We start from the raw sequence: 243,793 nt of genomic DNA on the forward strand, positions 1-243,793 counted from the left end.
TGTCGTTTAGGTAAAAAAAATGATGTGTCTACCGATGGTTAGAAACAAAGTTGTCTAGTAAATAGAAGCCTCCCATATCATTGCTCGAATGCCTTAGCCGATGAAATTAAATCTCGGAAGAAATTGTCAAACAGTGTTAATGGGCATCCGTTTCTCTGAAGGTGGATAATCGTACACTAAAACCTGCCTTAGTTGGATACTTGCGGTGCAGCATTTTTTGGCCAACTTAGGCATTTTAAATAAAAGCATTTTTGCATACTTCATTGCCTTTCTTTAAATGTATGTACAATTTTCAATTCATTATTAATAAAAATACGTAAAAAGCTTTAGTAAAATAAGTGCCTAGTTCAAATTGTTATATTGGGAAGTCTACGTCCTTTCTTAGCCAAGTTACGAATTATTTAAACAATTAAATAATACCTGATATTATGTGAAGTGCCATTGGAAGCTAATATACAATAAGGAATGTCTGGGGAATACGGCGGGTGAGGAAAGATTCTCAATTCAGTCTCTCTAACTATTTCTGGACCGATTAAGCAACGTGTGGCCTGGCGTTGTAATGCAGCAAAATCAGTTCGCTATGTCTACCGTCCCATTCCAGCCGCTTTTCTTTGAGAGCTCGATTCAAACGCATTAGCTGCAGTTGGTAACGATCGGCACCGATGATTTCAGATGGTTTAAGGAGTTCATAACAGATGACACCCTTCTGATCCCACCAAATGCACAACATAGAAGCATGAATATTTTTTTTCGCTGTCGATGGCCCTGGTTCACCTGGCGGGCTCCAACATTTTCGACGCTTAGCGTTATTAGAATAGATCTATTTTTTATCGCCAGTAACGTCACACGTCACCAAACGTCTCTCGATATCCCTTTCCTTCATTTGATGTGGCACCCAGTTACCTGCTTTCTGGGCCATCCATCCAACATCCAGCTCTTTACACATAGCATCAAGGGCGCGACATGCGTCTTCATCCAATAATTGTTGTAAATGAGTATCTTTGAATTTTTTCGGTGTCCCTTCGCGATCTTTATCGCTCACGTCGAAATTGCCACTTTGGAAGCGTCGAAACCACTATTTACAAGTTGTATTTGATGGAACGTGATTGCCGTAAATATTGATCAATATACGACACGTTTCAGCTGCACTTTTCTTTAAAAGGTAATAATGAAGCATGACTTCCCGCAAATGCTGTTTTGCTGGGATGAACGTAGACATTTTTGACGTCAGATAGAAAAGGATCTTTACGCTTCAAACGAATGTCAACTACTGCTACAAGCCTTTAAACTATTAGACCATTCAGCTATTCCAACACGTACGAACCAAAGATTGTTTGATACTCTCCATATTTCTGTGAGGGCTTCGACAGGCCATGTTGTCTAATTCTGACCACAAACTGTAGTCCAATGGATTTAGATCTGGACTCCCCGACGGCCAATTTCAGCGGCTATGAACCCAGGAATGTTGTTTTTTGGCCTCTGCTGGGTGGTTTTTGACTTATGGGCTGGAGCGGAATCTTTTACTCCTGGTAAATTTTTGACCCGGTCTTAACCCCTGTTTCGCAGAAATGAAGAGATGTAACGACTTTTCAAGATACTCTTCACCAAATCATTACGGAGGCTGGATGGTGGCCAAGTTGAACAAAGTTCCAAAAAAAAAAGGATCCGCTACCGAATATAAGAACTGGAAGGGCATTATGTTGTATCACAAAATCCTACGTAAAATTATCTTTAACCGTATCAGTACAAAAATCGGACATACATTGCGCAGACAGCAGGCTGGTTTTAGGCCGCGCAAAGCATGTGAAGATCACATATCAAACCTTAGAATCATTGCTAAGTAAGTAAACAAACTGCAAGAACCTCTTCACTCTGTCTTCATCGACTTTGAGAAAGCGCTCGTACTTGATGATGTGCTAAATAATGCCATTGATACCAGTCCTGGAAGAGGAAACCTCTAGAATCCTGAAATTCCTCGACTACGCTGACGATATTGCCCTCTCTCATAGCATAGCGGACACAAGCAGAAGAAACTTGATGACCTCAGTTTCCACGCAAAGCGCGTCGATTTACGTATAAATGACAGACAAATAATTTTACAGTAAAAGGTGAGCAAATCGAAAGCGTCGACACATTTACCTACCTAGGACGCCAGATTATGCTATTGCCACAGAGGACGTCCTAAACAATTATGGCGACGAAAACTTATCGTGGTCCCAAATCAAGGCAAACGAGAATAATCGACAATATTGGCACTATGCGCCTCTATATGACCAAGGTGTCTTAAAATGGCGGAATATGAAGATCGCTAGTTCAATTCACATTTTTACAAAAAAATTTTCAGCAGGATTTTCAAACTACTTATATTCATTAACATTGGCCCGTGTGCAGATATGTAACTATGACATAAATTGGTTATAAGGCTGCTGATGCGTGCCATTCGGGTCAGGCCATAAATCTTTTGTGTTTAATTTATCCAGTAAAAAGCGATCTCTGTTATCTAATTATTAAATCGGTGACTACAGCTACTTGCTAATCATTTTTGCTCCAACCTAATCGCGATCCAAATGCTGGAACATCGCAACATAAATTTAATTTGCAACGTGCAAAACTCGCAATATCGTTGAAAGAGTGAAATTGAAAATTCAAATTATTAAAATGTTGCCATGACTGCATTTTCCGAAGAAGTAATCGTTGATGAACCAGCTGAAAATAATAGCCGTTTCCAAACTGCAGCAGGGACTAGATTTCTAGTATTTTCTACAGTTTTTTTTTTGTTTTTGATTAATTTCGCGTAACAAGTTTTTTTTTCAAAATTTCAAATATTCAAAAAAACTTCATCAAAATTTTAAATTTTTTTGATATATGATATTATATATAGTACAAGTTTGACTGGATCAACTGGATCGTCACATTTCCTTTTAAAAAAATTTCGACCATTCATAGAAGAAACTGCATAACACAAACATTATAAATAAATTACATATAATTTCTCTTCGTCTTTGTGGATCAAAAACGTTCACTGTTTCTTAAATCACATACTTTCATTTCACACAAAAATGCAACTCTTTCTTTATGAAAGTCTTCACCCTGGGGATATTGCACAAGATATACAAAACGGCAAATTCAATTACTCAGTGGCCAAAAAGTGGGAGTGAGAAATAAAAAAAAAAAATGTTATTAGAAAAAAACCTTGTATGTGATGTTGACCAATGCAAATTTTTATATATTATACTTATATAGTAGTAACAAAAGTAAAAACAAAAAGCAATCACTATTAAATATGCTACACATAATTATAGAGGGCACGGTCCACTCACTCAAATAGCACATATACACACGCGATGGATAGACGCAAGGTTTGAAGTACCAATTTTCAATGAGAAAGCCAGGCAATCCGCTCGGTTCGTCCGTCAGCATAACAAAACCAAAGACCGACCGCTTGTGCGATTTGAAAGTGTGTCTGCGGCTAGTGCGCATGCGCAGAAGGCGAAATGGGCGTACGGGGCAGACAATTTGCCACAATTTGGCATGTACACAAGTGAGTATGTGTGTACATATGTATATGCATATGGCATGTAAATGCAAGTGTGTATGTGTTTTGTATAAACGGTGCAAATGTCACTCTCCTATGAAGCAAAATATTATATTTAAGTTCGAGTGTGGATACATCTCGAAAATCAGTGCAGCAACTATGTGTATAAGTTTGTCGCTGAGTCGCAGTTTGCTGGTTCATACTAACATTTCGTTATATACATATTTACAACAACTACAAGTAAATTTGCGCTCATTTAAATGAAAGTTTGAAGAAACTACATATATGGAGTCATTTTTGTAATGTTTTTTTTCAGCATTTTATCCAACATCCAGCAGTTTTCAATGCGTTCACCCAAGCAGCAGCAGCAGCGAATGTATGACTTACAAACGGTCGGACGGACGGTATGTATGATTTCTTTTTCAAGTTCCATTTTTGTTTCACCTTTTCACAATTCACAATTCAATTTGATAGACAGATTTTGTAACACTGTGGTAGGCTTTTCACCAGCGTCAGTGGCAGCACTCCAAGCGATCATCGTTGTCGTTGCCGTTAGCTTCATCATTATTATTAGCATAATCGACAGACTCGAACAGCAACACTATCTCTTGCAATAAAATTATCTTTAAAGAAACTGATGATGATCATCAGCCACATAAGATATCTCTAAGTATGAAGGTGGCGTAACTCAAAAGCAGTCAGTTAGTCAGTCAAGCAACCCACGGTTGCTAGTAGCTCAAATAACTCACTCTTTTCGTCCAACTTAGTTAGTCGATAGGTTTTCTCCACCGTTGGTTTTCGTCACCAACAGCGCCAGCCATCGCTATCACCACAGCCATGGCCGCTGGTAGTAGTGGCAGCAGCAGCAACGCCGACGGCTGTTCCAACTTCACCAACGATGTTTTCTTCTTCTTTTTCGTTGTCTTGTTAGTGGTACTTTCTAAATTGTTTGCGTGAAATTTTATTTCACTACTACATTAGTACAATGAATGTATGTGAATTTTGAACTTTTCTCGCCACCTTTTGCTGACACCTTAAACTTGTAATCAAGATGATTAAGTAATAAAGGAGTGGCTAATGTAGGAGAAATTCTATTTTCAATTGGCGTTCTTTACTGATGACGGATTTGGTGAGTTTGTATGGATTTTATTTGGAATAGCTTAGAGCACCCATAAATTCTGATAGAGCTCAAGTGGATTGCTGGATTGAATGGTATTAGTTGAAGGGTAGACTCTAAATTTCATTTCTTTCTGGTAGGTAAGTATTTTAGGGTTAAAGTGGTTATAGCTTTATAACAAAGGTAGTCTGGTACCCTAAGTCAGTGGTATAGTGTATACATACGTCTTCCCTTGTCATCATTGTGATATTTCCTCACAAATGGCCAATGGATTTTATCAGAAGCTTACTGTAGGTATATCAAGAACAAACACACACGTCTACGCCGGCTGCGCGATATTTTTTCACCTAGAAATCAATAAAACAATAGATGCAGGGAGTATAGATAGGTGCAAAGCTAAAGTCTTATTATTTGGATCTAAACTGTAGAAGAATAACTCATCTACGAAAAATCAAGAGTTGGGGGAGATTGTTAAGCTTCAAAGCATTTGTAGAATCAGGTCAGTCCATAAGTTTGTGCGTATTTTACCCGCAATTTCACTTTTGTACGATTTTTGCATACAAAAACTTATTCGCGGAATATAACGGAACTATTTGTATTTTCTTTGATATATTGTGCATTCAACAAGTGATTTTAATCGCGGATAGAAGCACGTGTTGTTAAAAAATAAAATGGAATCTTCGAACGCGTATAAGAGGCATATTTTGTATTTGTTTTATAAAAGTGGTAAAAATGCAACAACTGCTGCTGCAGAAGTAAACACTGTTCACGGAGTGTACCGTGAGTGTAAGGACTGCGCAAAAGTGGTTTTCAAAATTCCGAAGTGGTAACTGCGACGTGGAGGATGCCCCGCGCGCTGGTCGCCCAGAAGTCTTTAACTCTGACGATTTGCTCGAACTCGTGGAAGCTGAGCTAAATTTGACAGTCGATATGATAGCCCAGAGATTAAATACATCGCATGGAACAGTTCACAGTCAGCTAGTTGATTTCGGAAAGGTTTCAAAGCTGGGAAAATGGGTTCCGCCAAGACTTTTCGTCGCCAGCCTTCAGCAGAGAGTGAATGTGTATTCTCAGCTGCTGGTGATGAAAAATGAGTCCTTTACAATAGTCTTGTTCGCAAACGCCAATGGTTAGATAAAGATGAAACACCAGAACCGACCCCTAGAGATGGCCTTCACCCCAAGAAGATTCTCCTGTCTATTTGGTGGAATATGACCAGTATTGTTTATTATGAACTTCTGGAACCAAACCAGACGATAACTGCTAATTATTATTCCCATCAGCTATCAAATGAATGAGGCACTTAACAAAAATCGACCGTCGTTAGTGAATATACGCAAAGTTTTGTTTCATCACGACAACGCAAGACCTCATACCGTAAGGCAAACATTAGGCAAGCTGAACGAGCTCGGATGGGAGCTAATGCCGCATCCACCATACTCTCCGGACATTGCACCTTGTGATTATCACCTTTTTCGTGGACTTCAATCCCATATGAGTAACAAGAACTACTCCTCAAAAGAAGCTATAGAAAGGGATATCGAAGCGTATTTTGGCTCCAAGGACAAACATTTTTTGAGCAGGGAATTAAAAATTTGCCCTTACGTTGGGAAGACATTGTAAATAATGAAGGAAAATATATTATTGATTAATAAATACTTTAAATATCTTTTTTATTAATTTTAAAACCACCTTTAAAAAACGCACGAACTTATGGACTGACCTGATACTATTACCATTCATAGAGCGGTTAGAAATTATAGTCACTCTCGCTTCTGGGTTCCACGTCGAGTACCAAAGAAAAAACTGTGCGAAAACCGAGAGGTTTGGGTGAGATTAATTTAATTTAGCTCTTTGAAGCAGTTTAATTTGTGACCACTAAAGAAAATTGTGATGTTCAGCCAAGATTTTATCATTTCGATTTCTGCACATTCTTAAAACATTCCGATCTCTTGGGTGTTTCATGCACTAAGCTAAGTCGACTAGTAGTTGCGATTTTACCATTTTCAACCTTTCGGTTGGCTATCCTGAGAAGTTAATTATACACGGCAAACCCACGTACGATTCAGGCCTGGATCAAATATTATTTGACACATTTCACACACACGCACGAATAGGGCCAGATAAAGTCTTCAAGGACTCGGAAAATCCAGCCGATGCCAAAAATGATACCATTGATTTCTCTTTTTTACCGAAAAAGTGATGATGGTTACCTTTTCGTTAGAAGTGAAAAATCGTTTGAAGAAATTGCCACAAAAAGTTTCATAAAAATTCAAAACAGAAAAAGATATTGGGTGGAGTAATAATATAAAATAACATTTTTTTGGAGTGTCTTCCTTTAATTACACTATTATTTCAATACAAATAATTGTATAAAATTGCAATCAAAATGCAAATTTACGAATTTTGAAGTGACAGGCTGTAAAAAAATAAAAAAAAAAACAATGCTACAAGCAAACCGTTCATCACAACGATAAAGTTTGTGGCAGATGACAAAAGCACCTGGTAACTGTTTTGTTAATCCAACAACGTTTTGAGGGGAAAAAATTATAAAAACTTTTATGAACCTTTGCATATCCAAAAGCCAGAAAAAAGCGCCGATTACATGCAACAGTACAATAATAACAATATGTAGCATAAAATGACTGCAATAAGCAGAAAAAAGCGAAATTAAAGCGATTATACATAAATATTTTTGAATTAACGTGTTTTTTCTCTTAGATTGAACTGCTTCTTTTTTATATTTATAATTAGGGCGGCTCACAAGCGAACCGCACCGACAGATAATTTGAGCAACGGTGTTTGTATGCAAACAGCAACAGCAAGAGTGACAACAACACAAATTTGGACGCATAAATTTAGCAACAAAATAACAAAAACGCAAAAATAACGATGCAGCGAAGCAAACGAAATGGTGAAGAAAGTTGACTTCTTTTCGAAGTTTGCTACGATTTCGAGATGTTACCATTGTTAGTGTAATTGTTGCTACATCATTTATATTGCCTTAAACAACGCTGGCGTTGCATTATATAAAATAGCCGCATGGCAGCAGTAAGAAATGAGAGTACAATAACAGCAAGACAGAGTTTTACTAACAATAACATAAATGGCCAAAGAAAATGGGAAAACGTGAAACTCGAAAATATGCCAAAGTTCGATTCCAAAAAAGTAAAACATAAAAAGTAAGTCCAATATGACGTACGAACGCACACAATCACTTTGAGAGCAGTAGTTACAACAACAAAAGCGATAATGGCATAATGGTAAAAAGCAGCACAAACGAAAATGTTGTTACTGTTGCTCCAACTCGCCTCGTTTCACCATACGCTCTACCACGCGGCTCCAACCGTCTTTGACTCTGGATTCAGTCAGGCATCTCTCTTTTTTCACAGCTGCTCGCGTTTGCTTAACTAGTTGGAGTTGTTAGTATTTTTGCAATTCTGTTACATAATCGAATGTCAGCCAACTCCTGCATAAGCAACAATAGTTGCTCAACTGCTTGGTTTAGCGAGGCTTGGCGTTGGTGTTGTTGGCGCTTTGTTGTTTTTATCTTTACATTTTTTTCTTCTTACTTCTTTAATTCTCACTTTACAGTGCTTTTTGTGGTATTTTTCGTTTACTGTAATTTTGTCTTTTCTGTTTTCTGCTTGATTTGTAAACATTTTCGAAATGTTACTCCGTCTGCGTATGTTGCTGAATTCGTTGACTGCTCGCCTCGCTTCGTCAATTATTCAGTCGTGGTAGTAAATGTTTGGAAAATGTTGCCAAATTGTGTAAAACGACATCAATAGCTTTGTTTTGGTTTTGTAAAAGCTGACGGAGGGTTCTTGGGACCTATCAGTTTGTTGATGCGCGAGTGTTGCACTGGCATTAGCATCTCGCGAATGCCCATGATTTGATTCGTCTGCAATTTGTAACCGGCTAATGAATATTGATATACACATGCTGTGCTCTAATAGCATTGTAGGTACTGTTTTCCAAACTTCACTCTAAAAAATGTGTATAGTATAGCGTTAAGATATTTTTCTCTGATCTCTAATACAGAATAGGTACACGAATTTCCTTCATGATTCTTAACTCTGCATTATTTATAACCTCCCCGTATAAAGCAGTCGTGGTAGCCGAGTGGGTACATGTAGTCTGTCTAATAGAAGCGTGGCGGTCAAAATTCAGACTTAGAGTTCTGTTAAAAAAATTTAAATGATGCTGTTGGCTTAGTGAGAAATTTAGAAAGCGTATATTGTAATTACGAGGGGTTTCAATAAGTACCCGTTTCAAATGAAAACATTAAAAAAAAAAACAAAAAAATTAGAAAGATACACTTCTCCCAACGCTCTGGCCAATTTTTTTTACCCCTCCAAAAAAGTAGGATTTACCGAACTCTCCAAAATACGTCTCTGTCTCGACGATGGTTTCCTCAATTGAACTAAATTTTTGCCTTGCGAGTCATTTCTTCATGTTAAGAACAGGAAAAAGATGCAGGGAGCCAGATCAGATGAGTACGGGGGGTGCGGCATCAACTCATAATGCAATTAATGCAGTTTGGCGACGACTACTCCGGATGAATGTGCTGGTGCGTTATCGTGGTGAAACAGCACCTTCTTTTTTACCAAACGCGGCGGTGTCTTCTTCAATTTTTTGTGAAAACGGTCCAACGGTCTTATTGTTGCTGCTTTGGAGAGATCATGCGTCTTTATGATCTTGTAAGGCTTGGCTTTGAGATCATTTTTCAGTATGCGGCGGATGCTACGGTCAGATATTTTAAGTTCTTTCGCGACCTCTCCTCCATGACATTTCGCGATGCTAGCAGTATCATTGTAACGAGTAATGCTACGATAAACAAAAGCCTTATTTACTTTAAGGTGTTCGAGCTCACGAACAATCGCTGGTTGTGGTTTTCCAGCCAAATACAATTGAATCACACTACTACGTTTGAAATGCAGTACTGATTTTCTTTTTTCTCGTTTACTCTCCGCAAAATGCTTCCGGGCGCTTATAAACAATACTCTGGACTGTCATTTAGTCAACTAACAGACAGCCGATGCGAGCGGTCTGAGGTTGGTTACATTTCGAATGCCGGACCCTCTAGTTGCATGAAGCTGAAGCAGTTTTAGGGAACAAGACCTCAAATTCTGGAGTGCATTGAAAAAACCGTGTCCATATTGAAAACAGTCTTGGGTATGCGCTAAGGCAAATTTTAGAACTTAATATTCACAGATGAATCTTCTTTTTTGGCGAATAGTTGCATACCGCGGTCCTGGTGTTCTGCTCGACAACTTCAGTTAACTCTTAAGCATCCAGTTATGGTTCATTTTTGGAGTTGCTTCTCTAAGAAAGGATAGGGCCGTTTATTTGTGTTTACCGCCAATTTGAATGCAGTTTTGATGAAGAAAATTGAAAAAATCGTATTATTACCATCAGCTACGAAAATGTTTGGAATAACTAGCCAACTTTGGATTTTATAAGAAAACAACGATCCCTAGTATCGAAGCTGAAGGTGTCTAGAGTACAAACATCAAAATGGAGTCGCAATGTTTTATTCCCATGATGTCAACCCTAGTGAAAATGTTTGGCCAATGGTTAAGGAAAAAAAACTCAAGTTAAGCAAAACTCGACTGATTTGGAGGTGATTACCTCCACAACTTGCGCAAAAATTAACACTAAGTATACTTGAAGTTGTGAAGCCATTATAGCTATTTTATATTTTGCGTGTAATAAATAATATAAGTCAATACAATGCAATTTCTTAGATTGGAATTTCTGAAATAGTGACTGTGATAAAAATAATTAAATAAATTGAGTATACAAAAAAGTTTGAAACGTGAACAAGGTTACGCAAGACTATGAGTAGTTTGAAGTTTTGATAAATATTACAAATTTTGACTTTTACCGGGCAGAGTTAGCGGTTTAATCGTTATTTGGAACAGGTATATTCATGCGGCCGCCATAGCAGAATGGATTGGTGCGTGACTACCATTCGGAAGTGCGTAGGTTCCGCGCATAAAACACCAAAATGGTAGAAAAAGCGTTTTCTAATAGCGGTCGCTCCTCGGCAGGTTATAGCAAACCTCCGAGTAGATTTCCGCCATGAAAAGGCTCCTATTAAAAATATTTTCCGTTCGGAGTCGACTTAAAGCTGGAAGCCTTCATTTGCTGAGAAACATCAAGACGCACACCACAAACACCCAAGACAGAAACCAACTCTGTCTAATGGAATTCCACAAATATTTCTTGAGACCATGTAACAGTTTAGATGAATATCCCTAATTTCGTCGTAGAGTAAACCAACAACAGTGTGCCGATCAACTCGCTTTAACTTTATGTGATGCTGATGATGATCTCGAGCCCCCGTATTTCCTGGATTGCACTTCGCTATAAGATGAATTTTGGGAAGATCGTCCAAAAACAGGGTACTGCTAAATCGTAGTATGACAAAATCGTCACGTGTGAAGACAGCATAGCATTGCATGAATATTTAGGTATTAAAGGCTGGCGAAAATCCTCCACTGAACCCTCCCCGAGGGTTCCGGCTGGTAATAAGTACCACAGTTTTCCTATTTTCGGGAGGAACTACAGTACTACTCAAAGTACTTTTAACGTGGTCGGGGGTGAAGGGCTGGATTAAGGTGTGATGCGACCCGTGCCGAGAATCTGTCAGGCTTGGGGCCCTTCTAATAAATAACCTAGTCTCGAACGGAGCTTACGGATAACTGGCGCCCTAAGTAATAACTAGCCTTACCCGTGTAGTTCGGAGCTATGCACGGGCGGACATCCTTTCTCCGACACTAGTGGGTCCAAAATGCATAGTCCTAATTCAAAAACAAACCAAAAAAAGAAGATCGGTCCTCCTTCTAACAGACCGACAGGAACAATCAGTTCCGCAATACGAGCAACGGTCGCACCGAGCTCAAAGAAAACACCATCCATCGGCTTAATACGTCGATCTAAGCAAATAGCGACAGCCACACCGAAAGCGAGGCCAGTAGCTACACAACTTCCCAATACGCTTAGAGAAGTCATGCAAGATTTACTAAACATGGTTGAAAACTGGTCAAAAGCAAATGGGCTAAGCGTCAACCCCAATAAAACTGAACTCATCCTATTTACCAGGAAACATAAAATTCCAAATATAGCTCCCCCGACTCTAGGTGGAACGGCACTGTCATTTAGTGATTAGGCCCGCTACTTAGGTCTAATACTAGACAAAAAACTAAGTTCGAAGGCAAATGTCGAAGATAGAGTAAAAAAGGCGACAATAGCACTATACTTTTGTAAACAGCTGATAGGGCTAACTTTGGGTCTCTCCCCATCTATCGTATATTGGCTTTACACAGCAATTGTCAGACCAATCCTAACATACGGCATACTAGTATGGTGGCCGGCTTTAGATAAGTTATACATTGAAAGAACCATGGTACATGTACAAAAAATGGCCAGTCTTTGCATCTGCGGGGCCCTTAGGACCAAACCCACAGATGCACTACATATTATGCTTAACCTTTTACCAATAGAGCAATTCGGAAAGCAAACAGCTGACAAAGCAGCTCTCAGACTAAGAGAAATCGGCCTACTCAGAACGAACCCAAGAGGACACTCTCCAATTTTAGAAAAATCCCCCTGCATTCCTGGCACAACGGATTTCTGTAAGACCAAGGACATCAACTTAAATAAATCCTTTGTCACAATATTTCCTTCCAAAAAGGAATGGGATAACGGGCTTATTGTTAAGAAAAATGATTTAAACATCTACACAGATGGCTCAAAACTGGACAACAAAGTAGGTGGAGGGGTTTACTCCGATAAACTCGGAGTATGCCAATCATTTCGCCTACCTGATCATTGCAGTGTATTTCAGGCGGAATTCACTGCCATAAAAGAGGGACTTACGGTAATAAAAACGAGAGTATTATCCACAAATGAAGTCTTCATTTACTCGGACAGCCAAGCGGCAATAAAAGCGCTTGAATGTAAAACACACTCGTCAAAAACAGTTTTAGAATGTTTTAAACTACTAAATGACGTATCTAAGTGCTACAAAGTGCACCATATCTGGGTGCGAGGCCACAGGAATATAGCAGGAAAGCTGCAAGGCGGATGAACTTGCTCAAACCGGTACAACGCTCGATCTCAAAGCGGATAAGGCGCTGATACCCATGCCTATAGCCACTTGTAAATTACTTATAGACAGGGAAACCATCAAAAAGGTAAATGCAAGCTGGGAAAACCTCACAACATGCAAACTAAGCAGACAGACATGGCCGAACTGGAACAGCGGTTGATTTAAGATCTTGCTAAGATTTAACAGAAAAACTATAAGAAAAATGATAGGGGTATTAACTGGTCATTGTTTAATAGGCAGCCACGCTAGAAGGTTAGGACTCCCGCACTTAAATTTCTGTAGAAGCTGTCTTAATACAGAAGAAGAGGAAACAGTCAGACACCTCTTGATACAGCATTTTTAACCGATGTAACGGACATAGCCCATATAAAACTAACGATCCTCTGCTCGTTTATTAAAGTTACCGGATGATTTGAAAAGGAACACGTAGAGTAAGGATAAGCTCCAGTGGTATTATAATGTACCTGCGAAAGGTCTAAGTGTGTCTTTATGACAACCACCCTACCTATCTACCTACCTACCTTGGGTCTTAAAAAGATTTGTTCACTTTGGGTACCGCATAGTTTGGCAATCTTTTATTTGTTAACACAATTCAATCGCGATGCATTAAAACACGTCCTAAATATTGTGAAATGCGACGAATCATCGATCCTTAAATATACGGATGGATATTTTACACGTAAGAAGAGTCTAATCGAATAAAAGTTTCTGGCGGACAAATCATTGTATTTTCGGAACAATTGGGTACGCTATTCCATTATAGTAACGTAGGACGGCCAATCCTGAAGTTGCCCTACTATTTATTTGCCACAAATGTAAATAAATATAAGGGAACCCCATTTTAGAAAATAATTAAAATCATTGTGTTCGGCCGTCATGTAAGTAATTTTTCGATGGCTTGCCATCTAAACACTGTTTGGAACCGCGTTAATAAGGCTGGGTCCAAAAGTGAGCCTGATTTATCAGAAGTTCAAAGTTTTTCCCTCCGTTCTGTTCCCTGCTTTTGCTTTTACTTGCTGCGACATCAGGTTTTGGTTCCCAACTTTTATTTCACTTTCGATGCTACAGCGCCATGAGCCCCTAGGTCTACCTCAGCTCAACTGACCCTGGGGATTCCAGTCTAGTGTTTGCCTGCTGATCTCGATGCCTCCCTTGCGTAGTGTATAGTCGAGCCACCTCCACTTGCGCTCTCTGATTGCTTGCATGACATCGTAGATGGAAGTTGATTCGGTTTGGAAGTGGAATGTATTTCCGCTTTATTTTGCTGCATTAATCTTGCTGAAAACATGGTGACTCGCTTAGTCATTATAGACGATTATCTTTTCGAATTCTTTGCTTTATTTATGAGCTCTATTTTATCTTAGTACCTCGTTAGTATCTTAGTTGTTTTATAACAGATCGTAACGTCGGCATATTTTTAATACACAATTTGCTTGATCTGTCGCACGTAAATACAATTGCCAAAATTTGTGTGTAATGTTTTAGAATAATCAGTTGTTTTCTTTGAAACTATCTCAAAATGAGGTTTCAGTTGTTTGTTTACGGTTGTTTTACGCTGCTCATGGTGTTTTTATTGTTATGGGCCGGACTTGCACGCCTCCATGAATTTTTTTCAACCATCCACCACTATTGCTGCCCTGCCCTGTTACATAACTACTCTCCTTTACCAACCTACCGTCCGTCTCTCTACATTAATTTGCGACACTGCTGTTAAAATTTTTGGTATGCTGCATCAACAAATGTGGGTCAACCAAACGTATACTTCGGTTTTATAAGTTCTTTGTTATGTGTTATGCTTTGGGCTGCACTTTAGGCTCTACAAAGCGCACACATGTATTTGTATGTATATATATGTATATAATTGGCGCGTACACCCTGTTTGGGTGTTTGGCCGAGCTCCTCCTCCTATTTGTGGCGTGCGTCTTAATGTTTTTCCACAAATGGAGGGTCCTACAGTTTCAAGCCGACTCCGAACGGCAGATATTTTTTATGAGGAGCTTTTTCATGGTAGAAATACACTCAGAGGTTTGCCATTGCCTGCCGAGGGGCGACCGCTATTAGGAAAATGTTTTTATTAATTTGGTTTCACCGAGATTCGAACCAACGTTCTATCTGTGAATTCCGAATGGTAATCAGGTATTTGTATGTATGTATATATAATATATGTATTTGCCTGTATGCCGTTATACTTAAGTGTATTTTCGGCGGTTATATATGAGTATATATATGTATGAATATACATCCCTATATATTCGATGTATATTTTATATAGTCTCTTACAGTTGGAAAATATTATAAAGTTGAAAATGTAATAAAAAGGCAGCACCCAATTTTATAATCGGACATTGATTGCGTTCGCTGTAACAGTTGGTACTCTATCATTTTGAAGCTTCATTGGTTAATATCGGGAGTGCCTTTGGAAAGCTATTTCTATGAAAAGCATTCATCATTTGTCCATGCCTGCTAAGAACAGGCAATGGTTACAGTATTGAGAGCCAACCGATAAATGTTCTTCGTAGATGATCCAGTAAAAAATGTTTGACAAATTCTTCAATTTTATGCTCTATTGTAACAGAAATTCTCTGCACAAGAGCAACCGGTTGGACGGTTTCATTTCAGTAGTTAACAAGGTGAATGGTGAAATTTGTATACTGAGTATTATCATAGAATCTGTCTGTGTTAATTATTGTTACCGACGCCATATTCATGAATTCCTCGTATTTTGACTATCAAAGGTACCAATGCTACATACAAGACGTGATTTAAAGAATAAATCGCTTGCTGAGTTGTGCCTATATTTTACAAAGTGAAGTGATGTGCGTAGTAATTCAATTTCGAGCTAGTCTACATGACGGTCCTGGTTCTTCCATAATAATTGAAGAAATATCCGACAGAATACTTCACAAATCGTATTTTTTAACTTAATTTGCAGGCAGTAGTAGTTACATTATATATATTATATTTATATCACATATATACATATATTATATATGTACATATATACACATATTCGTAGGTTAAAAAAAAATTAAAAAAACAATTCAGGATTTTTCAACTTTCACTGTAATTTATGGTGTTTTGTTACATATGTATCTATTTAGGCTGTCTTCCAAAGGAAAATCACAGGTCACTTTATGGTCACCAGTAACCTATCGAAGACTTTATATATATAATATAATTTGCAACTAAGCTTTAGAGCTTGACCTAATCTTGCCCATCTCAAATCTAATCCAATTCGCATAAAAAAATATATGCATGTATGCATTTTATTCAATTGGTTTCGTGAGATTACTGTCAAAAGCACAACTTTCTAATAATTATGAGCCTACAGATTGTGCAAGCAATGTCTACTTCCAAGAAAGGGACTTGCAACATATTCGACATACTTCCCATTGCATTAACCATAAAGACATTTTCGTATGTTTTATATGTAAATATGTAGGTATACTTTTTATGTAAACATTCGTGGGTATTATGTGATTACGTGCAGACCTCAATTTTACGCGCCTGCCACATGTACATATGAACGTATAGTAAAATCGATAAGTGCGGTTGAATAAAATACAAATATACAAATTTCTACTACTCATACTCCAAAAAATAACAAAATAACTGAACGAACTTTTTTCACCTACTCAACACAATTTGATTGCAAACTTTTCGAAACCGCAACAATGAAAAAAAAAGACATGCAAGAAAACGGCGAAGTAAAATAATAAAAAAATAAACAAACTTTCCACATGGCAAAACAAAAACAAAAAAATTAAAAAAAAACGACTAAAATATTCATCGAAAAAAAGTAGTGAAAAAATAGAAAACGAAAAGTTATGTCATCGAGAGAGAGTGGCAGCGGGTGAAAATCCAACTACAAACCAACTCGTGAATGCATATGTACAACGATGCCAACAAATACATGTATGTTCATATGTGTTGCCAAAGAAACCAGCAAAAATAGTCAGTCAAACCAAAAACCAAACCAAGCAGCTGCTGCAACTTCCAACAACACCAACAATGCGTGTAACTAGCTGCTGATGACAACAATAAAGTTTTCGAATGTTGTTACTATTGTTGCCGTTGCCGAGAAGTACAATGAAGTGGTTGAGGGGGGTCGGCGCACGATCTTAAGTGGGGCATATGGCGCTTAGCAAGCGGTTTTTGGCAGCAGTTGGCTACCTGCATGTGCGCGCGCTCATTACTTGAATGAGGTGACAGTGGTTGCTGCTGAGTCTGCTACTGCTGAACGATTGCAGTAATCAAACGGAGTAACAACATTAACAGCCACAACAATAAGTGAACGTAGCAAAAGGCAAAGAAGGGGGCAGAGATATGAATGAGTGCGACAAGCATTGAGAGCAGGGAGGGCACGTACGTGAGCGAGTGTGAAAACGGTATAAAAATTAATGATGAAAATAAAAATAAAATAAATTAAATGAAAACGAAAAAATCAGCGCTGAAAAAAAGGTAGAAATCGAAAGTGAATGAATTACGGCGGCTAAAAATAAAACTTGGCTATGCAGTAGTGTACTATGTATGTATATACAGACGTACCAGTATCCATATGTATGTACATCAGACCGGGAGAAAACTCGTTTCAAATCGTCTGATCACCGTCAACTAGCTTAGCAGCCTAAAAGAAAATTTTTTTTTGGTTTTTGTGTTGTCTTGTCTTTCTGGGCTGACTAATATAGTGACGTTAAATGCTACTGGTGGATATCTACACAGTAGAAATATTAAATAGCCCAAAATAAATGAAGTTAATAAGAAATATAAAAAAATTATTTTCCGAAAAATGTAAGTACTTAAAGAAGTTATAGTATTTATAGAAGCACAAACCAATGAGAGCAAACTAAGCACACTAAAAAAAAAATTATTAAAATATCAAAGTAAAGAAAGTTTCAGAAGCACACAAAAATAAAAAAGTTAATTAAAAAAATCCAAAAACCAAAACAATAAAAAAAACACATAAAAAACACCATAGAAAATTTTAAAATAAAAATTATCTACTGCGAAGGCCGTTCAAAAACGGCTGCTGTGACAGAAACAATTGATTCTATACCGCAATCGAGAGATAGAAGCATCCTTAGGTTTCATATTAGTGGGACCAGTATACCTCTAACATTACATGAACATTCGTCAAAAGATTTGTTCTCATTGGATACCGCGTAATTTGACAATTGCCCATAAAAGTACTTCTTTCGAGTGGTGTAAAGAAATTTTGAAGAAATTCAGCCGCGGCAGTTCAAAGCACGTCTATAACAGCGTAACTGGCGCCTAATATTGCATAAGAGCCGGAAACAAAACAGCAAAATACGGTATGGTAAGAGAGTGATTCGCGGACGAAGCACATGAAAGCAAATGGTCGCCTGTTTTTTCGGGAAATCTGGTCATGTCGCAAATGAACTAAAAACAGTTAAATCTGAATGGTATACATGAATTTGTTTGCCGGAAGTTTTCGCAGAATTAAGAAATTCACACTAAAAAGATCGAATTAATGGGTGATCCGCCTTACAGCCTAGGTTTTGCACCTAATGATTTCTTTTTGCTCCGAGCATCAAAAATAAAATACAAATTCAGCGTTATTCAACGTCTGCAGAACGTATTCCAAGGAGAATATTTTCAAAAGCAATAATTTCATTTCATTTTCATTATTATTTTAATGTACTCTCATTATTGGGCGCACAATATAAAAGCAACCCTTAACAAAATATCTAAAACTAAAGAACAGTAAAAATTAAGATACAATAAATAAGGTAGTTCCATATTGAGCACCTGGCAGTTATGCAGATCCCGAACTCTCAAAATATTTTGTTTTTTTCGTTTCATACGAAATGTAAACACAATATTTTGTTTTGAAAATTGAAAAAGAAATCGGAAAATTGAATTTCTACTCCAAAATAAAAAAAACAGAAAACGCTGTTTATTTCTATATACATATACCTCTATATGTAAAGGGTGTTTTTTTAGAGGTTAGGTTTTCAAGTTGGCACTACTTTTTTCGTAGATGGTCTTTTTGACAGCTGTCACTTGATTTATGCTCAGTTTGGTTTGCCATTTCATAATGAATAGACTTACACCTGAACAACGTTTGCAAATCGTGCAAATTTGGGCCCAAAACGAGATGGCCACCGATCCCGATTTTCACAAGAAAATTTTGTTCAGCGATGAAGCTCACTTTTGGTTGAATGGGTATGTCAATAAGCAAAAATGTCGCATTTGGAGCGAACATAATCCACAAGCCATTGCTGAGACGCCGTTACATCCTCAAAAAGTCACTGTTTGGTGTGCTCTATGGGCAGAGGGAATCATTCGTCCATATTTCTTTAAAAATGAAGCCGGCCATAATGTTACAGTCAATGGAGAGCGCTATAGAGCCATGATTAATGACTTTTTCGTGCCTGAATGTGGACGACCTTTGGTTCCAACAAGACGGCGCTACATGCCATACAGCCAACGCAACAATCGATTTATTGAAGGAAACTTTTGGTGAGCGCATTATCTCGCGCCGTGGACCTGTGGTGTGGCCTCCAAGATCGTGCGATATAACACCGCTGGACTATTTCTTGTGGGGTTATGTGAAGTCGCTTGTCTACGCAGATAAGCCCGAGACGATTGACGTCTTGGAAGAGAATATTCGGCGCTTTATTGCTGACATACGGCCCCAATTTGCTGCAAAAAGTGGTCGAAAATTGGGCCTCTCGGCTGGAATTTATTCGAGCCAGCCGCGGCGGCCACTTGCCCGAAATCATTTTTAAAACATAATGGCAAACCCTTATCTTTATAATAAAGCTAAATTCTTGGCCATAACATTAAATTATATACGTTTTATTTCATCTTGAAAACCTAACCTGTAAAAAAACACCCTTTATATCACCGGATTCACACACGGAGACATCTGGAAGGGAGACACTGGAAATTCTCTTTTCATGACTCATTCGCGGTCACACGGGCAAAATTGTTTTCGGCAACATTTTGGCGTTTACTACTTTAGCATCCTTTGGTTCGAATATATTCTACAACCCGCTAACATTTAAAGCGGAAAACATTCGTCAACAGTTTCTTAAATATATCAATGAAGAATGCAAACTGGTTAAATAATAAATAGTTTGCTATTTTTTTTTTTTTTGCACACATATCTATATATATAAATTTTTGTACCTGAATAAAAAAAAATAAATTAAAAATACTTCATTTATATATAAATAATTAACTTAAAATTAGCTTGAATATCTTGAAATGCGGGGAAAAATTAGAATTCAACATAAACATGTCCCATAACTATTTTAAATTATACCTACTTTACTAACAAAAATAATCGTGCATTTCTCAAGCAGCATTCGGATGTTTGTCATCGTTATTATCTTCCGTTTGATTGAAGACCCACACATAACTCAGAACTTTCTCCCACAAAAGGAGAAAACAAATGAAGCAACTGTCAAAAATTGCTTTAAGATTGGAAATACGAATAAGAAGAGCAAAGCGTGTCGCCAGTACAGGAGACAAATTCCCTTCTCTCAATGTGTAAATGGGCACTATATTTGGCGCATACATCCCTTATTGGAAGTTCGGTACAGCTCCTACTCCAACTTGTGGTGTGTGTTAGATGTTTAGTGTTATGAGGAGCTTTTTAGAGCAGCTGTCCAGGAGCGCCCCATATTAAAAAAACTAGTTTTATTTCATTGTGGTGTCTCATGCCCACAGTGGGTTTCGAACCCATGCCCTACCGAATTGTAGTCACATACAAAATACAAGGTAAGGGTCTTCCAGTTGCCAATAAATCTGCTGGATGAATGGACCTGAGAAATGGGCTGAACTCTATGTATTGTGATGTAAAACTGTTGGGAAAATAGTACAAATTTTACGTATGTCAATTCACTTTCGGAAGGGGACTACACTCGTATGAATGAAATTTTATATTTTTGAGATTTTTAGAAAAGGTAAATTCAAGCTTTGTCAAGATTAATGGACATTTACTAACCACACTACACGCCATACTACATGAAAAATTTGTTACTTGTTACAGAAAGACGTTTTTTCGTAATCTTTATAAATATACTGGCAACACCCACCTTGTTTCACTCAGGTTTATCATAAAATAAGCGTTATAAATAAAATGTTCCTTATAATTAATCGCCTTTGCTTTGCCTTCTTATTCCCGCAGAACGAAAGCAAACATTTCAAAGATTAACTACAAAGAAGAAACAACAATTGATGATTTTTTACCACATTATTACGCACCTTTTACAGACCTTTTCATATTTTGTTAGATAAGCATTAAAAAGCAAAATGCTTGCAAATCGGATCATTCTGTGCGAAGTTATTACAATACACACGTATTTCGGAACTTTATTTTATGAGATGTATGATTTATTAGAAAAATCTGTATCTATCATTTCGTGTTTCATGCCTGGGGTTTCGAATCCTTGCGCTACCGAACGGTAGTCACACAAGCAAGAATGTATCATTGCGTTCATACATCTCGGCGGCGCGCGGAATTTTCAATGCTTCGGCTGACGGTCTTCCTACCGCAAAAAACGTAGCTGACCATCATTATTATATTTTCATATGTGTCCAAAATTATGTAAAAAAATTTCAATCGACATTAAGTAGTTTTACTTTTTAATTTATTTTACAAGTTCGGCTGTTCAGCTGATGTGTTTTCCCCCCTCTACCGCGCAGCTGACTATTTTTTTTATTCTACTAAATGTCAACAATACATGAAAAAAATTTCAGCCGGTATAAAATAAGTTGGTAGAAATTTTTTTCGACACGTTTCGTACCCTCCCACAATCACATCCACCGCGGGTGCGGCAGCTGACGTTCCCTTTCGTTATTCATGAGAGCTAAGTCACAAGTATAGTCAAGAATTTAACGGTATAAAAACGTAGTCCAAAATCGACCCCTGGCTCACGGACTATATATATACATATATAATTATACGTAAAAGCAGGTATGTACACAGATTAATACCGCAAACGAGCGCGACGGCACACAAAAATCACTTTTTTTCTCTTTTTTCTACTAAAAGACATTGGGCCTTTTAATCTTTTTTATGTAGATGTGTCGAACGATTTGCCACAACTTTGTCTTCCACATATCATAAACTTTGTGTTCCACATATCGGCACTACAGCAACAGTACAACGATTACGAATTGACTTCACACCAAGGTGCGTTGGTTGCCTTCTTCCAATCAACCTCAAATAGAGCCAACGCTCAGCGTTGTCGTTGTGCATACCTAAAATCGAACATGCAAAGCTTTAGTGAATTCCATTTGGATTTTAGTGGAGTGGAGTATAAATGTTCCGAAACTTTGAACTAATTTCATTTATACATTTAATGTTTTTGTTGTTGCCTGTACTTTTGATTTAAAAACATTGTTTTCTATCAAAATCCGTAATCATCGAAAACTCCATCGAAATTGTTTGTAAATATATCAAAAATGAACCGAAATCATCGTTGAAATACCTGGAATCGGAGTTGACTATCTTCAAAACATCGATTTATTGCATTTTAACTGATTATTTGAGCTTACAAAAGGTCTGTGCACGTTTCATTCCGCACAAGGTAACTAAGAGCCAAAAATTGCTCAGAATTCAACATTCGAAAGACCTCATTAAAGAGGCGACAATAGACGAGAACTTCCTTTACAACATTGTAAGTGGTGGTGAAACGTGGGGTTTCCAAAATGAACCTGAAACTAAGCGTCAAAGTGCCGAATAGAAGGCCCCAGACGAGCCACCACCACAAAAAAATCGCGTTAGAAGTCAAAAATGAAGTCGATGCTCATTTGTTTTTACGACTCTAAGGGAATTGTCCACAAACAGTTCATGCCAACGGGCCAAACCGCCAATGCAATTTTCTATCTTAGCGTTTTGAAGCGTTTATTGCATCGCATTCATCGAATACCCTCAATACCGCTATGGAGGAAGCAGGTGCTTATTGCATGATACGAGTAATGCACCACCTCATCGATCTACTTGTGTGACTGATTTTTTGACTAGAAATCGCATTTTAACCACCAATAACTCACCGTATTCGCCTGATATGGCTCCATGTGACTTCTACCTATTCGGAAAATTGCATTTGGCCATGAAAGGAAAACGTTTTGCGTCCGTAGAGGCCATCCAAAAGGCTTGTACCGACATCCTCAAGGACATTCCGGTAAATAACCTGAAATACTCTTTCCAAAAGCTTTTAGATCGCGCAAAACAGTGTATCCAGGGCAGAGGGGACTATTTTGAATAAATAAACTCGAAGTTGTCAGAACAAAGCGCCTGTCGTTTCTATTTTATCTCAGTCTTATTTATTTTGGACTTCACCCCGTAGATATAACAACACAGTACAAACCTTAAATGTGTGTCGAACACTACTATCAATTTTACTTTTTTCTCATAAAGGAACCTCGAATTTTTAATTAAATTTACACCTTCTCCTGATCGAACAAGCATTCGTGTCATTATTACATAGTAAAGTCAAATATTTGCTATAATTTAGCGAGAGAATTGCCACTCAAAGTTGATATCATTAAATTAATGAAATTGTTTGCTTGCTCCTGGTAGTTGTGATATGCATTTTGAGAAAATTTTGCATTTATGGCGCAATGAAATGTGCGCATGCGCAGACAAATAACCAAACGTACAAGTCAGCGAACTAGTCAGCCAGTTTTATTCCTCTTGCCATGTGTGTATTGCGCGCTCCACCAGCAATAATCATCAATTCAATGAAGGCAATAATCATAATCGACGACAGGCGGACGAACGGACAGACGGCCAGATGAAATGGTTAAAGTGAAAAATGTACAAAAATGTGTATGTATTCACTTTCATTTATCCAACAGATTGAGTAGATATATATTTCCACTTTTCTTTGGCAATTCGAGTGAGCAATTACTTTTCCTGCTTTCCTTTTTGCATTTTGATAGGTGATGTATTCGCTGCGTGCAGCGCGTTGCTCGCTGCTCGCTTTTCAATATACCGTTTTACATAGTATGTACAAGCATAAAATTTTCTGCATAGTTTTATGAAAGTTGCTAACGAAAGTTGCCACGTTGCACCAATAATACTATGATGACTGACGCTAATAATTTTCAGCTAAACGCTAGCGTGAATATATTAACTGAAAATTGATAAACATAGTGAGTAATCGGTAGTGAAAACATTCACTTGAATCAGAGATTTTTTTGCGTTTTTTATTTAGTAGCAAATAGCGTTCGATCAGCATCGCTCACATCCACTGCGTTTGACATCCAATCGTTGGTCAGAGACATCGCAGCAAAAGCATTTGGCGACGTACTGTAACCAAAAGCAGAGGAATGCCCTCCTTGGCGGAGAATGCAACATTCAATACAGTAATATTATTTTTCTGCGTTGTCGGTGTTGTTGCTTTAGTTGCCGGTGAAATGGTGTAGCCGGCAACTTTTATGTTGCGCTGCTTTTGAGGAAACGTCTATCGCTTAACTCGTTGCGTTCGTTCAACGCATTCCATTACCATAAAATCGACACACACTCACACATTCACCACTTCTCTTCTCATGCCGGTAAACCTCCTGCTTTGTAGCTATGTATATTTTTTCCTTATGGTGTAAAATGATATTAAAATGTGTTGCATTCAGTGATTTGTTGGAATTCCGAATTTATTACGTTGCTTTGGGTGCTTTGGCATGTTGTGCTTTTCCTCTCAGAGGTGGCGATGCTGATAGCTTGGATCATGTTACTCTTACATTTCTCACTTCGGCTTTTTATCTGTGTCAGTTACTGTTAGTTTTTTACGTCTTTGACGCTTTTTTCTTGTGTAATTTGTGTACTGAAAATGTTACGGAGAGATTTGAAATTGTAATACAATTATTTTTAGTTTAACTGAGTGAAAAATCGCAAATATCTTTTAAAAATTCTCCTAAACAACACTACACTAATAGGACTATGAATAAGTTCGTGCGGTTTTTTTCGAAATTTGAAACTTTATTGACGTAAAATGGTTACAAATTTAATATTCAAAGTATTGTCCATCGCTTACTACTACTTTTTCCCATCTTTCTGGCAATTCACGGATTCCCTTTGTGAAAAATTCGGTCGGTTTTGCCGCAATCCACGAATCGATCCATTTTTTGACTTCATCGTAATTACGGAAGTGCTGGTCAGCCAGGCCATGTTGCATCGATCGGAAGAGATAGTAATCGGATGGCGCAAGGTCTGGACTATACGGCGGGTGGGGTAGGACATCCCATTTGAGCGTTTCTAAGTATGTTTTGACCACTTGTGCAACATGTGGCCGAGCATTGTCATGTTGCAAAATAACTTTGTCGTGTCTATCGGCGTATTGCGGCCGTTTTTCTCGCAGTGCTCGGCTCAAACGCATCAATTGTCGTCGGTAGACATCCCCCGTAATCGTTTCATTCGGTTTCAGTAGCTCATAATACACAACACCCAGCTGGTCCCACCAGATACACAGCATAACCTTCAGGCCATGAATATTCTGCGCCGACGTCGATGTTGAAGCATGGCCAGGGTATCCATACGTTGCCCGACGTTTTGGATTGTCGTAATGGACCCACTTTTCATCGCCAGTCACAATTCGATGCAAAAAACCCTTTCTTTTGTGCCGTTGAAGCAGTTGTTCGCATGCCATAAAACGGCGTTCAACGTCTCTTGGCTTCAATTCATACGGCACCCAATGGCCTACCTTTCGGATCATTCCCATGGCTTTTAAACGTTTGGAAATGGTTGATTGATCAACTCCCAAAGTTTTTGCAACCTCTTCTTGCGTTTGAGCCGGATCTTGATCGAGCAATTCCTCCAATTCGGTATCCATGAACTTTGGCGGCGCACCCTCGCGTTCTTCGTCTTCCAAGCCAAAATCACCACTTTTAAAGCGTGCAAACCACTTCTGGCACGTTCGCTCAGCTAGAGCATGCTCACCATAAACTTCCACCAAGATACGATGACTTTCGGCTGCTTTTTTCTTCATATTAAAATAATGAAGAAGAATTCCCCGCAAAAACACATTATTTGGCACGAAATTCGACATTTTCAAGTGTGGTAAAAATATTGTTGTTTACGCTTCAAATAAAAAACTTATACTGACGTTTGTGCCTTACGACAGTAGCTCTCCAATGAATGTTTGGAAATGTGGATCGATGGAATAATAATCAAGTTACGCCATCTGTTGTAAAACCGCACGAACTTATTCATAGGGTTGCCCATATTCGACGGACCCATCTGGAAACCCTGTATCTTTTGACAGAGACGTCAGATCGCTTAATGACATACCGCGTTGGAAGCGTCAGTCCAAGCAGATTTTTAGCGCTCCCAAATTGTTGAAATTTACATTCAACAAAAGAAGTCAAAAGAAGAAGAACAAAATCATAATGTCCGATGAGGCTTACTTTTGTGATGCCAATTATTCGTCGAAAGCATATGCGGCAGTTCTTGTTTCAACAAGACGGCGCTCTACCACACACAGCTCGCACCACAATCGATTTTTTGACGAAATTGTTTCCTCGTCGTTTGATGTCGAAAAATGACGATTTTGACAGACCACCGCGTTTGCCCGATTTAACACCACCTGACCTCTTCTTGTTGGGATATTTAAAATCAAAGGTTTATATTAATAAACCAAAGACCATAGAAGAGCTCAAGAACAACATCCGTCAGGAAATAGCCGCTATTCCAGCCGAAATGTTAGCTAAAATTATGGAAAATGCTGCAAAACGGGCACAATTCACGCCGTACAGGCTCAAGGCGACCATTTGAGAGATATCATATTCAAAAAGTGATGTCAACAAATCTACTTGAACCAAATAAAATTATCATTATCGTCAACATCAAAAAAATTGTGTTTTTCTTTGATTTAGAAAAAAACACATGGGTCCGTCGAATATGGGCAACCCTGTATTGTACTTGTAGTATACCCAATGGTCCTACTACATGTTTTAGAAGTAGTTAACACTAATCCTGTTGAAATCACCAGCCATACTCGGCATTCATTGCTCAGTTCACATTTCTTGTTGTTCAAAGTTTGAAATTACTTTTCGCCCTGTTTTAAATAAAAGCGAAACAGCATAAATGCAAACATTTTCTCCTTTTATGAACAAATCGCATACAATTTTGAAAATATCAAAACGTCATCAGAAATGCCACTGTCCTTTATATATTCAGACAGATCATACATAAATATCATTGAGACGGCTTCTTTTAGTTTTTCCTTTTATGAGAAGTCACCACTTTTTCGTCGACATTCAAAATGACATGCACTCGTATAAATAATTTTTATATAAGAATACGCATCATTTCGCTGTGATAGAACTTTTCATTCTGATAACAGGTACCTAAATTTGTATACGCAACCTAAAAATGAAGGAAATAGCGGTTAAGTCACTAAATTTTACTTCTTAATTAATTTAATAAAAATGGAACGATTCAACTTTTGCTACGATTGATGACAAAAACTTGTCAGGTTGTATAAGACAGACCTTGTTTTTATCTCTACCGAAATCAGAGCATCGCCCGAAGACGAACCAGGAAAATTGTTTAAGTGGACGCATCAACCCAAAACGTAAACCCAATCTACCAAAAATAAAAATATTGTAAAACAGTTGGCCTTTGCCAAATAATGTTTGAATAAGTACCCTAATTTTTGGAATACTGCTGCATTACAGTATACCTGTAACTTATTTGTTTGGGCACAATTATTTTGGTTTAAGTAGTCCCTAAGATTGAGTGTGAGAAAATGAAAATTTTATGAAAATTTTGCTAAATTAACATAATATAAATATAATCTCATAAAAAGTATATTCAACAATCATTCATTTGAAATATCACGTATTTATTTTGCTTTCATCTACACTTGAAAAAATACCTTCATGGAACCAACTCCACTAGCTACGCTATCTACCGATCTAGGCATCATATTTATTCTATCGAATCTCATTTGTGGTTATGTTTTCAGCAAAGTGGTGCGTATTCTTCACTCGTTTCATAATTTTAAACCCCGATTCAAACCTGTACATCGACTTAATCCCATTGATATGAACTATTGAGACAAATTTTATAGTTCTCACATTTTATTTTAATTATTAGGCACTTTATTCTTATTTTAAATGTGCTTCGCGCTATGCAAAGTCGCTAGAAGTGAAAATTTGTCTTCAAAATGAGGATTTTGCTTTAAAAATAATCAGAAAACATTAATCAAAATTTTTCTAATAGTTTCATTCAGAAGCACTCCCCAGTAAGAGCGACCCCTTCCAAAAGTCGAGTCACAAGGTTTAAAAAATTTCTGAAAATAAACAAAAATAAAATTGTTGTTATTGTAGTATTAGCTCGCCAAACCCTTCAAAACTCAGTTAACTCAACGTTTGTCGTTAGCAAAGAGTTTTGCGGCAAGGTATTCAGATGACCAGTGTAACAGCCAGTTCTACGTGACGCGAGGGACTGTTATTTCAGTGATCTAAATCTGATTATATCGATTAACCACAGTCACTTTAACTATTAAAAAAACGGTAATTCAAACAGATGCCTACAATGAGACCGTCGTGTACTTAGTCTTGCCATAAATGATGTGACAAATTTTACAATGCACACGGCGAGAACAAATTCGTAGAAAAAGGTTCCTTTATTTTTGCTTTTGGTCGTATGCATTGTCCACTCATAAATTATACTCAATTTCGTGGCAAATTTCGCTTGTTAGAAATGGAGTGGGGGCTAAGGAAAATCGCATTGCAGTGATTGCATTACATAAATGTCAAGTCAGATTTACGAATTGCTGAAAAACGTAATATTTCGAGAATGTTTGTTTACCGCATGATGAAGCGCTTTTCCCAAACCTCTGAAGTGACAGACAGAAAAAGAGTGGTTGTGGTTGTTGTTTTAACAGTCTTCGTCTGGCTTATCTAAAGGTAGGCCCAGGAAACATGCTGTTTCGACAGGTTGAGTCCAGAGGGAGAGGGTTGTTAGATGAGTAAGTTTTAAAGGGCATGCAAAAAGGTGGTTAGTGTCGTGCGGGGTACCTTCATATGCCGGACATATGTTTGGTATGTCGGGGTCAATTCTGGATAAGTAGGAGTTTAACCTGCTACAGTATCCAGAACGTAATTGTGCCAGTGTTACGCGTGTCTCACGAGGAAGCTGGAGCGCTTCATCTGCTATAGATGGTGGTTGGACTCCGATTACGGCATTCAGTGGACAGGAGCTTAAGAAGGTGGTGACGGTCTCCCGGTGAATGTCGTTTAATGACTGTCTAAACACTGTCTGGTCCAGTAGATTTCTGTCAGTTTTGTCCTGGATCTCGTCGGTGTAGTTTAAAAGGTGTCTCCTGACGTGCCTAGGAAACGGCTCTGGCTCAAGCAGATGTCTGCAAGAGTGAAACCTGCGGTACCACCCTAACAGGAACTGCTTGCTGAGCAGTTTGTTGTATTCCATTACAGGCAGCATCTGTGCCTCATTGTGAAGGTGTTAAATGGGGGGCATCAGGAGGCAACCGGTCGCTGTCCAAATGGCAGTATTTTAGCATGTCTGTAGCTTTATCCACTGCGTGTCACTGGTTCCAGGCGACCAGACAGGCGCGGCATAGTTTAAAACAGACTGACCTATTGCCTTCAATGTCGATAGCAACATTTCTTTATCTTTGTCCCAAGTGCTGTCGGAAACCGATTTGAGGACCTTGTTCCCATATTGGACTTTAGTGGCAATAGCGGTTGTATGCGCTGAGAAGGAGAGCAAACTGTCGAAGGTAACTCCCAAGATTTTGGGATTGTTTACTGTTGGGATTGGTGTGTCATCGACTTTTACCTTGAGAGGCAATTTGACCTCCTTTGTCCAGGTGGTAAAGAGGGTCGCCGTGGACTTAGTGGGGGAAAGTTGTAGATTCCTCGCAGTGAAAAAGCGAGAAAGGTCGGTGAAATAGTTGTTCACTTTGGAGCACAGGACATCGATTTCATTGCCCGGCGCCATTATCGTGCAGTCGTCAGCGTATTAGAGCAGGGAGACTTCCTCTGGTGGTTGGGAGAGTTTCGAGATTTAGAAGTTGAACGGCAAGGATGAAAGCACGCCACCGTGCGGTACACCTTTCTTAATCTTCCATTGTTTTGATGTTCGGTCTCGAAAATCGGATCACCTCTTCAGCCCTGGCGGGAGTGTCGACTGATAAATATCATCTAGTAGCGTGGAATGACTGACTGTGTCGAAAGCCTTCTTCAGGTCCAACGCTACTAGGGCAGTCCTCTCGCAGGGGCAGTTTTGGTTAAGCCCGCGGTTTATCTGGGCGTTTATGGCGGTGAGTGCAGTGGTGGTGATATGCACTCGTCGGAAACCGTGCTGATGTGGGGCTGGGTCAGATGTTTCGTGAATAGTGGGAGTAGGAGGGCTTCAAGTGTCTTCACTACTGGGGAAAGGAGAGTTAGCGGACGATAAGATTCTCCTGGTATGGCGAGTTTCCCAGGTTTGAGTAGTGGGACCACTCTCCCTGCTTTCGACTTGCCAGGGATGATGAGAGAAAGAGTGGTCTTCCTCCCTTGGTTCGAATCTGTGCAGCCATAAAAGCCGTTCGAGATAGAATTCGCAGAAATCCTCTTAGAAAACAAAAAATCATGTCCAGGGAAATGAATGTATCAACCACATCCATGTCAAGGCTAATTAGAGATGATCGCCACATGAAATACTTCCGTCGCTCAACTGGGCAGCTTTTGACAACGCGCTTGAAGGAAATTGGAATCGACAGATGCAAGCAGCTTGTACGGTGGCTCGCGGCCAACGGCCATGAAAATAGTCTCTTCACAGATGAGAAAATTTTCACTAATGAAGAAGTTTTTAATAATCAAAACGACAAAGTCTATACTCAAATTTCTAAAGATGCAAAAAATGACTACCATCCAGCTTCGTAATGGTTTGGTACTCCCCGTATCTTGTAAAGGCGTTACATCTCTACATTTCTGCGAAAAAGGGGTTAAGACCGAGTCAAAAGATGTCTTAGAAGGCATTGTGAAGCAGTTGGGCAGTACTCTCTTCAATGGAGAGCATTGGCTCTTCCAACAAGATTCCGCTTCAGCCCTTAAGGCACAAACCACCCAGCAGAGGCCAAAAAACAATATTCCTGGGTTCATAGCCGCAGAAGATTGACGTCTGGAAGTCCAGATCTGAATCCATTGGACTACAGTTTGTGGTCAGAATTAGAGAACATGGCCTGTCGAAGACCTCACAGAAATTTGGAGAGTCTAAATATCCATGGAAACCGTGCGTACTGCAATAGCTGAATGGCTTAATCGTTTGAAGGCTTGCTAAATTAACATTGGGGATCATTTCGAATGAAAATTTAAATTTTTTTTAATATTTATATATTATTATTAAATAAATTTAACTTTATTAAAAAAAGTATTATAATTTCATATCTATAACGGACTTAACTTGTAATAGAACTTATGGCAGGAAAGTATAATCTGAAATCGCGAAAACAAATGTCTTATTTGTCTGACGAAATAGGCGCCCTCGGCACCGTTGTTATTTAATTTATCTCGTAGTGGCCTTGGATTTTATTTCATACTACAATAATTTAATTTAATATATAAGTAAGTATGTATGGATGTCATAAACTCTGCTATATTGTGGTAAAATAAATATTGATTGCCCACTACTTCCAAATTAACGCCTTTTACGTACACACTTAACCACGTCAAGGCCACATTTTAATATCCTCTCAAATGAACAAACAACGACACTAAGAATGAATAACAAACCAAAAGGAAAAAGGAAAACAATAGCAAAAACGAATAAAAGTACCCCAACAAAGTAACAAATACATACATATGTACATATGTACACCCAAAGCAATTGGTATACAATACATATCAGAAAAAATGTATGCACCGAAACATATTTTTAGGAGGTTAAGATGCTGACTGCGGACTAGTCCTTCAGATTTTTTCTTGCGATCATGAACGCAAATGAGGGAACGCTACGCATTTTGGTGTTCATAAAGAATAATTTTTTTATTTCTGTTTGGGTTGATTTTCATGTATGTTACACATAGTAAGTATAGTGGACACATACGTATATCATATCTTTCTCAGTCCCAAGCAAAAATCAAGCGTTCAAAGCTTTCGAAAATGCTGTTTATCCTTTTAGACAACAAACATAAGGGAGAAACAATTCCTATATTTGACAGGTGCAGACGTTTGGACCTTTGTAAATAAGTAGAATCATATGCGTTGTTATATGTAGATTCTGTCAAAAAAATATTGGTAATTGTTCATTTGAAATGTTGATGTAGCTGTCCTCTATCATTTAATCAAAGAAAACGAGAAGCTGACTTTCACTTTTGACCGACTTTGACGTGGCTTTTTGGGTTTCGGCTCATGTGGATAGCGCCATTCAGCCGCCTGTTGACGGGTTTACATGTCAAACTCATGTTCCCACGTTTTATCACCTGTTATGATGCGCCAGATAAATGTTGGGTCCGAATTCACTTGCTCAAGCATGTCCTCGGCCACCTTCGGGCAGCCACGCGTCTCATGGTGTAAAATGTTACGAATTGATTCGTGAGACACGCTAAGGTCACAAGCTACCTCCTTCAAACTTAAACGATGGTTGTCCAGCACCATTTCCTTGACTTTGTCGACGTTTTCATCCGTTGAGGACGTTGATGGGCGACCAGATCGGGGTAAATCTGCAAAAGCCTTATATCACTCTTAGACTCGTGTTTTTGATAAAGCACACTCGCCATAGGCTTTTTGCAACATTTTCAACGATTCGGCACATGAGGACTGTTGTACCATTTCAGCAAAAAAAATGTAGACACATGTATGTGTAACGCGCGCTTTTTAAAAGAAAAATTCCTGATATTTTTTTGACAGAATGTAAGGGACCTCCGAAAGGCAAATGGTTTTTTATGAGGAGCTTTTTCATGACAGAAATACACTCGGAGGTTTGCCATTGCCTACCGACATATTATAGGTATATACCTATTCCTACCGATGGTAGTCAAATGACCGCCTTTGAAATAAACATTATAGTCTTTTCCAGTTGATTGCAATTAATACAGAATTTAGTATAAACAATAAACACAAAATAATTAAATATCATAATTCGGTTAGGTTAGGTTGAAGCGGTTTTACATTGTAGGACACACTCAGGCTCATGGCCCATTGTGATGCCGCGTGGGGAACTAGCCCTTATCCCTCCTGAAACCAATGTGTACTAATCAAAAATTTGGCAAGATCTTTAATTTCGACAGAGCCGAGGTCTTCTAATTCGTTAAAGAAATGTCCGCCCAAAATGGCGAGTCTACGTCTGGATAGAGCAGGACAGTGACACAGAAAGTGCGGGATCGTCTCTTCCTCTAAACGATGCTTCCTTTCACAGTATTAGACCACATCCTGACACCATTAAGAGTTCTGATGCATTAGTGCTCTCCGTCCTTTTTATTATAAAAAAATAAATAGTTGGCGCATGCACTTCTGTTAGGTGTTTGGTCGAGCTACTCCTCCACTTTGTGGCGTGCGTCTTGATATAGATCCACAAATGGCTACGGTTTATCATTGTTAGTGAACAAATATGAGTACACTTGCCTTAGAAGTAGGCAAAGGTGTGGCCGACATCAAACTGTTACTCGGCTCTTAACGAATTTGAAGGATTCAGCTGATTTAAGGCAGAGGTCGGCAAAAACTGTGTTGATGATATACGAAATAAAAAATGGTTTAAAAAAACTAAAAAACACGCTTCTATTGCTAATCGAACTAAAAAGTAGAAAATAAATTTTAATGACGAAGAGACCTATAATGAAGTAATAGCAAATCGAACGATCAGTCATAGTCAACTACCTCAGAACAGAATTATAACAAAAATTAAGATACAAATAGAATAATTCAAATTAGAGTTAAAAGCGTGGGATGCTTGATATAGTAAATATTACAATCATTCTATTGGCAACTACAAGCAAAATGCGTTAGCTCTGTCTTTCTTACTCTTCTACAGAAGATCTAAAAAAAGAAAATATTAATCCTGGCAATCCTAATAAGGATAATGGAAAACTTTTATCCAATTATTGCAATGTCATCGGTCCTTGACAGGTGTGCAAAATTCCAAGTCGTTCAGATTTTTAGAAGCCAGTGAAAATTAAGCTCAAAGATTCCGTTACATACATACATACATACATACAACCCGAGCTAATAAAAGTGTGTTAAAAATCAGCGCAGTCATTACTTAGGCTACATACTTTGTTGCGTCTGAACAACGACTGATTGGAAGAGTGTAAAAATACGAGTGAAATGATGAGCGGGCACAATTCTGCAGACAGAAACCCCGTAACATAATTGCCAAAGTTATTCTCACAATTTTGGTTCGGATGATTGTTTCCTCTATAATGTTGTTAATACCTATAATTGTTTTTTTCATTTTATTTAAACTTTTCTGCTATTTTCAATCTGCGCCGAAAAAACATTGACGTATGTGTACCTTGAAACATGTGCTCAGGGTTGCCGCAACGGCTGACGAGCAATAGAGCGACTGAACATGTGAACGAACGTGTGAACGAATAGGAGGTGGGCGCATGAGCAAATGGAGGGTTGTCTGAGTGACATACCAGTAGCTGATGGAACGGCTGGTTGGGTTGGTTAACTTTTCTTTTAGGTTGAGTGTTGCCATTGGAATTTTTGTTGCTTTTACCTATTGTTTTTGTATTCGTAATTTGTAGTTGTTTACCAGTTAGTTGTTGTGTCGCAACTCTACCACCTGTTCGGCAAACACAGCTTTGGTATTGTCTGCCAGCTGCCAACTTATTTGCACGTCTGCATTGCTATTCTTTCATTCGACCGCCCGTCTGTCACAATTTGTGATTGTGCTGTTTGTACACACTTGCACACACCTACAAGAGTTAGTGCGTCGGCATGTGTCTCGTGTTTCGGCATGTGCTTGGTGGATCCCCTCTTGGCTTGTGTGTCAGTGCTTACAGTTCTCCTCGTGTGCCGTCCGCCACGCTGATCGAGCTATAGATTTGGTTTTGTTTTTTCTTTTAATTACCCTTATTTATTTTTTAGTAGATTTTTCACAATCCTTGCTTCAGCGAGAATTTTTCTTTGAATTCAACTGTAATTTTTTGTTGAATTCGAAGTAGTACAAGTAAGGAGCTTTAAATTAGGTTTAGACCGAACTTTATAAACCTACGCGTATTTTAGTAACATTTAATTTGGACTGGCTGTTAATGTTTGGAATTAAACAAACGCATAGCAATGAGATATATTGCTTGTAACATCAGACGAACAGAGGAAAATTTAGCCTTAATATAAAAAAGTGGGCGTGATTTTATCCGATTCCAATAATATTTATGGTATGGTGGAATAGGGTAATTTTTAACAGAGATACAAATTTATTGAGCGATTTCGCTCATTTTCAAAACGAAACTTCCATGGATAAGTTCCATGGAGTAGCAAGTGGATCACCAATTTTTACTTCGTTTATCGTGGGCATGAACGGACATGATAAGCTCCTTTCGTCAGCATTTTGGTATAAAAAAGAGCCATCGCGACAAGTACTGGGGTGCCTTCCCGTAATTCGACAAATATGTATCGAAGTATCATTTTCGCGTTTCGTAACAAAAAAATTTCGTCGTTCGATGGAAACTGTCCGAGAGCACTTTTGCTCTCGTTTTGTCTTTCCGCAGCTGTCAACCGCAGAAAATGTAAATTATAAGATTTTATATTTTTGTGCTTTTAAATACTACTTATGTCATACACAAAATGCGTATTTCATTACAATCATAGCCTTAATGCTATGTTTTTTCTTTTCTACTAAAATATATTTGTATATTTCTACAGGTTTTAGCAACTGCATGTGCGTTCCATCGACGGCACCAACAACAGCAATGGGTTAAAATTGGAATGGTTAAAAAGCTAGTTATTTGATCCACGAATTTAATTCCAGGAAAATTGTATTTTTCACAGCTGAAACCCTTTTTCATAAATTATCCATTGGCTACATAAATGTTCTCGCATAAATGACAATAGTGTCGCGACAGATCTTTGACAGATCTGCCATTGGCAACAGCCACCTCCTAATATTTCCGTGTCACGACAGATCTTTGACAGATCTGCCATTGGCAACAGCCACCTCCTAATATTTCCAATTTCAAGACTGGATGAATATGTATATGTATTTCTCATGCTATGATATGGAAAGCAATATATGTATATTGCTTCTTCTAATAATTGAAGAGTTTTCCACACCAACATGATCCGAAATATAAAAATAACGCCAATTTTAAATTTTTCACTTTCAAATGACTCGTTATTTTTATTTACTTCACACAGCTTTCGGCAACTATAATAACGCACATTCGAAACATATCCTAAAATAAGACAACGAGAGTGGCAATAAATATTTTGCCTTTTATTGATATCTTCCCGGTACTTCTTTGAAACAATGTTGTTGCTCCAAACTATCGACCCAATCTCTATACACATGTACACATATTTGCTCTATGCACATATATTTTCTAACTAACTGAAATACTGCCCAAGTAAATATGTCTGTATAAAGGGTTTACCAATAAGTGCGTTCGAACTTTGATAGTGATAACGGCCATATTGATAAAACTACAGCTGTAAATATAGCAGAAATACTTACTATATTTCGTATTTCACAACATTCAGGTGCATTTACACTTAAAAAAAAACCGTATGGTGTGGGCTTTCACACACTCTCAATAGCAATCGATATTGCCCCCAAACATGTGGGGAACATTGAATTTAAAAGTTGAGAGGTCAGTTCTCGTAACAGCGACATTAACTGTCTACCGAGGTCGTGCAGCTCAACGCCGCTCGACTATTTTTCCTACGGCCACTTGAAATCTCTGGTATATGCGGACAAACCACAGAAGACCTTGCCGACTTGTAGGCCAACAAAACGTGCGTATGTTTGAAATTGAGACCGTTTTATGCGATGATAAGGTATATGACGGCCGCCGTAGCCGAATGGTTTAATGCGTGACCACCCTCCGGAATTCACAGAGATAACGTTGGTTTGAATCTTGGTGAAACATCAAAATTAAGAAAAACATTTTTCTAATAGCGGTCGCGGTCGCGCCTCGGCAGGCAATGGTAAACCTCCGAGTGTATTTCTGCCATGAAAAAGCTCCTCATAAAAATATCTGCCGTTTGGAGTCGGCTTGAAACTGTAGGTCCCTACATTTGTGGAACAACATCAAGACGCACACCACAAATAGTAGGAGGAGCTCGTCCAAACACCCAAACAGGGTGTACGTGCCAATTATATATATATATATATATAAGGTATATGAAAACGTCACCAATTCTTTTATATGATGAAAAAGCATAATCAATTTTGATGTATGTACATGTGTTGAAGTTATATGAAGTAAATAGGAGAAAAAACATTACTATTACAGTACGAAAACATTTTTCGGAACTGACTATCCACAAATTTGGTTACAAAAACCAACCACTTTATCACCTGAGCCGAAAGATATTACGGTTACCATGAAATAACGAAATTATGTTTTTACGGCAAAATAGTTAAAGCCATATACAAAAGTAAATATGCAAATATTAGTCTTTGCATGCAAATACAAAAATACATCCATACACACACATGAAAAAATTTTCATGGCTAAAATTCTGATTATTTAGCGCTGAAGTACATTGGCATTATAGCACGTATACGTCATGGCTGGCTAGCTGGCACATGCCCACCGTACGTTTAAGTGGCGTATACGAGTATATACACATGAGCATATATTTGCCATATATGTGTAAAATTATATGAATGTTTGCAAGTTCACAAAGCATTTACCCCGATTATTGTTTGATATTATATTTTGCAGCCACAATGTCCCTCACTTTTTAAGGTGCCTGATAACAGTTTACGGAAATAGTAAATCAGAGAACAACATAAACACACACATATACACATGCATATATGTACAGTGGTAGAACGTCGATCAAATATTATATACCAGCAGATCGATGAACAAATTGACGTGCTGGCCGCATAAAGCACGTCGTTTGTGCAGATAGTAAGTGGAGTATGCGAGTATATGCCTGTGTTAGCACACAATTTTTCGCTACATCAGCGTTCATACATACAGGGCGATAGTAATCGGTAAATATGTGCATATTTAGTGGCAATGACACATTCTCAGTCAACCTCGATACGACGATGGCTGGGTGAGTGATGTATATATGTATGGCGATGTGGGATTTGGACTTTGATGAGGCTCGACATGGAAATAAAAATGAACAATATATCAAAATATGTGCGGCAGCATATGCAGAAAGCGGAAGATAATGTACCAATAAAATGTTTACATATCTTTTTTTATTATGTATTTTGTTTGGTTACAGCGTACTTAATGCTTTGGTTACAGCGTACTTAATGTGTGTGGCACGTAGCAAAAAACCAAAACTGATGTTGTTAATCTTAAACATTCAGACAATCATTACTTAGCCAATTACCGCACATTTTTAAGTACGTGAGTATTTTCTTAAAAAAGAAAGAGCGATATATCAGATGATACGCGACCAATTTTTAATATAATATCACACAATTTCGAACGTGACAAATCACAAAAGTATAGACATATGTACATATATATACACATCTGCATCTTTTCTGCATTGACAATGCCATAGCCAATCAAAATAAGTAGTCAGCTTATTGGATCCATGATATTTGTAACATAATCGTTGCACGTTGTAATGGTAATGGCGCTAATAATAGGTGTAAATGGCGAATGTCTTGGATTTAAAACCAGCAAGAAATGTTTTTATGACCTTTTCTTGTTTATTTGTATATCACTAAGTACATATTGCAGTTATCCATTCAAATCAATTAGTACGAAAAAGCACAATCGAGTGGTGACTAACAGTTGATTATTTATGCGTTGAAAGCGTCGAAACTACCGAAACCACCGAAACCACCGAAAGCAGCGAAATGAAGTGTACAGTGGAAACTTTCGTACAAATTCGGACCATAGTTCCATAGACAGCAGAGCGCATAAACAAGATCATCTGACTTAAGTTTTTTACAATTTATCTGTTCTCTAAATAGGAAAATATTATGAAAGATTCCCCATGCAACCCATTGAAGACTGTTCAAGTATGTAGAAGAGCAAAGTGCATATGTATGGAAATTACAAAATCCGCCTTATGGCGCCTTTCGAAATCCATTATTTTATTTTTGCAAATTTTACAATTGAGTTATGTCAGTACAGAAAGTAAACAAACCTTTGTTTGCAAGTTCTTCAACTTTAAGAGCAGCCTGTTTTGTAAAACTGCACATCGTGAAATATGCACACACATGGAACACTGAGAATTTAAACCATAAATTTTTTTATGAGAAAAGCCAAAATGCTTTCTCCAATTTCGATGCCAGTTTGGATGCTATTCTTAAGGGCAATTAAAATTGATTGGATTATGAACAGTAACCGCGCGACACACCCTTTACTTCTCTTTTGATATTATTATTATTATTTAATAGAGCAATATGAAATATTACACTAATTAATAGAGCACACTAGCTTCTTAGGCCTACGGTACTTCTCTTGATATATTTGTGTGTACCTATGTACTTATGTGCATTGCAAACATCGCGCCACCTTTTATTTGAATATAATGTTATATGTATGTACGCTTTGAGGATAGCGGGAGTCAGTCGGAATTGTGCAGCATAAGTGCGCAGAACAAATGCATATTCAATAAATTGTCTGGCAGAGATTCTAACCTGTTGTTTTTTTATACAGTCCACTTTATTATCAAAAGTTGCAATTTCCGCATCAGATTATTTATAAGTGCATGTCGAAAATTTAGTTCGGCCCTATTTACGCAGAGGGGATTCTGATGACTACAAACACCAAATTTATGTAATTGTGCCGGTTATCCTTGCTTTAAGATTAAAATTAGAATCCTTTTAGCCACGTAAAATATGCTAGGTATTGGCTAGTTTCTTAAATGAGGTTCATAAGGTTCGCCATGAAATGGAAGCATCAGGCGGCGATGCAGGCTCTATAGCAAAATGCAAAAAACACGAAGAACGTTCTGCACTGTTCGATCAACACAATTTATTCAACAAGTGCATGCAAGCATTCACGAGCATCCTCTAAAATCAATGAATATGTCAGTGTGTGTCGGAGCAAACACGAGAACAGCGAGTTATCCGATCAAAACGTCTACTACACAAACTTTAACACCCTGACGCGCCTGTGATGCGAAAGATGGCTATGTGCCAATCCCATAGAGGCCCCTGCTGTCATGCACACGAAGTTTCCAGCCACTGATATGGCTTTAGGTGTTGTGAGCAACATAGGACATGTCATGCCACCACTCTTCTTTACTCAAGGATTTCGAGTGCCACATGTATCGAGGTCCTAGAGACAGTAGTGTAATCCTGGATTGATAGCGTACGCGGTGATAGCACATACATCTTTTTGCAAGGCTGAAAGGCTGAAAATTTCCATAACCACATAACACCGAACTTATGGCTGCCTATAACTCCCCAGATCATAAACCCCTGGAGTACTACGTATAGAGCGTAGTTGAGCGTAAAAACCGATAAGCATCCTCATGACACCACTTCTTCTCTGAAAGCTGCAAGAAATACTGTAATGGTCAATATGAATAAGGAGCATTTGATTTGGGCATACAATCGTTTCCTGAGCAGGATCGAGGAGGTTATAGCAGATAAAAGAAACTTTATTGAATGATTACATAAAATAAATTAATAAAGGGTGTTTTTTAGAGGTTAGGTTTTCAAGATGAAATAAAACGTATATAATTTAATGTTATGGCCAAGAATTTAGCTTTATTATAAAGATAAGGATTTGCCATTATGTTTTAAAAATGATTTCGGGCAAGTGGCCGCCGCGGCTGGCTCGAATAAATTCCAGCCGAGAGGCCCAATTTTCGACCACTTTTTGCAGCAATTGGGGCCGTATGTCAGCAATAACGCGCCGAATATTCTCTTCCAAGACGTCAATCGTCTCGGGCTTATCTGCGTAGACAAGCGACTTCACATAGCCCCACAAGAAATAGTCCAGCGGTGTTATATCGCACGATCTTGGAGGCCACGCCACAGGTCCACGGCGCGAGATAATGCGCTCACCAAAAGTTTCCTTCAATAAATCGATTGTTGCGTTGGCTGTATGGCATGTAGCGCCGTCTTGTTGGAACCAAAGGTCGTCCACATTCAGGCACGAAAAAGTCATTAATCATGGCTCTATAGCGCTCTCCATTGACTGTAACATTATGGCCGGCTTCATTTTTAAAGAAATATGGACCAATGATTCCCTCTGCCCATAGAGCACACCAAACAGTGACTTTTTGAGAATGTAACGGCGTCTCAGCAATGGCTTGTGGATTATGTTCACTCCAAATGCGACAATTTTGCTTATTGACATACCCATTCAACCAAAAGTGAGCTTCATCGCTGAACAAAATTTTCTTCGATGCGTCGCGCGAACCGAACCATTATTTTCGTAATAAATTTGCACGATTTGCAAACGTTGTTCAGGTGTAAGTCTATTCATTATGAAATGGCAAACCAAACTGAGCATAAATCAAGTGACAGTTGTCAAAAAGACCATCTACGAAAAAAGTAGTGCCAACTTGAAAACCTAACCTCTAAAAAAACACCCTTTACTATGTAGAAAATTCGTGAAGTTTCATTAAATTTTGTTCAAAATAAAAGCTAATAAGTTTTACGTTCAATTTGCTTTCATATACCGTACTCACCCTGTATGTAAATTGTTCATACATAATTTGTTGAATATTCTGCCGCGTACAGTTTTATACAGCCTCCAAACAATAGATGCCTTTTATCCTTTCCACGATAGAAAACGTTAAACTGTCTACCGACTACTGCCCGAGTGCCATTAGAAAAAGTCGTTCTATCATAATTCATGCCTACATTGGGTATCAAGCCCTGGTATTCACGCACAAGTCAGCTGACGTATGCTAGTCGAGCGTGACTCGCACACAAACACAATTTGTTTCCCATTCACGACTTCAGGTATACAACCGTGCGCCAAGTGGAGGGGAAAAAAAATTCACGTTGTCCAATTGATTTTTGGATGCGCACGTATTCTGGCACACACTTATGGGTGGTAATTGATTGGCTATCATGAGGGTGGGAAAAATTGGGCGGTTAGTGATAAAATGTGAAGACGTTATAATGGCGGAATTCCATGTAGTAAATGGCAGACACATTCGACACAGCAACTACACTTTTGTTCAGCTGTGCACTCATTGTAATTTCTCTATTCATATCCACTACGATTTCATTATACGTGTAACATTTTCGTTTTTATTTTTTTTGCTTCTAATAACTTAGTATTGCTTCGCATCAATCGTTACGCACAAATCTCGAATAGGTTTTCTCTCTTCCAAAAATCATATTTTTTTACTAAAATTTTACATAATGTTTCACATTCACCTAATCGCAAAAGCAGCATAGACATTAGTTGTCAGAGCAATACTTTCATCTGGTCAAGAAAAAGAAAAAAAAAGAAACAGTATCAGCAACAACAGCGAGGGCTTTGCAGTTCATACCCATGGAGCCGATTGCACGTTACCGTAATGACTCGGGCTTTTCCCGACCAAGGGCTGCTGCCCTATAAATTCAAATCAGCATATAAGCCTAGGAATGAACTTTCTCTTGATGAATCCATTCGTGGCGTGGAAAATTATCTATAAAAACATACAATCCGGCAAAGATAATAAGGTACGGTCTACTTTGCCGTATTGTATGCTAAGCAAGAAGCGGTTATATTTGCGATATGGAGATATACTCTGCGGAAGGTAAAAAATTCGACGAGACAATTATGTCAATTATGACATTACTATATTAGATAAAAATATAAGTTTGGGACACCACGTATATAGTACATGGACAACTAATATAATAGCATTAAGGTCGCAGAATTGCTTATGAAAAATGGTACACGAGTTTGTGGTACAATTAGATAAAATAGGGGTGTTCCCGAGTCTTTACGGCATCTCCAATGGAGAACTGAAGAATATAGATGGAAAAGAAAGAGTGAAGTTTTGATACAGGCGTGGAAGCCGAAAAAGAAAGTTGTATGCATGATTTCCACTATAAATTCGACAGAAATGAAAACAACAAATACAACACACTGGAAAACGAAACAAGAAATCATAAAACCGCATTCCGTCATAGAGTATAATAAATATATGATGAGTGCAGATTTGGTACATCAATATTTATAATATTATTCCATCATCAGAAAAACTCTGAAGTGGACAAAGAGGACAGTGTTTAATGCATTTAGATGATATATTGAATTAAATGGTAACGTTATAAAATATGAACAGTTTTTATATACTGTTGGATGTTCCTGGATCGAGGAATTCGCAAATGTTCCATATTGAATGGATACTCCTAGCACTTCGCATTCTAACACTTCAAGTACTTCTGTGCTTGTTCCTACACCTCGCACACCAAAATTTGATAGCCCGCAGAGACTTTCGGATGATATGAAGAAACATAAAGGTACCAAAATTTTGGGTTGTTTCGGTGTAAAGCGATCCGTGGTTAAAATTGTACTGAACTGACGTATCGAAAACATGTATATTGAAGTTAATCGGTTGGTAAATGACAAAGTGATTCAGCGTTTACATACCGACATAAAAGATGGCGCACCCTGTACCAATGTATTAACGCACAAATACTTCGCAATCTTCCTAACTTTACTTTTAATGTTGATGGATTAATTGTCTGTTGATGTTGTAGCCTCTCGTATAAGCTACTCTTGCAATGTTCTTTCGGTGAATGTTCAATTACAAAAAAACCAAAGAAATAACTTAGCAGAGAAATAAGGACATCACTGTCTTCGGTTTCTCAGAGAGCTGAATAGCCATTACACGGTTTGTGCGTTATGGTTTGCGTTCTTTGAATTTCACTGATCCAATTCCAGTCTATAAAAATCGGTGTGTGCTCATAATATGAATACACTAGATATTAGGACTATTCTCTCCCTCACATTTGCTTTCAATTTGATAAGTGGGGCGATCGACTCCCCATCTCTACTAGAGAAAATATATTTCAATATTCGTCAGCAATCATGATATTTTCTGGTTAAGGATGGTTATCACTAATTACGCTTCCTATGCTCCGAATCTAGAACTACGAGAGAATTTAAATCGCTTTCAAATCCTATTGGCCTAGATTTTTCTTCAGCAAAATACCTCTTCAAATTGTTACTAAATGAATGTCTGAACTAAATTCTTAGTATTATACTTATTATCTAAAATTGTTTCTCCGTAAATTATAAGAAATGTTACATTTTCTTTCATTAATTACAATGAAATAAGTAAATTATAAGCTTAATTTATTTTTAAAAGAATTATTTATCATTAATCTGGTTTTCATAGTCTGTAAGAAATACAGCATTTCTGGATTATTAAATGAATAAATTAAATAAAAAATAAAAATGAATGTATAAAGGTTATTATATTATACAAGGTGAAGTCCAAAATAAACCAGACTGAACTAAAATAGAAACAGGAGCTTTGTTCTGTCAACTTCGAGTTTATTTATTCAAAATAGTCCCCTCTGGCCTCGATACACTGTTATTTACCCGAATGTCATTGAGGATGTCGGTAAAAGCCTTTTGGATGGCCTCTACGGGCGCAAAACGTGTTCCTTTCATGGCCAAATGCAATTTTCCGAATAGGCATAAGTCACATGGAGCCATATCAGGCGAATACGGTGAGTGATTGATGGTTAAAATGCGATTTCTAGTCAAAAAATCAGTCACACGAGTGGATCGATGAGATGGTGCATTACTCGTATCATGCAATAAGCACCTGCTTCCTCCATAGCGGTATTGAGGGCAAATTCGACGAATGCGATGCAACAAACGCTTCAAAACGTCAGGATAGAAAATTGTATTGACGGTTTGGCCTGTTGGCACGAACTCCTTTTGGACAATTCCCTTGGAATCGTAAAAACAAATGAGCATCGACTTCATTTTTCACTTCTCCAACGCGATCTTTCTTTTTGGTGGTGGCTCGTCTTGGGCCTTTCATTCGGCACTTTGACGAACGCATTTAGAAACGTGCACAGACCTTTCGTAAACCCAAATGATCAGTAAAAATGCGATAAATCGATGTTTTGAAGATATTCAACTCCGATTCCATGAATTTCGACGATAATTTCGGTTCTTTTTTGATAAATTTACGAACAATTTCGATGGAGTTTTCGATGATTACGGATTTTGGGCGGTCCGTATGTTCATTGTCATTTTTGTCCTCACAACCATCTCAGAAATGTGTAACCACTCATGAACTCTGTCACGAGATAGACAACCATACATCACCATACACTTTTTCCATCAATTCAAATATTTTGGTAAACGTTTTACCGATTTTACAACAAAATTTGATATTAGCTCTTTGTTCAAAACTTAATTCAAGGTTTAAAGAGTTGTCACACGTGCATCGCTCAGACGCCCATAATTCCAATTGTCATTGCTATCGTTGCCGTGGTAGTTGGGGTGGATTTCTTTATTATTATTCACAATTTCACAATGCCGCAATAATATGAACACATATCGATATTGTTTATTTTTTCTCCTTCGTGGTATTTAGCAGTCGATTTATCTGCTCTTGAACTGCAGCTTCCATATGTGTTTGTTGTTTCGTTTTTTTTTTTCATTTCTTACTATTTTTCTCAATTTGTTACTTTCAACTCCATGATCTTGGGTATTTATTTGTTGGATCGGTCGGCCGCACTTTTTTATTGTATGGGTCAATCTCGCAAATCGGTGGGTGACGTTCACACCGCCGCCTACACCACCGCCTGCATCTGCGTCGACACTACCATTATTTATCGCTGGAGATGGCCACAATGCTGCTACATTTAAAAGAAAGTTGCTTATCTCCTGCTAGAGGGAAAAGTCAATATTGATCTGTGTGTTTCGTTATTGTAAATAACTATGCATGCATTATATGAAGGAACGCTTGTTGTTGTTTCTACTTATTTTGTTTTTCACTTTTTCTTGCAATGTTTGCTGGATTGAATTAGCTTTGGCCAACGTGATTGTGAGCAGCTGGGAGCGTTAGTCAAGTTTGTGCTTTCACACTGCTTCGAAAAGTTGAACAGCGAAAAAGAAAGGAGAAAATTAGAAAAGAAGCTCGTGCTTCTCATCTCATTGCTCACACAGCAGTAGTGCCACTGAAGTCAAAAGAAATGCTTTCTAGTTTCATAACCACTTAATATTTGACGCTTTAAAACACGATAACACAAATAACAAATTTTTAGTATGTAAGACTAAGAACATCTTGGTGGGGGCAATATTGGGCAGCGATGGATATATAATGAAAATAAAAATTTACGAGACATTGTCACGAATTAACTAAATTTCGAGCAATGTGCTAGTTTTCACAGAACAGCAAATATGCTAATAGAACAATTAAATTAATATAGCAATAGGAGTAAACAGTTTAGCGGTTTAACTGTTGCTACGAAAAGTTACAAAATCATTTAGAAATCACTCAAAGTTGAGATTTACACCCACTGATAGCGGATTTGAAAGTCTTTGCCAATAGGTTAGATTGGGGAATATAACGAAACAACATAATGTGTGTAACAAAAACTTCTATACTGCATTTTCTAAAAGAATTTTAATATAAAATGTAACAAATCAAGGGAGGAAGGTAAATTGATCCATTCGACCATTAGACAATTTCCAAAAATTTTTTTAACTGGTCCCAAATAGCAACAAAAAGATGTACAGTAGCAGTTATTAAAATATGGAGATGCACTTTAGGAAAAAACATTTATTTTTTGTCATTCCCGATATTATGAGAAGAGTTGGATTCATCAAGTCTAACACGTGAAATTTTATTTAAATCTTGAGAAAAACAGCTCTATTTGAGAAATAAAACGCGCTCAGAAGGTATTTTCACACCTCATCAGTTCGATACCAAATCGGATGTCGGGAACATCAAAAAAATTAATTAAAATTAAAATTACCAATAGAAATGTGTGCCGAAAACTAAATTATGTTTACTTTACTGGAGGACTCAACGAAACTTAAAATGCTGGTACCGAAATGACAAAGTTTGACTTCACTTAAATGTCAAAAGTTCTCATTTTCTCAGAAGGGTTAAAACACAATGTTTTCTTAGCAATGGGGCGTCGTAAAAAAAATTTGTGAACACTTCAACTAAGAGTGTGTTCGAAGAATTCTCACGCTGAAGAGTAATAGAATGCTCAAGAGGGAACATTTCTGGCATGACCTTCAATGGCTGGCTCTAACAAATGCAACGATAAAACAGTAGATTACTAACAAGTACTTGATACAAATTTAATGCCTTCAACTGATCAGAAATTATGAGAAAACATTTCAGAATATATTAGAAAAAAAGAGTAAATATTGATTACTTGCGATTAAACTCCTAAATATGTAAAATAACTACAGGGTGATTTAGATAGCGGTCTCTTTTGGAAAAGTTAAAAAAAAAAATTAAAAAAAAAATCAGTTTTTTCATTATGCAATTGGTTTAATCGGTTTCTGCCTCTATCTCATGATATTCACCTTAAGAGCCTGAATCGTTAACGGGTTGATCGTATAACGCCATTTGTCACGACACCCTAAATTTACCGGCGTTAAATGGAAGCTCTGTAGAAGCCACGAGACGTTGCCGAGACGGCCGGCAAGACGATTACTGAACTCGGCGCACAAAAGTTAGGTTGTGGTGCGAGCTGCGCAACATGTATCGTTATCCGGCTGATACCAAAGATCATCCAAAAAGTACTATTGTATTTCGTGCGCCCGTATCGCGCTCCGTTGACTGAAATGGTATTGTAACCGAATTTTTAAAGAAAAATGTGAAAAAACAACAACAATGGTTACTTTATAAAGTTGCCCGACTGCAATGTAGCAGTTTCATTGAAATATGTACATATATTAATTTTTGATCATGTTGTGCGGACCTACGTGACTAAATCGCCTCCTCTCATCAATCTGAACATTTTGGCATACATATGTATATACTCTAGATGTCAAATTCTATGTTCCTCCTATGTTTAAATACTATTCGTCAATGAAGTTGTAAGGGTAAGTTCAGTACAAACTTAAATTCATCATCTTCGTGGTTTACTATCATAGTGTTCATGTTGGCGACAAAAATTTTTTAAAGCCGTACATCGCCTCCGATTCTAGAGTAGTAATACAAGTGTCAAAAGTGTACGCTGATCATTTCCGGAATCGCGTTTTGTGTTGTTAGTAAGAACATAGAAGTTGATAGAAATATTAGTATTTCCCTAATAAATAAGCAGAATAGGGGGGTTAAGGTAGTAGTATGCGCCGATGACTTGCTCCTAATGGTATCGGGAACGTTTCTTTCAGTCATGGCTGAGATTTTGAAAAGGTTACTGGCTGTACTTAGTCGCTAGGCTAACACTTGCGGCCTCCGAGTCAACTCTGACAAAACGGAGATGGTACTATTTACCAGAAAATATAAGCCTCCACACTTTTGGCATCCCAAATTAAACAACCACATTCTCCCGCTTTCATCGGAAGTTAGGTATCTTGGAGTAATACTTCACTCCAAACTCCATTGGAAAATCGGGTAAAGAAGCCTTCTACTCCTGCAAATCTATGTTCGATAAAAAATGGGGACTCAAGCCACAGATAGTGCTGTGGATGTACAACGTAGTAGTGCTCCCAATTTTAACGTATGGATGCCTAGTTTGGTGGGAGGCTCTTCGGAAGGGCTATAATATCACTAAACTGGGGAGGGTGCAAAGGACTGCATGTGTTGGCATCACCGTAGTATTTAAAGCTTGCCCCACTGCTGCCCTGAATGTCGTTTTGCACTTACTTCGCGACTTTTACGATATTTCCATCGCAGCTCAAAGCGCAGCTGAAGGCAATCCCTCAAGGGACATAGGAGCATTTTTGCGCAGTTAACACCGTATTTCTCCGAACTTCGAACAGATCTATCCATCCGCAAACAGGATTGGATCGAGGCGAAAATCCGCACCGAAAGTTGAATGAACGCGGGGGCGAGGGAGATATTAACAGTTTCTCCGATAGTCAAGCCGCGATTAAGGCTCTGACGACACCATGGGGCAGAATGAAATTAGTAAACTCCTGTAAAGAGATCAAACTTCTTGGGTGTGCAGATAACATTTCTCTGATCTGGGTTCCAGGAAATAGGAGCATAGAGTAAAATGAAGTTGCTAATGAGCTTGCCAGGAAGGGGATTGAAATGGCCTCACAGTTGTTAAAGGGGAATTGCACAAATTATTTCTGAGGAAAGCTCAAAAAAGATGGAGCTCCATTTCTTCATGTACGATTTCTAAAACCCTTTGGCCCCAGTACAATATACGGAGGACTGAGAAAATCCTTTGGACTCCTCGTCATTCAATTTCCAAACTCGTAGCAGTGTTTACCGGTCACTGAACGATCATGCACGCGGAAAAACTAGGCTTACTAGAAGCTGTGAGACCTTTCAGAGAAGGAGACCGTTGAGCACTTTCTCTGTAAATTACCAGGTTTGGCAGCTAGATGATTAAGGTCACGCGGAAAAACTAGGCTTACCAGAAGCAGTGGGACCTTTCAGAGAAGGAGACCGTTGAGCACTTTCTCTGTAAATGACCGGGTTTGGCAGCTAGATGATTAAGGTCACTGTAATTTCGGAGTACGAAACCATGGCCGCTAGGAAAAATTCCGACCTCCAATCATATAAAAATCCTCAGAACCAACCATCGGCTAAGCGTAATCGATTAAAAGATGTGAGCGGGCGCTTCCACGAAAATAAAAAAATTCTCGACACAGAGAGTTGAGGGCCCTCAACAAGAACGGTGGTTACGGCTGCGAGGGTTGCTTATAGCGAGGTGGCCAGGGATCACCTCCAAGTTACCCTCGTAGACGCAAAATCCCATAGTGGTAGGGAGGTGCTGGACAATTGGGGTGCCATTGAGGGACGGCTGTCAGAAATGATCGTCTAATGGCAAACCAAGGACAAGTACCTCTTTTCGACTCGCGAGACATCTGCCGTGACTATAGGGTGATTAAGTGTGCCGATGAGTTCTCCAGGGGTTTTCCGGAGAAGTGCGTTGCTGAGCTCAGCAATGCCTGGGAGGGGCTCTCACTTAAGCTCATCCCAGCTTTGGAGATCCTAAAGAGACCCTGAGCTCGCATTTGGCTACCGAAAGTCAACCTGAATGGTCCAAAAATACTCCACGGCTTCAAGTTTCAAACCCCTGAGGTTAGCATCGACAACTGGTCTATGATCAAGTTGAAGGAATCTCAGAATGATATGATTACGCCCTCAAAGCCTTTCGTAGGGAGATTGCAATTTCAGCAATTTATTAATTATTTCCATCTCCAATAAAAAATCAAAGTTAAAAGTCTTAATCCGTTTCTGTGTTGGCATTTACTCGAAAGTATCCGTCAACTATGTTTCATATCATGCTCATGATATATGATCTCATTAGCTATAAACGTAACCGTTCATCATGTTAATAAATGTACTCACTTTTCTATTGATTGTAGCTAGCAAGATACTCGAGTGATGGACAATAAAATAAAAGTATCATTCTAACCCGAAAGTCCTATCAAAAAATTATAAGAAATCCCATACATTCTATAAATCTATGAAGTAAGAATTCATTTAAACTTACGAATGTCGAGTGGCCATTTATGAAATGTTGCACATACCTGAAAAAAATAAAAAAAACTTAAAAGATATTGAAAATTTGCAAAGGATAAATTTATTTACATAAATATAATACAGTTCTTGTTCCATACGTAATTGAGTCATACCAATATTATCATAATAAAGAGAAATGACAATAATTTCCTAAAAAAACTTACTTTTATTATAAATACTAATTGCTAAAGTAGTGGTATATTTTGCATTCATTTTCTTTCATACGAAATATAAGTTTGTATTAGAAATCAAATATTTATCATGCAACTTAAAACGATAGTAAAAATAACGATTTTTTTAACAAGCATTTCTCAATGTCCGCCATGTCTTGCCAGAAATTCTGTGACAAATTTTACAATTCATACGGCGAAACCCAATTTGCAGAAAAAAGTTCCATTATTTTTGCTTTTGTTCTACTTTAGGTCCGACAGATGAAAGCAACTTCTGCGGCGGCACACGGTCAACGACCATGAAAATATTCTTTTCACAAATGAGAAAATGTTCACTTTAATAAGTAAAATGGTAAAATCTATGCTAAAAATTCTAAAGACGCAAAAAAAGTTTTTTCAAGGGTTCAGCATGTCCACCAACCAGCCTCCGTAATGGTTAGTGGGAGGTATCTGGTAAAGGCGATACATCTCTTCATTTCTGTGAAAATGGGTTAAGACCGGAACAAAAGTGTACCAGGAGTAAAAGATTCCGCTCCAGCCCATAAGTCAAAAACCACCCAGCAGAGGCCAAAAAACAATATTCCTGGGTTCATAGCCGCGGCAATTTGCCGTCTGGGAGTCCAGATCTGAATCCATTGGACCACAGTTTGCGATCAGAATTACAGAACATGGCCTGTCGAAGACCTTACAGAAATTTGGAGAGTATCAAAAAATCTTTGGTTAGAGTTGGGACCTCCCTGGAAACCGTGCGTATTGCTATATCTTAATGGCCTACTCGTTCGAAGGCTTGTGTAAAAGCAAATGGTGACCATTTCGAAAGAAAATAAATTTTTTTTTTGTTTTAATATTTATATGAATAAATAAAATTAACTTCATTATAGAAAGTATTATGATTTCATATCTATAACGGACTTAACTTTTAACAGTACTTATGGCAGGACTAAGTATGTACTTTAAACTATGTAAGTATAAGAGAACAAATGTATGTATATAATTCCGAGATTCAAGGTGCAGCAGCAGCTCTTACATGCATAAAATAATGATTTGAAAGAAAGAAAAATATTGTTTCATTTTAAGTTACTTAAGTATTCAAAAACTTTAAGTATCATAAAAATAAGCAACGTACTAAATTTTTAATGTTATAATTTAGAGAAAAAATTGGATATGTAATTTTAAGAGGTTTTTATGATTTTTTTTAATGTCGGAAGAAAGAAAAACCTTTTTGCCTTGATTGCTGCTAAGTATGAAATAAAAAGTTGCTCATATGCATATACATACAGCGCACGCTCGATATCGTGAACTAATTCAAACCAAGGCAGTTCACGTTAACAAAAGTGTTCACGTTTTGGAATGCCCAAAAATGCTAAGTAAATATATTTTTTCACATTTAAATTCACATTTTATTCTTGTTTTCGTTACATATAATATTAATTGACAATTAAGTCATACGATGGTTTTATTTAAAAAAATCAGTCATCTTTTTTTGTATCTTCTGTTTTTCTAAAACTTGAAGCACAGCTTTCTCCCTTGACCGTCTTAGCACACTTATATCATTTTGATCGACATATTAACGCCTTGTTGAAAATTTCAACTGCTTCAGTCGGCTTAATTTTCTCCAGTTGCTCTGATACGCTGTCATCATCGGATTCGTCCTCTTGTTGATGATCGTCATCTGCATTGCCCTTCTCGATATCTTCGTTCCATTCATGAATGGCTGGTAACGTGAATTCAATCTGAAATTTTTAATAAAAAAAGTTTTTTCAATAACCCACATGTACATATCTTTGAGCATATCTGCGAACACGAACGAACCTCAGGATTTAAACTACTAAGGAGGTTGACGGTGTTGCTCATTAACAACGCAACATTTTCTTCGGGATCGTCATTGTTTACCGCAAAATTTAAAATACTGTCCCAGCACTTATATTAGATAATGTTGCTTCACCAACACGAAACCAAGCCGCAGCTGTTTTGAAGTTAATTTTTTTCAACGACTCGAGCAAATCAGACTTTGTCGCTGCTATTGAAGCTAGAAGGCTGCTTCTGTAATGCAACTTAGTGATTTGTATTGCATTCTGATGCATCGGTTGAATGAGGGGAGTAACGTTTGGTGGCATAAACATTGCCGAAATTTGCCCATTCTCCGTTGTCAGTTCAGCTTCATTTGGGTGAGAAGGAGCGTTGTCGATTAAAAACGATGTAACCTTAAAAAACTACCAGTTAACCTTAAAAATCGGACAAAACTTAAAAGGAATATTCACCTTTGGAACAAAAGACTCATGAAACCATTGCTTGAAAATAGCCGACGTCATCCAGGCGGATTTCGTGGGACACTGAAAGTTTTTAAAGCAGCGTGGATTCTTCGCCTTTCCAATTACCAAAAGCTTAAGCTTGTGGGATCCAGTGGCGTTTGAACAGCATAAAAACGTGATTCGCTCCAATTCGGCCATTTTAGCCTTAAGTTTTTCTTTAAACGGATCCACTAGCTGAGGTTGCGAAGACAGTTTTTCGCCTGATATTTTAAGAAGACGAATACCGCACCTCTTCTTAAATCTTTGAAGCCATCCATCACTAGTGAAGAAGTTAGCTTCATTTTCTTTAAATTTTGCATGCAGTGTTTTTGCCTTTTCTTTCAACATTAGAGCACTTACTGGCCAGTTTTTATCTCGCAATCGAATAAACCAACGATAAAGAGCTCTCTCCATCATTGGCAACTCTGAAGAACGCAGTGTTTTTCTCATTTCCAGGTCCACAATACGTGTTGTTTACGCATTTTAAAATCTCTGTTCTCTCGAATTTTGTCCCCCCCGAGAAGTTTAGCCTTTTGTTTTAATGTCAACACGGGTTTTTAGAACTCATTTTCGCTAGAAAACATACGACTAAACACTCTTTGCAAAACCAAAACCGCGCTTAAATATTTTACTCCTTACATGCAATTACGAATAAAACGCCTATTTTATAAGCAGGTGATTCGCCAATTTCAGAATTACTTGAGATCAATGTAAACCACATTCAAATAATTGTAACGTTTATTGTTTATGTTATAGAGCTTTTTGGGTTTGTTCACGTTTTAGAGTAGTCAATGCACAAAAATGTCTGTTCACGTTTTGGGGTGTTCAGGCCTTAGAGCGTTCACGTTATCGAGCGTGCGCTGTATGCACATACAAATGTGTGCGAAGATGCGTTTATATTCAATTAATAGCCATAATTATCGCAATGATGACGCTGATAATCACAAGATGATGCGACGCTAATAGACGCGTGAGCGAGACAGGGGAAAGTGACACATAAGGCAACGAAATACGAAGACGGACGGATATGGTAAGAAACACGATAATTGTAAAAGAAAAGAGCAGCTCATATACATGCGTGTGTAAAAAAATATTGCAAAGAAATTATAGGTCATTATAATAATGTTGATTCACGTGCGACAGCAACAACAAATTCTATAGCATATCGCAAGGTAGGTGTAAAAATTGCAAATTTTTGAGATGATACCACTAAAATTAAAGCAAACCAAAAGTAAAATTTATAAAAGTAAAATAAAAGACATAAAACGAAATAAAATCAAATTAAAATAATACAAATATATCAAATAAAGACAATATAAAAAAGTTAGTAAAAGTTTTAAATTAAATACAGAAACGTACTTAAGAAAAAGAATATAAAACAATGAAAGTACATACATAAAATAAAACAAAACAAATTCAAATAATAAATTATATGAAGACAAATAATAACAAAACGATATAAAAAAGAAAAGGTAAATAGTATTGTAAATAAAATTAATTAATAATAAGCTTTAATTTGACTATTTGGAATGAATTCGTCAATTTACCCCAGTAGATCAAATAGAAATATGGAACTTGGTTTGGAAAAATGGGAAAGCTTTCGATATCTCGTTTACAAAATGGTTTTATCTTGCCACCGTTTAAGTCAAGCCATGTTCTTTTCCACTCCCACGAATGCATTTGGCTAGCCTTCACGTATAGAGTGGGCCATGTAGAATTTGCTTTTTGAATCGGCTATAAAAACAACCAATCAATATTTTTTCAAACTTTTTTTTTTAATTTTGAAGATTGAACATTGTTATTTATGAATGAAAAATAATATCGTTTAAATGACTGCCACGACTGGCTTTACAGTAGGCCATTCGATCAACCCAATTTTTAAGCACATTTTCGATTCTTTGGGCTCCAATTTTATGAATGGCAACTTCGATTTCATGTTTTAAAGCATCAATCGTCTCTGGATGGTTCGCATAGCATTTGTCCTTAACGGCTCCCTACAAAAAATAGTCCAACGGGCTTAAATCACAGCTCCGAGGCGGCCAATTGATATCGGAATTTCGGCTGATTATTCGGTTGTGAAAAACGGTAACCAAAAGTTCGAGTGTAACTGTGGCAGTGTGACAAGTTGCACCGTCCTGTTGAAACCAAATGTCGTCAATGTCATCCTCTTCAATTTTTGGAAACAAAAACTCGTTGAGCATGTCACGGTAACGCTCGCCATTTACTGTAACTGCGGAAGAGGAAGAAGACTCACCACTTTGGAAATAGGTTTTCAATATTTCCCAATTTTGTTCAAGCGTACAGCGTCCCATTTCGTAAATGTCAAACCTTTAAGTAAATTATGAACACATTTGACATGTCATTTGTGTTACCATTCTCAACAAAATAGGTGGTTCAAAAAGCAAACGCTATATGGCCCACCCAGTATTTTACTTCCAGTTGCCTAGGTGCTTATAATCAACAATTGAACAAAATAATTAATCATTTGCATTAAATTCCAAAGAAAGTAAAGAAAAAAAAAACTTATTTTGCATAAAACGATCAACAAAAAATTTAAATAATACAAGTTTTTTATACAGCAGGAAACTTCAATTCATCATAATGGATACCAAGAAGTTAAAATTTATTGGACAACAAATATGAAAATAAAGCGCACTTTCCAAATGCGTAATCAAAAACATAATACCTACATATGAATGTATAAATATCATATAATGCACAAAACAGTGCACCTCTTACTTTTCTTTGTCTTAATTTTTTATTTCACTTTCAGATGCGCCTTTCCATTCAAATTGTCGTTTTTATTTTCCCTTTGTCTATTTTCTTTTCCTTTTTGCCTCATTCGACTTGGTTTCAGCTGTTCGATTGTGGTTTTACCATGCAATGAATGAAAGTCGGAAGGAAATAGGCGAAGAAATCGCATATTTACATTAAGTACAACAACAACACTTGCTTAGCGCCAAAGTGAGAGACAGTTAACCGCGACGGCATCACCAGGAAGAGAAAGTGCAAGCCAACCAGCCATCCAGGCAGCCAGCTAATATAGATGTCGTTGATCGAGCGCCTGACTGCCTGCGCTAACTTTTCTTCGTCTACTTCAAAGAAATTAGATGTAGAGAATGTGGTTACGTAAGCAGGGTGGTGGAAGTAAAATAGTAACAGTAAATAAAGCTACAAAGTTTCGGGTGGAATATTTTATTTGACCGGCCTCGGTAGTCCAGCGTAAGCGCACTAGCCTGCCACCATAGAGGTTGTGCACGGTCCTCGTACATTTCTAAATTTAGCTACCTCCCTGTACAAAAAAAAATCATCCAATTACATTCCTCAACCCAAAAGAAACTTATCCTTTCCATCCTACCTCCCGCACAAAAGTCTGCGCATTAATTGCATTGTGGCTGCTAAAACAAGCAAAAAACAAAGAAAAACACATAGTTGCACATTGCATCAGTGGCACCAGCAAGAGGAAGCGGGCGACCGCGGTAATAGCGCAGGCACACGAAATTTATCAAAGTCCTCAACCATCCGTGCGATCCTTCTGTCAGAAAAATGCGAGACACAGATGGCGCTCCAAGCAGTAAGAAGGCGTTGTTCCTAAGCAACGACAGGTGGACCTTCCCACTACTTAGGACTGGTAGCGGCAGGCTGTCAGACAGCCAAACAGATTAACGAAATCAACGCAAGGCTGAGTCTCGTCGAAGCCCTGTGCTCCCGAGAGGAGTGAACAAGGAAAACAGATTTTATTTGACTTAGTTTTATGAAATTATTGCTTTATTATTCTTTTACAGCTATTTCAATTAAATTTCACGTTTTCTCATATTAAGATTACTGTAAACTATAAACTAATTTTATTTCACATCCACTTTATTTCCGATCACATCAGATCCACTAAATTTTATTGTTCTTTACACAATTTTATTACCAGGACACCGTGATGGATAGCTATGCCAATAAACACCAATCGCAGATTATTTCTGTAAATAATTATTCTATTGGAGGTTGAATTAGTTTTAAAGGTTTTTTTCGAAGATTTGGGGCTTTATTGTGAAAAAACGGTACAAAATATTTTATTCGAAGTATTGGCCATCGCTAGCTACAACTTTCGCCCATCTTTCGGGCAATTTCCGGATGCCGTTTCTCCAAAATTCTGGCCGCTGCTTGGCTATCCATGACTCAACCCATATTTTGGTAGCCTCGTACGAGGAGAACCGCTGGTCCGCCAAATCGAGACTCATATGCCGGAACAAATGATAATCGGAGGGAGCTATGTCTGGACTATACGGCGGGTGGGGTAACACTTTCCAGCCAAGCGTTCCAAGGTATTTTTTGACAGGTTGAGCAACATGCGGCCGAGCGTTGTCATGTTGCAAAATAACCTTGTCGTGCCTTTTTACCGTTTCCGGCCGTTTTTCTTTCAATGCCCGGCTTAAACGCATCAATTGCAGTCGGTAACGATCCCCCGTGATTGTTTCGCCCGATTGGAGCAGCTCAAAATATACGACGCCGACCTGATCCCACCAAATGCAGAGCATGATTTTCTTGCCGTGAATATTCTGCTTGGCCGTCGACGTTGATGCGTGGCCGGGCAAACCCCATGATTTTTTGCGTTTTGGGTTATCGTAGTGGATCCATTTTTCGTCGCCAGTCACCACCCGATGCAAAAAACGCTTCCGATTTTGTCGCTCGATCAGCAATTCCCACGTAAAAAATCGCCGTTCGACGTCGCGCAGCTTCAACTCGTACGGGACCCAATGTCCTTGCGTTTGGATCATTCCCATCGCTTTTAGACGCTTGCAAACGGTTGATTTATCAACGCCCAATGATTCAGCAAGCTCTTCTTGGGTTTGGCACGAGTCCTCGTTTACCAATTCCCCCAATTCCGCGTCCTCGAACTTTTTGGGCTGGCCAAGACGCTCCTTGTTTTCGGTGTGAAAATCACCACTTTTGAATCGTCGAAACCAGTACTCACATGTTGAAATCGACGGAGTATGGTCTGGGTAGGCCTCCTGCAGCAATTCACGGGCTTGGGCTGTATTTTTTTTTCAAATTGAAGCAGAAAAGCAAAGTTTCCCGCAAATTGCGTTTCGACGGCACGAAAGTTGACATACTCGGAGCACGAAAACACTGCGTTGTTTATACTTCAGCGAAATGACAGATACTGATAAACAAAGCCTAGGGATGAGGCTTTGTCATGAATATATATTCAGTATTGCCAACGCGATAAAGTGATAAATAGCGCCATCTGTGTGTCACCTTTAAAACTAATTCAACCTAATATATTTTTTATACCACCGAAGATTTTATGATGCAAAGAAGAGAGATATTAACATACTACAAGCATGCATGTTTTTTCTAATACTACGAGTATGTCAATGTGAAGTAATAATCAGAGAAGGTGCAACTATTGCAATAGAACTCACGGTATTCACCATTCTGAAAACGAATATGATCCAATAGTGCCGTAGATTTGGACCGTTTTCTTCATTTTGGTGATTCACTTTCTTCATTTTGGTGATTCACGGAGTTTCGAACTTACGTCTTCCGAATGGTAAATAAAAATAATTGAAATTAATACAAACAAAAAAAAGTAAATAGTCAGTAGCCGAGTGGGTTTGTGCGTGATTACCATTCGGAATACAGAGAGAACGAATCTTTGTGAAACACCAAAATTAAGAAAAAGTTTTTTCTAATTGCGGTCAGCCTTCGGCAGGCAATGGCAAACCTCAGAGTGTATTTCTGCCATGAAATATATTTGCCGTTCGAAGTCGGTTTAAAGCAGTAAACTGTTTGTGGAACAAATCAAGACGTCCGCCGCAAATAGGAGGAGAAGCTCGGTGTCTTCCAACGCAATGCATCTAAGTAAATTACAAAAAAATAGATCTATGATAAAATAGAAAAAGTTTGGGTTTCAATGTACGATGTATATACGTGTATTGTGGAAAATTTATGAGGTATAAGTAACGCTTAATTAACAATGATGTGCAACTTTTCCGAAGAAATAGTAATTTTCAGTTCCTCTTTCATTAAATATTAAAAAAAATTGGTTACTACATATAATACTTCCCATATGCTTTGAGTATTATGCCACGCAACTAACAGCTCCTTGGCCGCTGAGTATTTCTGTGCCTTTTCGAACATCAGAACTTGTGAAACACTTCCGCGTAAATGTTAAATTTTTGTTATTTATTAAATTTACGAAGTTTTCTATCTTTTCAAAGCGTTCTTTTGACGTACATTCACGAATATGCTTGTTGCTTTCTATTTTTTCTCACAATAAAAGTGTGCATTAAGTAATCAGGTTTTAATCGCATTAATTTGTCACCCAGGTGGCATTTAGCAAATATTCTGTGTTTTGTGTTTTAATCTTATGCTCAAAGTGAACAATTTGTACAATTTTCACTGTTTATCAATAGCGAGACATCAACGAGTGATTAGTTTGAACTCCCATGACTACATTCAAATGTAGTGAGAAAAAAGTAGCCGTAAAAAGGTTCGAAAACTATACTGAAGTGACAAAAAGGTTAGCAAAAGCAAAAAAAGAAGTCTTTTAATGCGATTAACCAAAATAGATAATTATGGCAGCGAGCGTAACTTCAAAGTTGTTTTCTTTGTTGTTTTATATGCAATGCCAGATCAGTGTTTTAAGGTAAGGTACAGTGTAGATTAAAACAAGCAATAAATTATACAAAAAGACGATAGGGAATGAAATTAAAGAAAGCAAGAAAAATACAACAAATGAAAGAAAAAAGTATACAGCAGCAAAAGCAGTTAAAATTAGAACAATAGCAGCGATTAGCAGCGACTAATGTGAATAAGTACAAGTGAACGCTTGCAACAACTACAACTTTATGAACGAGTAGATATAAGATGGTAGAGATCAGCAAGTCCAACTCACAGGAAACTGATGCCTTGAGGTCTGAGTTGGCCGATGTGGCGACGATCGAAAGAAGGGAAAAGATAAACAAGCATTTGACAAGCAGCTGCTTGGATATATGCGGCTGCAAAGGTATGTAGCACATAAGCTGATATACATACAGTGATTGACTTAAGTCTACATACTAGCAACTACTAGCAACTTACAAAATTTCGTATTTTCACTTGCGCAAATTAATGTCAAATGCGTGCGTTCATATTTGCCATAAATATCACGTCAAAGTACAGTTATTAGAGTTTGAAAGTGTCGATGAAAGTCAACGAATGATTAAATAAATTTGAAAAATACTCGTAAAGAACGCCATGAGCAATTGAAATTTAAACATGAAGAACTGGTAACACTACTCGACAAACCCACATCAAACCATTACTGGGGTCGATTAACCTCTTCTATAAGTCTAGCTATCAAATAAAAGTGTAGAGAAACCGAGACAAGAAACGATCATGAGATAGATGAGATTGATGACGATGGGCTTGATGAACTGTTATAACAACTATGTATGTAACAGCTCGTTCGAGCATAGTTAGGATACAAAGGGAGCACTGAACTTCTAAATTTATACTGAACTATCATTTGAGTCCTAGGCCACGGAGTGTAGAGAGAATTTTTATAAACTGATTATTTCTGGAAAAGAAAGCATGAAAGTGCTTGTCAAAAGTATGGAAAAGTTTAATAGAGCCACAATGTGCCTCTACTCTTGACTTTGGTATGCTGTAGGCTGTTGTATGCGACAGCCACATTTTCCTACCTCCCTATCTACGCGTAGAAGTTGTGTACAGCAGATGTCAGGCCTATGGATAAGTTCGAAGTTAAAGAAGAGTGATAGAAGAACATTTATTGCGCCTCCTTCACCGTCATAGTATTTTAACTAGACCACACTTCAACCCCTAAACCATAAAATCTGAAGTATTTATAATAGACCGGCATTTCTATAGCATCCGTTTAGCCCTCTCCAGTGCGCTGACCCTCACCCCTCGTGTATAATACCAGGCCATTGAATTATGAGCGATGGCATTTTTTCAAATATCAGGTAAAATTTTCAATCCAATTTGGGCTTTCCCAAATAAAAAAGGGTATTAAGGGGTTTTTAACCTGTTTTTAGATATTTTTAAGAATTTCCAGTCAATGGTTTGCTACGATTAGAAAAGGATCAGTTTTCTTGCTTATAAGTGAAAAATTAAGTGTGTAAGTGCCAGTGCGAATTAATTCGGTCTTGTGTAAAGAGCATAAAAAAACTAATTGAGATCGTCTGAAAAGTGAAATAATTGAATATTCATATATCTAAAATATAACAACAGTAAGTACCAAATATACATATCTTTTGAATTTGTCACGTGGATTATCCTTTTTTTCAATTTAACCAGTTTTTTTAGAAAATGGGCCGAAAGTCGGATTTGAAATCGGAACAAAAGCAACAAACTGCAGTTCTTTTGAAAGCCAAGAACCTTAGCTATGCAGACATGGCAAGAACCGTTGGAATATCCAAGGCGTCTGTGGTAAATGTTGCCAAAAAAGTGGAAAAATACCAACAACGTTTTAGCGGTAACTTCAAACAATCGCCAAAATTGTCGCCGAGAACGCATCACCTCAACCAGGTAGGAACAGTTCTCTGGAACAGAAATGCTTCCAGTCGGATGATTTTAAGAGAGGTTTAGGAATCTGGAGTAAGTATTTCGGAAATAACGTTACAACGACGCTTATACGAAAATGGACTTTTTTTGCAGACGACCAGCATAAAACCCGCGCCAGTTGGAAACACCAAGTGAAGCCACGGCCACCTCATTATTTCAACGCAGAGAAAGCTTTCCTCTTTCCCTGCTACCACCAGCTGATACCGCATGGAATAATTTCAGAGTCGGAGAGTTTGTATCCATTCGGACGACATGACCCAGCCAGCTTAGCCGCTTGATATTTGTTCGTTGCGCTATGTTTATGTTGTCGTAAAGCTCATACAACAGCTCATCGTTCCATTGTCTACGATATTCGCCGTTGCCAACGTGCAAAGGCCCAAAAATCTTACGCAGAATCTTTCTCTCAAACACTCCAAGCGTCGCTTCATCGGATGTTGTCATCGTCCACACTTCTACGCCATACGTTCAAACGGGCATTATGAGAATCTTACAGAGAGTTTGTTTGGTTCGTCGAGAGAGGACTTTAATACTCATTTGCCTACTTAGTCCAAAGTAGCAAATTGTTGGCAAGAGAGATTATACATTGGATTTCAAGGCTGATATTGTTAACGGTGTTAATGTTTGTTCCTAGATAAACGAAGTTTCTTACAGCCTTGAAATCATAACTGCAAACAGTGACGTGGGTGCCGAAACGCGAGTGCGCCGACTCTTTGTTGTATGATAGAGGTACTTCATTTTGTCCTCGTTCACCACCAGACCCATTCACTTTGCCTCTTTATCCAGTTTAAAAAAGACAGAACTAACAGCGCGATTCCTAAGGTCGATGATGTCAATATCATCGGCTTACGCCAACAATTGTACGCTCTTATAAAAAATTGTGACTGGCCGATTAATTTCTGTAACTTTTTCCAGCATCAGGTTAAAGAAGTCACAGGACAGCGAGTCACCCTGTCTGAAACCTCGTTTGGTATCAAACGGCTCGGAGAGGTCTTTCCCAATTCTGACGGCGCTGCTGGTGTTTAGCAACGTCATTTTGCATAGTCGTAGTAGTTTTGAGGGGAAACCAAATTTAAATTCCTTTTCGTACTGTCGAATGCAGCTTTGAAATCCACAAAAAGGTGGTGTGTATCGATTCTCCTTATATGGGTATTTTCAAATACTTGGCGTATTGCGAATATCTGGTTGATGGTGGGTTTTTCAGGTCTAAAGCCATACTGATAATATTCAATCAGTTGGTTTATGGTGGACTTAAGGGAGGGGTCTAGGGTTTGAGCATTTTTTTTAATAAATTTTTGAGACTTTGCTTTAGAGATATGAATAGTGAAAATGTATTTAAACTTTTTGTACATTATAAAGCATCATTTCAACAATATTGTACTAAATTTTTTTAAGAAAATATCGGGAAATAAGCCGGTGAGGTAACTTTTCCGAAAACGCCTTTTCCAAAAGGCGATTTGCGGTGACTATCGTATCTAGTTGTAGAATCACCTGAAATAAAAAAAAACAGAATTATTTGGTTAAATTATCACCAAAACCTCCCCCCCACGGGCTCCGATTTTTTTTTTTTTCATTTTTACGTTGCCAGCGCGTTTTTGAAGCAAAAAGTGGGATTTTCACTGATTTTTTCGCTGTATAAGTGGAAACCGCCCTTAATGTAAAACAAAAAAGTGAAAAATCTCTCCGTGGGGGGGAGGTATTTTATATATAGAAGCTGTATACCAAATTTGAAAAGGATCGGTTAAATATTGTTGAAGTTCTAATAGTCACGGACTTTGAAAAAGTGGTTTCGAGAAAAACGCGTTTGAAAAACACGCTCCGCTCGCAGCTGTCGCAGAGGAGTGGGGACAAAAACGTCTATAACTCCAAAAGGTTTACTCCGATTGAGCTGAAATTTTGGGACAATATTTTTGAGATGATTTACTATAAGAAAAAGCTATTTCCAAAAAATCGATTTTTTGAAAGTCAAACCCTAGACCCCTCCCTTAAGCCTTTCACACAATACGCTCGCTAGAACCTTATTGGCGATATTAAGAAGACTATTATAATAAATAATGAATTGTTTTTTCTTCGCGTTATAGCTTTTCTCACCTCGTCATGATCGGGTAGCGGAATGGCAGTGCCGTCATCAATGATTGGGGTATCGGGATCTTCACATTCTTTATCACATGCCTAGCTGTCCCTGTTTAACATAAATAAATAAATAATGGATGTCAGTTACCAGATCGCCGCCTTTGTTCTTACTGGAGAGCGCATTTATTTATATGACGTACTTCAAGAAGTGATACTACCACTTCGGTGGCTTTTTAAGACGTGAATGGTTTTTAAAAAAAATGTTTCTATTATGGATTGTCCAAGCCAGTCTCCCGACCTGAACCCCATTGAAAACCTTTGGGAAGAAACAAATCAAATACAAAAAGTCATTGACAATCAAGCTGCACGTTCGCGGGCACTAAAAATCTCAGGGAGCTGCAGAAATATACAGGCAATTATTTTTTAAACTAGTTGTAATATCCGAAATCTAATTAGACACGTATATTTTAAGAGTAGTCGAGTTTTAACCGTTATATACAATGAATGGTATAGCATCCACGACGATATAGATAACATTTTTTAACTAGAATGACGTGAATGCTATAGCATTCCTTCATAGAATACATGAGAAGAACAAGTTAATTATGGTTGCATTTCAGTTTTAATTTAGCAATAGATATAAATAAATTAATAAATTAAATCCATAATTTCAGAGTATGTATATGTGAAAAGAAAACTAATATTTCGGTCCACCATTATGATTGAATATTTTTACGATTCCATATCCGAATGGAAGGTATTGTGATCTTCAGAAGGTAAGTACCATTGTCGGAAGTACTCTCCAGGACACAGGGGGTTTACTTATACTGTTCTAACATGGATATGATGTGAATTTTTTTTAAATTTTACCTGTAACAAAGGTGTATAAATTTTTTCCTGATAGTGTGCATCTTGCAAATGTGTTAGTGGAGTGTATCCAACATGAGTTTATAAGTTGTCATTATAAGCACAAAGTCACGACTATTTGAATTCTATTGTATTTCTAAAAGCGTATTTATTAGATTGTCTCTCATAAATCAAGAAAACCAATATATGGATAATTTATCTTCTTATAAATATAATTAGAATTCCATACAGAAATATCTAATAGATGGAATAGAACCTTTTTGTACTAACAGATAGGTATTTTAGGTGAGGAATAATCTATACTAATATTATAAAGAGGAAAACTTTGTTTGTTTGTTTGTTACGAATAGGCTCAAAAACTACTGGACCGATTTTAAAAATTCTTTCACCGTTCGAAAGCTACATTATCCACGAGTAACATGGATTATATTTTATTTTGGAAATAGGGCTCGAGATATAGGTCAAAACGTGGACCCGGGTAACCTTCGGATGTGTATGTACAATATGGGTATCAAATGAAAGCTGTTGGTGAATGCTTTAGTACAGAGTATTTTTCATACCGCTCCGTGACTGGGGTCTCGAGATATAGGTCAAAACGTGGACCCGGGTAACCTTCGGATGTGTATGTACAATATGGGTATCAAATTGAAGCTGTTGGTGAATGCTTTAGTACAGAGTATTTTTCATGCCGCTCCGTGACTGGGGTCTCGAGATATAGGTCAAAAGGTGGACCCGGGTAACCTTTGGTTGTGTATGTACAATATGGGTATCAAATGAAAGCTGTTGATAAGTGCTTTAATATGGGGTAATTTTCATACCTATTGATGACTAGGGTCTGGAAATATATGCCAAAACGTGGACCCGCCGTCTCTTTGCACCGAATTAAACCAAACTTACACACATTGTTAAGGAGGTATTGAAGATGGTTTCCGTATAGTTTGGATACCTATTGGTAGATAGGGTCTCGAGATATAGGTCCAAACCTGGACCCGGGTAACCTTCGGATGTGTATGTACAATATGGGTATCAAATGAAAGCTGTTGATAAGTGCTTTAATATGGGGTAATTTTCATACCTATTGATGACTAGGGTCTGGAAATATATGCCAAACGTGGACCCGCCGTGTCTTTGCACCGAATTAAACCAAACTTACACACATTGTTAAGGAGGTATTGAAGATGGTTTCCGTATAGTTTGGATTCCTATTGGTAGATAGGGTCTCGAGATATAGGTCAAAACGTGGACCCGGGTAACCTTCGGATGTGTATGTACAATATGGGTATCAAATGGAAGCTGTTGGTGAATGCTTTAGTTCAGAGTATTTCCATCCGCTCCGTGACTAGGGTCTCGAGATAGAGACCAAAACGTGGACCCTAGAATGTGTTTGTACAATATGGATATCAAATGAAAGCTGTTGATAAGTGCTTTAGTACGGGGTAATTTTCATACCTATTGATGACTAGGGTCTCGAAATATATGCCAAAACGTGGACCCGCCGTGTCTTTGAACCGAATTAAACCAAACTTACACACATTGTTAAGTAGATATTGAAGATGATTTCCGTATAGTTTGAATACCTATTGGTAGATAGGGTCTCGAGATATAGGTCAAAACGTGGACCCGGGTAACCTTCGGATGTGTATGTACAATATGGGAATCAAATGGAAGCTGTTGGTGAATGCTTTAGTTCAGAGTATTTTTCATGCCACTCCGTGACTAGGGTCTCGAGATAGAGACCAAAACGTGGACCCTAGAATGTGTTTGTACAATATGGATATCAAATTGAAGCTGTTGGGGAATGCCTTAGTACAGAGTATTTTTCATGCCGCTCCGTGACTGGGGTCTCGAGATATAGGTCAAAACGTGGACCCGGGTAACCTTTGGTTGTGTATGTACAATATGGGTATCAAATGAAAGCTGTTGATAAGTGCTTTAATACGGGGTAATTTTCATACCTATTGATGACTAGGGTCTCGAAATATATGCCAAAACGTGGACCCGCCGTGTCTTTGCACCGAATTAAACCAAACTTACGCACATTGTTAAGTAAGTATTGAAAATGGGTTTCGTAAAGTTTGGTTGTAATTCGGAGCACTGGCAACGGGTACAGCGTTCTTTTGAACCATCCATAATGTCGCTTACTTTTTTAACGCTTGGGGCGGAACTGAACTGTCAAATTGACAGTGTGAGTTACAATGGGTCTATATTTCTTTCTGATTTGGATGCCATAAGGAAAAAACGTAAGTGCAACATGTAAAAATTGTTTGTGAATTTTTTTGGAGTGGATTTTGGAACAGTGAATAATTTCTTACGAAATTTGAGAATTTAATGTGAAATCCGAATGAAATTATGTGTTCGTGAAAAAAAACATTTTTTCGTTTTTTTTTTTGAAAAATATAAATGGATAATGGTTAAAAAAGCTCCAATGGATCAGGAAAAAAGACGATTGTTTATTCATATGCGTTGATTTGACATTTAAAAACAATCTTCTTTTTTCCTGATTTTCAATTTATATTTTATATTTACTCAAAAACAAATAGAAAAACAAAAAATATTGTTTATGCCAAAGCGCTTGAATAAAGAATAAAGAAATAAATAATATGAAAATCATATATTTTCTGTTCTAAACCATATCTATTCTATTTTAGTGTGCCCAGCGAAGGGGGCCGGGTTTGCTAGTATGATATAATTTCATCACATCTGGCTATGCCAGACATATTTGCGTTATTATCAGCAATCTCTATTGGCTTTTTCTTCGATAAATAAGGTAATTTAATCTGCAGGCCAATTATTTTCTGTTGTGATACATAGCACATCCCGCTTGTCTTTCCATTTACTGATGTAGACGTTGCCCTATATTTTTCGGCATCATAGATTCAAATTATCTCAAAATTCCCGAACACTTTTTATGTGAATTCATTTTTCTTCAAGAAAGTTATACAATAATTAAAAAAAAGTAATGTTTTCGATTTAAACTCAATGCCTAACTGAGGCAGAACTGAAATGTCTAAACAGTCATAATGTACATTGTTGAAAGTAACGTAAATTTTCAGAAAACATGTGCGATGATGGAGTAAGCTCTCCCTGAGAATTAGAGATGCTATAGAGTATGGTTTAAAAAATTTCAAGTATTCACTCCAGATTCATAAGACAAGAAAAGTAGCATTTTTTCGGACACCCCTTTCAAATGAGTAGGCAAGCACTTAGCTAAGCGAGCGGAGAGCTGACTACAACAATTTATAACTCTCCTCCATCCTCCTCCTGTCTAATCGAATTTTACAGTAGCACACACATTGACTCTGTGATACCAAACGCAGCCAAACCCAGAAACTAAACTGAACTCAACGTTCAATTGCGTTGCAATGGATTTCAATTGTAACCCAGTTTAGCTTTTTTTAACTACTTTGCCTTTTGCAATACAGTTTCATACTTGCCGCTTTGTTTTTGTTGTTATAAATTTGTTAAAAATTTTCGTCGAGTCTATATTGTTTTTGTTGTTGCTGCTGTCCAAAAACCTCATCTGTGTGGCACTTTTCTGCCATTCAACGAACAACAACAGCAACATAAACAACTTGTAATAGCGATTTTTCGGTGCCACTGCAGTCTGTATTTTTTGCTGTTGTTCGAATTTGTTGTAAATGGCATATGTAGTTTTAGTTTATTTTTCCTATTTTTCCGTTTGTAATTTGTAGGCGTCCCAGTTTTCGTGCAAGAATATAAAAGTAACTCGGTACATTTTTATTTCCATTGCTTTTGCACTTTGGGAGTTGAAAATTGTCACTAACTTTTTTAGTTTTTCTTAACGAAAATGTGTCGAGTTTGAAAAAACAAAAACAATAATACAGTTTAGTTCAACGCGAATTGGACTAGATCTGAGTATAACTTTTCCCGATCTTGTATATTATAAATATTACTATTAATTCGTTTAAAATCAGCAAAGAAAAAATGTTACATTATTTACATATATGAAGAAATGAACGATTACGATTTGCAAAAAGAGCGATGAAGTCCGCAGTGACTTGGCGTAACTTGGCGGTTTTCGACATGAATTCAAAAATTCCATAAACTCAATTTTTTTTCTGAACTACCAAGGTGCGGTGCACTACAAATTTATCTAGAAGGACAAAAAATAATTAAAGAATACAACTGTAAGCGTAGATAGCCGAGAATTTTCATGGAACACCGTAATATTTCCAGAACACTAATTTTCACCACGTTAATTTTGTAACAGCGTTAGAACAATTCTAGAAGGCTTTGATCAAGCACTATATGAGTATACTTGATATAACTCCTTTTTTTTGAATCGATTGAATTCATAAAATGAAATTTATTGAAAGCAAAAGAAGCCATACCTCACATAAAGTTTATTAAAGGAAGGGAAATAAGTGTATGACATTTAATTTTTTTAAGCGCTCTTTTGACATGGATTCTGTCATTGACTTAACGCTTTTTTTTTACTTTGATGAAAAAGGAATTATTTGAAAAATCGAGTTGTAGGCCCTGGCAGCTAGTACTCGTTCTTGTATTAGTTTTAGTATTATATATTAATTCTAATAAATAAGTAAACAAATAAATAAATATTTGAAAAATAAAAACAATGTCGAACAATTCTTGTTATAAAGTTGAGAGTAAATGGATGGTCTGTCTCTGTTTAACATCTATAATATACTTACATACATATCTAATCAGGTATAAATAAACACAAACGGGTTAATGCACACATATAAACAAAGCGCTTATTTTCATGTTGTCTGTTGAGTTCCGCGATACCCATATTTTGTAAGTATTTTACGTACAGTATCGTCGTGCACATTCTTGCCAAAGGAATTTTAAATGTGTTCACATATTTGAAAAGCTATAATTCGAGGATTATTCTTCACTGATTGCAATATGGTTTATTTGAGAACGTGGCTTTGACACAATTGAACCAGTTGTGTTGTATGTTTGCACAGAAGAGTGATTTCTTCTTATGACTTGCGCAATTTCGCGGAAAGATTTGCCTTCATTTCTAAGTTTCAGGATAATTTTTCACTAGCCAACACTAATTCCCTTAGTTTTGGGGGCCATCGCTAAGGATAGGCCAAGTTGTTGAGATCGGCGCCGAATCAATTCTTCCGGGTTTTCGGCGAAACTCTCATTTACAGCCGGAATATTTTCTTCATTTCGGGCTGAACGTGGTCTAATCGGTCGAGTATCATCCAATTATGTACAATTATTTTCATGCAGTAATGACAAATCTGGTTACTGGTCGGGAATATGCTGTTAATTATTTCGACACATTACTTCATTTTAGGAATTTGCTGTGCTATCCCTATACATCCCACATACACATTTCTCTAATATTGCCGGCGAATTAATGCTGTTAAAGAAATACAAAAATATGTGTGTACTCTTCTCTATATGGCAAGAACATTATGAGCTAAATCGATTTAATGGCGCTAAAGAGCAGATACATAGTAAGTAAAACGTAGGCCACGTAGAACAAAGTAAGCAAAATAGAGCGGAGATGAGAAGGCGAAAGAAAGATAAGCCGGCAGTCAACTTAATATGTAGCAGAGAAGGCTTAACAGCGAGGCAGCTAAAAAGACATTGAAGTTACAATAAAAGCACGAAAGGCAGGACATTTGCCAAACAATGAAATAGCGAGGCAGTGAAGCAAGGCAGCTGGGTGTTGAAATAATGCTACCTAAAACACTATCTATACCATACCACACATATAGCATACCATCTAAACAAACTGTCAAGGACAACGAAAATAAATCTATATGAGTGCATAGTACATATATTCATAACACCGGGGAAGTCATGCCACTGTAAACAATTACGCCACGTCCTGCCAGCTTGCCATCCAACCACCCAATGCAGCCAGGCAGCCAATGAAAGTGTCTGAGTTGCTGCGCATGTAGGAATTCATTGTTACAGCAACGCACAAGTGAAATAAACGCAGACAGACAAACATATAGTATAAGTGGCAAAATACAGAAAAGAACAGAGCCTGTGATAAACTACAAACCGGAACAGGAGAAGGCGCAGGCGATGGAGGGGGTACGGTGGCCAACTTGCCGACAATGGCATTTTCAAGGATACGCATTTCCAACATGAACGCACGAGCATTAAAATATACATACATAGGTATGTATTTACACAAGTACATAATTTTATAAGCAACAATAAAAGCAACAATCACATACTCGTATAAAGGTTAAAGGTGCATTGATGACTGTTGGCTGTGTGGATTGAGTGACTGACTACAAGGTTCTTGCGATGGTCAATGAACGCTTAGGGACAGAGGAGAGCAGATAGAGCAGAGTGTAGCAGGCAGAAGAGAGCAGCTGAACGAAAACTAAAGCAAGCAAAAATGCAGTTCGAGAGAAGTACGAGGTGAAAAAGGGTTTAAAAAATAGAAGCTAAAACACTGCACGGCTCATGGTACAAATACAGAAATGGGCGTTATAAGGAGGAACTATCTATAACTGTGTGAGATATGGAAGTTATCGATTTCTGACAATCCCGAAATACTTTGATGTTTCCGTTGATTCAACTCGTGTCTTGCAGCTCAGAAAAATGCGTTCCAGTAATTTGCTTTTTTACATTTTTTAATAGGTTCCGCAGGCTATTCAGAGCTTCGGTTAACAATTTAAAAAAAAAAAAAAACTATGAGCTTAAAAACGTAGTGGTTCAGCTTATATGTATGTACTTGCCCGCAAAATTATTAACACACGACTATCTTTACAACAAAACTATACAACGCAAATTTTCAAACTTATTACGATATTTTAGAATTTAGCCCATTGCATTAAAGCATAAGTTTCTAATAATTACAAAATAACGTTGATTTTTTGCAATTTTTATCCATATGAAGAAATTCGAGCATGTAAATTTTGGTACAAGTTTGAAACTTTGCGGTATATGGTTTTTGTTGAAGTATGAACTATATTTCTATAAGGAATTGGTAGAGTGTTTATAATTTTGCAACAGCGTGTATATGAGAAGAAATCGTAGGACAACGAATTAATAGGTGTTAGCGCAAGTACATACATACATATAAAACATCTGCTAAATGAGGTAAAGGAACATTCTATTAAAAATAAGCCATTTTTCATCCATCTAATTTTCTTTTCGAGTATGTATGTAGGTACATATATGTTTTCAACTAATTTAATAGTACATTTTATAAAAATTATCGCTACTTGGCTGGAGAAAATATTCTTCTTCTTCTTGATTAGCGCGATTATCGCTTAAGGAATTTGGACGAGTTTAAGAAATTACGTCACTACTGACGCCAGTTGTTAAAAATTTTAAATTCAATCAGCCTCACAACGGACAATACTTGTTTTCGCGATAGAGTGCTCAATATACGTAGTATTATCCTTCGAATACCCATTTTGTCGTGAGTAAGCTAGAGCCGGAAAGCAGCACGCTACCAAAGATTTCCCAATGGTAAAGAAGGACTACGTCCGAACGTTTTGAAAATATCAAAAAAACGGTAAGCGCGCGATGAAACTCAGTGAACAGATAAAACTACTTTGGATTATATATAGTCATTTTTCGTTTCCACTGATATTCCTATGGCCGGAACCCACACAAGATAAGTTACGATTGATTGAAAATTAAGTCTTAAGGGTTCCCTCGTCAGTCGGTTCTACCTTACCAGAACGACACGAATTTATATCCGTCCAAGGATTGTACGAGTATCCATCAGTATTCTTCGCTACAATAACAACTATGTAAAAATAAATACAATCACTATTACACAACGTGCCAAAAAGTTGTATGAAAATGAGAAGTCACCAACCTATACATAGAACAGAGTAGTGAGTATTGAAGTAGAGAATAGCGAAGAGCAACAAAAAAAATTAATTAAATTAATAGCAAAGTACAAGCATGTATGTATATAAATATATAATAGTGAGAGACGGACAATGAACGCTCGAACCTATCGAATGAGTAAGTGCTGAACATTGAACGAACAAATAACGAAGAGTGCGAATTTACGACTGTATTATGCGGAATGGTTTAAACGATTAGATCACGAACTTCTGGGCAAGTGACTGCAAGCGCATAAATAGCACCAACTTAATGACGTTGAAAAGAAATGACGGACGAGCTGACGATCGCACCGAGGGTCAACTGGAGTGGCATAGCAAAAGACAAGCTAAGTAGGCAGTTATTAAAGGTGATCATTGAAATTAACGTCATTAATAACACGGTGCTACAAAATAAAAAAAATCGAAAGAACTCTTCAAGTGATATAGTGCACGTTTTAGGTCAGGACCAGTACAACACAAAACTGTGTTTAGAAAATTCAAAACACCCTCAATTTTTTATTTATTGTTAAAAAACCGATTTATGGTGTTTTTGATGAAGTAAGAATACATAACTAACCCATTTTTCAACCGATTTTTTATTTCAATATGGTCTTGGGAAGGAGAGTGTGTGTGCATTATGAATGTATATAATTCTAAGATTGAACGATTGACGTTCAAAAGAAATTTTCAATAACAAGCTCTGATTTCTGCAATTTTTCCACGTTTTTTTTCAATGTGATGCAATTTTTTGGTCACTATTCTCCAACGGGCACCACAAATATATACGTATTTTTAAACTCCAATAAAATGTGCTCGAAATAAGCTATGAAAAACATACATTGAAAACTGTAAAAGTTACGATTTAAAAAAAATTTTTCTCCACTTTTTTAAAAATACAGCTGAACCGAGACTGCGAGAGAATACCGCATGACCGATAGTGCTTTACTGCTCATTGTGGCTACTTTTGAAAGACAGGAATAAGTTTACATAACTATGAATATATCTAACATATTAAAACTCATTACAACCCAAGCTTACCTAATCCAAACTGACCAACCAAAGCTTGCATGACACAGCAGAACCGTTTGCAATTTGCTGGTAAGCATGTACAATTTAGTAAGTGTGAAAAATCATCACTCTTGAATGATCAAGACCTATTAAAACTTAGCATAAGTGCATCTAACCTAACCTAACCTAGCCTTATTTAAATTAAGCTAATATACACATAGAATATGATAGGTAAACTTAGATTAGTTTGGTTTGGGTAAAATCAGGTTAACATAGATCAGGCCAGCAAAGTGCTAGGCTAGATTCGATTGAGTTGGGTTATGGCTAAGTTAGGTAAGGTGTAATCTGATCAGGTCAGAAAATTGCAGAAGTAAGTTAGCAAATTGCGTTACTTTTTGCATTATTTCTTTTTTTGACGTCATAATGTTCTTCTATGGTCTCTGTTCAACTCGAGAATGTTGTTTTTATTTTATTTCTACAAAAACGTTCTTCACTTGGAAAATTTATATCAATTTTGATGAAATAATGCTTTCTAGATTCCGAACGGACACAGGTATTTATAAGTAAATATGCTTAATTATACACGTATTTCGCGAATAATAACGGAGAACTGCATTAAGTAGTGAACAAAACTTTCAGTTTACTGATTTTTGTTTTTTTTTGATTTTTGATCGATTTTTGAAATTAAATGCTTTTTACATTCGGAATAGACACAGCTATAAGACTTTGTGCTAATAAATAAACCTTTCATTTCATTATTATCGGCAACATCTCGTTAAACTCGCAAAAATTGGAAAAATTGTGTACAATTTGAGTTTTGTGTTGAAAAATCAGTGGTTATTTTTGCATAGCGTGAAAAATAGAAGGCACATGTCAGAAGGACTAACATTTACCTCAACAAAACTATTTCAAGATTGGAAATCGGGTAAAATAAAGACGAGCTACGAATTTCTAAGTGTCGGAAAACACCCAACATTGGTTTTTTAACGATAAATAAAAAATTTGAGGGTGTTAAAAATTGTTTGAACACTGTTCCGCGTCGTTCTCGGCTAGATCTACAATGCTCATCATGTCACTTCAAAAGTTCTGATTCACTGTAGCACCGTGTAATATTGTATTAACAGAGATGGAACTTAGTGTAGAGAAAATGTGTTGTGCGAGCAAAGAGGAAATTAATGCAAAATATTTTGGTCGGCAAGCAATCAAATATTTTTGCAGATATCAGGTCAGTCGATGAGTTCGTGCGTTTTTTAAAGGAGGTTTTAAAATTAATAAAAAAGATGTTTAAAGTTTTTATTAATCAATAATAAATTTTCCTTCATTATTTAAAATGTCTTCCTAACGTTTAGGCAAATTTTTAATTCCCTGCTCAAAAAATTGTTTGTCCTTGGAGCCAAAATACGCTTCGATATCCCTTTTTATAGCTTCTTTTGAGGAGTAGTTCATGTTACTCATATGGGATTGAAGTCCACGAAAAAGGTGATAATCACAAGGTACAATATCCGGAGAGTATGGTGGATGCTGCATTAGCTCCCATCCGAGCTGATTGTTAAATAGTTCCGTTATATTCCGCGAATAATTTTTTGTATGCAAAAATCGTACAAAAGTGAAATTATGGGTAAAATACGCACCAACTTCTGGATTGACCTGATATGTAGGTATGTAACTAATTTAATGAAAAATTTAATTTTGTGTGAAAATTTTGTCTGCCTCTGTATGTACTGTTATATATGTATTATATATTCATATGTATGTGCCTATGCTTCTTGTGTTTTATTTTTGCATGAAACATGCCAACAACTTGTTCCAATTTCTTTCTCCAACACAAACACAGCTCGTTGACATTGACACTAATTTTCACGTAATTCACTAGGCATTGAACGCATTCAGTCATCCATTTGTATATATACATATACAGTGGCTCAACCGCTTAATGGTACGCACTAGGCGTTCAACTTTAAAACAGCTTTTCGAAAGGATAAATGAATTTTATTTCGAACCATTTCATCACATATGAAAAAATTATTATTATTATTAGTTTGGGGTAAAATAAATTCATTATTTTCTCGGTAGATGGCTGTAGTAATCGATACTCGTAAAATATCGATCAAACAATGTAAAGTTTATGCTCGTTGTCAAGGTGACATTTCATTCTAAAAAAATTCTTTTGCTGTTTTTTGTTTGTTCCCTTCAGTTGTGAGTTACAGGGTATTAACAATGGAAGTCAACAAACTGATAATTCGGTACATTTTACAGTTTTTCTGTGATAAAGGCGAAAATGCCAGCCAGACCGCTGAAATTATGAATGGTGTTTATGGTACCGATACTGGAACAGCTAATTGGTTTCGTCGATTCCGTTCATCTTTGATGTTACAGATGTTACAACGTCGATAATGTTGATAAAATCACAGAAATAATCGGAGTTGACCGGCATGTTAGTAGTCGAAGTCTCGCCCAGGAGCTAAAGATCGACCATAAAACAGTTTTAAACCATTTGCACAAAAATGTTACGCAAAAATAATGGATTTCTTTTTCCCCAAATCTATCGATATTTTTATACTGGCTAATAAAACTATAATGGTAATAAACAAATTCGGAGAATTCATGTGAAAACGAGCAATCGTACATAAATAGAATGCAACATGATTTCGTTATATTTCGAGGGCATGGTCCATATGCGCATCAAATTTCTATAATAGTTAGTTACAAGTTTTGATATGATAAACATACTTCTTGCATAATGGCTCCGTCAGACAAACAGACAACTAAAAAGGAACGCCAAGTTGTTGTTAAATAGCATGAAGCGGGAAAAACTTTTAGAGAAATCTTCAATTTAATAAACAGAAGCCATTCTGCAGTACAATATATTGTATAACTAGAAGATACAAAAGTGGCTCTTCCATTGAAAATATACACATAGCTAACGATATAGACTTCTGAAAAACGATCAAATATAACTATTTCAGTACTTTTTGTACGTATTCTATTGTTTTAAGATATTTTACACTAATTTTAATGGAGAAAGCCCAATATTGAATTTGAGTCGAACAATACAAAGGCTATTACAAAGCAACATAAATGAACTCTGAATACGGAATGATACAATATTTCACCAGACATTTGTAAAAATTTAGTAGAATCTATGCCAAGATGTTTAGAAATAAATGAAATAATGGCTAAAAGTTTAGCCACAGTATTAAGTGTGGGAGTTTCGCATACTATTTTAAGGGCATTGAATTTTTTACCATTATTCATTTGAACATGAATTCTATGGGTTTGGTTATTTTTATTTCCCAGTGTAATAATAAAATATAATTTATTATGTAAATAAATGGAATAGACTCTAAATAAATGGAAACCGTGCTTTTTCGAAACTTAATTCACTTCAAGTTCCGAAATTCGATTTACGATGTACGATTAAGCTTTTGAGTCACTGTATGCATTGGAGCATTCAGACATTTAATCAATTTTCTGTTATCTTTTTATTTTATTTATTGTGTTATTATATTTTCAGTGCTTTATTATTTTTTCGTAGTTTATTTGCAGATACACTGGCCACCGCCATATGTACGCAATCACAATTATTCTTCACTTTATACCACTACCGCCCGCATTTATGTCACACTTGGTCTGAAAAGTCCGGGACCTAACATATAGATGACACTAGTTTTATTGCATTCGCCTCTTATTCAGTTAGTACTAACCTTAATACTGGAATCGGTGTTCTGTAAGGTGATAGCTTACGCCGACGATGTTGTTATTGCTGTCTCTGGTAAATTTGTATCTACATTAAGAGAGCTAATACAGGGTGGGCCATATAGCGAACCACCTATTTTTTTGAGAATGGTAACATAAATGACATGTCAAATGAGTTCATAATTTACTTAAAGGTTTGACATTTACGAAATGGGACGCTATACGCTTGAACAAAATTGGGAAATATTGAAAACCTATTTCCAAAGTGGTGAGTCTTCTTCTTATTTTCTGATGAAGCTCATTTTCACATCGGTGGCTACGTCAATAAGCAAAATTGTCGGATTTGGATTTTTGAAAATCCACACGTTACTGTAGAGAAGCAAATGCATCCACAACGAGTCACTGTTTGATGCGGTTTTTGGTCTGGCGGCATCATCGGGCCATTTTTTCGAAAATGAGCGAGGAGCCGCGGTTACAGTAAATGGCGAGCGTTACTGTGACATGCTCAACGAGTTGTTTCCAAAAAATTGAAGAGGATGACATGGACGACATTTGGTTTCAACAGGACGGTGCAACTTTTCACACTGCCAAAGTTACACTCGAACTTTTGGCTACCGTTTTTGAATTCCGATATCAATTGGCTGCCTTGGAGCTGTGATTTAAGCCCGTTGGACTATTTTTTGTGGGGAGCCGTTAAGGACAAATGCTATGCGAACCATCCAGAGACGATTGATGCTTTAAAACACGATATCGAAGTTGCCATTCATAAAATTGGAGCCCAAACAATCGAAAATGGGCTTAAAAATTGGGTTGTTCGAATGGCCTACTGTAAAGCCAGTCGTGGCAGTCATTTCAACGATATTATTTTTCATTCATAAATGACAATGTTCAATCTTCAAAATAAAAAAAAAGTTTGAAAAAATATTGAGTAGTATTTTTTTTATAGCCGATTCAAAAAACAAATTTTACATGGCCCACCCTATACAAAACGCTCTAGATATACTTTCTAGGTGGGCAGAAAAGTGTGATCTAGGAATCAACCCAGACAAAACACAACTCATATTGTTCACGAGGAAGCACAGAATCCCTCAGCTAAGTCCAATTACGCTCAAGGGGGAAGCTCTTGTGATTTCGGAAGAAACCAAGTACTTGGGACTAAACATAGATAGGAAACTGAGCTGGAAGTCAAACATCTTAGAAAGAGTTAGGAAAGCGAACCTAGCTTTTTATGCCTGTAAGAGAGCTTTAGGTAAGACCTGGAGAATCAAACCTAAGGTTGCTCATTGGCTTTACACTGCTGTTGTCAGACCCATTCTTCTATATGGAAATGTTGTCTGGTGATGTGCTATGCAGAAAAAAACCTATTCTAATTTATTGAACAAAGTGCGGAGATCAGCGTAATTAGCAATATATGGCGTCATGAGAACCACACCATCCATGGCTTTGGGCATCATGTTACATCTGCCACCCCTAGATCTCTTCTGCAAATACTCAGCGGCCTGCTCCGCTTTAAGGCTCAAAGCGAGCTCACAATGGAGGACTGTCACACATGGACATTCAACCATCTTAGACTCCTACACGGATATACCCAGTGACTGTGATTATCACTCTTCCATTCTTTGCTTCGAAAGGAATTTCCTAATGAAAATCCCTTCTAGACTGGAATGGCTTGAAGAAGATCCAACACCCAACACACCCGTTAAAATCTACACGAACGGATCTAAAATGAGCACCGGTGTAAGATCAGGGTTATTTTGCGAAGAGCTTTCTATTAGTGAATCCTTTAAACTACCGGATCACCGTAGTGTTATTCAAGCCTTAAAATGGCTAAAGATAAACAGGATATCATCAACGGATATCTGCATTCTATCGGACAGCCAAGCTGCCCTACGAGCCCTGGATGCATTCGAAACAACATCAAGGAGTGTCTTACGTTGTCGGCAATCTCTAAATGAGATGGCCAAACAATATCGTATAATCTTATGCTGGGTTCCAGGCCACAGAGATATACCAGACAACTGTAGGGCAGACCAACTTGCAAGAGAAGGTACCTGTATGCCAGACATAAGTAATTTTATGGAGATACCTCTCGCAACTTGTAAACTTCTCATTAAGGACGCACTAATCAATTCTGCAAATCAAAGATGGATTAGCGCTAACACCTGTGAAATTGCTAGGCAAACATGGCAAAGGCTAAATCTACGTCTGTCCAAGAGTATTATAAAATTGAGTAGACTTCAAATCAGGACCTTAATAGGGGCCCTCACAGGACATTGTCTCATAGGAAATCATGCAAGGAGATTAGGCGTTTACACGCATGATTTCTGTCGTAGTTGCAGAAATGAGGAGGAGTTGGAAATAATTCAACACCTTTTTTGCACATGCCCAGCTCTAGCCAGAAGCAGGAACCGATTTTTAAAATCCCTCTTCTTAACGAATATAGATAATCTATACACTTGAGGTATCTACAACCTTTAAGGGGGGGGTAACGTTAATTCATGGAAAAAAGGCACATTTTTATGATTTTTTTTTGATGACACAGTTAAAATTTATTCGTCAAATCTTTTACTACATAAAACTATAGCATTTGAAGTATATTTTGTGAAATTTTCATCCAAAAATATTTAAAAATACGGCAATGGCAGAAATTAATTATTCGGACGCATCTCAAAAAAAAGTAGTTTTGCGGTGCCCCTCATAACTCGGTGTTAAATCATTTGAAATCAAAAAACCAAAGTTATTTCGTTAGATAATCGTTTTCTCCGGGTAACGCCGAGAGGGTTTTTTGAAATTAAAATTTTTTCGATTTTTGGGAACACGTTAAAGTCAAAAACACGATTTTCGCGTAAAAAATCGGTGAATTAGTTACGGTAAAAACAAAAGTATCAACAAATTCGAAAAAAACTCTTCGGCGTTACCTTGTAAAACATCTACAGAAAAAGTGTTCAAAATTTCAAAAGGATCGGTGCAGTAGTTTCACAGTTATAAGGGGCACCGACTTTGAAAACGTAAGTTGTGGGAAAAACGCTTTAAAGTACAAATGGCGCGCGGTTGAGCCAGGTAGGTAGCAACACTTACATGACTGTATCTTTGTAAGTTTTGCTCCGATTCATCTAAAATTTTCACAGAATATTCTTGAAAGGTTCTTCATTTAAAAAATCAAATAAAAAAAAATGCAAAAAAAAAATTTAAAAACGTTACCCCCCCCTTAACGTTTTGTCAAAAGCTGAGGATGGTTCAATATGGAGAGGGAAATGTTGCCCAGCCCCCGTGGCTCACAACGGACCCATTTCGTGGTCTAAGTGCCTTAAAAAGGCAGCTGTTAAAATTTATTGATATTCTATTCATTAGTTCGTGAGTTATTGTGCTAAGAGTGACGCTACTTTTGTTATTTTCAAAGAAATGGATAAAAAATAATTTCGTGTTTTAATTTTACACTGCTTTTTGATGAGAAAAAATGCCGTCCAAGCAAAGCAATGGCTTAAAAAGTGTTATAGGGACTCCGCTCTATCAATACAACAATAAAACGATGGGTTGCTGACTTCAAATGGCGTCGAAATGAGGCGGTAACATCAAAAAACTCCACAAAATCGTTTTGAATGATCAAAAAGTGAAGTTGTGTTAGTTAGCTGACATCGTAAAGATATCAAAAGAACGTGTTGGCTTTATATTGCATGAGCATTTGACTATGAGAAAGCTCTGTTCAAAGTGGGTGCCGCGTTTGCTCACTGTTTTGTTTCACCAATACAACGCACCGTATCACAAGTTAATTAAAACAATGACATAACTACATAAATTGAACTTCGAATTGCTACCACATTCACCATATTTGTCAGAATTCCGCTCGAATGAAGAGATTATCGCTGAAACCGAAGTCTATTTTGAGACAAAACATAAATCGTTCTACAAACGTGGTATTGGAAGATGTAGGTACACTTTTATTAGAAACACTTCCATACATACTTATGTGGCGCTACAATCGTATGTCGATTTTGGAAGAATCCAAAATAGCGCGCCACCTGTTTCTGTCCTGCGCTTGTTGATGCCAGTTGGAAATCTCGAGTGAAGACAGGTCCTGGCACACTTGGTCTTTCCAAAGGAAATGCGGTCTTCCTCTTCCACGCCTTCCGTGCCGGGGTACCGTGTCGTAAATTCGCCTTGCTGGAGCATCTTCTTTCATACGGGTGGCATAGCCAAGCCACCGTAGCCGCTGTATTTTGACAGGCTTAACTATGCCTATGTCCCTACATAGTTCACAAATCTCACTGTTCCACCGTACGCGGTACTCCTCACTAGCGCAAGGGGGGCCAAAGATCTTACGTACAATTTTTCTCTCGAAGGCTCCGAAAAATTTTTCATTTGCTGTTGCCATGGTCCATGCTTCTGAGCCATATATTAGGACGGGAATGATGCGCGTTTTGTAGAGTGCCAGTTTAGTCATTCTCAGTTGTCTACTGAGCCCAAAGTAACACCTGTTGGCAAGAGTTATTCTCCGTTTGATCTCCAGGCTGACGTCATTTCTGTTTTTAATACTGGTCCCAAGGTAGACAAAAGTCCTTCACAACTTCGAATTGTCGGTTGTCAACACTCACATATTGTCCAAGACGCGAAGACTTCCTGTGTGTTGACAGCAGGTACTTTGTTTCAGCCTCATTCACCGCAAGACCCCTATTGCCCGCCTCTCTCTTTAAACTGGAGTATGCAGAGCGCGCTGGTTGGTTTCGCCAATAATGTCGATGTCGTCGGCATATGCTAGTAGCATTATGAAAGATAGTACCAGTGCGGTTCAGCTCGGCAGCGCGAAAAAATTTTTCCAACAAGAGGTTGAAAAATTCACAAGATAGGGAATCGTCTTGTCTGAAAACTCGCTTGGTATTGAACGGCTCGGAGAGGTTACTTCCAATGATGGCGACGCTTGTGGTAGCGCGCAACGTCATCTTATATAGCCGCATTAATTTTGCGGGGATATCAAACTCAGACATAGTGACATAGAGGTGATTTCTATCCATGCTATCAAAGGCGGCTTTGAAGTCGATGAAAAGGTGGAGCGTGTCGAGTTTTCTCCAAGATTTGGCGTATTGTGAAGATTTGGTCTATGGTGGACTTGCCAGGTTTGAAGCCGCATTGATAGGGCCCAATCAGTTTGTTGACGATTGGCTTCTTTCTCTCACACAATACGCTCGACAGGACCTTGTTAAGCAGGCTTATCCCGCGAGAATTTGCGCAGATTGCAAAAACACCCTTATTATGTATTGGAAACAGCACAATCAGGTTCCATTCGCTTGGCATGCTCTCATCCAACCATATCCTGCAAAGGAGCTGATGCATGCAGTTTGTCAGCTCTACACCTCCAGCTTTGTATAGCTCGGCGGGAAGTCCGTCTGGTCCAGCGGCTTTGTTGTTTTTGAGTCGCCTAATGGATGTTCGCACTTGATAGGTCGGGTGGGGGCACGGATTTCCATCGTCACCGACAGGGGTATCAGTATCTACTTCCCCATTTACGCTGATACATCCACTATTAAGCAACTGGGTGAAATGATTCCTCCATAACCTAAAATTGCTTTGGTCATTCGTCACCTAAAATTGCTTTCGTCATTCGTCATTTCGTTTTTGCAAGAGCTGACCCCCGTATTAAAACCTTTGGACTGGCGCTTAATATTTTGAGAAAATTTTCTGGCCATGTTTCTGTCGCCTAGCATCTCAAACTCTTCGAGCTCACGTCTTTCCACATCCCGTTTCGTGCGCCTGAAAAGACGCCTCTCTTTCCTCCTCAACTCGCGATATCGCTCCATCGTGGCACGCGTATGCTGCGTCTTTTACTGCACCGGCTTAGCGGCAGTCGGCGTCGTGCCAAGTGTTGCGCTGCTGTTGGTGTAACCCAACCACCGTTTTGGCAGATTTACGCATGCAGCAGGCGACTATTGTCCACTGCTCATTTATGTCGTTCGGTTGGTGAGTGCTCTGGAGTGAGAGTTGAGCTGCGAAGTCCTTGGCTATCTCTTGTGATCGTAACTTACCAACGTCTAGCTTTCGCTGTAAGCCTTGGCACGGCTTTCTTACCATACATATGGGTGTGCGAACCTTGGCTGCGACAAGGTAATGATCGGAGTCGAAGTTGGCTCCTCGGATTGTGCGTACGTCTAGCACACTGGAGCAGAGCCGTCCGTCTATCACAATGTGGTCAATCTGCGATTGTGTCGATTGATCTGGAGATAGCCAGGTAGCTTTGTGTATGTCTCGATGCTGGAATCTGGTGCTACTTACTACCATGTTCCGCGCCGCAGCGAAGTCGATCAGCCTCATACCGTTGTCGGTAGTTTCGTCGTGAAGGATAAATTTTCCGACGGTCGAGTCAAAGACATCTTCCTTGCCCACTCTGGCATTAAAATCGAAAAGTAAGATTTTGATATCGTGGCGAGTGTAGTGGTCGTAGGCTTCTTCCAGACTTTCGTAGAAGCGTTCTTTGATCTCGTCGTCCTTTTTGTTCGTCGGGGCATGCGTAAATTAGGCTCAGGTTGTGTAGTCTAACTTTTGGCTCGCTGCACACATTAGTTCACTACGGACGGGGGACGCCGCGTGGAAGCAGTGCGTCAACTTGAAACGAGAAAGGGACAAAGACGATTGTGACATTTGCCATGTTAAATGTAATCACGCACTTTGCTTTGTATTTCTGCTTCCTATACCCATTACTGATTTTCTTTTTTCCAGAACAGAAAAAAAGTGGTTAGGGTGATGACATTGAGATTGGGAATTATGAAAAACAAAAGACCGAACTATGAGTAGTCACGGTTATACATACTAACTATAATTCAACAGGTGTTTAATATCCAGGCCTGCTATTTCTGCAGGCGTGGCATAGAAGTGAGCGAAAGATGCCTAAATCTTAGCGCTTCGTTTGTAAGATACCTGAGTTGAAGGCCTTTAGATGGTTTCATATATATTCCAGGAAAGTAATAATCTGCCAGGCAGTTTGCAGCAACGGCCCTAAAAACGTTTTTCTGAAATTCATTCTTCACCACGGTTCACCTTACATTACTCAAGAGCTACTATGGAGTGGTACCAAAGCAACAATGTCGATGTAATACCGAAATCGTAAATCGTAACCGCAAAATTACCCGCAGCTTCGGTCCATCGAAAAATACTGAGCAATTGTCTAAAAAATAAAAAAACAGTTTAATGTTATATAAGTGGAGTAAATTTACTGCAACAGTTAGCAAGGTAGATGTTCAACGCCTGAAATTATCCATCAATAAATGTTTTGACGTGTTTTGCATAAGAAAGGAAATTAATTTTTTTAATCTTTTTACTAAAAACTACATTAATTAACTTTTTATGACATATTAATTTTTGCCATCGGACATAGATAAAATACATTTTTGGGCACAGATCTGGTGTGAACCATGCAGTAATAAATATAATTTTCAGTTCAAGGGAAGATCGCTTTTTAGCTATCTTTAGGTCACAATTATTGAGGGCTTAAGGCGACGTTTTTAATATGAGGGCTATTTGAATTGTATGAAAACTGTTAAACAGGGATTCCAAAATGCCTAAAATCCTTCCGAACAACGGTCAGTCAATACAAGAATATTAATGAATTAAGTCAAGTTTTGTTGGTTTTCGCTTACTATGGACTATGGTACCACTTGATAGGAAGAACGTATCCAGGAATGTATAAACCTTCTTCGTTTTACCACTACAGTTTAGGCACTACAGAGAGGAAGACCTGTAAAATGTACATATCCTACATTTGGCTTCTAGCGCATATGTACATATGAGGTACTTGTTGTTGTAGGAGCTGAAAGTATTGCCCATATATATTTTTGTGAAATGCTGCTGGAGTAACAGCTCTAGGCCGGTTATCCGCCTGGGTGTTACGGGGACGTATAACCGATTGGTGGGTGAATCGTCTTGTTCTACAGTTTTACCTCTTACTTGAATGTTACCTATTATTTTTTTTAAATTTTTCTATTTTATCTCTGAAACAGATACAATTGGAGTACAGAGGGGCACCGCGACTGATCTCATATATCTGTTGCATCGGAAAATACAGCGCTAATTTTAAAAACTCAAAATTCCTTCAGACTCTTTAATGAAGGTTGCAAGGTTACTGTTGGTCTTCTGATTGTTTAAAAATATGAAGCATTTCTAGGCCAAGCATATGTGTTCAGATATTTCCTCGTCATTAAAATTAAGTCAGTGCGGTTGTATTGGCGTCACCTTAACAATTTGATGTTTCTCCTGCTAAAGGTATATTCCTGAAAACTCGCCCTTCTAAAGCTTCCAGTATTCACTCCATTTCAAGTTTATCCATTCATTGAATATTACTTTAGATGACGATTATTTAAGCTAAAGCGTTTGATTAACCTTCTCTTGGTCATCCATTCCTTACAATGCGTGAAAAGCTACGTCACATTTTTTTTTTTCAAGCATATAAAGAGATTATAAACGTGAAAGTTAATTTTGCCAGAATCTTAGACGGAAACACGTGAGACGTTCCGACGACAGTCGGTTCTACGTAACCGGAACGACCCGGATTTATATCACTTCAGCAGCATTCCCAGTATATGTGTGGGGATTTTTTATGCAGCTACAACAACAAAAACGGTAGACAATTTGGTAATATTGACAGAATTCTATGGTACAAAAATATTTACATATCTGGCTTGGTTCCCCATCCATCTTACAGCCTACAGAGAACGTTAATGATATAGAGAAGTCTCATGAGCTAGTGTTCTTCAGTTGCACTGTCCTACCGAGAGCAAATAGTTTGTGCGATTCCCCGTTTTAAAGTGTCAAACAATCGCAATCATGCCAGATATCCGACTTCTTTTTGAACACCAATTTTGCGAATGCTGCATGATAAATGTTTTATAAAAAGGAGGTAATGGATTTGTGAATTATTGTTACAAGTTTGAAAAATCCTATTTGAATACCCAATAGAAATATAATTAATATAATAATAAATATATTTAACTTGCATTTCTTACAAAAATTTCGAATTTGGAGCTGCATGCTATGTACATATGTCCGAGTTCTTTATTGAGCCACCGTACATGCATATGCAAAAGAGAATTGTTTTAGCATTTGTTAGGCAGGAATTCGAGCATTCGGGTATTTATTCCATAATTATTGTATGTAAATATTACAAGGTGATGCCTCGTGAGGTAGGTCTTGGTTGCTTCAATGCATGCGTATGTATTTGTGCAACACTATATTTAATAAAGATGCATTTAAACGTAGTTGTCCCATATAGGTTAATACGTTTCTTTTAATTAATTTTTCTTTTATTTATTTTAAATTTCAAAGTTCTATACCATCTAGAAAATGCATACATATATTATTCCCTGTTATAAAAAGTAAATTGAATAAAATTTCGTTTGTCAAAGGAACAAATAAATGCATATTCAAATGCCTTGCCAAATGCCGTCGGCAAATTGAATTCATACAGAAGCCAAAAACTTATACAGAATTCACTGTAATCAGCTCTTTTAAGAAATTCCCCACTGTTGATTTGGGCGAGCTGAAAAAGTCTTTATTACACTTCATTTCCAACAATTCACACTATTCGTAGCTCGTGAGACTTCTCTATATCACAGAAACTTTTATTTAAAGGAAAATGATATATATATGGTCACAAAGGCTTGAGTGAGCTGAAAGAATGACCTGGTAAATCGGAACTCGTTAATTAAAAATTATTAACATGGTGAATCTAAACCATTTACTTTGCTTTTTGATCTTAGTAAGCGAAATTTTGCAGAAAAAACTCAGAATGGCTAAAAAATCAAGCAACTGCTTACCTGCCTTTAGGCTCTATAAAATGTATTCATAAAGCTGTTCTCCAAAACCAACAGAAACAGATAAATTTGTGTGTTCGTTTTTTGTCAACGTCAACAAACTATCGCGTTTCAACCTTGAACCCATAAACCTTCATTTCCAAAAATAAAAACAAACACACTTGTTTTGAGGTTCTTGTTAGAAATAGATAGAACACTAACAACCATACGAAAAACTAATAAAATGGCTAAAAAATTTAATTGAAGCTAAATTTTTGCGCGCCTACACAGACCTCGAACGTGAGTTCATACTCGTATCAAGCCTGTTTCTATGCAAACAAAAGCAGCTAACAAAAAAGCAAGGGTAGATAATCAAACCAAACAAGCCGTCAGAAAATATTTAGATAATAGTGTCGCATACACATCACTGCGCATCAACTGTCATTGGCCTGTGCGTTCGCGTTACTACTTTTGATGTTTTAGCGCTTTATTGTACCTCCAAAAGCAATTTTTTGTTGCTGGACAAATTTAGGCAGATTTTTGTTTTGCAATTTTCTTATTTTAAGATTTTCGCGTTTTTCGGATCTCCTATACTGTACATTCGAGTAAGTGTGTATATGCAAAAAGTACACTTGCCAACCAAAACGTAACCTTAAGAGAATTAAATCAAACAAAAAATTCGCTAGTTCATGAGTATGACCCAGTTGCGTGTGGCGCTAAACAACACGCCAATGCTAAAGCAACAGCAATGTATGCTTATACGTAGTATGTTGTTGTCACTAAGCAAGCATTGCAATAACGGCAACGATTGAAAAAAATGCGTAATGTCAAAATGCTCACCCCTGCGACAGTACGCTCGGAGGCTCAACGACGCAGCAGTAGTAGCTTTCATTGTCGCATCAATTGTCTTGCCGGTGAAGGGTGGGTGGCACTTCTGCATTGAAATGAATGTATGTATGTAGTTGTTTGTCACTTTTTAGTGACACGATTTTTTGGAAGATCTGCTAACAAATGACATGCTGTAATTGCATAATTAGTGCTGCAACGATCGACTATTTTCAGATCTCAGGGGTAGGTAAAATAATAAAAAATAAAATTATAATAATATAAAATAAAATTATAATAAAACAAAATAAAATAAAATTTATTAAAATAAAATAATAAAGCAAAATAAAATTAAATTAAATTAAAGTAAATATATAAATTCTACCGCCGTAGCCGAGTGGGTTGACGCTTGACTACCATTCGGAGTACGTAGGTTCGAGTCTACGTGCATGAAACACCAACACCAAAATGAAGAAAACGTTTTTTCTAATAGCGGTCGCCCCTCGGTACGCCATGGCAAACCTCCGAGTGTATTTCCATCATGAAAAGCTCCTCATAAAAATAGCTGCCATTCGGAGTTGTCTTTAAACTGTAGGTCCCTCCATTTGTGGAACAACATCAAGACGCATGTCACAAATAGGAGGAGGAGCTCGGTCAAACAGCCAAAAAAGGGTGTAACGCCAATTATATATATATATAAATATACAGTATTGGTCAAAACTAAAGCACCCCCCCTAATGTCATTTCAAATAATGCCAAATCTCTCAATCAAACATCTTGAAATATAGCATATACATACATACATATGTCATGTGTTTCCTTTTTACTTAGGTATTTATAAAATATAATACCAAATATACAGCGTTTTGGTTATACTGAAAAAAAAATTGAAATGTTCATATTATTTAAAAACTGAGTGGTCAAAACTAAAGCACCACATATTTATTTTTCTTAACTACGGCTTTGTTTTGTTGTTTTTAAGTTAATTTCTCTTCCTAACGGTATTTAAAGCTGAGTTAAAGTTCGTTAGAATAATTTGCGCAAAACACGTGCGGATTTAGAAGGACAAAACATTTCATACGGGAAATCAGCAAATATGGCCAGAAATGCGTATTCAAATGAATTTAAAAATAAAATAATAAGTGATTGGCAAAGTGGTTTATCGCGACACAAAATTAGTGAGAAATATTCAATAAATAGAAGTGTAATATCGCGACTTATAAAAAAATTTGAACAAACGGGTTCTATTTCTGCAATCCATAGTGGAGGAAGGCCACGAAAGACTACACGACAAGACGACTGCACGATTAAAAGAAAAATTCAGAATGATCCCACAGTCTCTTCTGAACAAATAAAAATTGATTTAAGTTTGCCGGTAAGTTCTAGAACGATCAGAAGACGAGCAGTGGAGGCCGGACTTTTCAGTCGACGACCTGCTAGAAAGCCATTTATTTCCGCCAAAAACAAAAAAGCGAGACTCGAGTTTGAGAAATTGCATATTAATTGGACAGTTCAAAAATGGAAAACTGTATTATTCTCCGATGAATCCAAATATAATTTGAAACATTCAGATGGAATAAGGCGAGTAAGAAGGCCAAAGCAACAGCGACTAAATCCGAAGTATTGTATCGGAACTACCAAGTATGGTGGGGGGAACATTTTGGTCTGGGGTTGTTTCTCTGGCCAGGGTATCGGGCCTATTCATCGAATAGAGGGAATTATGGACCGTTTCATGTACACAAACATCCTTAAAGATGTAATGCTACCACACGCTGAGGAGGAAATGCCACTGAGATGGAGGTTCCAGCAGGATAATGATCCGAAGCATACCTGTAGGCACTGTAAAACGTGGTTACAGCAAAATGCTATAGAGGTCTTAGACTGGCCAGCTCAATCTCCCGATCTCAATCCCATTGAGAATTTGTGGGAGATTGTAAATTCGAAAATGAATAGGGAAAATTGCAGCACAACGGAAGCCCTGTTTGAAGCGGTTAAAGAAGCCTGGTACAACATTTCTCCGGAAATTATTAGTAACCTAATATCTTCTATGCCAAAAAGATGTTCTGAAGTTATCAAAAATAATGGGTTTGTACAAAATACTGAAGAATAAAAACAATTATTTTCTTTTAATGGGGGTGCTTTATTTTTGCCCAGACAAGTTTTAAATAATATTATATTAATATTTTTTAATTTAATTTTTAATATAAGAAATGTTGAAAATTTTTTGTTATATTTATTAATAACCAAGATAATAAGAAGAAACAAGGTATAAAAGTAAGTAATATTCGATGTTGTTTTACTGAGTTATTTGACATTGTTTGAAATGCCATTAGGGGGGTGCTTTAGTTTTGGCCAATACTGTATATACAATATAATATAATATTATAAAAAATAAATTTCAAAGTTAAAATAAAATCAAATCAAATAAAAAACTAAGAGAAAAATAAAATGAAAAATAAAGTCTCCTCATTTCGAAAAAATGGTTTTCTTGATGCAAACGGTTTTATTCCACTGGTTCCATATACCTACTTTGAATGATAGCGAAATAAAGGGTATTTCAAAACACGTGCTAAACGTTGTTTTAAAATAAAATTTAGATTCTTTCAGGTTTCACTATTTTTATCCAAAATCCGGCTCTTAACAATTATACAAGGTGAAGTCCAAAACAAATAAGACCTGAGCTAAAATAGAAACGACAGGAGATTTGTTTTGATAACTTCATGTTTATTTATTTAAAATAGTCCCCTCTGGCCCCTCAGGTCATTGGCCTGATGATCTACGGATGCAAAACGTTTTCCTTTCATGGTCAAATGCAATTTTCCGAATAGGTAGAAGTCATAGGGAGCCAGGCGAATACTGTAAGTGATTGATGGTTAAAATCCGATTTCTAGTCAAATAATCAGTTACAAGTGTGGATCGATGAGATGGTGCATTTTCATGTAATAAGCGCCAGTTTCCTCCTTCGCGGTATTCAGGGCGAGTTCGACGAATGCGATGCAACAAACGCTTCAAAAACGCCGTTGACACGAACTCCTTGTGGACAATTGCCGTGGAATCGTAAAAACAAATAAGCATCGACTTGATTTTTGACTTCTCCAAACGCGATTTTTTTGGTGATGGCTCGTCTGGGGCCTTTCATTCGGCACTTTGACGATTAGTTTCAGATTAATTTGATAATGTGTTTAAATTACAGCCAATTATTAAGTTTTCGATAAATAAATAAAACTTATTCTAGCACTGGAATTACTGCAAAAGTAATTAAATGTAAAAAATTAAAGATAGAAGGCTTAAATATTCTAATTTTTACGAAAGAAATAAAACTGGTTGGTTTACAATGAATAAAAACTAACATTTCTAAAAAGCTGATGAGGCTTGATTTTCCTTCATTAATAGACAATTTTAGAGAATTAAAATTCTACGCTGTTTTAGTCGAGCACAGCTGTTTTGAAGCAGGCAAAAAAAGTTTTTCAATCCAAAGTTAAACAGTTAAAGAGCAAAATTAAATTAGCACTTTCGTTACCCTATATTTATCAACGTAGGTTCAGAAATGAAAAAAAATACAAAATCAAAAAAAAAAAAAATATTAATCAAAATAATTTTTTGGTCCAGTTCCCATCCAGTTCTAAATATTCTGAACCCTCTTACATACTTCCTTCTTCTAAAGCCATCCACAACTTTCCCCAAAAACCAAAAATTATGCACCAACTCAAAACGCTCAACTCATTGGGACGAAAGAAAAACTAACCAGTAATAACCCTATTTTTACTTCGTTAACTACGCTACTAGGTTGTCCAATAAGTTTTGCGGTTCGATAAGAGAGGGTGTTGCCATTTATTATCAACCCGTCGCAGTATTTCCTACAATGGAAAAAATCAAGTATGTGCAAGTGTTTGAATTTTTATTCTTGGAAGGTTTAAGAGCAAAGAAAATTTATGAACGAATGTTGAAAGGGCGTAAGGACTTTTCGTCATCAATTAGTACAGTAGAAAGATGGGTTGATGAATTTGAGCCTAGAAGACGATTCACGTCTTGACGTCCAAATCTACAACAACAGCAAAGAGTGTTATGAACCCGGTTTTTTGGCTCCAAAAAGAGTTCATGTCCAGAAACCGGATAAGAAGGTGTTAGCATCAGTTCCTTGGGATGTGAAAAGAATGTTATTGTGGATTACTTGCAAACTGGTAAAACAATAAATTCTGAACATTAGTGTAACCTTTTAAAAAAGCTGAAAGACAAAATTCGTGTCCCAGACCCAGTTTGAAAAAATATATATTTTTCGTGAGGACAATGCATCGTGTAACATGAGCGTTTTAACAATGGCTAAAATCCGTAAATTAAAGTTCGAATTGCTGGAGCATCCACCGTATTCACCATATTTGGCCCCAAGCGAATTCCATCTGTTTTATGTGTGGAAAGCGTTTGTCATCAATTGGTGAGGTCATAACAGCTGTGGAAGCGTATTTTGCAGTCCTTCCAGATTCTCACTTCAGAGATGGAATTCATAAATTGGAATCTCGTTGGAACAAGTGTATTGAAGTACAGGGAGACTATACTGAATAATAAAGTACATTTCAAACCATCAAATTGTGTTTTTCTTATCGAATCGCAAAACTTATTGAACAACCTAGTATTTTGCGTTTAACGTGCTTCTTTTCTCTCCTTCACTCTGAAGTAAAATTTTCGAGACGAGTTTGACCTACTTTTCTTTTCAGTTGAGAAAATGTCGGACACTGGTTGCTCTTGTGAATTGATTTCAGTGGCAAATAGGTAGCTTGATTATTATGGCACATTTGCTTCTCTATTTTTCCCCTGCGCTTGCATTTGCATTTCATCAACACAACTTGAGTACATATACATTTGTACATAATATGTTTGCAGGAGTAGTTATAACCATAGTCCCTTTTTTATTATAATTTTTGCCGTTTTTTGTAGCTTTTGCTGGTGCTGATACACACATATGTACAGGGTGGTTTATATAGTGGTTCATTTTTAAAAACTCAACTTGCTCCCTCGGTTGGCTTCGCAGTTTGTTAACTCAGTTCTCATAGGCTTTGGTGAGAGTTGTCGGCTCTATATCTCAAATTACTTGGTCGATTTACGCTTAAAGGGCCTGATTCGTTAATAGATTGTTCGCATAACATCGGCATCCCACAAAAAAGGCTAATGGCCATTTGACCAAATGACATCGCCAAGGTACGATTACCAAACTTGTCGCGCCAAAAATCAATTGTTTTACGACCTGTGCAACAAGGATGGCCATGCTGCTGAGACCAGAACGTGCAACGTCAGACAGACATGGATTTATATCCAGCCAGGGACTGTCACTCCAGCATTCCCCGTACATGTATGGGGAATGTATATGCTGCTACAAGAACCGCATCGTCCAAGTCCACAAAAATTGTTGTCCGCACCAAATTGCCACTCTCTGAGGAAGAATTGGCTTCTCGACGGTCACGTGTGGGTTTTGCGATCCTTAGACGCGGCTTCCCCATAGTCAACAAGTATGGCAAAAATTCGCTTCATCAGAAAAGATGATTTCGACTTTCGACATATGATACTGACTTTCTATTGAGATTTCTAGCGGAAAAGAGCTGTCACTGTCAAAATATCATATGATAGAAAATCCCTATATGGACACCCTGTATGTATATTTTTCAGCGTCATTTTCTCCTGCTTAGCAGCGATATAAAAGTGAACTGAGCCAAGCTGCTGCAAATACTTCTTGACCTGCTTCTCGTAACCATCATTTTCAATATGCAAAGAGAAAGAAATATATATACATATGCATACATATGTATGTTAATTTGTGTGCATATTTACATAGACTCTCATTGAAAGTCACCTTTACCGAGTTTGAATTGCCGAAAAGTATGCGTAAGTGAAGAAACTTCTGTCCACCAGTAGTAGTTCATGTATTTGAATATCTATGTATGTGAATATCTATGTACTAGGCCTATAAAATACTCATCCCATGTCGAATGGGTCGGATATGCAAAACGAGTAAAATATACAAAAGTCAGTATGTTCAAATAGAGCCTATATACAATGTGCTTAGTGTTTATATTAAGTTATATTTACTTCATTCATAGTATGTACCGCCAATCGAAATAAATTTATGGTTAAATAAATAAATAAATATAAATGTTTAAGAAGTTGTCAAGCGCAGGAGCTCTACACGATTTTGAAGACTCGTAGACTATTCTTCTTCTTCATTGGCGCGATAACCGCTTACGGGATTGTGGTCGAGTTTACCAAAGCGCGCCAGTCGTTTCTTTCTCGTGCTAACCGGCGCCAATTGGACACACCAAGTGAAGCTAAGTCCTTCTCCACCTGATCTTTCCAACGCAGAGCAGGCCTTCCTCTTCCTCTGCTACCACCAGCTGGTACTGCATCAAATACTTTCAAAGCCGGAGCGTTTGTATCCATTCGGACGCCATGACCCAGCCAACGCAGCCGCTGGATCTTTATTCGCTTCGCTATGTCTATGTCGTTATAAAGCTCATACAGCTCATCGTTCCATCGCCTGCGATATTCGCCGTTGCCAATGTGCAAAGGTCCAAAAATCTTGCGCATCTCTTTCAAACACTCCAATCTTCGCATCATCAAAGTAGCACTTGTTGGCAAGAGAGATTCTGCGTTGGATTTCAAGGCTGACATTGTTATCGGTGATAATGCTGGTTCCTAAATATACGAAGTCTTTTACAACCTCGAAATTATAACTGTCTACAGTGACGGAGGTGCCGATACGCGAGTGCGCCGACTGTTCGTTTGAAGACAGAAGGTACTTCTTTTTGTCCTCGTTCACCACCAGACCCATTCATTTTGCCTCTTTATCCAGTTTGGAGAAGGTAGAACTAACAGCGCGTTTGTTAAGACCGATGATGTCAATATCATCTGCACACTCCAACAATTGTACGCTCTTATAAAATATTCTCACTGGCCGATTAAGTTCTGCTCAACATCAGGTTAAAGAAGTCACAGGACAGCGAGTCACCCCGTCTGAACCCTCGTTTGGTATCAAACGGGTTAGGAGAGGTCCTTCTCAATTCTGACGGCACTGCTGGTGTTGAGCTACGTCATCTTGCATAGCCGTATTAGTTTCGCGGGGCATACAGGGAACTCTTTTTCGTACTGTCGAATGCAGCTTTGAAGTCGACGAAAAGAAGGTGTGTGCCGATTCTCCTTTCATGGGTCTTTTCCATGATTTGACGTATTGTGAATATTTGGTCGATTGTAGATTTTCCAGGTCTAAAGCCACACTGATTATGTCCAATCAGTTGGTTGATGGTGGGCTTCAGCCTTTCACACAATACGCTCGCTAGAACCTTATAGGCAATATTTAGAAGACTAATCCCGCGTTAATTAGCACAGATTGCAGGATCACCCTTCTTATGGATTGCGCAGAGCACACTTAAATTCCAATCGGCAGGCATGCTTTCATTCGACCATATTTTGTATAGAAGCTGATGTATGCACCTTACCAGCTCCTCGCCGCCTTGTTTGAATAGCTCAGCCGCCAGTCCGTCGGCGCCCGCGGCTTTGTTGTTCTTTAGCCGAGTTATCGCTATTCTCACCTTCGGGCGGAATGACAATTCCGTTGTCAACGATTAAGGTATCGGGATCGGTTACAGAGAATGTAACTGTGGCATGCGCAGCTGTCACTATTTAACAGGTTCGAGAAGGGTTCCCTCCATAATATACAATAAGTATGCGCTGGATGTCAGTCACCAGATTGCCGTCTTTGTTCTTACAGGAATACGCCCCGGTTTTGAAACCTTCTGTAAGCCGCCGAACTTTCTGGTAGAATTTTCGGGCGTTGTTCCTATTGGCCAGCATCTCAAGCTCATCGCACTCACGTATTTCGGCCTCTCGGTTCTTCTGTCGGATAATACGTCTCTCTTCCTTTCTTAGCTCTCGGTAGCGATCCCACATGGCTAGCGTTGCGTCCGATCGCAGCGTGGCTCTATAGGCAGCATCTTTTCTTTCGGCGGCAGCATGGCATTCCTCGTCGTACCAATTGTTTTTTCGGCCTCACCGGAATCCGATTTCTTCTTCGTCAGCGGTACGTAGAGAACGAGAAATGTTGCTCCATTGCTCGTACATGCCGGTTTGTTGGGCAGTACTCTCTGAGAGCAGGAGTGAGAGTCGAGTGGCAAATTTTCTGGCTGTCTGTTGTGATTGCAGCTTTTCGATGTCGAACATTCTTTGCGTAGGTAGATGTACGTTTTTGCTGCACAGAGGCGTGTACGCAGTCTCGCTGCAATGAGGTAATGTTCCGATTCGATGTTGGGTCCTCGGATCATACGTACATCTACAACACTAGAAGCGTGTCTTCCATCTATCACAACATGGTCGATCTAGTTTCACGTTTTCCGATCAGGAGACAACCAGGTAGCTTGGTGTATCTTCTTATGCTGGAATCTAGTGCTGCAGACTACCATGCTCCGGGCTCCGGGCTCCGGCGAAGTCGAACAGCTTCTGACCGTTTCCGGATGTTTCGTTGAGCAGGCTGAATTTTCCGACTGAGGGACCAAAAATTTCCTCCTTGCCCACCCTGACGTTGAAGTCGCCAAGCACGATTTTTATGTCGTGGCGGGGGCAGCCTCATAGGAACGTTCCAAGCGCTCATAGAAGGAATCTTTGGTCGCATCGTCCTTCTCTTCTGTCGAGACGTGGGCGCAAATCAGCGAGATGTCAAGAAAACGACAGTACTTGGCGACGAAGTCGCTCTCCCACAATAAATCCGCTACCGAATTTGAGCTCCTTTGCATGGCAGCTGTAGAAGACGTCGCAAGGTCCTATGTTTTTCATGCCTTGCCCCGTCCATCGCATTTCTCGAATAGTAGTGATGTCAGCCTTTACCCTCACGAGAACATCAACCAGCTGAGCAGAGGCACATTCTCCATAAAGGGACCAGACATTCCAGGTGCATGCCCGGAAATCATATTCCCTATTTCGATAGCAGGGGTCGTCATCAGTAAAGGTAGTGCTCATCAGCTTTGTATATTTTTTCATTGGGGGGGATTTGTAAGTGGCGGGTCCCAAACCCAGCGCACAAGCAGCTATCCTGGAACGGGTGTTGGGAAGCCACCCAGAGGGTACTTGGGCTAATCCCGGGAGTTGTGAGCTGCTTGAACCATATGCAGAAGAATCGTCTGAATGGCGATCGTAACTTTTCCCACTTACGTGGGGACACATGGAACCATCCTCCATTATAAACTAGTTATTATTAAATTGAACACATAGTAAAATTCAAACCTAGGGAAGTCGGTAACAACTCTACATGCAGCTTACAGTTTTCAAGCCTACGAACTGTTAACTATTGACATAAATTGAATAAATCAACCGATTATAGTTATCACTAATTCAATGAAGACTTTCATATAGAAACCTGTTGCGTACATAAATGTTGTCCGTTTTGAAATAAGTTACAATAATATGCATTTACTTAGATACAATTCTTAATGTCCTTTTTGAAGCATCGAACATAGTAAAACATCCTTGAAAATCGTCACAAGAGCGGTGATCGACGCTATGAGAATAAAACCAGAAAAAACGGACAGGGAAGAGGTTATGCAGCCCTGTCTATGTGAACCGTTTATTTAACTTTCAGTGTTCCACCGACTACAAAAGCTCGATATCCGCCTGGATGACGTCGGCTATTTTCAAGCAATGGTTTTACGAGGGGTGCCTTTTATATTTCGGTATTTGGCAACCGTGGTGTTGCAATCTGGCAACTGACAGCTGTATCGCAAAGTTTGACATTTTTTGGCTTTTACGTACTCAGAACGTTTTGAAATATCAGCGCTATTTGTGTTGTTTACAGTAACTTAAAAGATTCATCTCGGTTCAAAAATGGAATTAAATCGTGAACATTTTCGTGCGATTATTTTTTACAACTTTCGACGTGGATTAACTCAGCAACATTGCATGGATGAACTTAATTCATTTTTTGGCGATGAAGCTCCATCAAGGACCAGTGTTTATCGATGGTATGGTGAATTCAATCGTGGTCGTAGTTCACTCCAAGACGAATTTCGTGAAGGTCGTCCAAAATCAGTTGTTGTTCCGAAAACCATTGATGCTGTGCGCCAACTGATATTGCAAGATCGTCATGTGACCTATCGTGAGATTGAGACAATCTTAGGCATTAGTGGGACCAGCATACATTCAATATTGCATAAACATTTGACTGTCAAAAAAATTTGTTCGCGTTGGATCCCACACAATTTGTCAATCGCTCAAAAAAAGGCTCGTGTCGATTGGTCGAAGGAAATACTCAAAAAATACGATCGCGGGGCTTCGAAACACGTCTATGACATCGTGACAGGTGATGAATCATGGATTTACGCGTATGAGCCCGAAAGTAAACAGCAGTCGACTGTATGGGTGTTTCAAGATGAGCAAAATCCAACAAAAGTTGTTCGCGCACGAAGCACTTCCAAGTAAATGGTCGCCTGTTTTTTTCGGAAAAACTGGACATGTCGCAACCGTACCACTAGAACAACGCAGAACAGTAAATTCTGAGTGGTACACAACCATTTGTTTGCCAGTTGTCTTCCAAGAAATTAGGAAAACCAATCGCCAAAGACGGATCACTCTTCACCAGGACAATGCGAGCTCTCACACATCGGCTCAAACAACTACATTTTTGAGCACCCAAAACATCGAATTAATGGGTCATCCGCCGTATAGTCCTGACTTGGCACCGAATGACTTCTTTTTATTCCTCGACACCTGAAGAAGCGGTTGCGGCATTCAGAATGCATGTTTTGGAGGTACCTCATTCAGAGTGGCAAAAGTGCTTCGACAATTGGTTCAAACGCATGCAAAAGTGTATAGATGTTCATGGAGAATATTTTGAAAAACAATAAAGTGATTTTCAATGATTAAAATTTGTTTTTGTTCTCTAATCCCGACATATAAAAGGCACCCCTCGTATGAGTCATTTGTTCCACAGATGAGTATTCCTTTTAAGTTTTGCCCGATTTTTAAGGTTAACTAGTTGTTTTTTAAGGTTGCATCGGTTTTAAAGGAGAAAGCCTTACCAATTAAAGCTCTCCTCCTAATCGACAACGCTCCTTCTCACCCAAATGAAGCTGAACTGACAACGGAGAATTGGCAAGTTTCGGCAAGGTTTATGCCACCAAACGTTACTCCCCTCGCTCAACCGATGGATCAGAATGCAATAAAATCACTAAGTTGCATTACAGAAATAGCCTTCTGGCTTCAATAGCAGCAAAGACTGATTTGCTGGAGTCGTTGAAAAAAATTAACTTAAAAACAGCTATAAATCTTTGGCTGCGGCTTGGTTTCGTGTTGGTGAAGCAACATTATCTAAGTGCTGGGACAGTATTTTAAATTTTGCGGTAAACAATGACGATCCCGAAGAAAATGTTGCGTTGTTGATGAGCAACACCGTCAACCTCCTTAGTAGTTTAAATCCTGAGGTTCGTTCGTGTTCGCAGATATGCTCAAAGATATGTTTGTGGGTTATTGAAAAAACTTTTTTTTGTTAAAAATTTCGGATTGAATTCACGTTACCAGCCATTCATGAATGGAACGAAGATATCGAGGAGGGCAATGCAGTTGACGATCATCAACAAGAGGACGAATCCGATGATGGGAGCTTATCAGAGCAACTGGAGAAAATTAAGCCGACTGAAGCAGTTGAAATTTTCAACGAGGCGCTAATATGGGCTGGTCATGAAGACGTCGATCAAAATGATATGAGTGTGCTAGACGGTCAAGGGAGAAGCTGTGCTTCAAGTTTTAGAAAAACAGAAGATACAAAAAAAGATGACTGATTTTTTTTAAATAAAACCATCGTAGGACTTAATTTTCAATTAATATGTAACGAAACAAGAATAAAATGTGAATTTAAATGTGAAAAAATATATTTACTTAGTCATTTTGGGCATTCCAAAACGTGAACACTTTTGTTAACGTGAACTGCCTTGGTTTAAAGTAGTTCACGTTATCGAAAGAGCGCTGTATATACCAATTTTTATAATAATTGGTCCTAATCGGTAATAATCGGTAGTTTTTGAGTTCATCGAGGACACACAGACAAAGATTCATTTTTGTAGAAATTATTATAATTATTACTATATATAATATATAATATAATAATATTATTATTATTTATTACTATTAATAACAATATTATTTTTTATTATCTTAAATTTTATTTATTATATTTATTAATTAATTTAATTAATAATAATTAATAAAAGATCATGACACTGATTTGGGGGTATTCACAATTAATAATACTGCCTTTTACTTAACCTTATCTCTGACGAATATAGTGTAGCAAGAAATAGTACTTAAGTGGAAGAGGCAAAAGATAATAAAAATAAAAGGCAGCGCCGTAAAAGCCAAGCACAAGAACGCATCGTAAAACAGAAATATTTGAAGTTCAAATCGCTTAGTGCAACAACAAAAAAACGGTTTAAAGCAGAAATACATAAACTATTTTCAACTATTGTTACAGTTGTAGCACGAAAAGCAAACGCTTAAAAAATACAACAGACATAAAAGAAAAAATCAACGACAACAACAATGAGAACATTGACTGCAACCACTACAACAATTGGTAGCAATAAAAACAACAAGTGCAGCAAAGTAAAAACACAAAAAAACAATTAGAATAAACAACCACACACAGAATTGCAATAAAATGCAAGGGTGAGAGCGGCGAAAAATAAAAAAGCGGTTGAATTCGCAAGGAAAATAGGCGATACCCACAACCACATACCAACAACAACAATAAAAACAGCAACGACTAGCTGGAATGCTTACTTCTCCTGACAAACAGCAGCGTCAAGCAAATAGTGAGAAAAAACAACAATAATAACAATATGCGAAATATTCATAAAACATAGAGCAGCTAGCGTGGCCAAAAAGGTCAAGCGAATGCGAAAAAAACAACCCAAATACTGTCAGCAACAAAAACAATTTTCAAAATTCTATAGATACGAGTATTACTATAAATACAAAAATATTAAAATTGTAGAGGTATACGCATGCACTGAAAAATAAAGGGTGGTCCGAATAAAAGTTTATTTTTGAACCAAAAGTCATTTTGACACTAGCAGAGTTTTCAAGCTCGAAATCTTAACTGCCAAAACGATATCGCAACTCCACCGATGGAATTATTTTAAACTTATTTCCAAATTGAGTGCTGTGTTACTCAAAGAGTGTCTTGACTGAAAAGTATTGTAGTTTTGATCGAAATGAAGTACTTACAAGTGGTGTGGATGTTTGGCCAAATAGTTCATAGGACAGATTTGTCAGTAGACAATACTCATAATTATTACTATTGTTGTTGTTGTTGTAGCATAAGACATTAACGATTCGTCTACAGTTATGACCCTTTTACGCAAATCTGGATCATTGTTGACGTCATTCAACAATTCCTGAACGATGCTCATGCGACGATGTTTTTGGTCAGTTGGTGTGGTCGCTGCCACACGCTTCAGGCCCAAAATTTCCGAAAAGATTGCATGCCCTATCCAACCGATATGCCGACATCCTCAGCAACTTCTTTAATTGTGATTCGACGATTCTCCATAACAATTTTCTTCACTTTCTCAACATTTTCATTGGTTTTGTTGATGTGCTGTGGCATCCAGAGTGAGCGTCGTCATTCAGATCTGCTCGACCTTCTGTGAAAAGCTTGTTCCACTAGTAAACATTTTTTTGACTCAGAGTACTCTCACCGCATGCCCCTGTCAACATTTCAAGTGTTTTTGAGCACTTAATTCCATTTTTTACACAAAATTTTATGCAACTTCTTTGACCCATTTTTTCGATAGCAGAAAATCGCCGAACACCCTTGTCTTATTTATGCCTCTGACAAGCAAATTAAACATATCTTCTAGACGATTGTACCAACATAAAAAGTAATAATAATCGAGAATCCATTCGATTCGTAGCCCGCGAAATTGGAAAATTCGCCTTACTTTTTTAACAGACCTCGTATGTGTATAGTTATACACATATACATACATATGTACGTACTTAAGTGTGCGTAGTTGAACGGATAAAGTAACGCGAGCAATTAGCGCAATTGACCCACATCCATGGCGATGGGCGAGCGCAGCAGCAGCTGCAGCCAATAGCTGACTGGCAGCAACACACTAACATCAAAAAAAGCAACAGCAATAACAACAGGAACATTATTAACAATCGTATAACCAGCACCAGCAGCAGCAGCAGCAGCAATGGAACCGACAATCTACTGAAGCACTCGGATTGAAGGTAACAACAACAGCATCATCAACAACGATGTCAGCATTAAAATGGTGTCAATAGCAGCAGCGGCAGTGACAGCGTATGATGCCAAGAAGCTTGCATTGAAAATGTAAGTATCGTTGCAGCGGCAACAGCAATAGTAGAAGCACCCCAAAACAAAATAAAAAAACGAGCGAAAATACGTTGTTGAATCAATATGTATTGAGATTTTTAGGATTTAAAGTCGTCCCAGCAGCTGCAGTTGTAATTATTGTTTTTTTTTGTCTTTGGTTGCTATTCATGCATCTGCTGAAGTAGTTTTTGTGGTTGTTGCCGTTGGTGACCATCAGCAACACCAGCATAAGCGACAGCGATACCCTCCAATCACCCACTGAAAATTTTTTACGGAAGTTGCCATAGGCACAGTGTTACAAATTCTATAATTTTGCTGCCCACGTAAAAACCTCTCTTGAGATAAAATGTGCCGATTAAAACGCAGTTTACCACTCAGGCGTAAGCGATGAAAATAAACTAATCATTTACAAGTCTATATTTCAGCCAATAATATAATATTAAATGCCTGTTAAGCCTGGAATAATATCGCAAAGTCGCATGTTAAAAACTGCAAATCTGCCAAAATAAGATAGTCAAATTGATGCTACGACTCCAATGGGACATGGTGACGAGTCAAAAACTAAAATTTTGATAGATCAAATACAAAATTTTTCTGAATTTTTCTAGTATCTGAGCAGCCGAAATTATCGTTGCGTGAAGCTGAAGCACTTTTAAGGAAAAGTGATGTTAATTATCCAAAGACACGATTCGAGGACGCTGAAGTGCTTCTCTCATTATCACACATTGAAAAGACTTTCAACTCCAGAACAGGTTACTCACGGGTGAATATTCCTTTTGGCCGAATAGTTGCATATGTCGGTCTTGGTGTTCTGCCGATAATCGACAACTTGAACGAATACTGTTAAGCAGCACCCAGTCTTATTTGGGGCTACTTCTCCGAAAAAGGATTTGGCTGTTTATTTATGTTTACCGCCAATTTGAATGCAGTTTTTATGTATAAAATTTACCAAAAAACATTATTATCGTCAAAATATTAAAAGCACCTACAATGTAGTCTAATAGCATCAAACTGGTCAAATAGTTTCCGAGTTAAGGCGGTCACGCTTCTATTAAACCGACTGTATTAAAGTTCCTTTTGGCAAAAAACTTTTGTAAACCACCATAAATTTAACAGAAGATCTAACTTTTATATAATATTTTCTAGGCGGATGCCTTGCTAATAATACGTTTCCACTTAAGCCAAACTCGGAGTTTTTTGGATTTAAGAGAGTTTGGATTTAAGAGAATTGTAAACTGTCCCTCCTGCGTGATTGATGGGAATGGTGTTTAAAATGTAATTCGGTTGTTTCATCCTTGTGTATGTGCAAATCATTGTTGCCATGTTTTGATCATAGCAGGTGTTATCTATCGCTATCGAGAGATGATTAACGATTTTTTATAGCCAGAATTGGATGATACTGATCGGGAAAAGTTTCTCTCGAAGAGGTGATCACAATTGGCCACCAAGATATTGTGATTTAACACCTTGTGATTTTTTTCTTTGGGACCACGTGAAAGAGAAGGTCTACGCAAACAGCTCAGGGTCGATTCAAGACCTCAAAGATGGCTATCGAGGACATAGGGCAGCCACTTTGTAATTCGGTTATGGAAAATTTCATGAAAAGGATATTGTCCTGTAAGCGTGGTCGTGGTGGTCATTTGCCTGATGTTATTTTCCACTATTAACGGCATACCTTCCTCTTTATAATGAAATAAACATCCGATCATTTATATTAAAAAATAGCTTTTTTCTTTGAATATCAAAATAACACCTCCTATTGGAAAACCCTTTACTATCTATTAGACAATCCACATGCTTCAGTCTTAAGCGGGCCACAAACACGCAACAAGTCATAACAACAGATTTTGAGTTGAAAAAAAAAAACATAGATTTTTCTTGTGCGGCGAAGTTGATGGCTTAAGTCAATTCCTTTGAGATCTCGAAGTGTACACATGGGTGGAAAAGTAGCAACATTCGATTATTTTATGTCCGTGTTCTATTTTCCATGTTTGCTCGGTGGTGAACAACGTGAATGAAAATTGACATCCGATACAGTTTGGCAAAACGTATTTCAACCCATTGTTATAAGTTGTTGCACGTTTAGGATTCGCTTTAACGGTGAAAGTCTTCAGCAATTGATATATAGATTTTGTCACACTTGGCTTATCTCATCATCAGAGTTTTCTTTTCTTTGCTAACCGATGCCAAAGCTGAGAACAAGAACTAAAGAGAGATATACATCACAGTCAAAGAGTAAAATGTATTTCGCACCAGCGTGTACCGACTTTAATTACAAGTTTTTCAATCGGAATACAGTTATTAAGGATCTTCATATGATAAAATCTGGTAATATAGACAAATATGAGGAGATAAGTATAGGCAGAGTGACAATATTTTCTAGAAAAAATATGCTTAAAGTGCATTATAAATTTATCTCAAATAAATAGTCGAACTTAAAATCGAATTGTTAACTTACATACTCGAAATTTTCGTAGATTATTGTCAATTTACTTTCATGATGGATTTAGCATAATAGTTTTATTGAATATATATATACCTGAAAAGAAAGAAAAATAAAATGAGATTAGTAGAAGATATTTATTTATTTTTTATTATTTAATTATTTATTCATTTATTTTTTATTATTTAATTATTCCAACAAAACTCTGATAGTGTGATAAATAAATCGAATTTTTTTTTTTTTTTTTTTTTTTTTTTAAATAAAGTTTACTCAGAACATCTTAGGAAGATACTACAAAGGATGATCGTTAGAGGTTATATACAGTTAGAAGGCCGAAAAAAGCGAATTTTCCAGAATTTTTTCTGAGAAAACTTTTAAATTTATTGATCTGAAAAGTTGCACATATTATGTTATCTTTAAACTGCATTTTAAGACATAGTATTACAAAAAAAATTTATTTGGACTCTGGGGGCTCCTCTCAAAAAAGACATTTTGCGGGGAGCACTATATGTCTCTGAACTGGATCCTCTGAAATTAAAACACCAAACAGATTTCGTTAAAGTAATGTTAAATCTAGTAATTAATCGAGGGAATAATTTTTTTTGACAAAATGGTGGTTTCTCAAAACAAGAAATCGATTTTTGACCAAACTTTCGGCCTTAAATTGTGTGTAAAAATAAAATATTTATCGGTGAGAAAAAATCTTCAATTAATCACTATTTAATAAGCTCGTGTTAAAATTTCGTAGAATTTCGGCACTGGCGATAATAATGCTATCTGGTAAGTTTTATATTATGCATCAAAACTGCATTCAAATTGGCCTTAAACACAGGCCATAAGGCCATAAGTTCGTGCGTATTTTACCCATAATTTCACTTTTGTACGATTTTTGCATACAAAAAATTATTCGCGGAATATAACAGAACTATTTACATTTTCTTAAATATCTTCTTGGGGTGAAGGCCATCTCTAGGGGTCGGTTCTGGTGTTTCATCTTTATCTAACCATTGGCGTTTGCAAACACGATTATTGTAAAGAACCCATTTTTTATCACCCGTAACGATACGGTTCAAAAAATTTTCAAGCCGTTGCAGCAGCTGAGAATACACATTCACTCTCTGCTGAAGGTTTTTTATGTCTTCATATGAGTGGAACTGCTGGTCAGCTAGACCATGTGCCATCGATCGGGACAGGTGATAATCGGACGGGGCAATTTCTGGAGAATATGGCGGGTGGGGTAGGATTTCCCATTTCAGTGTTTCTAGGTAGGTGTTAATGGGTTTGGCAACGTGAGGCCGAGCGTTGTCATGCTGTAGAATCACTTTTTCATGCCTCTCCCCGTATTGCGGCCGCTTCTCGCGCAGTGCTCGGCTCAATAGCATAAGTTGAAGTCGATAGCGGACCCCCGTGATGGTTTCGCTTGGTTTTAACAGTTCATAATAAACTTGCTCCCACCAAATACATAGCATAACTTTCGCAGGCGAAGACGTAGAAGCGTGAGCGGACAGTCCCTGTGACTTTCTTTTCTTTGGATTGCTGTAATGAATCTATTTTTCATCACCCGTCACGATGCGATGAAGCACCCCTTCCTTTTTTGCCGCTGGAGCAGTTGTTCACAGGCGAAAAAACGACGTTCAACATCTCTTGGTTTTAACTCATAAGGAACCCAAGTCCTCTGTTTCTTAATCATTCCCAAAGCATGCAATCGCTTGGAAATGGATTGGCGGGTAACTCCTAATACCGAAGTAAGCCCTTCTTGCGTTTGACACGGATCCTCATAGAGCAATGCCTCCAATTCAGCGTATTCGAAGGTTTTTGGCGTTCCGTCACGGAGACGGTCGTCAACATTAAAATCACCGTCTTTGAAGTGACGGAACCAATCTCGGTACGTTGTTTCACATAAAGCAGCATCTCTATACACTTTTTGTAGCTCTCGATGCGCTTCAGCAGCCGTTTTTTTCGAATGAAAGAGGAAAATCCACACTTCCCGCAAATGACGATTATTCGGCACAAAATCAGAGGTTTTCGCAAAACCAAAAGTATATGATCCCAAAACAGAATCAGAACTGCACCCTCCAGCGCCCGTCTTGTCACCTAGAACGACACAGTTTCCAGACTTGGGATAATGCTATCAAAACGTCCGGAGAATCTCTCCTGACGCCCACGATGAGGTATCTATACTTCCAATAAGCATAGCGCTATGCTCACCTAGCAGTTCCTAATTAGGCCTTACCGTAGGAACCACCTCTTATGCACGTCAAAAGACGTCGAGATCCAAAACTCCCGTACACGACATTCATCGTGAGTGCTTCACCACCATTATGAACTCCTGTTCCCTGAAGTCGAGCCACCACCTAGTACAGACAAAGAGCTTCAGCTATCTCGAGAGACCCGCGTTATTTTGGCACAATTCCGTCCTGAATATTGCACTAAGTAGTCTTACATTATCAGCGTATGTCTGACATATGTTCATCTGTCACGTGTCTCTTAAACCTACTCATCTGAAGCCTACAGCCCTTTCTCTCTTGGCCCATCCCACTAAAGCACCATGTTTCCAGGGACTAAATAAGTTTAACGATGACGATTGACTGCATCGCCCTTTAACATGGTTTGCTAAACTACTATAGCAGCAACAAAGCAGTTTTTTCGTTAGACACTGGAGAAGAAAGTTACTAGAGAAACATTTTGTTCAAAGATACATCACTGTGCCTTACCACATGTCAAATAGATTTAACATAGTAAAGCACGATGACTAAAAACATTTGTAATGCATTGTCGGAGCTGAAGAAGTCAACGAAGCTGAGGAAAGTGACTTTGATTGCAACAACAATAGTGATAACGAAGGTACTCTGATAAAATTGCAAATGTGTATATATAAAGAAGAGAACGTATATTAGAAGCAGAAGAATATGAATATAGTATAATGACGTTGTTAACATTAATAAATGCCAATAAAAGCGATGAAAAGTGAAGGAGATGAAATGAAGGTCAACTACTAAACAAAATGTGATGGAAATAAGAACAAGCACAGGTAACAAATTTAACAACAACAAGCTAACATTGAAGCCAAGTTAGCAGGTGAACTAGTTGTAGGCAAATGGCAGTAAATTGAATGGCTTTTCCAACCATTCAACAATGAAATGGGCCAAGAGCATCCAACCAACCAACTAGTAAGCGGACGCACCGCAGTAACAACTATTCAGCAACAGTAACAACGCAGCAGAGCCAGAGCAAGGCCGCTCCCTCACTACCTACAAAAACTTATAAGATCGCGACTGCGGAAGAGGAGACACATCAATACGCCCGCATGTAGTCAGCTCTCATTGATTTTGGGGCAACAGTGAGTGATGAGGCAAGCTACCAGCTGGCCTACAAAGTTACAGCGCTGAGCCTATCGAGCAAAAGAAGAGCGCTTTGTACCTTGGCAGCGCAGCTGTGGCGTCGCCTTTAACCCAGAAATGTGTGAAAAAAGCGTACGCACATACATTAATCATATTTTTCCTTGTATGCTTTATTGTTGCCACGCATAGCAAACGCGCAACGCAATGCAAGGCAACACAAACAAAACAAAACAATATATAATATAATATTATGTGCCTCAACGCCTAGATGGAAGTAGCGGCGAGCAGCGAGTAGTGCGCAAACATGTACATGTGTAAAATTTACACGATAAATGAGAAATGAGGTTACCTACTTTTGAAGAAGGTCAAAACGACCCAAAACAATCGAATGAACGAACACAACGAACGAGCAGCAAACGAACAAACTAGTGAGCGGAACAGCGCACGTAGTTGACCGCGCTCAGACATACTTCATTGCCGCGGCCAACAAAATGAGTACATGAGCGCGCTCTGCTGCTATTGTCGACTGCGCAGTCAATAACAGAAACAGGCCGGTAAGTAGACAAACCAAGCAAATAAGCGACCAAACCTGCGCGCAGTACAAACATTTTGGCGTTGGCCGAGCGACGAGCAGCAGAGAAAATAAGCGACTGAGTTAATGCATTTACTCGGTAAATGAGTGAGTTATGTGTGCGCGCGGGTGGTGATTAAAAGCATAAATTGTAAGACAAACATACTCGTACACATAATCGCTGCTGGGATGACAGCTGGCCGAATGTGAGTATGTAATGTAACTCAGCTACGTATGCTGATTGACGGTCAAAACTGTCAAACACTTAAAATGATGAAAGGTGCGCGAGTGTTTGTTGGCCGCGGCAGTGTTTAATGCATAATGGAGCAAATTTAAAACATTTTAACCTTTTTCATCACAATTGGAAACGCTGTAACTCTGAATCCGAGAAGTGCGTATTATGTATGTTAGCTCAAATAGTTAGCCGAAACTACCATCCATGATGCTTAGTTCACACCAGCAATGTGATGATCACAAAACTATCGATTCGCAATTCTGGTACGTAACACGAAAACTATACAAAGCTTACCCTTCAGCAGGCCATGGTAAAAATCCATAAAACGGTCATAAAAACCGTCAACTTTTGAGGAACTCTGCAGAACGTATAACAATTATAATTAATAAATCAAAGGGTAAATCCCTTGTTGGGTGTTTAGCGGAGTTTCTCCTATTTTTTTGGTTGCGTCAGGCAGTTGTAACCCGCCCCGGAACGGCAGGTGGTTTATGTGAAACATTTTCCTGGCATAAATACACTCAGAGGTTTGTTGCTGCCTAGCCATTGATGACCTCTATTATAAAAATCCTTTTTCAATAATTTCATTATGCACTGGATTTCGAATCCGGAATCAACCGATTGACAGTCACTCACGAGACCACTCGTCTTCAACAACTATACTATGCACATAACATGGTACTGATATTGTCTTGGAAATAAATTTAAAATCTGGGTGACGTGAACATGGTTTTAGCCTTATGATACCTTTTTATTTATTTGAGTTTTTACGGCAAATAAAAAAAGCTTTGAAAACTGATATGAAAATAGCATTTATGATAGTTACATAAACTGGACTATACATAAAACTATAACTCTTTGATTCCCGAGCTAAACAGAGTCGAAAATATATTTTTCTGTAAGAACGTTGCGTTGGCAACCATATATGGGCATCTTTTATCGAGTACGATACTGTTATTTTTTTCGCTTGAATATATATGCTGTGATCACATTTATTGAAATATGCTCATTTATATCTACGGCATTATCATTATTCTCACAGCACTTTACTTTAGCTCAAACAATTCGATAATGTCAGCTCTTCGAAAAGCAATCATAGAGTTGCAAAAAACCGATGGTTTTTAAAACTTTGAAATATTTTTCTGTGTATAAAACAGCAAAAATTGGTCGCAGGAAAAAAACAAAGCGCGAAAGAGTACTAGCCACATTGATAGAATGACACGATACCAGGAAGAGCGCTGCTGACATCCATCGAGAATTTTTTTTTTCACCTGGAAAAGCCAATAACGAAAAGAACAGATGCGCTTCAATTAGCAGAAGCAGGGCTTCACGGTTGACTGACATGGAAGAAGACATAGGTAACAGCATCGCAACGACAACACCGATTTGTGTTTGCTCCAATTCACATATCCTGGACTCAAAACCAAACGAAAATATAGTTGGTACATATGGTAGGAAGTGCTGCGGCCGAAATGTTCAGCATTCGACCCCGAATTCCTCTCAAGGTTCAATAATGATGTGGACACTTCGGATACTTCAAAATGTAATGCTACCTTATGAACATTTCCTTCTCGTGTTTCAAAAAAATGTTTCGAAGACAATTCGATTTATGTTTTGGATTGAACATCTTCGAGTGCCGATTTAAATCCAATAGAACATCTTTGGAATGACGTAAAAAATGCTCTCAAGTACGCAGAACATCACAAATGTGGATAAATTATTTCAAAAGCTCGAGGCAGCATGGGAATACATTCCTGTTGAACGTTTTAGAGGTTTAATAATGTCAATGCAAAGGCGATTTGCAGCAGTAATAAAGCAAAATATTAATGTATACTTTTCTCTTTCGCCTGCATTTTTTATGATTTGACTGTTATTTTGCTTCGTTCTTAATAGTCCGGGAGCCATGGGTCGATTTTGGACTGCGTTTTTATACCGTTAAATTCTTGACTATACTTGAGATTTAGCTTTTATGAATAACGGAAGTGAACGTTAGCTGGCGCACCCGCGGTGGGTGTGATTGTGGGAGGGTACGAAACGTGTCGAAAAAAAATTCTACCAACTCATTTTATACGGGCTGAAATTTTTTTCATGTATTGCTGACATTTATTAGAATACAAAAAAATAGTCAGCTGCGCGATAGAGGGGGGAAAACACGTCAGGAGAACTTGTAAAAAAAATTGAAAAGTAAAACTACTTTATGCCGATCGAAATTTTTTTACATAATTTTTAGTCCGGGAGCCAGGCGTCATTTTGACTTCATCATTTCATGCCAACTGATTTTAATACTGAAGGCAGACGCCATCCAATGGATGACGAAACCAACCGTCAGCTGGTCTAGTAACGGTCGGTACGTACGTGGGATGCTGCGAAACGTGTCGAAAAAAACATTTTAACAGCTCATTTAATACCGGCTGAAATTTTTTTTGTGTATTGTTGACATTTAGTAGAATAAAAAAAATAGCGCACCGAAAATATTGCGAGGAGACAATGGTGGTGGCCTAGTGTTAAAAGTCCACCACAATGTGCGGTATTGTCTCATCGACGAAAGCATCTACCGCAGGGACAGCACCTTAGAATGTCAAGGAATAGCTATCCGGTCAGACGATGCGGAGCTCAAAATATTTAACACACATAAAGTATACCCCCTCTCACCTGCTGCACAGCTATCCCCCTGAGCTTGGTGGGCTTATCAGAGGGGGCAGCTTTTAAACGACGGTACCCCCACTGCAATAGTGGGTAACTGTAGAAGATCGCCTGCCCTAATAATTGCTAGCGTTGATTTGATCAACAGCATAACCTGCGAACCATGCCATCTCTGGCTCTAGACCATTTGCCCATTCTCTTCGACAAACGCGTAGGCAAACGCGCATTCAGCAAAGTGATCATAGCTGCTGCGGCCGGCTTCATTCCAGCTGGAAGAACCCCAGACGTACGACGAAATTTCCCAGCTGAAGCATCCGTTCTAGCAAACGAGCGTGATCACCTGTCCCAGGCCAACCCCGGGGATCCCCGAATAAGGGAGCTCAATTTAGAGATTCGGCAACTGGCCACCCAGCATAAGGGAACAAATACTAATCCCCGCACGATAGTAACCAACTATTCACATGCCTTCACAAACCCACTAACCTAACAACGCACATTTCCTGACCTTACCATTAGATGAGGCCTGACCTTACCATTAATATGGCTCACACATGCTTATTAAAAGCAACGCTTATCGTAAAAAATGTAAAACTTTACAATGAAATGTCAGATGACTCCTGACAAACTGGAAGCGCCCAGAGCCAGAAATATAAATGGCAACCCTCGTATGCACGCTACTGTGATAAAACTAAAAAAAATCTGCAGCTTGAACTCAGCGGGTATGGTTTTTCAAACTGATCACAATAGTATTCAATTTAAGTTTCGTTAATGTGGTCTGTAAAGTGAGAAATGGCAAAATGGCAAGCAGACCAATAAATGACCTACAAAATTTTTTTTTTCTCGTTATGAAACACTCGGATGGGCAATAGCATCAGTGATTCGCATATTCGTACCATATACGCAATCTTAGGCAGGCTTAGTGGAAATTTTAGTTAAAATAATTTAAATCACACAGTATCACGTAGAATCATTTTGGGCCCAGCGGCTGCTTGAGTGAGTAACCATTTACCCATTACGGTTCAGCTCAACCTGCTTGTAGTGCAAGTGGAATTTGGCCAACAAAAACTATATCATGTAGAGTTGCCCATGTAGCAACAACAAAAACAACAGCAAAGGTAGAATCAGCGAAACTAAGGCCAACGCTACTAGCTGATTTTAAATACATACGTACGTAAGTATATACATATATATACAGGGTGAACGATATGAAGGCTATAGTCAAGGCAAAAGGTGGTCATATTGAGCTAAAGTGAATATATTTTAAAATTGTAATCATTTTTGAACAATTTTGTCTTTTAAATCAATAAAAACTAATTTCACACAAAAAAGTTATGGCGTTTTGAATAGGTAATACTTCATATCGTTCACCCTGTACATATATAAAAGTACATAGACATACGTTTTATATACGCATGTACTTATCTACTACGAGTTGAATGCCGCTTTAGCTTCTACTGCTGGGACTGCCGTTCGTCTTGCTCTCACTTGTCGGTGACATTGGTGCTGCAGCCAACATTCACGTTAGCTTTAGGTGTTCCAGTTGCTCTTGTAATCATTATAATTTTTGGAGATGGTGGCTGTAGAATATTTTTCGTATGGCCCTGTACGATTTCAAAAACCAAAGCAAAAGCTAAACAAGGAAATTAGAGGAATACAAATTATAAGAAGTAATCTGGTGCGACGGTGAAAAATACCAAATATTCAGCAGCAGCAACAAATTCGCACCAAAGTCAGAGTAGCAAAAGGCGGTGAAGTTGCCTCATTACCAAGAATAGAATGTTTCAAATTTATTTTAATCCTGTTATTTGAAGAAAACAACGAAATGGCGAGAAAATTGTTATAACCGAAAGTTATAAACTAAAAACTTTATAGACGTAAGGTAACTTTAGACGAGCTGAAAAAGAAGTGAAAGAGGAATGCCGAAATTGCCAACTTTCGAAAACAAAAATTTTCTAATTTTGAATTAGGTTATGAAAAAATAATTATTTGTAAGCAAAATGTTATTAGTTATTAACAAATGAACTAAATTAATTACGTTAATATTGAAAAGAGCACTAGTTGCCAGGGCTATCAGCCCTACAAAAATATTTAAAAACAGTAGGATTAGAATGCTTGTGTAGAAATAAAATGAATATGTTTGTACTTATAAACTTATATGTGATACATACTACAAACTAAATACGGATAATTTATACTTAATTTAAATTCGAGCTCGGTATTTAAATTCGGCAGGTATTGAGTTCTGGCGTCTACCAAAACGGGGCAATCTTGCAATATATGGTTTAAAGACAGAGCTCCACCGCAGTGTGCGCAAACTGGAGGTGGCTACACGGTCAGAATGTGTTGATGTGTGTCAATAGTGTGGTCAGGCTGTAGCCGACTTTATTTGTGTTTCCATACGCCGGTGAGGTATTGTAGGGATATATCCCTACAAGACAGTGTTGAGCATTTTCGACAAAAATTCCAACACAATTACAAGTATTTTATTAGTCTCTAATACATACGCATTATCAGAATAGCGTATACAACATTTTTAATGGGGAAATCAAATATTTCATTTGATATTCTTTTCTCCTGTTCGGTGTGAATTCTATCTCTCTTTTAACAATAGCAATTTCACATACGTGAAAAATATATCACTGTACTTTAAACGCCAAGGCAGCTCATTTATATGCTTATTATATGGCTGCCCTAAAAAAAGTTATAATATAGTTTGAAATTTGGCTGTTGTTGTTGTAAGGTCGCCATAGCCGAATAAGTATATGCTTGGCTAACATTTGAAAAATCGTGAGTTCGGATCTCCGTAAAATATAAATTTTATAATTTCTAAATAAAACATTTTAACGAAACTCCTCAGTCTTTTTGATGACGAAAATGAGTAGTTTAGAGCATAGTAGATATATTTTTCAGTTATAAGAAATTGCTATTGGTAAAAGAGAGATAGAATATCACACCGACAAGGGAAAACTATCAGAACTTTCCCATGGCTAGAACAAAAATGTGTAGTTGGATGAGGATAGTGATGATGATAATATAATATGCTTATATGATAGTCAGCTGTCTTGTAGGGATACTCTCGTTTTACGGTAGTGTAGTGGTGGTGGGTGTAGTTCAGCCATTCTAGTTTCGTTCTGGTGTTGAGATATCTCTCTTATCACATGTGGGTTTTTTTTGTTATCGGTGCTGAGGAGGCTTGTTTGGCCACACTGTCTGTCATCTCGTTTCCGTAAATTCCTATGTGACTTGGTTTTCAAAGTAAGCGAAAGGCAGCCTGCTTGCCAATGAGCGTATTTCTTATTCCACTAATGGTGAATGAGTTGGATAGAGGGTTTAGAAATGCTTTTGGAACGGATTAGCTGCCATGCTTATAGCGTGACAAACGGCGACTGCTTCTGCAGTAAAAACAGATGCACAGTCCGGCAAAGTTTGCACCCGTAGAGTGTCTCCGTTTGTGCCAACCACTGCCAGGCTGGCTGGTACATTATCAGATTTTGAGCCATCCGTGAACCACAAAGTCCAATTGTCGGTTTCATAATATGTCTTGCTCTCGTGGAACTTATAAAATAATGCTTCGGGTGATGTAGTTTGTTTTGCAAATTTAGGCTGAGATCGCAGGATGCTTTCGTTACGAGGGGTGCCTTTTATATTTCGGGATTTGGCAACCCTGGTGTTGCAATCTGGCAACTGACAGCTGTATCGCAAAGTTTGACATTTTTTGGCTTTTACGTACTCAGAACGTTTTGGAATACCAGCGCTATTTGTGTTGTTTACAGTAACTTAAAAGATTCATCTCGGTACAAAAATGGAATTAAATCGTGAACATTTTCGTGCGATTATTTTTTACAACTTTCGACGTGGATTAACTCAGCAACATTGCATGGATGATTCATTTTTTGGCGATGAAGCTCCATCAAGGACCAGTGTTTATCGATGTGGTCGTAGTTCACTCCAAGACGAATTTCGTGAAGGTCGTCCAAAATCAGTTGTTCCGAAAACCATTGATGCTGTGCGCGAACTGATATTACAAGATCGTCATGTGACCTTTCGTGAGATTGAGACAATCTTAGGCATTAGTGGGACCAGCATACATTCAATATTGCATAAACATATGACTTTCAAAAAAAAAAATTTGTTCGCGTTGGATCCCACACAATTTGTCAATCGCTCAAAAAAAGGCTCGTGTCGATTGGTCGAAGGAAATACTCAAAAAATACGATCGCGGGCCTTCGAAACACGTCTATGACATCGTGACAGGTGATGAATCATGGATTTACGCGTATGAGCCCGAAAGGAAACAGCAGTCGACTGTATGGGTGTTTCAAGATGAGCCAAATCCAACAAAAGTTGTTCGCGCACGAAGCACCTCCAAGCCAATGGTCGCCTGTTTTTCGGAAAAACTGGACATGTCGCAACCGTACCACTAGAACAACGCAGAACAGTAAATTCTGAGTGGTACACAACCATTTGTTTGCCAGTTGTCTTCCAAAAAATTAGAAAAACCAATCACCAAAGACGGATCACTCTTCACCAGGACAATGCGAGCTCTCACACATCGGCTAAAATTTTCGATTTTTTAGAAAAGACTTGAGGAAGTAGAGTATTTTGGGGCACACTCCCCACAAGTGAACACGTTTTAGAATTACATGAGAGCCAACTCGGTCAAATGCTTTCTCAAAGTCAAGCGAAAGGATGGTGATGTGGTTGCGGGCGGAGAGGGCTTTCATGACATAGTAGTTAATGTGAAGGAGAACATCGGTGCAACCTCTATTTAATCTAAATGTAATTTGCTTAGAGTTATTAAGGTGATGAGTCTCAGTAAACCATGCCATTCGATTTGCTACGATCCGTTCTAGTAATTTTGAAAAGCAAGAGTGAAGAGATATAGGGCGGTAGCCATCGGTTGAGAGAGAACTCTGTATTGATTTGAGAATGGGAATTACTCGTATAGTGGCAATTTCCCAATTTCGTGAGGTGATACCAGTGTCTAGAATAGTGTTGTAAAGTCGGAGTAGTCGGGATTTTCCGAATGTAGATATTGTATTGATCGTCTTGTAGGAAATCCTTTCGAAACCAGTGGTTTTTCTTTTAGATTTTGCGATGTCAGATAATAGTTCTATCATTGCGATTGGTTTATCTATAAGTATTGATTTTGGATGCATCACCATATAATGGTATGTCTGGTTGAAAGTATGAATTTTTTCTCTCCTATAATGATTGCATCATACTGTGCCAACTAGGTTGGATATTGTATAAAGATAGATTCTGTAAATTTTAAGAAACTCAACTTTCATTTATTCTCCGAAATCTGACATTGGATTTTTTTTTTTAGTTTTTGAGATTTGAAGGAATGGGGTTATGTTTAAACTTGTTCCATGCTTGCATTTTGTCTCTTCTAAGGATGGTGAGTTCTTTATTCCACCACGGCACATGGTTTTTTCAGCCTTGCAAAGTTGGCCAAACCAGCGTGGTCTAATAGGAATTTCGGGGGAGCTTTGGAATGGTAGGAAATATTTGGATTCATTGAGAGATTTAGGGTTATTGGGAAGTGGCCGCTGTTATGGAGATCGTCTAGTATTTGCCATTTTAAAAGATAGAATAGTGAAGGAGAACAAAGGGATATATCAACATGGGAAAAGGAAGAGTGGGTGGAAAATTAAGTCGGACTACCATCATTCAGAACGCAGAGGTCTGACAGTCGTATAGCATTTTCGATAATGAGGCCTCGGTGGTTGTAGGAGTTGGAGCCCCATAAATTGTTCCATCCACTGAAATCGCCATGTACTATAAGTGGTGTGTTAATTGATCCGAAGATATCGGTTAGCTCTCTGGTGGTAAATGTTTGACAAGGAGGAATGTAGACCGATACCACGTGGATTTGATGCTTATTTCAATCTCTATCATAACCACTTGAATATTAAAGTTTATGTCGATATTTTTATGTGAAATGTGCTTCTTTACTAATAAGCTAACATCTCGTTTCACCCTGGTGTTTGATGAAGCATTCACGAAGTAGGAGAAGTAACTGTTTACGAAGGCTGGGGTACCATTGTTGCAGCAATGGGTTTTTGGATAAAAATAAGGCTTGAGTTGAATTGAGTGCAGTTTAGAGAAATTGTTATAAAAATCTTTTGTATTCCATTGTAGAATATTTAAGTTCATGAAAATAAAGGAAAATTCTTAATAGTTTATAAAGTTGCCTTTATAGAAGCGAAAATGTTGAAAGATTTATAACTCTTGGAAGCAATTATTTGTTAGGAGATCTTTTCTAGTATATACATATATATATGTATATATATATAATGAGCGCGTACACCCTTTTTAGGTGTTTTTCTTAATTTTGATGTTTCACGGAGATTGGAACCTCCGTTTTCCGAAAGCCGAATAGTAGTCACGCATTAACTCATTCGGCTACGGCGGTCGCTTTCTCTATTTCCTTTTAAAGTATATCTCCTCGATTCTTTGACTGACTGTTATGCATAAGTCGCCATGAAATTTGAACAGACACTTTGCGAAATTATATGTTGAAGCGTAAAAATGTTGAGAACATAAAATAAAATGTATCGTCGACAATAGACCTGTCTCATAATGTTCACATTAACAAGAGGTTATGTCGAAAAACAGTTCTAAGTTTGTTCATTTGCATTTGATTAGTCTCGCAACACTGTAAACACACCCTCGCTCGCAAAAGGCTACCTCAGTATCCACACTGTACTACAGTTGCCAGCCTGCCCAAGAGAATGAACTCACCCCAAGTACACACTTATACCCACACATTCCGAAGTATATATATGTAGGTACACTTACTCAATTCGACGCTGCCAACTGAATGCCAACGAAAATCAGAATGCGCACATTTGCTTAACTTGAATGTGTATGTACATACATAAGAGTATCATACAAGCGCAACTGCAAATGTGAATTTGTTATGGCAAGCATTCACACATTACAGTCCCATGCCTTTCTAGGGCACAACATTCTGTCACAATACCCTACCTATCTCACCTTAGCATTTCCCCTCGCCGCACTCGCTTGGCTTGCTTACTTCGCCATTTTAACCCGCCAGAGTTTGCCAACTGCCCCCACCCTTCTTAATTCTGCTCGTAAAATATTAAAGAGGGCTAACGTCGCGAACGAAGGACCGAAGTGTTCTAAATTTTCAAAGGTAGAAAATGCGTTGGATATACAGCCATGGTCATATATGTAAATATCACATTTAGACTTTGAAAGCAAAGAGTTGGATTATGAATTTGTCGAATTGTTATAAAAAATATAATTATTTGTTTTTATAAGGTGGGCTTTTGTTTAATTTGAAAACGTATACCAAACTAAAATAATTACACTTGCAATCGATATTACACAAAATTGAACTAAATAATATATTATTATTTATATTATTATTCTATAATAGATCAATAGTTCGAAACATTTAATTAAACCCATTTAACGGTCGATGTTTATTATTCTCGCTTATTGTAAAAAAATAAAAATTTTCAATGCATTTAACTAAACTTGAGTGTCATGAGATTGAATTTGTACGCCAGTTTGAGTGAGTACTAAAGGCACTACCGGGTTTCGAACAATGAAGTTACCTTCAAAATTCATATTCGTAATAATCATAGATAAAATTAGATGCACTTGTTATTATTGCATATGAGATGCCTGTAAAACTATAATTACGCGGAATGCAAAAGTAAGAATATGGTGATGCCCACAACAGGCAGAATGTGTGCATATAACAGCCACAAGAACAAAAAGTAGTAATAAAAATTAGATACCTTCGAACCAAAAACATAAACAACAAATTTACTAAAAAAGCGAATATATTACATTTCCTTATAAATCCCAATAATGACAAGGTGTAGCAGCAACAACAATAATAATAACAAAGTATTTATTAGCGGCAGCGCCATTTATGAACACGAATAGGTGAATTTTGTTCTCGAAAACCGTTACAATGCAAGTGAAATTATCAGCAAAATTATATTAGAAAAAAATGTAATTAAACAAAAACAACAAGTAAGCAATGTCAATAACATTTGTAACAATAACAAAACAACGCATATTTGCACCGATGTGTAATTGCGTGCATCGCGCACATGTTGCTCTGTGTATTTTTGTTTTTGTTAGCGGAGACAAGCAATTATTAGTAGGAAATACCATTGCAACAACATTTGCAGGTAGAGCACCGTCGACTCTGCTGTGTTTTGCATTTGTTGTGACGACAGCGCCGACGCGGCAATGGCTCATCACCTTGTTTTTGTTGTTGCAACAACCGAGGGATCGGCTTGCATCAAGGTATATGGATACATTACGAACGGATAATCGATGATATTGGGAGACTTTCTCTGCGTGTAATAAATATATGCAACATATTATTTATATGTATGTGTATGTAAAAAGAAATTTAAAAAATAAACAGTATTTTGTTATTAATATTTTTATAATGTCCAAGACCGTTTTGTGAAAGCTACATACATATGTACATACATTCATTAGGTCCAATAGACAGCAATAGGATTTTTAAGTTCAGATGCATTAAACCAAAATATAGATGTTCGCATAAATACGTAAATACATATTAACCCTAGAGTACGAAACATATTTTACGTACGTTGTAACGAATGATCGTCGAATCGACGACGTATTTTTTAATTGACTACAGCTATAGCTTAAAACCAAACATACTCTGTTAATAAATTATTTTAATTTTTTTGACATCCGATTAATCTATATAAACAACAAATTCAATTTTTATTCATAGGAAAAGGATTTATTTAATTTTTGTACTAACTCATTTTATGTTGTACAAAATTTTGAGATCATAAAAAAAGCAACTAAATATTATTGTAAAACTAAAATAAAAAAATTAAAGCAGTAAAAACTTAAAAATTACACATTCTTAGCTTGCAAAAAAGTTAAAGAAAAATTAAAAAAATATTCACATTGAACAAGAGTCACACAGTTCTACTTTGTGCTCTCCACATATAGGTTTTTCGCATTTATCACATTTTGACTTCGTCATTCGTCGTTTTTGGTACGGACATGATCTGCACATACTTCTTTTATTTTCTTTTTTATCCTTTTTGGTTAACCCCCCGTTGTTTTTACTGCAATTCGGAGTAAAAATATTTTCAATATTTGCTCTTGTCTTGCTAAGTAACTTTGGCATTCCCAGTCTTTCTTTTTGCCATGGTTCAACAAGACTCTTGTGGAGCTCTTTCATGAATTGTCTGCGGTTGAGAGGTTTTATTCCGGCAGTAAGCATATTATGGCGGCCGCCGTAGCCGAATGGGTTGGTGCGTGATTACCATTCGGAATTCACAGAGAGGTCGTTGGTTCGAATCTCGGTGAAAGCAAAATTAATAAAAACATTTTTCTAATAGCGGTCGCCCCTCGGCAGGCAATGGCAAACCTCCGAGTGTATTTCTGCCATGAAAAAGCTCCTCATAAAAAATATCTGCCGTTCGGAGTCGGCTTAAAACTGTAGGTCCCTCCATTTGTGGAACAACATCAAGACGCACACCACAAATAGGAGGAGGAGCTCGGCCAAACACCTAACAGAAGTGTACGCGCCAATTATTTATTTTTTTTTTTTTAAGCATATTATGTGTATAAATTACGTAGCTGTTAATAAATGCTATATTTAGGATACCATAAAATATACACATTGGCCATCTATTTGTCTTTCGTGAACACGACATGACACGGCACATTTGGTCCAACGTATCGACTCCGCCTTTTTAACACACTTTTATTAGGTCGGGTTGTATGTATGTATGTATGTATGTATGTATGTATGTATGTATGTATGTATGTATGCATGTATGTATGTATGTATGTATGTATGTAAGTATGTATGTATGTATGCATGTAACGGAATCTTTGAGCTTAATTTTCACTGGCTTCTAAAAATCTGATCGACTTGAAATTTTGCACACCTATCAAGGACCGATGACAATGCAATAATTTGATAAAAGTTTTCCATTATCCTTATTAGGATTGCCAGGATTAATATTTTCTTTTTTTACCTGTGGGCAAAAAGTAAGGTGAATTTGGTTGTAAAATGAAAAAATCTTTTTTTATTCTTGTAAATCAGTTTCTCAGGCTCCCTCCACGAAATAAGTTCTTCATCCAGATTACTTCTTTATCACGGCCGATAACTGCATAGCTTTAGACTCACGGTCGATAAGAAAGGAATTAAATATAACACGAATATATCGAATCATTTATTCACTGACTGCAATGATAACAATAATTTTCATTCATAATAAACAAAAAATAGTTTAAAGAAACTAAAAAACACGCTTTTTTGCTAATCGAACTAAAAAGTAGAAAATAAAAAATAGTTTAAAAAAACTAAAAAACACGCTTTTATTGCTAATCCAACTAAAAAGTAGAAAATAAATTTTAATGACAAAGAGACCTATAATGAAGTAATAGCAAATCGAACGATCAGTCATAGTCAACTACCTCAGAACAGAATTATAACAAAAATTAAGATACAAATAGAGTAATTCAAATTAGAGTTAAAAGCGTGGGATGCTTGATATAGTAAATATTACAATCATTCTATTGGCAACTACCTATGTACAGAGGGTTATGAAAGTGAAGCAAAATGCATCCCACGCAAAGAGCTCTCTAGCGGCGAGATGATTATCTTTTCTTGCAGCTGAGAGGACTAATATTCCAAGCAGAGCTTTTATTTCCTTTGCGTTTGTTATTCTATTTGTGGCTATAGCAGATTTAGAATTATTGTGTCTTAAATTTATTTCGGCATTTGACATTGTACAATTTCGTTTAATATTTTCTCACTTATAAACATTTCAAAACATTTAAGGGGATCAACGATATTTTTGCAGTTGCGAGTAGGTCCACGAGCTTTGTGCACTATGTTACATGCTGTATGATGAGATTTAGGCTCAACGGTTGACCATTTGTGGAGGTTTCTTCCACGTAATATATTTTTCGAAAATGTTATGATGTGTGAATTCGGTCTTAATCCCAAGTTTTGTGAACTAGTTGCTTCTTCAGTTTCATTTGATATTTCAATATCACTGCCTGAGTTTCTAGAAACAAACGGGGAAACATTGTCTTCTTCTGATTCAGAAGAAGTTTTTGAAAAGCTGTCGTCACTTAACACCACGTCGCTTTCGTCTGCATCGCTTTCAATTACATCCTCATTATCAGAATAATAACAACTCTCAAAAAACTTTTCAATTTCATTATCGGTTAATGTTTTTTTATTATAAGCCATTTTGTATTTTAACTAAAGTAAAAAAGGACAAAGTAAATAATTCCGCAATATAGAAATACAAATAGGCAATGATATTAATCCAGACATAAAAGTCACGCTAGTACTAACCTTCGACGATTCGACGAGCACAAAACAAAAATAAGTAATGTTCTAGCAACGCGGTTTAAAAAACACGACTTCTTGCAACAAGAGTCAATGACCTACTAACACCATGCAAAACTCGAGAGTGTTAGACACACACATTTAAAAGCAATTTAGTAAAAAAAACGATGCTCGTCGAATCGTCGATCATTCGTACTCCAGGGTTAAGAACTAGCTGACCCGGCGAAATTTGTTCCGCCCTAGAGGCAATAAAAAAGCAGATTTTTGATTTTATTAAGTTTATTTTTTTATTAATCAAGTATTTCAATGAAGCTTTAATAGGTGCTTAACTGAAGAGTGCACAATTAAGCACCTTGCGATACACGACATTTTTTGTTTTATTATCAGGCACAAGAACAAACAACGCAGATGGTTTTCCGACCCGTGAACATGTCACATATAATTGACCATGTGAGAAACATTGATTTTCTAGATTCAGACCACAAACTTTCAAGGATTGGCCTTGTGATTTGTTAATGGTCATGGCGAATGCAAGACGGATCGGCAATTGAAGTCTTTTAAACTCAAACGGAAGATCGGTTGGGATCATCGGGATCCTCGGAATGAGAACTTCTTCTCCTTCGAATTTTCCTTTGAGTATCGTCGCGCAAATCAAATTGTTCATCAATTTATTTACCACCAAACGCGTACCGTTGCAAAGCTTTGGTGGGCTTATGTTTCGAAGCATGATTACTACGGAGTCAACTTTTAGGCGTAAATTGTGCGGTGGTAAGCCAAGCACATCCAAGGAGTTTAAAAATTCAATTGGATAGTTGGTGGCTTCATCTTCATTTGTTACACAGTCAATGGATTTGAATGAATGCATTTTTCCAATGATATCATTTTGAATTATGTAGTTTAGGTCATCTACATCTGTATTCTTAGCCGCTAAAATTGCTCGCTCACTCAACCATTCATTACTTTATTGATAAGTTCGTCTTTCGATGAGACAAAGTTACAGAAATTCTGAGGAAATGAAATCAATCCGCTCGATTCGTCGACAGGTACTCGACCATTACCGATAGTCAGTAATTGCTCAGAGAAATCTTCAGTAAATGTATCATTAAGTAATGCAACTCTCATGTTTGTTGTCAACTGAAGTTTCTTCACATAGCGTCATAGATTCGATGATTTGAGGCAAGCATTCATTTCGTCAGCACGCGTTGATCTTGGAATTACTGGCAGTGTTTGGCGGAAGTCGCCAGACAGTAAAATCATTGCGCCTCCAAAACATCTCGAGTCATTGCGTATATCTTTCAATGTTCGGTTAAGTGCTTCCAATGCACGTTTATGCGCCATTGTGCATTCGTCCAAGATGATTATTTTCGATGCTGATAAAACTTTGGCCATTGCTGAGTTTTTTGAAATATTACATGTTGGTTCTTCAATTTTTTGAAGATTTAACGGCAATTTTAATGCTGAATGAGCCGTACAGCATCCTTCTAATAATGTGGCTGCTATTCCAGAAGAAGCAGCTGCAAGCGCAATGTTGGATCTTGCACGAACAGTGGCTAAAATTACTGACATGAGGAATGTCTTACCAGTTCCACCAAGGGCATCAAGGAAATATAAACCACCATTTCCATCGTCAATTGCCTTCATTAATGTATCATAAACTTCTTTTTGTTGGCGATTCAACAGTGGTACAATCGTTTGAACTACTAAATCTAATTCCTGGTGATCATATTCACGTTCCCGTTCCAACTCTCGATTAAATGCGTCATTCATTTCACGATTGGGCGCTGGCATTCCTAACCGAACTAATAAACTACCGCACATAAGATAACACAAGTGTTCGATCAAGAGTAAAGCCCGATTATGTATCTCCTCATTCATCTCAAGATCCGGATTTCTGGAACTGACACGAATTTGATGTAAAATATCTTCTGACATATTATCCTTGTAATTATGCCATAGGTGTGATGGGTTCGATGGAAAGCATGTCGAAATGATGATAGCAAATAATGTGCGTATCTGACTTGGAGATGCAGAGATAATGGCTTCAACGATTGTCGTATCCCAATGGGTGTTCTAGTAAATTGAGTTCTTCACATGCAGCACGATATGTTGGGAATATTGTACCATTAACAGTCCGTAGTGACTGAAATGACGTTGGCCCACGCACATTTACCAGCAACAACCGCAAATAGAAGCATTCATCATTCTTTGGATGAACTGTATACATACGACCAAGAGCATCAATAGAACGGACATCCGTCTTGCATTACGGCTTTGTCGGAAAAGATTCGATCGTCTTGGTCGCGGTATTTTTTAATGATGATTCAAAGAGAATACAAATTACTGTGATTATATATTTCTGACAAAATTTATATTATCAAATTTTCTACTTAACCATAGACAAAATTACGTTTAGCTGTCAATTGCGTATTATTATTCCATATCAGATGCTTTTTTGTTATACCACATTTTATAGTGACTTCTCGGAAACGCGTTCGAATGGGATAAAAAGTATCCTATGCCCGTCTCCTGGTTCTAAGCTACCTCTCCACCAATTTTCAGCCAAATCCGTTCAGCCGTTCTCGAGTTATAAATAGTGTAACTAACATGACTTTCTTTTATATATATAGATATAGATATTTTATTTACTTATTTTATATTTTATTTATTTATTCATGGTTCTGCCTGTACATAAGACTAGTATCTTTTAAGCGCATCCTGATTTTACTGTGGTGAAGGTGTAGTTGCAGAAATCGGCAATATACCTGGCATCAGTATACCTGCTACATGTTAAACCGGCACCGCCAGACGAAGTGGCTCGGTTCTTATCAACAGTAAACAGCACGGGCAAACTGTTGATGGGCTGCGACCCAAACGCCAGAAACGATCTCTGGGGCAGTTCGGAGACGAATAAAAGAGGTGTCACTTTTTGAATTCTTATTAAATACCAACCTCGACATATGTTATGTAAATTTTCCAGGCTGGGAAGACGTGACTTACTTACTCTTACTCTTAGACGTTACTTTATGCACAAACAATAACTCCCAAACAGTCACTAATTGGAGCGTATCCGACAAGAAATCTTTTTCGGACCATAGTTGGATTCTCTTCGATATCAATCTCAAGCTTGAGAAACCGACCCCATATAGACACCCTAGAAGAACAAACTGACACATATTCAGTAGAGTAACCCAGTCTAAGCCAAAACCATAACGTCAAGTAAAGACTTAGATGAGAAAGTAAGAGCTTTCGAAGCTTCATGTCCTGCCACATATGGCAAAACGACTTAACCCATCTGGTGGAATGAAGATTTAAGGCAAGAGAAATCTTCAACATCTACTACAAACACAAGTCCTTCAAACGCTATGAAGACTGCCTTAAGGAAAACAAGGAAGCAATCAAAGAAGCTCTAACAGAGGCTTGGAGAGATTTTTGTAGTTCCATCGAATCAACCAAAGATACGGCCAGACTAGGTAAGCTTTTATCCAAAGAACAATCCTGCCCTTCCTTCTTGAGGAATGATAACGGAGAATGGACAAAATCCTCGGCCTAGAACTAGAATATCTTATAAATACACATTTCCCAGGCAACACAGAATATATTGAGAACAATAGTAACAGTGTTTAAAAATCCAACCTGTCATCCATTACAATCAATCATATCGTATCCCAAGATAGAATATTATGGGCAATGAAAAACTTTGAAACATACAAAGCAGCCGGCCCACATGGGATATTCCCTGCCATGCTGTGGAATACTTAGAAAAAGCCTTATGCTAGGGCATATTCCAAAAAGCTTGAGGAGGGTTAAGGTGAATTTTATCCCCAAAGCTGGTAGACGCGGTCATGATACAGCGAAAGATTTCAGACCCATCAGTTTATCCTTCTTTATACTCAAAACTCTCGAGCGATTGTTGGATGTATATCTCAGGGAGAAGATTACAGATACAACAATACAGATACACCATCTCAACATGTCTACCTAAAAAGAAAATCCACAGAGACAGCTCTTCATGAGGTTGCAAATTCCACCGAAAAGGAATTAAAGCAGTGACACAGTCACATAGTCCTTATGGTTTCAGGAGTATTTCCGGAATTATTCAGCAATTGCGCCACAGATTGTGGTTTAAGTGTAAACCCGAGCAAACCTGAACTGATGCTATTCACTAGGAGAGCCAAGATACCAAACTTTAATCTCCCAAAACTAAACGGCGTTAGTCTTAAGCTAACCCAACAGGCAAAATACCTAAGTGTTATCTTAGATCCCAAACTCAGCTGTAGGTCCAACTCTTCAGGGTAAGGAAAGGAATATAGCACTTTACACGTGTAAGAGAATACTGAGTAAAAATTGGGGTCTCCAACCAAAACTATTCAATTGGCCACAGCCATTGTAAGGTTAATACTAACATACATATACGGCACTAGTCTGGTGGCCCGTAATAGAAAAGAAATACAACCAAACCAAGCTGAATAGGATACAAATAACAGCGTGTATCTTAACTACAGGAACGCTTAGCACCAGTCCTACTGAAGCGCTGAATGTACTAACTCATCTATTACCATATAAAAACAATCGCTACTTGCAGCGCGGTGAGACTCAGAGACATAGGAAGCTGGACAACAAGGTTGTATGGTCACAGCAAGATCCTCCGACTGGACCCTCGCTGTTCAAAAACAGATCAGACTATACAGTCCCCGACCTTAACTTCAAGAAAAACTTTACGTTACGTTTTCCACCAAGAGCCGAATGGGGCAAAGGGAAGGTGATTGGAAGATACGATATTGATATCTACACTGGCGGTTCTAAGATGAACTGTGGCGTTAGAGCTGGCCTCTGTTCGGAGCCGCTCAACATATCAAAATCAATCCGACTTCTTGACTATGCCAGCGTGTTCCAGGCAGAACTTTTAGCGATCAGAGAAGCATGCAAATTTAAAACTCTACAAGGAAGTTGGTGCAAGAGTAGCTATCTTTTCAGACAGTCAAGCAGCTATAAAGGCCTTAGACTCCAACTCCATTTCATCAAAATTGGTCTTACAGTGTAGAGAAGAGCTGGAATTGCTTAGCCGTTGGCTTGAAATTACTCTGATATGGGTTCCCAGTCATAGGAGCATACGGGGTAATGAGATAGCGGATGAGCTAGCAAGAAAAGGTTCGACACCAGACATAACAGAAGCGGTGGCATTCTCCACCCCACTCAACACAATAAATGTATTAATTGCTTCACACTATCATGCTTTAGCCGAAAGAAGATGGAGGCAATTAACTACATGTATTACAACAAAAAACACATGGCCGTAGTACAAAATCAAAAGGACGAATCACCTGTTAGATTGTTCTCGACCAAACATTTCACGCATCACTGCAACCCTTGCAGATCATTGGAAGGTAGGGGATCATGCAGCCAGACTCAACTTCCGTTTTAATCCCATCTGCAGAAGCTGTCAAGCGGAAGGTGCGAAGTAAAGTCTTTCCACTACTTATGTGAATGGCCAGGGCTAGCTAGGGCACTACTTCGCTCTTTCGGTAAGTCTTTCTTACAGCAAATGAATGAGATCTCAGACATCGAGATAGAGTGTTTCCTGCTATATTTGGCTCTCACAAAATGGATCTGATTTAGAAGAGAAAAAAAAAAAAGACATCATCAGACGAGGACAGCTGTAGTAAAACGGTGCTGGTAATTTATTAGGATTATTTTAGTAGAAATACTCAAATACTCAACCACTTCAACAACAACACAACCACATCACATTTTATGTAATAATATGTATATGTATGTACATGGTGCGTACGGCTTTTATTTTCGACAAGATTTAATGAAATGTCATGCACATACATATGTTTGGTATGTCGGGGTCAATTCTGGATAAGTAGGAGTTTAATCCAGAACATAATTGTGCCAGTGTTATGCCTTCGCCTCTATGCAGCAAAAAACGTACAGCTACCTACGCAAAGAATGTTTAACATCGAAAAGTTGTAATCGCAATAGATAGCCAGGAGATTCGCCACTCGACTCTCACTCCTGCCGTCAAAGAATACTGCCCAACAGCCCGGCATGCACGAGCAATGAAGTAACATTTCTCATGCTTTACATACAGCCACCGAAGAAGAATTCATCGAGAAATGCTGCCGTGCGAAGAAAAGATTCTGCCTATAGGGCCACGCTACGATCGGGCGCAACGCGAGCCATGTGGGAGCCCTGAGATGATCGCAAATAGGAAAAACGAGCGAAAACTCTACCAAGACGTTCGGCGGCTTAAGAAGGTTTCAAGCAATCAAGCGAATCAGCAACTTACCGCCGCAAAATAAAGTAGGAGGAAAGCATGTCTGCTTGGAATTTAAGTGTGCTCTGCCCAATCCACAAGGAGGGTGATACTGCAATCTGTGCCCATTACCGAGGGATTAGCCTTCTCAATATCGCGTAGCACGAAATTACTTAAAGATTATACTTCTAATCACTTGGCCTATGTAAGCTATTGTCCTAGGTCTGCAGCGATACCCATAAAACCCCGAAGGCGTATTATGTATCATAGAAGGCTATATAAGTAAATACATACGGACACTTGCAAGCATATGTACAGTGGACTCCAAATCGATATGTACATCTATTTCTCCATTATAGAATGCTTAAATTTTTTAGTTCAATTAATTGAATGTTGATTGAAATTATTTTAAGTTAAGCCATACACATTCTTATACATAGAAACAACTAACTCTTATAAAAACTCAAAAGTTGCGTGGACAAAATTATGAATAAAATGTATGTAAATTATGTTAAACAATACTTTGTAGTAAATCCATTGATTTTTATCACCGCTCCACATCGTTTGGCATTGATACAATTAAATTATCGATGGTTTTTATTTGAATTGATTGCTAGGCCTCTTGAAGTCTATGCAAAAGATCCCAATTAACCAGCTCCCGTAAGTTCTCATTCGCATTAAGATCCGGGAACTACGAACAGAAATACGCATACCAACCTAAAATAATTTTATTTTCAATCAACATTCCACAAAATTTAATATCCTACAAGCAATTTTACAAAAACTATGCACATTTATTTTATAATATGCAGGGTAATAGTTGCGCATGATTTGGCCACCACTGTACTATATGTAAAGCAATAAGGTAGTGAAATAATAAGGCTAAAGTTTCCACATTCAAATATCAATCTCATATAACATTACTTATGGCCATCATGTTCAGCATAATTCAGTTTTTTTTAACAAAAAGGTTAAATGCTAAAAAATAAGAGGCGTAAATATACACCTGTGCGCACAATAATAGCAGCGTGACAAATTGTAAAATTTTGACTATTTATTTATTTTTTTTTTAAATATAGTCGAACCTCAATAAGTCGAACTTCGATATCTCGAATATTTGATATCTCGAATCAAATTGCTTGGCAATGGCGTTTAGAGTGAGAATTGTGTGTAATTTTTACTTGATAACTCGAACTTCTATTACTCGAATATCTTGATAACTCGAACAGACTATTTGGCGCCAGCTTTGATAAGTCGAATTTCCGGGGAAATCCCTTTATTACGTGTTGCTTATTTTATAGCAAACAGATGTCAGCAGTTGGGTCGCTGCACTGTTTAAGTCCACAGGTATTTTATTAGTAGTTCTTACGCGAAAATAAACTCTGTTGACATGTCATCAAAACGTTGTTTAAAAACTTTATACTATATATTGATGAAAAATTTAAACTAATAAAGGAAGTAGAAATGGGTGCGCGAAAAAAAGATGTAGCTGTAAAGTATGCTATTCCGGCAAATACAGTGTCAACTATTTTAAAAAATAAACAAACGGTTATTACTGCAATCGAAAGTGGTGGTGCAAGTGGGAGTTCAAAGAGACTAAAAAAGCCAACATACGTAAATGTGGGGAAAGCAGTTTTAGAATGTTTTAAATCGGCAAGAACACGGAATTTGCCTATATCCGGGGGATTACTTAAAGAAAAAGCATTGGAATTTAGTCAAAAATTAGAACAACCGAATTTCAAGGCAAGCACTGGTTGGTGCAAGCTGGCACCTTAAGTTATTTTTTTTTTCTAAAATCTGGTATATGTCATAAACAGAGAGTTACGTTGATGATTGCCACAAACATAGATGGATGGACAAATTGAAATTACTCTTGATAGGTAAAAGTAATCAACCCCGCTGTTTTTGATGTGTTAAATGGTTACCTCTCGACTATAAAACAAATTCAAAGGCGTGGATGACGGGAGCCTTTTTTGAAGAATGGCTTCTTAACTTAGACAAACAATTTGGCAAATCCGGAAGAAATATTCTACTTTTTATTGACAACTGCCCAGCTCATCCTAAAGGCATCCAACAGAGATTAAAGTTTATCAAACTTGCATTTTTCCCCCCGAATATGACATCAAAATTACAACCACACGATCAAGGTGTCATACAAAATTTAAAATGTCATTATCGTCACAGAATTTTAAAAAATACTATAAAATGCTTTGAAGTAAACAAAAATCTTAACATTACATTAATGGACTGTGTTGATGAAATAACTAATGCATGGAATATCGATGTTAAGCCTGAAACCATCTCTAATTGTTTTAGAAAAGCCGGATTCGTTCAATATTCTGAATGGGAGGAAGAAGATGACATTCCTTTGGTTTTCATAAGCGAACGCATAAAAGAAAGGAGTAAGGAAGAAATTCAACTGCAGAATGAATATGAAGCTTGGCAAAATATCAAAGGTACAGAAGGTGTCACCTTTAATGATTTTATGCATGTAGATGACGATATTGTTACTTCAGAGTTTCCCACAGATGAAGATAATGTGGGGCTATTGGGATATAAATCCGAATTTGAGCATGATAGCGAAAGTCATATAGAAGATGATTTGCAAGATGATATGCTGCAACCAGTTTCAAACGAGCTAGTTGCAAATTCGTTGAAGATTTTGCGGCCATGTTTAAAAACCAATGATATATAACTTTTTTTTTATATGGAGAAAATTCCCCGCCAGAAGAAAAAAAATTGCAAAATTAACGCAATTTGAGCCCTTTCAAACTTACATTAAAATTTAATGGATTATAACACTGCAAACTCGAAATGTTTCTAAAAATTATTTATTTACTTATAAAGAATAAGTCGCACTGCTATTTTTGTGAACATATGTGTACTTGCATGCACATGAAGTATACAATTTGAATGCTAAAATGATTCTGAAAATTCAATGTTTCGACTTTGACGTCATTGTCAATTTAATTATTAGTAGTCGAGCAAGCAAACAAAAAGGTAGCGAACATGTAAACATGTGTGTATAAAAATATATGGAGGTGTACAAAATATAAACTTTACAATTTGTTTGTATTGGTGTGCATTTTGCGATGGCATACGCCGCGAATACTTTAAAGGCGGAAGTTTAGCGAGATGCTTCAATGAAACTCAGAGTAAAAATGTGAACGTAAATCATAAGTACTCATTAATAATTAGTTAACACTCAAATGTGTGTTGCTTTGCTTTGCATTTTCTGTGATCGCTCAGTAGCTCATATCAAAGTGAATGCGATATTAATCCTCTGTTTGGCAGATACTTGTCACATTTACTTTTGATGCTTTCATGACAATATTTCAATCAGTAAAATATGCATTTTATTTACAATTTAAATCAAAAAATGTTTAGCCAGACTCATCTATCAAACGTGGACCTCTAGGAGAGGACTGTTTTCGACAATCAATAAATGCTTTCAAAGTAAATTAAATTGTTTTAAACATTTTTGACAACGAAATCTAACAGAAAATTGTGCAACTTTCAATCGATCGATCATATTTAGACCGATTGAAAAATTGGTTTTACTTACATACATATGTATGTATGTATTTCATTTTAATTTTCTATAATTAATACCCAACCTCCGCTACTTCGGCTTAATCGCAGGATGTAATTCAATTTCACCTCGTAAACCGTCTTACTGCCCATCGGATAAAAAGAAATTTCCGAATTTAATCGAATTTTTCGTCTACACAAATGTTCAGACAGCCCATTTGTCTGTTACAGAAAGTTTTGACTTGACTGGCTCGGATCGTTCACTGCGAATCCCTAGGGCGGCCGCCGTAGGCGAATAGGTTGGTGCATGATACCGTTCGGAAGTGCGTAGGTTCGAATCTCCATGTACGAAATACCAGAATAGCAGAAAGTTTTTTCTAATAGCGGACGCTCCTCGGCAATGGCACAGCTCAGAGTGTAAGCCTCTGTCATGAAAAACTCCTCATATAAATTATCTGCCGTTCCCAAGGCGGCTTAAAGCTGTAGGTACCTCCATTTGTGGAACTACACCAAGACGGACGCCACAAATAAAGAGGAGGAGCTTGACCAACACCCAAAAAGGGTGTAAGCGCCAATTCGTCCCCTTAGTATAACAATAGCCTATTTGCTCATAGGCTATTATTTTTTTATTGAATTTTTGGATTCTCCATCGTCGATTTTATATGTGGTAAAAATTTTGTCAAATTTTAGTTCCACAAAGTGGGTCAAAACGTCAGTCAAAAAATAATAAATATTTACAGACATAACGAGATTTGAGTGAGAGCTACTTTCGACGAAAAGTTTGAAATTCATTTTCTCAAAACATCAAAAAATTTATAGGCTATTTTAATACTAAGGAGACGAATTATTTATTATACAGTGGCTCAATAAAGAACTCGGACAAACCTTAGTTAAAACTTTGTATAAAAAACACTGCTAAAATAAAGGCAATTTGAAACAATATTTCTCGATTTCTAAATGCTTTATTTATATAATTTAAGAAATAACAAAAACATAAGATAAGTCGTGTGCACTTCTTTTACAATAACAAAAAACTTTCAAAATGAGGAGAATTCACGCCAAAAAAGAACTCGGACATCTGGCATCACTTCGTAATTTCTGACAGTTTAAAGTACGCATTTTCTTTTTTCTTTTCGTAAAATGAGTCGACAACGTGGCCAAACTTCGTGGAAGTGCGAAAAATAATTATTGAGCAACATAAAAATGGAAAAACCGTGCGTGAAATCGGCAAACTTGTAAATCGACCGCGATCAACTGTATGTGACACCATAAAACGCTTTAAAGAAACGAAATCTGTAGAAAATAAAGTGAAAACAGGACGGCCAAAGCTTTTTACGGACGCTAACGAGCGGTGGATAGTAAACCAAGTCAGAGCAAATCCTCATTTAAGTGCTCCAAAACTTACAACACAAGTTAAAGAACATCTAGAAATTGACTGCAATCAAGAAACTTTGCGATTAGTCCTAAGAAAAAACAACCTCAATGGCAGAGTCGCAAAAAAACACCCTACATTAGGAAAATAAAAACGAACGAATTAATTTTGCAAAAACCTATAAAAATAAGGACATATAATTCTGGAAAGATGTGATATTTTGCGACGAAAGCAAATACAACATATTCAGATCAGATGGGCAGTCGTATGTATGGAGGAAACCAAATGACTAAATGGTGTTATTAAATCCAAAGGGTTTCCCACAAAATATTAATTTTTATTTTTATTGGCGTTTAAAGTAAAATTAATTTCCATGTCCGAGTTCTTTTTTGGCGTGAATTCTCCTCATTTTGAAAGTTTTTTGTTATTGTAAAAGAAGTGCACACGACTTATCTTATGTTTTTGTTATTTCTTAAATTATATAAATAAAGCATTTAGAAATCGAGAAATATTGTTTCAAATTGCCTTTATTTTAGCAGTGTTTTTTATACAAAGTTTTAACTAAGGTTTGTCCGAGTTCTTTATTGAGCCACTGTATATATGCTAAAAAATACCAAAAAGACCGAATTGCAGCTCATCACACGAAGTTTTACACATATATATGTACATCGGAAACAAAACAACAGCTTAATCCAACAAAAGTTGTAGCCCTGATTTGACAACTGAAGATTTATTTTTGTTCAGGAAAATTAAAAATTAAAAGTGAGGTCTATTTTACATTTGTATGTATATGTATTTTATTGCTGTAATAGTTTCCGTCGCATTTCTAATTTTTGCCGGCCTCCCTTGTTTGGCCTCTCTGCGTTCTTTTCATGTGTGCTCATGATAATTCGTTAAACGTAAAAATTTCGCAGGTATGGAGGCACTGAACTTTTTGGTGATATTTTATTATCAAAGAATTTTATGCACGGCCTTGTCGTAAACATAAAAAATCGCAGGGAATACAAAAATAGTAAACGTAATTGGTGAAAAAATAGCTTTACTAAACCCTGATCATTGCTAACGCCGAAAACAAAAGTTCATACACATACAGTGATGGACAAAAGTTTGCACACACACACCCTTTTTCCGTTGGCTTACAAGTGCAAAAAGTTGAAAAATCTCTTTATACAGTTTTATTTAATCTAACAACAAGATGAAAAAATCCATTCTTTTCATATTTTCATGAAATTAACATGAAATAACAAAGTTATAGGAAAAAAAACGCAAAAACAGCACTGACAAAGGCAGTCAGTTCTACATTACTGGAACGACCCGGATTTATATCCGTCAGATTTATATCCGGCCAAGGACCATCCCTACAGCAGCATTTCCTATACATGTATCCAACCTATAGCATGCTCCAAATTATCCACTGAATTTTCAAATTAGGTTCCAGTAAAGATATGCGATCCACGTTACGCCCGAAGTTACGTTCGACGATGTTTACGTTTTTGTTTTTTTGTTTTTTTTTAGAAGTTATTAGAAATGCAAACCGTTTGTGTGCAGAGATCTTCGAATTGTTCTTAGATGGACACACTTTTCTGTTGTGCCTGATGCTACATTGTCCATTTTAAATTAAGAATTAAACTGATGTCTCTTCGATTTCTACAGGCGACCACTGCATTCGGTTGAACTAACATTTCTAAAGTTTTGTTACAATGATGCTGTGGGTCGGGTCAACCTTGAAATTCGTGAAATTTCGCTATATAATTTTTTTATTTTCTTTGCTCCATAACCAAATTTTTTATGACAATTCATATTTCTTTTCGTAAGGCTATTTTTGATGCTTATAGCAAATGCCCAGATCACAACTGAATTCAATATTAGTAATTAAAAAAACATAGTAAAAGAAACGACAATAACAAACGGTAGTTTAGCATACCACAACATACAGTGGTAACACAATTTATTCGTACACTCATAGTTTATAAACAGATACACCTGATACTTAGCACGATGTATACAAACGAACAAAATTTTGATGTATTCATAAAGAATAACATATTTCATATTCAATATTTAAGGAACAAAAACTTTCAATTACCATTCTGCAATTAAAGCACTTAAAGCAATAACGAAATATGGCACAATTTTATGCAAAATTAATATTCGTACATAGCCACATGTATAAGGAATATTTTATTAAAAAAATAATGAAAAAACGAGTATTTAGGAGTTTATTGGGCCGCCTTTGGCTTTAATAACTGTTTCCAAACGTCGTTGCATACTTTTTACCAATACCTTGTTTTCATTAGCTCCAATTTTCGCCCACTCAACACTTAAAGTTGTCTTTAATGATGCCTTTGATGTTATTTTATGCTTTCTGATTATCCTTTTTTTAGAGCTCCTAGACATGCTCAATTGGGTTCAGATGCCATTCTTACACGAGATAAGATGCTTATCGATAGGTATACGATTTTCTCATTATGTTCTGTATTTTCTTTTCGCCGAACTTTTGGAGCCCCTTTTGATCCGGAAACATTAAATTTCGACCCATCACTGAATATGACGTTTTCCCAAAAAGAATCCGGTTCATTTAATATATATAGCATTTGGCGAAGTTCGATCTCTTCTTTCTGTTAATATCTGAAATGTAAGGTTTGCGGCGTGCCACTCTACTATGATAGCCAGCGTTTTGCAGACAATTACGCACTTTTTATGGGCTTACTTTTTTATGCAAAGACTCTAGAATATTTCGGTATAGTATCGTGGAGGTTATTTTGGGATTTTGCGCAACTGATGCTACTATTTTCCGCTCCTCACGTGAAGTCAATATTTTTCGCCTTCCGGCTTGGTGGTGATTAGCTTCCAATTTACCAGTATTAACGTAATTAGCAATAACACTTTGCACCGTATAATGCGATTTGCCAATTTTTGTCGATTTCGCGCAGAGGCTTGTTTTCCATGTACAATTTAATAACAATTTTACGCATTTCTAATGGTAAATACGCACTTCATCCCATTCCGTCACCTTCAACCGAGATATTACGCGCAACTGAAACTGAATCAGCGAGAAAAACTAAAAACAATCTACTATAGTATTTCGTTTTCAGCAATATTAGTAAAAAAAAACAAACTATTTTTCTGTTACTTTTGTAGCAACAATATCATGAACTAAAAGTGTACGAATAAATGTTTTGCAGCATTTTGCTCAGTCTGCCTGGTTTTCTTGGAATTCCTCAGTGTGAGTTGAAATAACGGGAGTTTTGTTTGCGGCAATTCATCAGGAATGTAACATTCTTACACTGACCCAAAAAAAAAATATATTATCACAGCAAATATTTTGCGTAAAGCTAAAGTTTTTTACGTACTACCCAGGGTGTACGAATAAATTGTTAGACCACTGTATACCTACATATGTGTATAAGCTAGAAACTTTATTCGGTATGTAGACCTGTTTTGCATTTTTTTTTTTTTCATAACTTCCTTATTTTACGTTAAAAAACGACTTTTCTCAGTTTATTGCAATTAGGAAAAGTTTCAAATAAAATTGTTTCAACACATTTTTCAATAAACTTTTTGGATTTGCAAACCAACGAGTGTTTTTAGATTTTTTTCCATCACTGTACATACGCACACGCGCAAAAGTCAAATATAATATTATATTAATTGAAAAAACATTTTCCGCTAACATTGAAGCGTGACGCGCGCGTTGCCACAGCCGATTCTGAGGTCGCTGCTTATGTGCATAATTATCCGGCCCCCACCCCAACCGCAGCCGCAGTAGAACGGAGCTCCATCAAACGCTGCCGGCATTAACTTCCTATTTCATCATTCGCACAATGTTTGCGTTCGATTGTATTTGATTAAATAAATAGCGCTCGTGTTGTTGATGTTGTTGTTGTTTTCGTTTGGGTCGATAAACTACCAAAACTTATTTTTCGCGTTCATGTGTTGGTTTGACTTTTCTCGCGATTTACTACTACTTTGGCCTTGCCTCAGTTCAAAGAACCGCCCGAACTAACATTAAAAATATGATCATAGAGAAATTCAAACACTTAAATACACACCTACGGTAAACTCATTGAACGTCGCGTCTGATATTAATTTGGCGATGTTAAATCACTAAACAAATACTTTAACACATACTAGATACATGTACATATACTGCGTATATATGAGTATGCATACAAAAATCTCTCCCCTGGCTACTCTACTATTATTCTCATTTGTGCATACATATTTACTAACTTTAAATTGCTGACAACGTTGTTGCTATCGTGTACGATTTATTATTTAAATTTTTTTCACTATCCCTGACATAGTAACGACCATCGTTATATTGCCTGAAAGCCTACTGGAGAAAATATGAGGTGTTGGGCTCGAGGTCGTATGATCGATGAAAGCTGCATACATATAGATTTCGGCACTATTAATAAAATACATTGGCCCCTATTATGAGTTGGATTCGATCTTCGATATTCGCTGGTTGTTGAAGATCGAAAATCGAATGTCAATTTAGTATTATGAGCGGTGCAACCCTGTCGAAATTTTCGTTGTATACTGAATTTAGAGTCGAATGCAAACTTGCTTTCGATCGTGTAGCATATTGTGCGAAAATTTGTTAAAATGTAAGTTGTTTGCAATTAGTTATTGTTTTATAGTAACCAAATAATAAACTTATACTAATTTTGTTAATTTTATGCAGTCGTGCGCACCAAACAGCAATTAGAAAGGCTGCTTGCATTAATGGAATCAATCCACAATTCGCAAAAGGGATTTGCACCAAAGTTCAAGCAGCAAAAAAATACAAATTATTTTCATTGTATGATCACAAACCTAAAATTTACATTATTCGCACTTAGAATTTATGAATCATATTTACATATATGCAAATGTCTATTTACAATCATCGCAGTAATGCTGTAGAATCCCTTCCTGTTGTATATTAATACAAACGCTGAACTTTTTTCTTGGGAGCGACAATTTTAACCATTTTAACCACGTGCCATCAACACAGCCAATTATTCCTGGAATCCGGTATTTGCTATAAAAATGTGCTTTTGTTTGTTGCAGATCAGCCCCTGTACTTCTAAATTGTATCTATCTTTGGTACATATATTGTAATTTTCCAGGACATCTATTACTCCGATAGCACAACAGACACTGTGGGTCGAGCAAGTCCTAGCATACCTTCATTACCAATGCTCAATTAGTACAATCCCTGAACGCGAAACCCCAGAAAAGTTGCTAGCTTTAAAATATTTGGAATGGATTTGGCTCGAGTGCACCGCTGCAACTGGTTTTCTGTACTGGACAGTAGGTTCATAAACGCTTCTTTAGATAATCTAAAGTTCTTTAAAAATCTGTAAGGAAATTTCTGTAATACCAAGAACGTCAACACATTTTGAAAATTCTAAACTTATTCAGTGGAAACCATTTCTAGAGAGTTGGATGCGCCCCTCAACTATTTTCTACTTCTAGCTAGTTCCACTAATCTTTCATCGTCGGATGAATCGTCGAACCACAACTCCGTTGTACTCATTTCCACAAAAAATACTTTTTTTAACTTTTAAAAATGTTGTTAACAAAGAATTTCAATACAATCGCTTTTTCTTTTATTTTGATTTGCTGTATCAGCTGAGAAAAAATGATCTATTGTAAATGCGCCGAGCGATCGAAATTCACAATAGTCCTATTCTTCGGCGAGTGAGCACCATAATACCAAATGAAAATTCGTTCGATCAGCACTTTCGACTACAGTCGAATATCGAATGTTGCTCATAATAAGGGCCATTAAGTGCGTACAGAGTTTTCAAGCGTCTAATGGGATTTGTAAAGATTTACAAAATTTGTGACAAGATATGAAATTGAAGGTCTGGGGAATTTTTGCAATAGTTTTAATTACATAAGGGTAGATACCTAGTAATGTATAAAAATACGTAGAAATATGTGAGCCCATTAAAATAATTTTTCAGACTAACACGCTTTACACGGCCTTCTCACTTCTCTACAGAGTCCGGCACTCGAAGTGTAACCAACTTCAGATCGCTCTAGCAGCTGATGTACGGGCATCAGCTGTCTGTTAATTGGCTAAATAACAGTCCAGAGTATTGTTTACATGCGACCGGAAGCATTTTGCCGAGAGTAAACGCGAAAAAAGAAAATCAGTAATGCATTTCAAACGTAATAGTGTGATTGCATTGCATTTGGCTGGAAAATCACAACCAGCGATTGTTCGGGAGCTCGAACACCTTAAAGTAAATACAGTTTTTGTTTATCGCACCATTACTCGTTACAATGATACTGGTAGCATCGTGAACCGTCATGGAGGTGATCATCAAAAGACTTCAACGTCACGTGAAATGGTTCAAAAAGTGAAGAAGCGACTTGTGCGAAATCCCCGATGAAGGGCCAATCAAATGGCGAAAGAACTTAAAATATCTGACCGTAGCATCCGCCGCACACTGAAAATTATCTCAAAGCCAAGCCTTACAAGATCATAAAGACGCATGATCTCTCACCAAAGCAGCAACAAGTCAGACGTGAGAGAACGAAGGAGTTGCTTCGCTTGGCCGAAAGCGGTCAATTTCCGGACATTGTATTTCCTGACGAAAAAATTTGGGAAATTCTTAAACTTCCAAAACGACAGGGTTTATTTGACCGACCGATACGAGATTTGAGTCATCGATTGCCTCCAGAAGGCAGGACCCGCCACAGGTAATGGTTTGGGTAACCGCAGATGGGCGCTCTCCAATCGTTTTCATCCAGCCTGGCGTCAAATGCGAAATATTATCGAGAAAGTATTCTTAAGGTTTCTTTGAAGCCGTGGGCAGACAAACAGGACTCACAAAACTCGAGTGAACCAAGGAGGGCTAAAAAAAACAACGTTCCGATCTTCATAACGTCCACACAATGGCTCTCAAATTCACCAGACGGGAATCCGATGGATTATTCTCTTTGGACTATTTTGGAGAACAAGGTCCGAACTAAAATATTTACCAGTCTAGAGGCGCTGAGAAAAAAGCCATTGTCCGCGAGTGGGCTGAAATACCTGCAAGTCACATTCAGGCAGCTTGCGATTCGTTTCTGGACCGTCTCAAGGGCGTAGTCAAGGCAAAAGGTGGTCATACCGAGCAAAAATAAATTCATTCTCAATTTTGTATTATTTTCACAAATTTTTTCTTTGAATTGAATAAAAGTAATTTTCCAAACTAAAATTATGGTTACACTTTTTTTAATTGGTTACACTTCGAGTGCCGGACCCTGTATATCATAATATAATAAGGTGTTCAGAACAAACGAACCATATTGCAGTCAGTGAAAACTAATCCTCGAATTACGGGTTATCGAATATGTAAAAACATTTCACATTCCTTTGACAAGCATGTGCACGATGATACTGTACGTACTTACTTAAAAAAGATACTGTACTTACTTAAAAAAGATGGGTATCGGGGACATATAGCCCGTAGAAAACCATACATATCCGAAATGAACAGAAAAAAAAACGCATTTGCAAACGAAATTGTTAACAAGCCTCCAGAATTTTGGGAACGAGTTCTATTTGCGGATGAAAGTAAATATTGCATATTTGGGATTAAAGGAAGAAAACGGATGTGGCGTAAGAGTGGTACTGCGCTCGAAAGAGAAAATCTTGTACCAACTGTGAAGCATGGCGGGGGAGGTGTAATGGTCTGGGGGTGTATGGCGGCGCAAGGAGTTAGCAAACTTGTTTTTATAGAGTCAACAATGGATCAATTTTCTTATTTAAATATTTTAAAGACAAGCATGATGCAAAGCGTTCCACAGTTGGAGCTTGGTGTTGGGTTCTGGTTTCAGCATGATAATGATCCCAAGCAGCATTCGGCATATAATGTTAATACCTGGTTGCTGCATATCAAAAATCACCAATTGCGTCGCTGCTCGAACCAAAGATTCAGCCTCTCCCACCAATGATACTCCCACCATCCACGCCGAGCCTTTGGAACATTTTTTAGAAATCTTAGCATAGATTTTGTCGTTTTGCTTATTAAAAACTTCTTTTACAGTGAAAATTATCTCATCTGTGAAAAGAATATTTTCATGGCCGTTAGCCGCGTGTCACCGTAGAGCTGCTTGCATCTGTCGAGTCTAATTTTCTTCAAGCACGTTGTGAAAAGATCACCAGTTAAGCTAGGGACAGCCCTATTAGCAAAGACAAAGAAATGCCAGCGGCGACATTTAAAGCAATCGGCCGGCCGGCTCTGAATTGTGCTGCGCCCGTTTAGTCACCTGGCGCTAGTGATTCGCTGTGGATACAATGAGGCATCAATGCTCCCAGTCAAGGAGCACAACAAAATTCTCACCCCTGTAATCATTTGCTAAAACCTGAACCCACCTTCACCTCTCACCATCTTCCTAAACTCCCGACCTCCGAATGCCATTATAGAAGTTCAACTACCACCCATTGCAGACGAAGAGCTTCAGCTACCCGCGAAGAGCTTCAGCTACTCGCAGCGCATCCGATGGCTAGGGCACGTTTGCAGACTGCAAAATTAAAGAATACCTCGCAAAGTTCTTACGTAGTTGGGCTATGGACCGAGATGCATGGAGAATAATTATAGAGGAAACTAAAGCTCACAACGAGCTGTAATGCTATGAATGATGATGATGATTTTATTTTATTTTACTTCACTTAATTTTATTTTTTATTTTCACGACAGTGTTGAAATAGTGTGTTATTTGTTTTTGTTGCATGAGTTGTTGTTTTTCCAAAGAATTTCAAGTTTTTTTTTTTTATCAATTCCCTTTAAACCCCCCAAACTGTATGTTGTACGGGGAATCCCACAATTAATTTGCTCTCGGTAGAAAAGAAAGAACCAAACATAATAAATTAGAGTAAAATTTCAGTCCCGTTTTGTTGAATAAAAGTCCAAATTATAAGCATGGGTAGACAGCGTGGACAAAGCTCAATTCTAGACAGACAAGAAATGTAATTATTAGTCATCATGAAAAGGGTTAAACCTTAGGAAATCGCAGAAGTAGTGGATAGACCCCGTTCTACTCTATACAACGTTTCAAAAAAACAAAATCCGTCGAAATAAGATGAAATCGGGACGACCAAAACCGTTTTCGGAAGCAGATGAACGGTGAATATCAACGAAAAATCCAAATTTGAGCGCTCCTAAGCTCGCAACAGAAGTCGCCCAATACCTTAATATTAACTGCAACCCCGAAAATATACGTATAGTGTTGCGAAAGAATTATTATACTGGAAGTGTTGCACGAAAAAAACATTAACCGAAACAAGAGAATAAAATTGACAAAGCGTTATGGGGATAAGGATTTAGAGTTCTGGAAGCACGGTTTATTTGCAGATGAAAACAAGTTTAACATATTTGGGCCGGTAATAGTATGGGATTGTATGTCTGCTGCTGGTACTGGAAATTTGGGTCTAATTATTGCCGTTAATAAACAACAAACAATACCTAACAATTATGAAAGAAAATTTGGTCCAAAGTGCTGAAAAGATGGGAATTATGGACAATTTCCAGTACTATCAAGACAACGATCTCAAGCATAAATCACTTGATGTCCATTTATGGCTTATGTACAACTACCCTAAAGTACTTGAAACACCTCCACAATCTCTAGACATCAATATGATTGAACATCTGTGGGCTCATTTGGAAAACCAACTGAAAAAGCATGCAAGAAAAATATAGAGACTTGCCGACTAAATATTAATCATATGGTTTTTTCTTAAATATTATTTGCTTAGCTCTACGTTATATAAATGTCCGAGTTCTTTTTTGTCATGTGTTTGGCTAAGTTCGTATGTTTGTATTTTCTATGTATGAATTGAATTTTGTTTATGTTTTTTGTAGTTTTGAAAAATACGCTTGAAGAACGAAAATAAATGTGACACATAAATGCATTAGATTTGCATTCTCATATATATTTTTGATTTAAAACTCTAATAATCACTTGGGTGTCCGAGTCTTTATTGAGCCACTGTATGTTTATACGAAGAAGAGCGAGAAAACTGTAATGATATTCAAATTTAATAACGAAGAGGTGGCGCTAAAGTAATCCTCCTAGCAGGAAATGCTATAAATTTTGCGATTGGCCCCTAATGTCAGTTCTGTTTTGACATTTGTGTAGTAAACACATGCGAAATACACGTTAATAAACAATGTTACACTACACTGCTCCAGAACGTGGAATATTGCTGACTATTTATTTGACCAATAATCGGTCGGTGACTTTGGCACAACGTAAATTTCGTCGCAGATTTCCTCGCCGTCCAACGCCTACTGGTGAAACACTGCGACGTTTAGCCGCTCGCCTCGAAGAGACTGGCACAACACGAGATGCTGCCAGGCGTGGTAGACCCCGGAGTAGCCGTTCTGCAGAGAATATTGCTGCTGTAGCCGAGGATGTCATGGAAGCGCCGTCGACATCGACCAGACGACGTGCCACGCAAATGGGTATCAGTCGACGGTCTTTACAGCGAATTTTGGTACAAGATTTGAAGATGTTTCCGTACAAAGTTCAGACGGTGCATCAGCTGTTACCTGCTGACCGCCAATCGCGTCTAACATACGCTCAAGCTATCCTTAATCACCACCAAGAGGAAGATGATTTTTCATCAAAAATAATCATGAGTGATGAGGCCCATTTCCACCTTAGCGGGTACGTAAATAAGCAAAATTTACGCTTCTGGGGCACTGAAAATCCGCGTGTAACCCACGAAGAGCCATTACACCCGCTCAAAGTCACTGTATGGTGTGCTGTTTTCGCTGGAGGAGCTTTTTTCTTCGAAGACGTCGCGGGCCAAACGGTTACTGTGAATGGTGAGCGCTACAGAGCAATGATCAACGAGTTCTTTTTGCCGCAACTTGATGAATTGGGATTGGAAAACATGTGGTTCCAACAGGACGGTGCAACGGCACACACTGCACGTGCCACAACCGATATGCTGAAGGATGCATTTCCCGGGCGTCTAATCTCCCGTTTTGGCGATTTGCACTGGCCAGCAAGATCGCCTGATTTGACCGCTCCAGACTTCTTTTTGTGGGGCTTTTTGAAGTCGCCGGTTTATGTCAACTAGCGTCAGACTCTTGCAGCTCTTAAAGACAATATCCGTCAAGAATGTGAGGACCTATCGCCGGAATTTTGGCCAAAGTGATGGAAACTGCCATAAAAAGGGCTCAAATGGCAATCAACTGTGGCGGCGGCCATTTACATGACATCATATTCTCGACTTGATGTAAAAAAAAATTAAAAGACCAAATAAAAACAATCCACAAGAAGAATCATTCATTTTTTTTTTAATTACAGCCAAAAAACATCACAAGGTTACTTTTGCGCCACCTTGTATAAGGAATTATTTGTCTGAATACATTAAAAACAATTTATTATTTAATCAAATTATACATATGTATGTACATATTTCCCCAAAACGGAACAGTTAAGAATAAGTCTAAGACAATTTTATCAAACTTCCACGTGTACTCTATGTAAACATTTGCCAAGCAATAGCCTCTAATAGTGATATTGAGACTCAATCGGAAATAGCAACAACAAGTTGCAATGAGAAAAAACAACAGCCGCATTCCAAGAACTTTGCTCTGATTTCTCAGCAACACAAAACGAAACGGAACGAATCAAATTGACTACGGACGGCGTCACGAAGGTGTTGGCAATCAAAGAACGAACACACATACGTACATACATACATCTGTACAAAATATTTAAACAGAAAATGCGAAGTAGACTATGAAATGCACTAGGAAAAAATCTAGAAAAAAGAATTTAACAAACGATTTAATAAAAGAAAACAGAATACAAATGTTCATAACTACAACAAAACTAAATGCATTAAAATTAACAAAACGAAGAAGCAGACCAATGACACTGGCAACAGCACCGGTTGCGACGACAGAGCAGCGGCGTTTGAAAATAAAAAGCTATACATGGCAGTGACAGTGGCGGCTGCTGCAGCAGCGATAGCAACAGCGGCATCAACTGAGGAACTACTCAACCTCAGCGCTATAGAGTACAATAACAACAGATAATAGCCAAGAGAGCATGAATACAAGCAACAACGGGCAATAGAAGGGAAAAACGAAATTTCATTTCATAATTTTGAGCACAACACACAAGGTTCTTCCTATATGAATTCCTCGGTGGGTACGTACATACATATGTATGTGGTTATGTGATATATACAAATATGTTTACTTGTATGCATGAATATTCGCATTTAGTTCATGCCCTGTACGAAAAAAAGACTAGTGGTGAACTAGAACACCACCAGTTAACTTTTCATCTCAATTGGTTCGTGTTCTATATTTTTTCCATGTTAGTAAGTGGTATTTTTAACATGACATACGTTTTAAAATGTTCTATTTAAAATTAAAAGTGTATGCGAAATATGTTTTTCCTCAAAATTAAATAAAACTTCTTTCCAATAAGCAAATTGCTTAAACATTCAAAAATTGTTTCAAACTTACACTTAAATAGTCTTAAAAAATTAAAATAAATTTGAAAAAAACTTTAGTTCTGGCAAACAATTCACATTGTAATGTATGTAAGTGTCGCCGTAGCCGAATGGTTGGTGCGTGACTACTATTCGGAATTCAGAGAAAACGTTGGTTCGAATCTCGGTGAGACACCAAAATTAAGAAAAATTTTCTTCTAATAGCGGTCGCCCCTCGGCAGACAATGGCAAATCTCCGAGTGTATTTCCGCCATGAAAAAGTTCCTCATAAAAAAAATATCTGCCGTCGGAGTCGACTTGAAACTGTAGGACCCTCCATTTGTGGAACACCATAAGACGCACGCCACAAATAGGAGGAGGAGCTCGGCCAAACACCCAAACAAGGATGTAAGCGCCAATTATATATAGTATATATAATGTAAGTGTATGGAAAATATTCATACGTAAATGATGTGCAAAAACTATTATTATTTAGATCTTTAACTGAGCTAGTACAATAATATTATGCCACTCCGAACGGCAGATATTGTATTTTAGGAGTAGAAAGATAGATATATGCTGCGGTTTGCACTTCGATCTCATGGTCTTTTGTGCCTTCTACTCATCACATTACCTCATCCCAACCCAGTTCCCTTATTAAACTCAGGATAGTGCTAGGTTGGATTGAGCCTATGTGCCTCTCTCTTGGTTGCAGTGGGCCAAGATGTCTTAACTTTATCAGCGCTATATCGCTACATTCCAGGAGAAGGTGCATTGGAGTCTCCTGGGAATGGTCGCAGAAATGGCAAGAGTCCGTAAGTGCAGATGACTTCGCAGTCTGCAGTGGCCTGTGAGGATGCCCGGTTGCATTCTCAGATTATTCTTGGGGAGGATTATGAGTTTTTTAAACCCTCCCAGTAAGGATTTCACCTGGTGTAGTCCTTATTTGTTGCCAGCAAAGCTCCCTTAGCCCTAGCTCTTCATTCCTGAGCTTCTCCTTGCTGGTGTGTTGTCCTATGGCAAGGAAGAGCTCAGGCCCTATTAAAAGCGAGGCCGCAGCCTCTCTCGACAATGCCTCCGCTGCTTCGTTCCCAGTTATACCCCTGTGCCCTGGGACCCAAATTAGCCGGATGCAATTGCGCATTCCTAGGGGTAAGTATTTTGGCTGGTGTTTGCCCTTAACCACGCAGCAGCAAACTCAAAAGTAAGCTGCGGTGGAAACGTTATATATGTAATCATCGTGATGCATTAGACCTTCCATAGACTTGTCTAGACTTTTTTATTTAAAAAATATTAACTAACTTGCAGACAGTATCTAAACTAGAATGATTCCATACTAGTTTGGCTTTTCCCTTCAGGGTACATATGTGTTTACATATACTATGTACTATGTTTGAATAAAAACACAATGTGAAGCAAAATATAATTCAATAACAAATCATATTAATGACAAAAACACAGTGAGAGAAATATGTTAAGCTAAGCAAAAATACATACATACTTAATTGTTCATAAATATGTACACATGTAGTAAAACAGAGAAAAGTCCAAACTGAGAAAAACAAAAAAAATAAACATAAAAAATAACAACAGCAAAAAAAATGTACAACTGAAGAACACTAAATTAGCTGCGAAAATGTTAAATGATTCTCACATAGGTCTGTTTTCATATCAAAATGTTATTAATTCTCCACCAACAACAACAAACGTGTGTGATGTTATTTATTGTTTTTACATTATTCAGCTTAACATGCTCTCGCTTTGTTTTCATTGCTCTCATTACTTAGTCGTTTGGCATTTGCTCTTATTTCAATAATTAATTCTATGAAGAGCATATCAACAATACGAAAGCAAACATACCAACAGCCAACTGACTCACACAAACGTTAGTGGAGCTCTGCTTTGCCTTCATATCTATATATGTATGAGTGACATGTATGTAAATATATACAGAGTTAAAAGAGGGTTCCGTGTGGAGTTGTCTGTCTGTCTACCATCGGACGTGTCTCCAGGTGGCGGATCGGGGAAGGCTCGGCATCATGCACGGTAAGTGGGAAATAAAATACCACTCGCGGACCAAAATAGACAAACACCTGATTGGAGGTGCGGATAGTTCAACTATCACCAAGGTAGGGTATGAGGGCCAGCAACCTATTTACCCAAAAAACCAAAACCCAGATAACCATGGGACTTACGGTAACTACGTACACGCGCTAAGATAGCGGCTGTGAGTTGGAGCCCATACAACACGGACAACACAAATATAAATAAAAACAAAAACAACGACATAAACAGCACTACCAAGGTGGTAACAGAAGAAGCTATGGAGGCTTTCAGGAGGAGCTCCGTGATTGCAAGGACTCCTCCACAATCAGCAGCAACAACAGGCAACACAATGGAAAGCAGCTTGCCAACAATGATATCTATTACAATTGCGTTGTATAGGGTGGGCCATGTAAAATTTGCTTTTTGAATGGGCTATAGAAACAAACTAATCACTATTTTTTCAAACTTTTTATTTTATTTTGAAGATTGAACATTGTCATTTATGAATGAAAAATAATATCGTTCAAATGACTGCCACGACTGGCTTTAAAGTAGGCCATTCGATCAACCCAATTTTTAAACACTTTTTCGATTGTTTGGGCTCCAATTTCATGAATGGCAACTTCGATTTCGTGTTTTAAAGCATCAATCGTCTCTGGATGGTTCGCATAGCATTTGTCCTTAACGGCTCCCCACAAAAAATAGTCCAACGGGCTTAAATCACAGCTCCGAGGCGGCGAATTGATATCGGAATTCAAAAACGGTAGCCAAAAGTTCGAGCGTAACACTTTGGCACAAGTTTTTGACAAGTTGCACCGTCCTGTTGAAACCAAATGTCGTCCATGTCATCCTCTTCAATTTTTGGAAACAAAAACTCGTTGAGCATGTCACGGCAACGCTCGCCATTTACTGTAACCGCGGAAGAAGAAGAAGACTCACCACTTTGGAAGTAGGTTTTCAATATTTCCCAATTTTGTTCAAGCGTATAGCATCCCATTTCTTAGATGACAAACTTTTAAGTAAATTATGATCACATGTTCTCTCTGCGAATTCCGAATGGTTATCACGCACCAAACCATTCGGCTACGGCGGCCGCCGTAGAATCATATTATTATTTCAATTAAATACCGGATTTTTAGAGTGTCAAATTCAAAACCACGCCATTTTGACAATTTTTCATTCTAGTACAGTCATACTAGAAGAGCCTAAATGGGCAACATCGTCCAGGTCCAATTTTTCGGGAGGGTCAACTTCAGCGCCATTTTTAAAATTATTAAAATTAAAACAAAAAATTTTTTTTCCATTTTTTGAATGTAAACGAAGTTAAATAAAAAGTCTAAAAAATCTAAATATCGTTTTTCATTTTTTTATTATAAAAAAAAGTCCTGAATGTACCCTAATTTTTCGAGACGAAATAACAAGAAAAAAACAATTAACAACGGTTACTTATACAACGGTAGCATATATTCGCTCTTGATGGCAAAACTTATCGCTCAGATACTTGCGTAAAACTTATTGTCCGATGTTCGAATAAAGCATAAGGTACCAGAGCTACATTTAACCGTGCATCAAGCAAGACGCCAAAGGGTGAAGGTAGTAACACAATTGTTTCACCACATCACAGCTAACGTAATGCGAAGTTGTTATCCTCAACGTATACTCGGCATGTATTAGCTCATGGAAATGACAGAATTGATCCGATAAACAATTGGATCCATGTTTTCAATACAAAGTTTTCTAATTTTCAAACTGTAGCGTCGAATTTGTTTCCGCGAACCACCAATCCTATATTAACTTCAACAAAGCTAATTGGGCTGGGTTCGCGGAATTTATCGAGGACACCTTCGCCGCTCTCCCCATCCCAACTGATGTCCGCGCAGGTGAACGCGCATTCCGCAAGGTGCTCACAGCTGCTGCAGCTCGCTTCATCTCTGTTGGAAGGCTCAAGGACATGTCCTAAATTCCCAGCCGAAGCAGCCAGTTTAGCAAACGAGCGTGACCACCTACGCCAGGTCTGGTTCACGCCAGTTAAGGTCCCTGTCGACCCCGACGAAGCATAACGACAAGGTGGCTATCACATTTAACGGTTGTACTTCGTCGGACCTGAAGAGATGCGCGAGCTATTTTAGCCGAATTCTCACTGAACATACTGATGCAGAAGCACCTGGGACCATTGGGAGTAGGATTTCTCACAAGGGTTTCCAATTTGACAAGTGGAAAGCAGGGAGAGTGTCCCACTACTGAAACCTGGAAAACCCGCCAACCAAGGGGAATCTTATCGTACGATAACTCTCCTTTTCCCAGCAGTGGAAGACAGCCCTCCTACTCCCACTCTTCACGAAACACCTGGCCCCAGCCCGACATCAGCATGATTTCCGACGAGTCCACAGCACTCACCGTCATTAACACACAGATAAACCGCGGACTTAACAAAAACCGCCCCTGCGAGAGGACTGTCCTAGTATTGTTGGTATTGAAGAAGGCTTTCGATACTGTCAGCCATTCCACGATACTAGATGATATTTATCAGTCGACACTCCGACCAGGGCTAAGAGGTGGTCTGCCAACTATCTGAGGTGAAAAAAGAAGGTGGTCGTCGTCGAATTAGCCATGTAAGTACACTTCAATTCAAAGATTCATCTCTGGAAATAGCTCGAAATCGTTCCGATGTTATAGCAAAAGCTGTTGTTGATGACACATTAGAACCAATTCAGACTTTACTGCCACCTGCATCAGAGGAAATACTAAACACGATTTTTTGCAACTGTAAAAAAGGATGCAGTGCCAAAAGTGGTTGCAAAAAAGTGGGTATGTATTGTTCTCTGGCGTGCACAAATTGTCAAGGCCGATCGTGTTCTAATGTTGAATTACCAACAGCAAAAGATTCGTTCGGTTCCGACGAATTGGCGTGCGATACTTCGTTGTTGACGCAATTTACTTGTAGACAGGATGAAGAAGAAGAAGAAAAAGAAGAAGAGGAAGAAGAAGAATACTGTAACATATAATATATGACTGTAACCCGGAATTATAAGTTTTTATCTACAATTTTTAATTTTAATTCCATTTTAAATCCGGAAAATCCATTTTTTACTTCCGTTTTTTTTTTTATTTTAATCACAACAGATAGGTGGAATAGGCCTACTGGGGAAACCGCGTTAAAAAAAACGCGCTAAGTACACTACCTCCGAGGTGGCGTGAAAATGTGTACATATTATGATGCTTGCCACTCTTTACTCGTTATATATTAGAAACGGTGGTATTTAGGGGAAAAAATCATTGATACCTTTTTTGAAAATAATTTATGATCTACAATTTTTGTCTGTTTTCGAGAAATTCACGAAAACCCCATTTTTTTAAGCTTTGACCTCGAGTAAAATTTTTTCCCCCGGCCAGATCGATTGGGAGCTTTAAAATTTTGTTTTTACATATAATTTATTTTAAGCAATTTCATTCAGTTTCAGCTTGTTATACATTTTAGTAGCTTCGAATGTCTAAATTGACCGCACTAATGTAAATACGTGTGAAATGAGGGGGCAGAATTGGCAGCCGCAGTTACTCGCTCAATTTCATTGTTCACCATAGCTGAACGCCAAACTTGGTAATCTATCTTTCTTGGGCGCGGACGTAGTCTAATGCCTCCTACGGATTTGAAGTTCCAACAATGTTTCCTTATTTATTCGAAAACAATTTATAGTAACGGAACTTGCCTAATATAAGAAAAGAGAAGTGGCAGCATAGTGAGTTATACTAGCAAATCTTGCTAGATAAATTTTTGTTGCTTTCATTGAAAGTTTTTCGTCAAGTGAGCAGAGTCCAAACATAAGGAGCAGAGAAGTGGCAAAGCGAAGACAAATGTCAAACAAATGTCCGCCAGTATAACCACGACCAAGGAGATAAAATAATCAGCGTAGAAGAGAATTGTTCACCAGCGCAAGAAGGTGAACGACTCAACTAGAGCAAAAAATAAAACAGCTTGTAATGAAAAATAAATCAAACTTACAAATATCAAGCGTTAAAAACTTGAATAATTATTTTAACTTAAAACTGAGCCTGGAACCAATGCAAATTTTAGCCGAGTTCGAGTTTGTAAATGTGATGGCGGCATACTCGTACGTTTTATACTCTCTTCAAGCACTAGTAAACATTTAAATTTTAAAATATTCACAGCATGGCTTACGAGGCTTTTTGTGTATATACCGACATACATATATGCATACATATTTATCCGCATATGCATGTTTGTATATACAGACTTCAAATCGCGTGTCTGAATGTACAAGGCATGTCTATAATAAATGTCAATTTTAACCGTTAGAGGTGAAACAAATAGAATGTCAAATTTCAAAGACGTTTAGCAAAAACTCAGTATACGAACTCAGTTTTAGTGCCACTTTGACCTTATTGGCATGAAAAAACTAGAAACAGAAATATGTGTGTGCCATGTACATAGAAACAAAATATGTTTGAAATGTATAGAATTGAACTGAATGCTGTACATTTGCTAGGAAACAACGCGAAATGAGCTTTAAATTAAAGGTTATTTAAGTTGAAAAATTTTGTGTGTTTAGTAATTAACCTCATTTTTTCTAAATTTTTATTAACGTATTGGCAGTTGTGATCTTCCTTACTAAATCTTTTTAGAAAGGTATTGATGCAAATCTTTTCACGTATTGTTTTGCGGTACAGTAATATATATTTTTTAATATTTATAAGATTTTTAGTACTATGTTGTACCGATATTTTGTTGGAAATATTAAAAGAGGGCATAAGTATAGGGTGGGCCATGTAAAATTTTCATGAGCACAGCTATTCTTGCTAGCGGCGAATCTTACTCGATAACTTTGTTGTTGTTTCCGCATGCAAATTTTTCGTGAAGTTAATCGAGCATAAGATAGGGAGCGGGGGAATGGCGAATAAAAGAGGTCTAATATAAAGAAAATCGAATGGAATAGTTCTGAGCACTTTAGCTAGTAAATTATTTATTATTATTTATTATTTTTCGTGCATTCGTTTTAGATTTCTGTATTATTGAAAAATCACCTAAATACAGGGTGGGCCATATAGCGTTTGCTTTTGAACCACCTATTTTTTGAGAAAGGTACACAAATGTCAAATGTGTTCATAATTTACTTAAAGGTTTGACATTTACGAGATGGGACGCTATACGCTTGAACAAATTTGGGAAATATTGAAAACCTATTTCCAAAGTGGTGAGTCTTCTTCTTCTTTTCTGATGAAGCTCATTTTCACATCGGTGGCTACGTCAATAAGCAAAATTGTCGGATTTGGGGCTCAGAAAATCCACACGTTACTGTAGAGAAGCAAATGCATCCACAACGAGTCACTGTTTGGTGCGGTTTTTGGTCTGGCGGCTTCATTTTCGAAAATGAGCGAGGAGCCGCGGTTACAGTTAATGGCGAGCGTTACCGTGACATGCTCAACGAGTTTTTGATGAAAAAAGTTTATGGCGATGATTGTCTGTCTCGAGCTAAAGTCCATGAGTGGTTTACATGTTTCAGAGATGGTTGTGCGGACATAAATGACAATGAACATACGGGCCACCCAAAATCAGTAATCACCGAAAATACCATCGAAATTGCTTGTAAATTTATCAAAAATGAACCGAAATCATCGTTGAAATTCATGGAATCGGAGTTGAATATCTCCAAAACATCGATTTATCGCATTGTAACTGATGATTTGGCCTTACGAAAGATCTGGGCACGTTTCATTCCGCACAAGTTAACTAAGAGCCAAAAAACGCTCAGAATTCAACACTCGAAAGACCTCATTAAAGAGGCGACAAAAGACGAGAACTTCCTTTACAACATTGTAAGTGGTGGTGAAACGTGATGTTTCTAAAATGAACCTGAAACTAAGCGTCAAAGTATCGAATGGAAGGCCCCAGATGAGCCATCACCCAAAACATCGCGTTTGGAGAAGTTGAAAATGATCGACTTCATATGTTTTTACGATTCCAATTAATTTTTTTTATTATCTCTTAGTCGCTTAATTGGATCTATTGGTAAATTTTGGATTTTGGCGTGGGAAAGAACGTGCAAGTTTTTATATATTCATATATTTCATATTTCGATAAGTATTCTTACCTAAAGTCATAGATATATTTTGTGAATGGCATGAAACAAAATGTTAAATTTAAACTAATAAGTATCTAGTATATTCACTTGATTCTCTTTGTCATTAAAACAGTGTGTTAAAATCAAAATCTTAAAAAAACGAGATTTTCTTACAGAACTTGCAATAAGACTTACCTGATACAAAATTCAGACCCTAAGAACAGGGAGAAGAGAAGTCAAGCCACAATAATCAGCAGATGCTAGAATAGAAATAAATACAAAAACTAAATTTAGTATTATTATAAGATGCTTACTAGTCCAGTAAAAAGAAGATTTAAGTAAGTAATTTTAGGAGTATGCTAGTTTATGGTTTTATTATGTAAAACCCATCACTGTGAACTTAAGTTTGAGTTTTCGGGGTCGGGGGTTGTGTCCCGCGGCCGCCATCTTAGAAATAAAGGTGCAACTGGTTTTTTGCGTTTATCTCGTGAATTCCGAGAGTTACGAAAATTCTGTATTATTAATAATAAAATATATTGTAAAATTAATAATAAAAAAGTTGTAAACAAAATTACGCGAAAAATGAAGGGATGAATTGTTTTCAAGCGTAATAACTTTTTTTTATTGATTTTATGGAAAATATTTATCAGAGCTTTTTTATAGAGCATTCTTTTGTGAACATTTATGTCTATAAGTTTTTTCCGCTATCTTTGTTTAGTCTTATGATTTTGAGCTGCTAAGCGGAGCAACCAATACATTAGCGACGCGCTTAAGCGTACACGAATATCATTCGTCCTAATTTTGTACGAGATTATTCATTCTGCATACCACCTTTGAAATAGACCTGTTGCGTATATATGTATACATATATATATATGTATATAAATTTACCTACCTACCTACCTACCTACCTACCTACTATATACATATATATGATCCGGCCATTGCTGGTACAAAATCATGAGAGTGTTTGAGAAGATTTAAAAAACAAAAATCTATTTTTTTGGTCTCTTTTGACTGGACTATACAGACACTCAGAACTATAGCAGTTTTTGTTTTCTTTTTTTTTGCGGATGAGGGGTTGAAAATGCTTAATGCAAGCATGAAAGAAAAACTACCCTTCGTTTGGAACCGTCGCCCACTCTAGAACCACTTTCGCATTCCTTCAAGAGTGCCCTGCCCATTACAAAGTTCTATACTTATGTGCCTGCGTCCAAGTCCCGCCCAGGTTTGCTAATTATTTCTTCCACTCCCTCTTGCCATAATGCCCATAGCTGTTTCCTTTCGAAAGCTAATATACCATATCTATCGGTATTGAACCGCTTATTACACACAACTCTCCAGGCTGCCGTTCGTTGTACCGATGTTAAGAGCTTGCATCGCTGCTTTACCTTTAGGGCATTTGCCCACAGTTCAGCTCCGTATAAGAGAACGGAGAGCGTGGTAGCCATCATTATATCTCGTTTCGTTTGTGTTGGACCCCCTATGTTTGCCATCAGTCTACTGTGTGGGGATGTCGTCTTAACGACTTTCTCTACTGAATGTTTTATTTGGGCCCAAAAGGTTAGTCTTGAGTACACTCTTATGCCTAGGTACTTTAGAACGTTTTTTGTGTTTAGCGTATTTGAGGAAATTGGCATTCTAACTTCTAATGGGATGTAGGTTAGAAGTATTAGCTCTGTATTCTCTGTGTCCGTATCATAACTTGGTTAAGTTTTTTACGAGCTTCTTCAAAGTTTCGTTCTGTGATGACAGCTGCGATATCGTCTGCGTATCCGATTAGAAAGGTACTATAGGACATTTCTATATTGAATATCTCGTCATAACTTATGCTCCAGTCGGGACCGAGACCGCTCTACGTTCTATATCAGTAAGATAAGCAGATCGCGAAAAAATATTGTGACCATTTATCTTTTATCTAAATTATAGCTCATTTGCCTACAAAAACTTAAACTTTATACAAAATTTTGAAAAATCCCACAAACTTTTCTTCCCAGTGTCACGGTTTTTTAATTACAATTTGGTAAGCCGTTTTTAGCTAATTAAATTTTAGAATTAATAAATAAGTGCAAGTTGAAAGTCGCTAAAAGATGTCGTTGATATGTTATAATTTTCTCCATATAACAAATGCAATTAAAATTATAATATACAATATAAATTATTGTGGAAGATAATTTTCTTTTTGCTAATTTCGGGAGATACTTAAATTTTCCGGGTAGTATAAATTTGTATATATTTCATATGATTTCTTTTTAAGTAAGATAAGTTTTCCACATTCCTGTGGCAAGCTCTGAACATACAATTAAATTTGCTTACACTGACCGCCAATAACGTTAATCATATAGAGAAGTCTCACGAGCTACGAATAGTGTAAATTCTTAAAAATGAAGTGTACCCGCGAAGATATTTTCCCCTCGCCCAACTCGACAGCGGAAAAGTTCTTAACAGAGCTGATTACAGTGAATTCTGTATAAGTACATTGGCTCTGAACAGTTTTTGGCTTCTGTATGAATTCAAATTGCCGACTGCATTTGGCAAGGCATTTAACATGCATTTATTTGTTCCTTTGGCAAACGAAATTTTACATTTTATTACAGAGAATAATATATTAGGTGCGCAACTAAGTTCCCGCTGTTTGTCAATAGATGCCGCCAGCAGCGTGTGCTAGTCAATTCTAACATAACCTTAGACATATGGTGAAAAAACTGCTTCGACAAATTCGTGATTTTATTTTAGTATATACATAGTATACATAGTATACATATTATAGTACATATACATAGCATACTTTTGGTTTTGTGAAAATGTCTGATTTTGTGCCGAATAATCGTCATTTGCGGGAAGTGTTGATTTTCCTCTTTCATTCAAAAAAACGGCTGCTGAAACGCATCGAGAGCTACAAAAAGTTTATGGAGATGCTGCTTTAAATGAAACAACGTGCCGAAATTGATTTTAATGTTGACGACCGTCCGCGTGACGGAACGCCAAAAACCTTCGAATACGCGAAATAGGAGGCATTGCTCAATGAGGATCCCTGTCAAATGCAAGAAGAGCTTGCTTCAGTACTAGAAGTTACCCGCCAATCCATTTCCAAGCGATTGTATGCTTTGGGAATTATTCAGAAACAGGGGACTTAGGTTCCTTATGAGTTAAAACCAAGGGATGTTGAACGTCCGCCTGTGAACAACTGCTCCAGCGGCAAAAAATGAAGGGTTTTCTTCATCGCATCGTGACGGGTGATGAAAAATGGATTCATTACAGCAATCCAAAGAAAAGAAAGTCATGGGGACTGTCCGGTTATGCTTCTACGTCGTCGCTTTGGTCGAATATTTACGCTGCGAAAGTTATGCTATGTATTTGGTGGGACCAAGTTGGTGTTATTTATTATGAACTGTTAAAACCAAGCGAAACCATCACTGGGGATCGGTATCAACTTCAATTGATGCAACTGAGCAGAGCACTGCGCATGAAAAAGGGATTCTACAGTAGGACAACGCTCGGCCTCACGTTGCCAACCCCGTTAAAGCCTACCTGGAAACACTGAAATGGGAAATCTTACCCCACCCGCCATATTCCCAGATATTGCGCCGTCCGATTATCAACTGTTCCGATCGATGCCATATGGTCTAGCTGACCAGCAGTGAAATTCATATGAAGACATCAAAAAATGGCTTGATCCGTGGATAGCCTCAGATGAACAGTTTTACCGCGACGGTATACGAGATCTACCAGAAAGATGGGAAAAAGTAGTAGCCAGTAGTAGCGAGAACTTAGTTGTCCAGCTAATATGTATGCATTTGCTAGATAGTATACAACTTTGAAATTTAAAATAAATAAAAGAAAAATTAAAAGAAACGTATTAGCATATATGGGGCAACTACGTTGAATTGCATCTTTATTAAATATAATGATGCACGCATACCCTATGATCAAAAAGTACCGGGAATGTTTAATTTAAATGAACCGCGCACGTGGGAATAGGCCCATATATTTTTCTTATGTTGGTAGGACTGTAGGTCAATAAAGAATATTATGTATCTGTTTTGAAGGGTTTGAGAGATGCTGTACGACACAAACGGCCGGAAATGTGGGTGAACAATTGGTTTTTGCATGATAATAACGCGCCATCGCACCAAGCCCAAATTGTGCTGATTATTTCACCAAATACCATCATGCAAGCACCGTATTTACATGATATGGCCCCGTGCGATTTCTTTTTGTTTCCCAAGTTGAAGTTACCACTTCGTGGAAGGAGATTTCAGTCGATAGAGGAGATCAAAGAGAATGCGACGAAGGAGCTGAAGGCCATCTCTTCGTCGGCCTACCAGGGGTGCATGGAGGACTGGGTTAAACGTTGGCACATATGTGTTGCTTCAAACGGGTCATATTTTGGAGGAGATAAAATAAATTTGCCTGAAATTTAAGTCACTAGCTCACACTCACTTTAACTCACTAGCGACGATCCTCCTACCTTTGAAGATCTTTCGTCCTTCTTGGAAATAAGGTGTCGCTCATTAGCGATGATATCAACGCCGGCAAACCAGTCATCGATAGGAAAGCCGAACAATCGAAAATTAGCAGGAAAATCAGAAAAAGTTTTTCATGCTACCGCAGATCGATCGCGTAGTACTTATTGTAACGCAGAGTATTCGCTAGATTGTGGGAACTTGAAGAAGCGCCGCAAACACGATATCTTACCCACGAGGAACGGTACTGCGAGGAACATTTTGAATCAACTCATAGTAGGAAGCTGGACGGACGCTTTGTGTGAATGGAGTTACCGCTCAAGGTCGACGTGCCATTAGGTGAATTAAGGAGTCTCGCCGTACGGAACTTATTACGCATTCGCCGGAGATCAGGACCCGCTATAACAAATTCATGCAGGAATTAATTGAAATGGATCATATGGAGGTTGTGCTTGAAGCGAAATATGCCTATTACATGTGGCATAATGTAAAGGAGTTCAGCATCACGACAAAATTGCGAGTTGTGTTTAACGCGTCTGCTAAAACCACAACGGGGAATTCCCTCAACGATGCACTTTAGGTTGGTCTTCAATTACAAGAAGACTTGTACTCAATACTTTTGCGCTTTAGAATACAAAAATACGCAGTAACTGCAGACGTTGCAAAAATGTATCGGCAAGCCTACATCTCTACCTATTATAGATTACCGCATGCTACGCCTTAATTTCCATTTCTCTAGGAGAACCGCCCCACGTCTTAACTAAGAGAGCATTTTTGGTCGATGCCAGCAAACTTTTTGATCTATTGAACTTACTTTCACCCGCAACGATTAGGTCGAAAATGTTGTTTCAGGACATCTGGCGTTCCAACACTGGATAGGACGACCCAGTGCCAGATACGATAGGCAAGATGTGGCTTGATCATCGCTCGTAATTACAACTTTTATCTGAACTTAAGGTCAACCGTTGGGTCAGAGTCGGAAAGATAGGCTCATTTACTGAGTTACACGTTTTCGCCGACGCTTCTGAGCGCACCTATGCCGCAGTCATATTATGCGCGCACTGTACATAGGGATGGTCACATTACAATCGGTTTAATTTTAGCAAAGACTAAAGTTGCCCCGCTAAAAACAACAACGGTACCTCGCCTCGAGTTGTGTGCTGCACATCTCACCGCAAAATTGGTCAAGGCCGTCATGCAAAGTTGGGAGGATTTTCGCTGTCCACTGCTAGCATGGACAGATACCATAATTGCGTGGCTGCAAGCACATCCTAATAAATGGGAAACATTCGTCGCAAACCGTGTCGCTGAAATTCACGAGGTCCTACCCCCCGAGTGGTGGAACCATGTACGCTTTGAAAGCAATCCTGCAGACTGCGCGTTCAGAGGCATATCTCCGCTTCAACTTACACATCATGAGTTATGATGGTTCGGACCTGACTTCTTACACGAATATGAACAGTTCTGGAAGCAGCCCGCGCAAATAATGCATAAAACCGAAATAGGCTTACGAAAAGTTAAGGCTTGTATCGCAGCTATTGACGTTCACTGGTCGGTCATTACAAAATACTCATCTTATTCGAAATTGAGAAGAATTTTCGCTCATGTATTGGGATTTATACACAATACCCACTCTAGCTCGCTTGGAATCAATAACAAAAAACCTGGTTTCCTAATTGTCAGGAGTTGCTCGAATCAGAGCAAAGATTAATCAAGTCTACACAAAATGTCTATTTATCTAATGAAATAAGATGTTGCAGGAAAAAAAGGCCGATTAAATTGCGTAGTAACTTGCTGCGTTTACAACCGTTTCTCGATTCGTTTGGAATCCTTCGTGTTGGAGGTCGGTTGAAATCCGCAGATGTTGCAAATAATGTCAGACAACCTGTTATACTGTCAAAAAACTCTCCACTTTCAAAACTCGTTGTTTTGGACATACATCAATATACGCTACATGCAGGCCCCCGCATAATCCAAGTGATTCTGCAACGCCGGTATTGGGTCGTTGGTGCTCGCAACTTAATTCGTAATATCTATCGCAAATGTGTCAAATGTACCGCTTTAAATTGCAAGCTCGCAACGCAATCAATGGGTGATCTTCCTTCGTCTCGCATAACATACGCTCGCTGCTTCGCTCTTACAGCAGTAAACTTTACTGGGCCTTATACGAGTATGTTCAAATTTATGCATGGAAGGGGAGCTAAATCCCTAAAAGGTTAGATATCTTCATTTGTCTGCATGTGCACAGGCGTAATGCACCTCGAGTTTGTTGGAGATCTTTCAAGTTCCTCGTTTCTAAATGCCTTTAAACGATTCATCAACCGTAGAGGCTATTGTAAAGAAATTTTTTCGGATAACGGGACAAAGTTCGTTGGTGCAGAAAAGGAACTCCGTGAGAAATATCAAGAGTGCATGTAAGACCCCCAACTTCAATCGTGTTTTGCAGACTCTGCTATTGAGTGGCGATTCAATCCACCGTGCGCACCTCACATGGGAGGATATTGGGAAACTGGAATCATACGCATAAAATATCATCTTAAACGCTCCCTCGGAGAAACTCTTTTAAGGGGTTACATGGGTTTTGTGGGTTCAAAAAATCGATTTTTGCTTATTAATTTCTACTTCTTTTCTAATATTATCCTAAATTTCCAAGTCGATCCGAATAATAGTTTCGGAGATACAGCCTTTGGAAAGTGTGCGCTCTAAGCCACTTTTATTCTTACTCAAAACTTTAAACGCGTTTTCTCGGAACCGTGTTTTCAAAGTCGGTTGTCAAATGTTCTAGAAAACTACTCAACCGATTTTGATGAAGTTTTACACAGGTGTTCGAGATACAATTTACTCGTGCTTGGATGAAGGATTTTTTTTTTTTTCAATTACAACTATTTAAAAAAAAAACAAAATGTCAAGCAAATTTGACCGGAATTTTAAGTTTTTTGGAAAAATGTCTGCCAAAATTCCCATTTTTTCTTTCCTTCGTTCAAGCACGAGTTTATGGCCTTAACTAAAGCACTTATTTTTGTTTTTTCATTTTCGATAATCCAGTCAGGAGTTATGCTGACAACGCGGTCGCATCTTTTTTTCGAGGGGTCACCGGAAATGACGTCACAATGGAGGAGTTTTAATTTGTGTTTTTTTTTTAAATTTCAGAAATCATTCTTTAAATATAAGACAGGAAAAGGTTTGAATTAAATAAATAATTTTTTACATAGAAAAAAATATTGAAAATAGGCCTTTTTTAGCCGACGAAAGCCATGTAACCCCTTAAGCTATGAGGAGTTTAGCACGCTCTTAACGGAGGTGAAGGCTTGTGTCAATTCCCGCCCATTATGCGACATTTCGACGGATGCAAGCGACTTATCGATTTTAAAGCCTGGTCATTTTCTGGTAGGCGAACCAATTTCAGAACCTGAGGGTCAAGGGTTTTCTGGAACCCTGCAACAAAGGTGGCAGTTGGTCTCTGATATTCGTCAACACTTTTGGCGCCGTTGGAGAGACGAATACCTCGTTAGCTTGCAACGATGTGCTAAGTGGTTTCGTCCATCACGAAATTTTCAAGAAGGAGACGTCGTCGCTGTTTTTAATTAATCTTCTCCTTCAACAAAGTGGACACTCGCAAGAGTAATTCATTGTCATCCTGTTACAGATGGTCACGTACGTGTCGTAACGATAATAACCGTAAACGGAGAATTCACTTGACCAATGCCTAAGCTGTGTCTTCTACCAACACAAGGGAACGTATAATATTTTAAGAAGAAAACTAAAATGTAGTTATTTAACTTTGAAATTTCTATTTTTGCTTAAGTTTTGTATTCGAATTTATTTCATTTGTAAATTACATAATGAACATATCAAGTTAGTTCAAAGTTCTTATATTGAGTTCACTTCAACAACATCAATATATCTCTTTCATCGCTATACATATCTTACATTATCATAATTCTTTTTAACGTATTGTTCGCCGCTTGTTCATTTTACGCTATACCAAATTTGGATTGTTAACTTTTTATCTAAATAAATAATTGCATTAAATAAATTAGTTTATCAAAGGATTTAATTGTGAAACTTAAGTGCTTCCCAAAGCAGTGAAAACGACGCAAGATACATATATATACGAGGTGTGTTCAAAAAGTATCGCAAATTTTGAATTTTTGCAGGTCCGATTTTTTTGTGGCAATATGTTGTACTCATGTCCCTCACTCAAGTTGAAATGGCAAACCTCCGAGTGTATTTCTCCCATGAAAAAACTTCTCATAAAAAACTTTGCCGTTCGGAGTCGGCTTAAAACTGGAGGTCCCTTCATTTGTGAAACAACATAAAGACGCACACCACAAATAGGGGCAGGACTTCGATTAAACACCTAACAGAAGTGTGCGCGCCAATTATTTATTTATTTATATACATGAATGTATATATCTACATACATATATATGTATACAATGTATGTACATATATCATATTTTTGCCTCGTTGGTGTGTGGAATTTAACGAAAACAACCTCCAAACCAACGACCAGCATCCTCCTTGTCTCTAAGTGCCTCTTTCTTATGGTGCACAAGTAGCTCAGTATTCACCTTTTAGTAGTTTCTTTAATATGTGTCTGTAACGCGAGTCTATATGTATAAATCATGGCACAACTCATACCGTTGCTATAAATATGGCTAGCTTACTAGCAATCAGTTTATGTTTTACAAGCATACGAGTATGTACATACGCATTTCTTAATTATATTAAATACATACTTCCATGCTGCAATTTGCCATTTCGCGTTCAACCATAAAAACTTGTTCATACTGAGAATGCTCCTCGAGAAAATTGTGGCCATAGCTTCATCGATCACTTAAAAATACAACTTTGTAAGTTGCTTAGATTGGAAATAAAAATTTTTATGAATATTTGTGACCTCAAATAAATTACTTTTTATACATTGATCTTTTGCTGGATATTCTAAGTAAATTTTGTGTTTTTTTATAAATCGTTTATTTATTCATTTGAAACAAAAGCAGGTAAGCTCATTATAAAACTGTTTAACCGACTGTTGCCATTGTTTGATTGTTGTTGTTTTGACCGGCTGAAGGAATGTTGGGCTTATAGATCGTAAATCTTGTTAATTACTTGTTATATTTACTTGAACTCATTTACCTTTATTTATTTGCTGGTTGTTGAAAATTGCTCTCTCCTTGAAGATTATTTATAATTATATACTATATACAGTAGATTCTGTTTTTATGCGGTATATACGTTCCGCAAAAAAACAGCATAAAAAAAGCTACCAGTTCTATAGTGAAACTATAGATACGTTTCAAAAGTGCTAAGAACCGCATAAATCTGAAATAATGTAATAAAATCGCATAAAAAAGGGTACTAGTCCCATATTATAACTATAGATACGTTCCATAGAACGCATGAATCTGAAATAATTAAATAAAATCGCATAAACAAAAAATTGTATTTTTGAAAATTATATCTTTATTTAAGAAACGTCAGAATCGAAAAATCAATTTACATCGTCAGAAATAGAATCAGGCTATACCCACATGTTGCGCATTCGGTGAGGATGTGAGGTAAAATCACTTCCGTCACTTGAGGAAATTTACACGTCTGATCTAGATGGTGATGCAGGCGGTTTCATACTTGTAGGGTTAGCATTTTTGATGTAATCTGTGATGAGTTTTTGCTTAGCTGGTTTAGAATCTTGTTTATATGTACAATTCCCGATAGGTCGACATGCATTTTTTAATTAAAAAAAAAACCGCACTATTTCAAAACCGCATAAAAACAGGAAAGCAGTCCGCTCTGAGTGATAAGTAACAATCATTCATCGAAAATCTGATAGCATTATCTGTATTTCCAGGAAGCTACCGCAACTTTTAAATAAGAAAAGTGGATTTTAGTATTCCCTAATAGGACAAACAGTGAACAAGGAGCTGATTTTACGGTAGTGACCAGTGCACACACTCCTACAGCATATTTTTTAACCCTTTAACTGTTTCATTTTATTTCGAAAAACTTTTTCTGCTTCACGCTTTGACGTTACTCGACATATGTACATATATCCTCGTCAGTGCGAAACGAAAATTTATGGCATAGTGTTGAATATACTCGTCGTAAACGAATGAGATATAATTGTTCCCCCTGAAAAATGGCAAATGATAATCTTAAAAAAAAGGACATTTTTAAATATTGGTTAATCTGGCAATGTTATTTATTTGAATACACAAGTTCGATTTTTAGTCATAATTACCTACTTTTACAGACAGAAACATTTCACTCTGTTTCTGGCGAGTATATTCGTTTTCGCTGAAAGTAATTAAGCAGGTAGGAAAAGTTTTTCCAAACAAAACAAAAAAATTAAGGTGTTAACAAACAAAACGTTTTTTCATTGACATAAAGATAAAATTAAGACATAAAATCTACACCTGATGAGGGCGTAGCATTAATTGTACAAACGCATCCGCCGACAGCGAAGTTTCTACAGAGAAAACTGTAGCCTCACTGGAACTAAATGTCGTCGATGTTTAGCTGATTAATTTTTGAAAACAGACTTTTACAAAGACGAATCAATAAAGATAATTTGTATGTATCAATAGATAAAATTCGCTACAGTCAAAAAAATATCAAGACTGTTTGTCTTTCGCAAATGCTCATAGAAGCAAAAGCGTAAACTTATGGAAAGGAATACTTTTTAGGGACAAAACTAAAATCAATATAATTGGTTCGTGGTGAAAAAATAAGAGTTCAATTTCCGGTACTTAACAAAGACCGTAAAGCACGGAGGGGATATCTTGAAAGTTTGGGGATAATTTTCTTAGAATGAAGTAGAACCAATAGTGAGAATGAATGGCAATATGGATAAGTTTGTTTATATTGATAATCTGAAAAATGCAATGGAGCCATATTCCTTCAAGTCCATGCCACGAAACTGGTTATTCATTCATGATAACGAGTCTAAGTATGCAGTGAAAGTGACGAAAAATTGGCTTTCCGTAGAAAAACTGCATTTCTGGATTGGCTAGCACGAAGCATCGAACTTAACAGCATTAAAAATCTATGGGAAGATATTATGGTTAAGGTTAGGCAAAAAATTAAAATGATCCTTGGCAAGGAGTACAGGATGCGTGGAACTCTATTCCTTTGAAGAGCTGTAAAAAGTCAATAGAAAGTTTATCTCGCAGGTGTGAAAGAATTTAAAAAAATAATGGATACAAAATACTAATGAGGTAAGTAATTAAATTAACAAGCTGAAATAAAATAATAGATTTGTGCAAAAATAACTATTTTACAAGGATATCAAAAAAAAAAAAATCATCTTATATGTTATTACGGGGAAGAGCGCCTTTTCTCCATTAATAGCTGTATACAGATACATATATGTATGTATGTATATATTATACTTAGTCCTGCCATAAGTTCTGTTACAATTTAAGTCCGTTATAGATATGAAATTCGTATACTTTTATTAATGAAGTTAGTTTTATTTAAACATGTAAGTATTAAAAAAAAGAATATATATATTAGGCCGGGTCGATTTGTGGGGAGGCAAAAAAATCACCCATTGCTCTGTGAAAATCATATTCTAGGGAATCAAATAAGAAACTTTGCCGAAGGAACCATACCTCTAAAAAAAATTCTGATGTCCCCCAATTTGGGTCGAACTTTTTAGTTTCTTTTCTCAGAGAAGAATAGAATACGATTTTCACAGAGCAATGAGCGATTTTTAAATCGATCCGCCCTAATATATATACTTAATTTTCATTCGGAATGGTCACCTTTTGATTTTACACAAGCCTTCAAACGATCAGGCCATTCCCCCATTGCAACATGCACGGTTCCCATGGATATTCTCCAAAGTTCTGCGAGGTCTTCGACAGGCCATGTTCTCCAATTTTGACCACAAACTGTGGATTCAGATCTGGACTTCCAGGAATATTGTTTTTTTGCCTTAGGCCGTCGCCTTATGGGCTGGAGCGGAGTCTTGCTGGAAGATACAACCCTCTCCATTGAGGAGAGTACTGTTCAGCTGCTTCACCACGTCTTCTAAGACATCCTCCTGGTACACTTTTTCGCCGGTCTTAACCCCTTTTTCGCAGATATGTGGAGATATAACGCCTTTACAAGGCACTCCCTACCAAACCATTACGGAGGCTGGATGATGGCCACCGTGAAACCTTGTAACAACATTTCTTTAGAAATTTTAGCGTAGATTTTGTCGTTTTGCTTTTTAAAAAACTTCTTCAACAGTGAAAATTTTCTCATTTGTGAAAATAATATTCTTATGGCCGTTGAACGGGACTCTCTCTAGTCTAATTTTCTTCAAGCGCGTTGTCAAAAGATGACTAGTTGAGTAATTAGTCTTGTCATGAATCTAGTCGATTCGGTTGATCGTACGGTAGACTAACATTCTGGAAATATTAAGTTTTTCGTAAGGAATTCGTAAATATCACTCGCACTTTTACCACACTTACAAATATGTAATGCAATCACTGCAATGCGATTTTCCCCACTCCATTTGTTAAAAAGAGAAATTCGCCACGAAACTGATATAATTTATTAGTAGACAATAGTCCAGTCAAAAGAGGATTTAACTTCATAATTTTAGGAGGATGCGAGTTTATGGTTTTATTATGTAAAGCCCATCACTGTGAACTTAAATTTGAGTTTTCGGGGTCGGGGGTTGTGTCCCGCGGCCGCCATCTTGGAAATAAGGGTGCAACTAGTTTTTGCGATTATCTCGTGAATTTCGAAAGTTACGAAAATTTTGTAAAATACTTTTTTGTAGATAATAATATTATCTACAACTTTCATTCAAAACTTTTTTTTGTAAAATTAATAATAAAAAAGTTATAAACAAAATTACGCGAAAAATTAAGGGATCAATTGTTTTAAAGCGTAATAACTTCTTTTTTATAGATTTTATGGAAAATATACTTTAGAGCTTTTTTATAGAGCATTCTTTTGTGAACATTTTTGTCTATAAGTTTTTTCCGCTATCTTTATTTAGTCGTATGATTTTGAGCTGCTAAGCGGAGCAACCAACACATTAGCGAAGCGCGTACATGATTACACAGGCCGACAAAATTTAACCAACATTCAGACCCAGAAACCAGACTATATATTTCCGAAGGTTTATGATGCGCTGAATCCAAATCTGGCCTCAGAATTGCTCTATCTGCTCTGGTTTTCGAGATATCCTAACCTAAAAGTGCAAAAAACTCCATTTTTGCCCATATTTGAAGTTATGTACCCTTGCAGATGTTTTCTTTTACCAAAATTAAAGGATGGCATCTTTAAATACAAGCCTTCTTTTTTCAAATGGCGTTTTGTTTGCTCAAATATCATTTTTTTCGCAGAGATATCGCATTTTGAAATTTTCATGTTTCGAAATTTTCCTACACCTGAAAATCGATTAAGATAACATAGACATGATATAGTCGATTACTAATTTTCTTGAATTGAGTCTTATTTTTCTTAAAATTTTGTCTCACACCATAAGTGTGTCACACACAGCCCTAACCCCTAGAAACCACCCCTATCGTACCGCGAGCAGGCTAACCCACTTAACCGCAAGCAGGCTTACCCACAAACTCCAAATTTACATACTATTAATCCATATATATCAGGCCCTCAAGCCCAAGAAAATTAGTAATCGACTATATCATGTCTATGTTATCTCAATCGATTTTCAGGTGTAGGAAAATTTCGAAACATGAAAATTTCAAAATGCGATATCTCTGCGAAAAAAAATGATATTTGAGCAAACAAAACGCCATTTGAAAAAAGAAGGCTTGTATTTAAAGATGCCATCCTTTAATTTTGGTAAAAGAAAACATCTGCAAGGGTACATAACCTCAAATATGGGCAAAAATGGAGTTTTTTGCACTTTTAGGTTAGGATATCTCGAAAACCAGAGCAGATAGAGCAATTCTGAGGCCAGATTTGGATTCAGCGCATCATAAACCTTCGGAAATATATAGTCTGGTTTCTGGGTCTGAATGTTGGTTAAATTTTGTCGGCCTGTGTAATCATGTACGCGCTTCGCTAATGTGTTGGTTGCTCCGCTTAGCAGCTCAAAATCATACGACTAAATAAAGATAGCGGAAAAAACTTATAGACAAAAATGTTCACAAAAGAATGCTCTATAAAAAAGCTCTAAAGTATATTTTCCATAAAATCTATAAAAAAGAAGTTATTACGCTTTAAAACAATTGATCCCTTAATTTTTCGCGTAATTTTGTTTATAACTTTTTTATTAATATATTAATTTTACAAAAAAAAGTTTTGAATGAAAGTTGTAGATAATATTATTATCTACAAAAAAGTATTTTACAAAATTTTCGTAACTTTCGAAATTCACGAGATAATCGCAAAAACTAGTTGCACCCTTATTTCCAAGATGGCGGCCGCGGGACACAACCCCCGACCCCGAAAACTCAAATTTAAGTTCACAGTGATGGGCTTTACATAATAAAACCATAAACTCGCATCCTCCTAAAATTATGAAGTTGGCTATTTTTTTCGTCTCTTTTGACTGGACTACAATGCATATGAACAAAAGCAAAAATAACAGAATATTTTTCTGTGAATTTATTCTCGCCGTATACATTGTGTAAAGTGCACACCACATATTGACAAGTTTTGACAATTTATTTTTTTTTTTCAATAATTTTTTTATAAAACTACAGATTTTAACAGGAAAGCACCCAAAACCATCAGCAGGAAAATGGTCAAAAATTAACGTAATTAATATTTGAGCCATTTCAAACTTGCACTTTGCTGTAACAAAATTCAATGGACATACAGTTTTATGCCGCCTCCAAACGGAGCTTATTGTTTTTTTTTTTTTTGTTTTAAGAGGATCTTTTTCATAGCAAAAATACTCTAATTCGAAAAAAACCGTTTGGCGAATCGTGCCTACAGCGGAGTGCGAACCTGGGCACTGCCGAATGGTAGCCAAGTACTAGTTCATTCGGCTACGGCGTCCGAATAGAAACCATCCGATGGTCCACCCTGTATATGTATGACAACAAATCACAGCTGGTGGAAAGCTCAATATTAACAACTTCTACTTCGCTATAAAAGGCTTTAATGTTTTGCGGCGAAAGTCGAAGTCGGATACTACATGCCATACGATGCGTTAAAACATACTTTTAAATTGACAAATCTTAGCCAATAAAACTTGTAAAGCAACAATTAAATAAACAAAAGGTAAGATCAAAAAGTAGAACATTCTTGATAATGGTTTTAGGGGTGTTCAAACGGCAACCTTTTTTTACAAGTTAATTCAAATCAAATACAGCTGTTATTCAATGATACTACTGAAAAATTTTAGCGAACAGAGAAAGGCCTCCTTCAAGCTGCCCAAAACGTTATTTTTTTGCTTAATTGTATTTATTTATTTATGGATTGTTACATCGTTACAGACTATGATTACAATTTACAAATGATTACACTGTTTGTATAATATATGACGACATGGGGGATCATAGTGTAATGAATGTAAAGCGAATTCAAGCCGTGCGCGAAAAAAGCATAACACAAAGCAGTTTCCGAGTATTCAGATCGGTAAAGTCCTTGTTATTATGTTGAACACAAGCTAAAAGTGAATAAGTTTCAGGTTCTATCTAGTTTAAGAGGCCAATAAATGGAAATCAAAAGCACCACCAAAATCCAGATTTCATCAATGCTGAATAAAAGAAAGTTGGTACGACAACAAAAGATACGAGCGAAGTATCGAAAAGATGATTTTAAAACATTTATTAAGAATAAGGAATAAACGGTTTTTGGTCGGGCCATCTATAAAAGTTATCGAGATCTTCCTGTACGCTTAGCATATCATTGGAATCCCGTACTCATAGACATCATCAACTATTTAATGCATTATTGACATCATCATATTTGGCATAAAGAATAAATGTGTTAAGCCATTTTGTGAGAATCATTAGCCATCTCAGCTGAAATTCAAAAGCTGTGAACACCCCTTCAATACACAGATTATTACAATTTTTCATTAAACGAAGGTATAAAATGTAGCAACTTAGTGCAGAGTACCTCAGTTTCTACTACGCCTTGTAAATTCGTGGTTCTCGCAAATTTATTTTCGATTAAAATATGTTTTTATTGCTCTTAATTGCCGCTTGTACACTTATAGTTTTCTATATAAAATGGAATTACACATATTGGCAACGCAAAGGCTTTCCTTATCATGAGCCCAAAATCCCATTTGGTGTATTAGATGGAGTACGTAAGCGTGAAGTTTCATTGGGCACTGCCGTCTACGATGTTTATCGCACCACCAAAGGCAAAGTGCTTGGCATCTATCTAATGACACGACCCGCTTTGTTGGTACGCGATGCTCAATTGGCAAGGGATATATTGGTGAAGGATTTCGAAAACTTTCACGATCGTGGCATACATGTAGACGATGAAAAGGATCCACAATCGAGAGGTGGACTTTTCTTTTTAAAAGGACAGGATTGGAAGAATTTGCGTAACAAGCTCGCAAACTCATTTACGTCTGGTAAATTAAAGGCTATGTTTGGTACGATTGAAAATGAGGCCGATAAAATGGTAAACTATTTAAATATACAGCTGGCAGATGACGATACAAAACAGTTCGAGATGAAGCATATAATGGGCACGTGAGTAAATAATTCTAGTTTAGTATAATATATTATAGTTCTAGGAATTCTCGCTCTACATTTATGTCAGACCAACATCTGATATTCAATATACCTTTAATTACAAAATCTTTCTATAAAAACTTTTGTTTAAAAAGGCTATAAACATACAATGACAGATCAGAAACTAGCTCATGGGTTAACATATTCGCTATCAAAGGTATTTAAGCAGGACGTCATGGCAGACCAGGCAGAAATTTATTGGTTTTCGTCTGGTATTTTGCCATTGGGTATCCTAAAAACTCAAACACAAAAACACACATAACAACAATGCAGGAGCCCTGGGTCTTTACGGGCCGCCTCTGTGGCTTAAGCGCGTTGAAAGGGGCCACGTTATTATATGACAGGAGTTAAAGTAGACCTAGGACAGGTCGTATAGTATTATCCCATATCACTGTGACGGGTCTTGAGCAATTCTGTTGTCAAGGTCTGGTAGCGGCTGAGGTGTGTTATAGAGGTAGACGCGGATGGTCGAAGTTTGTGATTGCAACTAGTTATTTTCCTTACGATGCTCTGGAAGTGCCACCACCTGGGAAGGCCACTAGTCTCGTGAGGTTCTGTGAGCGGCGCAATCTGGGCATTATCCTATGTTGCGATGCTAATGCCCAATACAATCTGGGGCAGCAGCAAGTGGAATGGACGGGATTCTCGGCTATTCGAATTTATCGCGCCCTGTTGCCTAGACTATCTTAAACAATGGCACATCCTACTTTTGTAACTGCAAGAAGGCAGGAGGTGATTGATCTCACCCTATCAAACTCAAAACGTTGGTGGTCAATCAAAAACTGGAGAGTCCTTGCCGAAGATTCGTGCTCAAACCACAGGTATATTGAGTTTCTGTGTGACGAGGAGGCACAAATGCCATTGTCCTCTAGAAGCCCCAGAAAAACAAACTGGCAGAAGTTTAGGGGGGCGTTGCGGGCACCTTGACGTGACGACACCAAAACTTCGGAAAGAACAGGCTATTGAAAAGATGATTTTTCGGTGAAAATGCTCATCTTCGGTCAAACGATTGTCTGCCTATTGAGCGAACCGAAAACGCATTTGAAGGTCATTAGGCTTCAGTTCTTGCACCAATTGAACTTTGTAAGCCTTCATACCGAGGTCTTTATGTAAAATTCTCCTCAAAGAAGTGCGGGAAATGTTCAATTCTTGAGAACGATGACGAGTTGACGTTGTTGGATGTTCACGCACATTTTCGGCTACAGCAGCAATGTTGTCGGGTGTACGCACTGTAGGAGCACGTGCACATGTTGTTTTATCCATTAACGATCCACTTTCACGAACACGATTAACAATCTGTCTTGTTGGCAAATCTTTTTTTTTGGATTTTTTTTTCAAATTTCTCACAGTAGAAGACTCACCACTTTGGAAATAGGTTTTCAATATTTCCCAATTTTGTTCAAGCGCATAGCGTCCCATTTCGTAAATGTCAAACCTTTAAGTAAATTACGAACACATTTGACTTGTCATTTGTGTTACCATTCTAAAAAAAACTAGGTGGTTCACAAAACAAACGCTATATGGCCCACCCTGTAGATATTTTTTGGCATACGCCAGAGTCACATTTATGCGACCGGCTAAGCATTAGGCGTTTATCTAGCTTACTTTAGTACGTCTAAATGAAAATACAGTAGTCTTATATTTTCCTTTACCTATTGACATTATTTTGGCACCCAACGCACGTAAAATATTGAAGACCTTTTATTCTTTGAAAACATGCACAACATCTTAACCTCTCAGCAAGTTTCTTGGGAAAAAGAGTTGTTGTTGTTGTTGTAGCAGTAACTTTGCCCTGTCAGTGTAGTGTAATCACCGGTCGTCTTTGTCTAGCTCATCTAACGGTAGGCTCAGGAAACTTGCTGTTTCGATAGGTTCGGTCCAGAGGGAGAGGGGTGTTAAATGAGTGGGTTTGATGGGGCATGTGAAAACGCGGTTAGTGGTCACTGTTGTGCGGGGTGCCTTCAGTATCCAGAACGTGATTGTAAAAAGGTTACGCGGAACTCTCGGGGAAGTTGGAGTTCTTCGCCTGCAATGGGCGGTGGTTGGACTCCGATGACGGTATTCTGGCACGTAAGAAGGTGGTAAGAGTCTCCCGATGAATGTCGTTGATTTTCTCTCTAAACACTGTCTGGTCCAGTAAATGTCTGTTAGTTTTGTCCGGGATCTCGTCGGCGTATCCTGAGTGCCTGGGAGGTGGCTCAGGTTCAAGCAGGCTTCTGCATTGGGGAGACGTGCGTTAAAACCCTAACAGGAATTGCTTTCTGAGCAATTTCTTATGCTCCTTCACAGATAGTGCACGGGCCTCGCCATGAAGGTGTTGTATAGATAGTCAGAAGACATCCTGTCGCAGCACTTATGGCAGTGTTTTGGCAGGTCTGTAGCTACGTCCATTGCGAATCACTGGCTCCTGCGCCCAGGCAAAGGCAGATAGTTTAGATAGAGCAACACGTGGCGTCCCCACGTGCAAATCCAACTTACACATACATATACAGTTCGTCAAGAATATCTTTGCATAGTGAAGAAAAATTTTAAATTTTATCTTTGATCGACAATTCCAACAACAAATAAAAAAGCAAATAAAAAATTTATGCACATATTCCATTACTGACTTGTCTACGACTATTAGGCGCCAACCGTTATTAAATAAACACACATATTACAGAAACAACAACAAAAAAGATGTTTACTCTATTTAAAAAGTGTCAAAAAAATCTTTGCATATCTGATCTTTGCATTTCTGCCAGGAAAAAGTTTTTTACTTTTGCCGTTCGGAGTCGTCTCAAAACTGTAGGTACCTTCATTTGTGGAACAACTCGGAGCTCGGCCAAACACCCAAAAAGTGTGTACGCGCCAAATATAGTATATATAGATATATACTGTTTACCTTAGTAAAGTTTCAATCAAGTAAAGCATAATTTCAATTTTTAGGTATTCTATAGATGTTATTGCATCGGTGTTTTTTGGATTGGAAGTGAACAGCTATGAAGAACCAAATAATGAAATACGGAATGTTAGTCAAAAAGTCAATGAGCCTACATTTGGAAGTGTGGTGCGTGGAACATGCCAGTTTTTATATCCCAGGTGAGTAAGTTTTTTTTTCGTGCAGTATACAACAGCAACATATGCGATACCAATGCTCAGATGTAGTGATCTGGATCTGACGCCAGCACTACCAGCAAAAATTCAGATTTACAGTCCAGTTCACTTGATTAGAGGCATTATAGCAGAAAATGGTTATTAAAGCAATCGTATTTGATCTAGTAAGAAGGCTTTTTGATAATTCAAGTGGACTCTGCACTTTGATGAAAATAAGCATGCATCAAACTACACAGTCCTGCGAGGGTGAGTTTCTAGAATGGCTGTACTTGTTTCTTGTAGTTTTTTATGCGCTGAAAACGAATCTGACCTTCAAAATGCTCCATCACGTCAGGATTTTTGGTAAATGAAGCCTAAAAGGTCAAAAAATGGCCATTTTAGCCATTTTTGATAATTTTTTTTGGTATAGAAATTTTTTTTTCAATTTTCGACGAAAAGGTCGCATAGTACAACTCTTTAGCTTTAAAACCCATTTTTTAAAATTATTGTATGATTTTTAAAAAAAAAGTTATGACATTTTGAAATTAACAGTTTCAGTTACGTATACGTTGGGTATAACGTCTATTGGCGTAACTGAAACTGTTAATTTCAAAATGTCATAACTTTTTTTTAAAAAATCGTACAATAATTTAAAAAAATGGGTTTTAAAGCTAAAGAGTTGTACTATGCGACCTTTTCGTCGAAAATTGAAAAAAAAAAAATTTTCTATCCCAACAAAAATTATCAAAAATGGCTAAAATGGCCATTTTTTGACCTTTTAGGCTTCATTTACCAAAAATCCTGACGTGATGGACCATTTTGAAGGTCAGATTCGTTTTCTGCGCATAAAAAACTACAAGAAACAAGTACAGCCATTCTAGAAACTGAAAAAAGTTAAATTTCGCAGGCCTGTGCTATTATTCCATTGGTGTTTCGCAGCAGTAAAATTTCAGCGGTTGTAATATTGGTGTTGATTTATTGGTTCTTCTTGAAAATATTGGAAATTTTATTGTTTTTTACATTTATTATTAAAATCTTAATAGTTTGTGCTACCACCTTGTTTCTAAATTACTTCGTAAATACGTTGATGAATGGATTTGTACAAAATTTCCAGATAACCTAATGAAATTGCAGATCATGCCGTTTTAATGATTCGAATTAAGGCATTTTTGTCTTCAAATTGTTGCCCATTCTCATAAAACTTACGAACAAGCCATCCCATCGGTGGCCATGGTAAAGTTCCAACGTTCTGGGACGCAATCCAAATTTTGACCACACTTGAAGTGTGTACAGGTGCACTATCTTGTTGAAAGATCCAATTAATAGGTCCAAATTTTTTCACGAATCTCTGGGAAAGGTGATTCTCACAGAACTTTATAGCTGTTTCCTGTGACTTTGTAGTTTACAATTTTCAATTCGAACGCGCCATGGTAGGATATTGCTCCCCATACCATAACACAGAACTCCAATCCTTGCAAAATCGAGACTACATTCTTTGCGAAATTTATTCAAAGGTGTTTTTTTTTTGTTTTTGTAATTTTGTATGCTTTTTGAATTTTAGAACAGCTCTCCGAACGGTGGATTTGCTGGCTGCAACATTTACCATGTCTTTACTTTTTGCTGTTGCAAGGGCGCAATTTGATGCAATCCTAAGGATTTGCGGGATTCCATCGGTGTTAAAGCCAGCGCAGTTCTACCTTGTTCTTACATATGAGGCATCTTGTTTCACTTAAAGATCCACAACGTCTCTTGGAGGAACGCACACCAAGTTTCAGTCAGATCGGTCTATTTCTTTGTGTTTGGCATTCGTTTGAATCGAGGAAGTCTAATGATTTTCCTTTTCCATCACAACAACGCACCAGCTCACGCCTTAGTAGCTGTGGTTGCAAAATTAATGCAAATAGAGCTCCATGTCGTATCACAACCCATCACATTTGTTCCCCAATTTGAAGACATGGCTGGCGGGAAAATATTTTATTTAATCGAGGAGGTGATTGCAGAAACGAATGGCTTTTTTTTAGACTTGAACAAATGCTATTTTTCGGAAAAGATCAACAAACTAGAGCAGCGTTGGACGAAGTGTATAAGCCTAAAAGGGGACTATGTCGAAAAAAAATGGTGTACCCCAAACATTTAAGTATATTAGTTTTTCAAACGACCAGCGTATATGTACGAGTATAGTGTACTCTCATTTTAGCAGACACGTAAGGGACTAAAAAATTTGTCCGCTTATGAGAAAAGTGTAAAAATTTAACAGTAATTTGTGACAGATCTTTAATCTTTAATCAATTTACTTCCAAAACTAGAAGATACATATGTATGTATGTACACATAGATATTTGACAAAGTAGACAGAAAATTGGTTAATTTAGAAAAATACGAGAAATGCTAAAAATAAATTTTGCTATGCAAGAGTTTAAAAAACTCAGAAACTTTAGCTTGGCGAGCTTTTCCGTTAATTTAAACATCTCTGAGGAGTATTTCAAGATGCAGCATAAGAGGTACATTAGAAGTAACCAATACAACACTTTTAATGCCGCTGTGATAGTAGGAAAAAGCTTTTAGTTTATTATAGCTAAATAATTTATAATAATTAATTTGCAATAAATTATATTATAAAGAGAAATTAACTTGTCGTCAGTCCCATTTTCTATTTCACCTGTAGAAGAGTTGGCTAGCAATTCTTGAGAACAAATGACTGTTTAAGTATCGATATTTTCAACTTAGATTTTGTCCTGAACAAGATAAATAACGTTGGAGAACTGAAGCAACAGAGAAATTCAATCTTGATGTAGCCCCAAAAATGGAGGCACCTACAATTTTTTGCCGCCTAAGAGAGGAATATGGTTTTATGTATTTCACTAAGCTTATTTTATGTACTTGCCGATATTTTTGGAATAATATGAATATTATAAATTTAGCGAGGCACGTTGGTTAATATCGTAAAGAAAATTGCTATCGCCAAACTACCAGCAACGGAAAGTAAAATTTTTATTAGTGGTCATCTGCAAGAAATATTGTAAATATTTCAATACAGTACGACTAGGCGAAAAAAATTAAAAATATTTGTTTCTAAGTTTTATGAAAGAAAGTGAACGCCCTATATTGACTATGGTATTTGTTTATTTTTTAACCTCAATTATTTGATTACAAAAATGTAGTTCATCCTACTAATTTTCACCAAAATTCAAACTTTTTACTCACAATCTTTAGATAAAATTGTCAGTATAAAATTGTTGAAATTTTGATCAAATGAGTACACGTATATAGTAATTTTAAAAAGTTTTAACAACAGAGGGTACATTATGAACAGAAAAGCAACCCAAAAGCACTACCAACCTGTTTAGTTATTACATTTCTTTCACGGATTTCGAGCTTCTCATCTCCAGTGGATCAATCTATGTATTTATGAAAACAAACTGTTAAGCTCCCCACTTAGGCAGATGACCAAAAAATATACAGTATTGATTTGGCATAATTTTTCTGTTCCATAACACAGTTTGTTGCTTTGCCTTCTCCTCAGTTTAGAAAAGCTTTTCTTGCGTTTGGGTTGGCGTGAGGAGGCTCCCAACATGATGAGGGAAATCGTAAAACGAACTGTACAAATGCGTGAGGAGCAAAATATTACACGCAAGGATATGCTTCAATTGTTAATGCAATTACGGAACAAAGGTCAAATTAGCCCTGATGACAATGATTGGTCCGCAAAAGTTGGCAAAGGTATGTATTTATATGTGTATTTACAAGTTTTCAAAAATTTTCTTTATTTTCAACTTTCTTTCTAATTTCCACCAGTTGCACCAAAACCTATGTCCATTAAAACAATCGCCACGAATCTTTTCCTTTTCTACGTGGCTGGTTATGAAACGACTGCCTCCAGCGCCTCTTTCACTACCTTTGAGTTAGCACACTATCCAGAGGCGTTGGAAAAGGCCCAGCGCGATGTTGAAGAAGCACTAAAAAAACATGATAATAAGTTTACATATGAAGCGATTCAGGATATGAAATACTTAGATCTCTGTGTAATGGGTTAGATCAAGCTGCAATTGTTCAAATAAAATAAGTGTTCAAATATCTTTTTTTTCTTTACAGAAACAATTCGCAAATATCCCGGCTTGCCAATCCTTAATCGTCAATGCACTCACGACTATCCACTACCGGATAGTGATTTAGTGATTAAAAGTGGTACACCCATAATTATTTCGCTATTGGGTTTACATCGTGATGAAAAATATTTCCCGGATCCTATGCGCTGGGATCCAGAACGATTTGTGAATAAGAATTATGATCCTGCTGCTTACTTACCGTTCGGCGCGGGTCCAAGGCACTGCATTGGTAATTCCACAAAATTGGTATAATCCCGCATAATTATTGAAATACACTAATTACTAATTTTTCTTCACAACAGCACAACGTATGGGTAAAATAATCGTAAAAGTCGCCTTAGCGAAGCTACTTCTAAATTTTAATATCGAATTAAGTCCAGTTCGAAAAGAAATTCAACTTGCTAATTTTGGCGTACCACTCATAGCCAAGGACGGTATAAATGTGCGGCTATCAAAGAGGAAGCCAAAACAGGGCGCATAAATTGAAGTACAATTGCGTTCTGTTCATGTACTCTGAAATTAAATGGAAAGGTGAAATTCCTAATTTTTTACTTTGAAGGGCACGCAATAAATTTGGAAGAATATAGCTACTAAGTTAAGTCACCTTTTTTGTTAACAGCCGTACGTATAATTATGTTGGAATTTAAATAAAGATTAAAAAACCAAGATATACATAGTATATATATATATACATTACCCGGCTGGTTTTTGCACCAAAAAAAATTTTCAAGGGATTGAGTCATATGTAAAAAAGTAATTTCTCCGATTTTCGTAGTTAACCTATGAAATCGAGATATAGCCTATCGAAGTTTGAGATTGGGCCTTTAGTAAACAAATATTTTTATCAATGTTTGTAAATAACTAAACAATTAAAAATATGGTCGGTATTGATCCGTCTGTTTCACCTATTTAAATAGCAATAGTGTGATGAGTCAATGATCAGATCTTCGAAAAATTAAAATCTTTTGATATGCATAAAAAACCAATTACTAATTAGTAATACTATCTAATACTTTAAATTTCCTTTACTTCAATATTTAACTTGTTATGTAAAAAATCAAAACACATAGAGTTTTAAAAATTTGGGTTCCTATCAATAATTATGAGCACTTTGTTTGCTTAAAAATTGTGATCATCATAGTGCCGATTTACACACGGAGACATCTGGAAGGGATACACTGGAATTTCTCTTTTCATGTTTCATTCGCGAGCAAAATTGTTTTCGGCAACATTTTGACGTTTACTAGTTAAGCATCTTCTGGTTCAAATATATTCTACAACCCGCTAACCTGTAAAGCGGAGAACGTTCAAGCACGTTTTGATATCCATCATAACCTACTGACGTCAGAGTCAAGCAGCTGTGGAATGTAAACATTGGATATCCGCTTAGTTTGGCAGCTCGTATCTATTGCTTTGTGGTGAAGTTGGAAGAAGTCTTGTGAGAAATTTGAATATTTTAACTCAATCGTAAATACAAGAAGCAGATTCTAAAACAGACATAAGTGGACGCGATGAATACCAAACTAAGAAAAGCCGTTCTATTGTTTCTTGCAAGTCAGGATTGATTGCTCTGGACTCGCAGTCTATTGAACTAAGATTTGCAGTGCAAAAGTGTCAACAAGAGTTTGAAATGCATAAAAAGATGCTAATGTTTCATCATTCTCAAGTTGCAATTTGGTCAACATTAGCTTTATCGAAAGTAGTGAGTCCGAGAAGTACATGGACATACGTAAGTAAAGATGAAAGACATAAAGTACTGTAGGTCTTATCTTTAAATAAAACATACTCTTCAGGGTAGACACGCCACTTTTTATGAAAAAGATGTTCCCTTGATGACTGACGATGTCTTTAAAAAATACGTTTCGCATGTCTCGGGCTACTTTCCCAATCTTGTGCGAAAAGGTAAAAGGTATCACCAAGCGAGATATCTGCTTTAGGTACTGCATACCACTGGAGAAGAGAGTTGCTATCGCATTATATACACAGCGATCTTCCGCGGAGTATGAGACAATAAGACGTCTCTTTGGTGTTTCTAAGGCGAGTGTATGCAACATGTTGCAGTCATTCTGCTGTGAGGTGTGGAAAGTTCTTACTCCTGTTTATTTGCGTGGAAATAACATTAATGGCGAACGACTGAAACACTACTTTTTTCTTAATATCCCTAAACCTCTTATCCAGTATCCAAAATACCTTTTATTGCTTCGCAACTATTCAAGAATGCGAACACGAAGTCGCTCTCAGTAACAAGTCGCTCTCAAAACTAATATATGGCATTGTATTGATATCAGAAGCGTCCTTACGTTCAAATTATATTACAAAAGATCATTTCCGGGGTGTGATAATAACATACACTTAACACACATAACACTTCTCGAACCTGTTAAACAGTGATAGCTGCGCATGTCACAGAGAATGTGAAGATCCCTATACCCCAATCGTTGACGACGGAATTGTCGTTCCGCTACCCGACCATGACGAGGTGAGAATTGAGATAACTCGGCTAAAGAACAATAAAGCCGCGGGCGCCGACGGCCTGCCGGCTAAGCTTTTCAAACATGGCGGCGAGGAGCTGGTAAGGCGCATGAACCAGCTCCTATGGAAAATATGGTCGGATGAAAGCATGCCTGCCGATTGGAATTTAAGTGTGCTCTGCCCAACCCATAAGAAGGGTGATCCTGCAATCTGTGCAAAATAACGCGGGTAAGGGATAAACGCTAAAAAAAACACTTTTTTCATGAATTTATTGTAGCGAAACGGTTCAAGTCAGTTTATTAAAAGTTGTTGCATATTATAAAGTAACATTTCAAGAATATTTGATAAAATTTTCATGTAAAAATATTGCAAAATGAGCGAATGAGAGCACATTTACGTAGACGTTCCTTTCAAAAATACATTTTGCAGTAGTCAGCATATCTCAGCGTAGAATCATCTGAAATCAAATAAATCGAATAATTTAGTTAAAGTATGAGTTAAACTTCCCCCCAACGTTTATTTTGACGATTTATTTTCATTTTCAGCCATTTGGTAGTCGTTTGAAGTAAAAAGTGATTTTTGACGAAAAAATGCCGCCATTTTGTAGGTGTAAAACCACCTTAATATAAAAAAAAAATGGCGAAAAAAAAACGTTGGTAGGAGGTTTTTTATATGTAAAATATGTGTGCAAAATTTCAAAAGGAGCGGTTGAGTAGTTTTCAAATGCCAATGACTACGCACTTTAAAAAAAAAGGTTCGAGAAAACCGGGTTTAAAGTTTTAAGTTATCTCGGCAGATGTTTGAGGCGGCTCGGCTTTATGCTCTATAACTTAAAAAGTTTTGCTCGGATTGACTTAAAATTTTAACACGGTATTTTTGAAATGTTTTACTACAATAACATGCAAAAAAATCGATTTTTATCCCTTACCCCTTAACCTGATGTTGGAGAGGATCGTACGAGCCGCAGAACTTAATCGCTCAGGCACAATTTTTTTATAAAAGCGTACAATTGGCGTATGCCGATGATATTGACATCATCATTGAGTGTTTGAGAGAAAGGTTCTGCGAAAGATTTTTGAAACTTTGCACGTTGGCAACGGCGAATATCGCAGGCGATGGAACGATAGGCTGTATGAGCTTTACGACGACATAGACATAGCGAAGCGAATAAAGATCCAGCGGCTACGTTGGTTGGGTCATGACGTCCGAATGGATACAAACGCTCCGTCTCTGAAAGTATTCGATGCTTTACCAGCTGGTGGTAGCAGAGGAAGAGGAAGACCTCCTTTGCGTTGGAAAGATCAAGTGGAGAAGGACTTGGCTTCACTTGGTGTGTTCAATTGGCGCCGGTAACACGAAAAAGAAACGACTGGCGAATAGACGACTGCGTAAAAGGCTTTGAGGTCCTAGGGTTTCTCCAATGCTTTGGAGCTATAGACGGATGCCACATCGATTCAGGACCTCTGCAAAGGACTATACGGACTACTACAATTTTAAGGGGTGGTATTCCACAGCAATACTGGCACTTGTTGACTACAGGTTTGTAATTGAAGAACTGTTTCTTAAAAATGTATACAATATTTCTTCATTTGTAGATATCGCTTTCATTATATAAATGTCCGGTGCCCTGGTCGATGCAATGATTCAATAATTTCCGAAAATTGCAAAATGAAAAGCGCTTTACAGAACCACATCTTGAAAGAGAAAAGCAGAATAATTTCTGACGTTAAAATTCCCGTGGGCGTCATAGGTGATTCGGCTTTTAGATTTTCGGAAACTTGAATGAAACCCTACCCATTTAGCATTGATCTTCCAATGCACGATAAAGTGTACAACCAGCAGCTTTTGGTCATCTGAAAGCACGCTTCAGACGAATCGGGAAGGGAATCGACAATTATATAAAAAACGCTTCCTTTATCATAAAAACAGTATGTATCTTGCACAATTTTTTGAATTCCCACAACGACAAAATAAATCAGATATGGGTCCAAAAGCAAACTGAGTATGAGAGGAGTCGCAATCAGCAACAACCGGAGTATACAGAGGCCATTTTAACAATGATGCTGAACACATAAGAAAGACTATTGCAACGTTTTTATGTACATAAGTATTCCAATTTGTTAATCGTGTAAAGGCTGTTCGAGTTTTCCTTCATTTCCTCCAAAATAATATTCCTGTTTTCATCTGCAGTCAACCTTCTTCGTAATGTCCATCACTGTGACTTGTATTTCTTTAATTTCGGTCAAGCCTTTTTCTAGACATGTAGTCGAACGCTCCGAGCAGTTAAGAATCGATTCCTGGCTCATTGTTTTATTTGTTTTAGGTTCAGTCGGAGTTGCTGGCACTGGAGATGGCAGCGATGTTCTGGAGCTCACTGATGCCTCCGACCCAAACAGTGGATCGTCATTCGCATCACCGTCATTGTCCGACACTATTAATTAAAGAAGTAAAAAACAATAGAAAATGGGAAAATATATAATACAGTTCGATTTTATCTCACCAAAATTATTTACATGAGGTACGTGAAATTGACAGCCTTGCTGTCGCTTAGAATTGAATGTACTTCCGAGTAGTAGGACCAGGAGGAAGAAGCTCCGCCCGAAAACCCCATTTTCTTTTTTTCGTGCCTGAAATGAGATCAGAGTTTTGCTACAAGCACACTGCTTTGACTTACAGTAAATACAACGGATATTCGCACTATTTATAAGCTTATATCCCCAGTTAATAATGACGTACAGTAGCGTAGCGCAACTCTATGAATCGTAGTATTGGGCGTCGGCGACATTTATTCTTATTCGGACTATCCTCGTGCAACCAGTGGATTGCTTTTGTATACCTTGCGCCTTTTTGAATTTGTTTTTTTTTTTACGTTTGCCCTGGATTCCTGCGATTCATTGTTATGCGTTGCACTACCATACGACTGACTGGGGCTTCATAAACGGGCGGGCGTTCCACATTGTTAAATTTTAGTTTCGAAGCAATTACTTACTTATAGCGGTTTGTAAGGTTATGGATTTCATCCCTTAACTCCAAAGTTGAAAACCCCTTGTCTTTACTCATTTCGCCTTCCATCCCCATGAAAATGCGGCTGTTCTTCTTCGCGCATCTGAAATTATTCACTCGGTCTGCCCACAACTCTAATACCATTTTTTCGGCACCACTTCGTTCTTGGTTTCCATTTTTTCACACATCTGCAAGCACAATAAAGAGTTTTGATTTGTATTCAATCAATTTATTTTAGAAATTTACTTACGATTCCATTTTTTCGTATTTTTCTTATCCAATTGTTAAAAACTAGTGTCACAATTTTTTGGCGCATTCCCAATAGAACTAAGTAGAGCTGCATTTTTTCGCACTGCTTTTCCAATACAACTCAGCTACTCCACCAGGTTAACTCCAGGTTAACAGCTAATCTACTTTGGAACTAGTTTATCTTTTGTATAGATAACCTGGTAGGTTAATACCTAGATTAGCGAGTTAACCTTGAAATTGGAGATAACCTCATTAACCTTATAATATGTAAACATGCTAAACCGCTGCGTAGGCGGCGCCATTTATATGAAGACGTCCACATAGTCAAAGTTGACCAAGGACAACACTAGAGCGAAACGTAAAGATGGACAACTATCATTTTTTGCGTTTGTCGTCCAAAAATTTTAAACCAGAGTAAAGTTTAAATTGATTTGAATTTAGAGAATGTAGTTGTTTTATAAGTAAGAAATTTTACTAACTTTATTATGCATAATCTACTCGTTTTCCAGCTTAAAGCTTTCGCTGCCAAACATTTATTGTAGCAAAGTTTTATGTAGACGTGTGAATAACGTCTTAGCGCGCTAATAGATGTGTGAAAGTAGGACAGTTTTTGTTGCGGGCGTGTGCAAGTGGAAGCGGAAAATTTAGCACGAGTACCTATGAAGTTCCTAGCTCTGCTCTAGACTTAAAATTTCAAATCTTATTGTAAGGCTTCATTTCGATGCAGATGAAATAAAAAATAGTTTGATAATAAAAAATATATATTGGCGACTCTGTAAACACGTCCTTATCATTTATCTAATTCGATGTTTGCATTCAGAAAAGCAAAAAGCAATTGACCTAGCGACAAAATTAAAACACAATTACAGGATGTGTAGCGAGTTGTGGTACAAAACGACGATGACGTGTACTGCGTTATCACAATTGGATACTTAAACGCAAAATCTACAGACGATCTCTCAGAATTATAAAAAATATGCGATATACAGGGTGACCGATATGAAGTGCTACCGACTTCACACTGCTTGTATCTGTAAAACAGCTCATGACATCAACGTCAAAATTGTTCTAATGACAGTTCAATACATTGTTTATAAGCCATCAAAAGCATTTGCGTCTCAGTTTTGTTGAATTTTTTTTCTGTGATGGAATTCAAACGTAATAGTGTGATTGCGTTATATTTGGCTACAAAATCACAACCAGCCATTGTTCGTGAGCTCAGTCACCTCAAAGTGAATAAAATGTTTGTGTATCGCACTATAAAACGTTACAATGATACTGGTAGCATTGCAAAACGCTTTGGAGATGGACAAAAAAAAACCGCAACAACACCAGAAATGGGTCGGAAAGTGAAGGCTCGACTTGAACGAAATCCACGGCGAAGTGGAAGAAAAATGGGCAAAGAACTGAAAATATCGCAAAACAGCATTCGACGCATATTGAAAAATGAACTCAAGGTCAAGGCTTACAAGTTCCTAAAAGCACACGATCTTTCACCCCAGCAAAAAAAAGTTCGGTGCGAAAGAGCAAAGAAGTTTTTGCGCTTGTACGAACGTGGCGAATTTCCTAATTTGGGTTTTCTGATGAAACAAACTTTCCAATTGAGCAGTTCATAAACACTCAAAACGATCGTGTTTACTTGACCGAACGCTCATACGAGAATTTGAGCCGACGTATGGCCACTCGAAGCAATTTCTTCCAAACTTCTCTGGAAAGAACATTTCACGTTGAAAAGAAATGAGGTAAAAAACAGATTGCGACAACTATACTGGCTACTTCGCAGACGCTTTCAACTGTCATTGCTGAATAAAACCCTTATATACTGAGTTGCCCACATTCGACGGTTGCCCAGGAAAACAAAATTTTTTTGATGTTAACGATAATAATCATTTCATTTGGTTCAAGTAGATTTGTTGGCATCACTTTTTGAATACTCAAATGGCCGCCTTGAGCCTGTTCGGCGTATTGTGCCCGTTTTGCAGCATTTTCCATAGTTTTAGCTAACATTTCTGTTGGACAAGAGGCTATTTCCTCACAGATGTTGTTCTTGAGCTCTTCTATGGTCTTTGGCTTATTAATATAAACCTTTGATTCCCCACAAGAAGAAGTCAGGTGGCGTTAAATCGGGTGAACGCGGTGGCCAGTCAAAATCGCCATTTTTCGACATCAAACGACGAGGAAACAATTTCTTCAAAAAATCGATTGTGGTGCGAGCTGTGTGTGGTGGAGCGCCGTCTTGTTGAAACCAGAACTGCCTCATACGCTTTCGACGAATAATTGGCATCACAAAAGTGGTTATCATACCGCGATAACGCTCCTGATTGACGGTAACAGCTTGACCATCTTCATTTTCGAAGAAAAACGGCCCAATAATCGGTTTCGCACTAACGCCGCACCAAACAGTGACTTTTTCGTCGTAAAGAGGTACCTCTTGAATTTCGTGAGGATTTTCAGTGGCGTAAATACGGCAATTTTGCTTGTCTACCGTCCCATTCAATAAGAAATGAGCCTCATCGGACATGATGATTTTGTTCCAAAATTGCTCATGTCATCTTCAGCCATTTCGATGACTCTTTGGGCCCATTCCATTCGACGAGGCTTGTCCGCAGGCAACAATCTTTGCGTCAATTGAATCTGATACGGGAATAAATGCAAATCAATGCGGATAATTCGTTGCAAAGTGATCCGAGCAATCCCCAATTGCTGAGAACGGCGATTTTGGGATGTCCTTGGCGACGTCTCAACTATGCCCCATAGGGTTGCCAGATGGGTCCGTCGAATATGGGCAACCCTGTACAAAAATGTGATTGTGCCAATCTGGGCATACGGCATAGAAATCTGGGGAACTGCAAGTAAAAGTAACATTGACATTATTCAACGATTACAATGAAAAATACTCAGAACTATAACCAATGCACCTTGGTACGTCCCAAACGAAGATATTCATCGCGATCTCAACATCGATACAGTAGCAGAAATCATCCGCACACGCAGCACAAATCATATTACCCGTTTAATGAACCATACAAATACTGGCATGCGACAACTTCCATCAGCAGAAGGGGCAAACTCTAGGCGGCTCAAACGACCAACCCCAACTCAGTTGATAACTAGAATAATTTAAAGCTATGTATGTACATACATGGCCGCCGTAGCCGAATGAGTTGGTGTGTGACTACCATTCGAATTCACAGAGAGAACGTTGGTTCGAATCTCGGTGAAATACCAAAATTAAGAAAAACATTTTTCTAATAGCGGTCGCCCCTCGGCAGGCAATGGCAAACCACCAAGTGTATTTCTGCCATGAAAAACCTCCTCAAAAAGTATCTGGCGTTCGGAGTCGGCTTGAAACTGTTGGTCCCTCCATTTGTGGAACAACATCAAGACGCACACCACAAATAGGAGGAGGAGCTCGGCCAAACACCCAAAAAGGGTGTACGCGCCAATTATATATATATATATTAGGCTAGGTCGATTTGTGGGGAGGCAAAAAAATCGCCCATTGCTCTGTGAAAATCATATTCTAGGGATCAAAATAAGAAACTTTGCCGAAGGAACCATACCTCTAAAACGAATTCTGATGTCCCCAATTTGGGTCGAACGAAAAATCCCACTTTGCCCAATTTAGAGAATATTTTCATACCCGTTGACCGCGTACCGAAGAAGTTGATTGTATCTGTCGAGTCTAATTTTCTTCAAGCGCGTTGTAAAAAGATGGCCAGTTGAGCGACGGAAGGCGTTCATGTGGAGATCATCTATAATTAGTGTTGACATGGATCTGGTCGATAGTCATTTCCCTGGACATGATTTTCTGTTTTCTAAGAGAATTTTTTGCGAATTCTTTCTAGAGCGGATTTTATGGCTGCATCGGTTGTAACCACGCGAGGACGACTACTTCTTTTTCTGTTCATTCTGTTCATCTCGTATATGGACAAAAGCAAAAATATCGGAACTTTTTTCTGCGAATTTGTTCTCGCCGTGTACATTGTAAAATTTGCCCCAGAATTTAAGGCAAGACTAAATATATTCGATTTCTTTTACTGATAAGTAAATGACAGAATACTTATAAATGCAATGTGAACAAAATAAATGTTTAAAACACATTTAAAAACTCTAGATCTATTTACTCAATTACATGTATGTATGTATGTATCGTATATAATATCATCAGCCTTCTATATGCTTCGTATGCCCTTATATTCGCATGTACCACATTATTAAGGGGACAGATACCTGTAAAATTTGGAAAAACAAACATTTTTTTTTCATAAAATGTTAATATAATCCTTTAAGAATGTGTCAAAAAAATTTTAGAACGTATATTTAAGTATTTCTTATACATATTATAGATCGTCAACCGTGACGACTCTATTCTTTGCGTTCGAGCGCTGGGAGAGGTATAGTTACAGTTAGTAACACAAATAAGTATACAGGAGCCTGATTTATGGAATTGTTTGACGCTAACGTTTTCCTTAATATGTAATTAAAATATTTTACACATGGTAATTGTGTACTGGGATAAGCTTTCATATGCGCCTTAATTTACGCTTTGCTTTGTCTTTGATGCCAGCGAAATTTATGTCACAAAAGTTAGAATCCAGCAAACGATTGTTCAGTTAGCATAACATTTATTTTTACGTATTGATTAAACATCAATCAGTTTTGTGACATAAATTTCGCTGGCATCAAAGACAAAGTAAAGCGTAAATTAAGGCGCATATGAAAGCTTATCCCAGTAAACAATTAAAGCTATTAAAAGGAAATAATCAAAGTGAGTATAAAAATTTAGGGAAGTATTAATTTTTGCGACATTTTTAGTAATGGCACCAAGAGGAAAAGAGCTTTCTGATGATTTAAAAAAACTGATTATAAAATATCACAAGGAACATAAATCATTGCGAGAAATCGGTCGTTTGATAGATAGGAGTTTTGCTACAGTTCAAAAGATTGTGAATAAATATAAAAGTGCGGGGAGCACCATTAATAAAGAGCGTTGTGGGCGTCCACCGCTCTTAAGTCCCAGAGAAAAAAGCTTAGTCGAACGGAAAATCAGGACAAACCCCAAAATAAGTGCCTCCAAATTGAAATCTGAAGTTGAAAATGAGACTGGAAAACAATTTAGCACCCAAACTATTCGCCGGGTTTTACATAATGCTGGTTATCATGGGCGCAATGTTAGGAAAAAGCCCTTCGTGAGTAGTGTCAATCAAGGTAAACGGATTTCATTCGCAAAAGATCATGAAAAATATGACCAAACGTCTTGGAACCAAGTCATATTTTCTGATGAGTGTAAGTTCAGTATCTGTGGATCTGATGGCCGTGAAAAAGTTTGGAGAAAAGTTAACGCGGAATTGGATCCAAGCAATATGACCGGCACTGTGAAGCATGGAGTGGACTCTGTGATGGTTTGGGAATGTATGGCTGCGTACGGGGTTGGTATTTATCGAAAATATTATGGACCGATACTAAATTGGGCCTTGGAGGAACGTTTATCTTCCAGTAGGATAATGACCCCAAGCACACATCCAACATTGTACGAGAGTGGCTGTTATACAATGTGCGAAAGCAGCTGAAAACACCGCAACAGTCCCCGGATACCAACCCAAATACCGGCCAATACGTAAACATCCGATTCGAAATAAGGAACAACTGAAAAACGTCATTCAAGAGGAATGGAATAAAATACCACCAGCTGTAACTGAAAACTTGGTGAAATCAATGCCATCACGACCTAAAGCGATTGTAAAGTCTAATAGTTATTCATCAAAATACTAGGATTTGATTTTAATTATGTTTTTGATTTCACAAATTAATAATATGATGAACTGCATACTTACTTTTGAGTAATGAATTTGAATTTTGAATTTTTATAAAGTTTAATATAAAAAGCTACTATAATTTTTGGTTATTTTTTTAAATTTTGTCATTATTTGGATTAAATATGATTTTTGTATTTATTTCATTCATGTAAATAAAACACAATTTTGTTATAACTTAGGTTGTTTGAAGGAATCGATTGGGGGTAAATTGAAAACGTATCCGGTGTATACTTACTTCTGTTACTAACTGTACGATGCCGACTTTAGACGCGTTTTTCTATAATTGGCGTACATGATAACTCGAAAAGTTATTGACCGATCTCCCTGAAATTTTGCACACATCTTTTCTATGTGAATTTAAAGTTTTCGAAAATTTTTCGAAACATAATTTTTTCGAAGCAAAAATAATAGGAAAATTCGCCCCAAAATCCATGTTTTTTTTTGTGAAGCATTTTATTCCGCAAATTTATTTTCCATTTTTATTTAATTCATATAGAAATTAATAAACAAAAAAAATTTTGTTTTTTGTATTTTCAAATCACTGACGCCGATGCTACAATGACCGGCCATTGAGAAGCCCCGCTGCGACCTTCCTGGAAGAATTGAGTGTACATCCGCCATTATAAATGATTTAAATAAAAAAAAAATTATATTATTTTAATTTATAAATAAACTGTATGCCAATTTTGAAAAAATATATTGACTTGTTCATTTTAAATAATTCGAATGAAAATCAGGGAAATATGGCCGGTATCTGTCCCCTTAAATGTTTATGTGTTGTGTGTGACACGGAATGAATTAACTGATAGAAACAGTCCTACAATAACACAAATTGCAAGTTATCAATTAAATAAATAAAAGGCAATGTAAAAAATTTAAACATTCTTGATAACGACATCAAGTGTACTCACGCAACAGAAATATAAATTATAAATAAGTTCAGGAATATTTTAAATATTGCAATTAGATGACTTTGATAATTTAGGTTTTGGTGGAGCAGAATAGCTGAGTGGGTTTATGCTTCACGAGTTCGAAGTCATGCGGACATGCAACATCAGTTGAAGCAATAGAAAAATTTTGTTTAGGCAATGACCACTGTTGGAGCGCATTTCTGCAGTAAAAAGCTTTTCACAAAAACCATTTGGATTATTCACAAATTAAATATATGTATATAAATATATAATTATTTTTACCAAACTGTAACCATTTGTGGTTCTTTGTTCAGTAAAATGAAATCCCTTTTATTATAGTTTTTTTATAGTATAATAAATATAATTGGTGCATACAATATTTCTTTTGTGTTTGGCCGAGCTCCTTCTCAAATTTGGGGATGTTCCGGAAATAGAAATACCTACAGTTTTATGCCGCCTACAAACGACGGATGTTTTTTATACCAAATCGGCTACGGCAACTCGACAGTTTTAATTTTATGTTTATTAACATATCTCAAAGTTCTTCATCTCCATCTGTCGCTTTTCCCACATGTCGTTTACGGTATTCGCCATCGCCAAAGTGTTACCCGGGGAACTAATTTTCCGAACACTCCAGTTGTTAGTTTTAACTTTTAACACTTCTGTTTCATTTTGTGAATACCCCTGCTATAGTCGCCAGATAGCTGAATGTGTTTTGAAGTGCAGGTATAAAATGTAGCAACTTAGTGCAGAGTACCTCAGTTTCTATTACGGCTGTGTAAATTCGTGACTCTCGCAAATTTATTCTCGATTAAAATATGTTTTTATTGCTCTTAATTGCCGTTTGTACACTTATAGTTTTCTATATAAAATGGAATTACACATATTGGCAACGCAAAGGCTTTCCTTATCATGAGCCCAAAATCCCATTTGGTGTATTAGATGGAGTACGTAAGCGTGAAGTTTCATTGGGCACTGCCGTCTACGATGTTTATCGCACCACCAAACACAAAGTGGTTGGCATCTATCTAATGACGCGACCCGCTTTGTTGGTACGCGATGCTCAATTGGCAAGGGATATATTGGCGAAGGATTTCGAAAGCTTTCACGATCGTGGCATACATGTAGACGATGAAAAGGATCCTCAATCGAGTGGTGGTCTCTTCTTTTTAAAGGGACAGGATTGGAAAAACCTGCGAGTCAAGTTGACTCCTTCATTCACGTCTGGTAAATTGAAGGCGATGTTTGGTACGGTGGAGGATGTCAGCGATAGAATGGTAGATTATTTGAATGCACAATTGCCAGACGAGGGTGCAAAAGATTTAGAAATAAAAGAAGTAATGAACACGTGAGTGAATAAATTTCTAAATCTAACGTGATTCTAGTGCTTGATGTCATTATATTTCGCATTATTTGGATTTTTCATAATTCATTTTGATAGGTAGTTCTTAGTTTATTACTTTTTGAAGCATGCGAATATTTATGCAAAAATTATATCTCATTCTTTAGCTACGCTATAGATATCATTGCATCAGCGATGTTTGGATTGGAAGTAAATAGCTTCGTAAAGCCAAATAATGGAATACTAAACGTCAGCAGCAAAATCAACGAGCCTACGTTTGGAAGTGTGGTGCGCGGGACTTGCCAGTTTTTATATCCCAGGTGGGTACATACTGTCAACATCAAAAGAAAGTGTACACCACAAAATCCATAAAAAAAAATTATAAATCATGTTTAATAGTCACTCGACGCGATGCGCGAGCTATTTTAGCCGACCATTTATGCTTTGGTTGTTGCGTTATTGTAGGTGTTTTAGCAGTTTAGTAGTCACCAAGGGTCATCGTCTAGTTCATCTAACGGTAGGCTCAGGAAAAATGCTGTTTCGTCGGGGAGGGTCCAGAATGAGAGGGGTCTTGAGTGAGTGGGTTTAAGAGTGCATGTGAATAGGTGGTTAGTATCGTACAGATAGTGGGAAGGTACCCCGCACTTCACATGGCCGGCATATATTTGGCATGTGGGAGTCAATTGTGGATAAGGAGTTTAACCTGCTACAAAATCCAGAACGTAATTGAGCCAAAGTTAAGCCGGTTCACGATATAACTGAAATTCTTCGTCTACGATTGGACTTCAATGACGGCATTCAGCAACGGGAGTTTAGGAAGGTGGTAAGAGACTCGCGGTGAATGTCCTTTCCTGGATTTCGTCAGTATAGTCGAAGTGAGCTAGATTATATTCAACACTCGACCCTTCCGCCGAGACTGAAGAGGTGGTCCGCAAACTACCTGTGCGGTCAGCATTCGTCAGTAATATTTCGAGATCAAAAGTCAAAACAGAAAATGATAAAGCAAGAAGTGACGCTGGATGGTATTCTTTCATCCTTGCTTTTCAACTTTTACATCTCGAAGCTTTCTCAACCCTAAGGGAGTTTCACTCTTCTCATATGCGGACGAATGCTTGAACACCATTATCAAAAGTGAACGACTAACTCTCCGCCCTTTCTCACTTCTTCGCTGCGAGGAATCTCTCACTTCCTATTAAATCGATGGCGACCTGAATGAAGGAGATCAAATTACAGCTAAAGATTAAAGTCGAACACACACCAATACCCACTGTTAACAACTCCAAACTATTGGGTGTAACGTTCGATAATTTGATTTTCTTCCCGGCGCATACAACCGCAATGCCATTAAGGTTCAAAACCGCAACAAGGTACATATATCCATAGCTCGTACGAGAATCACTTTGGGCAAGAACAAAGAAATGTTGCTGGCAAGATTTAAAGCAATAGACTGGCCGGTTCTGAATTATGCAGGCCCCATTTCATCGCTAAGCACTAGTGATTCGCAGTGGAAGAAGCTTGAAACCTAACGAAAACTCCCTTACAACATATTCACAGCGAAGCTCCGTTGAAACAGCATGTTTATTGGACCTACCGTGAGATGAAATAGATGATGATGACCGATAACTACATTATCATATTATTTAATGAATAATCATAAAATATTGCTAATTTTAAATCTAAATTATCAGTAAAGTACGCAGTTAAGTCTGTTCAAGTCGGTAATTGAAATTTCCACTTCGGTGTATTGATAAGATTTTGTTCCAGATATTCACAATGTTCATAGCCCTCAAAATTTCAACCATTACTATGCGATTTTCTGTATTTCCATAAGAAACTACGTATATTTTGTACAATATTATATTACATATACGTATATGCGGCCGCCGTAGCCGAATGGGTTGGTGCGTGACACCATTCGGAATTCACAGAGAGAACGTTGGTTCGGATCTCGGTGAAACACCAAAATTAAGAAAAACATTTTTCTAATAGCGGTCGCCCCTCGGCAGGCAATGGCAAACCTCCGAGTGTATTTCTGCCATGAAAAAGCTCCTCATAAAAAGCGAGTCGGCTTGAAACTGTAGGTCCCTCTATTTGTGGAACAACAACAAGACGCGCACCACAAATAGGAGGAGGAGCTCGGCTAAATACGCAAAAAGGGTGTACGCGTCAGTTATATATATATATTCACCTCACTACTGGAGTATGAAGTTGAGAATTGAAATTTTAGCTAGGTGACTACCAGTAAACCTGATAAGATTTTTTTGTTTTGGTATTCGCATTTTTATAGGGTTCAAATTTTCAAAGATTACATATGCACTATGAAAGATAAGCTATATTTTTATCAGTTACAATTCATTTATTTAAATAAATTTCAATCTAATGAGTGTGTTTATTTTTAAATATTGTGATAAAAAAAGCAAAGTTATAAATATAATATATGAAATGATTTTAGTAATCAAAGTAGCGACATAATCATAAAGTAACGATTGGAGACAGTGTATGCGTTGAAAGAGGAGCTCAGTTACTCGAAGCATGTATAATTTTCAAATTTTAATTCTTATTCCATTTTCTTATAGTGCACTAATGGTGTTGGTGTTTTAGCAATAATATCGTATTTATTCCGCTCTGCGCCAGAGATTGCGTATTATTTGCACTAATCGTTGTACTCTAATTTTGCTGTTTCCACTTCACACACTATCGGCTTCAGTGCTTGGGATCGTTGATCGTTGCCTTCTTGTAAAATCCATGGTTGGATAGTTCTTCCAAAAACCTTCGCAGGTGACTGTAATAAGGCTTTTTAATCAATGTTTTTTGGAGAAACAGCCGCAAATATGATAAACGTGTTTTCTTTGGGGACTTTTAAGCCGATGTGTTATCTTACTTTGGAGAGGTATTTTTTTGGGCATCGTCCGGAGAAGTCATCAACGTTTTTAACTTTGATATATCGTGTCACCCTTTTATTTACGAACGTCTTCGACATCTTCAAATTTTAATTTAACTGCAGATGAACGTGTCATTTTGAGCCTTTGAAGCGTGAATATAGGAACACTGCTTCAAATGGTTTTGCACACGCGGAACTCATTTTGTAAACTCAACGTACGCTTTCTGAATTTCTCAAAAAACTTGCAAATTGCACAACGCGTATTGCTAAAAGGATACATACGTCTATGTAGCAGCATTTAAATTTTTTTATAACGAAACTCTAAGTTTGAATTTTGCTGGTAACACTTAAATTAGACAGACTTTTACTACATTAAATATTACTTTGAGGGAAAAATAATTCCAATATTTTCTCGGTAGATGGCCGTTCAGGCATTTTTGATGTTAAAGATGCACCTCGCATATACAGGCCCGTCGAAAAAAATGTTGATAAAATCACAGAAATAATCGAAGTTGGCCGGCATGTTGGTAGTCGTAACATCGCCCAGGAGCTAAAGATCTACCATGAAACAGTTTTAAAACATTTGCACAAAATTAAAAATAAAAATAGTGGTTTTCTTTTTCATTATATAATTTTCGGAAGTTTTGAATTTTTCTCATATGAAATACACGATATTTTCACAAGGCGAAAGCAATATTTTCGTAATGTCGTCATTTAATTAGGTGAAATTTGCTTCGAGAAAAGATAGTGTTTTCCTTTCTCGCATATGTATATAGTCCGGTTCACTTTATTTGAGGCAATAATTTTTATGAAATAAAATAGTTATTACAGCATGGTTGCTTCCAATAAAATGGGAAAACAGAAATGTTTAAGATCGCAAAAAAGGACAAATCGATATCTTGATCTCAGAGGGACTTTCAACTCGTCAAATTGCCAAAAAGACTGGTCGAAGTCCAAATGTTGTGGATCTTGAAGTGAAACGTAAGAAATACAAAAGGAGAACTGCGTTGGCTTTAACACCGAAGGAAACCCGCGCATTCCACCCTTTCAACGGCATAAATTAAAGAGATGAGAGCCAGCCAATCTGTATGGGCCGAAAGGATACAATTACTATTTGTATGACTTAAGAAAGGAGAAGGGGTACTAGAGTCGACATCACAGCCATGAAGGAGGTGTCATTGTATGGGGAACAATATCGTACTATAGCGCGTTCTAATTGAAAATTAAAGACTACAAAGATAAACAGCTAAATATAAAGCTCTTTGGGAGTCATCTTTTACCGAGATTCGGGATCAATTGGATGTTTCAACAAGATAGTGCACCTATACACACTTCAAGTGTGGTCAAAACTTGGAGGGCTTCTCAAAACGTTAAAACTGAACAAGGTACAGTCTTCACTCAATTTATCAGAAAAACACTCACTGCACAATCTACTGCTTAAGGTACCACGTTGGCAACCTTAGCTATCACCTTTAACAGATTCGCATTGGCTTGTACGCCCTCAGAGAGCGCTCAGTGAGTTATGGGCTGCTGATCACTGATGAACAATAGTGCACAAAAATTTCCCGGCGGGCAACGCAATGTTTTTAAAGAGGGTTGTATTTATATTTCTAGCCTTGGAAACTTCTAGCGTTGTCAGGCACCATCTATTTTACCATAAACGCACTCAGAACGCTTTGATGTCTACAGTGACTTTAAACCTTCATCTCAGTAAAAAATGGAATTAACAAGACTAGAATGCATCGATAAATAAAATCACTACACGACCAAGCATGATCGGAAAGGGATCAAAACCCAATTGTTGTGGCAGGAAATATTGATGATGTGCCTGAGTTGATTTACATAGAAATTGAGGCATCCTTGACATTAGTATGACGAAATCAATAAGATTGTGCAAGATCACTTTCTGCTAAAAACAACGTGTGCTCACGATGGATCCCACACAATTTAAAAAACGCATGCTATAGAAAATTGGTTCAAACATATTCAGAGGTGTATGGATCATCTTGAAGATAAATAGCTAACCTCCTAGCAATTAGAGTATCCCAATGTTAGATCATCTACCTTATTCACCGGATCTTGCGCTGTGCATTTGGATACTGTCCAATGGTACGGAGTTGATGTGATACACACTCCTCCCACTATTTCATTTGACCCATTTGGTAAACGAGCTTAATAACATTATATTTAAAATTTTCTGCCAACACGAAACTTAAACGATAATTCATAGACACTCTGAGATCAACCAGACTGAATGATGAATTTTAACTCATCGTTATTGGCCTTACATTCTGAGCGATCGCGTTGTGAGATTAAAGCTACTTGTACTTGTCATTAAACCAGTCCCACCTGCTTCACCTCTAGGTGTCTAAAACTCTCCTCTTCCTCGTCAATGGCCCTTAATTTTTCGCGTGGTCTGCGATAACACGGATTCAGTAAAATATGCATGCTTCATAACAGAACAAATACGCGATTATTAAATTTCCAACCAAATAAAATGTTTTTATTTTTTTAGTTTTTTGGGTTTTAAATATTTTTTTAAACAAACGATATGTGAAACTTTCCAACAAATAAAGAGCAGGATAAAATATTAATCCAATGACAAATAGCCTGTATTATTAACTACTTAATAGCCTGTATTACTAACTACAAATCTCTTCCTAACCAACCTGTCATAAACCACTAATTCAGTTCTTTATGAATATGATTCATACTATACGAGTATCTCTTTGTTGCTTTGCATTTTTTCCTCAGCTTAGAGAAACTGTTCATCCGTTTGGGTTGGCGAGAGGAAGCTTACGACATGATGAGGGAAATCGTAAAACGAACTGTACAAATGCGTGAGGAGCAAAATATTACACGAAAAGATATGCTTCAATTGTTAATGCAATTGCGCAACAAAGGTCAAATAAGCCCTGATGACAATGACTGGTCAGCAATTCAAGCAGATGCATCAAAGCATATGTCCATCGATACTATCGCCACGAATCTATTTCTATTCTATGTGGCTGGTTATGAAACGACTGCCTCCAGCGTCTCTTTTACCGCCTTTGAGTTGGCACAATATCCAGAGGCGTTGGAAAAGGCCCAGCGCGATGTTGAAGAAGCACTACAAAAACATGATAATAAGTTTACATATGAAGCGATTCAGGATATGAAATACTTAGATCTCTGTGTAATGGGTTAGATCAAGCTGCAATTGTTCAAATAAAATAAGTATTCAAATATCTTTTTCTTTACAGAAACAATTCGCAAATATCCCGGCTTGCCAATCCTTAATCGTCAATGCACTCACGACTATCCCCTACCGGATAGTAATTTAGTGATAAAAAGTGGTACACCTATAATTATTTCGCTATTGGGTTTACATCGTGATGAAAAATATTTCCCTGATCCTATGCGTTGGGATCCGGAGCGATTTATTGATAAGAATTATGATCCTGTGGCCTATATGCCATTCGGCGAAGGTCCCAGACATTGCATTGGTAATTTCCTACATATTTCATATACATTCCATACTCTTTTTCATCAAAATGTACTTATACCGACAATTGCGGATAATTTCACAAAAGCAATTTAACTTTATTTCTTTTCCATAGCACAACGTATGGGCAAAGTAAACGCAAAAGTTGCCTTAGCAAAATTACTGCTGAATTTCAATATCGAATTAGATCCAGTTCGAAAAGAAATCGAAATTGCCAACTTTGGTATACCAATTGTGGCCAAAGGTGGCATACATGTGCGATTGTCAACGAAAAAATCAACACAGCGCGCTTAAGTTATATTTTCTGACGATTTATTCCTTAAAATAAAGTAATAAATATATTTGTGATATATTTACTATATTAAGTTACAAAAGCAAAAGAAAATAACAAGATTCTTCACTTCATTGATTACGTAACGGTAAGTAATTGCATCATCATGCAAATATGGCAACCAGAAAGTCTGCGTATAGTTCCAAAACGAACAGCCGAGATCGTCAAGCTTTGCAGAATGTTCCAAAATACCCTAACAGTCGCCCGATCTCAATCCTATTGAACATCTGTGCGATCTATTAGAAAAACGAATCTAAGCATGTAATAACAAGTAAAGAGAGTTTGCGAAATGTTATGCGAAGATAACAACTGAGGAAGCAGAGAAGTTAGTAAACTTAATGCCAAATAGATTGAGTGAAGTCCTAGAAAATCGTGACTATCCAACAAAATATTAATTTTCGTTTTTGTATATTAATTATAAAGTTTTTCCAATATGTTTTAAAACTGTTATGTTGTTGCAGCATAAACATTCTCTATACATATCCATACAGGGAATGCTGCTGAAGTGACAGTCCTTGGCCGGATATGAATCCGGGTCGTTCCGATTACGTAGAACCGACTGTCGTGGGAACGACATGTTGATTTACATGTTGCTGCAATTGCTTACCGTTATGTAAACAATAAACTGAGGTACAGTGCACTCGCGATAACTCGAACTAATTCAAACAGGCGCTGTTCGATTTATCGAATTTGTTCGACTTATCAATTGAGTGTGCTATGTTAAAAAAACAGTCATCGATATCGATTTTTCGATCGATTGTTGAAAATGGAAGCCAGTAGAAAATTTCTGTAGTATAGTTTCGTTATACGAATTACATTTTGGTCCATTGGCTGGATCAATGGTGTCGCATTCGGCGGCATAAACATAGTTAAAATTAAACCATCCTCGGACTTTAATTCGATTTCGTTGGGATGTGATTGGGCATTATCAATTAGAAGAAGAGCCTTCTCAGGTAGTCCCCCATCTTTCAAATATTTTCTTACCTAAATATTAAAGTCATTTAACTTGGTTAAAAAAATTGTTTTAATGAATCTGGATTTTACCTGCGGCACGAACGAATTATGAAACCAGTCTTTGAAAATCGCCGAAGTCATCCAGGCTGATTTGGAATTTTTGTACTCCACCGGACAGTTAAAATTTTTGAAAACACGAGGATTTCTTACTTTGTCAATAACGAGAAGTTTAAGCTTATGGTTGCCGGTAGCGTTAGTGCAAGCCATAAATTGCCTTATCTTTCTTTTTTATAAGACTTATGGTGGACTTGGCTACCCCATATTCCTTCGCTAGAGAAGTAACACTACGTCCACGTTTAATTTTGTTAAGGACTTCAGCCCTCTCTTTTAATGTTAAACACTTCAACCTTTTACGATCCATTACTCACGTGCACTGATACACCACAAATGACAAATTTAAAGCAATTTGGTCAATGCAAGATGTTGTACAAAATGTACATGTTTGAAAAGAATGTGTGTACAAATAAATTTGTTTTTTTGTTCGAGTTATAGCGCTTTTTTATTGTTCGAGTTACAAAGAAGTCAATAGGGGAAAAAATGTGTTCGAGTTAGCACGTCGTTCGACTTAGCGGCTATTCGAGTTACCGCGAGTGCACTGTATTTTCTTTTGATTTTGTAACTTAAGAATATAATGAAAGAATAAATAAAATGTTTTCAACTATAAATTTATATTGTGTTTTTTATCAATTTAAAATTAATTTAAGGCTTTATAGGCTATGTGTATATCGCTCATTTGCTGCAAAGTGACCTAAAAACCGAAATGTTGAGAAACACGGAAATGTCAATTTACTTCGCCTTCCTAAATAATAGTACACATTTGAGTCAGACGAGAATAGCCTTAACTAAAACCGCCCCTGTGAGAGGACTGGCCTAGCAGCGTTGGTCTGATCGAAGGCTTTAGACACAGTTAACCATTCTACGCAACTAGATGATATTCAACAGGCGACTCTTCTGCCGGGGCTGAAGAGGTAGTCCGCAAATTACCTGTGTGGTCGACACACGTCAGTAATATTTCGAGATCAAAACTTAAAAGAGAGAAGGATAAAGCAAGGAGTGCTGCAGACTAGTGTCTTTCACCGTTGCTTTTGAACTTCTACATCTTGAAGCTTCCCCATCCACTTAAGGGAGTTTCACTGATTTCTCGATAATGGAGTTCTCTCCACCCTTTCTCGCTTCTTCAATGCGGGGAATCTCCAACTTTCCCCTACTAAATCCACGATTAAATAGAGGTTAAAGTTGAGGACACCAATACCGACTTTAAACAAACCCAAACTATTAGGGGTCTCCTTATATAATTTGCTTTCCTTCTTGGCGCATACAACAGCAATTGTTACTAAGGCGCAAAATAGCAACAAAGTCCTCAAATAGCTAGCCAGGAGCACTTGGGGAAAATCATCAAACATTCCAAAATACTATCATCAGGACAGAAATCGTATGCTACTTGATGTCTCCCCTCCAACATCTCCACAACGAGGTTACTATGTTTCCGATTAAGGAGCATAGTAAGATCATCAGCAAGCAATTCCTGCTGGGTTGCTACCGCAGAAACCGTCCCTTCAGGCATTTCTTGGAGGACCCTCCCAGGCGAGTCAAGAGGCATATCTTTAACTACACTAACGAGATCTAAGACCAAATACATCTATTGAACCAGGAAGTATAAAGACGTACATTAAAAGGCATTTATCAGGAGTCTCTTATCACCTTCCTAAACTCCCATTCCCGAATGCCGCCATCGGAGTCCAATCACCACCCATACCAGACGTTATCTAGGTACAATTGCGTTCGGGACATTGTAGTAGGCTAAACTCTTACCTATCATGTTGTGTATATCAGGTGTAAAAAGAGGAAACAGGGAAAAATACCACTGTATTTTAATAACTAGTTATGTAGTCGAATAAATTATCTTTTCTTTCTTAATTAGCTTTTAAATGATTTCGGGAATCAGACTCATGTGGAGGTAGCGCCAGTAAAATTAGCAAAAAGACTTGAACTAAAGAATTAAATCGCGGAGAGCCATATAGCAAAGTTTTTAAGAAGCAAATGCTCGATGCCAGTCAATGCCAACCTGGTCAACTCTATGTAGCGAAGATGCCAAGAGGTAATGAACCTAGCCGTGCTTTGTTAAAAACTTTTTGCATGATTCAACTTTCACAAGCGATTTGTCCCACGCCAGGTTGAAAAAAGTTGCCTAATCCATTTATTTAGTAAGTGAAATGGAGTTAAAACTCGCAGAATATTGCTCCTAGTATTTCAAAAACTTTTTAATATTAATTTTAATATAGGTATACTAAATCAATAATAATCATCACTTTCAAAATGTACGCACGCATAGTGAAGAATGTATGGTATACAAGCCCAGGGTGGCTAGGATAAAAAGTTGAATGGCGATATACTACGAGTAAAAGCACCAATTTTTTGACGTGATAACGTCTTATAATTCGATTTAACAGGCTGCACGTACGAAAAAATGTGTCGTTACCTTGCTCATTAGTGTTACCTTGCTCATTGCCGTTACCTTGAATGAACTGCAAGCGAAAGCGCGGAACGAACGACAAAGCAAACGAACGGCAACGTTCGACATCTTGCTCTCTCCTACTTAAGTGAGCGTATATGTGTATGTATGTATATGCGTATATGTGTATGTATTTGTATTTGCATATGCCTTCTTATTGATTTTTATTAATTTGATTTACTTGAAGAATTTAAAATAAAACCAAGTTTGTTAATAATACCTGTTGTTTTAATGTTATTATTATTTTTTGACGTGATAACGTCTTATAATTCTATGTAGCCGGCTGCACGCACCAAAAAATGCGTCGTTATCTTGCTCATGCGTCGTTACCTTGCTTGATCAACATGTTATGTTATGTTATGTTATGTTATGTTATGTTATGTTAATGTTAACTCATTCTCTATATCCATACAAAATATCTATCAAACAAATAAAATTAAAATTTTCTTTTGAAAAATGCAACCATTCAATCAGTATTTTCTTATGACGTTATCACGTTAAACTATCGTCAGTAAACCGACTTTACAGACAACCTCTTTTTTTTTAAATCAAAGAATAATTTCTTTATATTTAACAAAAGTAAAAAATAAACCTATCAAGAACACAAATTTCTAAAAAAAAGTGCCTCTATACTTTTAATTTAATTTTCAAAATCTATTTCGTCAAAATTTTCAACTTGTGGGCATAAAATTCAGGTCAAGTCTTATGTTGAATTTTGATGAACATGTTTACTATCGATATGACAATTTAAATCACCTGGGGTATATATTATAATTGTCACAACAACAAATTTCTCTTTTTATCCGTTTTTCATATGAACAATGCATTTACTGAAACAAGGGATAAACAATGGCAAGAACAATTGCTCAATGCCCCACATTTTCGAATGGTTTCAAAACCAGTTAAATCTTATAGATTACAACTAAGTTCAAAATAAGTGAACCATTTTTTTTTTTTTGCTTTTTCATTTTCAAAAAAGGAAGGGATGTGCAATTTAATGGCTGATCCTACGACATGATACCTATCACTTCCAATCTCCTTATTTCGCCTGCTCGCAGTGGTGCTGTTAACCCTGACTGGAGACTGAATACCTCTCAAAAAGAGAACCTTCAGAGGAAAGGAAGGGAACAAAAGAAATGAGGTGAGAAAAACCTGGCTTGAGGCTGGCGACCCCTTATCAGTCATAATTCATATTGCCACGAATCCAACAATATTGCCTCGGATAAAAAAACATCAAAGATATCGACCCACGCAACGTATTAAGGACAATGATTTCAAATTAGCAACATAGCATGTTCTGACTATGCTCCAACAAGGTAAAATGGTAGAAATAACTAATGAACTAAGAACATATGGCATTACGATAGCGGCCCTGCAAGAAATAAGGTGGAAAGGACAAGGCGGAATAAAGAAACGAGATTATAGCATCTGCTACAGCGGCGCCGAAAGTCAGGGTTATAAAGGAGTGGGTTTTTATGTTGATAAAAAAAGCCCGGAAGATTGTGATGGCTTTTGAGTCGGTGAATGAACGTATTTCATATTTGCGACTAAAAGGGGAATTCCAAAACATAACAATTTCATCTGCATACGCCCCTACAGAAGAAAGTGAAGATGACATAAAAGATTAATTTTACGACAAAATGTCACACATCTGCAATAAAATAAGTAGATATGACATCAAAATACATTGCTGTGACTTCAACGCGAAAATTGGAAAGGAGTCAGCAATAATACAGAAAGTTGCAGGAAAGCACTCGTGACACAAAAATTGCAATGATAATGGTATGCGATTATGCAACTTTACCGAACTTCAAGGAATATTTATAAGCAGCACCTCTTTTTAACACAAACGAGTGCACTAACAAACTTGGAAGCTACCAGGCCACAATGGTGCTAATCAAATTAATCACATAGTAATACATAAAAGGCACATACCCTCGATAATCCGATCACTATATGGTTGTAGCGCGTGTGAATAATATCGCGAATCATAAAAAACGAATTTAAAAAAAGAAACACTGGAACGTTGAAAAAGTCATAGCAAATGAATCTACAAGAAAAAAGCATCAAGAAAAGGTTGAAAACTAGGTGATATCAAAGAAATTTTAATAACATAGAAGCAGATATAACGGGTGGTTTTTTAGCTATTATCTTTTTAAACAGTTGGCTTAAACAGCTGACGCAAGTTTCGTGTTTTGTTTCACTGTCAAACATCTTCAGTTTGGTCTATAATTTAACCATGAATCGCCTTAAAAACGAACAACGCTTGCAAATCATTGAGTTTTATTATAAAAATGCGTGTTCTGTTAAGAAAGTTTATCGCGCGCTTCTTCCATTTTATGGTCAGTTTAATCGACCCACTGAATCCGCTATTCGAGCTATTGTGACTAAATTTAGAACCAAATTTACATTATTGGACATCAACACGCTTACGTAGAGTACGAACTGAAGAAAATATCGCAGCTGTATTGGCCAGTGTTAATGATGACCATCAATTATCGATTCGTAGCCGTTCGTAGCAATTGGGCCTCTGTTACTCAACAACGTGGAAAATTTTGCGAAAGGATTTAGGTGTGATGCCTTTCAAAATACAGCTGGTGCAAGAATTGAAGCCGAACGATCTACCGCAACGCAGAATTTTTGGTGAATGGGCTCTTGGAAAGTTGGCCGAATATCCACTTTTTTATCGAAAAATTGTGTTCAGCGTCGAAGCTTATTTTTGAGGAGGAGATTTGAGTATTTTGGAGTGAAGATCAGCCAGAAGAATTGCAAGAGCTACCAATGTATCCAGAAAAGGTCACAGTTTGGTGCGGTTTATGGGCTGGAGGTATCATTGGACCGTACTTCTTCAAAGATACTGCGAATCGTAACGTAACTGTGAATGGTGAGCGCTACCGTGAAATGATATCCAACTTTTTTTTTGCCCTAAATGCAAGAGCTTGACTTACATGACACGTGGTTTCAGCACGACGGTGCCACATGCCACACAGCACGCGTAACAATGGACTTGTTGAGAAGCGAGTTCGGTGAACCTGTCAATTGGCCACCCAGATCATGCGATATAACGAATTTAGATTATTTTTTTGTGGGGCTATGTTAAAGCTCATGTCTATTCAGACAAGCCTGCTTCAATTAACGCATTGGAAGACAACATTAAAGCATTTATATGTGAGATACCGGCCGAAACATTGGAAAGAGTATGCCAAAATTGGACTAAGCGGATGGACCATTTGAAGCGCAGTCGCGATCAACATTTGCATGAAATAATCTTCAAACATTAAATTATATGGATTGTACTATCGATTTAAATAAAAATTTCATATATTTTTCTGAATTTTACGTGTGTTCTTTTGAAAAACTTTCCTATAGCTCTTAAAAAATCACCTTTTACATCAAAATAGCAGTCTTAAAGAAGCCATTCTTAGTGCTGCAAATGAAACCAAAAAGCTGTTATTACCAACGAATGGTATGACGCAGAATATAGAGAGCAATAAAGCAAAGAATGAAGCAAGAAAAGCCTGCCTCGAAAACAGTACTCGAAGAAACCTACACAAATATAAAGAAAGCAGAAAAGACTCCAAAAAAAAGTATAAAAAGAAGAAAAAAGATTACATGAAAAGGGGACTAGAAATACTATAGCAAGATTTCCACAATAAACAAACAAGATCTATATACCGCAGGGTAAGACACGCACGAGCCAATTCCAACCGAAATTGATGGCTTGCAAGAACAAAAATGGTGATTTAGTGAGTGATAGAAATGAAGTGCTAAATATCTGGAAAAAACATTTTAATGAGCTTTTAAGGGGGTATTCTGGTCTAGAACTTAAAAAAAATCGATTTTTTTGCGCATATTTTCAAAGTTTAGACCTTCAAAAATATGTCCTTCAAAGGATTATTCAAAATTCGAATTATTTTCGGAGATACAGCGGATTTTGTGACTTGGCGTCTAAGCCGGCCGAGTGGAGCGAATCGCACAATTAACGCAGATGTTACCGGACGACTTGAGGACTCGTTCTTTCCAGAAAATCTTTTGTATCCCACACAACCTTTATTTATTTTATACATACACATGGTAGAAAAAGTCTGCGTGCACCCACTGTTATAAAGTATTAAAATAATTTATCGTGTTTATTTTAAAACTTTTAGTTATTTCTTTTCACTTATTTCAAAGAAAATTATTCGTAGAGGGTATGAACAAAATTTTTTGGAGTTTGAGCTGCGTCGTGTTCAGATAACGGGATTGTAGTACAGTTACTTAAATAGGTTGAGCAGAAAAAGTGTGCGTTCATTTCGAATAGTGACGATTATTTGCATGCAATTACGTTAAATTCAATTTTAAATCATTCATGTAATTGACGCGGTTAAGAACAAATCTAAAGAGGGAAAAATTGATATTAGAAATACATTTTTTGTTACTAATGACCAAAGGCGAAAAGAAATAGATATTGGTGAAAGGAAAATCATTGTAAGTTTGTGGCAAAATAGTAAGAGCTATCGGGAAACCGCGAAAATTGTTGGGAGGCAATACTCCTCGGTCGAAAGAGTGATAAACAACTTCAAGCAAACGAATTGTTTGGAGTCTAAGCCTCGTTCTGGGCGTCCAAAAAAACTGACGGAAAGAGAAGAACGCAACATAACTATTCTTGTGAAGTCTAATCCACGACTAACAGCAAGCCAATTTTCAAAAGACATAGAAGTAAAATACCAAAAGAAAGTACATCCAGATACAGTAAGAAAAATTCTAAAAAGAATCGGATTACACGGCAGAGTGGCCCGAAAAAAACCCTTCATATCGCGAGTAAATCGACTTAAGCGGATGGCTTTCGCCAAGGAATACGTAAACAAGCCACCTGAGTTTTGGAATAGTGTGAGAGACACGTTCGTCAATTTGTTTGGGTGCTTACGACTGTTTACGCAACGTTGAGTGGTTACGCTGCTGTGTAGTAAACTTCTCGATCTGCTTTGCTAGCTCGTCGAGTTGTTCCTGTACACCACTGCTAGTGACAAACTTGCGGGCGATTTTATTTACGTAGTGGTATGCCATACGTACCCTGAATTGCCATAAATCTGTGAAAGTTTAGCGTTGTTCTGTTCCCCAGTGGCAATGAGTTCCAACTGACTTCGGAATGGAACCCAGATAGAGCCGACGAATGGCGAATGCAGGTGGTTTGCTCGCAGCCGATTGGTTTCTGCCAAGAGTTCAGATAGGCGTCGTCCCCGCAACTGCATACCAGATAGCAGCATTTCGAAGCGATCATTCCCATGGCAGCCGGTTCTATGCTACCGGAATGACTCGGATTTTTCCCCGACCAAGGGCTGCCGCCCAGTAAACTAGCCCTGTCTAGTGAGCAGTATATCACCCCACCTCTTACGTCACAGGAGCAACTCCTCGCAGCAATCTTGCTCCAAATACTTCTCCTCAGGGCTGGTGTGGAATACAACTCTGGGCCAGAAGTATTCTATTCCTGCATATGCCACCCGAACTCCACCTCGGTTAGACCTGTTCAAGCCTCAAGTCTCATAGGGAGTGGTCCACACGGTATATGTACACGTATTGCTCATGCCAGCAGGAGCGGTTACTACCCCCCCCTGATAGGCCGGCACTACCAACCGCCACCACAACCAATACCTCCACGGTAAGGAGCCTATCGGAGCAGCACAACTCCCCAAACACAGCCCATCCCATTCCCTTCTGCTCCAACCTGTCTGTTCTGTGTGTCAGACCGTAATACCTCGGAACCTGGTATCAGTCAAATGCAAATGCGGTACAAGAAACCAAGCTGCATGCTAGCTCCCCCTGATCACCAGGGATGGCTCTAACGTGCAACGACATGATCGCGGGCGAGACAATGGTGGTGGCCTAGCGGTCATAGTCCACCACACGGTGCAGTATCGTCTCATCGATGAAGCCATCGACCGCAGGGACAGCACCTTAGAATGTCAAGATATAGCTGTCCGGTCAGACCATTCCGAGCTCGAAATTCATAATATTTAAATACCACCTGTCACCCGCTGCTCGGCAGGATATCACCCTGATATTGGTGCGCTCATCAGGAGTGAAAACCGATTGGTAGTAGGTGACTTTAATGCGCATCACGATCTTTGGCATTCAAGCCTGCCAAATGACAGCTATTGGCAGAGCAGATAGACGATTCGACATTCAGCACTGTAAACGACGACGCCCCTACGTTCGCACGACAGTCGGTTCTACGTAACCGGAACGACCCGGATTCATATCCGGCCAAGGACTGTTACTTCAGCAGCATTCCCTGTATGCATATATATAGAGAATGTTTATGCTGCTACAATAACAACGACGCCCCCACTAGCGTAGTGGGCAATCGCAGCAGGTCTGATAAATAGCATATCCTGGCGACCTATGATATCGCTTGCATCAGACCACTTGCCCAGCGCGGTCATACATCAACTTCAACAAACCTGATTGGACCAGATTCGCGGTATTTACTTAGAACATCTTTGCCGATCTACCCATTCCACCGATGCGCGCGCAGGCGAACGCGCATTCCGCAAGGTGATCACAGCCGCCGCGGCTCGCTTCATACCCGCTGGACGGATCCGGGACATACTCCATAATGTCCCAGACGAAGCTGCTGTTCTAGCGAACGAGAGTGATCGACTACGTGAAGCCGATCCCGGGGATCCTCGAATAAAGGATCTCAATTCGGAGATCCGGCAACTGGTAACCCGACATAAGCGGACTAAATGAGAACAGCATCTGAAGTCCTGCAACTTCACCTCTGGTGTGAGCAAGCTCTGGTCCACCGTAAGGTCCCTGTCGAACCCGGCGAAGCAGAAGGACAAGGGGGATATCACCTTCAACGGTCGTACTTCGTCGGATCCGAAGAGCTGCGCGAGCTCCTTTAGCCGGCAATTTATTCTACATCCTCCGGCCGACAGATCCAAACATTGTACCACCAGACGGCTGCTCAAACTGACACACAACAGTGCACCGGTTGCTTTCTCCAGCGACGAGGTTCAGGGGGCCATCAAACTCATGAAACCATCTAAAGCCATTGGCCCTGACGGATTAAACATGCCGATGCTGAAAAAGCTGCGGGTTTTTCCCGACCAAGGGCTGCCGCCCCAGTACACTAGCCCTGTCTAGTGTATCGTATATCACCCCACCCCTTACGTCACAGGAGCAAACTCTCGCAGCAATCCTGCTCCAAATGCTTCTCCTCAAGGCTGGAGTCGAATCCAACCCTGGGCCAGAAGTATTCTACTGCTGCGTCTGCCATAAACGGCTTCACCCGAACTCCACCTCGGTTAGGTGCAATAAGTGCAACGGGTGGAGCCACCTTAAGACCTGTTCAGGCCTTAAGTCGCACAGGGAGTGGTCCACACGGTATGTGGCCACGTGTTGCTCCCGCCAGCAGGCGTCTGATGCCTCCACGGCTACTACACCCCCTGATAGGCCGGCACTACCAACCGCCACCACAACCCACACCTCCACGGTGAGGAGCCTATCGGAGCAACACAACTCCCCTTCAACCCCCCCCCATCCCTTCCTGCTCCAACCCCAGTGCGGGGACAAACCAGCAGCTCCTGGTCCCCCGTACAGTCTGTTCCGTGTGTCAGACCGTAATACCTCGGAATCTGGTATCAGTCCAATGCAATTCCTGCAATGGCTGGTGCCATTTTCGGAGATGTTCCGGCCTGCGCACCACCCGTGAGTGGACAACTGCCTACGTTGCCCCCTGCTGCAGAGCTCTGCACCCACTACCGCCCCCGGAGGCGCGGCCGCCCACCACCATCAGGCCGCAACAACCACAGTGGATTGCGCAGCAGGTCCAACGTAGACAACCCCACGCGTCCCTCACCCCCCGGATTACACAGACCTCACCGAGAAGCTTCCAGCTTCTCCAGTTTAACTGCAACGGATTACGAGTAAGGTCGACGAGATAGTTGACTTTATGAGCCGGCACAGTATTAAAATAGCTGCGGTCCAAGAAACAAAGTTGCACGCTAGGTCATCTCTGATCACCAGGGATGGCTATAACGTGCACAGACACGATCGCGAGCGAGACAATGGTGGTGGCCTAGCGTTTATAGTCCACCACACAGTGCAGTATCGTCTCATCGATGAAGGAATCGACCGCAGGGACAGCACCTTAGAATGTCAAGGCATAGCTGTCCGGTCAGGCGATTCCGAGCTCGAAATATTTAACGTATATATACCCCCTGTCACTTGCTGCCCGGCAGGATATCACCCTGATATAGGTGCGCTCATCAGAGGTGAAAACCGATTGGTTGTAGGTGACTTTAATGCGCATCACGATCTTTGGCATTCAAGCCTGCCAAATGATCGTAGGGGACAGCAATTGGCCGAGCAGATAGACGACTCGACATTCAGCACTGTGAACGACGACGCCCCCACCAGGGTAGTGGGCAATTGTAGCAGCTCGCCTGACCTAACAATAGCTAGCGCGGGTCTGATAAATAGCATAACGTGGCGACCTATGCTATCGCTTGCATCAGACCATTTGCCCATTATCGTCTCGATTGAGAGACCTGCCGACTTCGTTTCCGCGAATCACCGGTCCTATTTTAACTTTAAAAAAGCTAATTGGGCCGGCGTCACGGAATTCGCCGAGGACATCTTCGCCGCTCTTCCCATCCCCACTGATGTGCGCGTGGGCGAACGCGCATTCCGCAAGGTGCTCACAGCTGCTGCGGCTCGCTTCATTCCAGCTGGAAGTTATAAGGACATCCGTCCTCATTTCCCAGCCGAAGCAGCCAGTTTAGCAAATGAGCGTGACCACCTACGCCAGGCCGATCCCGGGGATCCCCGCATAAGGGATCTCAATTTGGAGATCCGGCAACTGGTAAATCACCATAAGCGGACTAAATGGGTTGAGCACCTGAAGACCTGTAACCTCACCTCCGGGGTGAGTAAGCTCTGGTCCACCGTTAGGTCCCTGTCGAACCCGACGAAGCACAACGACAAGGTGGCTATCACCTTCAACGGTTGTACTTCGTCGGACCCGAAGAGATGCGCGAGCTATTTTAGCCGACTGTTCATACTGCATCCTCCGGGCGACAGAACCAAACGTCGTGTTACCAGAAGGCTGCACAAACTGACGAACGACAGTGCGCCACTTACTTTCTCCGGTGATGAGGTTCAGGGGGCCATCAACAAGTCGAAATTATCGAAAGCCATTGGCCCTGACGGATTAAACGCGCCGATGCTGAAGCATCTGGGACCCCTGGGAGTAGGATTCCTCACAAGGGTCTTCAATTTGTCCCTGGCCACTCTCATCATCCCTGACAAGTAGAAAGCAGGGAGAGTGGTCCCACTATTGAAACCTGGGAAACCCGCCAACCAAGGGAAGTCTTATCGGCCGATAACTCTCCTTTCCCCAGTAGTGAAGACACTGGAAGCCCTCCTACTCCCACTATTCAGGAAACACCTGACCCCAGCCCCACATCAGCACGGTTTCCGACGAGTGCATATCACCACCACTGCACTCACCGCCATAAACGCCCAGATAAACCGCGGGCTTAACCAAAACCGCCCCTGCGAGAGGACTGTCCTAGTAGCGTTGGATCTGAAGAAGGCTTTCGACACAGTCAGTCATTCCACGCTACTAGATGATATTTATCAGTCGACACTCCCGCCAGGGCTGAAGAGGTGGTCCGCGAACTACCTGAGCGGTCGGCACTCGTCAGTGATTTTTCGAGATCAAATATCAAAGCAGAGGAAGATTAAGCAAGGCGTACCGCAGGGTGGTGTCCCTTGCTTTTTAACTTCTACATCTCGAAGCTCCCCCAACCACCAGCGGGAGTTTCCCTGGCTGTGTTCCAAAGTGAACAACTACCTCACCGACCTTTCTCGCTTTTTCACTGCGAGGAATCTCCAACTTTCCCCCACCAAGTCCACGGCGACCCTTTTCACCACCTGGACAAAGGAGGTCAAGCTGTCCCTTAAGGTAAAAATCGACGACACACCAATTCCGACTGTAAATAACCCCAAAATTTTGGGTGTAACCTTTGACAGCTTGCTCTCCTTCTCTGCGCATACAACCGCAATTGCCACAAAAGTCCAAAATTGCAATAAGGTCCCCAAATCGCTGGCCGGCAGCACTTGGGGTAAAGACAAAGAACTGTTGCTTTCGACATTTAAGGCAATTGGCCGGCCGGTTCTAAACTATGCTGCGCCTGTCTGGTCGCCTGGAACTAGTGATTCGCAGTGGACAAAGCTACAGACATGTCAAAATGCGCCATTCGGACCGCGACCGGGTGCCTCCTGATGTCACCCATCCAACATCTTCACAACGAGGCACAAATGCTCCCAGTAGCGGAGCACAACAAACTGCTCAGCAAGCAGTTCCTGCTGGGGTGTTACCGCTGGGTGTTACTGCTGAGCCGCCTCCCAGGCACGTCAGGAGACACCTCCTAGACTACGCTGACGAACTCCAGGACAAAATTGACCGAAACCTACTGGACCGGACAGTATTTAGACAGTCAATAAACGACATTCACCGGGAGACCGTTACTACCTTCATGAACTCCCGTCCTGTGAATGCCGTAATCGGAGTCCAACCACCACCTATCGCAGATGAAGAGCTCCAGCTTCCCCGTGAGACTCGTGTAACATTGGCACAATTACGTTCTGGATATTGTAGCAGGTCAAACTCCTACATATCCAGAATTGACCCCGACATACCAAACACATGTCCGGCATGTGAAGGTACCCCGCACGACACTAACCACCTCTTCACATGCCCCCTCAAACCGACTCATCTAACCCCCCTCTCCCTCTGGACCCAACCTGTCGAAACGGCATGTTTCCTGGGCCTACCCTTAGATGAGCTAGACGAAGACGACCGATGAAATACTTATACTGACAGGGCTAACTATGCTGTTAAAAAAACAACAACAACAACAACAACAGGAAAAATGCGTAGGCTTACAGAGACACGTAAATTAGAGACATGTTGAGTATATCAGGATCAATTCTGCTACAGTATGGAGAACATAATTGTGTAAGGTAACGCAGATTTAACGAGGCAGCTCAAACTCTTCGTCTGCAATATATGATAGTTGGACTCCAATGACGACTTTCAGGAGCGGAAGTTCATAAAGGGGGTTAACGACTCCCGATGAATATCTGTATACTGGGAGATTGTTGTTGTTGTAGCAGCATAAACATTAATCATACATGTACGGGGAATGCTACTGGAATGACAATCCTTGACCGGATACAAATCCGGATCGTTCCGATAACCGTGGGAAAGGCTTGCGTGCCAAAAATCGACATCGACCGAACGGACTCCGATAGGTCTTAGGATGGCCCCACCCGTCGCATCTAATCGAGTTAGAGTTGATTCTTATTTGAGAATCGATTCCAGGGTTAGGCTCCAGTTCAATTTTTGAATAATCTTGCTGCATAGTTTGTTCAGTGATAATGTTGTTATTGTAAGAATAAAAACATTCCCGAAACAGTAGATTCCGATAACGTAAAACCAACAGTCGTGAGAACGACGCCTACATAATAGAGTGGTGGCGTTCAGAGCTAATTTTCTGGGGCGACAGCCTTTAGACGGGAAAAACCCGCGTCATTCGGGTATGTAGAACCGACTGCCATGGGAATGACGTGACGCAAAGAACGTTTGGGGTTCAAAGCGCTAACTAGGCCAGCGGCTGCTCATGGTCTGTAAACCCGGTTGACATGGGATAGATAAACATTTGACCTCGACATGTTATTATCGAGTGGAGATCAAAAAGACTTACCTTCCTCATGGCCATCTGGATTTCATCGCTCGTGAAAGTAAACGATGCACTGTTTTTAACAGATAAGACGCTAACTGGAGGATACAAAATGTAATGAATTTTGTTTTTCTCGGCTGTGTATAAAAGTTAAATGAAAATATATGTAAGTATATTAATAAATCGATAAATAACCTTGCTGTTGTTGTTGTAGCAGCATAAACATTCCCCATACTTATGTACATACGGGGAATGCTGCTGAAGTGACAGTCCTTGGCCGGATATAAATCCGGGTCGTTTCGATAACGTAGAACCGACTGTCGTGGAAACCTCTTTTGATTCGGTTAAAGTGCGTTCACATATACAGCAATTAGCAATACATCCACAAAATTAATCGACCGGTTCACATATGGCAGATTACCTGCAAAATTGACAATCAGCTGTCATTCTGTTTTGAAAGGTTTTTCTTCATAGAAATTGGTTTGGTTGAATATTTTGGAGTTTTTGCGCGATTGGCTGCTAGTAATAGATTGTTGGAGTAAATCCGGAAACAATGTCTACTGAGGATCAAAAAATGATGGCAGCAATATACATACATGCGGAATTCCATATAACATTTTATAATAAGTCATAAAGGCCAAAGCTTCAATGGTCAAACGCTTTTCTCTATAATATAACTGCATAATTAATAATGTCTAACAAAAGTTTAATTAGAATTATGCCTACAAACCTCTTTTCATAGCCAGCATCCATTTCATTTAGTTTTTACTGTGGGAGAGAAATTTTGTATGGGAAATCTCGCTTTTCAATTACGGACTGGGACTTAAGCACGAAAAAGTAGATCATCTACTTATGTATATGTGAACGTATTATTAAATTATATTGATTAATATCGGTATTAGATGAAAATTTGCAAATTAACCAAAAAGATGTTTTCACGCTCGAAAGCAGGCCCAAGTGTATCTTGTGTACCCTACACCGGCAAACCACATTGAGCAGCCAACTGATACTTAGGATATATACTCATTGATAATGGATATGAATCTACATTATTTAAAGGAAAACAATAAAAATTTAACCTACCTTGTCACAAAAATTGGTCAATTATTTGAAAAATTTTCTTCAATATTTTAATCACACATTACAAATACAACACGTTTTCGCTCCGACGACTATGTTGGTTTAACCCGCGTAGAAGCATTTGTTAGAACGAGATGACTGTCTCGGGTATTTGTTTGTTTTTATTTTTATATACTATTCAATAACGCAGCCGAAATAATCCTTTTGGAAAATTTGTCTGTAATTTTTTTATGTTGTCTTCTTGGCCACTTTGCAGTATACTTTAAACAAGTAAAAAGCAACTTTTATTATTAGAATTCTCACTACTACAAGTAATACTCGCGCCAACCAATGCAAATTCGATTGAACCAGAATCGCATAAAAAACCTAACTGAAATTACCAGCAAACAGCGACGTCAACTGCGACAGCGGCGTCACGAAAAACGGAGACGGCCTTTGCAAGAATGACGGCGGCGGTAGAATTCCAAGTTAGTGCACTTTTTCACAACACATTATACCTTTAATTATGCATAATTTCGTTGGCACTGCATTTGAACCGCTCGAAAAGTATAACTTATTGTAGATGTTGTGATGTTTGCAAGTGTTTTTCGCATGCAAACATCTAAAATTTCACCACAAAGTCGTTATTTTCGCGGAGGCAATGAGACGAGACGACGTCGATAGGAAAGTTTGGCCAGAGCTGCCAGTATTTAACAAACGATTGCGAATTGTACATTTTTTTTTAATATCGATTTTAAGTTTTGATGAGAATCGATTAGATTGTAATAGTTCTCGGCAAATTGTCAATTCCGCTACCAGAACGTCATTTATATGTGGCCACTTAACAGCTGTGTTGCAATAAGTAAATAGTCGGCATTTGGATACAAATTCTCCACGCAAATACTATAACAATTTAGGTTCGATTTGTGGTCCCTTCTGTTCCTCTTGTATTTGGTAGTTTGGCAGCACAACCTTTTGTAATTGGTATCACTAAAACGTAAAAGTATACATAAACATGAAGATATATGAGGTACGAATAAAGTTTTTTTTTTGCAGACTATTACCTGCAGCTATTTTCAATTCAAATTCCTGAAAATGTGTATCACTTACAGTTCTTTCATCTTCTATTATTGTTATCTTCAATGCTGTCACGTTCAAAAAGAGAGTTTTCTACCAGTGCTGCCAATACCAATAAAAATTGTGAGGATCGTTCCTGATCGGGACATTGAGCTGAATAACCCAAGAAAACACGCTAAATAAAACTTCTACAGGCTTTCGCAAAATGAAGTCAGGAATTACAACAATAACAACATTAAATGAAAATCCAATCCAAAATTTGTTTCATAATATTTAATCTTAAGATATTGATTTCGCAAAATTGTACTTATTATTAATTTATTTTTCTTTTGCTTCTGATTTAAGTGTTGCAGGTTTTTCTTGCATCGATGACCACTCATGTTCTAAGTGGATTTTTATATTGACTTAACTTGACTTGACTTAACTTGAAAACTTCACACAAATTCAAAGTTTGCATAAAATGTTTCACTGATTCGTAAAAATTAATTCACAAACCAGCTTTGCTGAAAAAAAAATTTTGTTCTTGGTAATAAAGCAAATGTATATCTGTGTGCGGCCGCCGTAGCTGAACGGGTCCATTCGGAATTCAGAGAGAACGTAGGTTCGAATCTCGGTGAAATACCCAAATTCAGAAAAAGTATTTGCTACTAGCGACCGCCCCATGGCAGGCAATGGCAAAACTCCGAGTGTATTTCTGCCATAAAAAAGCTCCTAATAAAAAAAATATCTGCCTTTCGGAATCGGCTTGAAACAGTAGGATCCTTCATTTGTGGAACAACATCAAGACGCACGCCAAAAATAGAAGGAGGAGCTTGGCCAAACACCCAAAAGGGGTGTACGCGCCTGTAAAACGACACAAAAAATATGAATATGTATGTATTATATTAATATTAAAGCCGCGGCAATTATTAAAACCATTTTTCTTCTTTGATCTTGGAAAATAATGAAGAAAAGAATGACTTCTGCAAACTAAAAAAAATATTTAATATGCCTTTCATCTTAAAGTACGTTCACACATACGGTAATTAGTAACAGCTCTACAAAACTAATCCACCCGTTCACATATGGCAGATTACCTGCAAAATTCACAATCAGCTGTTTTTTCTTCAGCCGAGAAAAGGGAATTTGTCTCCCATACTGGCATATACATGCTTTGTGCTTCTTATTCGTATTTTCAATCTTAAAGCAATTTTTGACATTTGCTTCATTTGTTTTCTTCTTTTGTGAGAGAAAGTTCTGATATATGTGTTGGTTTTCAATTAAACAGAAGATAACAACGATGACAAGCCTCCGAACGCTGCTTGGGAATTGCACGATTACGAGTATTTTTGCTAGTAAAGTATATATAATTTAAAAAAGTTATGGAACAATGTTAATGTTGAATTCTAATCAAGACTGCATATATTTCATTTGTTTTAGATTTGTAGATTCCTTTCGAATAAGTAAGCCAGCATTTAAATTTATCCTGGAGAAAATAGAGCCGTCTATAAAAATTGAGAAACGATCAACATTCATCAGTAACCAACTAAAATTAGCAACAACATTGCGTTTTTTCGCGCAAAGATCTTAACAACTAAGCGTGGGAAATGATTTCAATTTGGTCTTATCACAACACACCGTCTGCGCAATATTGGCTGAAACTCTTGAAGTATTGGAGAGAATAATTTGTCCAGTGTTCATAAATTTCGAAATGTCTGAAAAAGAAAATACTGAAGCAAAACAGTCTTTTTTTGACGTGATAACGTCTTATAATTGTTGTTGTTGTTGTAGCAGCATAAACATTCCTCATACTTATGTACATACGGGGAATGCTGCTGGAGTGACAGTCCTTGGCCGGATATAAATCCGGGTCGTTTCGGTAACGTAGAACCGACTGTCGTGGAAACGCGTCTTATAATTCGATGTAGCCGGCTGCACGCGCCAAAAATTGCGTCGTTATCTTGCTCATGCGTCGTTACCTTGCTTGAACTGCAAGCGAGAGCGCGGAGGCTCAATCGACCCCCGCGTTCGCCAACGTTCGACATCTGGCTCTTTCCTACTTGAGTGAGCATATATATGTATGTATTTACGCATACGTATATAAATTCACATATTTGGATTTGCATATGCCTTGTTGTTGTGTGCATGGTAATAAACCATTTCTCTGTTGAGAATAGGACGATGATAGCAAAAGTAGGAAATGTAAGGGAGTGCTTCTAGTGTAATGTGTCTTGAAAAAGTCAAATCGATGATGGTGCCTCTTAGTGTTGTTGGCTTATTAACGTCTGATGCACAATCGAAATTGAACATATCTTTCATGAATTTGATAAATGTTTTGTAATTTTTCACGTTTGTGTAAATGTAACTTGATCAATTCCATTGCGGTTCCATTTACCTCCTTCTCTATATCCATACAAAATATCTATCAAGCAAATAAAATTAAAATTTTCTTTTGAAAAAATGCAACCATTCCATCAGTATTTTCTTATGACGTTGTCACGTTAAACTATCGTCAGTAAACCGAACCTTGTTGTGAACCATTTTTCGTTTAACCTTGCACTTAAGATCTCTCCATACCTTGAAATTAAATAAGTTGGAAAAAGTTTCCTAAAACCTATGAACTTTATACCCTTTGCCAACCGTCGCCATATTTTAATTGTGGCCCTAGAGCATTTAACTTTGTTGCTATATGTATGTTGCCATTGCTCTTTAAAATAAAAAGGTACTGTCCCCCCATTAAAACCTTCGGGAAGGGTAGGAATTTTTTCCAATTCTGCAAGTAGCTCCGAAAATTGATTGGGGTTTGTTATCTTAACCATTTTCCTAAATTTAATTATTTAAAGAACGCACCACTTTAGCAAAACAGATTAACTTACAAATTTTATTACTGTCGCTGTCAAAAACTATGTCGTCAAATTTTGTGTCAACATATGTCAATTTAATAACAATGTTGCATTAGCCGATACCAACAAGCTGGCAATACCTATCGATAGTTACAGATATTGACAACGCTGATACCGATTCGTGAACATCAACATTGTTCTTGGCAATATTGAAATCATAATAGGGGCGATTAAAAGAGAATTTCCAGGGTCTTCCTTCCAGATGTCTCCGTGTGTAAATCGACACAAACCTGTATTTATTGCCGGCATCTGTTTTATTTAGTTTTTACTCTGACGTTTCTCCTTACATTCGTAAAAATAATAATCGATAACACAGGGTTGTATGTGAAAAAGTATGGTAATAATCTAGGATTATTTTATAATCTCAGATTTCGGAAGAAAAATTTTGTATGGGTAATCTCGCTTTTTAATTACGGATTAGGAGTTAAGCACGAAAAATTTATGTGAACTATTATTAATCAATTTATTGAGCAGATAACGCAAATCTGGTTTATTTAAAATGAATGTATTTGTTGGTGTCTCCAGGAACATAAGGTTTTTTTTTAATTCTTTGAGATAAACCTAATTTGTATATTCTTGAAAATCGATAGTCGAAGCAAATAAATCAACCCTGTTGACTAGGAATGTAAAGGAAAAGAAAATAAAAAAGTGATGTGATAAAACGAAATTTTCATTAGCACTATCAAGAAAATTTACAAAGGAGGAACTTTAAAAGATGTAAAGAAAAGAAAAATATTTTTAAAATGGGAGAACTAATACAATTTTTTGGTTGCAGATAAAAAAAGTAGCGTGGGAGAATTTTTAAGTTTGTTCGAAAACCTCGATACAGGCTTTTTAACACCCATAATAGCTACAATTTCCAAGGAGAGTACTCGTCGCGCAGGGTGTGCTGTGCAGTTAATTTAGCAAGTAATCGTGCACGTCGGCCGTATATCAATAATTGTGTTTGAATTACTTAAGAAAACAAAGCTGTCTAGTATCAACATAAATGGACGGCAATAAAGACGAAGCGCACCGCTGTATTGACATAGCTGTGCAATCATTTTCGGAAGGTAAAATCGAGAAAGCCGAGAAGTTTTTACTAAAAGCCGAAAAATTGTTTCCCACACAACGCGCTAAAGGTGAGAGGGTAACAGTTGAAAATCATGTAATCGTCGAACTCTATTATATTATCTGAAAAATAATACATCAATTCCATATAAATTTTTATTATTTAACTATGAATAGAGTTACTGGCTAAAGTGAAGTCTGGCACAACCACTGGTGCAGAGAAAACCAGCAATAGTGCAAGTCTCAATCACTCAGCGTCTGGGGAAAATGCAGATAATGATGGGCCACGTAAGCGCAAAAACTCTGACTCGCGTCATGCGGAACCAGAGTATTCAAAGGATCAACTAGATGCAGTGCGTAAAGTTAAAAGGTACCTATTTTGATTTGTTGTTCTGGTTGACTCAAAACGACCGTTTTTCTTTTTTTTAGTTGCCGCAATTACTACGAGATTTTAAGCGTTTCTAAAGAAGCCACAGATTCTGAAATTAAAAAATCCTATAAAAAACTGGCATTGCTTCTGCATCCTGACAAAAATAAAGCACCCGGGGCTTCAGATGCGTTCAAAGCTGTTGGAAATGCTGCGGCGGTACTCACGGACGCTGAAAAACGTAAACAATATGATCTATATGGTATAAATGAGACACACTCCAGTGGTCACGGTGTGCGCCGAGACACTTATGAATATGCATATGCACGCGGTTTTCAGGCCGAAGTGAGTCCTGAAGATCTTTTCAATATGTTCTTTGGTGGCGGGTTTGCTCAACAGAATGTGTACATGCGTCAACAACGACGTCGGCAACAACATCGAGATGATGGCGAAGTAAGTGTGAATTTTGAGTCCGAACAAGTTAACTTTATTTATGTGTTTATCGCTATATTATCAGCATCAATCGAATTCCTCGGCGTTGATCAACTTTTTGCCTATATTGCTATTGATTGGCCTATCGATGATATCCTCGTTCTTCATATCAGATCCAATTTACAGTTTAACACCATCACAGTGAGTGCATCTGTTTATATTTAAAAAAGAAGGAAATGGTAAATACTTAAATTTTAATGCTCTTTTCAAAGTAAATATGCTGTAAAGCGCGAAACAAATCGTTTGAAAGTACCGTACTACGTAAAGAATAATTTCCATGCCGAGTATCAAGGTTCAGTTGGACGTTTGGAAGAATCCGTGGAGGAGGACTTCATAGATCACCTTAAGTATTCTTGCAGTCGTGAGCGCAACTACCGTAAGTAACTTAATTTTGATCTTCATGAAATATGTTAATACCCTTTTTTTCAGGCGATTCTATGTTGGCAAAAGCTCGCTCCTTTGGCGATCGCGAACTTTTCCGAAAGGCGCAAAATATAAATATGCCTTCGTGCGACAACTTACAAAATTATTTAAATACGTAGTTGGTTTTAAGCACGTAAATTTATTTGTTGTCTTCGTTATTGTTTCTATTTCTATTTTCCTCATAATTTAAAACGCTTTGTAGAAAAACACAAAAACAATTGAAATACGTGCGTTGTTGCTTAATCAGGGTTAGTGTCAAGTATACCAATCCACGAGTATAACGATATACAGAGAGGCAACTTCTGAGTAATTCTGATTGAAATTTTCTAGCTTTTACATTGAGACCCGCTCGGTGAATTGCAGGTCCTACCCGAATACAACAACATGCAAATATTTTAAAAATGCGCGTGCAAGTTAACGTCACGGTATTTTTTGTATTCTTATAAATATTTAGCACGTACGTATTTTAATAAATTTGATTCAACATATACTACATACATATATAGTATAACAAAAGTATAAAGTCGCTACTATGATATATTTAACTTGGCAGGACAGTTGGCAATAAATGCAATAGTAAAATATAATTTGTCGGTTTAATTGTTTACCAAGAATTGTTAGACATAATTTTAAAGGGAAGTATATTATAAAATAATTTTTTCCTCCCAGATTCGGTTCTTCGTTACCGGAACGACCTATGGGTCGTTGGGTCCCTAGAGTTCCACGGCACTTGGCATTGCTTCAAGCCCTTTCTGCAGAAGCTGTCTGGAGGATGAGTTGGAATCATATCAGCTGCCCTGCTCCTGCCGGCCTGAGGTTTATACATCTGAGCACTCACTTTTTCGCTACACCAGCGGATATGGCGGGTTTAAAAATCACAAGTCTGGTGAAATTAATCAGCAGCTTGAAGCGGTTAACACAAGCGTAAATCGCCACTCGTTGGTCCTTATCCTCTGATCCAAATCCTGGATTTTTCCTCTGTATGGTATCAGAACGGACAAATTTTAAAATTTTGTTCAAGTGGGCCCTTCGCAAGGGCAGTCATTTAATCTTATCTAGGAATTACTGGGAACGAAATGGAAGATATAAATTGGCCAGAAAAGGGGCAGCTTCTATATTTGTAAGCCCATAGCAGTGTCGTGGCCTAGAAAAGAGTAACTTCTATCTCTTTCAGGTAGTAGAGAAAGTCAAAGAACCGATTTAAAGGTTGCATGGAACTGGAACAACCCAGATTTCAATCCGGTCAAGGATTACAACTTCAGCGATTTTGCTAAAAAAGGACATTGTTTTATGCTATTAGTATTCAGTTGAGAAACTGGTGACGACCATAATAGTTCGTTAATTGTAAACATACCCTTGTATGTAATTTGCGATCAGAATAAACTGGGAACAACATTTAGGAATTTTTAACTTGGCGTATTCAATTATTTAATTTATTTTTACAAAACATGGATTAAAGCTACCGAAAATTCCAATTTTATAAAGCGGTTCATGTAGCGATTACCATAGATTTAATTGGCAATAATTGCTTCCAGCGCGGCAACTACATCGCCGCTTTGTTCCCGAAGCACTTTCTCTGCCTGAGTGCGCGTAATTAACATTTCATTCATCTAAAAAGAAAAAAAATTAAATACTTTATAAATACAACACGTTTACTTACAATCAGTTCAATATCCTCTTTTTTAACATTCACCTTCTGCAGCTCTATCTCTTTAGCCACCTTGCGTTCATCTTCTTTGCTGCGCTTGTTGCCAATTTGCTCCACCGCCTATTTAAAAGATTTGAATATAATTTACATCTGGAAAAAACACGTATTTACTTATGTTCACTTACGCTGGATATGTGCGCTGCAGAGATTTCTTTTTCCTCCGCATAATCCGTCACACGTTCCAGGTCGGCTGCACCGCCATCGTGTCGTGTTAGTTTTTTTTGCTTTTTATCTTGAACATCCTCTTCGGTGCCATTAATTTCATTTTCTGACATTTTCGTTATTAATTTTATTGAGTTAATATAAATATATAATCTTACAATAAAATGTGCGAATGGTTCGAGGAGATCACAGCTGGAAAGGGAAAGGTGAAACAGTGATGAGCATTAAACATTATAATTTGTACCTAATTGAAAAAAAGGTACCTAATTTAAAAAAAGGTACCTAATTTTGCGGCAAATATACCTCAAAACCAAGGTGAATAGAGTTCTTGGTGGCGCTATTAAAAGAACAATTACTTTATTTTTGCGATTTTGACAAGTCTGACGTCATCTCAGTTTTGAAAACAAACGAATAAAACGAACAAAAGTAGGAAAAATTAAATGTTTCAGGGAATGGCTTGGTAATATTGTGATTTGTGAGATTTAAACTAATCAAACTAATGAAAACAAAGTGCCGTCTGTTAAATTGTGAAAGCACAAATCAATATAAATCCTCCAAATTCAGTTTTTTTTGCATTTATGTTATGTTATGTTATGTTATGTTATGTTATGTTATGTTATGTTGTGTTGTGTTGTGTTATGTTATGTTATGTTATGTTATGTTATGTTATGTTATGTTATGTTATGTTAAAGTATATTATGTTATGTTAATGTTAACTCATTCTCTATATCCATACAAAATATCTATCAAACAAATAAAATTAAAATTTTCTTTTGAAAAATGCAACCATTCAATCAGTATTTTCTTATGACGTTATCACGTTAAACTATCGTCAGTAAACCGACTTTACAGACAACCTCTTTTTTTTCTGGCCATAGGGTATACAATCGATCAATGTAGACGGAACGGACCCAATCATTGCTTTGTAATTCTTTCTCGTCTTTCAATACATGTAATATTAACACTATATAGTAACCCGCATCTTGTAGCGGGTTCTATCTCGCATTGATACATTTAACCCTGTGAAAGCAATTGTACAACGATTTAGTCTGCAATATGCATCCACCACCAACCCGACTATTTACTTGGGTTAGTGGGGGAACTTACAGCCCAACTAAAAAGTCTAAAGCGCACGTTGCCCATATATACACCTTCTGTTAACTGTGTCTTAATATCAGCCAAATTTCAGTTTTGGCCCGTTTGTTCATGTTGATACTTTGCTATTTATTTATTTAGTTTTTACCGTCTTAAAACCAAATTTATACATTTATATACTTATACGCTAAGTAGTACAGTAAAAATATTCCTACACATACATAGGTACATATTTGTACAATAAAACAAATTATAGTTTACAGTTATCAAGTTTTTACAGCGTAATTTATAGTTTAACATAGTTATTTTAATACATATTCCCACTGCTTGAAAAGGGAGGGCCTAGTTTCTATCTATAGGGAATTACGTTGCTTCATCAAATAATGACACTATATTTTTGTAGTTTTAAATATTTAATTTTTATTTAGTTCTCTACTGTAGGATACCACTTGCTTCGTATACGCTATAAAACGGAATGAAAGAAAAATAACCGAATATCTTCAAATTCAATAGATAGGTTTCATATATAAAAAGAGCAGAACAAAAGATAAAGTATTATAGTTTCTTCTCTTTTTAATCATTGTATTTTTGCTTCAGTTCGTTCACCGCACAGTGTTGTTTATTAATGTAGTTTAAGAGAAATAAAAGAAAGAATTAATTTAACACTATCCAATCGGCAACATTTTACAGTGATTAAATAGCAGCCTCTTGAAAGTGCTCATGTTAACAGATTTTTTTATTTGAGTTGGTAGCTTGTTAAAACATTTTAATCCTTTATATAATATATTTTTCTTATCAACTTCTGTTCTAAACAGTGGTAGTCTAAAATTATTACTTTCCATGAGTATATATGAACGGGTTTCGTTTATGTATCTAATATTACGTTTCCACCAAAAGCAAACACCGTGTTTGCAGGAGTTGTGTTTGGGAGAACTGTCAACTGTTTCCACCGAAAGTTTGGGAGAAATTGTGGCTAAAATTTAGTATAATGTATATCGCTTTGGAAAAAACGGTAAAAAGGGAGTGATAGAGGGGTGTATCCCCATCTTACAACTGAAAACCGAACCTGCCGGAGGCTTATAGTTTTTAAGTAATTTAATGTTAAAGTTCTATAATTTAGCGAAAAGTTGGTGTTGCCATACACCTGAAATGAAAACGAAGTTCGCACGCAGGGATGTTCAGTGGAAGGTTCATTGTAAAACTGCAGTATTTTTTGCTGTAATTTAAAGTTGAGAAATAATTTTAAAAATAAAAACATACAACTCATTTAAACTTAAAAACAATGATATTAAGCGTATCACAAAAAATAATAAAGTAATTAAAATTAAATTAAATTAATTAACACAATATTTTTGCGTGGAACTCCTTATCGCGTAGGCGGCCTTCGGCCGCGCTTCAAAAAAATAACCCTCATCAGTCCGACTCCGGCTACGCAATCCACAGTATTTTTGCGTAGAACTCCTTTTAGCGTGGGCGGCCTTCGACCGCGCTTCAAAAAAATAACCCTCATCAGTCCAACTCCGGCTACGCAATGCACAGTATTTTTGCGTAAAACTCCTTTCCGTGTTAAAACCATTGAACCCAAAATTAAAACGTCATATGCGTGTATGTAGTAAGCAGGCACAATAACCCCCATTCCATCATTAACACTAAACTCAAGTACTTAATTTTTGTTTTCATTTGCAGGCATCCGGCAACACCATACTGTTGTAAATCCAATCTTCTTTTTGTTCGCGCTTAAAATTGGAATGTGATTGCATAGGCAAATGAATTTGCATTTAATTTTAATAGATATAATTAGAATATTAGCATAAAAATCGGTACAAACACGCGTGGGAGTGTATATTTGGTGAATTTTAGTGAAATGTTAAAAAATATAGAGTGTAATGTGGCAAATTATAGTGAAGTTCCCGAGGGCATTTTGAATGTAAATAATTAAAAAATTATTATTTCCCGAATAATTTAAAGTTATAAAGAGTGTTCCTTAACACCTCACTAACATCTCCACCAAGTTTCATTAAAAATTTGTTGACATTGTGAAATAAAAATTATAAAAATTGATAAAATTATAAAATGGTGCATAAAATTCAATTTGTTATGTTGATTTTATCATTTTATTTTAAAATAATTGATAGTGAGTTGGTCACATATTATTTAAAAAAAAAGGTTAAGGGAAAATAAAATAATTTTAAGCGTTGCTGCCAATTTAATGCGTTCGCAAAGTGTATGGTCTTTGGTATGGTAAACAGATTTATGATACATTATTTGTGTATAATGTACATGTATATTTTAGGAACATTCCAGTACCTTTTGGGAAGTAGACTGCCAGAGTAATGGGGACAAGTTTTTCAAAGATAATTTCCGAATGGAAAGATCCTGCTTTGAAAAATTGTGCAGCAAACTTGAAAAAATAGCCAAAAGAAAAACGAACTATCGAAACCCGATTTCACTAAAAAAGCGCGTGGCAATTGCTCTGTATGCACTAGGATCTTCTAAAGAATACAGATCAATTGGTCATTTGTTTGGAGTAGGCAAAGCAACTGTTTGCAAAATACTCATCGAGTTTTGCAATGAAGTTTGGACATCTTTGGCTCCAATATATTTGAAAAATTTTCCACTGACAAGGGCGCAAATTGAGAATGGAGTCGCAGATTTTAATGCAATGGGCTATCCACAATGTATTGGAGCAATAGGTAGGTTTATAAGTAATGCGATAAAAATAACGTTTAATCAAGGGCATCTTTATTATACAGATGGATGTCATATTGAAATTCATCCAAGAAAGGAAGAAGCCATTGATTACTACAACTACAAAGGGTGGTATTCCGTAGTACTATTGGCTTTGGTAGACGCAAAATATAGATTTGTTTATATACATTGCGGCAGTCCTGGAAGATGCAACGACTCCTCAATTTTTGAACAATCATCGCTAAAGCGCGAGTTGCAAAGTTGTGCACTTCTTGATGAATTGAGCTTGCAGTATGGATCCACAAAAATACCAGTCCATATTATAGGGGACTCTGCTTTTCGTCTCTCTCAGCATTTAATGAAGCCATATCCGCATAGTGTGACCAATACACCCGAACAAAAAAAATTCAACTATAGATTGTCTAAGTGCCGGCGTGTTGTGGAAAATGCTTTTGGCCATTTAAAAGCCCGGTAATTACAACTTAGAGATTCTAATATTTTTAAAAATTGGTAATACAGGTTCGATTTTAGATTTAGGAGAATTGGAAAAGGCGTGGATAACCACATCAAGAATGTAAACACAGTTATTTCATGTGCATGTGTTTTACATAATTTTTTGATTGCTGAGAAGGATTTAATTTTGGAAAATTGGCTAGTGGAAATGCATCGCGATTCCAGGCGCAATATTCAATACGGCACCAATGCAGTTGACCGATCTGAAGGAGAATCGATAAGAAATGCGTTAAAGGAATATTTCAGTGAGTAATATAACTTTTTTCATCTAGATTCTCCCGTATGTTTTATTAAATTAAGGGGGGAAGCTGGTCTAGAATTTTGAAAAAATCGAAAAAATTTTTTTTGTCTTAAAAGGTGTTTAGGGTCTTAGAAATAATATACCAAATGAGGGATGCCAGCAAAAATGTCTAAATGCCCAAATTTTTCATTCGACGGCAGTGCCTCGCAGGTATGCCCCGAACGCTACTTACAACTTTAAACGCGTTTTTCTCGAAATCACTTTTTTTAAACTGGCCGAAGACATAACTCGAACAAATCTTTACCGATTCTTACGAAATTTTGACAATACATTCGAAATACCTTTCTCCGGAGAGGTACGTAGGATTTTTTATTTATATTACATAGTTTTTTTTTTAATCAACAATTTTATGTTGTTCTTTATGGTGAAAATTGTAACTTTTTGTTCAAACGTGCACCATTTCGCGAAAAAACAAAATATCGAAAAAATCCTACGTACGTCTCTTTCTGTTGTTATATAGAAACTAAAAATATTTTATTTTTTGATCCAGGACAAAAATTAAGGAGTTTACGTCTTCGGCAATGGACCCACTAGAAAAAAAGGCGCCTTAGGAGAACTGCTGGACAGCGGCCATTTTGAAATTAATTCAGACGAAAAATTTTGTATTTGTACCATGAAAGCTATATTATTAAACCTATTTCACAGATTTTCGATTGATTCCTTTGTTGAGTCAAAATAAATTCATAAAATATGCCCATTTTTCGCGCTCTAGACCAGCTTCCCCCCTTAACCATAATTTATTGGTTAAAAAGGTTATTTGGTTTAAACAATTTTATCTTCAAACCAAATATTTATTTAAATATTTCGACCTACAAAAGCCACAAAGAGTCCAATTGATTGAATTTGAAAAACAACTTTTCACCAGAACAATAAAATTTCTAATACATAATTTTATAAAATAACATTTTATTCATTTTTGAAAAAAGATAGTAGTAGGCACATAGTGCAACTTTAAAAGGCACAATTCATTAAAACTTAAATATCATTTCACATATTAATTTTTAAGCACTTTCACAAACAATATTTCAAAGGATTTATAATTATAAGTTTTAGTTAATTAATTTCTCTCCAAGAAACTAACCACACTTTTTGTCAATAACTCAATAGCAGCAACCTTTTTTTTCTCGATATCAATTAACTCAGCAGTTAATTTATTGTTTTCCGTCATAGCAGATTTAATAGTTTCGTTTAATTCACTTACTTTCGCATTTTTTGTTTTTGCTGCAGGTGCGGAAGCTTCGTTCAGTGCTGGAGACGATGGTGGCGAAAATGAAAATGTAGCAGACGGAGCAGCTGAAAGTGGCGACGATATTGGCGAAAATGATGGAGCTGGCGAAGCAACCGAATCAGGCATGTCTACATATATAAATAGAAATTAACATTATAAAATTAGATGTAAATACAAATAAAATTACATATATAAATAAAAGAAATACCTGTTATACTATCCACAACGACCGCATCAACATTATTTACTCTATCCCTTCCTATTATTTGGTGAACCCTCTGATAGTGCTTCCAAGAAACAGGAGAACATCCTGTCCCTTGCTCTGCTTTGCATTTTCTGCAAAGGAAATTTTGAGGCTTTAACAAAATTACTTTAATGAAATAATATATTATATGCCTTACCCTATATTTCATTGTGAAATTGTGAATTTTATATTTAATGTCAACTGGACGGACCTCATGTCCAAGAGCTCCCAGCGACTGAGCCATCTCCGCATATATGTGTGAGTTCTTGCGTGGACCTCGCAATTCAGCTGCCTTCTCACCCCATATATCTAGAAATGCTTCGTCCGCAGAAGGAAGCCAAATAGTTTTAGATTTTTTAATGTTTTCTATTAAAATCAACAATTTTTTTTTTTTTTTTTTGGGTGTTTAAGTTGCTTCAGTATTTCTGAGGAAAGATTGAAGACTTATTTGGCCAGCTTAAGAGCTAAAACGCCAACTCCAAATCAGGAACTTTAATTTTATATTTTGCGCGCACAAACGCTTACCACACGAAAAATATTAAACGTCAGTCAAATGTCATATTGACAAATTGCAATCATTGTTGCCATGTTTCGATAAGAATGCAATAATAAATGAGGAAAATGAGCAACATTGCCACCACTTAATAATTACATTAGATGCAAACCCAACAAAACACGCTTTGAAAAATGGGTTTAGGTATGGAGTTGTGTTTTAATTTTGTATGGGATTTGACAGGTGTTTTGTTTGGTGTTTGCGCTAAGAACACGATAGCGGCAGAGAACCCAAACTCCGGCTGCGGTGGAAACGTAATATAAGATTATCGCTCAGATAACGGCAACTTTCGCTGCTTTAAATTAAAAACGAACTTCATAGCGTGATAAAATATTTGCGGTTTCCCGCTCAACCAATTCAAGTCTCTGATCATTTCTTGTACGGGTGTATCATAACGCTTATTCAAAATGAATCGCATAGCTCTGTTTTGCGTTTTTTGGAGCTCTCAACTTGTGTGTCGCTAGCCATGAAAAAAATAAAATATATAAAATGCGGCTCAACTATTGATCTATAAACCAAACTTGTTAACCTCTTTCCTATGTACTTACATGATTTTTTCACGAGCCCGATTTTTTCGCAATCTTATTAACTATATATTCAACGTGCTCTTCAAATTTTAACTATTATCGAATTTCTAATATTTTTAATATTAATGTATAGTATTTTTCACCTTCTTTACTGGTACTATGTTGGAAGTTTTCCATTTCATAGGTACTGTTCTTGACCTAAGACTACTATTTACTACTATAGCGTAAAAGTGACCCATATATTCCACTGAATCCTTAATTACCCCTTCTGATAACAAGTTGCTTCCACCCAATTTTCTCTTTGATTTCCTAACAATATGGACGATATCAACTGTGCTTATTTCTTCAAATTTAAACGTTGCCTGCTTTATCAATTCATAATCAACATTTTCTATGTTAATATTTATGCCAATAATACTATCCACAGAGAATTCGTTTGATTTATTAGCCATCTCGCTATTATTTCTATATATTATATTATCCAATTGATATGATATTTACCAAGTTGTCGCATATTTCCGACAAAATGGCCTCCATATAAGTAAGAAAATCAGCATCACTTTCACTAGGTGAGTGATATATCACCCCGATCTTCCATTTGGTTTTGCAATTAAGCAAATACAATTGCAAATGCAATTATATTTTTATCTATAGATTTATTAAATATTGTTTTAAAGTCTAGTGTATTTCGCATGATCATTATTACTCCGCTGTATGTCTACTATATGAATCGCAGGTTACTAATTGATATGTTGGGAACTTTAATTCTGCATTGTTTATTTCATCTGTTGCACATGTTTCAGAACATAGAACTATATCCGGGTCAACAGCCTCAATAACCCTTTCGAGTTCAGCTTTATTAACTATAAAGCTAAATACACACCAGGCAACCGTTGAAGCAACGGTTGCAGCAACGTGTTGCCTTTGTTTAAGAAACACGTTGCGACCGTTGCTTCGATCTCAGTATTGTGTATAACTGTGGTGCAGGAAAGGTACAAGCGGAAGATACGTAAAATTAAATTTTTTAAATGATCGACGAAATACGAAAAATTACTTCTCTTATTATAATTGACGAACTTTTGTACGAAAATGAGGAAGAAGGGATGCAACAAAAGAAGAGAAAGAAAATTTGGTACAAAAATTGGCTTTTAAAAAAAATCAAATTTTCGAACGAGAGGCTGCTGAAAGAATTGAAGGAAAATGAGCCAGCGGACTATAAAAATTACTTGAGGATGGACGAAGCCCTGTTTAGAAAATTGTTGGACTTCGTAAAGGCCAAAATAACGAAACAAGATACCATAATGAGAGAGGCAATATCAGCAGAAATTATACTGGCAATAACTTTGCGGTATCTTGCAACAGGAAACTCTTTTGCGGACTTGAAATTTTTATCAATTTTATTGTACTCATTTTTTAATTATTCGTATGCTTTTTTTCTAAAATTTTTATTTTTACATTTTTCACTACTTATATCCTACAGCTCTCTCCAATTTTCATATTCGTTAATAAAATTAACATAATTTTCATTATTTTCAATTGCCATTTTTTCCTTTTTCACTTTATTTTACTCCGCACGAACCTTCTTCTTCGCTTGTTTTCAACGAACTGAACGAGTAAAAGCAGTAAACAATGATACACACGAAGCAACGGTTGCAGCAACCTATCCCAAAAATCAAATTTATTTGATATTTCAGGCAACGGTTGCAGCAACACGAAAATCATTTGGCAACACAGCTACACACGAGGCAAGGGTTGCTTCAACATGGCCGTGTTGCTGCAAAGGTTGCCTGGTGTGTATTTAGCTTAATAGTATTTATATTAAGATATATATACGCACTTTAAATAATTGTGTTGCCATCTGTTTGATTTTAGTTGCTAACATCTTACCCTTTCCTTTGCAAGTGTAAGTCGTATAATGTAGACCGGACACTCCCGACTAATTGTATTGTGTTCTGTGTCAAGATTCAGCACTAAATCTTTGTTGGCTTCACAACAGTTACAACAAATTTGTTTTGGACTACTCTCAGTGCAGTTCTCTGATTTGTGTTCCCCCATACATTTCTAACATCTTAATTTTTTGCTGCAGTTGCTAGGGCCATGGTTGAAACCCAAACACTTGTAACATCTTTTTACAGTTTGCCCATCATAGACGGGACAGCGGTCCCAACCAATATTTAGTTTCTTTGACTATAATGTAAAAAAAAAATTGTGTTCGATTTCAATTATCGCATTGAATGTCTCCTTATTGTTTTTCGACCTAAAAATTAGGAAGCTATTTTGAATTTGAATTTCATTTATTAGCTCGCTTCTTTATATTCAGCATTCATATGCGTTACCAGTATTTTTGGACTATTCAGTTTCGCTTCTGTGATATCAAACACTTCTTTATTGAGATTGTTGGTTAAATCTGATTTAATTTTTTCTTTTTGTATTTAATATTTAATTTTCAAGGTGGCATCAAATAAATTGGACCGCTGTATTCGCGCATATACAGGCGCGGAAAAATGAAAATTTAGTTGTCAAACAATGCAATGACAGCTAATATTAAGGCGTTGATAGCAAGAAATTCGGTAAGACAGTTAACAGAAATTAGCAGTCTTCATTTGACATTTATTTTTTAACAGAAGGGGTAGGTATAGGGATGTGCCCCATTGTATTTTATACCGAATTATTTCGCCCTGTACCGTACCGCGTCTGCTTGCGCAGGCCTTTGAAAACATCGATATTTTACCGATGTATCGCTACCACTACTAATTGTACTTGGAAGAATCGTTTCGTAACTATTTATAGGCGCTCGTGTTCTGCAAAAGACATTTTCGGACATAGGAAAAGTGTTAAAATAATTCTTTAATTGTAATCAATTTGTGCAAAACCTGATAAATAAAATGTTAGTACTATTATGTATTAAAAATATAATTAAAAGTTTGCGTAATATTGCGAGAAACTTTCTCTAAGTTTTGGTTAATAAGCCGTCGTTTAAAGATGGCCGACATTGCTCGACGATTGTGGCGGCAACCGAAAATTGTAATATTTTATGTTACAATATAATAAGCATTAAAATAGCGAAATTTTCAAAATCATTTTGTTTGAAGGGAAAAAAGTAGATAACGTAAAGAAATAGATTTGTCTAAATAAATGAAGTTGCAAACTTTTTTATGTTGGCTTTGGCGTCATGCTGTGTGTTGACGCCAATTGCGTTTCCGACGCTCCCGGCGCGTAGCATCGATTAGTTGTACTGCACGTTAGACGCCACACAAAAGTAATCGGTGCATAACTAAATAGGGGTACTCGCACCAACTTCACTACCTTGGCAATTTGTTAAAGGGCTGTCAATGGCTTCTTCGCGTCCGTTGTAGCAATGCATTTGACTATCGTGAGGTGTAAAACGTACCATAATGGAAGAATTGCCGAATACAAACAATAAAAAGCAGATGGTCTTGTCGTCAAAGCAAATATCGTATTTCGATGTGTATAAACAGGTTTTTGTTGGTTGTGAAATATATTATGAAATGTGCTTACTGAAGCGAAAGAGGGTTTCAGTAGAATTTTTGGCTTCGAGATCAAGAAACACATTTTTGTGCTTTCCGGCATGGCGTACTGCACGTATGCGACGCCTTCCACTCAAATACCCAATATAGTTTGCTGGCGGTCAAAACGTTGCCGCAACGGTCCGAACTGACCTATGTGTTTCGCGGTACTTCGGTTCATCTTTGCGAATTACATTTTGAGGTCCGCGTCGTTTACATGAGCAACGCTTTGTTGTCAATTGTTGAAGTTTACAGTCTACGGCCAACAACGGCATTGAAAAGCGTTAAAACAAATCAAGTTGTTTGGACAGGAGCAACTTATTCAACTGCTTCGCTCGTCTCCCTACCTTAAATTAAGAGTTGCTCGGACAAAAGTTGCCCTGTGTAAAAACGGCCGGATTTAGTATAATGCTGCATGGGCAATTTTAGGCAAAGAATATTTGATTTATTTAATGGAGCTTGGTGCAAATGTTAGAGAGAGTTTCATGAACAACCCTTAAAACTCCCAATATTGTGGAAATAATAGTTTTCCAATTATTTGTTTTCAAAGTGGTTTCGAAAACTACACTATAGTTTGGCACATTATAATATACAATGAGTCAAAAAAGTATTGGCACACTTGAAAAATCAAAGTGTTTCAACTTTTCTTCTAATGAAAGTAAAAAAAATAGAAAACGGTATTTTCTAAATGAATTTATTTATTACGTATCTGACGAAAAAAAATTAATATGCTTATGCTTTTAGCCGCCGCCGTAGCCGAATGGGTTGGTGCGTGACTACCATTCGGAATTCACAGGGAGAACGTCGGTTCGAATCTCGGTGAAACACCAAGATTAAGAAAAACATTTTTCTAACAGCGGTCGCTCCTCGGCAGGCAATGGCAAACCTCCGAGTATATTTCTGCCATGAAAAAGCCCCTTATAAAAATATCTGCCGTTCGCAGTCGGCTTGAAACTGTAGGTCCCTCCATTTGTGGAACAACATCAAGACGCACACCACAAATAGGAGGAGGAGCTCGGCCAAACACCCAAAAAGGGTGTACGCGCCAATTATATATATGTATATATATATTATATTTTCTTTTAGCGTCGTAACGGTAAACTCCCGTTATTTTCACTCTTGCTTTTTACTCATTCGTACGTTTTAGGAATTACATATAGTCGCAATCACTTTGGGCCGTAGTGCTTAAATTTCCCTAGAACTACGTCAATTAATGATAAAACTGTATTTAGAAAAAAAAAAATCATATCATTTCTTGATGAATCATGAACCAGCCGTCGAAACATCGTTATGCATTATTGCAATACTGGCAAAATAGCTCCGGAGAGCAGATCTGGCCGCCCAAAAAAATTAACCGAACGACAGGTGTCCACAGTGGCCCAAAATCCAAAAGCTTCGGCTGTCAAATTGTGCGAGACCCTGCAAAATTCATTTGAAATCAATTTCAACACTAAACAGTTCGGAATACCCTATATAAGGCTGGGTATCATGGCCGGATTCTTCGACGCAAATCCCTCATTTCGAAGGTGAATAAGAAAAAAAAGCTAGATTTTGCTGAACAGCATTTAAATAAACACGACGCTTTTTGGAACACATATTTCGTGATGAATCAAACTTCAATTTATTTGGGTCAGATGGAGCATAAAAGATTTGACGAAAGCCAAATAAAGAGCTTCAAGAGAACAACCTGCTCAAAACAGTTAAACTCTGGAGGAAATGTGATGGTTTGGGGGTTTTTCGCGGCATCCGGTGTCGGAAAGCTCGTGTTCATAGATGAGACAATGGATAAGCAAGTGTATCGCGACATTCTTAAAGAAAATGTAAGTCCAAGTTCCTTAATGGGACAACTTGGCAATTTCAACAAGATAATGACCCAAAACATTCGTCTTTTCTTGTGCAGGAGTGGTTGATATCTTCTTCTTAATTGGCGCGATAACCGCTTACGCGATTTTGGCCGAGTTTAACAAAGCGCGCCAGTCGTTTCTTTCTCGTGTTAACCGCCGCCAATTGGACATACCAAGTGAAGCCAACTCACCTGATCTTTCCACCAGCTATCCCCAACTGGTACCGCATCGAATACTTTCAAAGCCGGAGCGTTTGCATCCATTCGGACGACATGACCCAGCCAACGTAGCCGCTGGATCTTTATTCGCTTCGCTATGTCAATGTCGTCGTAAAGCTCATACATCTCATCGTTCCATCTCCTGCGATATTCGCCGTTGCCAACGTGCAAAGGTCCAAAAATCTTACGCAGAATCTTTCTCTCGAATACTCCAAGTGTCGCTTCATCGGATGTTGTCAGGACGGGCATGATGAGAGCCTTGTAGAGTGTTAGTTCTGTTCGTCGAGAGAGGACTTTACTGCTCAGTTGCCTACTTAGTCCAAAGTAGCACTTGTTGGCAAGAGAGATTCTGCGTTGGATTTCAAGGCTGACATTGTTATCGGTGTTAATGCTGGTTCCTAAATAAACGAAGTCTTTTACAACCTCGAAATTATATCTGTCAGGAGGTACTTCGTTTTGTCCTCGTTCACCACCAGACCCATTCGCTTTGCCTCCTTATCCAGTTTGGAGAAGGCAGAACTAAGAGCGCGGGTGTTAAGGCCGGTGATGTCAATATCATCGGCATATGCCAACAATTGTACGCTCTTATAAAATATTGTGCCTGAGCGATTAAGTTCTGCGGCTCGTACGATGCTCTCCAACATCAGATTAAAGAAGTCGCACGACAGTGAGTCACCCTGTCTGAAACCTCGTTTGGTATCAAACGGCTCGTGTTGAGCAACGTCATCTTGCATTGCCGTATTAGTTTTGTGGGGATACCAAATTCAGACATCGCGGCATACAATTAACTCCTTTCCGTACTGTCGAATGCAGCTTTGAAATCGACGAAACAAGGTTTGACGAAAACCGAATACTGCCCTTGATCCCAAAAATATTATATCTACTGTGAAACATGGTCGGGTTAGTGTTATGGTGTGGGGAGCTCTGGAGTTGGTCGATTGGTTTTTGTTGAAGGCGTTATGGACAGATATCAGACAATATTGGAACAAAATCTGAAGCCATATGTGGAAAGCTTCGGCCTGGGAAACCAATGGATTTTCCAACAAGACAACGACCCCAAACATACTGCGCATATTGGTCGAGACTTATGCTCCAAGACAGCTTAAAACACCTCCCCAGTCACCAGACTTCAATCCAATTGAGCATATTTGGGACGTTTTGGAAAAATCTGCATGCAAATATGATATCAGAAGTCGTGAAACACTGAAAACTGCCCTAACTCGGGAGTGGTCGGAAATTGCGCCCAGTATTACGGAGGATTTGGTGATGTCTATGCCACGTCGTCTTCAGGCGGTTGTTGGAGCCCAGGGTGGTCCTACAAAATATTAAAAATATATTGTTTTCTTCTATTTATTTAAAAGAAATCAAATATTGTATTCTCTCTACATACAGTGTAGACTTTTTTCTCATGAATTTTTATTGTTTTTGTTATTTTTGTTATTGTTATGCTTTTGAATTAGCTTTTTGTTTTGTAAATAAACTTTGTTTTTGGTCCTTTAAATATTAATGCAAACGCTTTATCAATTTACCTTACGAATATCTTAGAAATACAAAAAAAGGGATGTATGTAGAGTTTTTTTCCTTAACTGTATCTGGCGGTAAAAAATCGAATTAACTTTATTTGGTTTTTTCGGTAATGATTTTTGTGTTTTTTGCATAATAATAATTTTTTTTTAATTTGTTTAACTCTCTCATTTAATAAGAATCTTATTTAAAACATCTTAATATTTATAAAGAAAATTTTCGCCTGAGACGTTTAAAAAATATATTAATGTAGATATTGGAAAATGTTCGCAAAATAGTCGAATATGTATATACATAGACATAATGAAAATTAAATTTGGATTAAAAATCGATTGACAATCTGACATGTAGACATAGATGCCACACCCCCACCTTTCCGCCCACCACCCCTAAACCAGTGGGTAATTAAACATTACCCGAAAAAATTGACCAATTATTACAACTCGCTGGGGGGTAAGTTACTTTGATTAAAGGTAAATAAATTTGTACCTATATCTCAATTAATTGTAAAAAATTCACCTGTCTGTGCATATCTTCTATTCAATCCCACACAATTTTCTATAAATATTACTTACGTTCCCTTTTAAGTTTTTGATATTTTAAACTTGAACTTCAAGCGGCGCTCCGTTACTCGGCGCTTAGGCGCTCTCGTTAGATTTCCAAAGCAAAATATATATAAAACTGAAGTGACGAAGCAATGAGCTCTATGTGAATTCTTTTAATGATTTTCCATGCACTGAGAGTTTTAATAAAATTTAATTTATGTTGTGTTTTTTAAGCTAATTTTAAACTTAAACAAAAATGGCCACAGATGCACAAACCAATAACGAAGATTACTCCCAAGAATACGGGGATGACGAAAATAGCCAAGAATATGATGATGATCAACAAGGAGATTATGATGATCAAGATGAAAATGATGACTACAATGACCAAAGCCAAGACCCATCAGGTGGAGGTGGTAATTCGTCTGGTAGTCCTAAGTACATACGTTTACGGGGTCTGCCTTGGTCAGCGACTCATCAAGAAATTTTAGATTTTCTAAGGAATGTAAATGTTGTTAATGGTTCTAAGGGTATTCACCTCATTACCAGTCGTTGGGATGGTAAGAATACCGGCGAAGCATATGTTGAAGTACTGGGTCAAGACGATGTAGAAGAAGCGCGCAAATTAAACAAAGGTTCTATGGGACATCGCTACATTGAAGGTAAGCTTGTATAGATAACTATATTTTTACTAGTACTAACTTTAGTTTATTCAAAGTATTCACCGCCAATCCAAAAGAAGCCAAAGAAGCCATGCGAAAAACTGGTAGTCATGGCATATCATATGTTGTGAAATTGCGTGGGCTGCCATATGCAGTTACCGAGCAGCAAGTTGAAGAATTCTTTAGTGGTGAGTACACTTTTTTTTCGTTGGAATGGATAATGCAAAAGATAGAGGTTTTTATTGGATATTTCTTATATGTTTTATAAATACAAAATCAACATACCATATATTTTTCGAAAGAAAACCTACTGGGATGTTTATACAACAAAGTTGGTCTGTTAGTACGAGTGTTAATTTATTACTGGAAACAGCTGTTATGCAGCAATTCTTTTTAGTAACTCATATTTACGTATGCATACATACATATACATATATTCATTTGGTCTTATGCTATCTTGTAGTGTTGCAAGAAAAAATATCTGGTTGAGCTATAAGTCACATTTGGTAAACAATTTTGACTAAAGTAATGACAATTTAATGTAATTTAGTTAGAATCGAATTTTTTTATATGGGCAGAAAGTATTTTTGTTCGTTCTCCTTAATTTGAAAAGAAAAAAAATGCAAGTTTGGCGCATCCACTACTCTTACCAATTGAATTTTTTTTACAACAGCAACAACGACGCAGTGTTACAACATTTTCATCTATAATGATGATTTTTTTTAAATAAAGTTTTTCATAGAAAAAAATACAAAAATTGTAAACTATGAATTTGAAAGAATTCTTAACATTTGGTTGTTATCGTCATGGGCAGGGTTGGAAATCAAACCGGATCGGGAGGGAATACTTTTTGTTATGGACAAAAGGGGTCGTGCGACTGGGGAAGCTTTTGTTCAGTTCGAAAGCCAGGATGACACTGAACAAGCCTTGGGACGTAATCGGGAAAAGATTGGGCACAGGTGGGTTGTCATTCTATAATTTCTTTGTTTCTTAAATAATAAAATACGCTCTTCTTTATTAAATAATACACTAAATATATACAACTACCATTTGCATTTTGTTTATAGGTGTTTTTCTACATTTTAAGTGAAAAATAATTATTTAAAGAAATTCTTTCATAATTTTTATTAGAACCGTACCGCATAGTTTGAAATAAGCTATGGAGTATTTTCGATTAAAGTTTATTTGCTCTTCACTTAATTCTTTCTTTTTTAATAACTTAACATTTTCATCGTATCATTGAAAGCTGTATGATGAGAAGTTTTCTGCTTGTAAACTTTAGCAATATACTAGATGTAGTAATATACATATGTTCAAGAACTGACGTTCCAATAATATATCGAAATTTTTGTGGAATTTTGTTCAAACAAGCATTATTATTATTATCATACAGCAGTAAATAGTGAAAGTGTTATATATTTTTTTTCGTTAATTAAAGTCTATAAACGAAAAATCTCCATTTGGTCAATTATATGTATTAGGTTTTCTGCAATAAGCTCTATACCAAATATGATTTTCTGCATTTTTAAAACATGTTTTTTCCTTGTTTAAAATTTCAGCAATTTTTTTTTAACTATATCTACTTTAATTAATGTGAACGCTTTTTTTCCCACACTCATTCACTTAAAATAATAATGAAAGAAAATGCTTCAAACGTTCAGAATATTATTATTATCATTCATTTAAAAAAGAAGTATTTTTTTATAAATATTATATAATGAATTTTGAATGTTTAGATATGTATAACTAAAACTGGCAGGACAGCACAGCAAATTATAGTCAAATGAGCATCCTATAACTTATATTTAACTCTGTACAAAAAAAATATTTTAACCAAAAATAAACTAGTTTGGGCTCCGGTTGTGGGTGGGTTCTTGCTGGGTTCTTAACCGAATGCACATAAAAACGAGCTTTAAAAATATAGCAAAGTCTATTCATAAAATATTTTTCAAATTTTTATGCAGCTGCTGAAAATTCATTGTATTAAAAATACTAAAATCTGACTATATTTAGGCGCTCAACATACATTTTCTACATTCAAGTATAGTTTCTTTCATAAAAATAGAACAAGTTTGATCAGTGGAAAATAAATTCAAATGGGGACGTTGCTTGAACTTTTCAAGCTGCTCGCGTTTTCGTTTTCTCTTTTATCGCTTTCTTATCGCACTTTTCCTTTCGTACTTCAGGTACATTGAGATCTTCCGTAGCTCGCTGGCTGAACTGAAGCGTGCTGCCAAGGGCAATGGGCGCACTGGTCCATATGATTTAAAAGATCGTGGTGGCAATCGCGGCAATGATTACGGTGGCGGTCGAAATATGCGTGGAGGAAACGGTGAGTATTTCTTCGATTAATGCAGTTTTAAAATTTTATGTTTCTATTCTTCTGCAGATTGGGGCAACAATGGCGGTCCGTTCGGTATTGGGGCCAACAACACCCTGGGCTTCAATAACCTCCCCAGTTTCACCAATTCTGGTAATTTCGGCAATAACTTTGGGCCGAATGGCAGTGGTGGAGGCAGTGGCGCTGGTGGCTTCGGAAACGGCGGTAATGGTGGTGGCGGTTTTGGTGGTTTCGGTAATAGCGGTAACTTCGGTAATGGCAATGGCAACAACGGCAACTTTGGTAACGGTAACGGCAATGGCGGTTTCGGTGGAAATAACCGTTTCAACAATAGTGGAGGCAATTTTGGCAACGATTTTGGGGATTTTGGAAATTTTGGCAACAACCGAAACTTCAGCAATGGCGGAAATTTCGGCAATGATTTTCCTGGCGGTAATAATCGCAATGGCGGTGGCGTCGGTGGTGGTCCAAACAATGGTGGTAGCGGCGGTGGAAACTTTGGTAATTTCGGCAACTTTGGTAACTTCGGTAATAATGGTAGTGGCGCCGGCGGCGGTGGTGGTGGCAATAGCAATATGAGTGGTGGCTTCAATGGTGGGAACGCTATGGGCAGTGGTAACGGTAACGGGGGCAATTTCGGTCCCATTGGTGGCGGTCGGAATGACAGCGAGTACTTCACCATACACATGCGAGGGCTGCCATATCAGTCCTATGAAAATGATGTTTTCAAGGTGAGATGAAATGGTGGTTGCCATTTTTAACGACGTTTTAATTGAATGCATCTGTTTAATTTTCACGTAACCCATTTTCTCTTACTAAATCCACATTTTGTACTCTACAGTTCTTCGATCCAATTCGCCCAGCCAATGTACGTGTTAATTTCAACAAGAAAGGTTTGCACAGCGGCACTGCTGATGTTTTCTTTGAGACATACGAAGATGCACAACTCGCAATGAAACGACATCGCGAGCAAATGGGTTCACGCTACATTGAGCTCTTCTTCGATGGCAAGACCAAAGTCGGAAATATACAGGCTGGCGGCGGAGGTGGCAACTACAATCGCCGCATTTAAAGCAACATCGCGAAACGAAGTTAACTTCTTTACATTTTATAAAATGTAATCAGGAGTAAATGTGACTCAGCTCGAAAGGAAATTGAGAAAATGTTGCAATAACTTACAAAAAATTTAATAAAAACAAGTATTCCAAGCAATGTCATCAATTTAGTTTGATTGTCGTGTCTACCGCAATCATACTACCGTAATGGCCCCAAATCTTGACATAGTTACTCCACTAACAGTTTAATTTGAAATTGGAAAAACACAGAACTATCTGCTCACTAATTTAAATAAAATATGCCGTTAAGTTATATTTTATAACTTAATATAACAGATAAAACGTAATAATCTTTATAATGCATGCTCATACATACATACATACATATGTACATCAATATTTTTAACTTCCAGACGCACATGACCTAGTCTTAATGGGGTGCATACACCTTTTCTTTACTTTTTGATTTATTTTTATTATAAGTTGGTATTTAAATATATAAGTAAATGCCAATTTATTTTCTTATAGTTTTCTTTATGTAAAACTGGTGTCCTAAAATTGTTAATATTTAACAAAATTCCATTTACTTATGCACTGTGGTAAAAATATTTTGCGGTTTTTTTGTCAATCTTGAGGTAGTTGTTCAAGTTACTATTTAATGCATAGTTAAGCAGAAATTTCAGAATAGAGAAACCATACGCAAATTTTTCATTGAAAAATTAAAAAGAAACAACCTATAACCTAAACTGGAAACATAATATTTAAATTAATTGAAATTATATAAAACTGATACATTGCAGAAGTTTTAAAATAAAGTGACATTTTGAACTCTAGGAGGAAAAAAGAAAGTAAAACTGATGTTATTTTTTGATCAGAAATCAATAATAGAGTTTAGCGAGAGTTCGGCTACCCGAGATGCAGGTTCGTACCTTAATTAGCGCGTTTAGCATCAAAAAGCCAGAAAATAACTCATTAGTGTTTAAATTAGTGAATAAAGCCAAATTATCGAGAGTCTGTGGTACACCGCAGTTGAAGTTTATTAATCTTAAATGACCGCTGACGAGATTTCTCGTGTTTCATTGCCGAAACGTAAAAGACCGACAACGAGGTTTCTCGTTTTTATCTATTCTCTAAAAAGTATCTGTTCTAACGGCGATTGCTAAATATTTCAAAGGATGGAATATGTGTGCTCTTCTGGCGCTTTTTTGTACCTCGTACTGTAGGAGATTAGCTAGTAAGATATCAGTTTTCTCCATGATAGGGCTTTTAAAGATTGGTGCATTAAATGTAGACTACCTCTACTACCTCATGCCAGTAATTCCTACGTGTCCAGGTATCCAAAAAAGTTTGATGTGTATGGGCTGGCAAAGCATAACCCATATGATGTCTCAGTTGCTGTATTATATGTTTTTATGGCTTCCAAAAC

The 243,793-nt window shown here is 37.6% G+C and overlaps 6 protein-coding genes and 2 long non-coding RNA genes across 8 annotated transcripts; 5 read left to right on the forward strand and 3 right to left on the reverse strand.

The window, feature by feature from the left end:
- Positions 1 to 104,344: 104,344 nt before the first annotated feature.
- On the reverse strand, positions 104,345 to 216,060 carry LOC129236455 (uncharacterized). Its single transcript, XR_008581669.1, has 3 exons — positions 215,366 to 216,060; positions 154,401 to 154,465; positions 104,345 to 104,425 (listed from the first exon to the last, which is right to left on the reverse strand). It is a non-coding gene; the product is annotated as an uncharacterized LOC129236455 (long non-coding RNA).
- Positions 170,744 to 179,013, forward strand: LOC129236454 (probable cytochrome P450 6d5). Its single transcript, XM_054870849.1, has 6 exons — positions 170,744 to 171,309; positions 174,280 to 174,432; positions 177,950 to 178,146; positions 178,222 to 178,455; positions 178,519 to 178,761; positions 178,835 to 179,013. The coding sequence occupies exons 1-6, from the start codon at positions 170,780 to 170,782 to the stop codon at positions 179,011 to 179,013; spliced, it is 1,536 nt and encodes a 511-aa protein (XP_054726824.1). The 5' UTR covers positions 170,744 to 170,779.
- LOC129236456 (uncharacterized) lies at positions 182,940 to 184,189 on the reverse strand. Its single transcript, XR_008581670.1, has 3 exons — positions 183,994 to 184,189; positions 183,505 to 183,631; positions 182,940 to 183,435 (listed from the first exon to the last, which is right to left on the reverse strand). It is a non-coding gene; the product is annotated as an uncharacterized LOC129236456 (long non-coding RNA).
- Positions 191,746 to 200,437, forward strand: LOC129236453 (probable cytochrome P450 6d5). The gene is made up of 5 exons (XM_054870848.1): positions 191,746 to 192,334; positions 192,496 to 192,648; positions 197,964 to 198,391; positions 198,452 to 198,694; positions 198,809 to 200,437. Exons 1-5 carry the CDS (start codon positions 191,805 to 191,807, stop codon positions 198,985 to 198,987), a joined length of 1,533 nt encoding a protein of 510 aa, XP_054726823.1. The 5' UTR covers positions 191,746 to 191,804; the 3' UTR covers positions 198,988 to 200,437.
- A 3,833-nt stretch (positions 216,061 to 219,893) lies between the features above and the next one.
- LOC129253510 (dnaJ homolog subfamily B member 12) lies at positions 219,894 to 222,219 on the forward strand. Its single transcript, XM_054891920.1, has 7 exons — positions 219,894 to 220,017; positions 220,076 to 220,421; positions 220,528 to 220,720; positions 220,780 to 221,170; positions 221,235 to 221,350; positions 221,422 to 221,585; positions 221,639 to 222,219. The coding sequence occupies exons 2-7, from the start codon at positions 220,289 to 220,291 to the stop codon at positions 221,749 to 221,751; spliced, it is 1,110 nt and encodes a 369-aa protein (XP_054747895.1). The 5' UTR covers positions 219,894 to 220,017; positions 220,076 to 220,288; the 3' UTR covers positions 221,752 to 222,219.
- An 808-nt stretch (positions 222,220 to 223,027) lies between these two features.
- On the reverse strand, positions 223,028 to 223,702 carry LOC129250162 (huntingtin-interacting protein K). Its single transcript, XM_054889803.1, has 3 exons — positions 223,466 to 223,702; positions 223,293 to 223,400; positions 223,028 to 223,242 (listed from the first exon to the last, which is right to left on the reverse strand). The coding sequence occupies exons 1-3, from the start codon at positions 223,613 to 223,615 to the stop codon at positions 223,144 to 223,146; spliced, it is 357 nt and encodes a 118-aa protein (XP_054745778.1). The 5' UTR covers positions 223,616 to 223,702; the 3' UTR covers positions 223,028 to 223,143.
- Positions 223,703 to 226,687: 2,985 nt separating this feature from the next.
- LOC129235368 (uncharacterized) lies at positions 226,688 to 229,478 on the forward strand. The gene is made up of 4 exons (XM_054869182.1): positions 226,688 to 227,290; positions 227,351 to 227,756; positions 227,817 to 228,043; positions 229,327 to 229,478. Exons 1-4 carry the CDS (start codon positions 226,963 to 226,965, stop codon positions 229,476 to 229,478), a joined length of 1,113 nt encoding a protein of 370 aa, XP_054725157.1. The 5' UTR covers positions 226,688 to 226,962.
- Positions 229,479 to 233,413: 3,935 nt separating this feature from the next.
- On the forward strand, positions 233,414 to 242,529 carry LOC129246484 (heterogeneous nuclear ribonucleoprotein H3). The gene is made up of 7 exons (XM_054885345.1): positions 233,414 to 233,538; positions 238,544 to 238,971; positions 239,028 to 239,159; positions 239,786 to 239,930; positions 241,158 to 241,303; positions 241,361 to 242,043; positions 242,154 to 242,529. Exons 2-7 carry the CDS (start codon positions 238,566 to 238,568, stop codon positions 242,382 to 242,384), a joined length of 1,743 nt encoding a protein of 580 aa, XP_054741320.1. The 5' UTR covers positions 233,414 to 233,538; positions 238,544 to 238,565; the 3' UTR covers positions 242,385 to 242,529.
- The last annotated feature ends 1,264 nt before the right edge of the window (positions 242,530 to 243,793 follow it).

Source organism: Anastrepha obliqua, chromosome 1, assembly GCF_027943255.1.
Source record: "Anastrepha obliqua isolate idAnaObli1 chromosome 1, idAnaObli1_1.0, whole genome shotgun sequence".
NCBI lineage: Eukaryota > Metazoa > Arthropoda > Insecta > Diptera > Tephritidae > Anastrepha > Anastrepha obliqua.

Coding starts and splice junctions, on each gene's coding strand:
- LOC129236454 (XM_054870849.1), top strand. CDS start 170,780: ATGTTTTTATTGCTCTTAATTGCCGCTTGTACACTTATAGTTTTCTAT. Junction 171,310..174,279: donor ATGAAGCATATAATGGGCAC/GTGAGTAAATAA, acceptor TTCAATTTTTAG/GTATTCTATAGATGTTATTG. Junction 178,456..178,518: donor CTTAGATCTCTGTGTAATGG/GTTAGATCAAGC, acceptor TTTTCTTTACAG/AAACAATTCGCAAATATCCC.
- LOC129236453 (XM_054870848.1), top strand. CDS start 191,805: ATGTTTTTATTGCTCTTAATTGCCGTTTGTACACTTATAGTTTTCTAT. Junction 192,335..192,495: donor ATAAAAGAAGTAATGAACAC/GTGAGTGAATAA, acceptor CTCATTCTTTAG/CTACGCTATAGATATCATTG. Junction 198,392..198,451: donor CTTAGATCTCTGTGTAATGG/GTTAGATCAAGC, acceptor TTTTCTTTACAG/AAACAATTCGCAAATATCCC.
- LOC129253510 (XM_054891920.1), top strand. CDS start 220,289: ATGGACGGCAATAAAGACGAAGCGCACCGCTGTATTGACATAGCTGTG. Junction 221,171..221,234: donor AACATCGAGATGATGGCGAA/GTAAGTGTGAAT, acceptor CTATATTATCAG/CATCAATCGAATTCCTCGGC. Junction 221,586..221,638: donor CAGTCGTGAGCGCAACTACC/GTAAGTAACTTA, acceptor CCTTTTTTTCAG/GCGATTCTATGTTGGCAAAA.
- LOC129250162 (XM_054889803.1), bottom strand. CDS start 223,615: ATGTCAGAAAATGAAATTAATGGCACCGAAGAGGATGTTCAAGATAAA. Junction 223,401..223,465: donor CTGCAGCGCACATATCCAGC/GTAAGTGAACAT, acceptor TCTTTTAAATAG/GCGGTGGAGCAAATTGGCAA. Junction 223,243..223,292: donor AAGAGGATATTGAACTGATT/GTAAGTAAACGT, acceptor TTTTCTTTTTAG/ATGAATGAAATGTTAATTAC.
- LOC129235368 (XM_054869182.1), top strand. CDS start 226,963: ATGGAAAGATCCTGCTTTGAAAAATTGTGCAGCAAACTTGAAAAAATA. Junction 227,757..227,816: donor TTTGGCCATTTAAAAGCCCG/GTAATTACAACT, acceptor GTTCGATTTTAG/ATTTAGGAGAATTGGAAAAG. Junction 228,044..229,326: donor TGCGTTAAAGGAATATTTCA/GTGAGTAATATA, acceptor TTTTTGCTGCAG/GTGCGGAAGCTTCGTTCAGT.
- LOC129246484 (XM_054885345.1), top strand. CDS start 238,566: ATGGCCACAGATGCACAAACCAATAACGAAGATTACTCCCAAGAATAC. Junction 239,160..239,785: donor AGTTGAAGAATTCTTTAGTG/GTGAGTACACTT, acceptor CGTCATGGGCAG/GGTTGGAAATCAAACCGGAT. Junction 242,044..242,153: donor ATGAAAATGATGTTTTCAAG/GTGAGATGAAAT, acceptor TGTACTCTACAG/TTCTTCGATCCAATTCGCCC.